Source organism: Tachypleus tridentatus, chromosome 11 (genome assembly GCF_004210375.1).
Source record: "Tachypleus tridentatus isolate NWPU-2018 chromosome 11, ASM421037v1, whole genome shotgun sequence".
NCBI classification, from domain to species: Eukaryota; Metazoa; Arthropoda; class Merostomata; order Xiphosura; family Limulidae; genus Tachypleus; species Tachypleus tridentatus.
This window is the reverse complement of record NC_134835.1, coordinates 77,199,385-77,487,742: the sequence shown is the minus strand read 5'-3', so window position 1 is coordinate 77,487,742 and position 288,358 is coordinate 77,199,385. Positions and strand designations below refer to the sequence as shown.

Genomic DNA, 288,358 nt, shown 5'->3' with positions numbered 1-288,358 from the left:
TTTGTAAAAGAGTAGCCCAAGAGTTGAAGGAGGGTAGTGATGACTAGCTGCCTTTCCTGGAGTCTGCTAAATTAGAGACAGCTAGCGCAGATAGCCCTCGTGTAGCTTTGCGAGAAATTTAAAAACAAGCAAACAAATACAGTAGCAGTGATGGTATATCACTGAAAGTAAAAAAAGAATATAGACCAAGTAGTAGTTTATTTCACTTACATAGAATATAACGTTATTCTGTATCAAACTGTGCTACTGTATTTTCTACACCATTATAATTCATAAATAAAATAAATGAATATTATCCTGTTGAGTCAACGGTAACTTTATGGACTTAAAACTTTAAAATTTGAGGTTTGTTTTACGATGGAGCGAAAGTTAATAACCCCTTGTGTAGATTTCCTGAACTAAAGAATAAACATCAACGACTAAATAAATAAATATAATAAAGTGGCATTAAAATTTATATAATTATTTATACAATGAGATTTCCAAATAATATAATCAAATAAGGAACAAACATACTCATACCAAGTTATAACAAAGCAATAAAAATCAGTGTGATAAAACAGGAACCCACAATAACAAAAGCAATCAGAACGAATGCATACCCTCTTCCAGTCGCTATTTTTTCGAGATTACATGCGTTTGTACTGGATAACGTCAAAGTTCACTTTCGAAAACTTAGAAAATCTTTTTCAGATCCAGAATGATCAACGATCCGATTAGTTTTTGTAGTGTGATAAGGAGTCTCAACCTGAATGAGCTCATGAAATTTGGTTTTCGAGATACTCGCTCAGAAACATAGACAGACACACGGACCCGATTGCAATCACCTCGCCTTTGTTGAGGATGAGAATTGAAATCTGTTAATTAATGAACGTCTGAATCAATTCAGAATAAGCACACCTTTTAAACCTGTTAATTAATGAACGTCTGAACCAATTCAGGAAAAGCACACATCTTAAATATAATAATATTATTAAAACATTTTAGATAACTGGTAAGATATTTTATATGAGGCTAAATACTCCAGGTAGACTTTCTGTTAATTTCAATCGTCCATAAAAATCTATATGAATTCTTCTCTACTACAAGCTCAATGTGTACTTATGTTCTAATATTTAACAAGTTATGTTCCTAAATGCATTAGATGATAAATCAAATGTAAACTTTCCTAAATTACATACTTAACCCAACGTTTTACAACGTTTTTTCTTATTACTTGCAGATGCTACATCCTGAGTAATAGGGACATAAAATATGTAATATATATAAAGTAAATATACTGAGAACAAGCTAAAGACTTTTGGCACTTTCTAAGTACCATATGTCAGGTCTCGGGATGCATTTGGAACTACTTTCTTTAATGTTGATCATTGTCCAATTGGTGACTATAATTATTTACTATTTCCGGCACCGGAATTTCACTTTGTGCACAAGCTTCTACATGGTATCAATCTTATACAACCATATTGAAAGTATTTTCAAAAATGTTGCATTATACTATTGGTTAGAGTCAGCTTTTAAGAAAGTATTAGCAGAAATATCTATTGGAATTGTATCAATGAACTTGGCAAATGTCATCAAAAAGAGGAATGCTATGAGTCCAGTTTCCTCAGATATCTTTATTATTCATGTAAACAACTATTGATTTCGAAATGCAGCTGAAAGTTTGTGAGATTTTTATGAAATTCAAATCCCCATTTATGATCTTATTAACCATGATAAGAAATATGCCTAGTTTCATTGTAATGCCCCCATTTATGATCTTGTTAACCATAATAAGAAGTATGCCTAGTTTCATTGTATTGTCTTTTTAAAAATAATGGTTCTTTTTCTGTAACGAAAGCTTTCACTTTAGAAATGAAACCATTTCTTCGAAGTGGCTTTAGTCACGGTATCAGAGCTTGTTGCTGTCCAAAATGCTCTTTTCCTTGAGATTTTCTGCTTCCATGGAGAACACTGAAAACTCTATTCTTCGAAAGTGTTGCCCTGTTGTTTAGGTTTATATCGTATAAAAACCTCGCTGCACAAACATTACTATTCGAAATAAAGACGAAGTAGACTGATCGGTCTTCCGTTCTGGCCGTAACTTGTGAAATCCACAAACTGTCTTTTGTTCTTAACATTTTTTCATTCGACGCATTTCCCAGTATGCTGAATGTTTGGCGATAGAAATAACGTCACAGTCTTGTAAACAATGGTTGACTGATTATATAGGGTATTTGCGCATGCTCTTTAATTCTTGAACTCAGCCCAAGGTTTCAGCATATTGGGAAGTGCATCAAATGAAAAACTATTAAGAATAAAAGACAGATTATGGATCTCTCATAGGAAAAAACGGTTACACGACATTTCACCACTTGGCTACATCTAACGTCCAGTTGACAGGAATTCGCTATCAACTATATTACAGTTATAAAACGTCGTCGGCAGTATGTTACGAATAAAAATAACATTTCAGAAGGTATAAAAATATAAGAATTTACTCTTAAAATATGAAGATTATTTTAGTAAAAGACACAGGAATAAGATTTTATATTATTTAGAAATTTAATGTTTACACTGTAGGGTATTGTAGTACTTAAATATGCAGGTATGTATTTTCATACAATGTACGTATATCTTAATAGATGTATAGACTGATTTTAGAAAGGTTAACAAAAACACGCTTCTAACAAGATATAGAACTTTATTTTTGAAGAATGAAAAGTAACCTTTTTACAGAGTTAATCAAAAATGATTCTGCTTTAAGTCAAACTTTTATATTTTCAAGATGTATGGGTGTATTTTTAGGCCCCTAAGGTTGTGTGTTAATTGTAGTTTAAGGAACGTTAACAAATAAATCGGCACAAAGTGGCATTTGACCGTCATTATGTCGTAGCCACTTCCGCATTTAGTTAGGGTGCTAAACTGCTAAGTTTAGGATGACTAGCGCAGATAGCTCTCGTGTAGCTTTGCGCAAAATTCAAAAACAAGCAATCTCCAACAGAGCACGATTCTATAGCAAATCGTCGCGAACCATGCATTCTCTGATTTACAGTCAGGACACACCAACCACTTGGGCATACTCGTAATGATAGAGTAGTGACTACTAATAGAGTAGAAGAAAGTTTGTGATTATTTCTAAAGAAATACACACAAGGTTTTTAAAACGCTTTGTTATAAAATGAGAAATTATTTTGATTTTAAGAAAATTAGCTTGTAGTTTATATGATGTTGAGCAAAAACATGTATAGTTGTTGTGCAGATTGTATCTTATGACAAGTTTTGGAAAATAATTAATGACTTGTTTTGGACAAGTATTTATTTATTTTATTATGTAATTAAATGTTACAATTTTTACCGGTAGACGTCATTAGTTTTCTGGAACGTTTGAATAATTCAAACTTGTCTAAAAAGGCGAAGTTTCAAAAGGGTTAACTTAGTGAAAAGTTATAAAAGCAGCGAGTTGAATATTGGATACGTCGAAATCGAAGAAAAAGACAATCAGAAGTTGAAGTAAGTAACTGAACAAGAATATTTTTCTTAATTCCTTAAAAAAAAAAAAAAGAGTTAAAAGTAATTTTCTGCTATAGTTTAGCAAGTTAGTATCCAGGTGTGGCAACTATTATTAAACTTAGTTTTAAATAACTTGTTAAAATAATCTATGTTCCGTGTATCTGTATTTCAAATTTTACGTTGTGTGGTTGAAACTAGGACTAATTGAATTCTTCATTATTATCATATTTATTACGTGTTTTAGTTATTAGAAATACGAAATGACAAATTTTAGCAACTTATTCCGCCGAACTTATGAACTTTTCTGTAACTGAGTTTACTATTTATTAATTAATAGTATTTCTCCAATAGTAAACAAAGTTTTAATTTGTCAGCAATTCTTCTGTTCATCCCAAAATATTCTAATTAAAAACTTGCTTCATAACGTTTGTAAATGTAACGCAAGTTGCAATTCTTATTTTCATTTTAAAAGAAGATAATAATGGGTTAGTAACCGCACATTCTCTGAAATCTCTGTATATTGAAATTTGATTACCACAGTACAAACATTAAACCTTTTTACTAAAATTAAGCCCAAGAGATTACCGTTTTATAGTCAAGCATAATGGTATTAATAATCGTTTATTAATTTATCTGACATAGCATTAACATTATGACTCTTTAGTCAAAGAGGTTCAAAGTGTTTTTCAGTAATGTATTTAGAAGTAAGTATACGGTTTTATTCAATGAATAAATACACGGAACAAAACTATTTTTACGAATCTTAATTTTAACTGGGAAAAGTAATTTTAATAGCGACTATTGTTCCTTTAGAAAATATTAGATTTTCTTACTTTATAAACGTTTAACATTTTTCCGTCTTAAAATAGCTTTAATTGGAATATAGTATCTTACAATGCGTATAGTTATTTCATATATTTCTTTGTTGTAAACAACTTAATATGATATCAACGAGAAACAAGTAAATACTTAAATAGTGAATTATTTTCCATTTAAGAACTGGACATGATCTAATAGCTAGCGTGTCAGGCTAGTATAGGAAAGCCCAAGGTTCGAGTCTCTGAAATGTCAATGAGCATGCTGTACATTTTCGGATGTTGACGTTTTATGAAAGTTACGATTAACCCTTCTCATTGGCAAAGAGTATCCGTGGAAGCGGCCGCTGGCTGGCCAGTAGTAACACATTATGGATGTTTATATCTGAACCCCAAGGTTTCTGACCCAGCTGTTTAGCACAAGTATTGCATAAGATGTTGTTCAGGTTGAAAATATCATATGCATACATATATTTATACACACTTTTAATAAACCTTCAGTGGATTCCATCATAAGATTTTAAGAAGTAAATTTGTAATTCATTCCTTGTATACTAGTACTTCATATTTTCTGGAACTTACGCGTAAAAGATAACTTAAAAATCACCATAAAAAAGTATGACGGGAAGCTAGAAACATATGGTGTACGACACGTGTACTTTGTGTGAATACGTTTGAATTTCTGTTGGTTTTTTTTTTTAAGATTGTGTTACATACGCCTTGTCACATAAATCAACGTCTATTAAGTAGTACATTATTTTTTGAGAATATATCGTATACACTACCTGGCGGTATTTCTCCTCAACTAAGGAACTTCATCAGAAGTCTGGGTGGTCCTAAAAAACTTCTCGTAAGTTCTTGCAAAGTATATTTTTATAGAATTTTCAAACTATACATTGGTTAAAAAAATAAAATAATCAACTGAATGAAAATACATGAAATTGGTAATAATTATTAACTCCATTACATTACAAGGCTACTCGGCGATATAATTGAGATGTCTATTGTTAAGTGGCCTTGGCGTCTCATATTCTGTGATTACAGACATAGGTTCTCACGTTAACAATAACCATGGCTAGATTGGGAGAAGAAAAAAAAAAGAGCTGACAATATGACAAAATTCCTGTGTCACGTCTGTTTTTTTAATAATAACTTTAAACATAATATGTGTGTGTGTGTGTGTGTGCTTATAAATCAAGAAAATGAAAAGAATATTGGAATGAAAGTGAATAACACTTCAACGTTTAGTATTTTCAGAACTGAATAATGTTAAAATACAGATGCTTATCCATTTTACTTTACCATAAAAACAAAAATGAAAAACATGTGAATATATTTTATTTGTGTTATTGATTCAAAATGAGATGTTTAAACTACATGTATTGTAATCATGTGACAGTTCCTTTTATTTTGCTACTCAGTTTCAATGGAACGAACAACGATAGTATTGATAATTTCAACTTGAACAACATCTGATGCACCCCCTAAGTTTCAAGTACAGTCGTTATTTAAGAGAGAAGGTCAATGCTACAAGTTTTTTTTTTGTCCAGCTTTGAACTGACCCGTGGAATTGATTGTCAGTCTACAGTACTTGTACCTGAAAGTTTGTAGCATGTTTAGTGGTATTGAGGGACAAACCTTGGACTTTTCCGATTGCAACTTGCCATGGTAATGACTAAACTACGCCAGTTCGTAAAAAAAAAAGAAAATACACGTAGATACGACTATAGAGTTAAGTATTACAAACAGCACATGATACAAAGTGACAACAAAAGTGTTCGTATCATTTCTTGTACGTTTGTATAATTAATATAAAGAAAGCAACATTACCTAATATTTGATGTAGTCATTATGTAGGTGTAAGTAATCATGTGAATGTGATATCTGTGATGACAGTTCTTGAGAGTAGAATACTATCAAAAGCCATGTAAGTTTACTGTCTGCTTTGTCATGTGTAAATGGCACCTGTCACACTTTAGGAATGTCTTAACTGTAGCGTGTCAAGTTTGAGTAGAATCTGTCTGGAGTCAAGTGTGCGTGCAGTTTTTGTCATAATGAGGTTTGAGGAATCTGTGTCATATCTCAAGGTACCGTTAGCCAACAAGTGACATGTGAAATAAGGTACTGAAAAATTAATTACATGCGGTAGTGAATATAAATGGTGACTAGACTTTTAAAATAAACAACACTTAATATCAACCCAAATAATAAAACCAACAAGGAACGTGAGATCGTCTGCTTTTGCTGAGAACTGATTTTTCTGCAACAGCAGCAACAAAGAAGTTGAATGTAATGCAAGTCTTATCAAGTGCACGATTCAAGGTAGTTCAGACCACAACGACTTGTGAACAAGAACCAACTTAACTTGAAACTGTATTCAATTTAAGATCCTATCAGTAATTCCCAGAGTCCCACGTTAGAAGGCCAGTCTTATTACCCCTCCCCATCATCAAAGGAGTCAAGGCTTTCAGTATCTTATTAATGCACATTTCCGATGAGCCAAACAACGTTATGAAGAAGTGAAACTTGTCTAATATAGTGGTTGATGCAGATATAGAAACACCTGCACTAATCCTCACCAGGATTGGTTGCAAAGGGTAATGCTTAGCAATTTCAAATTAAAATTTAAATCTTGACCTATCTTTAATCCAGTAGAATTATGGACAAAACTAGACATCTTGGCGCTTGCTCATACTAACGTGTTTTTTAAATACACAACAGAGAATAAGTTTTTTCACATTAATAAATACATACAGAAACAAACTTAGCAGTAAAGTGTGTTTGATTAAACATAACGTTTAACAATTATAAAGAATATAAGAATGCATATATATAAAAATACCATTTGAAATGGGCTTAGTTAATTACGTAAGTTATATATACACACGAGTGACTGTATAAATTTATATTTCACTTAAATTTTACGTTTTGTGTTTTTTTCTGTTTTTAATATATGCATACAAAATTTAACTTTTTAAGATATCACGTATATTCTTATAATATAGGTTTAAACCCATAAACGCTTTCAATTCATTGGACTCAGAGTAATTGATTGTTTCATCTGTACCAATATATACCCATTTTTATATTTTAAAGATACGCATACTTACATTTTCGTTTTATTTGGTTTTATACTTTAAGCAAAAAGGTTTAGTTCCTAGTTGTTCATATTATTACATTTCAACTTTGTAATTTTCACTATTTAAAATTTTGGTTTTGCATTTCACGTGAATACAACCTTCCATCTTTAACTTCTTGCACATAAACTTCGAAGGTTAACATGAGTTAACTTACGATTGTCATGAGAAACATCGATACAATGTTTCACCTATAATTTTCCACAAATTTCACTCGCAGATAGAATATAATATAACTTGCAAGTTATATCGATGAAAAAGGTCTCTTGTATTTTTCCGTAAGATTACATGGATGTAATGGAGAAATTCACTTTTAATGTAATGTATTAGACGGTTCGAAAATTATACAATAAATATAAAGTCTCTAATAAAATCACTTTTTCGCCTCTTATATTCTTACATTTTAAATCTATAAACTAATAACATTTTCAGAGTTATGAGTGCTAAATTCTTTAAGCCTTTTTTATATTTTTGGTGTCGTTTAGTCGTATGTTAAACTTTCATAAATTTCGTAAGGGGTTAACCAGGCCACACTGAAAACATCAGGGAAGTATTTACAGCAGGAGTTTTCGGACACAAATGTTCAAGATAAATAAAGTTACAGTTGGTCTTTCACAGAAGAAATGAGAATGGGAAATGCTAATTCAACTCAGAATGTCAGCCTAAATATTCAGTACCATAAAGAAAACAAAAAGGGATTTAGTAGGCTATTTATAAATATTGTATGCAATTTCTACATACATGGTATATATACTTATCTGAGTCCAAGGAAATGCTTCCTAGCATCAGTGGATGGTTATGAATCGCACATAGTATCCGCTGCACAGCTATATCCATACTAGGCAATTACTTAAGTTAGTTATTCCAGCAAGCTAGTATAGCTGTACTCGCATACAACGAGATCTTACGCGGTTGGTGGGTTGCTATAACAGTATTTTGTTTCAATGGGAAAGAGGACTAGGCTGTTAGTACTAGTACATTCCTTCATCGGTACCCGAAATCTTATCAGTAGCTATACAAGGACTGGTTACTGCTACTCACAGGAGTTGTGATACAGTACAAAGCTAGCTCTTTTCCTCTAAATTGTTCATGTTAGAAGCCAAATGTTGCTAGAACAAAAACAGATATGGAGCACAACATATTATTCGATTCACCACTTATCACTGAGTTATACCGGTTTTAATTATTTCAATCTTTCATCAATAAGTAACCGAGACAAGGGAAATTCGAACGAATAAGGTTAGGTATCTAATAATGGTGGAATTTATATAATAACATATTTTTAATTATCTTTTGCTCATGACAATGAACTTGTACAGGGTCTGAAAAATATGTAGCGATGATTCTACTAGTTTACCCTGTGAATTATTAAGCAGGTAGATGCTTAAAATAAATAAACCGATTGGGTTTCATATTCTGGTTTTAATATATTAAACAGTTTGTGGATGAATTGTTCAAATGAACGAATTTGTAGCATCCATGGCAAAAAGTGATTAATATAGTTTAATGTTATCAGTAAAAGAGACTCATAAATACTGTACGTGTAAATAAAACTTTCTCGCGTTATCGAGACGTAGTTTCACTGGTATGTGCTATTCTTTCCCTTTCCAGGCCCGCCATGGTTAGGATGGTTAAGGCGCTCGACTCGTAATCAAAGGTTCGCCGGTTAAAATTCCTGACACACCAAACATGCTTGCCCTTTCAGCCGTGGGAGCGTTATGATGTGACGGTCAATCCCCCTATTCGTTGGTAAAAGAGTAGCCTAAGAGTTAGCGGTGGGTGGTGATGACTAGCTGCCTTCCCTTTAGTCTTACACTGCTACATAAGGGAAGACGAGCGCAGATAGCCCTCGTGTAGCTTTGCACGAAATTAGAAAATAAAACAGACTTTTCCTTTCCCCTGCATCATGTGATTATTTTTATTCCCTACTTCTTATTCTTAACCCTAACTGCTTTTCGGGCTATTTTTTCCTGGTAATATTTTTATTCAGACTTTTTTTTCTTTGACCAAGTACTATTACTTCAAGTTCTAGTCTTGGTTTATGATACTCCTTATTGTGCCTTGGTGGTGTTTCTGACTGGATCAACCTTGATTTCCTCTTCTTTATCGCCTGTCCACCAATTCACCTCTTCCCTTTTTACTCACACTTTTTCACTTCAACCACACATCATTATTTCATCAAGAGATCTTTTCTCGTCACCTTCGTATTTGGGATTTGTCTGGTCCATTTCTTATAGAACCAGACTCGTTCCTGTCATAATTTTTACTTTATCCATCTATTAGTATAAGTTGTGGGCCTTTCAACATTGGTTTATCTGTCGCTATCTTCCTTCTGACAATCCTGTTATCAAATGTTTCTTTTTTTAACGTCGCTGTTTGATAGTGGATTAACTACCTACACTATTTTTGGTTAGTGGGCGGCCTTGCCGACAATATTTCTTTCTCGATACTGCAGAAATGTTTTTCTTCCCAGTTATCTCCACTTTGTTCTAGTCCTCCTTTTTTTAAAAGACTTTTTGCTATGTTTCCATGCCCAGCTGGAATCTCGTTGTCATTTTGCACACTGTTACCTCTACCAGTTTTGAGTTACTGACAACCTGAAACTTGTACCTCCTTTATGTCAAGACTTGTATACTTTTACATCTTGTCTTTGGTTGCCATTCTTCAGAAGTCTATGCTATTGACTCTTGCCACACCCTCTTTGATTGTTTTTACCTTCTTCTTTGTCATGAAATTATGATGGATACTGTGTCATCCTCCCGCAGCTGGTGTTGGTCCAACAGTCTGACGGTAAAATTCTGAGGTAAGCACAAGGTAAGGTTTAAATGTGCTACAACCATACTATACATAATGGCTCTCTGACCTCTTACGTGCAAGTATTAAGACAACCATGTTCTTATTCCGCTCATACCTGTTACATATGGAGCTCATTTGTCTCTTCCTCCCACAATTCCTGGGTGAAGAATATACCCTAAAAGAGATGAGTTTCCTTCAGGCTCTTTTTGAAAGGAACTCACGCAGGTAAATCTTTGCAATGGCCCATCCACAACTCCAACGAGAAATTCTAGCTTATTTGTTTACAGAGGTGTGATATCAACTGATATATATTTGTGGTATATTCTGGTAGATATCTCTCATACATATTTCCATCAATCCTTTCCACTCGTGGTGCTCATTCTTCCTTACGTCATCAAAGAATGAAGATTCACGGGTGCAAATGCATAGGGGGAACTAGTGTGCAAGGAAATGTGTCGCCCCTCTTGTAGAACTTTTGCTGCATAATTATATCGAAAATAAAATTCATATTAAATCTCGTGAGTTTAGGTCTCAGGCTAGTTGACATATAAATCTCTAAGGAAGATGCGTGGGAAAGATAGCTGTATGTAGAGGAAAGTAAGAGAAATACATTTTCGGGAAAGGAATGTGTTAACTTTCTGACAGCTTTGACCGAAAATAAGCACTTTGAATGTTTATGATTACATAGTAGATGTTTCAAGTTTGAAAACTGTGCATTTTGTTTGTCTAGAACATGAAATTAAGTGTTTATTTATATACGTGTGTGTGTGTACATACACACACGAGCACTCTTCTAAATATTAGTCTGTTTTTTTCCATAAAATATGCGTGTACATGCACGATCACGTTTTATTTTTATTTATTCAATCATTTCATCACTAATCAATATTTTAAAACTTAATGGTTCATATTCTCCAGATGTCGCCAGAATGCAGTTTTGAGCACCAATTTTTCAAAACTTTTTTAAGGGAGACAGACTTCTTATACCACAAAAAACTATTCAACACTCCCTGCGATGCTGTTACATGCCTAAAGGGCTTCACCGTTTCGTTTGGGTGCCTCCAGCTTTAATAACATATTGTCTATCGAATCTTCAGATCACCCGTTGTTTCTGGTGCATGTGTATCTAAAGCAAGTCTTTAGCCGTAGTGGAGAATTACAGCATATAACTGTCTTAAGATATTACACAATCTTTTTCTTTAAAAAAAAAAAAAAAAAGCTATTTCATTTCAATTTACGTCTTTTGTACTTGGAATGCCCTGTCTTACCATGACAGCAATACAACAAGAACACCCGTTCTAAGGTAATACACAACCCTTGTATTAAGAAACTGCTCCATTTCAGTTCACATATTTTGTACTTGTGATGTCCTTTTTGACCACGGCAGCACTATGACAATCAAACATTTTTCTAAGGCCAATTTAATTTCGTTTGTTAAAGTTTTATATAGAGTTGTTACATGACACTAGTGACAAATTCGGTATTCTTAGTACAAATAATTAACGATGGGTGTTACCCCCTAACGGCACAGTAATTACTTGGTAATTTCTTCACACATAATCTGATGGACAAGGTATTATTTTTATCTCAAAAATTGGATTAAAAAAAGTCTTTTTAAGGAACTATACGAGGTTTACAGGAAGAAACAGCCTCAGCGGGAAGTACAGCTCCTGGTAGTGGATTCGATTACTGTATCAACAGGGGGCGTTGATTATAACTTTCCTTGTTAAAGGTGTGACGTACTAAATGCGGCACGCTGTGATTTAAATATAGCTAATGAAACACAAACAGAAAAAAAGCACATTATAGACAAACAGAATCATGATATTTATGATAAATGGGTTTTGTTATTAATTTTTCACTTACTTAAATTTATCGTAAACCTGAATTTATAATTTATACTGAAGGATAAGTTACTGAAGTAGCATTTAATTTAATTGAAGCGAATATTTCTAGTAGCTTTTAATTATATAAATCAGTGTTGTATCGAAACATGTCTAAATATCTTCATTCAGTACGCTAGGTAAACAAGTCTTACTTCTCATTTATTATTTCTGTTCATATCTAATAGTAAATGCTGCGTTCCAGGGAATACATGAATGCATGCATGCAGTCTTCAGCCAGCAGTATTTGCTCTTATAGGACCGGCATGGCCAGGTGGTTAAGGCACTCGACTTGTAATCCGAGGGTCGAGGGTTCGAATCCATGTAACACCAAACATGCTCGCCCTTTCAGCCGTGGGGGCGTTATAATGTGACATCCAATCCAACTTTTCGTTAGTGAAAGAGTAGCTCCCAAGTTGGCGGTGGGTGGTGATGACTAGCTGCTTTCCTTTCTAGCCTTACACTGCTAAATTAGGGACAGCTAGCACAGAGAGCCCTTGTGTAGCTTTGCGCGAAATTCAAAACAAACCAAAACAATTTGCTCTTATATTGCAGACATTTGTTTTCACTGTCAAGTGTTTAAGTTACTTTACACTCTTTTGTGTTCTCCTGTTTCACTAAATACAAAATACATGCTTTAGCTGTTTATTATAAGGGCCAATATTTAGCAACATTACCAAGTGTGACTTAGTGGCTTGCGTGTTCGACTATAAATAAAACGCTCCAGTTCTGATGTGAACGCCTTCTCGAAGTTGGTTTCTGTGTGCGAGACGATGTTGACAGATAATATGCTTTGTATTTTCAGCTGTATGTTCGTTATAAAAGTGACAATGAATCCCATGATAAGTTCAAATAGGTAGACAACGCCCTTTTGGCAGCGGTACAACCAGCTGTCTTGCTGTGAACATTATGTGCGTTGATAGATTTGAAAATTCCAGTTCGGTCTCTGACATCACATTAAATGTGTTTATTTTAACATTTGAGCCAATAAATAAAGTATAGATCCAACGTACCAAATATAAAGCGTCATTTATGCTTATCATAAAATTATGATATGTTTAACATAGTATATCTAAAGATGTTTTATATTTTATTACACGGGTGAATAACTACAATAACATCTTCAGACGTTCTCAATATACGAGGTCTGATCAAAAAGTTCTAAGCCTTCTTCTGTTACAGGTACCAGTACAGAGGTAGTGAGCTTCACTGAAGTGTGTGCAAAGTACAACTAGTGATCTACTACACGAACGAGCCATTTCACCAGTCCTTATACCCGTGTTGCAGAAAATGTGTTCAAAGACAGACGTATCTCTTTCCCCTGTCGTGGTAAAAATGGACAGAAAAGAAGAGCAACGTGTTTGCATCAAGTTTCGTATGAAAAATGGTAAAGAAGGAACAGAAATCCTCGAAATGCTAAGACCTGCCTTCAGTGATGACTGCTTTAGTAAGGCTGTCGTTTGTCAGCCGAGAATCGGTCAAAGATGACCACGTTCTGGGTGACCGACGACGTCCACTGATGAAACGGTCGCTGAGGTGAAAGAAAAATTCGAAGTGATCGACTATTAGCTGTCCCGAAATTGCTGATGAACTGGACATTTCCTTTGGATTACGTCAGGATTCTTCATCATGACAACACGCCTTCACAAACTGTTCTGTCCCTTCAAGACGTTTTGGCAGAAAAAAACAGTTCTGTGATACCACACCTCCTGTATTCTCCCGATCTCGCCCCGTGTGATTTTTTCTGTTCCCAAAAATCAAAATTAAATTGAAACGAAAGAGATTTGATGACATTCCAACCATCCATAATAATGTGAAAGCAGAACTTAGTCACATAACAGTTGAAGACTTCCAGCATTGCTTCCGAAAATAGTAGGAACGTTAGAATGAGTGTGTAATCAGCTGGGGGAGATTACTTTGAAGGGAATAGCATATAATACTGATGTATGTATATTATTCTTCAGAACAAAAGTGAAGTCTTAGAACGTTTTGATAACATCTCGTAAATATAAAGGTGGTTGTTTAACACGTACAAATTTTATGTCTTGTGGTTTCTTGTTACGTGTTGATTTTTGACAGAAAAATTATGGAACGACAGAAAAACGTTTAGTTGATAATGCAATCTGTGTTCAGTTTGATATTAGGTCTGTGCAACATGCTAAACTTGATGCATTTTATTTTTTATTTTTAAGACTAATATAACGATGAAAATGTGCTGCTTTTCTAAATTCTAATTATTTTTAATTAAACTATATCTGAATTGTTAGTATTAAAACACTTGTATATTTATTTTACGACCTTAATCCCAACAAGTTTTTGTAAGCCCTCGCAGTTTATTTATCCCAGGGTGCCTAGTCGGCTATCATATTTGGACGAGCATGTTTGTTGATGGGGATTCGAACTTACGACTCTCAGATTGTGAGACGAGAGCTGTAACCATCAGGCCATGCTAGGTCCTAATATTCAGACATTCATAATAAAAAAATAATTTCATAAGCAAGAAGATACAATTTCATACATCGTGTAAACAGTAAAACCAGCCCTTATTTTATTACACATTTCAGTGTGTTTTCTAACATTTTTAAGCAGCGAACCACATAAGCGGGTGTAAAAAGCAAGGGGTCTTGGTAGTATGGTTCTAAGGTATTTCATAGCCCACTGAATTACTTCTAATATGTGAATACTATCAATCGCTCTCTAGCGCAAAAAGTAAATTTGTTAAGATTCTACGGTTGAATTATAGTTAACGTCGGTTGTACTCACTTAAAACTCACTAGTTGAAAGTTTAGACACAATCAATGACCGTTTTCTTTCTATAACATTCGATATAGTTATGGTACCTGGTTCCACATTATATTTAAAATATCTCCTTAGTGGTTCATCAGAACTTCACTTACGTCTTCCTTTGATAACAATTTCTTATTCTTTCTTCTACTTATTTTTTTTTTTGTCACATGATAACTTAAAAACCAAAACAATGATTCCAATAAATTTCAATGAGATGACAGTTTCCATTGGTGTATACACTTTTATAAGTGATGTTAATAACTACTGGTTAAAATCAATCATAATTCTAGTGTAAACGATGTTTTCATTACCCTTTAAAGTTCTTACAGAAATGTCCTGTTCCTTTAATAAGCTTCAGAACAGGGTGAAACAGGAATTAATAGCCAATAATTGATAAATAATAAACTTTACAGTTGGAACCTCATTTTATTTATAACTTAGTTATAAATACAACTTTCCTATGTCTGTTGAAAGACTGCATTAGTAAAAAAAACAAGTAAAGAAAACACCTTTTGAAAGAAAAAAATGTAGTGATGGCTAATATTAACAATGATTAATATATATTCAATTACAACTGCGTTTAATTTACCCTATTTTTGTCTCTTAACATTCTAGTACACTGTGTGCCTGTGCTATTATGTTGAGATGATACAAATGCCATCTGTACTATCTTGTTTGCACTGTTTTTGAAGGATTCATATTAGCGATCCCTACTTTTATTTCCTTTTTTAAATTTTTCTTCATTTGTACACTGTTGATTCAACTATTACTTCACTATTCTTATCAACAATGGTTAAGAATGTAGCTCGCTTCACAAATAACTTTATCTTCATAAAAATGACATGGAGAATGTTTCTAACAGTGTCAACAAATGAGGGTCCGGCAAGGCGCTCGACTTACAATCTGTGGGTCGCGGATTTGAATCAACGTCACATGAAACATACGCACCTTTTCAGCCTTGGGGGAGTTTTATAACGTGACGGTCAATCCCACAATTCGTTGGTAGAATAGTAGCCCAAGAGTTGGCGGTGGGTGGTGATGACTAGCTGCCTTCTCTCTAGTCTTACACTACTAAATTAGGGACAGCTAGCGCAAATAGCCCTTGTGTAGCTTTGCGCGAAATTCAAACAAACAAACAAACCAATCTTTGGTTATCATTCTTATCTGCAATTTGCGCTAATACCTTCATAAAGGTTCTATCAAGTAAAAAGCTCAGCCCAACTCTGTCTTATCAAACCAGTATTATTAACAAGCCCAGCAACAATTTCGAGTTTGAATGTTCTATCAGCTATATCTCTGAAGTAAAAACAAAGATTACTTCAAGGGAGCCCACAAAACATTTCTGTTAGATCTCTGAAAGGAAGTAGCTAATCTACACTAGTGCTGATGACCACAAATTATCGTATAATAAGGCTATAAACAGATAGCAGTCTAGCGTTTCTCCTTATAATTTAGCTGAGAGGAGGTTTTACTCCCTCTATAAACTGACACAGCACACGCTACGTAAAGAAAAGACATTGCTGGAAACTGAGCTTAAGAGTTTTCTGAGCCCAGAGACAATTCTTCTTCGATTTTTTTTATTCATCTGTGAGAGATATCTGCGAGTTCCCTCTTCTCTATTAACAAGCAACACAGAATTTATTTATTTGTTTGTTTGTTTTAGTGATAAGCACAAGAAACGCAATATTTATCTACACTCTGCGGGTATCGAAACTCAATGTTTACGTTCTTAGCTCTCAAACATACTGTTGAGATACCTAGAGAGGGGGCATATTAAAGTAAACAAATTTCCAGTTTTTTAATGTCTTAATTCTACCCCGTCTTCATTATGTGTTTAGTTTTCAATTTTCATGAAACGAAAGATACACATGATAGTTCTTTCCAGATAAATCTTGCTAGAATCGAAATGTCAGTATGCCTCGATTACAAATTTTATTTAAGCTAATTGAACCAATAAATTTACAGTTTTTTATTTGCTCTTCAGTTGAAATTACAACTTAAAATGGATATTTGTTCATTATAAGCATAATAAATTACTCAGGGTTTAGGCCAGCGGTTATCCATTTGCGATCCAAGGACCACTGGTGGTTCGCGAGTTTCTGTTTTATAGCCCGAGGAAAGGTTGCATTGTCATCCGCGAAAAAAAAAAAAAAAAGGTATATAGTTTAGGTCTGGTACAAAAAAACCTACATATATATATATGTATATTTTAGTACTAGACCCAAACATCTCTACGTCAATAATTCTTGGAATATAATTTGAGGTGTATATTTTTATTAGGAAACACTTTGATATTTTTAGTTATTTCACAGCTAATTCATAAGGCATTTGGATATCAACATTTTGACATAACATTTTTGCAGGTAAGATTTGTTCCCTCAACATGGTAGTTTGATACATTTTACATACACAAGTATTCTTATCAATAGAAGCTTAACATTCTTATAAATCTAAATTTCAGAACTTGTATGCTTGAATTGTACTTTACAACATTTGTATGCACACTTTTTCTTCCAGATAGGAAAACAAAACACCAGCTGTTGTATTTTATTTTTCTGTTTTATCTCAATGTTATTTTGTAATAACTAGTAGCTGTATCTTTCCGAACCTTCCAGCCTCTGTGAAATTAGATTATAAAGTACATTAATGGTGCTTTAAACTACTTGCAATTACATGTAAACCATCACCCTTTGGCAGTGAACAGAACAATGTCGTGGTTCAAAATCTGGTTACACATAATACTTTACATTCGCCGTTTCACCATAATTACCTTATGAAACACGACATAATGCGATTAATTTTCTTTGTTTGTTTTTCGTCAGGCTCTGATATATTCTTCAATGATATATAAAAGCTTGGTAATTACATTTATATTGTTCAACAATGCTGTTATTTGAAGTAAGCGATAGAAAGCTACGTCTAGCTCTCGCTTGAAACATTCAGAAAATAAACAAGGCCCCAACGGAAAATATTTGGTAAAATCTCTGAAATAATACTAATAACAGTTATACGTACACGCACCTGACTAGCTGCTTTAATTTTCAAATCATCCGGATGTAAGAAACTTTAGTCACGTATAAAGATTTGAGAAAAAAACGAAAAAAAACGAGGTACAAGAAGCGAGGAAGCGAATTATGTATGTCTAATGGTAACGTGATTCTAGAAGTGCATTAGAAACACGTTTAACAAGCAGATTGTGGCTTTATTCATACGTAACTGTCCTATGTACTGTAGTATTGCTGTTTTTTTTAAATCTCTTGCGTTTACCTGAAGTTATTGCACATTATTTATGCGTATTGTGTTTCTTGAACGAAAATATTTTTGTTCAAATTCTTGAAAATAAAGACAACCCAATATGTTGAATTCATATAGATTTAAATTGGAAAATCTAAAATATTTTATCTCTGCAAAATTTACAAATGTATGTTTTCGAATAAATGTTTGATTAGTTTTTAATTTTCTGTGACAATTAACTATGCTTACTGTTGTTTAAGTTACTTATAAGTAAAACTAACTCATAACCATTTAATTACCAGTATTGGTACTTACTTTATATGCTCATATTTAATATTATTTCACATCTGTTTAAGTTACTTATATACTCTTAAAAAAAAAACACGCAAAAGGCAAAATATGAGACAAATTGTTAAAAAGTTTATTCCGGGTAGTTCTGTATGATATGTGTGAAACTTTGCACATTCACTGCTGAACATACAAAGTCTGCAAAGGCAAAGTCCACGCTCACTAGGTGAAGTTTAACGTCACTCAAAGTCAATAACGAGTATGCCTCCCGTGAGCATCAATAACTGCTTGGCATCTCCTGCCCATGGAAGCGATGAGATGACGAATCACATCCTGTGGAATGGCTGTCCACTTAGCCTGCAAAGCTGCTGCAAGCTGAGCATCACAGTCTGCAGTTGAGGTTGTCGCCGTCGCAGACGTCGGTCCAACTCGTCCCAAAGATGTTCGATGGGGTTTAAATCTGGTGATCTGGAGGGCCAGGGAAGAACGTTGATGTTGTGGTGTCTCAAGAAGACAGTGGTGAGTCGGGCTGTGTGAGGACGGGCGTTGTCATGTTGAAAAACGTCGCTGACGTTCACCATGATGGGTTGCACATGGGGCCTAAGAATCTCGTCGACGTATCGTTGAGCCGTAAGATTCCCTCGAATGTGCAAAAGGTCTGTTCTGGCATTGTAGGCGATGGCAGCCCACATCATGACGCTGCCACCACCAAATCTGTCAACATCCTGCACACAGTTTCCTGCAAAACGTTCACCTCGGCGACGGTAAACACGGGTCCTTCCATCCTGCCTACGAAGCATAAAACGTGATTCATCGCTGAACCAAGCATGCCTCCATCGTCGATGAGGCTATACCCGATGTGCCCGAGTCCACTGCAGCCGTGCTTGATGATGTTGCTGGGTGAGGATGACGCCTCTGACTGGACGTCGAGGTCGGATTCCTGCATCTCGCAGACGGTTGCGTACGATCTGATCGGAAATCCTACGCAGCCCTGGTATGGTTGAGGCAGTAGACGTCGCAGTGGTGGTCCTATCCCGAAGGTGACGTAACCGGATGTTGCGATCTTGTGCGGGCGTGGTCACACGAGGTCTGCCAGATCGTGGACGGTTACGAGTTGATCCATGTTGTTGGTGACGATTACATAGCCTTGTGATGGTGCTTGGGTGGACATTCACAGCTCTGGCAACATCTGATCGAGATTCGTTTGCTTCCAATCGACCAATGGCGTTGTTGCATTGTGCTTCAGTCAGTCTTGGCGTAACTGTATTGCGTGTCGGTGGCTTAACACTGAGCTATGGAAACCGAGAACCCGTCACTTTTATAGGGATTTTGCACATGTTGCACTTGCAGAACATGCAGATCTCTCAAACAAATTTATTGGACACGCATGCGTTTTGGCGAAAAATCCGATGTTTTCCTCCGTTTTCAAAGTGCACAACTTTTATTGTCATTTTGGTCTGACAATCAGTGCCCTAACACGTGTAACATCACATACTCTGAGCTTGTAACGTTATTACATATAATTCTCTTTAAAATAACAAAAACATCCCTTTTGCGTTTCTTGTTTTGAAGAGTATATACATACATCTAATTCTTAAACCTTTGAATGCCAATATGGGTATATTATATCGTTACGTTTAATATTTTTCCGCATATATTTAAGTTATTTATAAATAAACTTAACTCTTAAGCCTTTAATTACCAATATGAGTGCATTATATCCTCACATTTAAAATTATTTCACGTTTGTTTAAGTCACTTATATCATCATACTAGAATGGAACTCTTGCTTATACGATACTGGAAAAAAAATTTATTTCGCAATGTGCAACCCCAACTTCGCGAAATTTTTATCCTGTGTGCATGTATATTTGCACTAAGAGCCACGATTTTCACGTTTCGCCTCTACTTCCCGTCACGGAAAACTTTGTCTCCGTTCTTAGGGTGCAGATAATAAGTCATGAATACGTCATACTATTATGGAACTATTCTTTATATGTATGGTTGTGGAAAAACCTTTTTTCATTACGCAATGTTCCCACTTCGCCTCCTCTTCCATTGATGGATAACTTTGTCTCATTTCTCAGGTTGCAGGTAATACGTCATGGATACGTCACACGTCATGCTACAATGTAACTTGCTTATATGTATAATACTGGAGAAACTTTGTTATTACGCGATATTCTCGTTTCGCTCCCCGTTTCCCGTCACAGGGGACATTTATTTTTCTCCATTCTCAGGGTGCAGATATGGCGTCATGAAACGTCACACGCGGATCTAATGCACTGACGCAACTGGTAATCGGCTGGTAAAGCTAACTCTTAAGCCTTTGATTACCAATATGAGTATATTATATCCTTATATTTTTACATATCTGTTTAAGTTATTTATCAACACCAGTATGGGTACATTATGTCCTGACATTTAATATTCTTTCACATCTTATTACAGATTTTACCACTTGCTTTGTTTGTCTATATCCTCCACTTTCTTTTTATCATGTTTTTTTTCGAATGACAGGAATCTTCTTTTTTATATTTTTATTTTGGACAACCGCTTTAGAAATACTGAGTAAAGTGAAATAATCGTTCTATTTCAGGCCTTCTTCCCAAAGTATTAGTGCAGACTGCACATATGAAAAATTCATTATTTTTTTGCTAATAATTATGCAAGCCGATGGAATGGGTGTAGCCTAGTAGTTAAAATGCTGGAGAGTGAATATAAAGGTCTATAATTTGACATTATAAGTGTTAAAGTTAAATGTACGGTTACAGTAACTCAAACGTTTGGTGGTTGGTACTGCTGATTAGATACCTCCTTTCTAGTCTATCAGTTCAAAACTAGGGAATACTAACGCAGATAGCCATTGTTTAGTTTTCGTTAAATTTCCGAAACAAATGGAGTTCCATACGTTAAATGAAAACTACCTTGGATGTGTTATGTTCTCGATTTGTTTCCGTTATTGTGAAAATAGAAGTAAAAAAAAAATATTTACCAGCAATGTTAGTCAGTGAATACCAGTTGCTCACTCCTCCTCGATGATATGCTAATAAGTCTGTTGACTTATAACGCTAAAAATCAGGTTTTAGTACTTGCAATTGGCACAACACAGATTGCCCGTTGCATAGCTTTTAGCTGAATAACAAATAAATTTAAGCAGCTGCCTGAGGTAGCGACGTAGACATTAAACCTTTAACAATAAACTGCGTCACTAGAGCGGAAAATTACCACACACTACGAATTTTGATAGAAGAGGTTAAAAAGAATCGTTGAAAAGAGCACAAAGATATATTTTCTGAGTCTGTGAAAAAGCTACTTTAACATGATTTGTGTGACATTTTAGAGATGTCAAGAGAGACAAAATGGCAAAATCAGGAAAGAAGAAACAGTCTGATCTAATACGGTATTTAAATTAAAGACATTAATTTATTACGAACCAAGCGACAACAAGAATACAAACTTTAAATTGCCTTTATATACTTTATACCAATATTGCTAATCCACGATCATGACGATTGAATTATTAAGTCTTTCTCCAAAGCACCTTTTCCACACATCTGAGCATCAACGAATTGTTAATACAAAAATAAATAAAAATACGATTAAGAAACGTGGTCAACATGCGTCTTCTAGCTTTAAAAATTGTTACAAATTATACACCACAAGACGTAAAGGGAAGCTTAGACACAGGTCGTGGTATAGACAAAAATGTTTAGTTGGTAATACCAACTCTGGTAAAGTTGCGGACTCGACAGAATGGAAGATGTTTGAAATGATATGGTGTTTAAAGTTAAACAATTTCATCTACATTTATATGTATTTAAATTATGTATTTGTGTACAGGTATAAAGTTTTGTCGTGGTTATCATTATATTTGAACTTTTGTTATGAAAACACTATATTACCCACAACTATTGAGTATTAAAGTTTGGTGTAAAGTTATAGATAACTCGTAACCTTTTCAACCAGAGTGCTAAATTTATATTTTACTCAAAGGATTTGTTCGAACATTAATTTGAGTTCCGTTATTTCAAACATCCAGTAACTAGTAAAGTATTAATAAAAACATAAAAAATATTTATACTCAAATATGCGTTCTGTCAAAACGTTCAACGTTTATAAAAACTCAACAGAACAAGCAAATTGACCCGGCATGGTCAGGTGGTTGAGGCACTCGACTCGTAATCTGAAGGTCACGGGTTCGAATCCCGGTCGCACCAAACATGCTCGCCCTTTTAGCCGTTGAGGCGTTATAAAGTACGGTCAATCCCACTATTCGTTGGTAAGAGAGTAGCTCAAGAGTTGGCGGGGGTGGTGATGACTAGCTACCTTCCGTTTAGTCTTACACTGCTAAATTAGAGATGACTAGTGCAGATAGTCCTCGTATAGCTTTGCGTGAAATTCAAAACACCAAACCAAAACAAACAAGCAAAGTCTGCCAGTGTAAGGTTTGTATATGTGAGTGTGTGTCTGCACGAGCATACAAGTCATGATACATACGTTTGCTCAAACTGTTTAAAAGAAGTGGTGTAATAAGGCACCAAAAATCCAAATTTCACATGAACTGGTCGTTGGTACATATAATGCGTAAGAAAAAAATTTGAAGTTTTAAATTATATTTGTTCTGTTGACACGTTTAAAGCAGTAGAAATGTCACTGGTAACTAACTATAAGTGTTATATCAAACAATGTAGCCTAAATCTGTAACAAACTTGTGATCTTTAATGTTTCTATACCGAACGATTTCTGTAAATTAATCATTAAAACAAATATCAAAAAGATGCTTTAACAGTGTGCAAGTGGTTGCATAAAGACTTAATCAGATGAATTATCACTGTCACTATCATCTGATGTAATCTAAGTATGCAGCTTTACTTATCATTAAGGTGTGTAAGGTATTCTCAAGTTATAACTGTATCTATCTTCTTGGGTCTGGCTTGGTGTCTCACCAAACCTAGAAACAAAAGATTCAACGCTGTATGTGCAAAACACCAAAGAATCAGTGAGAGGACAGCGAAAAAAAATGTAAAAATATGTTTTTTCCAAACACTGTAAAATTTATGCTGCATGACTGGATTCTAGCTGAGAGAAAATCGTTTTATTCTTGTAGATCAAACCTCATGACTACATTTAACTTATAGATATTCTCATTGTACGACACAATTTTGTTTGTGTTGTTGTTAAACCCTGAGTCAAACATTGGGCTATCTAAGCCCCACGGCAGGCATCGAAACCCGATTTTTAGCACCATAAGCTCTCAGAATAACGGTTAAGCTATCAGAGGACCTTAATTGTTTTATATGGTACTCAAAATGGGGGGATTTTGTCGTCGTAGTCAGTTTTAAGTAATCATTGGTTTGCACCCCTGTTAAACTCGTATGCACACCGACGAAATTATCTACGTTCGAGGACAACGCAGTTAGACCCTTGTCTACACTGATGAAAATAATTCTGTCCAGAGATGTCCTTTGCAGCAAATGGAAAACTGAACATAAGGAGAGGTCTGAAATTAATAAATTCACTACAAATATTTTTATAGGTTCTCTTTGACAAAATAATACTTATTATTCGTTTGTTAACCAGATTCATGAATATCAGTATATGTTCTAAATATGTATATATTAATTCAACTAACGAGTTATGAGATACATATAAGCGTACACACACTTTGTACCTGAAAAATTATGTAAGTAGACAATCATTCCGACACTTCTATTAAAATCTATTTTGTATAAACCAACAATGAAGCGGTTTTATGGTCTTTAATGTTGGACTTAATATATAATTTAGCGTAATTTCAAAATTATGTATTAAAAACCTACAGAATGAATGAAATTCTAATTCATGTTCAGTTTCGTTAGAATTTCAAGGTACATGAAGAGAAATATGTTTAACTTCATTGTGATTAAACAGAGAAAGGAGACATTTTCACGTAAAAAGCTAGAAATACTTATTGTGTGTTTTGCTTGTAGCAAAACCACAGTGGACTATCTGCTGAGTCCACCGAGGGGAATCGAACCCCTGATTTTAGCATTGTAAATCCGTATACTTATCGCTGTACCAGTAGAGGACGAAATAATTATTAACGCAAGAAATAATTTCGTGGATTATACAATAATTCAGTTCTAAAAAAAAAAAAAAAATATTTTTTCAAAATTTAAGTTACATTTAATGTTTATGACTCAATCATAGTTAGATCTATCAAAATACTTACGATCACGCAACTTCTTGTAGTTCGTTAGATCAAACCACACCAGTGCAGTAAAAACCTGATTTTCAGAAGGGTGCGTTTATCTTAGTACTGTCATCTGATCATCATCATAAGTTTTAAAAATTAAATTTTCGATAAGCAGAAAATTGGAGCAGTGTAAAATTCAGAACTAATTACTGGTAATATAGAAGATCTGGACACTAAATGTAGAGAAATAAGTTCCAGATAAGTAGAAAACTAGTGCAATACTAGTCCCTGGTAAGTAGAAAACTTGGGTAACAGAAATAAGCCACTGGTAACTGTTAATCTTAGATATTGAAAGCACAGAAATATGCCAATATTAACAAAATCCTCTAGACTATATATGTTCTGAAATAACTCGTTGATAAGTGGAGATTAAGGACAATAAAAGCAAAGAAATAATTTCATGTTAATTAAAGTACCCATTATATACTTGAAACAATGTTTCAACTGTTATGAACATACGTATATGGTGAAACCCAGAACATTACCCTGCAGCATGACGTGAGAACCTTAGGTATTGATATATTTATTTAACCGTTAGGAACACGCGTGTCTAGCGAAACCCATAACATTACCCTGCAATATGGTGTGAGAACGTTAGGTATTGATAGATTTATTTAACTGTTATGAATATACATCTCCAGTGAAACCCATAACATTACCCTGCAGCATGATGTGAGAATATTAGGTATTGATAGATTTATTTAACTGTTATGAATATACATCTCCAGTGAAACCCGTAACATTACCCTGCAGCATGATGTGAGAATATTAGGTATTGATAGATTTATTTAACTGTTATGAATATACATCTCCAGTGAAACCCATAACATTACCCTGCAGCATGATGCGAGAATATTAGGTATTGATCGATTTATTTAACTGTTATGAATATACATCTCCAGTGAAACCCGTAACATTACCCTGCTGCATGGTGTGAGAACGTTAGGTATTGATATATTTATTTAACCGTTAGGAACATGCGTGTCTAGCGAAACCCGTAACATTACCCTGCAGCATGATGTGAGAATATTAGGTATTGATAGATTTATTTAACTGTTTAATATAGAACTCCAGTGAAACCCAAAATGTTATCCTGCAGCATGATGTGAAAAAAGGATATGAGAAGTTACAGCCTGAATAAATTTCTTTTAGCGTCATTCATTGGTATTAGCCAGAATCTCACCAGCTTATGATTGTAATGTAAACCTCTATCGCCCCTCAGAGACACAGCGGTATGTCTGCAGACTTGTACTGTTAGAAACCGGGTTTTGACACTCATGGTGGGAAGAGCACAGACAGATAACGTTTTGTGTCACTTTGAGCCCAATAAAAAAAAACTAACAACAACAAAATATCTATCGAAACAATTTCCGTATGTTCTATACACGTTTTGAAAAATTAACACGAGTCAGACTTAAAAGCTTCCAGTGCTTTGTCATGAGTTAACTAATATAAAAAATCTGACACGTTTCGACATGCCATTGTTATTTGTTCAGAAGTATGAATAATTATGTAACCGTTTTAAATCATGATGTTTTCTTTCTAGCTGTATACAAAGCTACGTAACATGCTATCTGTGCTCTGCCCACTATGAGTATCAAAATACGATTTCTTGCGTTGTAAATCCGCAGACATGCTGCTGTGGCGCTAGGGGTGCTTAAGAGACCTGAGCACAAAGAAGCTTATTCAACAAGCCATCTCATTTACTCTGATGTATTACAATAGTTTAAGATTATCTCGAATCTCAAAGAATTTTTTTTACTCCAGTCTTTTTCTTTAACTTCTAATATAAAGTACGTCTGTCTAATGGATTTTTGAGACAATTTTATTACCTTTGTAAAATAGTACTACATCTTGAAAAATAATTTTTGCGAAGACTTCACGTTATTAACAAAGTATGATACGTTTTATCCTGTAATATAGTTCTCTCAAGTCGCACTAATATGCTGACTGTTATCGAAATATAAAGAATGGTATTAAAGGAATTGGTTTACTCTATTTGTATTGGAGACTTTTCTTTGCTGTTAAACATATACAGCGACACAATGGACTATCTGTGTTCTGCCCACTACAGGTATCGAAATCTGGTTTCTAACGTTACACGTCTATATACTTATTTCTGTGCCACTAGAAGTCAGAGGTTTTCTATAATATCTCGTACTCGATTATAAGCATGTTTATGAAAGTGTCTTCTAAATGCTTCCTTTTATGTTTCCATAAAGATTGACTATCGTTATAATAAGCACCATCATACATTATTTGTAAGTATTTTGAGAGGTTCGGAAACTTTTTGGTTTCGCCACATTCTTCTATACATGATAGATAAATGATGTGTAGTACAGTGGAGCGCCGTTAAGCCGCGGTATATGGGGGGTCAACCTGCTTAACCGCGGCTTAAACCTTTGTGACTGAAAAGCCGAAGTCGCCAACAACTCCGCCGAGGAGCCTCATCCGGGCCATTGCGTGGTCATTATATCGGATTATCGAATTAAAAAGAATACTTTAATTATTGATCACTTTTTTCACGGATTTACCGCGGATTAACTTTAATGCATGGAGAGGTGTGATTTGGTTACAATGGCGGCCTCCATAAAGCTGACATAGAGAGTGGATAAGGTAGATTAACGGTCGATTTCTATTGTAATATATTTTATTTATTTCCCAAATTAAAGCAAATCCTTTTAAATATCCCCTTGAAGTTATAAAGCCAGGATTAAATTCGTAAGCCGCGTTTTAACACGTTCTTAAATTAGCGGTGAGCCGCGATAATCCTCGCTCACAAGACTTGCTACAGCGGCTTAAGCGATTTCGTGGTTTACTGGTCCGCGGCTTAATGGCGCTCCACTGTATCTAGTTATAGACTTGAGTAGTGGTAGGGAACTTATATTCTTGTATAATGTTAAACTCTCTATTTTCCTAAACGTTGATGAAAACGAAACAAAAGCAATATCAGTTAGGACTATATTAGCAAACTATACGCCTGAAATTTTACTGTTTTGTATTGAAAATCTGTTGTGTTTGTAGGGCAGAAATTTTACTTTAGATTTGTTTTAGATTTTTTTTTCGTGCTTCATTTTACCCACAGTTGGTTATAAACATCGCACAACAAAATTACTTCGTGTTAGCTAAACTAGGAAGATTCATAGTTGAAAATGGTGACTTCCTTAGTGGTATCAACGTTTCGAGTTTTGATGTTGAGATGACACACGGAGTTGCACTATTTAACCTATTACTTATGACTTCTTAAATGTTCCTTAGATTTGTCTGGAGGTTGTAGAAATCTTAGTTGTATCAACTTTTTCACAGTCTACGAGTCATCAACAGAGACCTCTCTCACCTAAGTGATAATTAATCATTTCTTGCATCTGGCTTTTCAATTATAATTCCTTTTTACGTGAATAAAGAACACCCACGGTTTTAATGCGAAGCTAGAGCTAATATTTCAGCATGAACAATGAGCATCATTTTGTCTAATGACGATGGTAATGGCGCCACGGACAACAGGAGCTTCTTTCTGATGTTCTTTTCAACAGCCGGGAGGTGGTCTATCTTTCTCAACCCTATCTTGTCTTCTAACTAGAATTAAAAAAAAGAAAACAGTTTATCCCATGCCTTGAGTTATTACACGTGTTCGTACTTGGTTGGGAACACACCTGTTTCTTTGTGATAAGATGGTCTATTCAGATTGTACAAAAACATAAGTAATGCAATGTTTTAAGTTTAATAAAGAGAAACTTCTGTAGAATATGTAATTAAGAGGTTTTCTCTACTAACTAGATTTTGAATTTAAATCACAATTAACAATGACATTTCAAACCTAAACGCAATAATCAATTTGGAGCAAACATTAGTTGTTCGATTTGCAATTTAGACGTTGCTCAAATTATACCATTTAAATTGAATTCTTTATAATGGTTTCATAGTAACAGATGCTCAAGTTATTCTCTAACTTGAAGATATTATTATTTGGGTTAAATTTTATATTATTTTTTATTCTGTATAACAACTTAATTTTTCATACCAGAAATACTAATTGTTGATATGAACAATGGCTTATCAAAATTTAAATTTTGATATTTTTATTACTTTCCCACATTGAAAGTATAGTACATATATATTTAGATTAAAAAAACAACTGTATTTGTTGCCCTGCTCATAATAGCATGACAAATAAGTTATTTTTTTATAAGGCTGAGAAACAAAACCAATAACGCTGAGCTATGGCTTGATTAATATTTTTTTCTCATTTTAATGAAGTATGTATCATAATTCACAACATGTCAGATGTAAGATTTTCACATTCTAGTCATTTAAGTAATTCCAGTAGTACAGTCAAGTTTGTAACGTCAGTATAAAACCTTGCTATAATCATCGTGAATTTGACTTCTTTCTCTCAGAGTAATTTACTTTCAGATTCGCTTAACAACCAAAATAAATCTCACAAACAAATGATGTCCGGATAAAAATTGTTCATAAAATTATTGTTAAAGTTCCACGACGTTCAGAAATGAAGAAGGTTCGATAATTAAGGGACTTAGGGCTTAGTATATGGTTAAAAAAAACTAGCAAGATAATATTTTTTTCAGGCTGAACAAGTATTACAATTTTGTTTTACATAAAAATAATTCACGTAATACCCTTAAAGCTGAAACTACTGTTTCCTTATGAAACAAATGATTGTAATATCCAGTTTCTCTATTATGACTTTCCAAGTTTCATAAAAACAGGCCTGATGCTTTGCAAATACTTATACCTGAAGAAAACCTTTTTTTCCCCTCATCAGTTTGTTTTTATTTCTTGAAGCTTTTTTCTTATTCTGATGTTTTTTTTCAAACTTCACAAGTAGAACGAGCAGCTTCTTTTGTTTTTTAAAGGTCAAAAACATCATGCATTAAATGAAAGTCGTTCGTTAATTGATCTGATGGAGCACGAGGTACGTGTGACGGGTAGAGCTGATTTCAGGAACATCGAAAACGTTGTTAACCCTAGTTATTTTGTGTTCGAATAACACTATACATTATTGTACAGTTGAACATTAATCTTGGTTGTTATTTTTATTCCATACTGACTTCTCCCTAGTGGCAGCGCGGTGTGTCTCCAGACTTACACTGCTAAAACCCGGATTTCGATACCCGTGGTGGGTAGAGCACAGATAGCCCATTGTGTAGCTCTATGCTTAACTTCAACCAAACCAACCATACTCTTCTTAGAAGCTGTTAGAACCAGGGCCGTCTTTAGCGCCCAGCATGACCAGGTGGTTAGGGCACTCGACTTGTAATCGAAGGGTCGTGGGTGCGAATCCCCGTCACACATGCTCGCCCTTTCGCGGAGACATTATAAAGTGACAGTAAATCACATTATTCGTTGATAAAAGTATAACCCAAGAGTTGGCGGTGGGTGATGATGACTAGATGCTTTCCCTCTAGTTCGTGTAGTTTGCGCGAAATTCAAAACAAACAAATCCTCTTCAGACATTTTACCGGCTTACTTATCTTGCGATATCTGTGTTAATTACAGTAGTCTTCAAAACAGTAAGACGCGGCAAAGGATGTAAAGCGAGTTTTAGATAGTCGATTCTGTTTAAAATAAAACTGATATAAAATTTGTATTGATCTGACAGGTATAGTCGGACCCGGCTACATCTTTAAATCGTAAAAAACAAACGTGCGCTTATCTGTTGAGTTTAACTCTAAAGATGACAGGTTTAATATCTAACAAGAAGTCGCTAAATAACAGTTTAACAAACTGAATGAAAGCATAAAACTATTCAGTTTGTTTTTTCAAACACCACAATTTTATCAAAACAAAATCATGTTGTTTTATTAATAAAATTACTGCAAATATTTTGTAGAGGTGCATATTAAATTGAAACAGTCACCTTCGTACTTGTTAACATTTATAAAAATAATTTTGAGTTTTAAAAGCTCATTGGCAGAGCTTAAGAATTCTAAAGATAATAGACACAGAATGAAACTTAAGGCACGTACGCCGTGGAACAAAACAAGAAGGTAAGGCAGTTAAAAGTACGAGCCCAACAAACATTCACAAAGGTTCAAATATAGGATCTGAAAATTTAAGAATATATATACATATATATGTAAACATAGAGATATGGTTTCGAAAATATCGTGATATACTTATACTTATCGAATATAAAAGATTTAGAAAGTCATCTTTGTCTCTGTTGGGGCCGTAAATGAGTTATAAAAGTGACAGTAAAATTTACCTATTATTTATGGCAGGAGTGTCCCAAGAATTGGCAGTGAGTACTGTTGTCAAGTTGTCTTTCCTATAGTGTATTAGTTCAAAATCAGGGACAGCTAGGCATTTTATGTATGTAGTTTTGCGCTAATAGAACATCCGCAAGAAACAAAACGCATTTTTTACGTAATAGTTAAATTTCAAAAGGTAACATCTCTGAAGAAAAAAACAACAGAATTTTAAGAGATTGAAAATGTATTTTTTGCATTTAATTACAATACCTTCTTTTATGTTTGTTGTGAACAGGAAAACTTTAGAGCCTATATATTTTACGTATCACAAACTGCATCATACACTTTCTCCCCTCGGTATGGATTCCTGTACATGGTGAGGGGACTTCCCAGAGAAAGTTCTGTTCTCTAGGATTGAAATATCCATCCATGTGTTTCCCGTGCGTAGCGACATATGAAGGGGAGGAGAGTATCCTGGTGGTTCAGAGGTCCTATTCTAATACATTAATTTGGCCTTGAATTCCTCTAGACGAGCGGCTTTGGGGTGGCCCCTAGGGTCAATTGGCTGATCCACTTGGGCTAGGGTCAAGCAAATACCAGTGTTGGATATTCTCAACGGGTGTTATGGATATTGTATCTGATGCTGGTGTTTGGGTATAATGCTCACGAAACCAGGGAGTTGATGCAGTGTCCTTGTTTGGCATTATAGTGTGTTTCCCCTCATAAGACTTCATGCTTGGTGGGGTCAGTGGGGACCGAAATATTCTTTCTTTATTATGGATTCCCAAATAAAAACTTTAAAATAGTGAAAAAACAGTCCAATCTTCAACCTCTGTAACACCTGCACCTCATTTTCTTATACTGCATTTTTTTTTAGACAAACCTTGCGGCAAATGTTTCCCTTTTTTATTCAACTGGAACTAGATGGACTTAATGGTTCTCCTAAGTCAGTCAGAAAGCTTTGCTCTAGTGACATATTGGTGGAAACACCCACATCTCAACACAGCGGATTGCTCTTGCATTCGAAGGCGATTGGGAAAATACCCATCGAAGTTACTACTTCCCATGCTACCTTCAATTTATCACGAGGAGTTATTGTTGAGAGGGATTTTACGAACATTTCCGAGTCGGAGATCCTAGCTGGTTTCTCCACCCAAAGAGTTTCTGTAGTGAGGAGTATCGCCACTCGCAAATATGGAAATATGATGCCGATCAATGTCCTCATTTTGACATTTACATCACCACACCTACCTGCCACCATAAAAGTAGGTTATCTTAATTGTAGGGTACAGCCATACATTGCAAACCCTCTCAGATGTTTTAAATGTCAGCGATTCGGTCACTTGAAGACATCACGTCATGTTGTGGTTCCTTGATGTGTGTTCGTTGCAGTGGCAAGGACCACGATTCCTATGAGTCTGAAACAGACCCGCATTGCGTTACTTGTAACGGCTCTCACCCATCCTACCTTCGTTCTTGCCCGAAGTAGTTGGAAAAAAAAAAGAAGTACAGCATTTGAAAACTATTCAAAACATTATTTACCTTGAAGCTCAAAAGTTACTGTCCACCATTTAACCTTGGACGTATGCTGCTGCACTTCGTCCCACTACTACAATAGGAGTGCAGATGGATCTCTCCGTGCCTCTGAAAGAATCATTTTCAAACTATATAAAAATTCTTTTGACCTCCATGGTTAAAAACGTTTATAATTCGACTTCATCATCCATCTCTGTCCATACAATTCATTTCAGTAAACCACTGGATCCTCTTGATTTGGTTCCGGGTACGGGAATTTCCTCGAATACATCTTCACCATCCCAAGATGCAAAACAATCATTCATTCAAGTCCTCAATCGCTGGTATCTTCTTATAACAACACAGACATGCCCAATCGACCCAGGGCAGGATCCATGGAGGTCGATAGACCTCTCTCGAATAAAGAAAAAAGATGGTCGCCTACACATGAAAATGTTCACTTTTACACAATGAAACTGTTGAGGTTTACGTTCTAATCTGAATAACATCAAAGCACTGATTGCTTCTTACCATTCTGTATGCCTTTTCTTACAGGACACATTTTTGAAAACTGCAGATACAATCACCTTTCGGCAGTTGTTTTTTGTACAGAAATGACAGGTTGTGTGATGGACGAGTACATGGAGGGGGGGGCAATGTTAGTCGATCAGCATGTGCACACTCGACATACTCTTGGAGGCCGTAGCCGTCCGTGTTTCCTTGGGCCGTACTATTTCTCTTTGTTCTCTCTACCTGCCTCCTGAAGAGACCTATGATCAATCAGACCTTGATGCTCTCGTCGAACAGTTGTCGTCTCCATTTTTAATCCTGGGGGGGACTTTAATGGACATAATCCCCTCTGGGGAAGTGCTGATATTGATGGAATGGGATCGCTCCGTAAAGCATATGCTTTCATATCACAACCTTTCTCTTTTCAATACTAGTTCTTAAACGTATTTTCATGCACCTAGTTAGTCCTTTACTGCTATTGATCTCTCAGTTTGCTCCCTTTCATTATCCTTCCACTTTTCATAGAGGGTTGACAATAATCCATGAGGCAGTGATAATTTTTCCGTCATTTTGAGAGAGACTGGCCATGGTGAATGCCACCTGACACGCGTGCCCCGGTGGAAGCTGAATCAAGCCAACTGGCCCTCTTTCACTCTTTTTGAAGGACTTGATCCGCACATCGTCTGTAAGCTATCGATAGACGACTGCGTGGCAGCAATGACTGACTGACTATTATACAGGCAGCTGTTCAATGTATTCCTGAAACCTCTACACGTTTTCCACGATATCCTCGTCCGTGGTGGAATTCTGCCTGCCACGGAAGGCTCTAAAACTGGCCTGGGATACATTTCGTAGGTATCCCACACTCTCGAACCGCATCGCTTTCCAGCGGACCCGTGTACATGCTCGGCAGGTAAGACGTCAAAACCAGAAGGAATATTAAATTAAAGTCACAACCAGCATCTTTTCGACCATCATGTCCAAAGTAGTATGGGACAAGATTTGAAAGGTCACTGGGCAGTATAATACTGTTCCCCTTTCTCTGATGACCAGGAAGTAGTTGATGCCCGGAGCATCGCCGATACTCTCAGTGAAAGTTTTGGCCGGGTATCTAGCACTTCTGCTTCATTCTCCACCTTCTTAACCATCAAGACTCGGGCAGAATGATCACCTCTTTCCTTTCGGGCTGATCGTCTCTATCACTATAATGGCCCCTTTACGCTGGTGGAACTCAAACTGGCCCTTTATCAGTCTGACAGTACATCAGTCGCACCTGATGAAATACATTGCGAGATACTGTGTCATCTATCTCCTGCTTCTCTTGCTATTTTTCTGATTGGTTTTAGCCGAACGTGTCAGGAGAATGCTTTTCCTTTCTATAAGCCTGGGAAGGATCCCAACATTCCTTCAAACTACCGTCCAATTGCTTTGACGAGCTATCTCTGTGAGACCTTAGAGAGGATGGTTAATGCTCGTCTTGTTTGGTTCCTCGGATCAAACAACCTCCTCTCGCTCACCCAATGTGGGTTCCGACGACAACGCTCCACCATGGACCACCTAATTCGACTTGAAACGTCAATCAAAGAAGTCTTTCTCAAACGACAACATCTTGTATCCATATTCTTTAACCTTGAGAAGGCTTACGATACTACATGGAGGTGTGGCATTTTGCGAGACCTCAACTTGTCATTTGCCCATTTTTATTAGAATTTTTTTAACGAGCAAGCGATTCCAAGCTCGTGTGGGTTCGACACTTTCCCTTTCTTTCCTGCAGGAACTTTGAGTCCCTCAGGGCTGTGTTTTGAGTGTCACACTTTTCAGTATAAAGATTAATGCCATCACTGAACAACTCACTCTTACTCTTGCAAACGGGCTCTATGTCGATGACTTTCACATATCATATCAGTCATTGAACATGAGGTTTATTGAGCGACAGCCACAGATTGTTCTCAAACATTTATTGAAGTGGACCACAGGAAACGGTTTTAACTTCTCTTTCTCTAAAACCGTTTGCATGTGCTTTTGCCGCCAATGGGGTATTCACCCCGATCCTGAACTCCGTTTCGGTGAAGTTGTACTTTCCGTGATCCCTGAGACAAAGTTATTGGGGCTTATCTTTGACTGTTAGCTTAAATCTATACCACACATCAAGCTTTTCCAGATAAAACCCTCTATTGGACCGTCTTGTTTCTGTAAGGGTCGGAAAGAGGAAGTTGTCCCAACTAGACTACACGTTGGTCACAGTTTTTTAACTAACCGTTTTCTTTTATCTGGGACTGATGCATCAATGTGTTGTCCATGTGATACTCAGGTCACAGTGGCCCACATTTTAATGTCACGCCGTTGTTACGACTCAATGACGCCAACATTTTAGACATGGTTTGTCTCAAGGTTTCTCCCTAACTTTGTACTTTGGCGATGGTAACACTGCCCACCTTACAAATGATTTTAGTTCTTTAAAGGCCATTTACCTTTTTAACGCTATTTAAATTTTTAATTAATAAATTCAACTGTTTTTTAGCATTATTTCTTTTACGAATTAAAGTAAAATTAGTTCGACATGAAATTAGAAAATGGCCGTGACGTTAAATAACTCAAAACCAGAATTGAAAGATCAACTTCAGGTGACTAACGCTGATGTTTGAACTTACCCGTTAGTCATCCTGCCGACTTATGATAATTACAGTTACGCTACAGAATGTTCTTTAAAACTCGTATTACTTTACTTTCTCTCTTATTGCTATAAATTAGATATAAAAATTGGATCTAACGTTATTTGTTTTTAATTTAAATATTAAACATTGTTTTGTTTTACTTTGATTCCTTTTTATGAATTTTAATAATTTCACTTTACGTTTACAAAACCAACGAGTTAATATAATTGTAAATAATGTTCTGATGTAGGTCAAGACCAACGATTAATAAAATTCTAGCGAGATTCTGATGAATGTCATGACAATTTGAATAATAAAACTAGCGAGTTTCTCGTAGAACGAGACTAAAAGGTTAGTAAAACTAGCGAAATTCTGATATGGGGGCAAGAGTAATTGGATATTAAAACTCTAATGAGATTTTGATATGGATCAAGTCTTGTGGATTAGTAAAACTAGCGAGAATCTGATGAAGAAACAAGGCTTATGGGTTAGTAAAATTTTAGCGAGTTTCTGATGAAGGAACAAGACCAGCAGGTTAATAGCATTTCAGTGAGATTCTGATGTAGGTAAAGACCAGTGGATTAGTAAAGTAAAAATAAAGAGGTTATAATCTTATTATACAAGTCGTTTGTTAAGCCACGTTTGGAGTATTATGTTCAGGTAAGGAAACTGAATTGATAGAAAGGGTTCAGAGAAGGGTTACTAGAATGATGCATAGAATCAAGTGGTTGTCAAATGAAGAGTATTTAAGATCTATGAAAATGTTTCCCCTCGAAAAAAGAAGAATTAAAGGGGATCTGATTGAGGTGTTTAAGATTGTAAAAGGGATTGAGGGTGTTGATATATTTTGTCTTTTCAGACTTAACATAGAAAATAGTAAGACATAGGAGGGACATAAATTTTGGCAAGGCAGGAGTCATATTCAGCTAAGACAGGGTGGTTGGTCTTTAGATTGGCTTGTCTTCAGATGAGGAGAAAATTTTTAACGAGTTTAAGAGAAAGATTGTTTGAAAAATTGTTCATATAATAGTTTTAGTTTGGTTTAAAGAACTGGACAGTCAAGATGGAACAATAGGTCCCTTGTCCTCTCATAACATTACTTTAATCTAAGATAGCATGTTCAGAAACCACTTCAAGGTCTGTGGATGAAATCTATTAAAATATGTTAGGGAACTGCATCAAGGTTTGAGTGTAAAATCCGGTGCAACATGTCTAGCGAACAGCTCAGTGGAACTATGTGTTCCATGCTTTGAAATCATTTCAATGTTTAAACATGAAACGGGATGTATCATGTTTTATAAACATTTCAAATTTTGACCATGAAAACAAAATATTGCGTTTTGAAAGCATTTCAAGAATTGAGTATGAAACAATGTGTAAGACGTTTAAAAATCTTTCATGTCTTATCAGTTTTTCATGGACTTTGGCTCTGAGTTACTTACACTGTCCATAGCAAAAAATATTTTTTGTACGTTTTAGTTATGCTAAAAGCTACTCAACAATAACATACAGAAATATACATTTTTATCATTCAGATTACGTCATATTTTGAAAAATGAATAATAGTGTCTTTGATACCTTACAATTTAGTGTAGAATATCCTGACTGAGAAATAAAATTTGGCATCTACATTATTCATGTCTATTCTCCCGTCATTTCAAATGCGAATGTTGAGCCTTTCCTGCGTGCGCAACTTTTCAAACGCAACGCAAAAAGCGGCAGCCGTAAATGATAGAAAGATAAACGCACACAAAGAAACAACGGTTTGTAATATATGTATAAAAGATAAATTAACATGTTTACAAAACATATCAAGGTTTGAAGACGAAATCTGAAGTCATGTTAAAAATTCCAAAATCTGTGAATGAAATCAAGTGTATAATGTAATGGTTTGTTTGTTTTTTGAATTTCGCGCAAAGCTACTCGAGGGCTATCCGCGCTATCCGTCCCTAATTTAGCAGTGTAAGACTAGAGGGAGGGCAGCTAGTCATCATTAATACCCACCGCCAACTCTTGGGCTACTCTTTTACCAACGCATAGGGGGAATTGACCGTAACATTATAATGCCCCCACGGCTGAAAGAACTAGCATGTTTGGTGTGAAGGGGATTCGAACCCGCGACCCTCGGATTACGAGTCGAACACCGTAACTCACCCGGCCATGCCGGGTCATAACGTAATGGACAAAATCATTTATCGTTACTTTCTATATAAACTCTCAAAACATTTTAAAAGTGCTGGAAAGCGCGCAATGACTCTAACTAAACGAATCATATGAGCTATTAGTAAAATAAATATTTGAATTAAAATTCTTCTAACAATGAAAGCAAGGAAATCCTTCACCACTACAATCCTTTCAACAAAATATTTTTTAGAGGGTTAATTTGATAACCATCTACTAAAAATATCGTAAATTACATACAGTATGAAATGTTGACTACGTAAAAGTGATAGATATTAAGTTGTGACAAACATTTATATTTCTTTTGGTTAATATCAGTATCAAATGCTTTTTTTTGTACTTATTAATAGGACTATTGAGTAAAATGTGTTACTTCAAGTTTTTATTAAAGGAACGCCATCTATAAATTCCGAGTTTTCCTCAAAGAAAATAAAAAAATGTATATAAAAAACTTACGACTATAACACTGAATTGTACATTTTCTTCCTCTTGAATACTCACCTCATATCCGGACAATATCTCAAGGACAATAAAATATGTGATATTGTTTCTTTATTGTAACTGAATTTCACAAATTACAGTTTAACACTTGTGAAAATGGAAGAAAATATATACCATTGTGACTGATTACCAAACAAACTTACCTCATTCGATGTTTGCTCCCAAACTGCTTAACGAACAGAACTCCCTGAACGTAATAAGAGTATGTCCTTCTTGAATAAAATTCTAACATTTCGGAAAAAAAGAAAAGAAAACGACCGGGTTGTGGAAATTCTCTCAAATGAATACAAATATATATGAATTATCTCGGTGAACAATCACTGGTTAGATGTAAATTAAAACTTAAGAAACAATATTCATTAAACAAACACCAAAGACCAACTTTAGCAATGTTTGACTGACATAATGCTACGCACTGGTAGAATCAATATGACTGTACAAATTGAATCTATGTTAGTGTTCTCACTCTTTGAAATGGTTCTGTATGGCCAAGTGTGTTAAGACATTCGACTCGTAATCCGAGGGTCGCGGGTTCGAGTCCAGGTCGCACCAAATATGCTCGCCCTTTCAGCCGTGGGGGCGTTATAATGTTACGGTCAATCCCACTATTCGTTGGTAAGAGTAGCCCAAGAGTTTGCGGTGGGTGGTGATGACTAGCTGCCTTCCCTCTAGTCTTACACTGCTAAATTAGGGACGGCTAGCACAGATAGCCCTCGTGTAGCTTTGCGCGAAATTAAAAGAAACAAAACAAACACTCTTCAAACGTTACACTTGCGCTTGATTGTTTACAAGGTGAAGAAAATAAATATTTTATTATTGGTAACAGTGTTACCGTGATTCCAGCACTGATTAGGTAATGCATAGAATTAATAAATCTCGCTAACATACATCCCGTCAAAAATAACGAAACAATTGCTACTACCTCACCCTGTAATATACCCTAATGTCACGTTTCATAAGTAACTGGAATTAATACATTTTGCGAAATTAAACTCGACCAACAAAGACGCAGGAAAGTGTAGTCGAGGCGGTCAAAAGTCTCTAAATTTCTTTATTAGGCAATCGAAATTAAGATCATCGTGGCATCTATGACCTATATAAAAGCCGGTATGTGGCACGTCACGCTTTATTTCTCGAAACAGAAGGAGTCATAAACGTTAAAATGCGTATATCCACAGAAAATAGTTCGATAACTGTCTGACCATTACGAATTTAGTGTCGGGGTAAAAGAGAGTCGAGTGAGGGGGTAACGTGAAACCTGAGGGACTCTAAATTAAGAAATCAATAAATATTTTTCCATTTGTTGATATCTTAATTTAGAACCCACGTTGATTACAGGGACGTGGTTTTCTTTATTAAAACGTTGATGGTATAAGAGAAAATAGCTTAACTCAGAAACGATTTAAGCTTAAAAATGAATTGTTATTTTTACTTTCATGATAAATTTTATGCATTCGGCTCTAGACTAGGTGTTCCTACACTACGTCTTCACTTAAAGCTTATTATACCAATACTCACTACACTTATAAGGTTTTAGAGCATTCCTCGCATTTCTATCATTAAAATCTTATTGGGCAGACGCTAATCGAACTATTATATCTGGATATATACATTTTAGCTTTTATGACTCCTCCTATTTTGAGTAATCATGCGTGACATGACCAAACTGGCTTGTATACAGCTTAGATCACTTAATTGTTCACGCAAGTATGAAACTTAAAAGCAGTGTTGGACTACAACATGGTTTTTATTATTTATAAACGAAATTAAGTTACTTTTCTTTCAGAGGATAAGTGAGATAAAATTACTCTAATAACTGAACTATAAGTGTATACTCTAAATGTTCTAGTTTGTTCAGCAGGTAAGACACCCTAGGGAAGAAAATATTTTAAATTCACGGATCTTTTACTTAGTTCTAATTTGCTGCAGGTACACTCTACAGGTGATAACGTAATTTTAAATGTCTAAAACTTTTACTGTTAAATTTAGGTTTTTGTAAACATATACACACACGTTTCTCACATTACAAATTCTAAGTTATAATCATTTTCTCAACATATGAATAAGGTAAAGGTTTTGTTTGTTTTGAATTTCACGCAAATCTACACGAGAGCTATCTGCACTAGCCGTCCTTAATTTAGCAGTGTAAGATTAGAGGGAGAGCAGCTAATCATCACCATCCATCATCAACTCTTGGGCTACTCTTACCAACGAATAGTGGGATTGACCGTTACATAATAATACCCCCACGACTAAAAGAGCGAGCATGTTTGCTGTGACGGAGATTCGAACCCACGACCCTCGGTTTACGAGTCGAGTGCTTTAACTTCCTGGCCATATCGGGCCTAGGTTTTGTTTTTGTTTTTTAAATTAAGCACAAAGCTACACAATGGGCTATCTGTGCTTTGCCTAATAGGGGTATCGAAACCCAATTTCTAGCGGTGGGATCCGCAGATATACCCTGTGCTACTGGAGGGCCAGGGTAAAGGAGTCGGGAAATGCATTGTTGTTGTTTTTCGTTCATGTGATAAATAATTCCAGTGTTTTTTATATGCAAAAACGGCTCGTTTGGGTTGAGAAAATATTTTACATAGAAGAGCGAACAACGTTTCGACCTTCTTCGGTCATCGTCAACGTTGTTCGCTCTTCTATGTAAAATATTTTCTCAACCCAAACGAGCCGTTTTTGCATATAAATTTCTCAACAAGTGGGTTTCTCGACATCACTGAATTCCAGTGTTTTGATTTCCAAGTTTAATTTTAAATACACTTTATAGATTTTTGTAACAGAATGTGATGTTTTTGAGTTTCTGTTAAACTGAAATGTACGCACAAATAAATCATTTTTAAAACAACTCGGAACACAAACGAACAAAATCCAAGAGTGATGTTAGTTGTTCCTCGTAAAAATAAATACAGACGTCGATGTTGCTAAGATAATGAGATGCCAGTAAATAAAACAGGCAAACTCTGAAGGACACAGCACACAAAAACGTCAGATTGAAATTAGCTTGAATTTATAAGTAACCCGCCCTTACAGGAGAGCTGCGAAGAATGTTTATACCATAATTCACAGAATTCAATAACTAACTATATACGCTTACCTGAATATTTTCCCCTTCTAATAAATATCGCCGGAAAGAAATAATACATTTATTTAGCCCCAGGAGATGGCGCACAGATATCTTCATTGCAGAAACACGCAATTACACGAGAATTTGTGTCTTAATGTCTGTCTTTGCCACAGCCTAGCGGACAGTATCGTTGTTTAATTCAATCTTCTCGTTCTAGTAGGTCATGCTTCGATACTCATGGACATAAGTTGCCGAAATCACAGTTATCAGGCAAAGTATCCGCCTTTGTTAATTCTTGTAGTAATGAGTCGATGTTAGTAATATGGTTTCTTTTTCTTCTAAGATTTATGACTCTGTGTACTAACTAGAAATTTGTTGTTTATTAAACTAGCGAATTGTTGTTTAGCCTGAAAGCACAAGTTTGAATTAAGCAAACAACAAACGTTACGGATGTGGTTTAGTGGCTAGTGTGAGCGGACTGTGAATCAGAGTATACATTCTTTACGTCCTCTCGCAGCCGATACACGGTTCGTACTTTGGACACCTTAACCCCCTATTACAAGTGACGGTTAAATCTCACTATCCGATCTGAAAGAGTTGGTTGTCCAAGACTTGGAGGTGAGTTTTGTTGACTAGCTGCCTTTTCTCCAGTTTATCAGTTCAAACTGAGGAACTACTATGAGCAGATGGCTCTTGTGTAAATTTGCACGAGAATTCTAAGACACGTAATTCAAACACGTTTAATTAAGCATATACCACAGCTACGAATCCGACTTGCACTTTAGTATCTAGCCGTATTAATATTTATTTATATGTTTGAGTTGTTGTCGATTTATTTTGATATTAAGCGAAAAGCTGTAAAGTTGAGTGTCTGTATTATTTGCAAAACATGAATCTAATCTCTAATTTAAGGGTATAACCTACAAAGTTTACTATTGAGCCACAGGTAATAGTTACTCTCGAACTATACAATCTAAGGAAAATCCTAATATATTAGTGTGGTTTCTTCAACTTGTCCTTTTACTGTTTGAATGCTATTCAATAAATCTATATAATAGTGTTATTTCTGTTATCAGATGGGTACAACTAAAACATACTAATAATTAATAAATAGATACATGGATTTCGTAGTTGTTGTTTAAAACCTATAAGAAAATAAGTACGTAGGTTTGACACTAAATTTGCGATTTGTGTTTGTAATTTGTTCGTTTTTAGCTTTAGTTTGGAACATATCTTGTGGATATTGTAAAGGCTGAAAATGAATTTTAGTTGTATGAAGAGACAATTTCGTGAAGTAAAAACAAACAAACTTTAATTGTAGTTGTTTAACTTCTAGTAGAATATTTTAGTAGAGCTGTATCGTTTTCATTAATTTATGAATTTTCCTGAAGAAAAAGAAAAAATATTAAATATTATCCGGATAATATACCAGATTCTCATTTTTTGTTTTCTTGTTAAACTCAAAACAGCACAACGGGCTAAGTGTGCTGATACAGCCTCATCGATTGAACCCGAATTTCTGAGTCACTGGGGTAAAATCCCAACCATTATTTAATGGCTTAATTTAGACTATGTAGCGCCATCTGTAGCCAAACTAAGATATCATAAAATATAATGAACGGAAAAACACCAGTAGTCTGCGATTACATCAAAGATAGAAGCACGTTTGTTTTTTTCATGTATATAAACAGAGTTTACCTTGATTAATATAGCAGGTTTTACAACTCGAAGAACGAAACAATGTTAAATAACTGCATTATAATGTTTAACCTTGGTCAGAAAAATACTGAAAAGTGATATATTTATTAGAGACGTATGATACGAGTATCAATAACTAATATCTAAAAACATAAAACAACGTTTCAACTTGCTTATATCATCATCAGGTTAAAAATGAGATTTGAAATGTGACCATTATTGATCACATGTTATGGAGACGACAGTAATAATAGTTGTAAGATTGTAAGGGACGCTGTATACATTTAATATATTATTTATGGCAGTTAACATTAAGGAATCGTTAGTAAAGATGTAAAACGCGTTTTTCGGTGCCAGGGCTGGATACAGACGGGAGATGGGGGATGCATCCCCCCACTGGCCATACCAAAATTGTGTAGGTTAATGGGATATCAGAAATGTAAAGTACTGATCATCTCAATTAGAATATTTTTGCTGTATGTTTACTTGTAACATGTTAGTTAGGAATATATGAAAGTTCATTGTCACATGCACTATGTTGTGTGATTCAGTACAGTGCTGTACGATTACTTGTAACTTGATATTTTAGAATAAAATCAATAAATGAGAGTTCGTAGTCTTATATGTTTCTTTTCTTTGTTTCTAAACTAATTCCGTGAAATTTACGTTGCAGTAACAAGGAAAGGTTTACTTGGGGTCGGGTTTAAGTCACTGTTACTTATGCCCCCCAGTGGCTCAGCGGCATGTCTGCAGACTTACAACGCTAAAAACCGGGTTTCGATACCCGTGGTGGGCAGAGCACAGATAGCCCATTGTGTAGCTTTGTGCTTGTTTAAAAAACAAAACAACGTTAACATTCTGTGAAAATATGACATTTTTGTGGCCCGGCATGGTCAAGCGTGTTAAGGCGTGCGACTCGTAATTTGAGGGTCGCGGTTTCGCATCCCCGTCGCGCCAAACATGCTCGCCCTTTCAGCCGTGGGGGCGTTATAATGTGACGGTCAATCCAATTATTCGTTGCTAAAAGAGTAGCCCAAGAGTTAGCGGTGGGTGGTGATGACTAGCTGCCTTCCCTCTAGTCTTACACTACTAAATTAGGGACGGCTAGCACAGATAGACCTCGAGTAGCTTTGTGCGAAATTCAAAACAAACAAACAAACTGTTACTTAGTCGATCATCCCCCCACCAAAAAATCCTGTATCCACCACTACTCGGTGGTGGTTTAATGTCAGTTTAAGTTCTTGTATTAGAAGAGTTTCTTTAACGTTTCGTTTGTTTATTTTAGTTAATGTTCACAAACGTAGGATGGTGATTTATTTTGTTCACTGAATTTATTTTCCATTTTTCGGCTTATTTTCTGTGGTATAGAAATTATGATAGTTACATTGTTGTTGTTTTTTATAAATAACATTAGTATTGCATTTGTCAGTGAGTTTAAGGAAATTGTATTTCAGACATCTTTTGTGGCACAACGGAAAATGTAAAAACTAGATTTTAATACTCGTGGTGGGTACAGCATAAACAATCGAATGTGTAACTTTGCGCTTGACAACAATGTTCAGAGGGAGTACATTTAACCTTCTAGAATCTCGATATGAAGTGCAAAGACTCCAACTCCAAACGTCATGAGAACTTGAACATTGTAGTAACTTGATAATCTGACACACTACGGCGTAAGCTTCTGAAAAAGGTTACAACATAAACACCAGAACCGGTTAGAATAAAATAATTTATACACAGCTACACTACAAGAATCTGAACACATTTTACCGCAATAACCTAAAAAGTTACACCACAAGAGTCTAAACAAGTTATACCATAAAAACCTAAACACAGCTACACCACAAGAGTCGAAACAAGTTATACCAAGAAAACCTAAACACAGCCACACCACAAGAGTCTAAACAAGTTATACCATAAAAACCTAAACACAGCTGCACCACAAGAGTCGAAACAAGTTATACCAAGAAAACCTAAACACAGCCACACCACAAGAGTCGAAACAAGTTATACCAAGAAAACCTAAACACAGCTGCACCACAAGAGTCGAAACAAGTTATACCATAAAAACCTAAACACAGCTGCACCACAAGAGTCGAAACAAGTTATACCATAAAAACCTAAACACAACTACACCACAAGAGTCGAAACAAGTTATACCATAAAAACCTAAACACAGCTGCACCACAAGAGTCGAAACAAGTTATACCATAAAACCTAAACACAACTACACCACAAGAGTCGAAACAAGTTATACCATGAAAACCTAAACACAGCCACACCACAAGAGTCGAAACAAGTTATACCATGAAAACCTAAACACAGCCACACCACAAGAGTCGAAACAAGTTATACCATGAAAACCTAAACACAGCTGCACCACAAGAGTCGAAACAAGTTATACCATAAAACCTAAACCCAGCTGCACCACAAGAGTCGAAACAAGTTATACCAAGAAAACCTAAACACAGCCACACCACAAGAGTCGAAACAAGTTATACCAAGAAAACCTAAACACAGCTGCACCACAAGAGTCGAAACAAGTTATACCATAAAAACCTAAACACAGCTGCACCACAAGAGTCGAAACAAGTTATACCATAAAACCTAAACACAGCTGCACCACAAGAGTCGAAACAAGTTATACCATAAAACCTAAACACAACTACACCACAAGAGTCGAAACAAGTTATACCATGAAAACCTAAACACAGCCACACCACAAGAGTCGAAACAAGTTATACCATGAAAACCTAAACACAGCCACACCACAAGAGTCGAAACAAGTTATACCATGAAAACCTAAACACAGCTGCACCACAAGAGTCGAAACAAGTTATACCATAAAACCTAAACCCAGCTGCACCACAAGAGTCGAAACAAGTTATACCAAGAAAACCTAAACACAGCTGCACCACAAGAGTCGAAACAAGTTATACCAAGAAAACCTAAACACAGCTGCACCACAAGAGTCTGAACAAGTTATACCATAAAAACCTAAACACAGCTGCACCACAAGAGTCGAAACAAGTTATACCATAAAAACCTAAACACAGCTACACCACAAGAGTCGAAACAAGTTATACCAAGAAAACCTAAACACAGCCACACCACAAGAGTCGAAACAAGTTATACCAAGAAAACCTAAACACAGCTGCACCACAAGAGTCGAAACAAGTTATACCATAAAAACCTAAACACAGCTGCACCACAAGAGTCGAAACAAGTTATACCATAAAACCTAAACACAACTACACCACAAGAGTCAAAACAAGTTATACCATGAAAACCTAAACACAGCTGCACCACAAGAGTCGAAACAAGTTATACCATAAAAACCTAAACACAGCTGCACCACAAGAGTCGAAACAAGTTATACCATGAAAACCTAAACACAGCTACACCACAAGAGTCGAAACAAGTTATACCAAGAAAACCTAAACACAGCCACACCACAAGAGTCTAAACAAGTTATACCATAAAAACCTAAACACAGCTGCACCACAAGAGTCGAAACAAGTTATACCATAAAAACCTAAACACAGCTACACCACAAGAGTCGAAACAAGTTATACCAAGAAAACCTAAACACAGCCACACCACAAGAGTCGAAACAAGTTATACCAAGAAAACCTAAACACAGCTGCACCACAAGAGTCGAAACAAGTTATACCATAAAAACCTAAACACAGCTGCACCACAAGAGTCGAAACAAGTTATACCATAAAACCTAAACACAACTACACCACAAGAGTCGAAACAAGTTATACCATGAAAACCTAAACACAGCTGCACCACAAGAGTCGAAACAAGTTATACCATAAAAACCTAAACACAGCTGCACCACAAGAGTCGAAACAAGTTATACCATAAAAACCTAAACACAACTACACCACAAGAGTCGAAACAAGTTATACCATGAAAACCTAAACACAGCCACACCACAAGAGTCGAAACAAGTTATACCATGAAAACCTAAACACAGCCACACCACAAGAGTCGAAACAAGTTATACCATGAAAACCTAAACACAGCTGCACCACAAGAGTCGAAACAAGTTATACCATAAAAACCTAAACCCAGCTGCACCACAAGAGTCGAAACAAGTTATACCAAGAAAACCTAAACACAGCTGCACCACAAGAGTCGAAACAAGTTATACCAAGAAAACCTAAACACAGCTGCACCACAAGAGTCTAAACAAGTTATACCATAAAAACCTAAACACAGCTGCACCACAAGAGTCGAAACAAGTTATACCATAATAACCTAAACACAGCTACACCACAAGAGTCGAAACAAGTTATACCAAGAAAACCTAAACACAGCCACACCACAAGAGTCGAAACAAGTTATACCAAGAAAACCTAAACACAGCTGCACCACAAGAGTCGAAACAAGTTATACCATAAAAACCTAAACACAGCTGCACCACAAGAGTCGAAACAAGTTATACCATAAAAACCTAAACACAACTACACCACAAGAGTCGAAACAAGTTATACCATGAAAACCTAAACACAGCTGCACCACAAGAGTCGAAACAAGTTATACCATGAAAACCTAAACACAACTACACCACAAGAGTCGAAACAAGTTATACCATGAAAACCTAAACACAGCCACACCACAAGAGTCGAAACAAGTTATACCATGAAAACCTAAACACAGCCACACCACAAGAGTCGAAACAAGTTATACCATGAAAACCTAAACACAGCTGCACCACAAGAGTCGAAACAAGTTATACCATAAAAACCTAAACCCAGCTGCACCACAAGAGTCGAAACAAGTTATACCAAGAAAACCTAAACACAGCTGCACCACAAGAGTCGAAACAAGTTATACCAAGAAAACCTAAACACAGCTGCACTACAAGAGTCGAAACAAGTTATACCATAAAAACCTAAACACAGCTGCACCACAAGAGTCGAAACAAGTTATGCCATAAAACCTAAACACAGCTGCACCACAAGAGTCGAAACAAGTTATACCATAAAAACCTAAACACAACTACACCACAAGAGTCGAAACAAGTTATACCATGAAAACCTAAACACAGCCACACCACAAGAATCGAAACAAGTTATACCATGAAAACCTAAACACAGCCACACCACAAGAATCAAAACACGTTATACCCAGAAAACATAAACACATCCACACCACAAGAGTCGAAACAAGTTATACCAAGAAAACCTAAACACAGCTGTACCACAAGAGTCGAAACAAGTTATACCAAGAAAACCTAAACACAGCTGCACTACAAGAGTCGAAACAAGTTATACCATAAAAACCTAAACACAGCTGCACCACAAGAGTCGAAACAAGTTATACCATAAAAACCTAAACACAGCTGCACCACAAGAGTCGAAACAAGTTATACCAAGAAAACCTAAACACAGCTGCACCACAAGAGTCTAAACAAGTTATACCATAAAAACCTAAACACAGCTGCACCACAAGAGTCGAAACAAGTTATACCATAATAACCTAAACACAGCTACACCACAAGAGTCGAAACAAGTTATACCAAGAAAACCTAAACACAGCCACACCACAAGAGTCGAAACAAGTTATACCAAGAAAACCTAAACACAGCTGCACCACAAGAGTCGAAACAAGTTATACCATAAAAACCTAAACACAACTACACCACAAGAGTCGAAACAAGTTATACCATGAAAACCTAAACACAGCTGCACCACAAGAGTCGAAACAAGTTATACCATGAAAACCTAAACACAACTACACCACAAGAGTCGAAACAAGTTATACCATGAAAACCTAAACACAGCCACACCACAAGAGTCGAAACAAGTTATACCATGAAAACCTAAACACAGCCACACCACAAGAGTCGAAACAAGTTATACCATGAAAACCTAAACACAGCTGCACCACAAGAGTCGAAACAAGTTATACCATAAAAACCTAAACCCAGCTGCACCACAAGAGTCGAAACAAGTTATACCAAGAAAACCTAAACACAGCTGCACCACAAGAGTCGAAACAAGTTATACCATAAAAACCTAAACACAGCTGCACTACAAGAGTCGAAACAAGTTATACCATAAAAACCTAAACACAGCTGCACCACAAGAGTCGAAACAAGTTATACCATAAAAACCTAAACACAGCTGCACCACAAGAGTCGAAACAAGTTATACCATAAAAACCTAAACACAACTACACCACAAGAGTCGAAACAAGTTATACCATGAAAACCTAAACACAGCCACACCACAAGAATCAAAACACGTTATACCCAGAAAACATAAACACATCCACACCACAAGAGTCGAAACAAGTTATACCAAGAAAACCTAAACACAGCTGTACCACAAGAGTCGAAACAAGTTATACCAAGAAAACCTAAACACAGCTGCACTACAAGAGTCGAAACAAGTTATACCATAAAAACCTAAACACAGCTGCACCACAAGAGTCGAAACAAGTTATACCATAAAAACCTAAACACAGCTGCACCACAAGAGTCGAAACAAGTTATACCAAGAAAACCTAAACACATCCACACCACAAGAGTCTAAGCAAGTTATACCATAAAAACCTAAACACAACTACACCACAAGAATCAAAACAAGTTATACCATAAAAACCTAAACACAACTACACCACAAGAATCAAAACAAGTTATAACATGAAAACCTAAACACAACTACACCACAAGAATCGGAACAAGTTATACCATGAAAACCTAAACACAGCCACACCACAAGAGTCGAAACAAGTTATACCATGAAAACCTAAACACAGCCACACCACAAGAGTCTAAGCAAGTTATACCATAAAAACCTAAACACAACTACACCACAAGAATCAAAACAAGTTATACCAAGAAAACCTAAACACAACTACACCACAAGAGTCGAAACAAGTTATACCAAGAAAACCTAAACACAGCCACACCACAAGAGTCGAAACAAGTTATACCATGAAAACCTAAACACATCCACACCACAAGAGTCTAAGCAAGTTATACCATAAAACCCTAAACACAGCTGCACTACAAGAGTCGAAACAAGATATACCAAGAAAACCTAAACACATCCACACCACAAGAGTCTAAGCAAGTTATACCATAAAAACCTAAACACAACTACACCACAAGAATCAAAACAAGTTATACCATAAAAACCTAAACACAACTACACCACAAGAATCAAAACAAGTTATAACATGAAAACCTAAACACAACTACACCACAAGAATCGGAACAAGTTATACCATGAAAACCTCAACACAGCCACACCACAAGAGTCGAAACAAGTTATACCATGAAAACCTAAACACAGCCACACCACAAGAGTCGAAACAAGTTATACCAAGAAAACCTAAACACATCCACACCAAAAGAGTCGAAACAAGTTATACCAAGAAAACCTAAACACAGCCACACCACAAGAGTCGAAACAAGTTATACCAAGAAAACCTAAACACAGCCACACCACAAGAGTCGAAACAAGTTATACCAAGAAAACCTAAACACATCCACACCACAAGAGTCGAAACAAGTTATACCATGAAAACATAAACACAGCCACACCACAAGAGTCGAAACAAGTTATACCATGAAAACATAAACACAGCCACACCACAAGAGTCGAAACAAGTTATACCATGAAAACCTAAACACAACTACACCACAAGAATCGGAACAAGTTATACCATGAAAACCTAAACAGCCACACCACAAGAGTCGAAATAAGTTATACCATGAAAACCTAAACACAGACACACCACAAGAACCTGATCAAATTTTGCCAAAAGAATCTAAACACAGCTACACCATTGTGTTGTAACAAACCGACCTGGAAGGTCATAAAGTGCGTAGACTACACCATAACACCACATTTAATATTATAGTAACATAGTTTAACGTAAAGCTACTTCACCCAAACGTAAAAAGAAAAGTCATATTAGTACTAAATAATATTGTATTTACTATTTAATAAATTATGAATTAAATGAATTAAAACGATGGTTATATTTTGTTATTAATTATAATGTACTGCGTTGCATAATAGATAAAAGATTGGATAACGTTTGCGTAACGTTGGAAAGAAATTAAGGAATTGCACGAGGGTATTTCTAGTTATTCAAAGATATAATAGGACGTAGGACTGTGTTATTACTTGGTTATCTACTGTGCTTCAAAAAGCTGGAATGACGTATGATATATTTCTTATTATTTTTGGTGTGAGCTTATAAAAATCAATAATTTAATTGTATCCAACATTGTGTTGTAATATTAATGTATCTTCTTACAGGAAATTACAGAACCGCAATTTTTTTTGTTTTATTTTGTCGTGATATTTTTGCATGTTCTACAGTAATTCTTGTGCGCTGAATCCCAAAATGATATTCATTTTACTCCATCACGTATAGATTTTCACAAAACCCCATATGTGTGGCATGAATGAATCATTTTCATTGAAATCGAGTCACATTTTCTTATATTTAAAATATTGACAATTACTGGCTACAGATTTCTTTATACCAATCGCGACATGAGAGTCATCGCTTGTGCTGGCACCCAAACATAGTAATAAAAATTTTTTTTTGTGGTAAGCGAATTAATATTTTGATCCAAGTAAAAGTTTTTTTTTCTTCCAGATTTGTAAACTATCCTTACGTGATAAAATATATATATATATTATTTTCGAAATATACATAGCTGAATTTTGGAAAATCAACTTTCGTGAAGTTTAAATTCGTAGGCTTGTGTTATTGATTAACACTTCTAGCTGTGGGGACTTTGTATACAAGTCTTACTATTCGATTACGAGTAACCACATAAATCGACTAGTGACGCTGGCTGATTTTCCTCCCTCTAATCAACAGTCTAAGTTAGCCAGCTCGAGAGCTAGTTCTTTGACCGTTTTCTCCGTGTGTCCCTTAAGGTGCTTTTCAGATTAAGATGTTATATATACACACACACACACACGCATGCACGCATACACCTTCTTCATAAACGTACGAAACGTATTATTATTGTAAAGTTTGTATAATTTAGAATAGCTGATTAGAAAGTTTCGAACACTAAATGTAGGCATGATGTGAAAACGAGAAGGGTATGAGTATTTCCTCTCTGGATGGAAGACTTGTGACTTTCTTATTAGTCGTTTATCAGCCGTGCTTTAAAGAACCTGAATGACTAACTAAATAAATCATTTGCCTCTGACAGCTTCGTTTATCTTTCATAGATGTCTTAAATTGATCTCGCGAGTTCCCTGATGGAAGCAGAGCTTAAAAGAAACGTTTTAAACATACCTGGCACGCGACGCCCCGTGTTTACTTCACCTGCTGGTTGTAAGCCAACTATAACATTTTTGTTAGTTATTATTTCACGTGAAAAACAAACAAGAAGAAAGTTCACAGATGAAAATAGCTGAAGTGTTTTAATTTTACTGTCACTTCGATTCAGATGATCGTATAAAATATTCAATTTTTCTTTTTAAATTTAAAGTGAAGTAACAAACGCGTAACAGTGATGAACATTGGATTAAATAAAACTTTACAAAAACAACATTTGTATTTTAAATTTTGTAGTCATTGTTGAGGTACATAATGGCTTGCAACTTTTATTCTGATGAACCAGATTGCAAAATATGATAACTTTGTTAATGCATTTTGTTTTCCTTCTAGTCTGAAACTTTCATTTATATATGACTGGTATATTGAATAGTCGTAAAGACTGACACCCATTCCTAACAAAGTGGCATATGGATATCTGATGTGTATGGCAAAAGGTTTGTTTGTTATTTTTTTTAATCTAACGCCAAACTCCTCGAGGATTATCTACGCCTACCGTCTCTAATTTTGAAGAGAGAGGCTAGAAGGAAGACTGCTGGTCAACACCATCTACCGTCAACTTTTGGGTTACTCTTTATCAATGACTGGCGAATAAACTCACGTCTGAAAGAGTGAGCACATTTGGAGATGTGATTTGAAATCGAGAACCGTCTTGTGAGTTTAGTACCCTAACCACTAGGTCATGCCAAGCCCATAGCAAATGGAAAATTAATTTTAACATTTTCGATTTACTAGACGATGTGCTTGCATTAAATAGCATTATTCGAACTATGAGTAGTTCGTTATCCTCTACATACAGAAAGTTAATATCACTTCATAATGAATACTTATATATGCTAATGCTGTAACGTATCACTGCAGATACGAACCGTGATGCTACATATTCATCTCGTACATATTTGGTTCAACGTACGTTTCTGATTTTTGTGTTATGCTGTCAACTGTCAAGACTGTCACCGTCCATTTCTAAGACAAATATTCATCCAGTGAGATTGTTAAATGAGTTAGGAAAATGTTAAAAAAAACAACAACAAAAATCTTTAAAGAAGATTTTCGAAACTGGTACCGAACTATGGATATAAAAATAACCTGACAACCATAAAGTTAGTGTAATGAAACTTGGCATATCGCCTTTTATTGTGTCAAGATAATAGATAAAGATTTAAATTGTCGAAACTTTCAAGTCGAAAGTTCACGAGCTCCCAACCACGACTCGAAAGTGGTCATTTTAAAGAAGGAAAAATTACCGAAGAAACTGGATGCAGCTTCTATTGGCTTTTGTGCTATTGCCGTTGGTCTGCTTAAACCTGGTTTTGGAGGTCTGCATACAGTGTTAAGTCATCGATCGGTTGGAAAGTTTGTCAGGATGACCAAGATTGATTTTTGCCGTATTTTGCAGAAACCGGTTTCAGTGTAAGTCGGGTAATGGTGTGTAATCATAATCATCACAATGTATATGAGTGATGATGAACATTCCAAGGGACGTAGAACATTGTTCTTTAAAAGTGCGTTTCATCTTTAAAATATTCTGTCGCTAATTAGAGGTCGACCTGATTAACCAATAACTTCTTTCTCCTATGTTTTTAAGTTTGAAACTCTATTACGCGGTTTATAGCATAAGCTTTGAGCAAGTTTTCGGTATGATTTATTATTATAAAACACCTCAGTTACCGTATGAAACATAACCTCTTCTAATAACCATAATATTTTTAATATAAAAGAGAAATTCATGAATTGAGTTGATTTCCTATTCGTTGCAATGAAAAATGGTGTCTTCAGAGGTGTCTTTAAATGTTACAAGAGTACCAACAAGAATGTAATCACCAGGTGTTTTCAAGGTGTTAGGACCAGGAAGAATGGAGTCATCAGGTGTTTTCTGAATGTTTGAACCAGCAAGAATGGGCCACTAAGTGTATTCTAGGTATTAGAACCAACAGCATGGAGTCTTCAGGTATTTTCTATGTGTTATAACCAGTAGAAATGGAGCCATCTGATGTTTTGTAGGTGCTAGAACCAGAAAGAACGGATTCATTAGGTGTTTTATATGTATTAGAATCTGAAATAATGGGATCTTGAGGTATTTTCTGGTTGTTAAGTCCAGCAAGAATGGAATCGTTAGGTGTCTTTTAGGCATTAGAAATAGTGAAAACAAAGTTGTTAGGTGTTTTTTAGGTGTTAATACCTGCAAAAATGGAATCATTAAGCATCTTTTGATCGTTAAAACCTGTTAAGATGAAGTCATAAGGCGATTCTAGATGATGGAGTTAAAAATATTTAATTTTAGTTTTTAGAATATAGTCTTAGAACTTCCCAGTTTCGAAGTAGAGACCACAGACTGTTAGTAAAAATGTACAAATTTATATTTAGAAAACTGGGGTTGTCAACACTACGTTAGACGTTTGAACGTGATAAATAAAGCAACGGACTTGTTCCTATATAAACTATTACATGAATATTGCTCACAGAGAAAACGATTAGTGTTCGTTTTCTTTCAGTAACATTTCATCCCATTAATCCTGAAGTTCTGTAAGAGGTATTTGATAACTAAAATATAAATCAATCATTACTAGAATAGTAACGAAACTTTTTAACGTTTCGATTATCCATATCACACCTTTAAAGGAAATAACATAAATAACTTCCACACATAACAACCGATTACTTGGTGATTTATCTAAACCTTTTTGTATTTCCTTTCTATCTATCACAACTTTCTTATAATATTTGCTTTTCTTATACTTAAATAACTGTATAATAGCTATTAACAGAATTCTATAAACATTATTTTTACATTATTTTATTGTTCAGAATAAGCTATTACTCAAATTAATCTTTCTTCTTAAATACAATGTTTTTGTTTCAGGGCAAAGCTACCGAAATAGAATGTTTGCACTATGATCATCACAGGTAATCGTACCTCAAATTTTAGAGTTATAAATCCTTAAACTTGCTGCTGATCCACTACAAGACTAAGCATTGTGACTCGTCAGTACATATTAATTAATACAACAATAATTTAAGTCACACTGACATACTTTTGAAGAAAGTAAAATGCTAGAAGCATTTATTTTTAACTACCAAATAAGCATATGTGTGTACGTAAAAAAATAACTGTTTATTTAGTAATTTAAATAAGAATGAGTTTCCAACTTTCGATTAAACTACTGTAAAGTAACAATTAAACCATTAATTAAGGTACTAATTAAACCATTAATTAAGGTACTAATTGAGATAAAAAGTTACTTAACAACAATGCGACCTCATAATCACTGTTGCAGGTTCTAACGTATTTTGTAAAATAATCTTATTGTTTAATGATAAACAGAACGTTGAATATCTTGCAGGAAATTTACTTCCGTGCTAAAGACACGAAAGAAACAATTCTGTTTGTTGTTTAGTACAAAACTACATAATGGTTTGTCTGTGCTGTACCCACCGCGGATATTAAAACCCAGTTTTTAGCGTTATAAACTTTCGAACTTACCGTAGAGCCATTGAAAGTAAAACAGTTTCGAAAATATAATCGTAGAGGGCCGGTGACTGGGGCACTCGATTCGTAATCTGACAGTTGCGGGTTCAAATCCCAGTCACGTCAAACATGTTCGCCCTTCCCTTCGTGTGAGCGTTACAATATAACAGTCTATCCCACTATTCGTTGGTAAAAGAATAGCCCAGTAGGTGGAGTAAAAAATAATATAAGATTAGTAATAAAATATGTCCTCGAGAAAAAACGCTTCGATTCAGAAAATTAATTACAAATTTTTAAAATAACGAAACTAGAAAGAATCGAATGTTTAAAAATGTATTGAAAATGAACATTGTGAAGCATACTAAAATATATGAGGAAAATTCGGATAAAAAAATGTTTTACTCTTTAAATAATGCTAACTTGATAATGAGTATTGATGTAAAATCAGTTGATACTTGTTAACAAGAGAATAAGAAAGATTATTCCATGATCAGTTGATACTTGTTAACAAGAGAATAAGGAAGATTATTCCATGATCAGTTGATACTTGTTAACAAGAGAATAAGGAAGATTATTCCATGACCTTGTGTATACTTATCTTGTTGATACTTATTAACAAGAGAATAAGAAAGATTATTCCATGATCAGTTGATACTTGTTAACAAGAGAATAAGGAAGATTATTCCATGATCAGTTGATACTTATTAACAAGAGAATAAGGAAGATTATTCCATGACCTTGTGTATACTTATCTTGTTGATACTTATTAACAAGAGAATAAGAAAAGATTATTCCATGATCAGTTGATACTTATTAACAAGAGAATAAGAAAGATTATTCCATGATCAGTTGATACTTGTTAACAAGAGAATAAGGAAGATTATTCCATGATCAGTTGATACTTGTTAACAAGAGAATAAGGAAGATTATTCCATGACCTTGTGTATACTTATCTTGTTGATACTTATTAACAAGAGAATAAGAAAGATTATTCCATGATCAGTTGATACTTGTTAACAAGAGAATAAGGAAGATTATTCCATGATCAGTTGATACTTATTAACAAGAGAATAAGGAAGATTATTCCATGACCTTGTGTATACTTATCTTGTTGATACTTATTAACAAGAGAATAAGAAAGATTATTCCATGATCAGTTGATACTTATTAACAAGAGAATAAGAAAGATTATTCCATGATCAGTTGATACTTGTTAACAAGAGAATAAGGAAGATTATTCCATGATCAGTTGATACTTATTAACAAGAGAATAAGGAAGATTATTCCATGACCTTGTGTATACTTATCTTGTTGATACTTATTAACAAGAGAATAAGAAAGATTATTCCATGATCAGTTGATACTTGTTAACAAGAGAATAAGGAAGATTATTCCATGATCAGTTGATACTTGTTAACAAGAGAATAAGGAAGATTATTCCATGACCTTGTGTATACTTATCTTGTTGATACTTATTAACAAGAGAATAAGAAAGATTATTCCATGATCAGTTGATACTTGTTAACAAGAGAATAAGGAAGATTATTCCATGATCAGTTGATACTTATTAACAAGAGAATAAGGAAGATTATTCCATGACCTTGTGTATACTTATCTTGTTGATACGTATTAACAAGAGAATAAGAAAGATTATTCCATGATCAGTTGATACTTATTAACAAGAGAATAAGGAAGATTATTCCATGATCAGTTGATACTTGTTAACAAGAGAATAAAGAAGATTATTCCATGATCAGTTGATACTTATTAACAAGAGAATAAGGAAGATTATTCCATGACCTTGTGTATACTTATCTTGTTGATACTTATTAACAAGAGAATAAGAAAGATTATTCCATGATCAGTTGATACTTGTTAACAAGAGAATAAGGAAGATTATTCCATGACCTTGTGTATACTTATCTTGTTGATACTTATTAACAAGAGAATAAGAAAGATTATTCCATGATCAGTTGATACTTATTAACAAGAGAATAAGGAAGATTATTCCATGATCAGTTGATACTTGTTAACAAGAGAATAAAGAAGATTATTCCATGATCAGTTGATACTTATTAACAAGAGAATAAGGAAGATTATTCCATGACCTTGTGTATACTTATCTTGTTGATACTTATTAACAATAGAGTAAGAAAGATTATTCCATGATCAGTTGATACTTGTTAACAAGAGAATAAAGAAGATTATTCCATGATCAGTTGATACTTATTAACAAGAGAATAAGGAAGATTATTCCATGACCTTGTGTATACTTATCTTGTTGATACTTATTAACAAGAGAATAAGGAAGATTATTCCATGATCAGTTGATACTTATTAACAAGAGAATAAGGAAGATTATTCCATGACCTTGTGTATACTTATCTTGTTGATACTTATTAACAAGAGAATAAGAAAGATTATTCCATGATCAGTTGATACTTGTTAACAAGAGAATAAGGAAGATTATTCCATGATCAGTTGATACTTATTAACAAGAGAATAAGGAAGATTATTCCATGACCTTGTGTATACTTATCTTGTTGATACTTATTAACAAGAGAATAAGAAAGATTATTCCATGATCAGTTGATACTTATTAACAAGAGAATAAGGAAGATTATTCCATGATCAGTTGATACTTGTTAACAAGAGAATAAAGAAGATTATTCCATGATCAGTTGATACTTATTAACAAGAGAATAAGGAAGATTATTCCATGACCTTGTGTATACTTATCTTGTTGATACTTATTAACAAGAGAATAAGGAAGATTATTCCATGACCTTGTGTATACTTATCTTGTTGATACTTATTAACAAGAGAATAAGAAAAGATTATTCCATGATCAGTTGATACTTATTAACAAGAGAATAAAGAAGATTATTCCATGATCAGTTGATACTTATTAACAAGAGAATAAGGAAGATTATTCCATGACCTTGTGTATACTTATCTTGTTGATACTTATTAACAAGAGAATAAGAAAGATTATTCCATGATCAGTTGATACTTATTAACAAGAGAATAAAGAAGATTATTCCATGATCAGTTGATACTTATTAACAAGAGAATAAGGAAGATTATTCCATGATCTATACTAGTGGAGCCCGACATGGCTAGATGGTTAAAGCACTCGACTCGTAATATCGTAGGCCTGGCATGGCCTAGCGCGTTAAGGCGTGCGCTTCGTAATCTGAGGGTCGCGGGTTCGCGCCCGAGTCGCGCCAAACATGCTCGCCCTCCCAGCCGTGGGGGCGTTATAATGTTACGGTCAATCCCACTATTCGTTGGTAAAAGAGTAGCCCAAGAGTTGGCGGTGGGTGGTGATGACTAGCTGCCTTCCCTCTAGTCTTACACTGCTAAATTAGGGACGGCTAGCACAGATAGCCCTCGAGTAGCTTTGTGCGAAATTCCAAAACAAACAAACGTAATCTCGTTCTTTCAGCCGTGGAGCGTTGTAACGGTCAATTCCACTATTTGTTGGTAAAAGTGCAGCTCAAGAGTTCATCGTTGGTGGTGATAACTAGCTACCTTCCCTCTAGTTTTACAGTGCTAAATTAGGGACGTCTAGGGCAGATAGCCCTCGCGTTGCTTTGCGCGAAATTCAAAACAAACCAAACTATACCAGTGTTTCAACTATATTTCGATAATAATTATGACGTCAGTAAGCTAAAAAATGTAACTAGCTCTTTGCTTATTTACTTATTCCAGCATTTTCTGATACCAACTTTAACTTTTGTTTCTGTTGCCAAGACTAGATTAAAACTTTTATTATTTTTACATTTTAAATAGTGGGCGTATCTGATTTATTATACTTGTATTACAGTGATAAATGTTTCTTATTTCAACGCTAGTAACTAGTTGTTACTTACCTCAAACAAAGATTGCTTTCATCGGGAACCTTACTGATATCATGTTCAAAATGTTCGGTATATATTAAATTGGTTTTGTTTCTTTGTAATTAAGCACGAGGCTACACAGTGGACTATCTGTGTTGTACCCGTTACCGGTATCTAAACTCAAGTTTTTGTACTATAAGCCTTCAAACTCACCGTTGAACCACTAGAGAGTGGTATGTATAAGACAGAAAGAACAGTATTATGATGAAAGCGGCCTCTATGTTTTGGAAACTGAACATAATACCTAAACTAGTTTCATTCAAAATTATTAAACCAACGTTCTTAACACACTAGTAGCTAAGTTACAAATTCTGTGATAATTTTTAATATACATTACAATAATACGTAAAACAAACATATAAAAGTTATTGATAAATCTCCACGAGTCTTTGTGTTTCTGTTTCATTTAGCGTTTTTAAAGCAAACTGTTCCTCGGGTGATTTTTTTTTTTAATTTCACATGTAAGCCACGTTTTGCACAAAGCTTTTTCTATTCTTAAATAACTGCCGAAACAGGTAACAGTACTCCTCTCACAAAGACTCTTTCAGAAAAACATATAGCTAAACACTTCACAATGGCTTGCTAAAGCAGGTCGCTCATCACACTCTCACAAATCGCGTTTGAAAAATATACGTTTTTCTGGCTCAAGTGATAGAACACGGCCTTAAGATACTGGTATAGTAACAAACATAGAAAGTGAATGTTTAGTATACTAGAGACTTACATATCTTTCACTGTGACAAAGTTTCTGAAATCTAGGTATTTGCTATTTATTATTACCTTTCAGGCAGAAAAGGATGCAAAATTAATTTTTGTCTTTGATTAAAGAAATAAAGTTTGACAGTTATAAACTGATACGACATCTTCATATGACCTAGGATAATCCTATTATTTATACGACCAGTAACTTAAAATGATTATAATCTACAACGTTTGAGGAAGCTTACAAAGTGAACCGAAAACGTCGGTTTTAAGATGTTCTACTTTTCATCAGCTAGTATATATGTAAACTGATCAGTAACTAAGTCATCTAGTATATATAATGTAAATAGATTATCACTAACTGGTAGACGAGAGGTGAAGGCTGAACCTAAACTATTACCCCAGACATAAACACGTTCCCTCTTGGAAAAACAAAACGAAACAAAAACTGATAATAGTGTTTCTGAAGCATTGAAACACAATCATAAACTACCGGTCAAACGATTAAAAATACATATATATGTGAATTCTTGTTTATATTACTTGAAACATGCAAAAACAAACAAACAAGAATTCCTACACTTTCATTGTTGCTACCTTTATAGTGATTGAATAAAATCTTTAAATTGATGAAATCATCAGTACGAAAGCATGCTTTAACATTAGAGCTCTCAAATCTGACCAGCGTAGAAATTCGAGTTGAAGAAACAGTCTTGAGATACAGTTAGGACAGAAAGTGTTCGTACACCTGCGTCGTGAGTAGTTTTTTCCTCATAACGTAAAAAGTATCACGATTAGGGTAATGAAAGTAAAGTATATTATAAATATTATACTATTACACATGTATATAAATTTTTATGTAAATTTAACGACAAATAACCAAACATAGGAGGAGCAGAAAGTATTCGTGCGTCTACTTTAATGGTTAGTTGTGTAGCTTTCAGGTGAATTACTTGGCGCAATCTCTCCTCATAGCCCTCCATGATCATTTGACAGTACTCGAGTTGTATTTTGTTCATTCTTCTTTACAGAAAACCTGCAACTCTTGCAAGTTTTTCAGATGACGCTGATGAACCCTGGTGTTCAACTCATTTTCAACTACGTTTTCAATTGGGTTGAGATCGGGTGACTGCGATGGCCACTCCAGAACGCTTATATGGTTCCTCTGCAACCAGGATTGCACATACTTCGATGTGAGCTTAGGGTCATTGTCGTGCTGGAAGATCCAACGACGCTCAAGCCGCAAGTTCCGAGCATTATTCTTGATATAAGTGACTAATATATCAACGTACTCTTCTTTCTTCATGATGGTGAAGGCTGCCTACACCAGAAGAGCTGAAGGAACCCCATAGCATGATCGAGCCACCACCATGTTTAACTGTAGGGACGGTGTTCTTTGGAAGATTTCGTTCCTCCTTCTTACGGAAAATATTGCGAACATCATTGTGACCGAAAAGCTCGATTTTAGTCTCGTCTGACCAAAGAATACTCTTCCAATAGGTAAAGGGTTTATCTATATGCTTTATTGAATACCTCAATCGTGCTTTTAAATGAACAGGCTTTAAACATGGAGTCCTACGAGAACGGCATGCTTTGAAACCAGAAGAGCGTAACATGTTCGTATCTGTAGAGGTGCTTACTTCAACCCCAGTTTCCCTTACCAGTTTCTGTATGTCATTACGTGTTAAACGAGGGTTTCTACTAACTTTTCTGAGAACCTTCCTCTTGGTTCTCTCTGGAATTTTGGTGGGGCGTCTGGAACGAGGGAAGTTAGCAGTTGATCCTGTAAGCTTACACTTGGCAATTATGCTTTGAACAGTATATTTCGGCACATTAAGTTGTGTAGCAATACCGGAAAGAGACACACGAGACTTGTATTTTACAATAATTCGGTTTTTTAAATCACTGGACAGTTGTTTCCTGTTCGCCATGATGACGGAGATGGCGCTAAATTGCTGAAAGTACATTTTCTGCTGACTAAATTCCAGTAATTAAGAACCCAGTGTCTAGCTCTGGAATGGTATAATGTAGTTGATTCGTCAAACTAAACAAAATTTGTACGGGAATATCAGTTTTTCACATGTTCCTCCTATTTTTGGTTATTTGTTTATAAACAGTTTTTTGTCGTTTAATTTACATAAAAATTTATGTAGATGTGTGTTAGTATAATATATATAATATATTTTACTTCTGTTAGCCTACTCGTGATACGTTTAAAGTTATGAGCAAAAACCACTCGAGACGCAGGGGTACGAACACTTTTTGTCCTAACTGTGATTGTGATGTTGAACTTTGTTTTGCGTCCGAAGCTATAAATCATGCGTTTGAACAAAGAAAGAATATACGTAAGTACATCCATGCGCGCACACATAAATATTTATATAATAATTACCGTAAATATATATATATACGTCTATACAAACGCAGAAATTATTACATAAATACTTCGTCGAAGTTAACTAGAGTTATTAATTTTGTAAATACCACAGAATCACTTATCAATTTGAGAAAGGTACTTCATTAACCTCATCTGTCTAATCTTTAAGGTACTAAACTTGCTAATGTCTGCAGCTGCTTTGAGCAGAAGTGTTATTGATACTGCCATGTTTGCTTCTGCGTTTTTGTTTCGTTTAATTAATTTTTAGACATAAATTATATGATTACACTAATTACCATTTAGAATGCTTCGCGATCATTTGCCTAATATGTTTGGTTTAGATCCTTAATGTTTATGATATACAAATAGAAAGGAAGAATAAACACTGATTTTGATAGCAAGCCTTTTTCGTCTGCACCTGTAATTATATGCAGGTGTGGGAAAGAGCTTTGAACCTATGTATACCTGTGATCCAACTACTTCCAAATTTCTAGTCCTGATATACAGCGAAATGTGAAAGCGTGGAGATTTCGTGATGTAAGAGATTAGCGGTGAGGATGATATATAAAATTGTTTGTTTTTAGGTTCACTATCTTAATTACTTGTTGAAACTAGTGCATAAAGGTATCAGATACATCCCTTCCCTGATAAATCACTAGGAAGAACGACGCATTCGAATAATTGTCAAATACCTTATACTTGTTCGTTATTCAAATCCTTGAAATTCCATATAATTACGCCTGCTAGGCTTTGATGAGAAACTACTTGTTTTTTTACTCCACTTCTAGGCGTTCCAAATTTGTTATTAATTAGGCGCTTCATCTTACTTAAATTACTGTATTTCATATACGTACAAAGAAGCACTTTCACATGCCCGAAGGTTATAGATATCCTAGCCATTTCACGGATGTTAAAGGTTCTAACGAAGTGGAAACATCAAAATAAAACATGCATTAGTTAATTAAATTACATTATAACTACAGAAAAAAGAAAACGAACGGAATCACCAAGTAAACCTACCCTATGTTGTTGATTAAGGGGCCTACCTTGCTTATTCAGAGTCTAGACTAAATTTGAACTTATTTCTTGGAAAATAAACAAATTATCTCTATCTTAGACAGATGTAGATATGCTATTCGTTAAAATATCAAATTTATGAAAGTTACTACAAGTATAACTCATCAGAGTTCAAATAAATAACTTATAGTAATTCAACATCAAGTTCAGCCGAAACCAAAACGTAAGTGTTTTTACACACCACTACTCCATTATTAATTACAAGCAACAACTATACTCTTGAAAGAATTGCCTAAGGCTTTATGTACAAGTTTAAAACGAGTATTTTCTCGTCTTGCATTTTAATCATATAAAAATACTCTCCGGTCAATGGACTCTTTAACCACACGTTTACAAATAGCGTGAAGGTCATCCGCAAATAAACTTCATTGGCAGTGAAATCAACTTTGTCATACATGCTCGTTTGTTGCGCAAAGCTACATAATGGGGTCCGTACGTTGTATCCACCGCTGGGAATCAAACCCCAAAAATTAGTGTTATAAGTTCTAAAACTTAATGCTCAGCCACTATGAGGGCGGGAGGAGCTTATCTCCTTATATGGACCTTTGATTAACAGAGAATCAAATTATTATTGACAAACTAAATATTAAACTTCCCTTTGCCCTCAACAGTTATTGTTTTATTCTATCGATCTCGTTTCTCAGTAAAAAACACCGAATGACTGGATTTTTTAAAGTTTTTGTTATATATAAATAGAGAATACCTATAAGTGCAGTGAAAAATAACTTCATATTAAAATATTTCATACTTTTCTCGAGCATAAAGACTATATATCCGAAAAAGATTGAAGTTAAACAATACTCAATTTTATCTTTGTGTTATTTTGAGAATTACAATAGTAATCTTGGATCAATTTACTTAGATTATATAATTTACCACCAGATTAGGCTATCATCGTTTTGCCCTGTTAGTGTAATGTTGAGTAGACAGTGAATGGTTACGGTTGTAAGCTAAATGGTTTTTAGCAAAGATTCTCCTTTCTTCCACTTTCATCGCAGCATGTTTGCCCGAGCGCCGCTAGGTAGCGTGACGTTGTCGCGAATTTCGAACCACCGACCGACAGCAACCTAATGCTTTTTTTTTTCAAATACATATTATTTAGTTATTTATGAACAAAACTTACTTTCTAATTTCTAGTAAATATTTGATTTTTTCAGCTTACAGCGGCAAGTTTGAAGATTTACATCGCTAGTAACCGGGTTTCAATACCTGTGGTGAGCACAACATGGTCCACTGTGTAGCTTTTGCTTAACGGCAAATATACAAACAGAAGCAACTCCTCCTATTCACGCACGAAGAGTCCTCTATATTAAAATTTAGTGATCATACATATTATCTGTGCTACCATACATTTATTCATCAGTTACGTCCTCAATTTCGAAAGGAAAACCCCAATAACTGGAAGAAAAAAAATTTCTACATCGTTTTAACTATTGTATGTTTTAAACTTAATTAGTGTGTTAGTGTGGTAAGAAATATTAAAGGGAAAATGCTGTTCATATTAATGCCAGATGTTTCTATCCATATCCATATATATATATATAACATATTTACCAGTTGATCAGGTTATATTAAATTATTAGTTTTACTGTACACACCTGGAAACTAAATTACTAGAATATCTAATGCTTCATTGGATAATCGTTCTTTTAAATGAAGAACAGAATAAACAAAATGACGAAATAGTTTAAAGAACAGCAAGTGGTTTTTTGTTGTTGTTAATAAAGGTTTGGAGCCACTTTGAATAGATAATGAGGAAATATCTTCTTCTGTACGAAAGTAATTAATGTCGTTTAGTGTGTTACTGACCGGGCAAGCTGGTCTCTTACATAAGACGATTTGGTTTAGCCATCACAACTATACAGTCTAACTAACAAACCAGGAATTGATTTCTTTCTCCCAAACACCTGCCCTCTAACAAATGAAGGTAAAAAACACAACATAGCTATGTTGTGGTCATTAGGAAGGTCATGTTATTTTATGATATTTTAGTTGTTTTTTTCTTTCGCTTGTGGTACAAGACGTGAACTATCACTAAAATGGAGATTCTAAGGATGTATGACTGAAAAAACCGTCAAAAGATTCATTTCTAAGTATTTTACTGTTTTTGTACTATTATACTTGTATATGATAATTTCATGGTTTTATTTATGAAGCAGAAATTTATAATTCTGGAAATCGGGATTTATTTCATAATTGAAATAGCTAAAGTAATTTTCAGAAAATAAAGTTGAATAGTTTGTAAACATGAAAGTATTTTAAAAAATAACAAAATTTTAAAAACTAGTAAAAATTTCAGTGAATATATTGAATATATATATAATATTGTTTTTCAAACCAAAACATTTAGATTAAACAAAATGTCAATGTGTTTTGTTTTGACTTAAAAATTTATTTATAATATAATTAATCAGAGATTGGAATTTGCTGTTTTTAGTGTAGTCCTTCCTTATTATTTTGGTTACTTATTTATCTTCATTTAAATAATATATATGTATATGCACACAATTTCTTTTAAGTTGAAGGATAATCAGTTTTACCCCTTCTGTCATGTTAAGTGATAAACTTTAGGGCTTATAACGCTAAATCTAAAAATTCGATCCTTGCAATGGGCACAACCTAGATAGTCTACTGTGTAACACAAAGTAAACAGAAAATAAGTTTCAAACATGGTTGGCAGTAAAAACATTCATAGTTTTAAACATAAGATTCAAGTTATGTAACTAAGAAACCATGATTTCATGGCTAATACCCAAGACGAAACGCCGAAGACTATCGAAACGTCGTGCTTGTTTCCACAACAGGCATTTGTCATCCATTCACGTAAGTTCGTCATGAATACTCTGCTTGAACAGTCTGTCAAAGAATACTTCAACATCTTGTTGATGACAGAATGCTGTAATGATTCTAAGAGGAACTGTCATTAAAAACTCTCCACTGTCTAGTTGTGTAGTCTTTTCACACCCTCGTGTTGTAACAGTTCTAATTTGAACTGTCATTAAAAACTTTACACTGTTTAACAGTGTAGTCATCCGACGCCATCGTGTTGTAACAGTTCTAATGTGAACTATCATTAAAAATTTACACTGTTTAACAGTGTAGTCATCCGACGCTATCGTGTTGTAACAGTTCTAATGTGAACTATCATTAAAAAAAAATTTACACTGTTTAACAGTGTAGTCATCCGACGCTATCGTGTTGTAACAGTTCTAATGTGAACTGTCATTAAAAACTTTACACTGTTTAACAGTGTAGTCATCCGACGCTATCGTGTTGTAACAGTTTTGATGTGAACTATCATTAAAATTTTTCCACTGTCTAGTTGTGTAGTCTTTCCACACCCTCGTGTTGTAACAGTTCTAATGTGAACTGTCATTAAAAACTTTACACTGTTTAACTATGTATTCTTCCCACGCCCTCTTTAATACATATATACTATCGCAAATTATACACGTAAATAACATGGAGAACAATAGGACTTTCTGATGACATAGTTTATAGATTCTTGCAAATTATGCAGCTAAACTATGAGTTTCCCGCATAACTAAGAATGCGAGATTTTGATAACATACTTGATAATTATAGACTCTTGTAGGTTATACATTCAGTGAAATTACCTCGTAATAAAAAACAATGTGAGTTTTTGATCCGATAGTTAATATAGTATCACATATTATGCGTTAAATTTGCAAATTGTCGTGCACAGAAGAGTGCGATATCGGATTACATGGTTTATCTAGTTTCGCATGTTGTAAAAAGTAAGCTATCACATAAGAAAAATGTGAGCTTTTAGTAATTATATGCGAGTGTTAGATGCTGAACTGTCTCATCTGAAATATGAGTAGAGTAACAGTTCTTAATGGAAGTCCTTGAAGTAATCAATATATATATAGTATATTAATACTCAACAGTCTAGTAAACCAGCAGGTTCTCTCTATTTATAAAGACACACAGAAATGTTTCATGCAACCTACCTAATCATTCAATAAAAAAATGGAATAATTAATAGCTACTAACGGCTTAAGAATTCTCATAGGGATAGTCATGTGGCAAAAGTGGACTACTTAATGTAGGATAGTCAACTTTCGTGAGATATTTATTTGTGTGCAGAATAATAACAAAAAACTTCCACCGGATTTTATTTAGCACATAAATATTATAACGAGATGTGATAAGAAACTTTCGATTAACAGTGAGAGTTTATCAATATACTTACATGTCCATGCGTAGCTAGATGTGGCCCGATAAAATCTATGTGATTCTAAAGTAAACTAGGACGTTGTAAAAACAGTTATGTGAAAAAGTCAAATTTATCTGATTTGGTAGTCTAAGTGTTACAGAAAACATTCCATTCTCATTTGAAGTGATCAAATATAAACAACATATACACTTCTGAATATTAGAAACTGTCGAATTTTCTTTACTTTGTTTTTTCTTACTGAAAAAGTACAAAGGGCTACTGTGCTGTTTCCATGACAGGGGTCGAAACTCGGTTTTTAGTGTTATAAGTCTACAAACCACCACTCAACTACTGATGAGCATTTTTTGTCAAATTACAAATTATCCGAAACAGAAAAGTTTGCTAAATCAGATAGTGTTTTAAAGACAATGAGCAACCGTTCCTTCTAATGAATTCTCTTAAGGTAAACGGAAGAATGCTTCATCTTCGAAACCCTTTGGCCCAAACTTGTTTTATCGTCTGTTAGTGAGTACTTAAGCAGCGAAGACTAACAAACAGGTCTGTCTGCTTCTACTGTTTTGTTTTATACGTTATCTCTGACGTTTTTGACAAAGAGAACAATAGATGCAAATATAACTCGTTTAGAAATAGAAAGTATTCAAATTGTTCCAATACCACCACGCTATCTTAAACAGAAAATTTCTCTAAATCGCATATATTTTAAACGGAGAATATTACTTTTACCTACATGTACGTTACAGCGTTACTAGTTTTCTGAAAGCCACTTCAGTCAATAAGATACATATTTACATTTAGATTATCGTACTTGTACGAAAAGAACTGTTCTTAAAATTAAAATCTAAAACTAAAGTGTGTTTCTTTCATCATAATAACTGAAGATAACAGAGGATGTTACTTTTCATATCTTTTGATCTCTCATTGGTTTAGCAATACTCAACAGAAAATATCCTGAGATAGTTCATAAAGCAAAATGAGTTCTAAATACGTAAACTATTAAGATAATGAACACATGGAACCATCATACATGTTATATTCATTTTACCATCCATATTTTTTCATTTTAGACATTTATTCATATTGGTGCACTTGTGGTATTCTAAGGAGAACTGATTTCCTTACATGCATTTTTTTTAATAGGTCGATTTAATAACGGCAGGATGGAATAGAAATATTAGAGAGACAGAATGTATTTCTATAAATTGGTATATTTAAAGTTAGTGTACATATTATCGATCGCGTTGCTTTCAGTCAATGAGCTAATCTTGGTCTATTTATAACCAATTAAATCTAGCATTTTGGAATCCACTTTCATTCAACATAGAGTAATCGAAGTTAATTCACGCACCTAAACTAATTTAGATTATTATTTGGTGAATTAAAAAGGTCTCAAAACCTCAGAAATATTATATATACTTCACCATTACAAGAAACTGGATATATTTTCTCACGATAAAAACCAATATATATTAGCTTACTTGATTAGAATTATCCGGATTATGATATAAGTAACTCCCTGATTTCTAAGACATAATTCTGTCTCTCGTACATAACTGATCGAAAACCTAATGAATCAAACCTTTACAGTAAATAATATTAGCTAACTCAGTTTTATGCAAAACTTAAAACAGTGTACACAAAATGGTAAATGAAAAAATAATTAATTAAAAATGATATGAAACAACAATTAAAGGAAGCAAGCACATCAGTTACCTAGTGGCAAAGAAACTTAACGACTCTATGTCGATATACATGTGTGCATGTGTATGTTTTAGTTTAATTATATTTATTGTCATTTTTTTTCTCCAACAGCAACAAAAATATGGTTTTGGTACGCATTGCTATGATGGTCGATATTAAGTCAATGCCTGGAAATCTAAAATTGTCAATACCTTATCAGTATTCATGTAACTTTACCGAGCGTTGCTGAAAGAAGTAGTGCCTTTAAGCGGACGAATTGCGAAAGCATTTATCAACAGTTGAAGAACAATTCCGTGTAAAAACTAGACAGTCTGCTTATTACCGAAGAAAAGCTCACAGGTGGCAGCACCTAATTTCACCAAAAAAGTCTTTCAAAACAATTTTTAACAAAGAAACGTCAGTGGAAAGATAAAAGAATTCCATTGCTGATAGCAGTGAAGCTTCAGTGGTACATGCCTCTTTTTTATTGTGTTTCATGATGTTCTAATCTAGTTAATGATCCCAGCTCACCATTACTCTCATTTAAGATAGGGTTTATGTATCATAAAAGCTATTCAGAACAATAGCTACTTTACAGTGCTAGAGTACAATTTTTTCTCTCAATTACTGACATACTGATGCCAGTAAAAAAAAGTTCTCATGAAAACATTTTTGTTATGTGTAGGCCTCTTTTCGTTATCTTATTACGAACTGATTTTTTAGTTGAAAATAAAATAGTTTGGGGTTCCATTAGCGTTTGCAAGAAAATTTCAAAAAAAAAATTCGTTTATCAAATTTATAATGAGTAATTCCAGTTTGTCGCAATGTATTTAGGCTTACAACTTTATTGTCACCTTACTAATGACCTTCATATCTGAACGAATTCCTGCTTAGGTGGCCAATGAAAAATAATTCTACATTTTTCTCTTCTAAAAATTATCATCACTTATGTCAATCTACTTTTTTGTGTAGAGCATTGAAGAAGTTATTCTAAATGAGTTGTTCCTTTTCTCCGTACAGTTTCAAACGTCTCCTGTACGAACTTGTTTGCGTCTTCTAGCAACAAGAAATTTCCTCGACATTTGCCTAAGCCTAAAATCGTCTATTACTTTGAATTACTACGCGAATTAAGTCTTAGTCTCGTTTACAAATTTCAAACAATCTTCATTAATACAGAGATAATCTAACTTAGGAAAGAGAGAAAAAAATCGTTTGATTGGTATATGCAAATCTCATGTTTGTTATTATTATTATTTGTTACCAAAACTCTTTCATAGTAAACTACATCAGACTGGTACTTGACACGTAGAGGTAACGTTTGTATTAACAAACCATGCTCCCCCCCCAAGTGGATCAGTGGTAAGTCTATAGGCTTGTAATGCTTAAAAACCGGGTTTGGTTTGAATTTCGCGCAAAGCTATATGAGGACTATCTGCGCTAGCCGTCCCTAATTTAGTAGCGTAAGACTAGAGGAAAGGAGTTAGTCATAACCATCCACCGCCAACTTTTGGGCTACTATTTTACCAACGAATAGTGGAACTGACCGTCACATCATGACGCCTCCATGGCTGAAAGGGCGAGCATGTTTGGTGTGACGGGGATTCGAACTCGCGACCCTCAGATTATGAGTAGAGTGCCTTAACCACCTGACCATCCCGGGCTAAAAACCGGGTTTCAACAACCTTGGTGAGCACAGCACTGTGTACTTTTGTGGGAATGCACAAGAGCTGTAGCAAATCGCCATGTATTATAACCATTTTATGTATATCCAGCTTAAAACTTTGTTCGTGAACATCACTCTGCAAGCAAATGTACTTTGTTCCTTTGAGTAAGTAGTCCTCAAATGTTAAACAACTATGTTTAAATTGCTTGTCAAACATCGTTTTTGTTGATTATGAATTTCGCACAAATCTGAACGAGAGCTATTTGCCCTAGCCGTTCATAATTCAGCAGTGAAAGACTATTAAATGGAAGGGAGCGAGTCACCATCACCACCCACCTCCAGCTTTTGGGCTTCTCTTTTATCAACAAAAAGTGAGAGTGACAGTTACATTATAACATCAATACGGCGGAACGGTCGAACCCGCAAATTGCGAATCTAGCGCCTTGACTACCTGATCATGCCAGACATCTTTGTCCTCGTTAGGTGTGTCTGCACAGAGATAATGACAGATTTATTTTCATTATGACCACATTTCATATATATTTACTGTATTGGTTGAATATCGTAAGATGTCTTTGAAACGATGGATAATGTTGTCTACCTTCTTTCTGTTCTGGTCAGTAGTTCGAAATTAAAGACGATTATATCAGCGTTTTTTACAAATATATTATAGTTTAACCCATATTCGCTTCAGGTAGAGTTCAGGTTAAAAAATATTCATACCCATAAACTTTTATAGCGAACTCTCCCTCCAGTTTTTTAATCATCAACTGGAGTTGTAAAGCGAAATTTTGTCTCGTATTCCATGAAGACTAGTTTAAAAAAGATACTGAACGACATTTCAGTTTAAAACCTAACTAGACAAATCCCAATAAGTAGAAAGTTTGTTTGTTTGTTTTGGAATTTCGCACAAAGCTACTCGAGGGCTATCTATGCTAGCCGTCCCTAATTTAGTAGTGTAAGACTAGAGGGAAGGCAGCTAGTCATCACCATCCACCGCCAACTCTTGGGATACTCTTTTACCAACGAATAGTGGGATTGACCGTCACTTTATAACGCCCCCCACGGCTGGGAGGGCGAGCATGTCTGGCGCGACCGGGATGCGAACCCGCGACCCTCAGATTACGAGTCGCACGCCTTAACACGCTTAGCCATGTCGGACCATATAAGTAGAAAGAGTGTTTGGATCAAACTCATTATTTATATAGAATACGGAAAGTAAGTGTGCAGAAGGTTGTTGTTTTTTTTATTAGAAAACCTTCCAAACAGTTCATCACTGTAGAAATTACGTATAGATTAATAAATGTGTTGATAGAGAGAAGAAAGAGAGAGAGAGACTTTGGGCACGAAATATTCCACAATAAAATTATTATTGAACTGTCTTTTGAGGGTAAAATGGTTAAGAAACTTTACCTCCTTAAATCATAATATCTTGAAGTACATGTTTTAAAGATATACAGGATGTGACAAGAGCGAATGAATATACAGTTGTTTCACATAAAACATTGTTTTATTGCTAATTATTTACTCTGAAAGTGTAATTTAATTGGTTTCATTTGAATTTGCAATTTTTTTTAAATTACCTACATATAATACGAATTTTACCCACTGTATATTACTTTTTACCCCACCCTATACACACTCAAGCAGCAATAATAACATACTGTCATATACCGCTTGATTTATTTAACAAGGCCTATAAATTTTGCAATTACATGTTAAAAATTTGTCTAACAGGTGTCACTGTTTTATATACCACTGGGCTTAGCAATATACAGTAAAACTTGACAAATGAGATACTTATAATTTACAGTAAGTGATCATTAAGTGAGAGGGTTGTTTACTAGTGATTACATTAGTAAACCGATGAACAAACAGCATACAGAAAGAAGTTTGCTTGAAGGCAACAGTGTTTAAATTATGTCTTGGAGTACTAGGAATATTAGAAGGAAATGCTTTAGAAAGTGTCTAATTTTAGGTTATACAAATTACCATTTGTTAAACCAATAAAATAAATCAAACTGATCCTTTTTATGTTAAATCTAGGAAATATTCAACTCAGTTTATTTATCAACTACATTGTTATTTCAACCGTCAACCACAAAAATGTCTTGTTAAAAGCCAAGTGTATAACATTTTGTTTCAGGAATATGACTGAAGCTCTGAGAAAATGTCAGTTTTGTCATTAAGAACTAAAATTATGGAATTATTCATTCTCAGATCAGTTCATCGATTCTTTTCAAGTGGATAAAACAAAATAGAAGCATTACTTTAGAGAGAGAAACTTAAATGTCGGAACTACTTGCCCCCCAGTGGCACAGATGTACGTCTACAGACTCGCAACGCTAGAATCCGAGTTTTGATACCCGCGATGAACAGAGCACAGACAGCTCATTGTGTGGCTTTGTGCTTAATTGCAAACAAACAAACGGAATTACTTCTATTCTTTAGTACAAAATTCAAATGGTCTAAATTTTAAGGTGCTTACAATAAAATCATTAATAATAATTAGTTCCTTGAAAACCAAGTTTTAAGTGTCATAAAAACGGCAATTCGTAGGAATAAGCATCTAGTTTTCAGGTGCCATAAAAATAGCAATCCATATGGTCATGCCAAATGAGTGTCAACAGAAATTCGAAAAATAAACTTTAGCTGAAGCTAGCAGAAGACTTCCAGTACTGACTGCATATAGAATTTATGGAGTCATGTGACCAAAGCAAACACGCAACAATTTGTGTTCATATTGAATAAACATTATTCTTGTAAACAAGGCCTTCGCAACGCAATCATTTAGTTTTCCTTTCATATTTCACGAATTTACTAGCAAACTATACAATATAGATGTAGAAAAGTCGATGTTGACACAATACATCCTTATTCTATCTCATAAACAGTGACAATTGCGCTAGATCTGAGTAAATTAGTCGACATTGTAAACGGAAGACCCAAGTTAGGCCTACAAACCAAAGTTAAAGTCCCACTATTTGAGAATAGAGATTCATAAACTATTTAGTCCTGACACACCGAAAAGCAGTTCAAGGTCTATAAAAGCCTTGATGCTTACAATTGTTTAGTGGCTATACGATGTCAAATTGTGGAAAGTGTACAAGGCGTCTGACTAGATAGATTACTTGAAGGTAAATCGAAGTTTTTTTTTGGTGACAAACTTATTGCTCGTGTTCTATAAGTTGTAAATTTATAATTTAAGTATACTGTTTCTTCTTGTATTCCATTTTAAGTCCTTCTGTCTTTTAAGAACACTTTATTTAGTGTACATTACCTTATATTTTACACAAATAAGCAATGAATTTTAACACCACTTGTCTGGACAAGCCGCGTTTTTGGTAAAACTTTATTATCGCCCACAGAGTCCTTCCATCTAGCACTTTTGGGCCGGGAGGGCCAGGAGGTTAAGGCACTCGAGTTGTGTTCCGAGGGTTGCGGGTTCGAATCCCCGTCACACCAAACATGCTCGCCCCTTTTAGCAGTGGGGGCGTTATAAATTGACGCTCAATCTCATTATTTGTTGGTAAAAGAGTAGTCCAAGAGTTGGCGGTGGGTGGTGACGACTAGCTGCCTTCCCTCTAGTCTTACACTGCTAAATTAGGGATGGCTAGTGCAAATAGCCCTCGTGTAGTTTTGCAAGAAATTCAAAACAAACCAAACTCTTTGCTATATCCAAAATGGCGGTGTTTACTTTTTCGATTGCTGGTAATGTATGTATGACGTCACGCACACAAGGCTTATATTATAAAACATCACTTGTTGCTTTGCTTACAAGTGATTTACAAAACACAGTATCACTGCTTCCTAGTCTATTACAAGCTTCTATTGACTACCACTGGACCAAATGAGACCAGAGCTCAGTGCTAACTTCATTGCTTTCAGACCTACATGTATGAAAAGAAGGGAAGGACAAAGCAGTAAGCCAAGTTGTGCTGTGCACCTTTTGTTCCGCAAGTATTAGTTGTGCTTTGTTTGTCAATTGTTCGCACTTTTTTTTTTCGAACATTCTACATATTTGTTAATTTTTCCGTAGTACACTCTGCAACTAGTAGTCGACTTTCCGAAACTGGTGTTGTACCAAAAATCAGTGTTTATAACCACGAAAATAGTATTATCTTCCTTGAAACAAAAACATTCATTGCTGTAGCTTGATAAATATTCACAGCACATAAATATGCACATCTGTATGTGTTTGCTACATACATAAACGAGTTATGGTAAGTAGGATATTTATGGACAAACAACTATAGTGAGCCATAACTTCATTCTGTGTTCAACGTAACATACACACCAAAAGCCAATATTTTAGATTAAGATAACAAGATAGAAACAGTTAATGAATACTGTCTCTCTATCCTACTTTCGAGCATAAATATTAACTAGCAAATAATCTATGTATTTAACTATGGATTCTGTTTGTTTGAAGTCAAGTACAAACCTTTTTTCACTACGGGTATCGAAACCCGGTTTCAAGCGTTGTAAGTCTGGAGACATACTTTGTTCCACTGGAAGGGGGCTTAGCTATTGGAGACATAAACATTGTTCATTAGTGTCCTATGTAAATAAAAAACTTTTATACAAATTATAGTTTAATTTGACTTCCATTTGCTGGCTTGTTTCAATATAATAGGTTGGGCTCAAAATAGGTACCAAACTCTTAACTGCTCTTCTCGTACTTTTTCTGTCTTATTGCACTAGTTATCTATTCATCAAGTAATCCTCATTCTATGCAGTGTTCATCATTATGACTTTAAGTTTCACAGCAACATTATGTCCAATATCCACACACTTTACAAATAGGCGAGCTCTTGCCTGCTGCTATTTTCATAAAATCTTCGAATCTGATCCACAACGAACATATTAAGATGTATGTGGGAAAAAATTAAAACACCTGCAGTTAACTTGATTTCCATTAGCGTTTCCACGCTGCCAACTCAATCGATTTTGTACAGTGAAGCTGTACTCCCAAAATGTTTTTTATCCAATATGTGATCACACCTGGCAGTTTTCTGGAGTTCACGAGTTCTTTAATGTATGATTTATACTGGCAGTAAATTCTCTACCATACACAAAATGGTGAAAATAATAAACATGTACTAGTAGCTATAGATGGTTTTTATTTCATGGTACAGTAATGATATTGAGCGAGAACTAAGTTCGGACAAGCCTTCTGTTCTTTTATTCAATCAGGACCTGTTTATGTTCTGCTTCTGCAAGAAAGTACACGTGCATTTGCATAGGAGTGTATTTGTAGAGTTTCAATTTCAAACCTGCTTGCCTTAAGCATTTCAATACCATACTCAGCCTAAAACATGCAACCAAACACCATAATATTTTTATATTGTAATACGCTCTTCCCATTTCACACCACTATATTTGAAATGGCTTTGTATTATACAAGCTTACGTAATTGCATGATGTAAAGTTAATACAAGCCTCCTCAAATTCAGAAAGGAGTCTTGGCTCTACTTTTGTAATTGAGTTCATCCTTCTAGTCATCAAAAGCAAGGTATTTGGTAGACACAACGAGTAGGATTTTTCCAACAAATTTAATCATTCATTTATGTACAAAACTGGGAAAATGCCATTGTGTTTTATTGCAATCATTAGTCTAAAGCCAACATAGAATCTCGTTTACTTCTATTTTTTCATACAGTTACTACTGTTGACAACTAAGTGTTCTTTGAATACTGAATGACTATGTTTTTCACTATACAGTCTATCCCGGCTTGCCAAATGTATATCTCGATTGCTCGAATGAAGCTTGCACGGTTACGTTATAACATGAGTATCCCCAGTATATATGTAGTAATTGGTGAGGTTTATGCTTCCCAGCTTATTGTTTAATCCAAGAAATATGTTAATTAATTCCATCAGCAACTTTCTAAAATTTTCTCTGCATGTTATTTTTTCTAACAATTTGGTTGGGTCTGACCTTTAACCAATGAAAAAACTTCAATTAAAAACATGTTTTTGATGTCGAAGTGATGCCACTAATTCTTCTGGTAATCAAATTACAGACGTATCCAGAATATCTTCTTGATCAGCTGTTTTCATTCTGAGACATATTAGATATTATGAGCCTTGAATTCCTCCCAGTAGGTTACTCTATTTATCATCAGATCAAAGTGACGGATCACTCCTGCTACAATGGCACTTAACTGAATCATGATTAAGTTTTAGGTATTTCTAGGGATAACGTTTTGAGCCATCGAAAATGAACGCAGAAAATACTGTATCGTTTGGTCCTGGATACAGGTATTTCAAATGGCAATCTGGCGAAATAAGTTAATAACATGATCCAATTATTCTTTCACTGAATTCGAAAAATTTAGAGGCAAAGCTTGTGTTATCTTACTACTTTTGACAGCTACAGCAAGAAAAAATATATATCATTGATGACATTTGGGATGAATAACCATAGGGTAGAATTCCTGCTCATGTTATATCACCATGGCAGTTGCATCATCGTTTAAAACCACTCAAAGATGAGGTTCATGTTGATGTGTTGCATCTCTCTCTATCTTTCTCTCTCTCTCTCTCTCTCTTTTTTTTTTTTTTTTAAACACAGGATGAGATCTGGATGATTCTGGGTACGTTAGATGCTCAGCGTGATGTTGAACACGCCATTGCTAGTAAGATAATTAACTCAAGAGAACTCGTTTCTTTTGACACAAACGGGTCAATCCAATGTAAGATTTCAACGCCAGCTATAAGATTCACTCTGTAAGCTACTCCAAAAAATGTATAACTTTCTACCAATGTTAGTTAGTCAGTGGGTATTCAGTATATGTTTCAATTCTGTGAATAATGAATGTGTAAGTAAGAGGAATTTCTGTTAGGCTTAATTTATTTGTGAAGTTAGACTTATAGATGAGCATAGGTTACTTTAAATGTGGAACTTGCTAAGTGGACAGGACATTTCAATATTTTAACATTCTAATTAATTGTTTGTTTTTTTTGCATGTGTGACTTAATCATGCTACACTTTTCAACTGGATTTTAAACAAAAATGTGAAATTAAATGAAACGTTACAATTACTTTTTTGGAAGCAACTGAGTGACTTTTTTCGAATTTAAAATCCATTATTAAAGAAACTATTAGTATTTTTGAAGAACAGTATTCCATAATTCCATAACGACATATTTTCAACTAAAATGTTGATGTTGCTTATTGTAAAGCTACATATTGGACTATCTACGTACTGTTTCATCATGGTTAATCGAACCTCGGATTTTAGCGTTACAAGTCAGTAAACTTACTGTTGACCTCTCGGGGTCCAAATTAAAAACAAATATTGTTTCTAAAAATAAAGATAAAGTGAAATAGATAATTACATTATCCCTATAACTATTAATACCGAAGGATATGCTACTAAAATTTTGGAATGAAAAAATTTATTAAGGAAAAATAGGTTATGTTTGTTTTGCGCCTTAATCTGTAAGACAGGAACTATTAGTTTTCCGTAAACTCTTTAAAAAGTTAATTTAAAATGAGAGAAGATTTTTCTCTGAATTAGTTTTCGTTTTAAATACAGCAAGCTGTAAAATAAACATGTAGATCACAGCTTAAGTCATGCACGAAGTACGTGGATTTTGGGTTGAAATTAATGAACGATTATCTCCCAGTTCTAATTAATGTGACTATTTTGTTATAAGTAACATCTAAATGCGGAGAGCAGTGAACTGAGTGGTTGCCAGAACATTCAATCAGGAATTTACACTTTAAGTCAATATATCAACATATAAATTATAAGGACTAAATATTAATGATTGAAGTCAAGTACTTTTTAGATTCGAAGACAATTCTAGAAACGTTCGCTGATAAGACGTTAATGGTTGCCCAGAGGTGAAGATAAATCTTGTTCATATTACCTGAAGAACGAAACTTTTTACGAAAGTGACTTTATCTCACCGCTACCCCCCTTTCCCTCGAGTCTCTTAAAAAAAATCTTCAAGTCGGAACATTAGAGAATTTCGTCTTTCTGCACGATACATTTTTTAAACATTTATTGTGATTAAACTTGAGAATTGTTTGTTTAAGTATAAGATTAATAAAAAGCAATCCCTGATAACGACATACTTACCAAACTAGTTTGGCATTTCACGTAGTTATTATGTGTTAATTTTAATAATGTGTATTTAATTTATAGTTTTAGTTAGTTTATTTTTTCTTTTAGTAAACACAAAGCTATATAATGGGCTACCTATGTTACGGCCATCGCAGGTATCGAAACCTCATTTTTAGCGTTACAATCTCTCATACTTACAACTTAGTCACCGAAGACCAATTTTGACTAATAAACTATGCATGCTTTAAAGTCATTTTATGAATTTTTATTAACCTTCAGTACAAAGTACTTTTAAAATTCTTATCACTTTCCGTACGTAAACTTAAGATTTTGTGGTTGTATCCGAAAGCTTACGATCATGAAAAGTCAGAAGTTAGAGAACAGCCTTTGTTTTTAATGCTTGTTCAAATCGTCTGTTAGACTTAGACACCAATAAAACAAAACTCAATCACAAAAAGCAGATCAGAAACGTAAACCACTCCAGTTCAACGATTTTCTTTTAATAACCATTTTTTGTATAGATAAAAGCTTCAAAATATTGTCACATGGCAATGAAAACAAAGAAAACTCATCAGCTTGAAGTATGTACTATCGTATGGAAGTTTGTTTGTTTGTTTGTTTTGAATTTCGCGCAAAGCTACACGAGGGCTATCTGCGCTAGCTGTTTTTTATTTAACAGTGTAAGAATAGAGGGAAAGCACCTAGTCATCACTACCCACCGCCAACCGAAACAAGTAGCGTGTTCTCTGCGTAAAATAGTTTTCATTATGCTTATATATCTTTGTTTATCAATTTAATCTAAGTACTGTTTAAATTAAAGCGGAATGAGTGTCGTATTATTAATCTACAGTTATGTAATATATTTTAAAAAATGCCTCGCGGAGTAATTCCTCTTTCCGTTATAAAAGTCGCAGATGCTTAGATGAACATTATAAACTACGCATTTTATACTTATGTTTAAGGCTTCGTATGAAACGTTCAGAAATTTCATTTCATCAGATATCAAACTACAAAATCATTCCTAAAAATCACGACAGTTGTTAAGCTCTTTCCAACGTTGTGATAAGGCCTTACGTTTTAGTTACCTTTGACTTGTAAAGAACAGTCAATAACGCCTCAAACTTCTACTCTTAATGTAGTTTAATTTACGAGTGAGAAAAAACGCAATATTGTCGAAGAACGGAAGATAAAGTTGTTAATATTAAACGTGTTGGTGAGATGAATATACAGTGTTAAAAACCTTCTAAAACAAGCATTTCAATATACAATATTAAATATGCAGGGTTAAATATCTTTTAAAACAAACATTTCAATACTGTACGTAATACTTTATAGCTCCTGGAGTTTTAACTGGAAACCTTATCCTATTGGCTTCATTTCCAGATGGAGATCTTTCTTGATGGCGTTACATGCTGTCATCTGGGCTCTTACCACTGATTTTCGTGGTTGTGGATTCTCATCCGTTATAAGACGTCGAACTTTGGTTACTGTGGCTGTGGTACACTTATTGCAGGCCTCTTTCTGGGTGTTCGTAGTCTACCAGTTTAATGAACATTCGTATGTTTTGCAATGCCATTAAGTGTAAAGAATGCCCCGGTTTTTGAAATCCCAAGTTTTATAAAATGAATATATTTTTACAATCCAATAATATAAGTATTTCTAGTCATAAAGGACTTTTATATACCTTTTTCCAAAACAAATTTTCAGTGGAATCGCACTATGACTACAAAACAGCAATGTCTAGAAGCAGTCTTGTTATATTCTCTTCCACAGCAACGTTATATAGGATGCGACCAACATCTGATTTGCTGCTCTTCTTATTTATAATCGTTTCAATACAACTGTTTCTTTGTGACATAACGCAATTACAAAATAGAAGTTTTTACAGGCACGAGAAGTTAAAATATCTTTAAAGGTAATCACAGTTGGGAGATCATTGGACATTACACGATAGCAGTATATTTTCAGCTAGTTACGCAATGGACTATTTGCACGCTGTCTACTGTGAAGAACTGAGCCCCGGATTTTAGTATTATAAATCCCTATACTTAATGCTACCCCTACTCCCGAAGGGCATCACTATTAATAAGAACTCTTGAATGAAAGCTAAAAAGAAACTGTATAATAATGTGTCAACCATACTATATACAGTGCTCACGAGGCCTATCTCCAATATGAATGCTCTTCAGATATGTTAGTAAATCATGATAGGTGTGAAAAACTTCTCAACTTAGAGACAACAAAATGTGTTTTTTTAGCTAACAGACCAAATCCAACCCACCTGACATTTTTTTAAACGAATGTATCTAAACTCATTGCTATGCTTTTCAAACGATCCTCCTTTCGTGTCTGGTAGCACATTTAATGTCTCAATTTTACTTTGATTGCGTATAATTAGTAGACAACCTTCGCTCAGTAAACACTGCCAGTCACATATCCTGTGTCATATGGCGCACTCGTTTAACTTTTTCCCATAATTCATACGTGCTATTATCTTATATTTTCTCGCTCTGATGGAGCTGATACCAGACCGTTTCAAACAAACTTTGGGCCAGGAAAACAGAAAATGAAGGATAATGATTGTTTCACGTTAGAAACTCAAATTGTATAACTTAAGACATCTCAGGCTATAAACAGTTATATATCTTACAACTGGAACAACTTGTGTACTTATTATATATATTTAGTAAGAAATTCAACGACATCTCAAGTTTACGATCCCAAAACTCTGTAGTAATATAGACGCAAGTGGCATAATTTATTTTACACACATAAACAACGTTTTCTTAGAAGTTAAAACCTATATGTTAACTCAGTGGCTCAGCGAAAAGTCTGTGGGCCTGTAATGCTAAAATACGGGTTTCGATATTCATGTTGTGAATACAGAATCAATTATGTAGTTTTGTGCTTAACTACAAACATACAAACATTAATCCGTAGAAAAATATCGTATATGTATACTTATCATTTAAAAATAAGATATTAATTAAATTTATAAAACTAAACAATTTGAAAATGTTGAAGAAGATACTCGTCTGACGATTAATGAAGATGTCAAGTTTGAAATTCAAACACAGGTAAAATGGGATCAAAATGCATCAGTTAAAACTGTTTGGCCACTGTTAACGTGGAATCATCACCCTGATGATAAGAATCTGAGATTGAAGAAGTATTTGTAGAAGCCATACGAACGTAATGGTTGGGATACAACAGTTTTCAAAGATAATATATGATATCCTTATCGCTGTAGGAAAAGCCAGATTATGTCTTGGTTTGATTTATTTATTCAATGTACGTGATGCTTCTAGTTTTCTGTTATGATCTCAGAATGAAATGTATGTATTGCTAGATGTATTTCCACAAGATCCCCAAAAGTGTTCAATTTCAAAAGTTAATAAAGTTAAAATTAAAAGCAACAACATATTTTTAATTCTTGGTCTTGATGTTTTTATAACATGTAGTTTACAGCGTGCATAATTTCTCATGTTTCACGGCACGAACACTATTTACTGACATCACGACACTACAAATTACAACGTTAAGCGCTGTGACACAGCAGTATGTCTGCAGACTTACAACACGAGAAACCGGGTTTCGATATCCGTGGTGGGCAGAGCACAGATAGCCCACTGTGTAGCTTTGTGCTTAACTTGAAACGAACAAAAAGCAACGTTAAGCATCATTTACGTGACATTATTTTATTGTCCACGGACTGACTGACAGACAACACATTACTGTAGGAGTGGTTATTATGTGTAATGTATAAATGTATATAATCAATCGGGAAATGTAATTTTAAATAAATGAGTTTTAGAAAACAATCACTTTGGAATATTCATCACAAAACCAAACGTTTTGATAGAATAGAGGAGTGGGACTAAAGTCAAGAATTCATTACTAAAAATAACCTGTTTTAAGAGTTTAGGAATTCGTCTAACATTTATGCTACTTACTATAATTACAATGTTTTTGTTTATTCTGTTTTAAGTTTCATATATTTCTTCTTAAGCTAAGATAGCTTTAGGGTTTCTTGGTTACCATAAATAGTTGAATCATTATATTTCAGTGGTTTCGGTGAGATTGAAAGTTAGGCCTTTATCGAAGTACAGTGGGATTGTGTCGCATGTAGTACATTAACTACAAAGTTTGATTAATGCCAATGATGATGATATATTTTAGACGGAGTGAACATAACTCGACCTAATGTATGATCATATACCCTCCTAGAAATAGCTTAGGACTAAGAAAGACTTGTACTGCTAGATATCCAAAGGAAATGTGATTAGCTTTAAAAACGACAGCTGAGATAACAGCCCTAAAAAGTGTCTTTTTCTGCAGTTAGCCATGAATGATCTCAAAATTAGGCTTCACTAACAGAGGATTTATAATATGTTCCATAGTAAAACAATGAAGTGCATGTTAGAAAAATAAACTTCTTCATCTACGATACCTTCATATAGTGAATGTTATTGGTCCGTTTTTGAACAATATTTGTACAATTTGATGAAAAACATATTAGTATACATACAAACTACGTCCACGTTTATTTTGTTTTTGAAATTTCGCAAAATTGCTCGAGGGCTATCTGCGTTAGCCGTCACTAATTTAGAAGTGATAAACTAAATGGAAGGCAGATAATCAACGTGACCCACCGCCAACTCTTGGGCTACCATTTGTTAACGAAAAGTCAAAACGAAAAAAGTGGGCTCAAATCTTGTCCCCACGATCTTTAGATTGCGAGTTGAATGCCCTTAGAACCAGGCATCTAGGTTCATATTCTGAGGTCCTTAGTTGTAACTGAATAGAAGTGACTGAAGAAAACAACAACAAATGCAAATATATCTTAGAAAAAACGTTTGTTGTAAACAACTTACTTTTTTTGACAGAAGCAACATACACACACCTTTGAATTATGGGAATTTTAAGCCTTTTTCTTTCAATACATGCGAAACTTTTTGCTACTATTTTATTTCGCTCATTGTCTCAAGCTTTGTTGCCTATCGTTTTCAAAATAATTTGATTACCTCTTTTGTCAGTAAGTTATAATAGCGTTGACATCTAACTTCTATGCAACTAAACTGATGTTAATCTATAATTAAACCAAATCTAAATTTATGTTACATCTTCCAGTGGGACAGCGATAAGTTTATCGATTTATAACGCCACATTCTGTGGTTCGATTTCTCGAGATGTACACAGCAGATATCCCAGTTAGGTTGTTTTGCTAAAATAGAGAAACATTGTATTACATCTTACTGTTTTCTTTAACATTAGTCAATAAACTAATTATCTTTCGAGCATTTCTCACGTGTAGCATAACATATAAAGTGTCACACTTTCTAAGAAGACTATGTATTAACGTACAGTAGTTATGATGGCTTTTCCCACGATTATTTCTTATATACATATGGCCAAGTGGTTAAGGCACACGACTCGTAATCCGAGGGTCGCAGATTTGACTTCCCGTCACACCAAACATGCTCGCCCTTTCAGCCGAGGAGGCGTTATAATGTGACGTTCAATCCCACTATTCGTTGGTAAAGGAGTAGCTCAAGAGTTGGCGGTGGGTGGTGATGACTAGCTGCCTTCCCTCTAGTCGTACACTGCTAAATTAGGGACGACTAGCGCAGATAGCCCTCGAGTAGCTGTGCTCGAAATTCAAAAACAAACAAATTATATATATATAGATCTAAAATTCATTTTGATGTACAATTAATAAATGTACACCTACAAGTTTGTCAAAAGTGACTGAATTAGATCACTGAGTTTCAGAGTAACACTTCGTACCGTGTTGGTCTCGGCTCAAATAGAAGTATTCTGTTTGTTTGTTGTTTCTTCTAACAAAAACTAATTGATTCGCAGTGATGCCCATAAGTTGGGTTTTCAGTTCCATAACAAATCACACAGATGTCTTCACATTGTGCTATCTCACGCAATTATCTATAGTTATTGCTGGCGGGTCGGTCGTCTACTGCTATACTTTAAAACAGATCTTCTTTAGGTACGAGAGGTCATCGGCAAAGCAAGGTGAACAGGGCACGCGAAATGCACGTGTCTATTGCGTACACCTGCTGTAATTATAGTGCTCTCCGTAGTGGTTTAATTACAATACAAAAAAGTAGTGGTGGTGTTGAAAAGACAAGAAAAACTAGATGAAAAATGAACTGAATGAAAAATAGTGATTAATTGTATATGATCTATACCTCAAGAACCTATGATTATACCACACTAGTATGAATAGCCCCATTGAGATGGCATGTAATGTCAAGCGAATCTTTGTCTGTCTCCCTTTCTCTTAACCCATTCAGTTCGTGTCATTCTTAAAGCATCGTTAAATTTACCACTGAACATTAGAGCGGAAACGGATAGAAAAAAATTAAACTTTAAAGTTAGTAAATAAATAAAACTACATAAACTTAACAAAACATACAAACTAGCGTGATTTCACAGCACTTTTAATTACACCATTTCTCCTGTTTTACATGAAAATTTCCTTTCACATAATTTGTCTGTGTATGATCACAGACTTACGTTAAAAAGATGGCAGAATATAAACATTGCAATCATAGGGTTAGTTATTTGTTTGTTTTCAGATATTCTCGTAAAAGATACTTGAGGGCTATCTGAGCTATCCGCCCCTAACTTTCTTCTATCGTACTAGAGGGAAGGCAGCTAGCCCGCGGCACTCGTTACCAGCTCTTGGGCCTTTCTCGTCGTGGCAAATAATGGGATTGGACCTTTACCTTTATATTGCGGAGTTCAATTATATTATTATTACTCCAGTAACGGGATGTGAATAGTGGAACCACAGATCAACAATCCAATATGCCAACAACTGGTCCACGATTGACTAACAGTTACGGTAAATACTGATAGAATATCTTAAATTACACACTAGACAATGCATCCTCACACCTCTTTAGGTATCCTAAACTATCCAACTTCCCGTTCATTCAGAGAAATATGTTTTTGTTTTTTAATTAAATATTTCTATTACGGTATCTTAGCCGTAAAATATCCTAAAACTTCAGGGCTCAATCTCCACGATAGGCACAGCCCAAAATAATCCATGTGCTCTTATTTAATTTCTCTATTATTATGCTCTGCTAATTTGATATACCGTTGAACTAAAGTCAATATCTTTGTCCCAAATCTTACACCAGATATGTAGCTAAGGTATAGAAAACTAGACAAAAAAAATGTTTACCAACAGATATTGTTTGAAATTAACAATGCTCCTACAAAGTTACTGGGTCGAACATTTCTTAAACACAAACTGTACTAAAAGAAGTTTACACCTTTTAATGCCATATAGAAGAATAATAAACAATAACAACAATAAACAAAAATCAGAAGCAGCACTGTAGGTCAAATTATATACATTAAAGTTTCATATTTCGAGCAACTTCTAAGAATTTATGAATGAAAGTAAAGAATAATATGTCAGTCACACTACATTTGTCATATACAGGGTGGCCCGTAAGTCTCTACCCATCCATATGTTATTATGTTATATTCAATTACAACATGTATTATAAATTTGTTTCGTTTTTGAAGGCATTTGGAACAATAACCCCTACTATGTTGAGGAAAATGTCTCATAGAACATGGCGTCGCATAATATTATGCAGCGAGAACGAGGGACAGCACACAGATACACTGGATACATAAGATATATGCATGGGTAAGGACTTACGGGACACCCTGTATAGTGCCGACGAGGCCTTTCGCTCAAGGTACCCACACGATGGGGAGGGAAGATTTTGATATCCCTTCTGATAAATACCCAAGAACACTTTAAATTTTCGTGGTGAGTGGAAGTCAGAATATTATCGATAGAGACTAACATAAGAGACACAAACAGTTTCATGATATAGAATCTGTTTTTCAAAGTGATTTTAATTGATTTTGTTATCGGCCGCCTATGCATATTTCTATTTTTGGATGTTTAATTACGTTCAGAATATTTTTTACGCCAATTTAGTTGCCTGGTTATATAACAAAAAATAAAACTACCAGTCTTAGAGCATTTTACTTAAATATTTGTTTGAAGCTAGTTGGAACTTAAGGTTACTGTGAAAAATCAGTATGTTTTCAACAATTACTACACAAGTGGATTATACGTTCGTTACAAAATGAAAACTTATTTGTAGTAAATTATATTTTGTGACCAATTCTATCAGGTGTTTTATTATTCAAAATTGATTGTATAAATACCAATCAATGTTCAGCTGACTTAACTGCACTTTGTTTATAACAGATGAGAAAAAAAATCAAGTTATGTCTGTTTCAGATACGCCATCTTCATATAGCTATATTATATAGAATGCTTTACTTATGAAAATTTAAGATTCTGAATATAATTTCACTGAGATTTCAAAAACATGATTAACCAATTTATATTTAATTTGCTTTTATTTCGTTAATTATTTGATTTTCCAATGAAATATTTCACTATCCACTCGCTTTATTTTCAAGTAATTTTCATGCTTTAATTATTCTAAACTTAACAGGATTTGATTACATTTTGTAATTTATCTTATTTTGACAGCAATGATATAAGTATAACGTTGAATGAAACCTGGTCATAGCTGGAGATTCAGTTTCTACCTCGTAGCCTCGAACTTCTTATTTACCATGTACCAGAACAAAGTGTAAAACAATGAATTATTTGCGCACCAATTCAAGAAAAGGGGGAAGTAATTCTTGTTATTCTGCATATGATTGGTGATGGATATTTTCTTGATCACCTATCCATGGTAGATAAATAGTTTGGGGTACCACTATTAACAGTAGAAGGTGACTAATAACTGTTTTAATGTCCTTTAGAGCAAGTTAGATAGCGCAGAAAAATCACAAGCATACAAAAATGAGCTGTTTCATGGGCAACACCAACGTTGAGAGTTGTTTCTTGTGCATCAATCCAAGGTTAATAGCTGTTTCTTGAGCATCAGTCCAAGGTTAATAGCTGTTTCTTGAGCATCAGTCTAAGGTTAGTAGCTGTTTCTTGAGCATCAGTCTAAGGTTAGTAGCTGTTTCTTGAGCATCAGTCTAAGGTTAGTAGCTGTTTCTTGAGCATCAGTCTAAGGTTAGTAGCTGTTTCTTGAGCATCAGTCTAAGGTTAGTAGCTGTTTCTTGAGCATCAGTCTAAGGTTAGTAGCTGTTTCTTGAGCATCAGTCTAAGGTTAGTAGCTGTTTCTTGAGCATCAGTCTAAGGTTAGTAGCTGTTTCTTGAGCATCAGTCTAAGGTTAGTAGCTGTTTCTTGAGCATCAGTCTAAGGTTAGTAGCTGTTTCTTGAGCATCAGTCTAAGGTTAGTAGCTGTTTCTTGAGCATCAGTCTAAGGTTAGTAGCTGTTTCTTGAGCATCAGTCTAAGGTTAGTAGCTGTTTCTTGAGCATCAGTCTAAGGTTAGTAGCTGTTTCTTGAGCATCAGTCTAAGGTTAGTAGCTGTTTCTTGAGCATCAGTCTAAGGTTAGTAGCTGTTTCTTGAGCATCAGTCTAAGGTTAGTAGCTGTTTCTTGAGCATCAGTCTAAGGTTAGTAGCTGTTTCTTGAGCATCAGTCTAAGGTTAGTAGCTGTTTCTTGAGCATCAGTCTAAGGTTAGTAGCTGTTTCTTGAGCATCAGTCTAAGGTTAGTAGCTGTTTCTTGAGCATCAGTCTAAGGTTAATAGCTGTTTCTTGAGCATCAGTCTAAGGTTAGTAGCTGTTTCTTGAGCATCAGTCTAAGGTTAGTAGCTGTTTCTTGAGCATCAGTCTAAGGTTAGTAGCTGTTTCTTGAGCATCAGTCTAAGGTTAGTAGCTGTTTCTTGAGCATCAGTCTAAGGTTAACAGCCGTTTCTTGAGCATCAGTCCAAGGTTAATAGCTGTTTCTTGAGCATCAGTCCAAGGTTAATAGCTGTTTCTTGAGCATCAGTCTAAGGTTAGTAGCTGTTTCTTGAGCATCAGTCTAAGGTTAGTAGCTGTTTCTTGAGCATCAGTCTAAGGTTAACAGCCGTTTCTTGTGCACCAGTCCAAGGTTAATAGCTGTTTCTTGTGCACCAATCCAAGATTAATAGCTGTTCCCTGGCCACCAATCCAAAAACGTTAATAACCGTTTTTGGTGTTTTAATTACATGTACTTAACAGTTACCTTTTTGTGTACTGAGCTAATCATATGCTTAGTGTTCCTTTACGTAACAAGTCGATTTAGGTTGGAACTGTTTTCTTGTTTCATTCTAAGTCTGTATCTATGCTGCACCAGAAGTCGAAACCAGATGTATGAAACAACCTTTAGCACCGGCTAGTACAAGTAATTTTAACCACTAACACCAAATGTTAGAAGTATATATGCTATGGTAAGAATCAAATTTACGAAAATGACTTTAACACCAGACGTAGTACAAAGAGTGTGAGATGTCTTCTGGAACACTAGCCTGAGTATAAATTGACTTTTAGAACTGGCTGCTCTTGTGGTTTGGCGACGCCAGCTGTTCAGTATATCTTCCAAGCAAAATTTGTTGATTTTATAAAGGTTTATGAGCAGTATGTTTTCGAAAAGCCCTTATTGTGATGCCCTGTGTTTCCAACATAGTAAAGCGTTTAGAATGAACAAGTTCAACAACAGCACTACGTTTTAAAAGTATCTTGTTTCGTAACATATACTTCAAAATGACTTTTATAATAGTTACTTTTGTAGTAACATCAGACCATTGAAGTTTATTTATTTTTTATAATCACATCGGTTCTTTGAAGTCATTTGTTTATAAGGGCATCGAACAGTTTAAATTAACAGTATCTTAAATATTGTCATCGGGTTTTTAAAGTAACATAATGTGTTTGTAACACTAGCGAACCTAGGAGGGTCTCGACCCCACCCATTCCAATGGACTACCAAACAATTTTACCCTTACAGCAAAAATAGAATTATTTCAAAAGGTTTCATGACCTGGTGGAAGACCCCCTTCAAATTTTCAACCACCTGTTATACTGTCACAATAGCCACAAGATACACAGTCACTCATTTCTATGAACAACTTAATAACTGGAATTTACATCTGTTTGGCAGTAAAAATACATAACCAATGAAAAAGAAAAAAAAAACAATTAGACTAGAAATTACTAGATGAACCGCTTACAATTTTAAACAACAAATATTTGGTTGAGCGCAATAGAAGGACATCTGCCACTGGCATTGAACTGAAAGTGAAGGAGAAGAAAAAGTGCATGAGTTTATGTCATATAGACTTAGATTATCGTGCACAGACCTAGCTTTGAGAAAAGTATCAGCCAATAAAATCACCAGCAGCTGGTCATTGGAACAGACGCGTAATTGTGTGTGAACTTCCACTGATATGGTTTGTTCGCGTGGACTTAATTGATTTTTCTTACTCTTTTTTTTTTTTTTTTTGTTAACCACATTGGTAACATCAACAATCTTCACAAACGATCATGCCGGTTTCTTATGGTAGGTTGGTTTAAATAGGTAACTAAAATATGATTTAGCAAAAAAAAAAAGAGATTTAGCAAATAATGGAGAAGGTAAAGTTCTCCTAGAAATTGCCAACCGCCATTTGTTGATAAATATCTCCCCAGATGCTATAAATCGCATTCAAAAAGTGGTAATTTCTTTCTGTGAAGCAATGGCTGAATGTTTGTACACCTTATGTACAAAATGGACAAAACAGATAGGTCAGGCATAACTATCCCTAATTATGTGGGATATCACATTAAAAAAAGTAGTGATTTCTTTCTTTGCAGTGATGAACAAAATGAACTAAACAGATAGGTTAGACATAGCCGTCTCTAATTTTCGACTGAGGACCAGAAAGAAAAAACAATTAATCGGGAACACCAGCTGTCTGAAACGACTACATTTAACTGGATTGACTGTTCTTCTTATAACGCACCCACAACTGATTGGTAGTTCAACATTTCGAACCCAAAACCTTTGAATCCTCAGTTCAACACACTAACCACTTAGCCATGGGGTAGTCAGCATATTTTATTTATTCACCCGAGTTTTCTTTTTATAGAGTTTATAACTATAATACTGAAATTCAGTTACTTCTTTAAGTAGTAGTAAATATTGAAATATCCAGATATCATAGTGCTTATTGGTGGGTCTTTAAATACATAAAAAGCCAAAGTCCAAGGTTACGATCACATAGAGCATGATGCAACATGCTATAAGAATTAGCCCGTTAATTATACTTTTTGTCCTATATACAAGGTAAATTAGTTTGTCTATTTTTATATCATAATTCTCATTGTTTAATATATAAAACTTGGTTCGGGAACTCTACACATTCTTTAAATTGTGTAGAGCATCTGAATGAAACGTCATGCAACTTGTGCAATACATGGGTAAATAACTTTTATAAGGTTTTATTTATTCATATTCACGACAATAATGCGAAACTTGCAGTATGATATACTTTGCACCAAACATCGGTAAGTAAATCTGTGAAGTGTAATTTAATTCTGTTTTAACGAAATTGAGCGTTTCTATAAAGCGCCGTCTATTTTGTGTAAGATGTTAAGTTATAAGTACAGTATCGTCTAGTTATTTAAGACACGGATGAGAAACTGTGTAAAAAATAACGTCAGTTTGTGTAAAATGAGAGCCAGCATTTCTGAAACATCATTTAATTTGTACTGACATGTGAAGTGTTATGTTTCAACCACCATTTTTATGCCCACCATCAACAAATTAAGCCATTACTCAGATATCTCTTAAGCATTATTTTTAATGTTAGTATTTACCATCTGTACAGCACTGGTTCTAACTGCCAGGTTGGCTCTTCACGTTCAAAATAATAGCATGTCTGTATTCGTAATAAGCGTACAAGGTTGTATTATGGGCAGTAGCGTAATTATGCCCCTGCAAATGTTTGATATTGGGGTGTAGGGCAGGAGTAAAAAGGAGCCCCAAACTGTCTGAAAAGCTGAAGAATTGTTAACATGGAAAATAAATAGAGGAAATCCAGTTATATTTTATGTGAAGCGTCTTTTATAGTTACGTCACTGATTAAGGAGACTATTTCTGACCACAGATAAAGGAGTTAATAAGTGTTGTAATAAAAAATTATTACATTTTCTGACTTCATGATATTCGAATTCGTAGGAAAAGTGATGGCCCTAATCTCGGAGATATATCCGTCTACACCCTTAGCCTAGGGTGTACACGCTTCTGAACCTGCTGATTAGTGCCTGGACATTTTCGTCTGTTATCAAACGTTTTTACAATCACGTAGTATTTACATTAATAATAATAAACAAGCGACTTTTAGTGTAGTTAAAATGTCTTCGAATCGGAGCGTCAGGTATAAGGTATGTAGTTTTTGTAAATCCGGTGGGGTTTGGAGAGAGTAAATGAACCGAAGGACACGTTTTCATTAAAAAATAGGGTAAGTTCCAAAATGTGTCAGTTTTACGTAACGATTATGAGGTCTTTATGTACTCGCTGAATGTGGGTGAGCAAATTCTGTTTGTCACTCTCAAAAACCTGAAAATTTCTAACTTAGAAGTGTTTGTATTTTTATCCCTGCGATATAAGTTTCATGTCTTCACTAGTGCAATTGACAAGCTGTTATGGTGCGTGTGCAGCTCTCCCCCGAGTCGTGCATGAGTGAAATAATGTCGGTAGTCCCTCGCTGGTACAGCGGTAACTCTATGGATTTACAATGCTAAAACCAGGGGTACGATTCCCCTCGGTGAGCTCAGCAGATAGCTCGATATGGCTTTGCTATTAGGAAAACACAAACACAAATGTGGTTAGAAATATTGAACAACTGTCTGTAGTTTAAGGTAGAGACGAAAGTAAATAAAAAAAGGTGAATGAAAAACAAGCGGTTAGAAGTTAGCTTATGTTTCTAAAGTGTTTATTAGTGTGTGTCATCTGTAGTTGGCATGTCCATATGTACGTTCTAATAATACTTATAAGTGTTCCAATCAGAGTTACATGCCAGATTATTTTTGCCTTTTTATACTTTTTCGTTTTCGCCAGGCTAAACTGTTTCACTCTGTAGAGAGATCAGCACGAATTGTAGTTGTTTGCACACTACAAACAAAACGCTGAGAAATTTAAAGGATAAATTATGCTGGCAATCTATGACTAACAGGAAGCTCAGGGAGGCACGTTGAATTATGTCCACCTTCATCATTTTTGCGATCAAAATCAGAGAGACTAAATTGTTAAAAAATCATGCTTTTCACACGACATTGAGTTTTTGATAGATTATTAACTTTACAGAATTAACCCTCTAGTTTTGTTCGCTGATGATTAAGGAAAGGCTACTTTTTAAATGCTGACATTGTTAAATATTCTAAGAATCTTTAGTATGTTTTTTCTCTTTGTATTATGACCTCTTTTTATGGACATTATGGTATCATGGGGAAGAACATGAAACCGTAAGGTAAGATGGTGGTTCTCAAACTGTTTCGTAGCTTCACTGACATATCAAGGACAGTATCGCTGACCTTCAAGATGGATTTATCTGCAGAAGTTTATCCTACTGGGTCTAAAAGCGAGGCCGATGTAAATAAAGAAGCGATTCAATGACATTTTCAAATAAAATGTAATTTTCGTGCAATGGAACATACCATCACTTGTTTTATTTAAACTCTGATATTGAAACTTGACCTCTTCCATCATGAACCTCTGTTAGTCTGTTAGTGTTAACAGCGCCTAGAGGTTTGTGAATCATTGGTTGAAAACGCAGACAGCAGGAAATCTATCTGAAAGATAAAGACATTTATTTATTAAAACTTCCATTAACAAAGCAACGAGTGCTTTGTTTTCTGATTTATATAGTGATTTGATGGATGCTGAGGATTGCTTTGAAAAGCTTTTTCAAACCAAACTTCAATATATTATTGTATTATTTTAAAAATCTAATTTGACATTTCAATGGTTCCAGTATTTAACTGAAACATTCGTTAACCTTGAAAGTTACACAATTTAATGATTTGGATTCGTAAAGTCGTTTCACAATAGCAGATTTAAAACCCGCACATTCTTTACTTCTATATCAGGAGTACAAGTAACTTTTTAATAAATGTATCAAGATGTATTTGTTTTACAAACTACATGGCCTGGCATGGCCAGGCGGGTTAAGGCGTTCGACTCGTAATCTGAGGGTCGCTGGTTTGAATCCCCGTCACACCAAACATGCTCGCCTTTTTGGCAATGGGGGCGTTATAATGTGACGGCAATCCCACTATTCGTTGGTAAAAGAGTAGCCCAAGAGTTAACGGTGGGTGGTGATGATTAGCTATCTTCCCTCTAGTCTTACACTGCTAAATTAGGGACGGCTAGCGCAAATACCCATTGAGTAGCTTTGCGCGAAATTCCAAAACAAACAAACCATGTTGTGTTTATATAGAAAACAAACAAACCATGTTGTGTTTATATAGAAGGATTCTAAACAGGCGTTTATCTGGACCGTTGATAACACTTTTTATTTTCACGAAAGTGTTTTTTTTTTTTACGAATTCGTCTAATTTATCTTTTTCCTCTCGTTCAAAACATTACATCAATATTTAATTTTATATTTTGTGTCTCGAGGTTTTCTTATAGGAGGTCCGTCGGTGTATTTTTTTGTAGTTTTTTATGCCTATTTCTGTTATTTCTAGATAAATTGGAGCATTTAATTACTAATGAAGAATAGTTGGGAGCTCGATATTTAAAAAAAAGTTCCCGTTTACTTTTGAAGTTACCTTCAAAAATACGTTTACCTATAAAAATAATGTAATTTAATAAATTTAATGACAAACACTCGGGCTCAGCTTTACACCTTATTCCAAAGCAGGTGGTGATTTATAGCGGTACAAAATGCTGCCTATTATAGAAGTCCATAGTGAAACGTTGTTCTGAAAGATACCATGAACGAAGATGTTATATTGAAAAGATTGTTAACGTTTATAAGAATCTTAGTTTCTGTTTCATCAAGTCGGTTTGAATTTCATGTACAACCTCATGAAGGCAGTTATCCAACAGCTTGCACCGCCAACTCTTGGGATACCTTGTCAAAACGAATAGTGGAAACTGACTATCACTCTTATAATTCATCCACAGCCGCAAAGTGCAGAGCACATTTTTTTCTTTTTTGCGATAACGGGACGCGAACCATTTAGTGGAGCTTGGTCCCTTTTTATCAAACGTTTACCTCACAGTCTAATTATATTTTAATTTCCTCTAAGAACTTTTGAACTGCCAAAAGAAAGAATATATAAGACTCAGTAGTTAGCTTGAATTATTATAACGCTATAATACAAGATTCGATAGCCTATTTTTCCAGTTTTGTACAACCAAACCGTTTTGGTGAAATACAATTTTTGAAAATTAATGTTAAAATAACAGTTTAGAAAGTCAGAAGAATCCTCCCCTCCGCGGGTATAACGAACCATTCTCATAGTTCTGAGAATATTTTGCAATAATGATTTATAAGATGAAAGAAAATTAAGTAAAACGAGAAAATTGACGCCCCTATTTTGCAAATAGCACACATACCATATTAGGAAGTAGAAGAAAATTCAAGATAGGAGGTTTGAACATTCAACATGTGTTATTTATTCACATGTGTCTCTAATAGTATTTATACGCCTCTTTCACTTCACGTATTTTAAAATGCCCCAGACGAAAAACTATATATTTTTGGACTATATATAAGTGTGCGAAAGTACAAGAAGACCCGTAATATTCGAGCTGTTTATACTGATGAGTTAACACAAGAACTGTTTATACTGATGAGTTGAGAACGCGTGTTTTCCAGAACACAAGAATTTTCATGAGCAAAAAAATAACAAAAAACAATGAGTATTGTCACTACTTTTGAAGTTTGAATCCCAAACTTTGTGACTGAGTGTGAGAGCAAACGGCTACAGAATGTTTGACGAGGGGTTAGAAGATTCCTGAAACAGATGTAAAGATTGTGTTTGAGCAAGTTTTAAATGAGCGTGTTTGTTACATACAGTTTCAATCCATTTACTTCACAAACAAGATATATATGTAATTATTTGATACTCTCGATTATGTCTTTCAGTTTCTTCGCCACAGAACCAAGCGGTGATGTAAGAGCTACTGAGAATCCCTTATCTACAGTTTACATTTTCCATGCTCTCTTTGTTGCAGAGTAGTAGGAAAAGTGCAGAGATCACGCAGCGAATTCTTGGTCGTTCAAGGAGATGTTATTGATGTCACAGATCATTCTTTATGGATCCCTCTGACCATTATCATTTTTTTTAGCGACAGGCAAGGTGGTCTTGAACATTCCTCTTGACTCTGTTAAATCGTAGGTGCCGTGATATTAGCTACCGAAACAGTGTGACAGAGTAGTTAAACCACATAGCGTTGTCCTCAACAGTACCACTCCACAGAGCATTGTATTGGCTTGTAATAAATTTTCACCAAATACCTCTGGCGAAGTAATATTACCTATAAACATGTATAGATTCAGGGGACGAAAAAATCTCTTTTTCTTCTTTTCTAAGAAGTTCGAAGCATTGTGTTTTACATAGAATTTTACTTGGGTTTAAATGAAAAAGCATATGAAAGAAAATACAACTAGTGATCGATTTCTGATGACTTTGAAGTCAACATTCGATATTTTGGTTATTTTAGAGAAGCAGGTTCAACGTCCTTGCTCTCCAAACCCCAGTGGTTTCTAATAGAAGTAATACTTCAGAATTCGAGATCAAAGTAACATACAGTTACCTTGTATCCACATTAGCTAGAAATTCAAACATCTGATTTGCACAAGGAAAAAAATAATGATACGATATTCTTACTGGTAGAAATAACAATACTAGACTCATGTATGATATGTAATAAACTTCATTGATACATAAACGCACACGAGTAAAAGGAACTGGAATGAATAAAGCTTCACATAAATATAATAAACCTAAATAAAACAAATGGATTTACTGCATATAATTTGAATTTAATGGCAGATAAAATTATAATAATATATGATTGAATTGTTTATATGTAGTTGAATGAAGGCGATTACATCTAGTTTAATAAGTGAAAACAACTACAAAGTACGTGACAGAAAACTGAAACAAAGACTAAATGCACACAACAACATTTCAGTAGTAAGATTTCTTCCTGCAAATGTGGAAACAAATTTCTTGAAAGTTTCAAAAGTGCTTTTTCAACAGTTCACATTCCATAATTGGCCCATAACATTGAATTCTAAGAATCCAAATGTATCTCTGCTCCATATAATAGTCGTAAAAAAAACTTCACACACAGGAAATGTTGCCCACAACTACAATTATATCATAAAACCGCAGATAATATCCTTGGCAGGTTTCTGTCACGTGACTTACATCTTGGGTTAGTTTATCACGTGACTAAGATTAGTTTTGAAATAGATGGAAACATAATAAATGCGTAGCATGAGATAGCTGCCTACTATACGGGGTTTAAAAGTAAATAAAGAGACCCCTTCAAACCACACGTATCTACCATTTACTTTATTCTTTAAATATAGATATAATTTTGAAGTTTATTCGTGTATAACTCCCAACAGATTACAAAGCGGCCCGGCATGGCCAAGCGTGTTAAGGCGTGCAACTCGTAATCTGAGGGTCACGGGTTTGCATCCCCGTCGCGTCAAACATGCTCGCCCTTTCAGCCGTGGGAGCGTTATAATGTGACGGCCAATCCCACTATTCGTTGGTAAAAGAGTAGCACAAGAGTTGGCGGTGGGTGGTGATGACTAGCTGTCTTCCCTCTAGTCTTACACTGCAAAATTAGGGACGGCTAGCACAGATAGCCCTCGAGTAGCTTTGTGCGAAATTCAAAAACAAAGATTACAAAGCGCCACCTACTGTTCCTTTCACGCCCAGGAGCTTAGCTGTTGTTTTGTTTTTTAAATAAAAGGTTAGGATCTCACATCTCTCTCTTACCACAACACATTAAGTATCTCAAAGAATTCAAGAAACAAAAACCCGATAACCCTAAACCCTCATTATACTATTCTTTATGGGTGTAAAACTGAATATGTTAAATTTCTAGTGGAACTCTAAAATTACGTAGAAAAACCAAAGTCTGTTTAGTTTAAAATACTACAAGTTATATTCTCAAGTTCCTGATACGTCAGTCCCCCGCTGGTACTGCAGTAAGTCTATGGATTTTCAACGCTAAAATCAGGGATTGATTCCCCTCAGTGGACTCAGTAGATAGCCTTAAAGTGGCTTTGCTATGAGAAAATACACACACCTGACATGTCTTCGATTAATTCTTTGTTATTATTCCAAACTATATTTGTAACCTTCAACCGCTTTTAATCAATTCAAATAAACACTGACTGAGACGCCTCCAGTGGCACAGCGATATGTCTACGGACTCACACCGCTATAAACCGGGTTTCGATAGCCGTGATGGATAGATCACAGATTGCTCATTGTATAACTTTGTGCTTAATTCCAAACAATGCGACTGTTCACTGTCAGTTATAAATAAAGTAAAATGAGAGAATGCTAAAGTAACAAGTCTGATAAACCTGATATAGCGCAGATAGCACTCGTGTAGCTTTGAGCGAAATTCGAAAAACAAAACAAACAAACAAACAAACCTGATATAAGTTTTCTTTAAATTATAGAATTATTGTTACATAAAAATGCTTAACTTGAAATTAAAAAATAAATACATCTCTATCTTTGAAGGAATGAAAAAAATTATTCTGGATTTAACTCGCACTAAACATTGCATATTGCTTATTACATACAAACTGCAGTGACGCAGTTTCTTAAATTCAAGTCCTTCAGATAAAGTAATACACTTTTAGACCTGATAACCTTGTTGTTTTGTTTTTTCGTTTGACAACTAAATGCAACTATCATTTGGTGAAACAAAATTTTTTGAGAGGAATATTTAGTGGCGGGATAATAAACTATACAAATAATCGTGCACGTTTTCCGAATGAGTACAGCGATGTAATGACTTTGTAAATGTCGGCAAAAGTAAAGAGCATTCAAGTAACATAAATAATGAAAACTGTGTCAAAACATTATCTTACATAATTTAAATTATCTTCTAGTGAGTATGACGTGACGTCTCTTGCAGGTTTCTTAAGAGACATAACAGTATCAAGTTGCTATAGGTAGACTGTTGTGGCTCAACAATATAGACAGAAAACGATGGTTACTATGTAGAAAGAAGAGTACAAACATATCAAGTTTCTGGGTAAATACGCGTTAAAATATCCTACGCAATAGACAACAATGACTATTTGAAGACCTAAAGATAGAATGGTTTCAAGTTGCTCTTACCTGAACGTAGTTGAGGAATTCTAATGACGACACACTTCAGTACCTCTCAGAATTTTCGCCGCAGAATTCTCTTTCCAAGAAAAAATAAATTTGTATTGAGACATTATCGCAACAATCCGTATGTTCCGATAAAAACAAACAAAATATATTGCCTGATCTACGTAGTGTGCAGCCAAAACAAATAAACATAAATGAACTACTCGCACTCAATCAAAAGTACGACTGTTTTCCAAAATAAACCCATGTAAGTGAAATCCGAATGTGGATTGTGTAAACAACAAAAACTTCACTTGCGTTAACAGCTTTTTTGGTCAATATCCTTTTTCTTTAGGTTATGGTATGTTAGATTATTGTCAAAAGTGGCAAAAATATGGGGAACCCCCTCCAAGTTTTGCCCCACCAGCAAAGTGTCCCCTTGAAAGGAGAATGGAGTCTCGAGTATAATTACCATGAAGAGGTTGTTTTAATGTTGAAATCAATGGTCACAATGAACATAACAATAAAGATGTCCACAATCGCTGCCTTCCTAGTTGAAATCAATGGTCACGATGAACATAACTATCAAGATGTCCATAATCGTTGCCTTCCTAGACCTATTATTTTCTAGCCACCTTATCTCTTGTTACTTTTAACTTAACTAACATTAACACGACGACAGGGTGTCTGTTCCCGTTAAAGCCTACGAGGAATCTAAGTCAAAATCTCGATCTGTTTCTATTAAAGTCTGATAATGAACAGATTACATAACACCATTTGAAATAATTGAAGCATATCTAAATGAAAACCTATATTTCTAAAAGGTTAAAATGTATTATATTAACGTATATCATGAAATGGTACTTTCGTACCTCTCCTCAATGTCTGTAAAGGTAGTTGAACTATAAGCCTCTTCTGTGTAAGTTTATTTATAAATTGTTCAGTAATAAGTGTCAGATGTGTTCAAAATTCTTTATACTCTGAACACAAAAAACTAACAATACTGTCACATAAACACTTTTGAATTTACAATTTGTATTCTAGAAAATAGCTCACATGGACGGTTGTTTTTATCGAATTCTTCAAAGTGAAAGCCAAAGTCAATATGTGGTTAGTTATAGCGTCATTATTAATGTAGACCTAAGATGTGAATGGGTTGGCTTTGATAAGAATAAATGAAAAGTAAGCAAAGTTTTCAGTTCCTATGCTTTAATAGAAAAGACTTCGAAGTCAGGCGAATTTGAGAGAAAAATAAAATAGAGTTATGTGAATTTATCCAGAAACATAATTGACAATACTAATATTTCTTTGATTAGACTATATGGTTTTTCAGCATGCTGGGAGTATATAGTTCACACGATCTCAATAAAATCAAGATGAATACTTTCTTGCTCTGTAAATTCTACACCAGCTGCGACTTCTTGTGCCAGAGTCTTTATATGTTGCAGAGATCTGTTATGTGATTCTATTCCGGGTTAAGAAACAGCTACAACATTAAACATAAACCTTAGTATTATTTTAACAAACACGTATTAACGTATTTCATTTCTAAAGAGGGAGAAAAACTATTACAGATCAATTGACATCGAACAAAACCGACACTTACAGTCTTTGATTGTACTGTTATTAAAGAAAGTTCAATATAATGCTCACAATTTCTAACAACTGTTAATCTGTATAATGAATAGTTTGTAATAATAGTTAATTAAGACAAGATAACTTTGTTCGTGTTTTGTCTCTCCAGCAAGCAGCAGACAACACTGGCATATAGTAGTGTAAATCTGCAAGAAGTAACACTTGTCTTTGTCTGATCACACTGTTAGTGTTTACGACTGTAAGTTTGTGATGCGTAATACTCATCACATAACTTTAATGTTTATGACTATAGTTGTGATATGTAATACTCATTACATAACACTGAATGTTTATGACTATAATTTTGATATATAATACTCATCATCACATAACACTGAATGTTTATGACTAATTGTGATGTGTAATACTCATCACATAATATTGAATGTTTATAACTGTAATTGTAATGTGTAATACTCATCACATAATATTGAATGTTTATAACTATAATTGTAATGTGTAATACTCATCACACAACATTGAATGTTTATAACTATAATTGTAATGTGTAATACTCATCACATAACACTGAATGTTTATAACTATAATTGTAATGTGTAATACTCATCACATAATATTGAATGTTTATAACTGTAATTGTAATGTGTAATACTCATCACATAACACTGAATGTTTATAACTATAATTGTAATGTGTAATACTCATCACATAATATTGAATGTTTATAACTATAATTGTAATGTGTAATACTCATCACATAACATTGAATGTTTATGACTAATTGTGATGTGTAATACTCATCAAATAACACTGAATGTTTATAACTATAATTGTAATGTGTAATACTCATCACACAACATTGAATGTTTATAACTGTAATTGTAATGTGTAATACTCATCACATAACATTGAATGTTTATAACTATAATTGTGATGTGTAATACTCGTCAAATAACATTGAATGTTTCGACGATAAAATTTTAATGTGTAACACTCATCACATAACACTGGATGTTTATGACTGTAATATGTAATATATAACACTCATCACGTAACACTGGGTGTTTACGACTGCAATGTATTATATATAACACTCATCACGTAACACTGGGTGTTTACGACTGCAATGTATTATATATAACACTCATCACATAACTTTTAACGTTTACGACTGTAAAGTTGGGAGGGGTAATATTTACCACACAACGTTGTAAATGCTTATCACTCAGCATTGTAGGTGTTTATTATCCCTGTAACTAGCTTCCACCAAGAAGATCCCTGCTTGGAACTACCTACAGGCTAACTCTCTACGAGGCGTTCTAAAAGGTAAGAAGACATTTTTTTAAACGTTCCCTCTCACGAACGAGCACCTGGTTTTAGGTCCTAGAATAAATATTACAGTTCGGAACGTAAACCTAATCTCAGGTCTCGGTATAAATATTATCGATTGGCGCCAATTTATTCGCTTAATAAATTTTTCTTTTGAATTTCTTGTGCATTGGAAAAAGTCTTGAGACATTTCACACGTTAGACTAGTACTCTGTTATATATATTAGCTGAAGGGTTAACCCACTAAAAGGCGCTTTTAAACAATTCAATCAAGTTATAAATCATGTGAACTGTGTTTATTATCAATGTACTTTAAACTTTCTCGGGTCATAATTATGAAACCATTTTTACGAAAAGTGTTAGATACATAATATTATGCAAACATTTCGTTTAAATAAAATACGCTTTGTTAGAATAATAAACACCAGTGAAATAACCTGTCTTCAGCGTTTCTTAGGGGGGAGGGAAGGGGAGAATGATACTGGATCTAAAGTAAATCTAACAGATTAATTGAAAGGAGGGAGCTAGATCTGTCTGTTCTCACCCCTCCTACTATCCAAGGCCTTGCACTGATGGAGCTGGTTTCTTTCAAGCATTTTTTCAATTGTTATTTTGAGAGCAAAGCTACACACTAGGCTGTTCTAAGATATGTCACCTGCAAAGTACTAAAACCTGGATTTTAGTAATATAAGCCACCAAGCCACCAAGCGAGTCAACGAGGGGTTTTCTCAAAGAGGTGAATTCTAGTGCAATCCGTTTTCTAGTTACTAACATTGACCATGTAGAGTAGAATATAAATGTACTATTTATTATTTGTTTAATCCATCTGAAATAAGAGAAACGGTGCATTAGCTATCGAACATACCTGATGCAAAATCACGACGTATGTAGTTTAGAATGTAAAGAATAAAAGAAAAATGGGCTTGTTCAGTTTGTTTGTTTGCAGTTAAGCACAGGTAACCGGAAATTAGAATTTCTATTTAGAAGATAATTAAATGTCGGTATATATCAAATTTATGACACGTGTTATAAGATTGATATACACAGTGTTCTTTCTTAACGCCGACCCGGTATGGCCAGGTGCATAGGCACTCGATCTGTAATCTGAGGGTCGCGGGTTCGAATTCCCGTTGCACCAAACATGCTCGTCCTTTCAGTTGTGAGGGCGTTATAATGTTACAGCTAATCCCAATATTAGTTGGTAAAAGAGTAGCCCAAGAGTTGGCGATGGGTGGTGATGACAAGCTGCCTTCCCTCTAGTCTTACACTGCAAAATTATGGACGGCTAGCGCAGATAGCTTTCGTGTAGCTTTGCGTGAAATTCAAACCAAACTTTCTTAACGCAAATGTATTTTGATATACGAACAACAATACAATTTATTGTAACGGTTATTAAAAATAATGGTTTATATATAATAGTTTTATAAACGTATAAACAATACTGAGTATTATATCTGGTCTGACCCAGATCTTTTACTGACGTTCACGGAGAACAAATTAATTAATTGGCCATACATAGATACACTTCTTTTGACAGCTTGAAGCGCACGTAGTTTTTTTTTTATCAAAGACAATATCTAATGTCCTTGAAGAAATACTAACGTCCGAAGTTAATTCTCTGAAGTTAAACGGTTTGTAATGCCCGAAATATGTAAAAGTTTCTGGTCAAATATCTAGTTTATCACAATTATAGCTTCCACGGTTCTTATAGCTTCTACTGACTGTAGTGAACAAACAGTATTTTAAAAGTCTCTTGGCTCATCAGTTTATCCCCCGCTAGTACAGCGGTAAGTTTACGGATTTACAACGCTAAAATTAAGGGTTCGATTTCCCTCGGTGGGCTGAGCAGATAGCTCGATGTGGCTTTCCTATAAGGAAACCACACCACACACTAGAAATATGCATGAATTTCAATACTAAATTAAAAACAAAAAGAAAAAAGTCCCCCGCTAGTACAGCGGTACGTCTCGGGATTTACAACGCTAAAATCAGGGGTTCGATTCCCCTCGGTGGGCTGAGCAGATAGCTCGATGTGGCTTTGCTATAAGAAAAACAAACTCATCAGTTTATAATTTTTGGGCGAAATTCTCGAAAATTCAGTTGGCCCAACAATATTTGAAGATACGCTCGTGTATTCATAAAACATACATTGTAGATTCTTACTCTCAAGAATCTTCTACAAATTTAGAGGACAAGCGGTACTTGCATAACTCACATTTAACAATATGCATGTAATGTATATGTAATAAACATATAACAGTAAATCTGTTACACATGTAACAAGCTTTTGCTAAGAATGGTGAGGGGTCAGATAGTTAGGGCGCTCGACTCGTAATCTGAAGGTCACGGGTTCGAATCCCCATCACACCAAACATGCTCGTCCTTTCTGCCGTCAGGACGTTATAGTGTTACAGTTAATCCCACAATGCGGTAGTAAAAGAGTTACAAGTGGGTGGTAATGACTAGCTTCCTTCCCTCTAGTCTTACACTGATGAATTAAGGACGACTAATGCAGATAGCCCTCTTGTAGCTTTGCGAGAAATTAAAATACAAACAAAAAAAAACAAATAATAGTAAGTTCATTGTAAACAACACACTTTGAGAAACTCACCACAGAATAGACTTTCTAATGTATACGTAAATGTTAATCATGTTTAAGACACGGAGCTCTGTTTGGATATGTGGTCGATCAGGATTGTTGTGACTCAACTTCTTCGATAAGCTTTCTCCAAAGTATACTTCAAATCCTTAATATTATTTTGTTAACGGTAAAAAGAAATACGCCAAGCTTCATTTTAATGCCTTTTTAGCCAGAAAGTTCTCTCTCGTTGTTACAGTCTTAACTTTATGGATCAGAACTTTTTTTTGGAATTGATTCGGAGTGTAGTTTCCTATCTCTTTGTTCTCCCAAGCACTCACTATGTGAATATCCTTCCTTAAAAAGAGGTGTAACAACGTCTTCCAGACACAAATTTATCATGACTGAATATCGGTAACTTACCCTGAAACAAATATATATGTCGCTAATCGTGGCCCACTGGCTAACGAGCCATGGTGTTGATCTGAGAGTTTGTAATTCACGTTCCGTTACCGAAAAAAAAAGTTCTGCAATTCGTAATCATGGTTGCGATATAATAGCAACGGTCAAATTCCACTATTAGGTCAGAGTAGCTGACGGATTTGCGCTGAGTGATGTTGGCTGACCACGTTTTCTCCAGTCTGTCACTTTAAAACTAAGGATGGCTTGTGCAGGTAACCCTGGAGTAACTTTGCACAAAGTTCAACAACAAAACATATACGAACTAAGCATGTGACCTGAAGCGCAAAAGCTTACGTTAACAACGACATTGCACTGTATTTAAACATGTATTTCTTCTTGTAAAATGGTTAATTCAACGTACAACATTAACAAACAAATCTTCAACAGTTTAGAAGTTACAAAGACTAAAGATAGCATGCAAATAATCGAAAATAGAATGGTAAATTCGTACTTTGATTATGTAACATGAGAATTAATATCCTGTATTACGTTTGTAGCTTAATGAAATGTAACATTTCTATGATCATTCAAAAATATCACAAGCGCATTAAAAATAGTGTTAATAGAAGCTTGATATAAACGTAATTTAGAAGAGTTTTCAATACTTATATGTAATGTGATAAAACTGATGTTTACCAAAATGATGGAATTTGATAGCGGTTAACATGTTCGAAGAATGAGTCAGTTGCTGCAAAAAGGCTTTCCGCTCTTTGAAACTGTGAGTGCACTGTAAAACTGATGGTCAAATCTTACTTTTCGGTCAGACAGAAGTAACTCGATAATTGGTGATGATTGATCACTATTAGCTACTTCCCTGGTACCTATCAATTCAGTATTAGGCACGGCTGTCTGTAGGCAACCCTGTATAGCTTAACACGAAAATTCTGAAGCAGACATTTAGTTCCAGAGTACTTCTTTGTGTGCTGGTTCTGTGACACTGCTTATTTGAAACCGTTCCTTCGTGGTTACGATCAGAATCAAACCGTTCCTTCGTGGTCACGATCAGAGTCAAACCACTCCTTCGTGATTACTACCTTAAAAGTAAATGTTAATATCACATTAGTTTTCCAATTTATCATTTAAAACGATATTACTGAGATGTAAGTTGTCGGTGTGATTGTGCTTATACCACAACCAATAGCAGAATAACATAAAATTATTACCTACTTTTGTGTAAAGCTCGAGTACAGACTATTCAACAGCATCAGACGATATAATTTTCGTGAAGTTAGAAAATCACGTAGGTTCACGAAGTTCCATTTAACACGAAGATTCGAAATCCTACAACTCGAGCGCTTTCGAAAAATGGACATTTCTTCTTCTAAGTAGGGGAGTAGATCCTGGGGAATACATTCCCCCTTCATTTTAGGTGAGGATATAGTGCATACAATCATCCCCCCTACAGTTTGGTCTGTTGAATTGTTTTATTGCATCACAGGCCTACAAATTGTGTGTTTATTCTTATGATTCTCGTGTTCTTATCAATCGAATTACATAATTGGGCCTAGATGTAGGCTTTTTCAGCAGCCGAAATGTACATCTTTAATATAGGCGTGCTTCTATGTCAGGAGCATCGTCGATACTCTAGGTGAAAGCTTTTGCCGGGTATCTAGCACTTCTGCTTGTTCCTCCACCTTCTTGGCCATCAAGACTCGGGCAGAGCGTTCACCTCTTTCGTTGCGAACTGACTGTCTCTTTGACTATAATCGTCCCTTTACACAAGTGGAACTGAAACTGGCCCTTCATCGGTCAGGCAGTACATCTGTTGCACCTGATGATGTACACTATGACATGCTGCGCTATCTCTCTCCTGCTTCTCTTAATATTCTTTTAATTGTTTTTAACCGGATCTTGCAGGAGAATGTTTTTCCTAATGCCTGGCGCCAGGCTATTATCTTACCTTTCTATAAGTCTGGGAAAGATCCCAAGATTCCTTCAAATTACAGTCCAATTGCTTTGACGAGCTGTCTCTGTAAGACCTTAGAAAGGATGGTCAATGCTCGTTTTGTTTGTTTCCTCGAATCAAACAACCTCCTCTCGCCCACCCAGTGTGGGTTCTGACGACAGCACTCCACCACGGACTACCTAATTCGACTTGGAACATCAATCAGAGAAGCCTTTCCCAAACGACAACATCTTGTATCAATATTCTTTGACATTGAGAAGGCTTATGACACAACATGGAGGTATAGCATTTTGCGAGACCTCCATATATATGGGTTACGTGGCCATTTACCCATGTGTATTCAAATTTTTTTAATGGACAGGAGATTCCAAGATCGTGTGGGTTCGACACTTTTCTACAGGAACTTGGGGTCTCTCAGGACTGTGTTTTGAGTGTCACACTTTTCAGTATAAAGATAAATGCTATCACTGAACAACTCCCTCTCACTGTTGCAAACGGGCTCTATGTCGACGACTTTCACATCTCGTGTCAGTCGTCGAACATGAGATATATTGAGCGGCAACTACAAACTGCTCTCCATCGTGTACTGAAGTGGACTACGGCGAACGGCTTTAATTTCTCTCTCTCTCTAAAACCGTTTGCATGCACTTTTGCCGCCAACTGGGTATTCACCATGATCCTGAACTCCGTATCGGTGAAGTTTCGCTGCCAGTGGTCCCTGAGACCAAGTTCTTCGGGTTTATCTTTGACCGTAAGCTGACCTTTATACCACAAGGACTTTGACTCTGCACTGGGGCTTTCCGCACCTTCCCAGTTCAGAGCTTATATGTGGAATCTCATGAACCTTCTCTGCACCTTCGCCGTTTGCAATTGTCTTTACTATATTCTTCGAAACTTCGTTCCTTACCAAAGCATCCCACCTGGGGATGTATTTTCCTTTCTCAGTGGGCCATACTTTTTTAGAACAGATGATCTGCCATTGCTCCTTGGATAGTAGTGTTATCAAAACGCAGTGGCTTTTCCTGTAAATTAGAAATTGTTAATCTAACTGGTTACACTGGGAGAACTTGAGAAGAAGACAGAGTTTCGGGCCCAGCATGGCCAGGTGGATTAAAGCGTTCGACTCGTAACCCGAGGGTCGCGGGTTCGAATCCTCTTCGTACCAAGCATGCTCGCCCTTTCAGCCATGGGGACGTTATATGTGATGGTCAATCCCACTATTCGTTTGTAAAAAAGTAGCCCAACAGTTGGCGGTGATGACTAGCTGACTTCCCTCTAGTCTTACACTGCTAAATTAGGGACGGCTAGCGCAGATAGCCTTAGTATAGCTTTGCGTGAAATTCAAAACAAAACAAACCAAACCCTAATTCTAAACCACCCACCATAGAACAACAACTTTTGATTTATGTCTTAACTTTGTTAATTACTCTGTTAATATTTTTTTAATTGTAATATAAGTTAATCCACTGTAAATAAGATTATCTTAGTATTACCCCTATTACCGTATTACACTTCGGGAGTTTGACACTAACCCCCTTAATAATTTCCTCAAGGTTCTCTTAATAATAATATCCATTTCAATTTGATTTTAGTAGCATTTGTTGTGCCCACATATTTTCTACTTTTTTCTACAGTTTTCCATTTGAACAATGACCTCTGTTAAACCTTTTCTTGTTCCCCCACACTTGATGCCCTTTCTTGGGCGACATCAGTCAGATATCTTATCAATTAAATGACTCACTTTCTTATTGAAATATATGACGCTGGAATTTGGAATACAAGTTTTTATTAGATAAACACTCAAACTTCACACTAGTCGGAGAAGAACTGTTTCTAATTTTATTAATATTTTAATATATGCTACTATGCAGTGAATTTAACTTAATTGTTTTAACAATATAGTTCTTGGTGTGATAAAATAATAATCAATTAAAAATATGAGTTTCTCACACTGCACGGGTTCGCGCCCGCGTCGCGCTAAACATGCTCGCCCTCCCAGCCGTGGGGGTGTATAATGTGACGGTCAATCCCACTATTCGCTGGTAAAAGAGTAGCCCAAGAGTTGGCGGTGGGTGGTAATGACTAGCTGCCTTCCCTCTAGCCTTACACTACTAAATTAAGGACAGCTAATGCAGATAGCCCTCGTGTAGCTTTGCGAAAAATTCCAAAACAAAACAAATAAGACTTCTTGACTAGATAGTATTTCCCAAGGGTTTTGATATGTGAGCCACTTGCTACTACTCTTAGTAAGTTCTTGAACAGTAGGTGTATGTCAAAGTATTGGAAGTTAGATTGTGTCATTCCTCTTTTCAAGATATGTAATAAAAATTGTCCTATTTGTAGACTTATTGGTCCTACAATAGTTGTAGCCCAAGAGTTGGCGGTGGGTGGTAATGACTAGCTGCCTTCCCTCTAGTCTTACACTGCTAAATTATGGACGGCTAGCACAGATAGCCCTCGAGTAGATTTGTGCGAAATTCCCAAACAAACACACTGCAATGATGAACAACCACGTCACATTTGAGGAACAGTTACGTATTCTTTTGTGCGTACTTGTAGTCGTAAAGGTCGACCTAATAAGTCTAAAACTACTTTTACAATTTTTAGTTCAAAAATGATACTACGTTATTAACGATATCTTTAATCCTAAAAAAATATATAACATATATCCAAGATTAAAAATTACTATTCAACCAGTACTTAGGTAAGCCTAATGAAAAGTTTACACGAGTGATTTTTCACAAATAACGCATGCATGACAGTTAAAAGCTAACGTTCACAAACAACCTGAGTCTATATTATTGTAATATATTGATATTACAAGATTATACACTCAGGTTGTTTGTGAACGTCAGGTTTTAAGTGTCTAGTATTATTGACTTTACCCAAATAATACTATTTGAATGCAATTTTTGTTTATACACATGCCCAATGGACTAAGATTTCAATTATTTTATAAGTTAATCAGGGATAAAACTGAAAATTAAAATACAAATAAGAAAATGCCTTTAAAACTTACTATGTCTTTGTTCTTACCTGTTAATATATCTATATAAAGCAAGTTGATGTTTGTATTGCAAACAGTTTAATTGTTGTTCCAATAACCCTAATGTCAGGGCTCATCTTGTTAACAAGAAACTTCTCTTTAAAAATTTGTTTAAAATGCCATTAGAAGGGTGTATCCTAATTGCAGCCTATGATTTTTTTTCGATTTAAGGGCTGAATTCCTGTTTTTCAATCTCTTCTACTAAAAGAAAACTTTAACAAAATGCCAACCAATGTAACACAAGTGTAATGAATCATACTGTAGGAGAATGCGATGTTGCTGGCCATTCTAACTGGTTAAACATCTTAGCAAAGGCCAGTGATGAACACAGCCTCCAAATGAAAGAGAGCTTGCTAATTCAGAACCTGAGGTCTGAGGTAAATGTAACTGGTACTACTAGTAAACTGCTTTTGCTATTATAAAATATAGTTCAGAACTGATGTTTATGTTGATAGGCAATCGTAAATTTTATATTACCATGTTGGCAGTTAAGATATTTCAAGAACTGACTAACAAATCAAGAATTATTAAAGATGGTAAAAGTATCAACAACATGCCTCCAATAGTAAGAAACATCAAAACACATTATATAAACTGTTTTGGTTTTCAAGATAGCAAAGAAACAAGTTGGCAAGTGTCTTATCCAATTGCCACAAAAGATGTTGAGAAGGAAATACATGCTCTTCTCAGCAATCTCAACAGTTTCTGAAAATATAAGATATATTTACTGCTATTAGTCTTATATAGAAGACCCACAGCAGATTGAAAGGTCTTTTGGAAAGGAATATTAATGCAAAAAGACTTAAAATCAAAGTTTTCACAACAGACCTTATTACTAACCGTTAAATTTTGTACTTCATTGGAAGAAAACATCTCTTAATGGTATATTAATTATGAGTGAACTATTTTAGGGACTCACTAAAACTAGCAAGTTAATAGCTATAAGTATATTATGCAAACTTTACAGTTGAAAGAAACTATGCATTTCTGAAACACCAGAATCTATTCCTAAAAACAATCTCATGGTCCTTTACTACAACATTCATTTTGTATCAATAATAATTTTTTTTTTTTATGTTTTAATAAATATTTATAAAAGTTATTTTCCCTAGTTCTGAAAAGATATGATTTCAACTTAAGCAAATTTGGTTGTATCTTTCAAAGACTATTTTAAAAATACTACTTTATTTAGTATAACTTGTTCAGTTTTATAACAACTATTGTGTCATTTTTTAGTGGCTAAAATAATTCTTCTTTACTATGGCCACTGTAAGAGGTCAAGGCAATTTCACTTAATTGAGTTTTGGTACTATCAAATTACTCATAATTACCTGATCATATATATACTGTTTTGCAACCTGCTGTAACAATTATTAAAAACGTCTGAGGTAGTTTTTAAACTATTACAGTATACTATTAACTGCTGATTACTATGGTTCATGCAATCTTTTTCTCCTATAGTGCCTGTGTCATGTGATACAAAAGTTTTAAGTTTTTCTAGAGTTTTAATTCAGAACATAGTAAAAGTCATATAGCAGGACCTGATCAAGGAGACTATTTACTCTTTTTATGGATAGTTGTGTTCCAAATTATTTTATGTATGCAGTAAAAACATGCTGATTGTATTATTTTGAATGTCATGCATATATCATAGCTTACTGAAAAAACAAAGTGGATGAGCAGTAACTTCTTTCAATAGACCTGCTTATCATTAGTAGGTTTGTGGTTTAAACCTTCTGTCTACTGTACCTGAATATGATTAATGGATATTGGTCACCTACAAGTGGTTATCAATTAATTACAAGTTTTGCAGTATTTTATTTAGTTCTACAGTTTGCCTATGTATGCTGATACTTATAAAACATGAATTTAATTAGTATTTAATTCAAATTAAGACATTGAAAACTGGCAAGGAACTTTTATATACTTGTGTACAAACATTTTCATTCATATGAACTATGCAATCTAAGAAGCATTAAGTTACTAATAAAACTCAAAATTTATTTTCTTATTGCTGTCCATCTCTAAAAATGTAATTCATATGAAGGTAGTTCAATCAAATCACAAAAGTAAAGAAATTAAATTCATTACAAGTATGGGAGGTTTCTAAGCATCTGTTAATGACTGTCAATACTTGTGTATTCTTTTTTATTTTGCATTACTCAGAACCAAAATGATTCATCATAAACAATACACCTAATCTGCACAAACCTCATTTAATGGTTGAATGTAAATGTAAGGAAAGAAATAATTATTTCAGGTGATATATGGACATTATGCCTGTTTCTATTTATCAAGATAAAAAAATTACAAGTTGGCTATCCAGCACAATTTTTATTTCTTTGTGAAATATTATATTACCATGTAATTGGTGTTTCAAATATAAAGGCAATTCCATTTACTGTTCCAGTCAGACATAAAGTCCTTAGCAAATTACTAACTGAACAAGAAATATCTAGAAAAATTGATGATGTACCAACTAATTTCTGACATGTTATGACAAATTTTTTGATACAACATTTATTAGCCACTACTTAACAATTGTGTATAATCAGTTATTATACCAATTTTCAATAATGAATTTTTAGTGCATAATAAATCCTTGTTGAAAGACATGGATAAACCAAAATGCAATACTGATATTTGTAAGATGCTAAATGATGTTTATCAGTAAGCTGGATTTCAGAAGAAATATCAACCACCACATGTTTGAAAGAAAAAGAAATATATTAACACATTGTTTTTTTTTTTATCATCATGAACTTGTTAAAGAGTAGGTAACAGCACACATTTGGAATGTTGTTTAATCTTTCCTTTACTTAAAGCTATACAAATATTTATAACATTCATGAGAATTATGTCTTAAAAATTATATAAAACCCTTAAGGTATAGAAATCATACTAATAAACTTTCTCAGAAATAAAATGAGTCATTAATTTTTTTAAAATTATGGTTAATAATAGCATCCTCAGTTTGCAACAGTTTATTAAAGTCATTAGTAACTATGAACTCTCTCACTAATATAAGCAGATATTATTAAGTTATGCATTAAAACAAAAACAGTATGTGATGACCCAGTTGTTCAGAATATTGAATATAATTCCTAACTCTCAGAAAGAGTTATATGTTTATAGATTTAGATTTGCGTGAAAATACGTGCCCTATTTCAGTCTTCTCATCACCTGAAATAGTAGTGATTATATTAAGAATGATTAATGTGTGTTTGTATCATTATGTTATTTTGAAAATAATTACTTTTAATCTTCCTTTATTAAAGGTGTGCAAAGAAAAGTTTAAATTTCATGACATTTCATACCAGTCATTTGTGGAATCAACTAACAAAGACTGATTTTATTGTACGTCATTTAAAATGATACAGTTACACCACAGTGAAAACATGCAAACTTTTGATTCTAAAATATCTAATGTAAATATTGTACATTTTCTTTTTAAAACGTTTTCTGATATTTCAATAGCTCAACTTATCATACTCATAAATTCTGTACTTAATGAATTCTACATTTGTAACTTAACTTTACAACAACAAACAACAAAGAAAATCATGCTCTAAACATAGGTAATACTGGAATAATTCAAATCTATTTAACAGTTACAATGGATAAGGAGAAGATTGTTGGAAACTTGTATACACATAAAATAGTTCTTAATTACTTTTCAACTGCATGGCACATGAAAACAGGTTATACATCCATCTTATAAAAGTATAATACATGTATCAAGAACAAACATGAACATTCAAATTCTAGTAAAATGTGATTACCAATATCATAGATAGTGTTTTTCAGTGCAAAACATGTAACTTGACTAGGTGCGGATGGAAATCTCAACTGATTCACAGGAATCACTGGAAAGAATAACTCAAATTTGAAGCTCCCCCACACCACTGAGTGATGAACTTCAACACATCTTGACATTCCACACTATGAGACATCTAAAAATTACACAATAAACAAAATGTTAGGGTACAACATTTGTCATGGAAAACAAAATCCTTTGAACATTTTCAAGTTTATAAAGAAAAAAAAGAAATATTTAATAGTTTATTACAGCAAAACTGACAATATAAAACATTTATTTAATGAAAAGCTGAGGTACCTGTCCATTGTCCAAGTTATGAACTTAAAAATGTAGAAGTGGATGCTATGATAAATAATGCAAAAAATCCTAACTTTCATTCAATTAATTTATAACATAACATATTATTACAGTATTCATTATTAAATCATTATTCTATAAACTTTCAGAGCTCACTATTAATATTTTTAAAATGGTAGACACTGTGCAATTGTTACATTGAACTTGTATGAAGAGTTAACAGTCAAAATAGTAGTAGTAGTAGTAATAGGGTGCTTTTTGCTACCAACATTTAACACCCATCTCTTAATGTCCTTTCACATTGTTTCACATTATTAAGTAATTAGCTGCTTAAGTGTCTTATGGGATAAATTTGTAAGGTCAGAGGTCAAAGTAGGAGGCAGATATAACTCAAGAAACAACTCTTCATAGCAGCATTATGGTGGCTGTTGGAACAGAAAGTTTAACTGAATCTATGGAATAGTAGAGGCTGTTTTTCCTCATTACTATCGATTCTAAAAGTGCTAACACACTCTCTGAGACACATAAGACATTTGTGTGCCCTTCCCCCATACAAGTGTATGTTGTGTTACAGGAAATTTAATGTGTGTGTGTATTTTCTTATGACAAAGCAACATCAAGTTATCTGCTTTGTTCACCAAGAGGAATCAAAACCCCAATTTTAGCATTGTAAATCCAAAATCCTATCACTGTCCTGCTATGGGAGAGAAAATTTAATAAGTTCTTATGTTTAGTATAAGCATGTGGAATTAAATACGAATGTACTTAAAATTAAGTTATGTCAACTATAATAAATACTCAATAACATCAATATTGGGGGTGGAAGGGTTGTGACTGCCTCCCTCAGTAACATGCCCTTTGTTCCAGACTATCATCCCATAATGTTGGTTGAGATTGGCACAAGTGACCTAGGTTAGATAAGGGACAAACAGACAGACACACAGATTTATGTGCTTTATACACATATACATATGAAAAACATGAAAATTATAGTGTGGAAATGAAATTCAAAATACATTGTAACAGAACCACAGGTACACACCACTAAAAATAAAAATTACAGTCTTTCTATAACAAGTCCTAACAGGTGGTGTAAAAGACAAAATAACAACATTGTTAGGATCACATGTATATATGTTTGTGTGTTTCTTTTTTAATAAATATAACAAAATAAAAGCTAATATCTAATTTATAGATTTTTTCAGAAAAAAATTGCACCAAATGTTACAAGAGAGTTATTTTCATATTATAAAAGTGTTTGGAAAGCCATTTTCTTTAAACATTTCATTTAAAACACTTTTAAAACATTGTTTCTAATGAAAAGATCACAGTTAATAGTTGAATGAAAAGGAAAAAGGTCAGAAATCATGTTAGAAATGCCAAAATAAATTAGACCATAATACTACGTCTAGCAAATTGGTGCCTTGAAATACTGTCAAAATTAAGAAATCTACATTTTTCAAATGTGAAATATTAAGGGATATTACATTTGTAATAACATATTACATCTTAACTTTCATAATAGTATTATCTGATTTCTTTTTATTAAATCTCGTCTCTTACTGATATTTTCAACGTTATACAAATTTCAGACTATTAAAAGCAGTTTGCTTTAAGCCTGATGTGATTATAGAAAAAAAAAATCACCTTTGCAGCCATCAAAAATTTATTCCAATCATCTTTGTTAGCTACATGGTTTGGTTTCTTGAATTCCAGTTTATTCCTCAGGACAGGGTAACCTGCATATAAATACACCATTAAGTATGTAAAAGTAATTCCCTTTAATTTTTTTCAAATAACTGTGGGGTTTAAATATGACAAAAAACAAAATAACATGAGGAGTTCTTAACTGTTGATAATTTATATATAAAAAAATTCAAATCTTACAGATGCAACTGATTATTTGTATGACCACTCCCCTATGCCAAAAGGTTAGTACCACTTGTATTTATTATATTACTTCATATCATCACTAAATAATGTAGTTTTGTACTTAACTGTACAAGTTGTAACATATTCTTGGAGCAGTCAAAATGAATTTTGTATTTAACTGAACAACACAATATAATTTTCAGGGAAGACAAGGGACCTATTGGTCCATTTCAGTTGTCCCATGCTGTAAACTAAACTAAAACAAAATAATCATAAAGCCAGTGCTACAGTTACCAAGCTTTCTGTTAAGCCCACTTAAATTTACTGCCTTTGCAACACCTGAAGGCAAGCAATTCCAAAGGCCAACTACCTTGGTAGAAAAATAAAACTGTCCTAGCTGAAGATGACTCCAACTTTGCCAAGATCTGTGTTCCCTAGTCCTACTATTATCACATATTGTTAAGTATGAAAAAGATGTATCAACACTATCAATTATCTTTACCATCTTAAACACTTCCCCTCTAACTCTTCTTTTTTCAAGGTTAAACAGTTTCAAAGATCTTAACCTTTCCATGCCAGACACCATTACAGTAACTTTTCTCTGAACCCTTTCTAACAATTCAAGAAGCCCAAGATTGAACATGATACTACAAATGTGGCCTAAACAATTACCTGTACAATGGAATTATAAACCTCTTTAAACTTGTATTCAGGATTTCTGTAGGTACATCTTAAAACCCCATTTGCTCTACTGCTAGCAACAGCACACTGCTTGGACAGCATGCACCAATATCACTTTTTTTATAACACTGTTAAGGTTATTTTCATTCAAATTATACTTATTATAATAAAAACCCATTTGCCATTTATTTGCCCAACTCACTAGATGATCTAAATCCTTTTGTAAATCATTAGCATCCTCTTCACAGCCAGAAACACCAGAGATCGTAATACCATTTGGAAATTTAGTAATTTATTGACCATTCTTTCATCTTTTTTATGACAAAGAACAAAGGTTCTGAGACAGAGTTCTGAGGAACTTGAGACATTAATCCAATTTGACTGAACTCTGTTTATAAAAATGCTCTTGTTTCTTCTGTCAGCTACACTTCTATTCAATTAGTTAACTTATTCCCCACACCTAGAGAGATAATTTTTTTTTACAAGCCTTTTATGTGGCAACTTGCAAAATTATTTCTGAAAAGCCAGGTATGCCAAATCTACACCTTTACCCTCAACTACATAAGTAGTAACCTTTTCACAGAATGTCAAAAGATTTGTAAAGCAAGATTTTTCCTAAGTGAGACAATGTTGACATTCTATTAAAATTCTAATCTTCTGGTAAATGTCTTTGCAAAGGACTTTTTATAAGACTTTCCAAACCTTCTCCCACAACTATTGTAGGACCAATAAGTCTACAAATAGGACAATTTTTATTACATATCTTGAAAAGAGGAGTGACACAATCTAACTTCCAATACTTGACATACACCTACTGTTCAAGAACTTACTAAGAGTAGTAGCAAGTGGCTCACATATCAAAACCCTTGGGAAATACTATCTAGTCAAGAAGTCTTATTTGTTTTGTTTTGGAATTTTTTGCAAAGCTACACGAGGGCTATCTGCATTAGCTGTCCTTAATTTAGTAGTGTAAGGCTAGAGGGAAGGCAGCTAGTCATAACCACCCACTGCCAACTCCTGGGCCACTCTTTTACCAATGAATAGTGGGATTGACCATCACATTATAATGCCCCCAAAGCTAAAAAGGGTGAACATGTTAGGTGCAATGGGGATTTCCCTATCTAGTCAATAAGTCTTATTATTCTAGAAATTTCTCAGTTTTTTTTAACTAGCTCAGGATTAATGCAATCACATTTGCCAACTCTGCCTCCATCTATCAACTGTTCCAAGATAAGGAATATTACTTAAATCTTCATTAGTAAAAACTGAAGAAAAAAGCAGAATTTAATAACCAAGTCTTCTCATAATCATCAAATACAAGTCTTCCTTTATCATCCCTCAAGGGTTCCAGCCCACTTACAACATTTTGTCTTTGTTAATGTATTTAAAGAAATCTTAACTATTAATTTTTACATTTTTAGTCAATCTTTTCTCATACATCCTTTTTGATTTCCTATTCGATCAACTTTCTTGGCCTTTTCTCAAGTTCCAAATCTCCCATCATACCAACCAATTTCTTTAATATTATCTTTTATATATCCTTCATAAGTCAACCTGGTTTTCTACTTGCATCCACTGTTTTCTTTCTATAAGGAATATGTTTATCTTGATTAGTTACAAATTTTCCACATCTGACTGGTGTTTCCAAATAATTCAGCTGCCCAATTCACAACAGATAATTCTTGCCACATCTCTTCAAAATTTTTTTTTGAAATTTGTAACAAAAATATTATTATTCCTTATCTCCACATGCAGCAAAACATCAAATCTAACAAAGCAATAATAACTTTCATTCAGACGTTCCTCAATTTCCACCCTCTCAACAAATTCCATATTAGAAGTTACCAAGAAATATAAAATAGTATTGTTTCTAGTCAGTTCCCTATATTTAAAAAAAATGTCATCAAAATTACCAACCATGTTTCAGTTATCTCAATTATATCCAAATCCTCCATTCCTACCAGTGCACTAAAGTCATTTATTTTATTTCTTATACTTCTAGCATTAAAAAAGTGGCAAATAAATCAATCCTTAAAACTACTTCTATACTTTGTTGAATTAGACATTGTATTTAACTTCTTTTATGACTTACAAGTAAGATAAAGTACAGGTTACACCACTAAGCTTTAATTTAAAACTTTTATCTCACAACCTTTATTTACAAGTTGTAACATATTCTTAAAATAGTTTTAAAATGTAATATACTCTTATAACAGTAAAGATATAATTCTGTATTTATCTTTGTAAGTTGTAAAAAAAACAAAACTTGATAAAACCCTCCAGTAAATGATGATATGCTACAAATACAACAGACAAAGGTACAGTTTGTAACAGGTTCTAGATCTCGCAAGTTTATAGATCAAACGTCAGATTTCACATAGTTTGTTACCTAAGCTTTATTTGACTTTCTTTGGATGCTTGAGACCTAAACATAGTTCAAGTACTTTGTAAACTACCTATATATTAACCACCTTCTTTTAAAATCCTGGAAAACAAAAAACACCTGTCAAATTTTATGAGTGATACTTAAACACTGACTTTAGCCAAACTTTGAATCAAGTGTCCATATTACTTGAAATTGAAGACAATATTTTCTAAAGTTTTAAACTATATATATCTACAATCCAAGTTTAAAAGTTTTGAGAATTCAGTGATTATATGCCACCTTTAGAACCTAATTATGTTGGCTATTATGCCTGTGATTCTGCACTGAAAGAGTAACTGTAATTTATTTATCTAACTTTGTTAGTGTACATCATTGCATACTCTAGTAAGTATTGCTCAATGTATTTGGTGTAAACATACCAGTAATAACACAGGGTGGGTAATGTGTTCCATTGCTAGAGACCAGTGAAGCTTCATATACCATTCTTTCATCTAGAGGTAAGACCTGTTCCACACGTTGGTCCATTGATACAGCTAAGACCCATTCTTTTACAGCTTCATGCTCTGATTCCTGTAATTTACTAAATTCAAGTTACCTCTGCAACAAAACAACTCTTTTCATCTTGGAAAAAAATTTATATGAAAAACATGACCACAGAGAATATTTTGATACATAGAAGTAACATGTGAAATACAAAAAAAAATAATGAAATTAACATAATTAACTAGTACAGTCTCTAGTGTTTAAGATCATGATTGCTCCCACCCTTTATTGAACTTATAGCTTTTGAAATTTACTCTTTGTACTTCAATGTGATACAAAGGTAGGGCAGGTACTCTAATATCTCTAACTGTTCAAACTATGTAATGGTTAAATGGAAGAAGATACTAACTGAAAAACCTTATCTTGGTGAACTCATACCCTGTTAGCTTCATCAGATGAAGATTCTTCTTTATTAAGTTGTGTACTATTGCCTAGGACCTGTGAACCTTTGTGTTTGTGGATTCTCAACTGGTACAAGACACAACATTTTGACTGCAATGACTGGGGTATGATTTTTCTAGATCTTTTTGAGGTCTTTTTCTACATAATCATAGTACCCTAAGTTGATCCATCCATATTCATTTGTTTTCCAAGGCAGGATATTCCCGTCTTGAAAATTCTGAATCCTTAATTTTTATATATATATTTTTACTCTGAGTATGTGAATATTTTGCAGTGAAAATGGTTATTTACCCTTTACAAAAAACTACCCTTTAGTTCAGATACATGCAATTCCAATGAAAATTAGTATCAGCTGTGGTTGTCACCTGACTTGTTAATGTGCATATTCAAAATCATTTTAATGTACCACACTCAATCCTCTGGAAATATAAGACAAATTAATGTTAATTCTTACTGAGAAAAGCATGCACTGAGATAAAATAATAAAACTTGAATTAAGGCTGTTGTTTACTAAATAAGGCATATTCTAAGGTAAAATGATAAAATGAGTTAATATTGTTACTTACTGACAAATGCATGTTCTCAGGCAGAGGAATTTCATATGGAACATCAGTATCTTGAAAATCAGAATGATCTAAGCCTTCTTGATTTCCATCTTCAATAGCCTGTTTTCATTTTAAAAAAAGGGGGGAACTTATGTTAAAATACAAGCAATTTTACATAATCTGAGATGTTTACAACACAAAAATTAATCTGTAGAAAAGATTATCTACTTTTGAAAATATCTTACACCTGAGTTCTATCTGACTTACACCTAACTGTACATTGGTGTTATGCAGTGATATTAAAATAAGAACATTTGTTTTGAAACATAATGTTAGTGAAGGTCTATATTGCATTGTTATGATGGGTTTTATTGTGTTTCACTTTCATTCATAAATTCTTGTTATTTCAGTTTTATAAAAAAGGAAAGTACATAATATATATATATGTGTGTGTGTGTGTGTGTGTGTGTGTAAATTCTGGCAATCAACTCTATCTGACACAAATAAATTAAATCAATAAGCATGTTGCTATCACATAAAAGCAGTGAAAAACTAAAAATTATTTGTATCGGGTTTGACGGTTCCATTGTTAAAAGAAACTGCTGGATATCACTTTTAATTCTATAGTCTTCCTATTACACAAAAACAGTTGCTAAGCTTTAAATGAAAATAGAAGGTATAAAATGGTATCTTACCTCACAAAGGTCTAGATAATGATTCCAAAATACAAAGGCCATATTTTCCCAACCGATGGCCTAAAAGACAAAGTACGTTGTTACATAAATATAAAGCAATGTTGTGACAAATTTCATGTGTATTTCTAATAAACTTCATATCAAATCAAAAAGTTTATGTTCTTGTTAAAAGTAACATCTAGCAAATGATTATTTAGACTGGAGTAGAGAGTTATGTCATTTGGTTTTATTTGGTATGGTACATCTACAAATGCATCAAAAACAGAAACACAGTTGGTCTTTTTTCATCATATATCTATGCAAAGCTACAAAAACCAACTTTTACAGCAGCAGAAGATTTTGCCAACTTTTTTTTTTTATTATAGTACTTGTACAAAGTTGTGAAAAACAAATTAAGACAGTAGCAGAAGGTTATTTCAGTTGGTTTTTTCATCACAGCAGCTGTACAAAGATGTTAAAAACAAACCTTGACATTTTCTTGAACAGAAAATATATCTTGAATAAGCACCACTTCTTCTCAACCAAAGGTGTTTTGATATTGGTTTGTCCTCCAAGTGTTGCTAAAACCTTTATCCCTGACATTAAAAACAGAAAATGTGCTGATGATGTGACTACCCTCCACCAATCATATTGTACCATTTATACTATTCTAGCACAATCTTCACTTTCAATAATTGGTACGTACCCACTAGAAACAGCAACACACCAGTACTGAGGAAGAGAATGAGAGGAGGTAAGTACTTATCAGAAATACATTTCAGTGTGAGAAAAAGGTAACTTCCACAACAGCACTACCTCCCCTTGCCCAAAGCTAGAATTCCACACTGCCAAGTGGAAAGAGTCCATGAAGGTGTAAAAGCATTTGATCAAGTACCTACCTTGAAAGAACAGGTGTACCATAATAAGAAAAGAAGGCAAACCTGTGGGGTATAGCAATACTTCTGAAACAGGTATGCTTTTCACCCAGTAATGAACACAGTTATACATATCGGGTACAATGTAATATGCAGGCATTGTAGTCTCAAGAAAGAGATGTACAGCACTATTTATTGGAGAAGTGTCATATAACTATGATATGAAACAGTACAGCAAGAACAAAAATAGAATGTCTAACATACGATCAACAATAAGCCCAAATATATACGTGTCAAGGGCAGAGTTCTGTGGCACATTGGACCATGCGAAACATCCAGTGAAATTAGGATATTGTGAGCAACAAGAATGATCCTCCCTGTCAAAAAATATTCAGGAGAATGCCTCAAATAAACAGTTTGATGAGAAAGTGTCAGGTAACTTAGAATCAGTCCATTGTCAACAGGTAGTGCAAAATTTGTCCACATCCACATAAATAGCAAGTGTTAGCAGGAAACATAACGATAGTCATAGTAAGGCACCACCTGATAACTTGATATAAATTACACAAGTAGGGCAAAAGAAACATAAACCAGTGGAAATGTCTTGCATAAGTTTGTAAGATCTACAGTGCAATCCACCCTAGCAAAAACATCCAGGTCATGTGTAGTCCAGCTGGGCAGAAAACATCTAGTAAAAGTGCCTTGCATAAAAAATTTCTTTTGTGATCAACAAGTGCAGTTATCCCAGGCATAAACATCAGGAGGAAGTGCCATGGATCCAGAATATTATGTCATTGTATAATCAATAAGTATAATGACAATTGCCCCTATTCTCATTGAATTGGTAAAAATGAACCAAAAAATTTGATTTAATTTATTGTACTAACCCCACTCAGGAAGAAACCTCCATCCATGGTCAATAGCTCCAGTAACTGGGAACTGGAAGTGGCAGGAATGCACTACTTGAAGAAAGGGGAGCTAAAAATATGTATTTGGGAGTCCAGAGAAACAACATAACAGAGATATTGCAAAGGATGCCTGCAATTCCCTATTATGAAGAGCAGAAAGACCCTGATTGGAATAATTACAGGTCAGTAGGGATGGGCAAAAACTCCCATCTACTTTAATCATGAAGTCCATGAGTGACAGTTCATAATATATGAAACAGTGATAAAATATATACACACACAGCCTGAGAAGTGACCAGTAGTCTTACAGAAACACCCCATCTCTACAGAGCATTACAGAAGTATACAGAATTTGCGCAAACATAATATTAAGCATACCTAATCAGGCAACATCCACCACCAGAGGGTATCTGGAAATATGATGTATGTCAACTGAGTATGATAAAAAATAATATGTTGGTTTATACTAGTCAAAGGTAAACAGACACATGCAGAGCTGCCACACGAAGAAGGTGACACTTGTCCAAGGAAAATACAGCTAGGTTGTGATGATAACATGCAACAAATGTAATGGAGGTTATCTACATATCAGCCTGAACAATCTCCTCCAAAAGATGGAGGTTTCAAGCAGCTAAAGACATAAGGAGATGATGAACATGATAAGAAAAAGCATTATGTAGATAACAACCTTCCATGGACAGTCCAAAATAAACCAAACTTATGGGTTAACTAACCCAACCAGTGAGCATAATAGGTGTTAGATCATAAGAAACAGAATAATTCCCATGGGACAAACAGACAAGAACCAGAACCATGAAAGGAGGCAGAAGAAGCCACAAAATATAGCAAAAAATGAGCTGAACCAAGTAGATGATCCAGATTCAAATGGAAATAGGAGAAAAAGCTAAACAACATTCCCAGACAGCTGATGTCCCAGGAAGGAAGGCCCAATCTGGATAGAGGATATCATACAAGGAATGGTAAAGGATGTGGAAAACATTAAGAGCATAAATACAGGAATAGTGGCATCAGCATACTGGGAAGTGAGTCTGAGGGGAAAGATTGTACAAAAATGTTGCAATGGGTTTAAAGAGAGAACTAGATAAGGTGTTAATGACAACACCAAGATCCCAATCTGACAGAACAGAGACAAGGCAAACAACTAGATGGGAGGAAAGAAAAAGAAGGGGCACAACTGGGGAGGAGAAGGTTTTCCAGAAGCAAAAGAATGGAAGATGTTTGACAGGGCATCCTTCTAATGAGCAACAGTTGAAATAGAGAAACCCTGATCAAACAACACCCACGTGAAAAACTGGGATAGGTGAGGAAAAGAAGGACGGGATGGTCAGAAACCAATGTAAAGGGATCAAAGACTGAAGTAAGACCAATGCCTCAGGTACATAGACAAGGATAAAAATCAAATGATACAGTCAATAAAAGACTTTATACTAGAGGTAAGTCCCTGAGATAAGTTTGAATATGGAGTTTAATGTCATTGGTATTCCACTGAGTGTCATATGCATCTATTTGTGGTGTTCCCAGTTGAGAACACACCCACTGAATGATGGATGAAAGGACCACTCCATGGGAAGAACTTGGTTGAAATGGGATAAGAAATCATCCACAACGTTAATAATTCTGGGAATATGACATGCCAGAACCATCACATCATGGTTGTTTGCCTAGTACAGGAGATCCAGAGTCTGGAAACGTGGAGAGCAGAATTTGGTTCTTCCTTACTTGGGGACAGGGAATATGGAAGGAGATTGTCCAAAAGAACATGGGAGAAGTTCCATGGTTGAGAAGCATTCACTGAAGGAAACTTATGTGTTCAACCAAAGGGAATGAGAAGCTCCACGAAATCCCATATCCCCAAAAGAAATAGAACATGACATACATAGAGAGAAGGAGAATGGTAAAGTCTTCGTGACCACCAGCTTCAATATCTAAAGTCCTTGTAGAAATACTAACATCCAAGTTAACTCACTGAAGTTTGTAATGTTCAAAAATCTATAATCGATTCTGGTTAAATACCTGTAATTTTCTGATTAATAAGTGTTTGTTGCCATTACAGATTCTGAGCCTTATAGTATACTGACTGTATCAGACCAACAATATTCTAAAACTGTTTCTCAGTGTATTGCAAAAGCCAGCTTTTATACTCATTATGCAAGATTCTCAAAACCTTGCTTGGTAACAATATCTGAAGATATGCTAGTGCTTTTGTAAAACATATTTGTTGATTCTTACTTGAGAATCTTCTACAAATTTAGTGAACAGGCAGGACTTGAAAAGTACACATTAAAGGTATTAAACTGAACCAAACAAAGATTTAAAATAAATGTATAAAAGTAAACCCATTACAACATGCACTGATATTTTATAATCTAACATTGCACTCACAGGTGACCATGCAGTTACATGAACCTGATATATGATTTGATATGAAAAAAATTACTTTTAAATCTGTGAATTGTAGAACTTCACTTCTTTGGCTTATAATAGTAACCACTGTATTAAAAATATGAATTAGAATAAGTGGTGTATAGACTGACCAAAAGACTAAAGTACATGAGGAAAGTTTGACAACAACTAAAAAAAATACTTAGTGTCTTTAAAATAATTATACCCTGAGATTTAGATTTCACTTTACCATACTAGTTTATCGATTGAAAATTCAAAGTCTTACTTTAGCAGCTAATCCAGCCTCATAAAAGGCTTTATCAGCAGGGATTATTTCTGTATGTCTTAAAAGAGACACTGATAGTTTAGTTGCTTGTTGTTCCAGTTCTGCTTGACCCTGACAAGCTGATCGGGTAGCATAGTAATGAGCTATGAGCAAACAGACATCAAAATCTTGTTCTGGCAAACCTTCCTTCTCAAGGTTTTCACACTGAATGAATATAAGTTATGAATATGTAAAAATGAAAAGAAACTAAAGGTTGGTAATTAAATTTTGTTTTTTTATTGTTATTCAACACCTTTTTATAAACATTTTTTATCCTAAACAAACTCTTAATATTCTTTGTTTATATTTATTTAATATCTTAAAATCAAAATACTTGATGATGTCAAGAGAATTACTAAATTTTTATACAAGGTAACTTAATGTATTATGGTAATTAATAAAAAAAAAAGCAATGGCTTATCATGGAAACACTGCATTTATTCCAAAACTGCCAAAATGTTATAAACACACCACCTTTGTTCAGTACAGAGAAAAACTGTTTACATTTTGTTTATGTCATTACTTATTATAGAAACAGATTTAACACAAGAAAACGAAAATTGTATCATTTGACATCACAAAAATGTGACATTCGTGGTATATAGAGGATTGCAAATAATATTGACTTCAAATGGTAGCAAGGTGTCCATACAGAGAAATAAAAAATCATTGTACTTAATTAAATACATCCTTCTTGTATTTCTACTTGTAAAGATTAGAATGCATTGTTTCATCAGAACCCTCACTGTTAACAACATTTTATAATCTCTATACTCTGAAAGATCATTACATTTCTGTGTGATAGAAGGCTGTGACACACATAAAGCAGAAGGTTGTATGTAGCATCCCAAGATTGTGATTGGTATACCTCTTTCTGATCCACAGTTATTCACACCAAAAATTTGTGGTGTCAGAAATTACAAGATTCTCTGTCTTTTTCTAAATTACTGAAAATAAAAGGATCAAAGCTCTGAAAGTTAAAATCCTGATAGCTTTTACTATTGTCAGATCTTTCAGTGTACCTAAATAACTTTACAATAAAAAAAGTTATAGTACCAAACAAAAATCTAACAGGTCCAACAAGAATATATAGGACTAATGTGTCTACAAAAACTAGCAAGAATAGCAACTACTGTGTGATAAAAAATTGACTGTCTCATTGTTCACATACAGTTTTATCATATGTTTTTCTTGTGCTGTATATCCATTTCCCCACAGCAGCTTTATTTATGTATGCACGTTTGAAATAGCTGGTTTACTCTTATTTAACACCCTTACTAAGAAGTCAGTTAAATGTTTACATTATGTTAATTAAACTTTATAAACGTGAATAGAGATAATGCATTCTACCGTGTGCAACTGCTTTAGCATATGTGTGGATCAGAGTATATATTTTACCATGAACATAAACACAACTATTACAGACAATATTATCAACTTTGTAGAACAGCAAAACTGTCTATCACATACTAATAACACTACTGAAAATTTACTTTTTTTATTTCATTAATGAAAACTTGTGATTCAAGGGGAGCTATAGTGCATTTCAGCAAAATGTTACCAATATATACAAAATTAGGTACATTAAAATTATTTTGCTAAAACACACCTGTACTTTTGCATTTTAACCATTAGCATTTTATTCTGGAAAAATATTTCCAATCTAAAATAACATCCTTGCCTTATGGAAAGTTTTCTTGCTTCAGTATGATAGTGAGGAACGACATGTCATAGTCTTTTAGGTCTAAGGCATGCTGCTTATCAGTGTGTATATTTTTGAACTCAATTTTATGTGCTAGTGCTATTGAATTTGTTATAAAAGAATAAGTTAAGAAATATGACAAAATGAATAAAAGCTAACTTTTTCATGCAGAGAATTAAATTTCAGTAATAATTAAAACAAGTTTCTGCATATTTTTTATTGGTGAAATAAGTATGTATAAATAACTTATGACATTTCTGACATACAAAGAAGTTCCATAAGACAAAGTCAACATAAAAACAAAAATATTCACAGCTTATGAATAACCAAAATAAAAAAAAACAACAACTAGAGAAATGAACAGAACAAATGTTTTACTTAACGTTTCATAAAAAATTTTCCAAAATTCAACTTACCAGATCAAAAAGCACATCTCTTAAGTCGGCCCATGTTTTATAAGCATTTTCACTATTCAAACCTTTCATTTGAAGGATATCACTCACTATCCGCTTGTAGATATTAAAGTTTTGAGGAAAAGCAGGAGTTCCATAACGAATATACAGCTGAAGAGCTTGTGACGATTGTTGTTCTTTGATGAGCTGAGTAGCATATAATGCAACATACTTGTGAAGAATTGTAACTCCCTAGAGAATAACAGTGTAATTTTAAATATAGTGACAGCAAGGCTAATTCAGATCTGTTTCAAATAAGAATACCACAAAGAAACCCATAATTTTAAAGTAAAGATCATTTTGGTCATAATAATTCCATAAATACTTACAAAAAGATATACCTGACCTACTGCTGGTCAAATATGATTTCAAAGTATATATAAAAAAAATTGCAACATTATTTTATTTCGACATACATTGTTACCCTTAACAGGCTTGAGTTTTGCTATTTACATTTTAAATCACCATCTAATTTCTTCATTTGACTGATAGAAAAACTTTTCTATTACCTGTTGTTCAGCCATGTCTAAACACTTCTTCCATTGTCCTTGTTCAGCATAAGTGTCTAGCCCAGCAATAACATCCACACTTGCTAATTGGTCTGTCTTCCCTTGCTTTCTTAAAAAGTTCTTGTAGTTATCATCAACATATTCTTCAAGTCTACATTGAAGATCACAAGAACATATTTGTCAAAATCTTGAAAACAATCTGAAAATTACATATATCTTTTTTTTTAACTATTATAGCCAATCCACACTTTTATGATAATAATTCAGAAAAAAAATGTTTGACAAGTATTTCTATAGATTCCTGTTAAACTAAAAAGTAAGCTCTTACTTGTATTTTCTATTTAAATACAACTTCAATCTAACTGAAATTTACTCAAGGCTGCTAAAAGAAACCTTTACAGTGAGAAAAACACAGAAAACAACAATAAAGATCATATATTCAGACATATACAAGCATTTTGAAGAAAGTAAAATGCAACATGAGACTTTACAAAGCCCTAAGAAACAGATACCCAAATGCATACTAAAAGGTAGAAACAAATCAAAATTGGAATAATCAGAGAAACACACATATTCAAACATACGTTATTAGCTACTAATTTTTATACGGGTAGAAATTAATTCTCAGAGTATAAATAATGACATATAACATCAAGTATTCAATTATTTGTATCTAGAAAATGAATTACATGAGAAGAAATGATATATTACCAACTATTCAGCTTAACATATCTGTAAATGAATTATCTGAGAAATAATGACACATATCACTAAATATTTTGTTCAACACAACTAGCAATGAGTCCTCAAAATATAATTCTTACAAAAATGATAAATCTATACATTATCACTATTTATTCCTACACCTCTAGTATCAGAATACCTTGGTTCTAACTCTTTAGCTACTTTCTTGGCTTTTGCCCATTCTTCTGCAGCAATAAAGGCATCAATAGCCTCCTTCACTTGGTCAATACTAAGGTATAGCTGAGCTGCCTAAAATAAGTACCAGCAAACATAAATCTGGTGTAAAAGATATAATAGCAGCTTTCTTTACTTATTCAATGGTCAGAAACTACTTAGCTGACTAATATAAAAACAATATATATATTACATTTTGTAATGAGGACATACATGTAGTAATAGGTGAGTTATAGTGATTTAATAAATTATAAGTGTATAAAAGTATTGCTTATAGAAAAACCTCTTTATGGTTGTTTCTGTATATCTAATGTTAAAAAACAACAACTTTGTATCCTAAGTTTCCAAATTCTCATAACACAATCTATGATATTTTTTTTTGTGAGTTTAGACTATTTTTTGAATAAGTAGTATGAAAATATCCCCCAGAATCTGTAAAATTTCATAAGTCACTTTTCAGGAATTCATCTTTCTTCCACATTATCAACTCTTTCAATCCACTTATCCTTCAATGAGCATGACAGAAAAATTTAGTGTCTTACCTTTTGTTTACATTATACCAATTAGTATAACATGAAGTCTTAGCTAACAATCCATATTTTAATAGTATATAAGTTTTTAATTCTACAAGGTAATATTAATATAAATCCCAAATTTCCCCTAGTATGACACATGCAACATATTTCCTCTAGGCATATTGTTCTCTCTGGTTTTTCTACCACTTCTTAAAAAAAAAACTGATAAATTAATTGTAAATTATTCACAATAGAATTGTTATTGCTCAAAGAAACCATTATTTTTTTTATCCTTCAGTTTTGCTTCATTACAGAGCTATCTACAGAAAATCAGACCCTGCCTCCCACACTCACCTGTCGCATTATCTCCTTCAAGATATTTTTATAGTTCTCTCTTACATTTAAATACGTGTATATAAACAACAGAAAGAGCACATTCCAACCTACATAAATCTGACAACCATTTATAACTGGCTTGAAGAAAGGAAAGCCATAGATTTGCTTGAAATGTGTAGACTTAGTGATTGCTCTGAACAGGTATGAGAATTTTTTACTCACATATAGCTTAGTTAAAAATCCAAACAAACATTAGTGATTTTGTGTGCTCCAGTATAGAAATGGAATAATTTTTTTTTAAATTCATCTTTAAAATCTACAAAAATTCGTTTGTCTTCTTCTACTTGAAAAAAATAACCAAGACTCAACAGGTATAACAGATAAGCACAAATCAATTTCATAACATTGTAAGTACTATATATCATTGTTTTTCTGTGTATTTTAAGAGAATTAATTAAAAATTAATTACTTTTGAGTAAAGAGTAATAATGATATATGTTATTAAGCACATACACACTTTATGCACCTATACCACTAAATTCCAATCACTCCAGGAAGATAACATCCAAATTGACTTGGGCTTTGTACAAAACTATATCATAAACATCATTCTGCACTTTTATTACCTTAGACAATTCTTGTTACAACCTCTGCACCATAAAACCAATAAATCCTTTACCACTGTGTTTTCAAAGCTAGTATTATGATAAATTCTGTGCTAAACATGTTTGTTTGCTATCAACAATGTCATGTAAACAGTGTAATAGCAGAAACGGTGATTCATTGCTTCTTTTGAAAATTATTCAGGAGGTTTGAGATTATGCAAATAAAATTTAATAATTTTCAGATGAAAAAAAGTATCTAAAATTAAAAAATCACTTTGCACTCAGAGCAATGAACTCCCTTATTTCACATATTCAAAGACAAAGTTTCAGTAAAAATACTTAATTAGAAATTCTGCTTTTGTTGTCTACAAAAGACTTAATGTTTACTAAAAGTGTGAAACATTTCATGGAGATACACCAGTACATGTTAAAAGTTACAGTACAGAAACTCTGATGGTCACTTTTGGGTCACAAGATCAGCAATATTCACTAAGTCAATAGTGAGAGGGTTAATTTATAGCATAGTGTTCTTTAAATGCTTTCTTAACTGTGTATAATACAAGATATTTATAAGTCAATCTAACAAATATCAGTTAGTGATAAAAAAAATCTTATATTCAACAACTTTGTATATAGTTAAGGTACAACGTATATGTTTTTCACATTATATATATGTAAAATTTAATTAATGTAACCAGAAATACAAAGTAACGTTTTGTCTTTAGTCTTCTGTTCTCCTTTTAACTTAACTTTTTATCTGCTGTAGTATAGATAAAGGAATACTCTTTACATAAACATACATGGAAAATTATGAATACAGTCATCTTTGTTCAAGAAATAGCACCTGTTTTTATATGACACATACAATTAGATATTCTCAAAACTTACAGCAGTATATTTTTTAATTTGAATAAGTTGAGGAGCTACTCGATGTATGACTTCTTCAGCTCGGAGACCATCAAGGAACTTCAGAGCCAAGTCAGCAGCCTAAAGGAAAAAACAATGACAGGTTTACACAGTCACAATAAAACATTTTTTAAGAAGTTTCATAATAATCTGAATATCTACATTCACACAATGCTCTTTAAAATTAACCTTGGCAATTTTTCTAAAACACTTTAGTTGAATACTTTCTATGAAATTGTAAAGTGGTTGTTTAGTGTTTTTTTCAGATCTTATTTTTTTCCACTAAGAGTTGGTCAAAACATTTATTTTTGTCCAATAATTCTTCATAGTATGTATGTCCAATATGTTATATACATATTTGACAAGCCTTTAGAATTTGTTGAACAGGTTATCTTTGACCAAGATCTTTCAAACACTTTTATACACATTTGTAATTATCTTTGTCAAAATATTTAGTGTTTATTCTGTTTCAACAAGTGATCTCTGTCCAACATTTGCACACGAAATGATACTGTTATATACTGAGTGAAACTTACCTTTGTCCAAGACTTCTCAAGTAATTCCATGTTGTTAGTGTGTTCCACTGACAGCCTGATGTAACACTCAACAGCTTTCTGATACTCTCCATTAGTTTCCCATTCCTGAGCTTGGGACAGTAAGGAATCTGAATCCCTATTTAAGTATAAAATTCTGAAATGTTCACATACAAATTTTTTTAAAAGAAGTTTACCTTTTAACTGTTATAATTCAGGTAATGTTACTCCATAGAAACCCAAAAGAGTTTCATATAAACTCTTATATATGTTATGTTTGTTTGATGAAAGTCTCATTATTATACTTGTTTTTTTAAAATCAAATGATTAACATATAATAAGAAAGGAAGTTTTTCTAATCTAAACTTTTAGACATACTAATTTTAATAGCTTGTAATGTGCTTTTATAAAAAAATTGTAGTATCACAGAAATACATCAGTGCCATGAAATTTACTTAATGTACCTTGATCCTCTTGAAGACATTTCATGTTCATATTCATCCTGAAGCTGAGACAGTCGACTTGGGATGTAATCTTTACACACCCTCAGAGCATCACTCCACATTCCAGCATCCTGTGGAAAGCAACTTCAATTAACAGTAACATCAATCACGAAATACAATTTGAAACCATGGTACAGAAATATATTTGTTTTTAGTTTAAATTTAAAATATAATATGAAAATACTGAGAGTAAAGAATCAAGTTTTTCTTTACAATGAATGTATTGGAATTCTGTATATAAACATTACATACACCTTAATCTCTTATAGTTTATATTTCTTATATATAATTTAAACATTTTCCTAAGTACTGAATTGGAACATCTTAAATAAGGTTTTGAGATTAATTCATCTGAGGTTTTACTTTTGTAACTTGAATGGTCAAGGAACTTATCTACTATTTGAGATCAGATCAACTTTGCTGGAGTCCTGAGACTTCTAAAGTTTGTAAGACCCATATATACACACATTCAACTCTTTCTTTGTCCTCTTACCCAGCTCCCAACATTGGTCCAATTTCAAATTGAATTTTTCGATTATATAAAAACATATTCATTTGATGTATGCACAGCAATTATTTTGTTTTTATTTATTCACTCAGAATACACCTTTATACAAAGAAATTTACAGTGTTTCTAAGCATTAAAATGTAATGCTCCACTCGTACAACATCACAAGCCATACAGCACCCACACATACCATGAACAATGTATACCATGACAAACAAAGTGCAAATAGAAAGACAACATTATCCCAGAAAAGCTTCAACCAATTTATACTAATGACTGTGGAATTTGAAATGAAAACATGTACATCTACTTAAAACATTTCAAGTAACAAACTCATTAGCCTGCAAGATATACATTTTCAATTCTTGCTACCTACCAATAAGAATTGAGTATGGATCATTTGTGTGGACAAAATAAAATGGTACAACACTTACAGAAATGTCATTTCAGCTATTTCACTAATTTTTTGCATATACTTTCTAAATGAGTTTTGGTTTTGTTGGGTGATTTTTTTTTTATAATTTCAGTTTTGTTATATAAACTCTTGCACTGAATTGATTAGTAGGAAAGTTTTGACTACATAAAAAAAGAAATGGGTAACATGATTTTACAGCCTTATATATTTTTAATATTGAATTTATCATTTATAAAATAAAAAGATTATAATAATTATAAATGAGAAAAATAGTTTTTCAAATTCCATTGTCATTGGTATTTTAAACAAGATTCCCTTTGAATGCAAGATTCTGGTTTTAAAAAAAAAAGCCATGATTCTTCCCAATTCATAATGTCACATGCTACCTTTTTATATGTTGTAAAATGCATCAGAGAGTACACACTTTTGATGGGGCTCAAGTCTCAGCACCTGAAGCCCATGTATTAATTGAGCCCTGGATGCATTGTTTCTTACTTGACCTTTTGTTGAACGGTACCTCGTGACACTCATACAAAACAGAAGTATTTTAACATTCTTATATCAGTTTTCTGATTGTTCGAATTCACAGACAATGGATCTTACTTAACTTCCTGTGTGGAAGGCACCTCACAACTGTCACATTAAACAGAGATGTTTCTACAATTAACAGCCCATGTTCTTATTGTTTGGCTATGTAAAGAATACACTAAATACAGTTTTGGCACTTTCATATGACAGTCATTCTAACTTCTGAGGAACCAAACTTGCTGTGAAGGTCCCATCTTTGTTTCACTTTATGATCATGAATTTTGAAGTTTAATTCTTCTCATTTATTTACATTTTATTTCTTTATTTTGTAATAGTCTAAAGATTACTTGTACTTGAAACTGAACAGTGTTTTATTTTGACTTCAACAACATGTCTTGCCACTTTCATTCTACCTGCAACAAATAATACACTTACCCTTCTACACATTAAATCCACAAATCTCTCATTTTGTGGGTATTGAGAGACAGTAAGCTATGTTTATCCTTGGATTATCACAAGAATGTATATTAGTTGGTCATTAAAATCATAAGCATAATCAAAAATTGTGTAAGTTTATTTTACATAGTTTCAACATTTATTGTTCTCTATATACTAAAGCATGTAAACTAACAAACAATATTCAATATCAGATTTCAAGTTTACTTAAGTAAGGTAAAAAGTATTTTCTCCAGAAATTGATTTTAAAATAATTTCTTATACAGCATTATCTTTGACTAATAATAACCATTTAAAATTAAAAACATCAAATATTACATACATACTTTTCAAGTTAGTTTGAAGTCAATAACATTGTAAAGAATTTTAATAAATTTTACAAAATTTAGAATTTCTCTTAACTACAATTCACAATTAATTTTATTGTACTTTATAAAACATTAATCAAAAAATGTTTGAATTATATTCTATATAACTTATAGTACCCACAACTTTCTACATAATGAGAAGTGTACTAAATTTATTGCAACTGAAATGGCATTTTTTACTGATACTATCAAAAACATAAACAAATAAAAATCAGCATTGATCAATACATGCAAAAAAGGTGAAACAAAAAATTAAATTAATAATTTTTTAAAATAATGTTCAAAAATATAAAAAGAGGTAGTGAAAATAATGAATTATTTTAATAAATTATATTAAAAGGTAGCACAATTGATAAATTAAAAGTACCTTATAGAACTTCACTGCAAGCTCAGCCCGCTGAGCACGAAGAAGAAGTGATTCAGCTCTCTGATGATCACCAGCTTCGAATGCAAAACGAGCTTGTCCAACTAGCACATCTCCAACTGAATCTTTGTCATGATTTTCTGCAACTCTCTGAGCACTCTCCCAGTCTTGATTGTGTACATACCTAAATATTTGAGTTTCAATGAGAATGGGAAAAAAATAAGTTATTTTATATTTTCTAGGAAGGATAAACTTTTTTAAATTATACAAAATGAAACACAAAAAAATGAGTCATTTCCATAAGTTATTAAAAACTAAATTTCAGGAATTTCACTGGTTTTCCTCATGTTTTTGTATGATATATTTAACATTTTCAAATACAGATACTAAATCAATGAAAACTTACATCTAAAATTTAAGTTCCTATCATTTTTTTAAAAGTACAAAAGAAATACTTATATTTATTTAATACTTGATGTTTGTATTTGGTGTGACACATTTAAAAAGCACAGAGAATATTTCTTACATAAGTACAGCTTCTTTTGGCTTTCCAGCTTTGATGAATTCCACTTCAGCCTCTCTGAATTTGCCCTCATCTTCAAGAAACATAGCATACTTCAAATGAATTTCTGGTAGTTTGTGCTTCATGGAGGTCCTTGCCAAATCAAATGCAAACTCAAAAGCACTTTTGAAAGAAAAGCATAAGGTAACTATTTAGAAGGATCAAATGACCTCTATGTCAAAAGTGCATACTTCGTAAATGAAAAAATATTCTCACAACTTCTAATACAATATTAAATTATTTGCTGAGAAATCATCCTTGTAAAACAGTTATCAGTCATTCTTAACAGTTAGCTTTTGTTTACATTCTATCAGTAAATTAAAATTATTAGTATATAAAAAAACAACTTAAGTAACTTTATTATGCATGACAAATATACCAGTACCTTTTCTGTATCAGAACATCATCTATTTTTGTTTCATGTGTATTTGAAGCTTCTACTTTTATGATAACAGAAAAGAAAGCTGAAAGCTAATATTTAATTAACGTTGCAACTAGTGAAAAATACAGATGATAACAGAAAAAAAACAAAAAAACAAATCCACAAACCAATTTTCAGCTGCATAGTCAATAGCACTATCAAGTAACCCAAACTTGGTTAACAGTTTAACTGCAGAGTCACCCCCTAAGTTCTTTGCCCACAAGTAGGCTACTTGTTTAGCAGCAATTGCTCCACCATGAGCTTTGGCTACCTACAATGGATAAGAAAATCTTAATTTACTATTCAATAGTGCAATTTAGCAGTTGCACATTTCATGATTAAAAATGAAAACAAAAATACATGACAAATTAGTTTGTTATTTTAACTACAAAGCTTAGCAGCACATCACTATAACAACTTGTTGATAAGTACTAAGAAAAGTACAAGAAATGGTATTGTGATTTATTTTATTTTGACTGATTAAAACTAAAATTTTAGTACTATACTTTCTAACTGATTAATAACAAAATATCTACTTTTTTACAGGGCTTTAACTAGAAAATATGGAAGCACTTTTTATACAATTCTTTACACACAGACATCCACCTAAAAAATTCCTTTTAATTTCTATAAAACAGCCTTACTTTATGTTTTGTCATTTAGAATTATATTATCATTCCAAACTTACAGTTTGCTTTGGATCAAGAACTATTCAAACAGTATAAGCTATACAAATAACATTTGACAGAAGGTATTGACAGAACTATTCAAACAGTATAAGCTATACAAATAACATTTGACAGAAGGTATTGACAGAACTATTCAAACAGTATAAGCTTACAAATAACAACTGACAGAAGGTATTGATACAGAATGTCTTACTCAGTTGATATTAACTAGATTGTCCATGTATTATCTTTAAACTGGAATTCTACAATCTTGACAATCTCTAACATTTTAAAATTTGGCTTAAGTTTTCATATAATAATAGTGAATAATTAATACATTGAAACATTAACTAATATGTTTATTTACATAAAATACTAAAATTACCCAATGTATAGAAAGGATGTGCTCTTTCACATCTTTCTCATAAAATAAGAAATTGAATATCATAGAGAGGTTATTAAGTCAAAGCACAATTTATAAAATATGACACAAAAGAATGTACAGAGTTTAAAATGAAATATCTAGAGAAGTATTCTTTTAATTTTGAAAATAAAAAAGGAAATCTCAATTACGTAGAAAAATAGTGCAATAAAACTGTGATATAAATAATTTTTGCTAACATTTTCTTAAATTGAAGTGTATTTGCAGTAATACCTCCACTCACACTGATAGCTATTATTCAACAGCCATGGTTCCTTCTTTTGCCCATCTAAGCATTGGTCTTATTTTTTCATGCTTCTCTCAGGTCTTTTATACACTAGTCAATTGCACTTGGAAATATTTATCTCATGACACTTTCTACCTACATCAATGTACCCTCTATCCTGGTACTGTATACAGGCACTCATTCAGATGAATTTATCACTTTTTTAAGACTCACTCAGTCTGCAGTCTCTTATCACTAGTGAGGATGAAGAGTGGGAGATAAGGTAAGTAATACTGGAATAAATACATTTTTAATTAAGGAAAATGTTAACTTCCAAAACATACTTACCTTCACTCACACTGATAGCTAGAATCCCACACTGATAAGGTGGAGGGGCCAGTAGGGGAATTATTCATATAGAAAGAATCTACTTAGATCAAAAGAAGATTGACACCCTAGTTAGAGAACTGTGCTACATCGACTAGAACTTAATTCCTGCATTGTGGTTGGCATTTTACCTGATTTATCATCACTACAGTCCAAGCCCCAACTACACCCTTGTGCAAATTAATTGAAACAAGACAGAAAATTACATTTTTCAATTTTTTGCATTTTATTTCTGAGAATCCAAAAATTACTCACAAATTAATATGATATGACCACCTTTATTTTTCAAAAGATCATTAATCCGCTTTGGCATCAAGTCCACCAGTTGACTGCAATCTTTACTAATTTTTGGATCGCGGTACCACACCTCAATTATGGCCTCAATTAGCTTATCTTTCGTAGTACAGTCTTTTCCTCAAAGTCTTTCTTTAAAATTGCCCAAAATTTTCAATAGGATTTAAGTCCGGAGATTTTCCAGGCCAGTCCAGCACCTTTATTCGCGTTGTAGTCATAAAATTCTTCACAAGTTTCAATGTGTGGCACAGAGCCAGATCTTGCTGAAAAATGCCAGATCCATCTGGAAATCTCTTTTTCAATTCTGGAACAACTCTTCTCTGCAAAACTTCAATGTACTGTGGTCCTCGCATCATATCTTCTATGATATGTAAGCCTCCGATGCCATAGTAGCTGAAAAAGCCCCAAAACATTTTCTTCAAGGGATGTTTTATGAACTGATTGATGCAAGATTCTCAAAGTTTCTCACCTGGAGATCTGCAAACATGCAGACTTCTTTAACCCTGTACGAAGAAATGAGTCTCGTCACTGAATAACACCTTCCTCCATTGTTCTTGTGTCCAGTTCTTGTATTTCAGACCCCATTGATACCATTTTTTCTTCATTGAGTTGGTAAGAAGTTGTTGTTTGACTGGTCTCCTTGCCCTTCTAACACAATTTCAGATGACGTAATATTCCTCAAAATGTTGTCATATATCCCAAAAATAGATCGATCATACTGCAAAACACAGCTAATGATGCTGTCTGTGTGAAAAAATTACTATTAAAGGAAATCACCTACACCGGCCGCCATGCTGAAAATATTGTAAAATGACCATTTGTTTCAATTAATTTGCACAAGGGTGTATATATATTTATGAATGAATCCCAACCACTGGCTATAGAATGATGCAGAATTGTAATGAGAAAGTAAGCAACACAAGAGAGACAAATTTTCCTCTGAACCTGAATAAATCCAATAGGCAACACCACAGGCTTGGAATGAGGAGATCATGTATACCTTATTCAATCTGAGCAAACAGAATTTGTGTGGTCTGGAAGTATTAGTATTCATTCTCACTTCTTAACCATGTGGACAAGGTACATTTCACTTGGCCTCGGAATTATGGAACAACAGTTCTCAACCAAGGACCCAGGTAGGAAGGCTCCCAACTTCACTCTCTTTTTCAAGATTACAGGAGTTCACTCAAATATCTTGGAGAGATGGAAATCAGGTGTGGTAAATGGCTCCCTAACTCCATTAGTAGAATCTGGGAAGTGACACACATTGGAGAGCCCTGAGAAACAGTGCTCTGGAAATAGTGCAACAGGTGAACCAAGTTCCCTAAATTTTTAAAAGTAAACCAACCCCAATTTATTCAAGCCATTGATTGGCAAGGATGTGCAGGATTCCCATAAGCTTTACTCACAATAGTCCATGAGTGGCAGTTCAGCATAGTACAGTAATACCATCTAGTCAGCCTCTAGGTGGTCTTATGGAACACCTCATTTCCAAAGTGCCTGTTACAACCTAGATAAAATATGGTGAAGTAATTGTAACTACTGCAGAATTGGTTTGATAAATCACACCTGCCTGGGCATCACTTGCCACAGAGTGGGTTCCTGTGAAAACAACACAAGGTACTCTGAAAGGTAAAAATAAAAATACTCACCCCTTGTATAATCTATCAGAAATGGTTAAGATAACTACAGGGCATTGGCAAAAACCCTCAGATGAAACAACTGTTCGATCATGCAAATAATGTGAGATAAAAGTAATAAGGGAGGTCCAAATAACAGTCTGCAAAATTGTCTTCACTGGACAATTCAACTGGACCACTAAGGATATAGAAATGTGATAAATCTGATTAGATGTGAATTGCAAAATATTCATCATTTTAAAAAGAGAGCCCAGAATAAAAAGTTGTTGTCCAGCACTTCTAAAGGCATTAGTCGAGGCAAGAAAACCTTCACAACCCTCACCAAACATGATCATAATTGAAATCTGATTGGCCATAGAAGTGGGCAATAGTGATTAGATGAATCAGTGAAAAGGATTTATCCTCTTCCCTGTTTGACAGTGTCTTGGGTAAGATTAACAAGTATGAGGATGTGGAGAGAATGAGAATGCTATCTATACAAAAACAGCACAAATCACTATGACCAGTGATGTTTGTAGGTCAGCAGCCATGAAAAATAAGCCTTCAAAGGAATACATAGCATATAAAAGTCAGATCACAAACAGGTGCTCAGAAACAGCATGAAACATAACCTTAACATACCTGTTAGATAATTGAAATGGTCATTTGAGATCAAGGACACAAGATGGCTCAAGAAATCTGGAAAGTAATGTGGACTCAAATAATATGTAGTTGCAAAAATAAATTGTAGCTGATAAGGCTACTTTAAACAAAATGACTGTGGAAAATGCAAAAACTTTTTCCACAGAATCAGGTCAAAAAAATAAGTTATGTTTGAACTTCTGAACAAAATGGGTTCAACTTCCATTCTATACACCATTGTTGACATGCTTGTCATTTTCATTGATAAATATTCCTCTTCAGACTAAGCAAAAACTGAGACAGCTATATGGCAGCCTTATAAAATTAAATCCCAATGCTATGCAAAAATCTGGAACTTGAGCTTCTGTATAACCAGGTGTACTATGTCAAATCATGACTGCCTCCATAGAAATAGCTTAAGAATAAGTGGAAGAGGTGGACACTCTGGAAAGTACTACAAAAGCAGAAACCAAGATGTAACAGCCAATCTGGTGCTATCAACAGAACCTAACAATGAAAATGAAGTCTGCTTTGGTTGTTTTTGAAATATTCCATTTCTACCAAAATAAAATATAGTAACTTTTAAAAGGCCTACATTCTACTCAATCTTAAATCCTTTACTTTTTTTTGGAAGCTATAACTTGTTTTAATTTAGATGACTTATATTGATAAATAAAGTTCTGGAATACAAAAGTAGAATCAGGATGTGATGTTCTGACAATTGACAATATGGTGCCACCAATAAGTAGTCATTCATGGAATGGTGCATGCATAGTGTGATGGAATGGAGTTAGCAAGGATAAAACCTGTATCATACCCATGAGAAACTGATGTGAGTCTGTAAAGAAAAACAAAAACTGCAGTACCATACCTTTGGACACAACAAATTCCAATAGTGGTGAGATGCCTCTACTATGGCAATAAACAGATTGGAGCTAGCTATAACAAACTTAGACATCTACAATACCTGTAAATGTCAACTCAGGTTGATGAATTAGTAAATTATGAATCTTGGAGAATTTAGGCATTCATATAGACCAGAAAGACTGATGACTGAACACCAGTCTGTTTGCATAGGTCCAACATCCAACAGGAACAAAACATCGTACAAACAAGCATGGCTCTAACACTACATACAGAACAACCAAACTCTGATAGACTAAGTTCCAAATCCTGATGACTTGTGGGAGGTGGAAACCCTACAGGTTCAGTGGATAATAGTGGTAAAAATGTCAATTGAATAACAAATCCTGACAGAAGGACTTGCAGTACTCCTGGATTGGTGGTTAATCCAGAAATTCTCAAAGCCAAGTCCCCACAAACCCTGAGGGCATACAATAATCACAGACACCACTGGAAGCAATCCCACCAAACAGCAGAACTTTTTAAAAATAAACATAATCTATTCTGGATACCAAGGTATCAAGGGGATGATGTGGGTTGAAATCTATGTTGAAATCTATGAATAGGGGTGGATGTAAAACTGAGCCAATGGATCCATCTTGTCATTAAGTTGGTGATCCTGAGCTTCTTCCAACAAAATGAAGTGAAAAGACAACAAATTGTTGGATTTTAGAGTTGTAAGTCCATAAGCTTACTCTGTCTCTTCGGAGGACGTTAATCTATTCAGGTTACCTATCAACTCCCTCTTACAAACCCACAATTTGAGAAGCAGATGAACTATTTGAAAATGCTTCCACTTTGCAGTGGTAGACTAAATCACAAAGTTTTGATAATGTGTTGGATAAGGCATAATTGTCCCTTCATATATCTAAGAAGTAAACTTTACAGCTTGAATCATAATATACATGCATGTAGACAAAATTAAAAATTCATTCAAAGACCTTTCAGCCATCAAGTAAAGTGCAGGCTCAAAAGTAACCATCACTTTCTCAATGAAGTAACAGAAGAAAAATCAAAGGCAGCTTAATTTTCTCCATAACGTCAAGGATATAAAAATATGTTTCCATCTCACTATAAATACAATCACTAGCAGTTTCAACTGAGAACAACTCCCGCTACACAGGATTATTGTGACCCCAGTTGGGATAGGAAAGATCTGATTTGCATCTGTGCTGGAAAGAATAATCTGGAAATTCATCCAGTAAATTTGCTTGCCAATTTGAATAAAAGTTATAACTTTTCTACACTAAAAGTATTTATGATACGTACATACCCCCTATCACAAGCTTAGCTATTCTCATTCAATGCTGCTCTCAAACTGCAAACTTTTTCTTTGCACACACTATAAGCCTTTCACACACACACTGTTGGAACTGGAAAATTCCAGCATGCCTCTTATGCAAATCATCATGCATCACTAATTAACCAATAGGAACATGATATTCTCACATTATGCATGTGGTTCCCTCTTCATTCCTCTACCAAACCTTCTCTTCAAATTTGTCAGAAGAAGTGAGTACGAGTAAAAATGGACAGAAAGGGTAGGAAGTGTGAAATGGGAGGAAAGTACCTATCAAAAATACATTTTCAGTGCAGGAAAATTATAAAACTTCCTATATAGTACTAACATCCCCTCACAAGTTTAGCTAGAATCCTACAGTAAGAAGAGGAGGGACCAGTGTGAGGGAGGAACAGAAGCACCCCTGAAAGCATCTGAAGGATACCAATGATCATGAGAGAATGAAAACTGGAGAAAAAGTGGGGCACCACACCCACCCAAGCCAGTATACTCTTCATTATTGTGAATAAATTGGAAAACATAAGGGAAGAAAATGCAAGGTGCTAAGTGGCTAGGATATGTTGTACAATGTTCGATAGATCAACTGCATCTAAAACCTTCACTACAAGGAACCAACATTCTGTAATGGTAGGATGAGTATCAAACCACCACCTCCAACCCAAGAATTCAGGATTAAGGTGTGCACCAATACCTGGCAACTACAGTAAGACTGATACCTAAAGTAATCCAAGACTATCTATCTGGCATTGAGAGGATAGATTTAACTTGTACGAAGAGTTAGATGGACTGATTCACTCTAAACCAAAAGTGTATTCAGTAAGTCAACTGCATCCAAAACCTCCTCTACAAGGAATCAACATTCCATGAAGGTAGGATGAGGACAATAAATCAAGGGGGTGAACTGCATGTAGAATAGCTCTGCTCCAGGCATTATGGAACATGTAATAATATGTGTATGTGAATAGTGTATGGCAGGGGAGTCGCATAGCCTTGTTAGAAGTAGCTTGGGATAACATTAATTTTATTTCATCAATTATATTTTCATGTCACGAGTGCCAAAAGATTGGGAACCCCTGGTGTATGGAGTTTGTTTCATCCAGTTTCGAGATAGATCATGTTCAGTGAAAGTATAAATGGTATCAGGTGGTCACACCTACCTTTAACAGAACAGATAAACACCAGTGGAGGCTACATTGTATCTAAACCAGCAGAACACCACCACCCTATTCTCAACTGAATAGGTAGAGTTAACTATTTTAGTGACAATCATTCAGGAGGAAGCCACCATGGTCCACCACCCTAGTGGTTTGAAACTGGAAAGTGATAAAAACTCTCATACCCCACTCAAGGAAGAGGCATAACAATGCACTGGGGAGTCCAGAGGACCATCATTACTGAAGACAGTGCAATGGGTGACCACAAAACCATATTTTGAAAAGCAGACCAAACTAAATTCTTCACTCAAGGTATAGCAGGGATGGGAATCTATCCTCTCTGTTGGTATGGTTCATGTGTGGTACAGTCCAGAATGGATATGCTTATAAGGGAATTATCACAAGGTAGAAAACTTTCCACCTTTACAGTGACTGTGCAGAGCCATGGACAAAAGCATGTGGTGAACATGGCACATGATGCAGGTTTTTTTGTTAAGGAATACCTAGCCAGGTACCACTTGCCATAAGAGTGGAATCCAAGGGATGAATAAGAAGCAAGAACCTCTGTAAGAAGATAAAACATGAATAAACATTTACTCAGTGTCATAACTGCACTGAAAGGTGAAATATAGCAACAGGCAGTAGGTGATATCATGAGGATGCAGAAACCATGATGTGACAGAGCTAATGGAAGATGAATGTTTGCAGTGTGATCCAGATGCCCAACCACAGAATCTCCTCCAACGGCCGACCAAAATGAGAAGTGAGGGAAAAGATGAAAGAACAGAATATAGGAAGGAAACAAGAGGAATAAGCCAACAGAAGGAAACAACAAATCCAACTGAGAAGGCTAATTGAGAAAGATCCTGAGAGGAAGAGAGGAGCCTGGGAATAAATAGCCAGAACAAGAACATTTGAGAGAAACTGTGCTAGCAATGTAATAATAAAGGTCATACACCAAGCATAGAGCTCTGGCCAGATCAAAACAAGGGTGTTACCCTTAAACACGAATAACAACAACTAAAAGGAGGTGGTAAAACAGAAAGCAAATACAAATGGGTAAAATGGAGAAGTTACCAAACAAAGGGAAAGTAATGGAATGAAGTACAACAGTAACATCCTAATCTGGCAGTACTGCACGTAGAGATGGCTGATGTATCCAAAACAAATGGAACAACAGGGTAAGGAAAAAATAACAACAACTAAGGAAGGAATGATCTATAGAAAGGAGAGGGTTCGATCAAACTTGAGTGAAAGCAGCCATAGCCAAAACATGAGCAGAATAATGGGTACAAAGGACAAACTTGAGTGAAAAAAAACAGATAAAAAAAAAAGAAAAAAGATATTTGTTGAATGAGGGAGATGGTAAATGCATCAATATGAGGGGTACACCACCAATCACAAAGTTACCAAAGGGGATGAAGGGATCACTCTGTCAAGCAAATCTAACCTCAACTGGAAAGGCAATCTAGTACCCAGGTGAAAGCATCTAATACATAACAAATGGAAGTAATGATTGTGGGTCCAACACGAAGATCTAAAGAGAAAAATATAGGGATCTCAATTTGGTTCACTGAGGGAGAGGTATGAGCTTCCTATAGGGAATTGTCAGAATGGATGTTGACCAACTGATCCATGGAGAAATGATCCAAAGCCCAAGCAAATAATTTGAGGAAGTTGATGGGAAGAGAACTTTCCCTCAAGGAATGACCCAAAGCCACACAGTAGTTGACCCATGCACCACAATTTTGAAGGGATGCATCTGTAAACAGAAGTAATTCTGGCTATGAAGGAGAAAACATGACACCCACCAAAAGATGAGTTGTGACAAACCACCAATAGAGATCAACCATTAAATTATTACTACAAAAACCAACTAGATAACACTGATAATGTTCAAAGTATCTCCCACTGATCATAACACCAGGAAACCCTTTAGTGACACTTTACAGTGAAAAAGTGACAATATTATCTGAATGAAATACCAGGATAAAAGGTGGAAAGTGTCATAAAACAAATATCACCATGGGCAACTGAATTACAAATAAAAGACTGAAGCAAGTAAGAAATACATTAGACCAATGCTTAGATAGGCAAAGGAAGAAACCCTGGCAGTCAAGTAATAGCTATCACTGTAGAGGTTAGTATGTTTGAGAAAAACAGTAACACATACTATTCAAATGATGTAGATATATAAATGTTTCAAAGAAACTAGTACACTGTATCATTATTTCGATTTTAAGTCAGATATTAGCCTAGAAAAATAATGAATAAATATCAAATACATAGGTCTGGTGTGGTTATGGATTCAAATCTTACTGAATATGCTCACATTTTCAGCCATGGGACATTAGGATAGTCAATCCCACTTTATACTGGTAAAGAGTAGCCCAAGAGATGGCAGTGGGTGGTGTCGACTAGCTGCCTTACCTGGAATCTATCACATTTAAACTAGGGATGGCTAGCATAGATATCTTTAAAGTAGCTTTGCATGTAACTCAACAAAATCAACCATGTAAGCTTCTCCCCTGTGTAGACAGTTTTGTATATATTAAGACACAATAGTAGAGTTATATTCAGAAGAAAAATATACTCTGTAAGCTTCTTCCCCATGTACATATTAAGGCACAATAGTAATATTGTAGTAAAAACAATAGAATTGAGAAGATATATCTTTTGTGTAAACTTCTTCTCTATTTAAACAGTTTTGAAAATACTGAGATGGATATCAATTGAGTGGCATTGATAAGAAATATGTGCCCTGTAAGCACCTTCCCACATGTACAATGTTTTGTACATATTGACAATTAAGGGTAGGGATTGGGTTAAAATGTGTATGTCATTACCTTTCCTTTTTACAGAGTTACATTACTAACTGAATTAAACTGCTTTACTATTGATATAAACTTCATATTAAAAATATTAAAACAGCTTATAATTCAAATGTTTATATTATTCACATGTTATTTTCTCAATTTCAAAGGAAACATCTAGGTAAATTGTTATCTGTCACTTCCTTTTGTCATTTAACCCTCCATGCTTTGAATTCTCTTTTTTAAATTTTCTTTCTATGGGTTTCAGAGTGTCCATCAATTATAGATATTAACAGACCATAAAATACAGTAAGAATTTCTTATTGCCTTTATGTTATATGATTTCAATAAATTCATCATGCCCACTACATAATCTACACCAAACTCTTCATGCTTTTGAAATCACTTCTTCGTTCACACCTAATTATGAATGTAACCAAATAGAAGGGCCATTTTGTGAACTACGTGGTGCTGATGTCAGTGATTTGTTCTGCCAGAAAAAGCTGCTATTTAGCAAGTAAATCTTGATATGCATATGGTGAAGATTTTTAACCTACTTATACCTCAGTTAGAAAATCAGATAGATTATAGTAGCTTTGAAGTATTATATTTTAGTGCCTAATATACTTTGTTTTAAAATGCATGTTTGAAACTACATAAATTATTTCTGGATAAAGAATATAGTTACAAAAAATACTATAAAAGCAGACACCTTTGTGCAATCCAGTATAGTGTTAAAATGAGTGTGAAAGTTATTGTATGTTATTTACATTGTTTACTCATTATTATATACTTTTTAACAGAAGTAATTAATTTTTTTACAGTTATTACTTGAGAAACACATGACAGTGCATGATGTAACCAAAAATCCTGTTAGGTAATATATTGCTTCCCACAGTAGTTATAAATCATATGAAAAGCAATCAAACAATAAAATGGAATAAAAGTAGTGATAAAAAGCTAAGAGTCCTAAACGTCTTAAGATAAATAACTAACCGTCTGTTACAATTTGCAGTAACTCTACAAATAAAACAGCTATTTCTTTATTTGATTTCATATTTTTCAGCTTTTGATACAGATTATTTTAGAATAGTTAATGCTGGGGTAGAAAAAGATATAAAGTTTAACCCAAAGCACATTAATACAGACATTAGTTCAGTGATATTGAGAAGAACAGATACTCTATATGCTTCTTTCTACATTTACATTGTTTGTATGCTGTAAGACAGATATTATTAACTCAGTGATGTTGAGAAGAAACACCTATCCTGTAAGCTTCTTCTCATATGTACACTGTTTGGTATGTAGTAAAGCATGTTGATTTGTGACGTGTAGAAAAAAAACCACACATCCTGTAAGCTTCCTCCCAAGTGTACATTGTTTTGCACACATTAAAACAGGTACTGTATGTTCCTTCCAACATGAACACTGTTTTGTATATACTAATACAGATATTAGATCAGTAACAATGAAACGCTATATGTACACTGTTTGTACACATTAAGACAGTAACACTGTGAAGAAACACCCACCCTATATGCTTCTTCCCACATGTCAACAGTTCTATACATATTTACTGCAGCTTTCCAGTCACCAGAGGACAAGTAATGTTGCTCTGCTTGACGAAAACTTCCTTCTGCCTCCAATTCCTGTAAAATTAAAAAATAACAATAAATAATAATCAATAATTTTGACAAGTTTTGATTTTATGGTACTGAAGCTTACATATGCAAAAAGTCTAAGAGTATTTCTTAATTTGAATTCCTTCTTTACACCTGGTATTAAACTTTGAAACTATACTGTATGAACAGTGTTCTAACATTTTAATATATATATTTTGATTAACAAATTGTAAATATTTTTATCAATTTAAATGAACCATAACTGATTTGCATAGAAACTACAATAAAACAACCACATCTATTTATAACTACAGATGCTGATAGTGCTCTCTTTAACCAACAGCTCTTTTGGTATTCAAAGAAATGGAATTTAACAACAGAGCTGCAGATTTATGTACATTATTAACTTTCAGATTTGAAATACAGGAAGCACTAATAAGTTGAAATTAAGCAATTTACAGCAAACTAGGTGTCTTCTTTTGAATTCTGATAATTTTTACTCAAGTCATGATAAAAAAATTGTTTTAATTATCCTGAATGTATACATTTGTTTCCAGAAATTTTCACTTAGTGTTTGACCAATACAATCATGATTTTATTGTCGATCAAAACAGTTTGATATAAAGATATAATTTATGAAGAAATAAAACAGTTTTGACCATTAATAAAACCCTCATTGTACAAATCAAAATTTAAAAGAAATGCCCCAGATACTTAACTGGTAATAAGAAACCATCGTATTATGATTATTTCAATGAAGATCACATTTTCTAAACAAAGAATGTAGCAAAAATGTTTAACCAATATTGAAGTTGATTAGTAATTAGCAAATATTGCTTGGCCTCTTTTTAACATTCAGTATTTTAACAAAACTAACTTCAGCACTAAAAGACTTAACTCTTTGTATAGACATATGCTAATGAAAAAGAGGTAAATGGTACATCTTATTTTCTTAACAACTATATTCAACTTCATGCCCTAATGTTTAATTGTGCCATAGATAGCATTTCATGAATAAAATTGTTCCTGGTATGTATAATATAAAATTTCAAAAACACAAGAAATACCAAACACCACATTATTAGATTCAAAATTTAATGAAAGTACTTTTTGTTTATTCAAGTTATACCATAAAATCATAGTTTATGATCCATATTTTAACAATATACAAGTTTTAACTTCTTAATTGTATGAGAGAGTATTTAAAAAAAAATCCTGAATTTTCCCCTAGTGTGAGAAATGTGACTTTTTTTTCTAGGCATCCCCTCTTCATTGATTTATTTATCACCCTTCTGAGAAGTAGGAAATTTAACAAAAATTTCTTAATGTAATGTCATCACTCAGGTAATGCATAATACTTATAGCCTTCAATTTTGTTTGGTTAGAGTCACAAAGTAAAAAATCAGACCCTTCTTGCCACACCAACCTATCACACCCTCTCTCTTTCATTGATTTGTCAATAGTTCTCTCTTACTTTTAATACTATTTTATTTTTAATGAAAAGAAAAACAAGGCTTTCACCTGTTAAATGACTCATCATGTTACTTAATTTTCTGTATAGGAAAATGTTAATTTCTTTTTCAGTACAAGTTTTGTTCCAATGGAAAACACACTGACAAGCTTGGATGAATTTGTAACTGCTCTTGTTGCACAGTTAGAAAGAAAGAAAAATTATGATAGTTACAGAATATTGTCTGCTTTGTTTTGCACATTATAATTCTATGTTCCTTAGTTCATTATTTAATTAAATAAAAACTATTTAGTGCATCACTACCATTATTATAGAAAAACAGGGTTAAGTTTCATGAACACACAGTCAAAGAAAAGAAAAGAGAAAAAAGAAGTCCCAGGAAAGTACTTTATTTCTTGTGTTTATTTATTTAATATTATAAAAGTAACTAAAATCTAAAAATAGAAAACTCTTTAAGTTAGTTACATTTATATCAGGTAAATAAATAATAATAGTGTAAAAATATTTCATGGAGCATGCATACATGCAAGTAGCTTAGAGTAGCTTGTTGGTAATGTAATTCGATAACATTAATGTAATATACATGTTCCCCAAGTGATTTACAACTTATAACAATGTAAATAATACTAGAAGTTAGATGTGGACCAAAGGACAATAAAGCAGTAAAATGTAAATCTAAATGGATGTATACTGTTACAAGTTTAAAACCACTTAGAATAAACAAATTTAGTCTTGTGTTAATTTGAAGTTATCCTAGAAGGAAAAATAAAGAATAATTTAGATTTATTTTGATTTTTTTTATTCTTGTTGGTTACAAGGTCAGCCAAATTAACCAGTTTTGTATAAAGTTAGAGAAAATAACAGACAAAATATAAAACTTTACTGAAGAAAAACAATTGAAATGTATATAAGAGGCTTTAGAGATGTAGAAAAGTATATTTTAATATTAACATGAAAATTCACTTTGCACTCATAATGGTAAAAAAAAAATACTAATATATTCAAGGATAAATTTTTAGTAAAATACTGCATTAAAAAAATTGTATTTTTGTGTGTACAAACAATTTGTAACATTTACTAAGAGTCAGTCAAATGTTGTAAAGATACACATACTATATCAAAAATTATAGTACTAAAACTGTATACAAGTGCAAATGGTGAAATGGTTGTTCCTTGAGACCAAGCCCATATTAAGAGAGTTCATAACTAGCTATGCATACAGTACTTTCACTGTGCATACACAGTTTAATCTAGTTGGCTAGAGTGCAGATGCATTCTAAACATCATGAACAGATAACTACAAAAAAGTATTGTATTGCATCTAAAATGCACATAGAAAAGTATGAAAATATTGTATGTGCTGTTTGGCAGGAAATTCCAAGAAATTAACATCAGCTTTGGCTTTGACACATCACTCTGAAACATTAAGGTTCTTTTATTATGTTGTTGGGGTCTCAAAAACAACATAATAAAAAAAAAACACATGAAAACTGCTCAAGAACTACAATAAAGATAGAACTTCTGCTTTTCCATGGCAATCACAATGTCTATGTCTAGTATTATGGAATGTGCAGACACAATAGTTCTTTAACTGGCAAACATTAAATACAAAATAAATATTTCTCATGAATATATTTGCAACTTATTCAGCTCTTAAAATAATGAAAAGAAAAATTCAGAAGCAAATAAGTACAACTGTTTTTTCTTAAAGGTAATTTTTCTAATGCGTTGAGGATATACAATGCGTGGTGCATGTTACATATGTCTTAGGATTAAATTTCATTTTTGATTATTATCATACCTCATCTTCAACAAAAGATATAAAATATATAATAATAATTTATTCTAAGTAAATAGTCTTTTTCTGTACATTTGCTATCATAATAGTATAAAGAAATAAATTCACTCATTAGTGAGTACACTACAAGAAACACTGGCCCAGCATGGCCAGGTGGTTAGGGTGCTCTACTCGTAATCTGAAAGTCACAGGTTCAAATCCTTGTCATACCAAACATGCTCACTCTTTCAGCTATGGAGGCATTACATAATGTAATGGCCAATCCCAATATTCATTGGTAAAAGAGTAGCTCAAAAGTTGGTGGTGGGTGGTGATGACTAGCTGCCTACCCTCTAGTCTTTCACTGCTAAATTAGGGACAGCTAGTGCAGATAGCCCTCATGTAGTTTTGCACAAAATTCAAAACAAACAAACAGCAATCAGAATAAAAGCTATACAGATATATTGAAGAATTTACATTTAAGATCAATTAGCTAAACTCACCTTTGCCAAATGAATATGAGTTTCTGCCAGCAAATCTGGATGGTGTTGCTTAACTAATCGAATCATCTGATCATACATCTTCAGTTTTTTATACATCGTTATAGCCAGATCTGGCTCATTCACTGAAATATAAAGTCTGGAAGCAAAACATACAGTAAATAAACTGAAAATAACTTGATTTTACAAGATACTAATCAAAATTTGTTAGTTTAAGCTGTACTTTGAAACATTTTATAGGCTTGTAAAAAATTTTTTGAAGAATTTCAAATACACTTTTAGAATTGTATAACAAAAAAAAGCTTGGTTTTGGTTAGCTAAAACAGTTGGCAAATAATAAAACTAATTGAGGTATGGACTAATTTAATTTGAGAATCCATAAAAAACAGTCTTTAAAGAAATGCTAAAAAAAGTTACATGCCACTATTTACATATAAAAAAGTGCTAAATAAAGTTAAGTATAATTAATTATATGTAAACAAAATACCAAATAATGTAATTATTTATACATAAACTACTGAAGGCAAGTGCACAATATATGAGAAATTTTATAGAAACGAGAAAACAAACTAATAGATATTAAGAAATGAGTGGAAAACAACTGTGTTTTATCACTATTTTAGTATTTATTCACTAAAATTATGACTAAATCTCAGTGTGTTCAGTTAGTCTCAATCAAAATAAGTGAAACAGAATTCCTTTTGGTTAAAAAAACAATATCTTTGGTCAAATATTAATCAATATTTGATATTAAATTTAACATTACATTATGTTTTGAGACAACATGGGACCTACTGGTCCATCTTGACTGTTCAATCCCCTAAACTAAATTGAAATAATTAAACACTCTTAGTCAGCCCTTGTCATTCATATACTCATCAAGCTTTTTTTAAAACCGACTCAAATTTACTATCTACAACATCCAAAGGCATTTCATTCCAAAGGCCAATCACCCTGTTAATAAAATAAAACTTTCTTAGCCAAAGGTGACTTCTACCCCACCAAAATTTATATTAATGTCCTGTAGTTCTATTCTTCTCACTGTTAAGTATGAAAAAGGATGATGCATCAATACTAGCAATTCCATTTGCAATCTTAAACACAATTAGATCCACCCTAATTCTTCCTTTTTCAAAAGAAAGTAATTTACAAGATTTCAACCTCTCCTCATATGACAACTTTCCATTGTAGTAGTCTTTTTCTGAACCCTTTCCAACAATTTAACATTTTTCTTAAGGTAACGAGCCCAGGAATGAATACAATACTTAAAATGTAGCCTAACTAGTGATCTTTTCAATGAAATTATAACCTCTTTAAATTTGTATTCAATATTTTTAAACTCCTATTTGATCTATCACTTGCAACAGTACACTGCTTGGATGACTTTAGTGACTGATCAACTTTTACATCAAAATCCCTTTCCTTCATAACACTGTTAAGGTTATTCCCATCCAAATTATATTTATAATTCATCTTATAATAACCTACATGCATTATCCTACATTTATTATAATTAAAAAAAACATTTTCCCAATTATTTACCTAACTCACTAAATTATCTAAATCCTTTTGTGAAGCAGCAGCACACAAGACCTTAATATTATCTGCACATTTAAGTAATTTATTGACTATTAATCCTCATTACACCTGAGCTAAATTCATAAACCTAAAAATGTTAAAAACAAACACAACTCGTTCATTAAAGGAAAGATAACATTGTGTTATGTTATTTTCTAAACAAACTAAGCCCCTAATTTATCAAAAATACAGCCACATCCCTCACAAGCTCAGGGAGTTGAAAGATGAAAGTTTGGAAATGCAAGAAAAATATATTACCTTAATATAAAGATACAAAATACATATGTATAAATTACTGTCAGTCTAACACAGGTTCAAGGTTCTTACAGAGAATTCCAATCCAGGTCACAGCCTCCAAATACCACAGTAATATGCATTGAAAAAGCAACCCTTTCTCAAATTCTATATCCTTGTTATAAAGTATTATCAATTAAAGAGTATATTTCAGACATATGAAGTAATTAAGGTGATATAATTCATTAATACATGAATGTTAATTCATAAAAGAGGATAATCTTCACATAAAACTAAGTTCTTTCTGTTCAGATAATTATCTATACACCTGTTCTCATATTACATTACTAAGCCCCCTCATATTTTTATGATAAGTTGAATGAAGATTAAGAGTGCAGTAGTATCAAGCCACTAACACATCAGTGTTATTTTCTGGCCACCTGTTCCTACAAGCATACATACCTGAAATCAAATTTCAAAGAAATAATTTTAAATTATTGTTATCTTTGTGACTAATCACATACACTCTTATATCTCAAAAATTTACTCAAATTCTACAACACACAAAAGACAGTCACTTATTATGGACATTTTCCATAAAGGGTAAGAAAGCTGAGGAACAAAAAGAATGCTCTAGTTAAAGGAAATGAAATGTTCACAAAAATTAAAAAGTAATTTTTTACAGAAATCCTGCTATGCTAGTTTCCTATTATAATAATTATTTCTAATAATTTCACTTCACACAAATATTTCTTATATCCAGTGTTTAAACACGCATATTTCTTTTAAGTCTAAGATGCTCATTTTAATAGCTATTAATTCACTATTTTATTTAAATGTAAAAACATGGATTCAAGTTCTTATTATTTGTAAAACTATATCAAAATCCCTGTTTGGGAAACTGAAAATACCTTAGATTTAAGCATTACCCTTGTGTATAAAAGAATGCACTAAATAAAAAAATGTCATTATTTATTTGTAGAATATGTGTGTTTAAAAAATTACATATATTTTCACTAACAGTTTCAAGGCAGACTGGTTAACATTAAGTTCCAGTAAAAATAAAATAATAAATTTTCTTTAACCCTCAACAACTACGAATTAGGAGTACTGCCAAAATATTAAAACTAAAACTGGTCATTTCAGTATAATATTCTTTCATTTAAAATATTTATATTCTGGCCCAACTATTAAAATAGCATCACTTTGCTTAAAATTATAACTATAATTATAAATTACCAATAGCTTACAGTTATAACTATGCAATCAGGTATGGTAGTTGTATTGGATATACAAGACTATTTAATATAGGTGTTACTACTTAGTTAATTTTTTAACTTAATACTTAATGACTCTTTCATCTTCATAACAATAGTGTTGAAGGTTGATTGTTGCATAAGTGATCCTTATGACAACTTTTGTTACAAAGCTTGGTACAAGTCATAGATTGTGTATCCAGTTTAATTGTTGTAGCATTGTTTGCATCATCTTTCTCAAAAACAGTGTAAGAATTACAACTGCTATATGAAACCATCTCAAGAGATTTTGGTAGGTGGGTAAAAAGAGGTGAGCAACTTGGGCTCAAAGATGGTGAGCTATCAGAGTTTGTTAAACAACAACAACAGCTATAGAAAGAAGAGAGGAAGAAAGACTGAAGGTAGAAAGAGAGAAAAGGAGAGACTGAAAATAGAGAGGACAAGAGCACAAATTTAAATTACTAAGCTCACCAAACAGAAAGAAGAACCCAAGAATGATAATGGAGTCAGGGGCAGTTAATCCAAGCTGCTCTCATTTTATGAACAAAAAGATGATATGGATGCTTTCCTGGAGAAATTTAAGTATTCACCCAAAATCAGAACTGGGACAAAGGAGACTGTACAGTCTGTCTCAGCCCACTTCTGACAGGAAAAGACCTATAAATCTGTCAAAAGATGCTATTGGCTATGACCAGCTAAAAGTAGCCTCGCTGAAGAGCTTATCAAAGAAGGTTTTCATCAGAAGTTCAGAGAAGTTAAACCTGATACTGAAGAAGTTGTATTTCAGTTTGTGGCATATTTACAATGACACTTCACAAGAAGAATTCACATGGCCAACAACGAAAATAGTTTTGAGGGGCTGGTAGATCTACTAATACATGATCATGTACTCAACTGACATGTCACTGTTCCTGAAGGAAAGAACCCCAAAAGATGTGGATGAGATGTTAAGCTGCCACAGCAGTATATGGAAGCCCATGGAGAGAGTATAACTAACAAGTCTAAGAATAACCAGTGACAAAAAGTTAACTCTATCAACATGGGTTTATAAGCCCATGTCATTGCATTTCTTGACACACATTTAAAATTTTATTCAACTACTATTTTATGAATTTATGTCAATAAGTTTGGTATCAAATTGTAGATTATAATTCAAATTTTAGTATTATACATCAGTTAATTTCTTAATTTAAAAGTAAATATAAAAATTAATTAAGACTGGTATGAAACTGACTAAAATCAAGTTTAATTTTTTGCCTCAAAGATTTTAATTTTTTCTTCATATTCAATGAAATTACTGGTGACATAAAACAGATTAATACCAGTTCTTTCTCTGATAACACTACAGTATATCTTTAATTGCTTCTTACCTTCTACAACTGATAAATCCTAAGTATTTGATTTTTTAGCATTAGCAATAAACTTGTAGTTTTAGAACGCAAAATAACTTAAGTATTTGATCAAAATATTCAGTAATTTTAAATTAAATCCTTATTTCCTCACTAAAGTTGCAATATAATTCTACCTACAAATGAAAATAAAGTTGTTGGTAATTATATAATCAAAAGTGATAATATATTAAATGCCTGAAAAGCTAAAAAGTCTGGAAATTATTTTCAGTTCCTTTCTTTTATGGTGTACTTTTCTAGATATATTATGCATTTACGGATTATGTTGCAAGTGTGGCTACACAGGATCTACAGTAGCCTTCTCTAGAGAAATCTGACATATTTTTAATATGTTGCAACCCAATGTTGTGTGGTTATTATGGTTCATTGTCATTATGAACTAAGGAACTTAGTTGCTATCTCAAACCCAAACTTAATATTAACAAAACTGTTTACAAAAGAATAAACATAATTATAAAATAGTTTAAAATATTATAAGTTACTTCAGAGTGCAGATGCAAAATATATACACACTTTTCAGCCTCTTTGTACTTCCCCTGCTGTTCTAACATTTGTGCCTGAGAAATGTACATATTTGCAACTTCCTCAGGTTGAAGAGACTGGCTAGCCAACTGAAAAAAATGAATTAATGTTATTTCCTGCTAAGTTGTTAGTTACTAGTATAATCAAAATGTATAGTTTTAAATCACCCTGTAGGCTTTCTATTTCACAATTATATATATATTAGATAAACCCTATGGACAATCTTCCGATCTTCTTTTCCACAACAAATTCTCCATTTTTAACAAATTTCTTCACTCCTAGTAGTTTTTACTTACTTTTGACATTTAAACATACCATTTGTGGTTGCCTGCTATTTAGTAGTAGTATAATAAAACAAACAGAGATTCAAACACATTGTATTAGTCATTATTTTTCCAAACTTTATAGCAAGTGAGTGATACACTTTTGATCCTATGGCTTTCATTTTAAAGTTCCTTCCTGCATATGGTACTGTGTTACATTTAAAATTTAATTAAACAACCTTACTATCAATATATGTAAATGAAATTAACATTATTATAGTGTATGTTATAATCTTAATTTTTATCTTAATTAATTCATAATTCCTTCGTTTCAAAGGAAACGTTTAAAAAATATACTTAAACTGTAGTTTTCGTGTCATGTGATCCATGAGCTATGACAAATCTCAGCTTTAGAAGCTGCTGACTCTTAACCACGTAGGTGGTAATATATATAAGTATCTACATGCTAAGTGTGCAAGTTTAATGTGTGATATCCAAATTCTGTAACTCCTTCTTGGTTAATTTGAAATTGGTGTGCAGTTTTCCTTATGATGTACCTGTAACTTCTGCTTGGTTGATTATAGCACTTACAGTGATTTCTTACCTAAATATGCAAAAGTTAGAGAGATGGTTAAATTGTATTTAGGTCTTACATTTATATTTGAGTTAATTATGTATTATTTGTGTTTTAAAATCATATTTTAAATGTTTAATTATTTTAATAAGTTTAACATGCTTGTGCCTGGATTGTGTTAAAACAAGATGATGCACAGTGGTAGTGTCTCACCATATAATAACAATAAAGTCCTGTGGGCACCAGTCAATGTATCAGCATAGATAATAAATGAACAAGAATTGGAAAGGAAAATTTAAAATAAAATAAAAATTAAAAAATGAAGACATATAATTACATGTATATAAAGTTTCAAAAGATTTTTATGAAGAGCTAAAAGGTATATACATATTTATATTTCTTAATATTAAATATATTATTCAACTGTACATTAAATAGGTACAGTTAGTGATATAGTATATAAATTGGAAATAAAATGTAAACTTTAACATTTTAAAAAATTGATATTCATTTAGAAGGTTCTAGAAATTATGCAAATGAAATGTGAAAATTGGAAGATGATAAACAATATTTTTATACATCATATAAAAATCATGTTGCAGGTGAACTGTTCAGAGTTCAAGTGCAAATAACTAGATTAAATAATAATTTTTTTATTAGGAATTCACAATTTCATTCACTAGTTTTACTTTTAGAATGAAACATGAAGAGGGTGAAGTTAGTTGAGATTAAAATTTGTAGTCAGATCTAATGGGGTTAATAATACATTTTTTAGATTTTTGAATAAAATATTTAGATTAATAATTTATTTTTTGTATGGATGCAAAAGAAACACAAGCTTCAGGTATCATCTGCATAGTCAAATTACTGATATTACTATTAGAAACAAAATACAATTGAGTATACAGCAGAAAAAAACAAACTACAGTAATACTGTAACTTAACAGTTTCTATGAAAAAAAATACCACATATGGATACTTTTTGATAACAGCAGAAAATGCATGATTCTTTTATCTTTCAGCTCAATGGCATACAAAGGCAACCCTGGAGGGATTCTACATTGCATTCATACGTGTGCAATGTATACTTTAACTCCCTTGATCTAGGTAGGTCAAAGTGCACATTATAATCTATTACAGAGATATATTCAAAATTTAATCAAACTACCTTATTATCAATTTATATCAATAAACATAGCATCAAAATATAGTTTATAATTTAAACTTTAATATTATGTGCTTTATTTTTCTAATTTCAAAAATAAGTATTGATATAAATTCTCAGTCATCACTATATTACATGACACTTCTTTATTCTGAAACACACCATTTTTGATTTTCTTATACTCCTATATGCCCTTATAACTTTCACTGGAGTTTCTTCTTTATACTGTATGTATCTCTGAGCTGAAATGTCAACTTATAACAGCAAATAATAAAATGGAGGCCACAAGCCATGCCATTTGTAGAACATCCTTCAAAAGCTATAATCAATTCTCCATGACATTTGCAGTTGGATTACTTGTAACCAATAAAAACTCAAGATTTCAGTTTACTGACAGCCATGCCCTCAATGAAAGATTTTAAAATTTTAGCTTTGTTTTTTTTTTTATTTTCCACTGTCGGAACTCTGCTTGGTTAGATATTATAAAAGCATTCTAACTTAACTAGGACACCAGAAAAAATATATTAGCTTTAGAACATTCTATTTTATATGCATGATATATTAGTTTTAGAACATTCTATTTTATATGCATGATATATTAGTTTTAGAACATTCTATTTTATATGCATGGCAATATTTTATATTTAAATTGCATATCTGAATTTGAAAAAAAACAGTTTCTGAGACTACAATAATGACCTACTGTTTGATCTAGACTTTTATTGTATGAATACAAGAGCTTGAAAATGACAAATTTCAGATATGAGTACGGAATTTCACAATTTTTAAGTATATATTTGTTTCCATTGTTGTAAAAGTAACTAAAATGTAAAAATTATAAATTTATTAAGTTAGATAAGAAGTCCTAAATTAACTTAACTAAATAAAATACTTATGATCAATAATAGCGCATATGAAGCCTTAGAGCAGTTGTGTAAATCAACACAAACATGATGGTAACTAGATCCATTGTTTACACAAGATTGTGAAGAGTAATAAATAGTTGAGGAGGTCTAACTATTTATTTTGGTTGTAAAAATACAAAGCATGTAACTGTCTCTGGATATGTGTAGTCATTCATAAAACATATAACATAATTCTTTTTGTGTTGGCTACAAGGTAAGTCGAATCAACTGAGTCTGTGTACAGTATTAGGGTAAAGAATATAACATGAAAAATATGAAGTTTTACTAAAAAAACTTTTGATATTCATTTAGGAGGTTCTAAAGGTTATGAACAGAATTTGAAAACTGTAATGAGAAGAAAAAGTATTTTTAATCTTAACATTCAGACTAAATGTTTACCATATTTTATGCAGATATATGAACAACATTTAGTTTCAGAGTTACATGGTTGTGCAAAATACACAAGCCCATCTCCATTGGGTTAAAGTGAAGCAACAAAATTTAAAGTTTGCAATTTCCTATGCTAAAAATGTATTTTTGATAAATACTTACTTCTTCATAAAAAACAGCAATTTTTCTCAACTAGCACTGCCCTCTAATGGCACAAATTTTAAATCTACATCTTTAGCCTTCCACCTCCGTCTTCTGCATATCCACATGCAAATGATCATAGAGCAGCTCTCCACCAATAGAAGTGTGATACAATTCCTATTGCTACCAGTGCCCTGCATATCACTTTGAGATTGGTCAGAAAACCTACACCATATATCATTGAAAGTGGGGATGCTTGGTGGGAAATGTGAGAAGACATTGAAGAGTCCAGAAGACTGCACCACTAAAGAAAGTATAATGGGTGACTGCAATACTTTTTATCTTGAAAAGCAGAACTACCTCATCAACTGAGTCAATCAACCAATATCCAACAATATTTGGCAGCATTTGTAATTATACATCAAGTCTGCATTAGGAAGAATCTCAACACCACAGCCCATCAGAGATAAGCAATAATCTGTCTGCTTTATTGTGTTAATTCATGAGCGTATGGTCCGGAACAAACATATTTATGAAGAAAAAAAAACACTAGAAAGAACTATAGTGCTCCTATGGAATACTCCATCTCTACAGTGTACATAACTCAAATCTACAATGTAATTGTTTAGTCCAATATAACAATAAAATGGAGATACACACAACCAACACCTAGCAGCATTTGAAATTCTATATCAGGTCCAAGATAGGAAAGACTATGACATAACTGATACTGAGCATAGTCACAGAATGGACAATGCAGATTTTTAATTTAAATAAAAAGTATACCTGGTCAGGTACCATTTCCATAGTGTGAGATCCATAATACACTAATAAAAAGGCCCTGAAAAAGTAAAAAAAGTTTGAAAAAAGAGTAACTTTTCACAAAACCGAAACATGAAAATTTAAATGAATAATATAGAAAAACAAAACCGGTAAAATTTGTTAACAAATCTGTTGCCAAAAACCAACATGTCCATATGGTACTATTGGTGACAAAAAATGACTAACAAATGTAGATGTGAAGAGAGCACTGGTTATGACATGACTGGTATCGCATTCCTATTGGTGGAGAGCTGCTGCGTGATTATTTGATTATGGATATACAAAAGTGGGAGACAGAAAACACGTATTGAAAATTTGCTCAAATAGAGGGCAGTGTTAGTCAAGAAAAAATATTATGCAGGTGGAGATAAGATATATTACAGGAAGTCTACATTTTATTTTACACTAAGACTTACAGATCTATATGTTATTTATATCCTTTCAAAATTCTTCTGAGCTCTATTTTGAAATGTAATTCAGTTTTATATTCTTTAACAGATAACAAAATAAGGCATCTGATTAGTTCTGCCCTCTGCTATCAATCATTTCATTAAATAAATCCTTTAGACAAAAACAAACAAAAAGTAGGATTTACATATCATTTTTACATTGAACATTAAATAAAATACATCTTTTGTAGATCAAAAGACATAAAATTACTTTAAATACTTTATTGAAGTGAATGTTAAAACATAAAAATTCCAATCTGTTATATCTTACCAAGTAATTGTAAGTCATCTATTTTTCAATGCAAGTTGAGTATTACACTTACTCTGTGAGCCATCTCCCACTTTCCAGCATTGTTATACATTTCTACTGCTTCTTTCATCATTCCAGCTTCAACAAAGAAATGTTCAGCAACCTGAGAGTAACAAAGATTCATTCCATCATAAAATCTTAGAAAATAAAAATAATATATAAAACTCAATTGAATCAATAGCTTCTTTTTAAGCAGTATAAGAAATGTTGGCTACAGGAAAAAAAAATGACAAACTGAAGTATTATACATGAATATTATCATAAAATAGCAATGGTGCATTAAATGTACATTAGAAACTTCATTAAAAAAATATAGGAATCTGCAGGTTTGTAGCTAGGATTATTAATGGATGGTAAAAACCAATCTGGCTTGCAGACAATTGTGCCTGCGACTGCTGGCATTGCCCACACCCAATTGGCAAGGCAATAAAAAAGGTTATGATTTTCATGTTTATACTTTTCATGTGTTATAAGTTTAATGACTTTAAAAATTTGAAAATGTCTTTGGAAAGTCTAATAAAACACTTCACATGAGCAGTCACTAGGCAAACACATGTTAAGAAGTTAATGATGAGACTAAACATATAATGGTGGAGAGAAATTTTACTCTAGGCTGAGAGCCCCCTACCAGGACAGTTGTAAGTCTATGAATTTGCAACACTAAAATCGGGGGTTTGATTCCCCTTGGTGGACACAGTGGATAACCTGATGTGGCTATAAGAAAAACATACACAGACAAACACTCACTCTAGGCTGAGTTTTATTTTTCTGATTTATCTATCTTTAATAGCAAATAACTGATAGAAATTAATCACAATGAAATTAAAACCATTATTGTGAAAAAAACACAGATATACTTTCATATTTTAGGTATCTGTAAAATTTCAAAAACATTTTTATACAGAACAAAAATATTTCTCGAAAGAAAACAGGCTCTTTATGGTATTCACCATGGATGGCATTGTCTGATGTGTCAAGACAGGAACAAGTGAATTATTATGGTGTAGGTCATTTGTTTAGCTTTACAGGCAGGTTTCTTCCTGTGGACATTTCTTGAAAAGTGTTTTAGCATAAAAGTTATTTGTTTCATTACTTTTCAAGAAAAGTGTTTCTTTCTAACAAGCTAATTGCAAAGCAAACTGTACCGCGACAACAACAAAGTAAATTTTCATGCTTATAGTGAATGTTTTGTCAGTAATATTTACATGGGGGGAGCAGAATGTGTCCTGGGTGGCCTCAGTCCTGTAGTTAGAACCCTGGGAGGCTGTCTTTATAATGGCTTTTAAAAGATATGAAGTTTGTATTTTTTGCTTTAGAGTTCTCACAAAAGCAAGAGTGTACATAGGTAATGTTATTTTATTGGACACATTCAAGTTAAAAGACTTCTTGCAAAGGATTCTGGGAAATAAATTAGAAGCAAAGAAATATTTTAGTCATTTTTTGTAGTGAATTTAGGCAATGCAGTCACAACATATACAATAAATTTTCCTAATGAGCTCTCCTACCATTTTTCTTGATTTCAAGCTGATATTTTGGTTCAAATGCGCAAAAACACCATCTTAAAATCAAGAAAAATTACAGAAATCCAGGACAAAACTTGGTTCAAATTTTTATCCCTGTTTCTCACATGGTACATTTTTCTACATGCATGATAATTTCAAGTAATTGCAAAGTAAAAATAATACATTTGTGAGAAACAAATCAAGCTTAGCAGTTTTGATTTCTGTAAAATATTTTATTAAAACTAAGTAACAATAAAAGTTTTAATTTGTTTTGTGGTATGTAAAAAATCAGTTATGTGAGGTAACCTCATGTTACTATGTTCTGCACATACATGAGATATATTGGAAGATAAATAGGTTAAGAGAAAGAAGCTTAAAACAGTTTTGTTTTACACCACATGTACAAAACTTCATTTGCAAACAACTTTTGACAATCCTGCCCCTTTTGCTACTTAATTGTTTTTAGTTTCTCAGCACAAAATTAGGTTTTAACTGTAGAATTACCAATGGGGTCCATTGAGTTTTTAAAACGTTTTTTGTAAACTATTTGTCCAAACTGTTTAAAAACCCTAACATTTTTAGTTAGGAGATTCTTATCTTCAAATTGTTATTCAAGTTTCTTATGTTTGCTATTTTTAGAATTTTCATGCAAAGCTACATAGGAGCTATCTATAAACAGACAATTCCTAATTTTGAACTAGCAGACTAGTAAGAAAGCAACTAGTCAAAAGCACCTATCACCACCAACTTTTGACCTAATCTTATATGATTAAATATGGAAATATGAATGTCACTCTTATAGTGTACACACTGCATGGAAGTAGTGAGTTATTGCTACAAAAGCACACAGTCTAGTAATTAACCCATAGATGCAACAGGCAAAGCATTATAACTTAGCTTCAATCTATATGCAGAATAATTTTTGGTTCAAAATTAATACAGTGGCATATTTTTTCCCAATCCTTATCTATAAACCCTTATGCCAGTGTAATTCAGGTAAAGGTTTATTACTACATGCAATGGTAATTGCTAAAAAAAAGCAAATTTACATAGTTTCAAATTTTCCTACTGAATGAATACATGATATAATAGTTCCTAATGGAGAGACCAAAGAAAAACTGCTGTTAGGTTATCCAGTACATCTGGTGTTCAGATATATAATATTTTAAAATGATTCTTTGTAATTTGTTTAATCTCACATCATAATTTTGTTTTTAATTTAAATTTCATGTTCTTTCTTCAAAGACTAGAAGCATTTTAAACAATTCACAATAAAAATTAATTGTATAAGAAACTAAAACATTAAGTGATTTTTACAAATACTATTTATTCAGCAAATGTTGTTTATAATCTAAAGAACAAACTTTACAGAGTGGTAGAAACACCTTTAAAATTCATACATCAGGTTTAAACTAATTATACCTCATATTCCCCAGTTGAAGCAAAGTGCTGTGCTAGTTTGTGATAATATCCAGCTACTGCAGAAGGATCATCTATAACTTCAATAATCTGTACTGCTTTCTTCCATTGTCGAGCACTAACTGCTGCATCTAAAGCTTTCACTGTTTTGCTAAAAAAGAAAAAAGGGTTTAAAAAAGAAACTAGAATATCTGTTAAAACGAAACTCTTCATGATGTGAACAAATAAACAAAATCTGAAGAAATATTTTAAATATTTAGAAGATATATGTAAGCAAAAAAAAAAACACCAAAAATATATGTACAACTAAAAACAAAATTTCCATGCAGTCTCTAAAATTTCAGTATTTCTCTCACTAGTTTATTAAAATATGATTTAATTTTCTTACCCAGCTTCAATATAATGGTTAATAGCAGCATCTAACTGTTTCATACTAACTAAATGGTCTCCCCATTCTTCTTCCAAACTGACCACATCAGCAGGTGAAGCTAATCGTGCAAGTTCTACAGCTGTGAGAGTAGAAATAAGAACTGAATTCAACAGAGAGAAACTAAATCATCATGTAAAAAATTAATAATTGTGAAACAAAACAGAAAAAAAAAAGAGTTATATTTAGAAGTGATGAATAAGTGTTGTAAAGCAGCAACTATACAAATACCATCACAAGACAGCAATATATGACGTTTTACATCACATAAAGCATTTTTACACCTGCTTTATAAATGGGTGACAAAAATACTTTAGGCCTAAGTTCATACACCTCATGGAGTGTTGTTTTATATGATTTTGACAGTGTTACTTAAATTCAAAGAAAATTATTAAATATATATTGTCACATCTTCAATCATCTTTGTTTAACAGCTTTAAGGATAGACAGATTCATGACAGATTTTTAACATTAACATTTATGTAAATTCAACACTTTTTTTCGACAAGATAATGTAGTTTCTATGACAATACAAGAGTTCAAAGCAGATAATTAAGAGAAATGAAAATATCTTCTTTAACCTTGAATACTTCTAGGACAGCAATGTTTCACTATTCTAAATACATTTCTCAACTGTGATTTGTAATTAATAATGATTTATGAAAGAAATTATAAAATTCCACACCTAAAACAGTAGTTTGCTGTAGTTTTACAACTAGTTTTAATTTCAGTTTCACAATGACTAAGCAGATTACAATTCACACAAAACAAAGACCATACTGGAACAGTGGATAATTCATAAAACTGTACAAAAACACTCCTGAAAATTTAGAAATTAATCTCTTATGCAATCTCTATTTACCTTAAATTATAAAAGACTTCAACTAAATAAATTGTACATTTTAATCCTTAAGATGCTACAATTGGATTTATCCAACTTGAAATTTATAGCCATTTGGTGCAACTAGTGGATTTATCCCACATCGTTACAAAATCTTTTCCTCACAGTGTGACAATTAGGATATTCAAACATCCAAGAATTTCTTGCCTGAGTACTGCACATGTGTATAATACTAAGCAAAAGTTGAACTACATGATTTTCTTATTGAAAATGAACTAAAAAAGTTAATATTCAAGTTTCATTTGTTAGTAGGTAACTGATGCATTTTAAGTACCCACCCAAAATTTAATTACACATTCAAAGGTTAAAAAGATTATTCTTTCTTATGTTTTCTAGAATATTGTCTTGGACTTTTAATGCAGAAATATCAAAGTTTACTTATATTATAAAAAAATATTATATCTTTTAAACTTTATGGCAAAAAAATTCCAAAATATCATTATTGCTTGTTACTGCAAAATATGTATGCATATTATTCAACATGCCACTGTTTTATGAATCTCTTCAGGTTTTTTCTTAAGCATTTTCCAAACTACAAATCACTATTTCCTTACTTTCAATTACAAGTACAGAAAATGAAGTTTTGTTAAGGTTTACGTCTAAAGAATTATTTTGCATAACTTTATGGTATACAATTTCCATTTTGTGAATTTTCTACTAAGTGTGTATATATATGAGATTGTTTGTGCTAATGAACAGCAAGTACAAGTTCAGAGTTTTAAAAACTTGAAGTGGAAAATTATTTTGTTACTCATAAAATCAGTATATAAATATACTAATAATTTAAACAAAAAACCTTATGTTTTCTTAAGAGTTACTAAATAATATAAATATATAATTATTATTTATCTTTCTCTGTCTTTCCAGAAAACAGACAAGACTGATCAAAAATAATTTTTGTTCAGTTTTCATTCATTATGATAAGCTGTTTTTGAAATTATAAATTAGATTCAAAGTCAATTCATTTCTTTTTAAAGTGTTTCAGCTTCTTAAAGGCAAAAAACAATGAACTTATCCAAATGAACTATATGGTAAAGTAACTTTCTGACCATTCTGCATTGTTTTAGTTACCTCGACTGAAAACTTTTCCCCGTCGATAAGATTCCATTGCTTTTTCATAGTTATTGATCTTTTCAAACAGTTCACCTGCTTGCTCAAAAAACTCTCCCTTTAATAAACCAGAAGAAATCTTCTGCACAAGTTCAGAGTTGCCAGCAAGAGCAGGAACTACAGCTACAAGTCTTGCTCCCTTAGCAGGAAGTCCAGCCTTCAAGTAGAGGTCAATTGCACCATGAAAGTCTCCATCTTTTTCTTTAAGCTAAAATAAAAAAACCTTCATATTAATGAATCTACACACAAGCGTGGCTTCAATATCACTTGTCTATTTGATAAGATATTTATTTATATGTAAAGTTTTAAATTTTTCAAATAACATTACATTTAAACTAATGTACATTATCAGAGTCACATTCCAATATGGTAATGTGTTTATCAATGTGGTGAATATAATTGTGGAATGCTATGCAAACAGGATCAGTTTCTATCATGAACTAGATTGTATAATGCATTAATTATAACAACTGTAGCTCTAGTTAGCCAGATATAAGACAATGAGTATATAAAACATCAGGTATTGTTAATTTTAATATGCCTACCATTGCTGATGAAGTAGACAGTTGTTCAATGTAAAGAATTGCTATCATACTTGTGATAGCATGAAAAGCTAGCTTCCAAGCTCTAATACAAATACTATGACGATGTGCAATACTAAATGTAACCAATTTTATTCTTTCACTAGAGGCTAGGTTACAGGGACTGCCTTTGTAATCATTTTGTGCTTGTTATTGTATTCATATTATAACTTTTAATACAATATATACATATCTTCAAAAAATTTGGCAAACTTTTAGTAACCATTAGAAGTCTTTTGTACACAAAAAACAATTTTTAAATGAAGTAATTTTTACTAAATAATTGTCTCTGAATATATATATATATATTATTTCTATCTACTAGCCCAAGTACTAAGTGATTTCCATGTTAAGATTAAAAGTACTTTTCTTCATTGCAAAAATATCAAATTTTATTTTCTTCATCTATAAAATCTCCTAAATAAATTTCAAATATTTTTATTAGTAAACTTTATGTTTTATCTACCCTAACATTATACAAAGTTGGTCAATTAAACTGAACCTTGTAATTATAAAAAAAAATCTAAATTACCCTTTCTTTCTTCTTTCTAGAATGGCTTCAAATTTTAATATGAAACTACATTTGTTTATCCTAAATAGCTTTACACTCATAACATTATACACCTATTTGTTTTTAAATGTTATTGTTTGAATACCCTCTCAACTCTGATTAATTATTAACTGCATATTACCCGTTTGTTTGTTTTTTGTTATAAACTGTTGACAACACATAACTCTTTTATATTAATGGAAGTACTGCACTGAATATTTTTTATTTCACCAAATAATGCATCAAAGAACACAGAATAATAACCTTCAAAAAACCTATATGGTTGTCTATTTCATGGCTTTGTAACTAAATAAGATTGAAGGCTATGAAAACAGTGCTTTCCATGACTAATGATGATATTGTAAAAAGTAATTTATGTTAAATTTTGTAATTCTTGAAGTGGTGGTAAGTGCATCAGAGAAGAGAGGATGCCAAGACACCAAATGTCACAACTGTCACATTAGGGGGAAATTCTAGATGTTTTTTTTAATAAAAAAGAAAGAATTATTTAAAACTTATACACTGTTAAAATATCAATTATAATTATGTTTTTTGTTAAGAAAGTAATTTAAATCAATTTTGAATGTAACTCACTAAATCTCATGACATGCACAGCAAAAGATGTACATGGAGAAAGGGTTAACATGGTTATCAAAGTTAATTCAATACACTGAGTTAACAAAAACATATATTTGTGTAAAAAGACTCATTTAAAATACAATTTCTGAAAATTTCATTCAAGGAATGATAATTCAGGTTTAAAATCTGATAGATTTTTGTGAAAATGTTTTAAATGTTCATGATCTTTCTTTTCACTCATCAGATTTGAAGGAAAATAATAACATTCAAGTTTTTTCTTCTTAGGAATTAAATATTAACAAGCAGGCAAAAACAGTTTTCTTTTAATTATATAACTTATAAAGTGATTAAACCTCTCCAGCTTTTTCTTCTTGCCCTGAGTCTAACAGCCACTGGTAATAGTTTCTTTCAAAAGTTTCCAGTTCAGGGTGATTCTGAAGAATATAAACAGACAACAGCATTCATGCACAGATGGTTTTAAATAACTGTTTAATCATTTATCATAATTCAATACTTTCTCAATTCTAAATGTAACACAATAATAAATACATAATATTTACTAATCTGGAAAGTCTACATCTACAAACTGAGCTCACACCTTGCCCAAAATGAGTCAGACATTTTCATCAAATAACTGACTTTGGTTACCAACACATGAAACACATATACTTTGAATGATCAAAAATCTAAATTATGACTATGAGAAACAACCTTACAAAGCCCTACAAGTTGGTACACATACAAAAACTTCATTATTAAAGCAAAATGTTCTCATGCATGTTTACTATTAAGCATTTTATCATAGAAATATGCACAAGTAATGTGTCTTTTGAAGTGAAATGTCAGTTAATTTCCAATTTTAAAGTATATCAACTCCTAACTTTTGCACAAGTTTAAAAACATTAGTTTTACTTCTTTTTTATCTTTAAAACAAACTAACACAAATCAGTTCTTTTCTTATAAAACAATGTTTCAATTAACATAATTTTTAATTTAAATTGCTCACCATCACCTTTTGCCTTGTGAGTAATTTATTATAATTTTTTATTTCTTTAATATTGGTTAAATACGTAACTTCATCTTAAATTTATTATACCAAATATTCACATAAAAATGAAACATACATTACTAATTTTCAAAAAAAAAAAAAAAAAAATTTTAAGCCCATAAAAACATGGGTCCTGGAGAAAAATCATACATTTTTTCTACATGCTGAAGTTGGGTGATGATTTTTGTAAAACATCTTAGTACAATTAATCATTTAGCTGAAAAATATTCCCAAGAGTAAACAGAATCATATTTATTACAAAAATATAAGTAGTTCAAAAATAAAACTACAGAAATTATTTAACTGCAATTAAAACTTTTGAGAGGCAAAATAACTGTATACAAACATATTTGTATTCTACAATAAACAGAATATTGATTAATCTGAGACTTATAAAACTCTAACCACACACATAGAGACAAATTCTGAAATCCATATTTTAAATGTCATATGTACACCATGTTTACACTTGTGAAAACTTGAAAAACAAAGAAAGGAACAGCATGAGTGCACATAATTATCACAATACACTACACTCCTTATCCATGTTTTCACTTAGGAACACTATAATAAAATTACCACTGAAGAGACTTTACCCTTGATTCAGCTAATTCAAGAGCATCATCCCATTTGTGTAACTCCTGGTACATGGCCATAGCCTCTTCAATGTTATTCTGTTACAAAATAAAGTTTGTTTTTCTGAATACAGTTTAACATTATCTGATAATCCATTAATCCTATACAAATAAATAAAAAGATATCTAATCTGTTAGATCAAAAATCATAAACATCAAAAGCATATTACCATAAAGTATCTAATTAGAGAAAAAAAACCACAGAGTCAACAGATCGATTCTTCAGCACCTATTGTAAACAATCATCACACTATCAATCTAGAAACATATTTTAAAATGTAAAACTGCTTACTTGCATATGCTGCTTGACAATTTTATAAAAACTTATCTTTATATATATATATATATATATATTTGTTGAGAAAATTAATAGTGATAGAGACAAGTACATTAAATTAAAACAAAATCAAAAGAAAGGACTGAATTAAAAAAAAAACAAATCTAAACCTGTGACTAATTATATTAGTGTTATAATCAAAAACATGTCCAAACAAAAATACATAAAAATAAAAACACTGCACTAATTTAAAGGACCCTAGGGTACAAGCTATAATGTGGGATATAAAATGTACCCTAGGTTTTGGAGGTGACTGAGGAAGTAGGATGCACACTGTGGAAGGGATACACCATCTATCAGTAAAGTAAAAATAGCAAAAGATGTTTCACATGTCTTCTTCTAAATACTTTTTAACCTATTATTTACATAACTGATAAATTGTGTATCTCCACAGCTACCGCCAAAATGTGGGGTACATTTTATATTGCACATTAAAGCTTGTACCCTGGAATCCTTCAAATTAGTGCAGTAATTTTTTTCAGCTTATTTTTTATCATAACAAACTAATATATATATATATATATATCTTCACTGGTAAATATTAAAACATATGCCCCAATACCAAATTACAACATTGTTGTCACAGCATTAGACATACCAAAAAATACAATAATAGATTTAAAAAGATAAAGGAGTTTACACATATATCACAGAATTATTCCTATTTGAAAAATATGAGGGATACTCACCTGTTCCAAGAATATTCCTTCAGCTTCTTTAAAATGTTTCTCCAACATAGCCATTCGAGCTCGCACCTTATAGTGATCATAACCATCTCCACCCTTGAAAAGTTAATAAGTAAACCACACTATTACCAGTAAGCAACAATTATTAAAACTATAGTCACCAATATTACAGTATACACCTATTAGCAACATTACATATTATCTTGAGCATATTGTACTGCTGTCTCTTTATACAATTTATGTATGTATGAAATTCATCATAGGGATTTCATAAATAATATTCACTATATAAAAACTAAAACATTTATTAAAATGGTAACAATTTTGTACCATTCCCAGAAGATGTTGTATTCCCCTTTAATTTACTTTATGCTTGAAATGAAATGACATACGTTAATATATCTTATGATTGTGGTAAACTGAAACTGATAATTGTTAAATGCTTATCAAATGTTTATCTATTTAATTATTTTAAAACTGACCTCTTAAGATAAAAATTTTCACAACATAACTATCAATGTTCTGTAATCTGAAGAAGAGTTCACAATTCATATGTAACTAAGCACAAAGACTGTTTCTAATTTAATTCCAGGATATATTCAAATAGCATGATGATACATGTACATAGAACTAACTCTGATGTAAGTATTAAGTTTACTGCTCAAGTTTCTTACTTGGTATGTTACTTATGTGATAATCCATCACTATCTAGAAAACATCTTACAGTAGTTTTTGCAGCTTCTTCAGCCATGTCAATAGTTTCTCGCAAGAATCGAGCTCTTGCAATATCACCTAATGCAGCATAACATCGTTCAGCAACAGGCAACAGGCGTGACTGTAATGCCATATGTCCCAGAGAATGCCACATAGCTTCTGTTTCTTCTGTAAGTTCCAATGTTTCTAAAAAGGATACTGCTCTGAAAAAAACAGAAAATTTCTGGTTTTACTCTTATTTCTTAATACCAATTAAGCATTTGCACAAGTTGATTAAAGACATCCACAAGATATGGAACATGTATAAACTTATTCTGATATCATAATCTTTACATTTATTTCTTATCATATTTGTTCAGCACATTAGCCTCAATCTTGTCCCAACCAAAGCATCATTAAATGATGCAGGAAAATTGAATCAACAGAATTCAAACCTACTGTTACTCCTCACCTTATCTGCAACTGTTTGTTATATTTTATTTTATATTACTGGATGAAATACTGCCTTTAATTTTCTCTTTTGTATGTTATTTCTTATGCAAAAGTGGAGAATATCTACAACAGATAACTACTGGCATTATTTTCATTCATATCCCCAAAACATACATTTTTTTCATATTCATTAAAAAACAAGCATAAAAAATACTTATTAAATAACACAATTTTTTATAGCTACTACTACAGATTTTGTGAATGCACATTGACTCTGTCTTTCTAGTGTAACTGATTGAGGACAGCAAACTTACTTTACCCGAAGAACAGCTATCAGTGAATACAGAAGATCACAGACATTTCTTATAAACTTATCATGCTATAATAAGTTTTAAAAATCAGTATAACAATTTGATACAAAAAATGCAATAGCATGTAAGTAAAATTCAATTGCATAGTAGCACAAGGTTCTCTGATGATAAGCATCCATATATCCATTATAATCACATCAGTCATAAACTATATAACAACTACCTTATCAATACACTTTGTTTTCAATATCTAAGATTAATGTCATGACTAGCTTCTGTATGCAAATAACCCACACATTTGAACTACAATAAAAAGGTGTCAATTCCAGAATAATAAAAATATTCATTTTTTACACAAAATTAACTTGTGTGATTGGAGTATGAAAATGGTTGGTTGGTTGATTTAGTGTTTTATGGCACAAAGCAGCTAGGCTATTTGCACCAAACATCCGGCAAAAATTTAAAAGTAAATTTACTAAAATTCATAAAAAGAAATTAAGGTAAAACAAAACAAAAAAAAAACACATAAATAGCAGAAAAACTACAGTAATTCAAGTTGTAAAGGACTTTCTGTAGCATAACTTGCCACGAAGACTGACAGGTAAGTACAAAAATCACTGTCAGTCACCTGAAGTTGGCCTTTCCAGTCCTGGTTCCAAGTGATTTGACGATATAGCCATTTCAAAAAAGGAAAGTAATAGAAAGGTTTTAAAAGACATGCAGCAAAATTATAATAATAATTCACCAGGATGACTAACAAGTAGTTCAAACAACAGTGTTTGTCACCTTTCCAGTCCTGATTTTGAGTTATTTAATGTTATGGCCAGTTTCTAATTTCAAATCAAACTAGATGAACTGTGATTTTTAAAAGGGAGCCACATTAAAAAGGTGTAAAGTATAAATTAAAAAACTTAAATGGCATTAAAAAGATTAAAGGGCCTTTAAAAAAACTAGAAAAATTACCAAGGTGGACAGTGTTGCCATCACCAATAACACTGTCTAACGTTATGGACAAACATTTGGACAAAATATGTTTAAAATGGTGCCGTCCTTGAGAGTCGTAACAACAGCAAGAAAGTAAAATGTGGCTTATGTGATCTGAGTGTTACACAAACTACACATTGGTGCATCAGTTCCAGATAAAATAAAACAATGAGTTAAAAAACTGTGACCAATGTGTAGTCTAGTTAGAACAACTTCCTCTTTCCAATCCTTATGGAAGCAAGACGGCCAAATTCCTATATAGGGTTTTATTTGGAAAAGCTTGTTTTCGCATTGCTCACTCCAAGTTGACTGCCAGCTGGCATGAAGCCAAGCCTTGAATACAATGCCATAGTCCATGTATGGGACACGCACAGCAGTGATAGTGTCAGAGCAGATAGACTTAGTTGTGGTGTTGGCGAGCTTGTTCCTGTGAATACCAATGTGGCCTGGCATCCAGAAAAACTGAATAGAAGTAGATGTTAAAGAGAAATGGGCCAGTCAGTTTTGAATATCGGCAAGAACAGGGTGTGAACCAATGTGAACCAATTCCAGGGCCAGTAGAGAACTAAGCGAGTCAGTATATAAATGTGCAGTTTGAGTACTGCTTAGTTTCTATGTAATCCAGGGCATGAGAAATGGCGTACAGTTCAGCAGTGAACATAGAAGCTGAAGAAAAGATTCTGCGTGCAACCACCGAACCACAACAAACTATGGCAGAGCCCACACAGTCACCTGATTTCGAACTATCTGCATAACAGGAATGGAAGGATAGTTCAAAAGATGTTCAGCAAATAACAGACAGTATTTCCAATCTGGAGTGTCTACATTTCTCAGATGACTTAAAGACAAGTCACAATTGGGGACTGTAAGAAGCAATGGTGGGATGGGCTGACCAGAGGATACAGCAATGCTATTCAAGAACAGGCCCAATTTATCTAACTGTGCCTGGATATGAAGGCCAAAAGGAGCAATGGCAGACCATCTGTTCTGAAAAGGTATGGCCCACTGAGGAAGAAATACACAACCCCAGGTGGGATGCTTTGGTAAGGAACAAAGTTTCGAAGCAGATAGTAAAGACACTTGCAAACGGCAGAGGTGTAAAGAAGGTTCATGAGACTATGTATAAGCTCTGAACTGGGGAGTGCAAAAAGCCCCAGTGCAGAGCCAAAGTCCTTGATGATGAATAGAGTCTAACATCTTTAAGGCCGATGGTCTGGCAGAACCATAGACCAGTGATCCACAGTCGAGTTTCAATCAAATAAGATCACGATATATCTTTAGCATAGAACATCAATCCGTTCCCTAAGTGGTGGAAGAGAGGACATAGAGGATGTTCAGTGCTCTTGTACATTTGACCCTAGCTGCTTGATGTGTGGTATTAAGGTCAGCTTACAGTCAAAGATAAGCCCCAAGAGCTCTGTCTCAGGGACCACAGGCAGCACAACTTCCCCAATACAGAGTTCAGGATCAGGATGAATTCCCCATAGGCAGCAAAAGTGCATACAAATGGTTTTAGAGAGAGAGAAGTTAAAGCCGTTTGCTGTGGTCCACTTCAGTAAATGATTGAGGGCAGTCTGTAACTGCCACTCAATATACCTCATGTTCAACAACTGACATGAGATGTGAAAGTCATCAACATAGAGCCCATTTGCAACAGTGAGAGGAAGTTGTTCAGTGATGGTATTAATTTTTGTGCTGAAAAGTGTGATACTCAGAACACAGCCCTGAGAGACTCTAAATTCCTGTAGCAAAGAACAGGAAAGTGTTGAACCTACATGAACTTGGAATCTCCTGTCCATTAAAAAATTTTAATAAAAATGGGCAAATGGCCATGTAACCCATATTAATGGAAGTCTCACAAAATGCCATACCTCCATGTTGTCATTTGAGAAAGGCTTCTCTGATTGATGTTTCAAGTTGAATCAGGTGGTCCATGATGAAGTGCTGTCATTGAAACCCACACTGGGTGGGTGAGAGGAAGTTGTTCGATTCAAGGAACCAAACAAGATGAGCATTACCCATCCTCTCTGAAGTCTAACAGAGACAGCTCATCAAAGAAATTGGACAGTAGTTTGAAGGAATCTTGGGATCCTTCCCAGGCTTAGAGAAAAGTATGACAATAGCCTGGCACCAGGCATCAGGAAAAACATTCTCCTGCCAGATCCAGTTAAAAACAATCAGAGGAATAGCAAGAGAAGCAGGAGATAGATGGCACAGCATGTCATAGCACATACCATCAGGTCCAACCAAGGTACTGCCAGACTGATGAAGGGCCAGTTTGAGTTCCACCAGTGTAAAGAGACAATTATAGTCATAGAGACAATCAGCTCAAAAGGAAAGAGGTGATCACTCTGCCTGAGTCTTGATGGCTAAGAAGGTGGAAGAAGAAGCAGAAGTGCTAGATACCTGGCAAAAGCTTTCACCTAGAGTATTAGCAATGCTCAGGATATCAGCTACTTCCTGGCCATCAGAGAGCAAGATCGAGAGGAAGGACAGAATTATATTGCCCACTGACCTTTCAAATCCTGTCCCATATAACTTTGGAACTAGTGGTAGAAGATATGCTGGTTCTGAACTTAATCCAAGATTCCTTCTGGCTTTGATGGGAATGAATAATTGTTTTGCATCTTGGGGTGGGAAAAGAAGATGCATCTGAGGAAATGCTTGTACCTGGAACCAAAGCATGTGGATCTTGGGGTTTGTTGGAATATATGTAAGGGACAGAGATAGGTGAAGTTGATTCCTCAGCTTTTTTAACCATGAAGGTCAAAAGACTTTTCATTTGTTTGGAGAATGATTCTTTTAGAGGCACAGGGAGACCTGTCTGCACTCCTACTGTAGTAGTGGAATGAAGTGCAGCAGCATACGTCCGAAATGAAGTGGTGGGCAGCAACTTTTGAGCCTCAGGGTAAGTAATGTTATGATTCATTTTCAAATGCTGCACATCTTTTTCTTCCAACCATTTTGGGAAACAACAAAAGTAGGACAGATGAGAGCCATTGCAATTGACGCAATGAGGATCCATTTCACTCGCATGCATCATGGTCCTTGCCACCACAACGAGCACGCATCAAGGAACCACGACATGATGCCTTTGAGTGCCCAAACCACTGACACTGGAAACATTGGAGAGGATTTGGAATGTATGGCCGTACACTGCAATTAAGATAACTTGCCTTGAATGGTGGCAGGTGGAGGTGGTGATGCAATGTCAGAATGAGGATACTGGTTGGCATCGTAATTCCATCTTTGCAAGTGGATATATGCCTCACTGCAGAAACTCCTTGAGTGGAAAAACCAGCGAGAATCTCTAACTCAGGGATATTCTTCAAATCCCTCTCAACAATAACTCCTCATCATGAATTCAAAGTAGCATGAGGTGTAACTTCAATAGGTATATCCCCAATTGCCTTTAAATGGGAGAGAAGTTCACTGTGTTGAGATGTGGATGTTTCTACCAATATGTCCCCAGATCAAAGCTTCTTTACTTACTTTGGAGAATTAGCAAGTCCCTCTAGTCCCTTCTGAATGAAAAAGGGAGACATTTGCCCTAAAGGTTTTTCAGAAAGAGAATGTAGGATAAGAAAATGAGGTACAACAGGTGTTACAGATGTTGAAGATTGCTGCTCAGAATCTTTAAGATGTGGTCATTTACCTATGAACTATTTTTTCACTATTTTATTTAAGTTTTTATTTGGAGGATCCATAATAAAAGAAGGAATACCTCAGTGCCTACTAACTCCACCCTCCATGGAGACCTACGAAGGGATGCACTACAATGTCAAACAAGGACACTGCAGCAATGCCAAGGTTTCATGAGCACTATACCCAAACACCAGCATCAGATAAAATGTCCACAACACCTGTTGAGAACATCTAACACTGGTACTTGGTTGACCCTAGCTTGAGTGGACCAGCCAATTGACCCAAGGGGGCCACCCCAAGGCTGCCCGTCTACAGGAATTCAAAACCAAAGTGGTCTGTTAGGGTTGGCCCCCTCAAACACCAGGATCCTCTCCTCCTCTTCACGGGTTGCCATGCACAGCAAACACGTGTGGATGTTTAGATCCCAGAGGAGGTAAACTGAAAGAAAAGAACCTTCTTTTGGAGGTCCCCTCACCACATCGTGGAGTATGAAAACAAATAAATAAAAAGTGAAAAGACACTTAAAAGCAGAAATTTAACATAAAATATAAAAATAAGTGTAAGAAAGAAAACATCCATTATCTACAACCATTCTCAAGAAACAAAACCTCTTTAATTATTATTAATCATTGAATGCAAGAAAAGTAAGGACAGAAGGTACCTGTTAAAATCTCCATCATCAATAGCAGTTCCAAATTCTATTAGCCCTTCATCTAAAACATATGGTACTGTAGTAACCCCATCATTTACAAGCACTTCTGTTTTCCCCTCAGCTCTTTCCACATCAATAACTTCACCCTAAGAAGAAAAGGTTTTAGACAATGATAGTAGCTCTAAATCACTAAACTAAAGGAAACCCATATCCATATTTCTTATTGTTTTAATCCTATAACATTTACCTTTACAAGAAACTCATGCAATGTGTCATTTACAATATTTAAAAACACTACACATTTTTATCTTTTAACCACTATTATTACATAAGTATCACAAAGAGTATTTGTTAAAATATCAGTGTAGCAAGAATCCTACAAGTCTTTTAACATGAGTCTTGTCCTTAATTTTTCACAAGATATTCAAATATGATTTTGAAAAAAAAAAAGGAATGCAAAAGCAATTAAAAAGCTTAATAATACCAATATTACATGATCTACCCATCACTGTGAAGTGAATCAAACAATATCATATTGCTCATGAAACATGGCTAGACATGGAGGAAAAAGACACAGTGACATTTCATTTGTGTTTAGAGACATCAGACAACCATTTATATCATTCTGTTACAAAAATTGCAACAACTTTGTCAAAGTATTGTTCGTAGAATGCTGAATGATTTTCAAACCAGTAAAACAGTTGCTCTGACATAGGGACAAAGAAGACCATCACCTACAACACAAGTAGGTCAGAATCATTGTCATCAATTCAATAAGGTGTCCACAGCCACAACCATATGACATTTTAATTTATATAATTAAAAATAGACTTCACAATGCTTATCTTCATGCTTAAATGTAGAGAATCCATATTCAGATTTAACCCCATTTTCATACAATAAAATTATGCATTTGGCACTGATAACAAAAGTATGATATATCTAGTCATCAGCATTAATGAATACTCCTATGAAACAGTCTTACTAATGCCACAAACTATATGAACTTCATCCTTCTAGTTTTTGTGCTGCCATATATGCTGCTACAATTAATTCCCCACCATTCTATATTGGTTAAAACACTCCTTGAAAAAAAAAAAAGATTGACCAATTGGAATAGTCTTTATGTTCACTAGACTTCAATCTCATTCAGCATGCACGAGATGCTCTTTAATACTATGTTACCTCCAAACAAATGGCTCCAGGCACAAAAGTTGCTCTGGAAACAACAACAACAAAAAAAAAGAACAGTCAACACGGTAACCTCAGGACCTTATTAACACTACTTTTAAGAATGCAACTTTAGTGTCAGGCTGATGTTACTGTTCACGATGACCATACTCTATATTAAAGGAAAATATTATGAAATGTACTGAATAAAAATTATCTTCACCAAATATTCTTTTACAAGAGTAAACTGAATGACTAATCATCTACACTTTAAATCATGCAATGAGTCATCAAATGCTTTCTGCATAAAAATTAATAAAAAGGAAGAAAGAAATTACTTTATAGCACTGGTTTTTGTCATGGGTAAAGTAATTTTAATTCCAGTTGCCCTTCAACTGTTTTTTGCAGTATATACCACTGATTGCATCATCTAAGAAACAAGCAGTTTAAACAGATAAATAGGTTATTTATTTCAGATTTTCTCTTTGGTTTGTAGTGATATTATCACATAGAAACAGTATCACTCAAATGACCTGAACCTTAAGTGTGTGTTCCTTATTTCAATGGCTCTAGGAAACTTATGTATTGTGCTTTTGTATGTATTCCTGTGGGTAAGAATTTTTCTTAAAAGACTCGTCAATTTTTTTTTAAGTCTCCTTCCATCCCTTCTTCATTACAAACTTCATCATTCTTATGGGGATAAACAATAACTACACCTCTCTTTACTGCAGGGAGAGGACATAAACAGAAATATTGGTTACTATTTTTCCATCCTTGATATGAAATGATGGTATCTGGAAATAGCAAACTTCTATCTGGTATGGCATATGTAAATGTACATTTTATTAACATATGGACTATATTCACAAACTTGTGGAAACTAGTAAGTTATCCTAAATTAATGTTCCATTACTCTAAATACATCATCTATGAATCTGTAATAGAAAAATGGGCCTATATCCCTTCTGTTTTCCAAGAAGTAAGAGTATTCACTTCAAGTGTATGGATACATACTCCAGCCAGAGGTACTATTACTTCATTCCCTTAATTTTTTTATAACATTCTCCATTAAATCTTGCATATTCATTACCAGACATAAACCTCAGAGCTTATTTTAACTAACTGAAAATTTTAAAATTTCTATGTAATATTTATCTTTTCTTATCATGGTCATAACACAATCCACTCCTTCTTCTGTTAGGATACTAGAAGATAACTGAACTACATCCATTGTAAACAAAATAGAATTATCAATATGAAGGTATGAGCTATCACATAACTATTCAAGAAAATGATGTATACTTTCAATATGAGCAGAGACAAGGTTCAGTAATTGGTCAAGAGCCTACCGAAAACCCATTATATACTTTCCATCAAAAATCTCAGGGGTAACTCAAACATATGCTCTTTAGGATGGTCACACAATTCAGGGACTTGAGTGATATACAGTTTTAAACTGTTCACTATTATTGTTTTTCTATTCCTTCTTTCAAGAATTCATATTAGGCTAATTTAGTTACATTGTATTGACCATGTTAGCTAAAATCTCAAATTTTTATTTAAAAAAACTTTGTCTTATTCTGTTTTTATAATTTACTGATAACAACACATTGCTCTTTGACACATCATCATGAGCTCAGTCAATTAGACTTACCATGTAACCTATTTGTACTTGTTCAACATCTTTATAACTTTGATACTACTAACTTTCAATATATTGTGTATATCTTAACAAAAGTTGGCAGTCTTTCAGTAAACCTTATACATTTTCACATACTAAAATCATACTTTTTAGTGAAGTATTTTCAATAAACTAAAAACAAAAGTTTTGTCCTTAAATATACCAGGTATTTGTTTTGAATATTCCATATGTAAAGTGATTTCAATGTTAAGGTTAAAAATACTTTCTTCATCTCATAATTCATGTAATCTCTAAAATCTCCTAAATACATTTCAAATGATTGTTTTCGCTAAACTTTTACAGTTTATTCATTACTTTCTCTACCTTAATTCTATTTGACCAACCTCGTAACCACCAAAAAATAAATAAATACAAGCAAATTTAAATTACCCTTTATTTTCTTCCAAGAATGACCTAAAAGTTAACGACAAACTACTTTTGTTTATAATAAGTAGCTTTAAACTCATAACTTTATACATCTATTTATAATTAAATTTTATTCTTGAGTTACCTTTTGTACCATTATAAATTGTAAATTACTTGTGGAACATGCAGCTTATATTACGTTATCAAATTACCTTACTCACAAAATACTCCGAGCTGCTTGCATGTGGACCTAATGAAATATTATTATTGTTTATTTCACCTAATCTAACCTTAACTAACCTAAAGAGATCCATATTTTTACATTTTAGTTACTGTTATAATAATAAATAAAAAATAAAAATGAAAAGCAAGAAACAAGTTACTTATCTGAGTATTCTTTTAACTGTAGATGGCACTTAACCCTACTTTCTCATACTAATGGTAGTAGTGTATTAAATAATTTTTGTTTAATTAAATAATGCACCAAAAAAACCATATACAAAGAATGTGCAAATATCACACAATTTCATCTAATAATAACAGTTTTACTGGATTTCTAACTATGCAACAAGAGCTATTAAAAATTCATCCAAGCTAACTGTTACCTTTCCCATGGGAACAAAACATGTAATACAGGTGAAGTTAACAGTTATCTGCTATGAAAACAACATAATATGACACATCCTTTGGTAGATGAAATCCTTGGCTTTTTATTGGTTATAGTTAATATATATGTATAATTAAATGCAAGAGAGAATTATTAATACACCCTGAAAGAGAGAAAGTAACAAGTGGATAAAACAGAAGAATTAATTAAGTATTTACCCTATAGCTTTTGATATAGTCAGTGTACCTTCACAAAATTTGGTATATTCTTAGTGAAGATTAGAGGGTTTTTTTGCACAAAAAAAATCAGATTTTTTAATGAAAAATATTTACTAAAGATGTATTTGTGAAAATACCAAGTCTGCTTGGTTACTAGTCCAATTGTGAAGTTATTTTATGTTATGATTGAAAAAAATGTTCTTCTTTCCAAAAATCTCATATTATTTGTGTAATCTCTAAAACCTCCTTAATATATTTCAAACATTTGTTTTCAGTAAGACTTGATATTTTATGTTATTTTCTATGCCCTATGTGGGGTCTGCCAACTTACTCACCATGTAACCATGAAAAAAGGAAATAAATATAAATTGTTCTTTTCTTTGTGCTAGAACAACTTCATACTATAACACAAAAATACAAATGTTTTGTCTAAGTAGCTTAAGACTCATAATGTTATGTTATATGTGTGTGTGTGTGTATATATATATATATTTTTTATTATATTAACCTTCTAGTTGTGCCTAGCTAACATTACATAACTTACACTGAGAGCAGTACACATGCACTCATAATACGTATCCACTAATATAAAACTGACCTTTAGTCTTCCCTGTCTTGGCCGTGTTTTAGTGGACTAGTATTTTGTAATATACAGCCACATTTACATTGTTATACATTATATGTATGTATATATGCAGATTATTACTATTTAAAAATAAGTTACAAAACTTATTTTTCTTAAAAATATAGAACAATAAATAAAGAAGTAAAGCAAACAATTATCTGTTAGCTACGGCCTATAACATAGGTTGATAATCCTTTTAAAACTTTGCATGTGGAAGATATCAAAAAAATTATTTTTAGGTCTTATATATACAGTTAAATAACCAAAAAAATCACAAATAACCATACTAATACCATAGAATTCCACTGTAATTTATTAAGCTTAGTAACTAACTTAGTAACTGTAGTTAGGTCTTATAAAAAAAATGTGAAACTTCGAGCAAACTAAAGACATAACCCACCTCCTTAAAATCTTGGATTGAAAGAACAGGGTAGCCTTTTTTGGAAATTGAAATGTCTGCAAAAATCACTAGGAGGACATTCTGAGCTGTCAATTGGTTATTCAAATGCTATTTATTGTAGTAAGAAAATATAAGAGACCATTTTTAAAAATGGAAAGATGTGATTGGGGCCACAATTTTTGATTCAGTACATAAGCCATATTTCAGCAAAATAAAAGGATACGAGGTTCTGATTTTATATTCGAGGTTGTGAATATTGGTACTTGGAATTCTTAATTTACACAGAACTATAGACTTGGTATTTTGACATCACAAATATTTAATTTTAACCAGTGCCACATTCAACATACCACATGACTCAATAAAATCTACATTTATGTGGGTTCTTTTAATAGTAACTTTTAAATTATGAAATTTACTCTTATATTAAAGTTTGAATTATAATCTATGATTTGATTTGAAACTTATTGACATAAGTTCATAAATATAGTTTGATAAAATGTTGAATGAAAATGAACAAACTCGATGATATGACCTTTGATCTGAGACACATTGTGAAAGAATTAATTTTATAGTTACTGGAGGAGTGTTGCATAAAATTGAGAAGATACCTAGAGAAAATGTAGTAATATGTCGGTTGAATTTGAGAGTTATCTTCAAGAGATAAATGAGTGTTAAGTCCTTTCCTAAAACTAAGAATTCTTTCTTTTTACCAGACTCTTTAACTAAAATGTCACTATTACCTTTTATTTTATACAAATATTTTTTCTCCTGAGAGAATATATCGTGTTTCATTATGTAATTATGAAACTTTCTTAAAATGCTTGACACCTTCTCAGAAAGTTCTGTCATGGCATCTTCTTTTATATTTGTACTTTTACTGCTGGTGATTTAGGCAAGTTTGAAAGTGGGATGACTTATGATTGGTGTTTTTCTTGTTATTCTGATGAATCTGTCCTGCTTTTATTCTACTTTTTTTAGAGAACACTTTTTTCTTTGTAGTATTTCACTGAAGTAACAATGATAAAGTATCAAATTCTTCATCATCATCCAATCGAGTTAGAATTGAAAAGCATACTCCTTTATTGAGTAATTATTTGGTTACATAATTTAAGCAAATGTATTCTACTATTGTATTCCATCATTCAATAATTTAACATTTAGTTACACTGATTTGACTATATGAGTGTTTGTTAACTCAAGTTTCAAATTTATATTTAAGAATTTTGTCTTATTCCTGTTTTTCTACCTTACTGATAACAACACACTGCTCTTTAACTCTTTCAACATGAGCTTGATATATTTGACCAACCATCTGACCTTTTTGTATGTATTTAAAGTCTTTATAAATTTAACACTTCTAACTTTCAATATATTGTGTATATCTTTACCTACTTTGGTAATCTTTCAGTTAACATTATAAGTGACTCACATACAAACAATCACACTTTTCAGTGTAGTATTTTTAATAAAACAAAATGAAGAGTTGTCCATGGATTTAATGAGTATTTGTTTTGAGTAGTCCATGTGCAAAATGATCTTCATGTTAAGATTAAAAATACTTTTCGTCATCTCAAAAATCACAAATTTCCTTCGTGTAATCCCTAAAACTTTCTAAATATATTTCAAATGTTTTTTTAGTAAATCTTTATATTTTATCTATCATTTTCTATACCTTATCTCTAAACAGGATCGTTCAATTTCACCAATCTAGTGACCACTAAAAAAAATGTTAGAACATCTTCAAATTGTAACATGAAACTACATTTGTTGATCCTAAATACATCGTAACAGCATACATCTATTTATAATTAAATGTTATTGTTTTATTACCTTTTAACATGTCTAATACTATTTGTACCATCATAAAGTGTACATCAGATGCTATGTGGAAAAATAGAAGGGAGGAAAAGCAGAGGGTGTCAAAGAACTAAATATATCGACAACCTCAATAACTATGTCACCAAGAACTCAATGAGCAACATCGAGTTGATAAGGAGGATTGACAACAGAGAAGTCTGGCATGCCATGGTTGTTGATGTCTGCCACAGATTTGACACATGAAGAAGAAGAAAGTGTACATCATTTGAAAATGTGTGGCTCATGTTACACTATTCAGTTACATTACCCATGAGATGCTATGAGCTGCTTGTGTGCATGCATCATGAAACATTTTTATCATAGTATTATTATTATTTGTTTCACCTAATTTAATCTTAACTAACCTAAAAAGACCCTATGTTTACATTTTAATTACATTTATAATAATAAATAAAGAATAAAAACATGAAAAATAAGAAATAAAAACTTACCCAATCTTCTTTTTTTCCTTACTGTTTACTGTCAATGATACTTAAACCTATGTTTTTTATACTATGGTAGTAATCCACTAACATTTGTGTTTAATTAAGTATTGAAATTGACACTTACCTGTTCAGAACATAACATTATACAATATGTCATTTGATAGATGACAACCTTGACTTTCTATTGGTTATAGATGAAATATAATTAAATGTAAGATAGAATTATTAATAAATCCAAAAAGAGAGGATGTGATAGGTGGGTGTGGCAAGAAAGGTCTCATTTTCTATTTGATAGCTCTTTAACCAAACAAAATTGAAAGCTATGGTTAGTTGTCTGAGTAATGATGATTTTAAAGCAGGTAATTTACATTTAATTTCATACATTTTAGCAGGGTTATGTATAAAATAGAGAAGAGAAAATGTCACTGTAAAGCTAGGGAAAATTCAGAATTTTTTTAAATAATGTCTCATTGAATAAATAACTGAAAACTTTATCCTATTGAAATATGGATTATTAGATAAGATTTTATGCTATACTATTTGGTTTAACACAAACTAAAGTAATTAATAAAATTTTGAATGTAGGACAATAAAATTTTGTGTCATGCACAACAAAGGATGTCTGTGGCAATAAGGTTAGTTCTGTTTCAAAGTCCACATAACTTATGCTTTCAATCAAATTTAAATTTGTATCACAAATGTTTTCATGTTCCTTTTTCTTTTTAAACATGCAGTTTATAATGTCACTTCTTAAAAACACAAAACTTCCAGTCTGTTAATAACTTAAACGTTATTTTCAACATTTCTGTTAACTTGACTATATCCTAGGCCTTCCAAATTTAAGGCATATATTCTATAATCAAGGAGAAATCGTAACTGTGCTTTAGTTACCTTCAACCATAGAAATAAGAATGCACATCTGAATCCCATGTTACTGGGTTATTAAATAATAATCACAAAACTGAAGACTATAATTAGAGCAACAAGCCTATCTTCTAAATTAGTACAGAGAACAGGTACTTCTCTTAAATCTTTAATAACAAGTTCAGCATATAAAAAAAATGAATATTGTGTGTAAAAAATAAGGGTACAGCCATTAAATATAGACTAAATTGTCAGCATGATTGTAGGAATATTATTCACAGAGTAAACCATGGCAGACAATCTAGTACACAAAGAGAACTATGCTGACCATACATGATAAAATACCTTATTATGTCTGTGACATCCAAAACTGTAATATTAACAACACTAGCTCTCTGCATGTTAATAAAGAATGTAGAATGCCACAAGTAGATAACATATTATCAGATTTTAAGATTTTATGTAAAAGTCATTGTTTTCTTGGCCAAAAGATTAAAGGATTCATTTTAATAAATAAAAATAAACCAAAATATATAAATATATAGGCTGGATTTCAGTGTATAGGTGTTGATTGTATTGTTAGGATTGTAATAAGTTTAAATTTTGTTAACATCTCTATATGCTTTCAAAATAGTTAAAATACACTTTTTTGACACTAACATGTATGTATTGATATAACAGGATAAAAGTAAACATATTTATAAACTCACTTAAATATTTTAACAGTTTACCTGTTACTTTACACATTATTTACCACTGTTGGTTCAGTTTGTTTCAACAATTTAGAGTGAAGAGTGTTTAATATCATTTTTAATAAGATTTAAACATGCAGCAATGTTTGATTAACTGATGACAGTGTTCCAATTTAGTTTCAACTGGATTACTGAATGTGTAGGACATTGGCAGGTTCTGGCAAAGCTGTAACAGTGAAATAATGAGCTAATTCAGATACACTCTGCAGATATAAGTCATTACTTTATTTACATTTATAGAAATGGCTTGGAATTAACTCCACTTTTTGTTAAAAAAGTTAAAAATAATAGTTTAAAGTATGTTACCTTGATAGGGAACATTGTCACTTTTTCTGGGACATCAATGTTGTACCACACACATAAGTTTCCTCTGTTTTGGGCTACTACTACATCACTTCCAGGTATCCACTGAAATAAAAATCATGTTTAGAAACATGATTATAATCGTAGTTTAGAATCATTTTCATTCATCTTTTAACTTAGACTAAAAATATATGTTATAGCTAAATACAAATAGAGTAACATATGATATAAACTAGAAAATGTATGAAAGTAAAACATTAATATATCCACATGCAACATAAGCAAGGGATATAGTAACATGTAACAGCTAAATATATAACAAAAAACATAAATATATGTTATGTAAATTTTCAGAGTGAGTATAGCTTCACATACGATTATAAGATGTACATAACAGCTAAGCACAGAATAAGAAATTTATGAGTTTTGGTTATTATTTAATATATGGTAGAATCTTGATTAATGGACACCTTGAAACAACTGGCCCAGTATAATTAAAGGCAGACCTTATCAGTCTAACCAAAATAAATCTTGCAACAATGTGCATTGTGATATTCCAGACTATGGGCACTTCTGTCTCATTCTCTATGTGGACACTTGATTAGCCGCCCAATTAAAGTGTGCATATCATGACCTTTACGGAGTTATTTTCAAAAGTTTATTAAATAACTTTACAATTACTCATAACACTGTAATTTCTCAAAATCTTTGTTTCTCAAAGTATTTTTTATTTTAATAAAAATAACTAAAATTTATGCTTTTGTGAATAAAGAGTATTTACTTGTTGATGAATATGTTTGCTGAAAGAGAAGTAGAATCTTATAACTCTTGTGCCTGTACCTAGTATGCCTGTACAATATAGTGCTAAATCCTAAACATCCAATAAGGACAGCCAATATTCAAACACTTGCAATGTTTATTAGACTGGCTCTGAACCACATACTTATTACCCTGGGGAATTCACATTGTAAACACTGTAGGATACACAAGTTTCATATACTGTGTTCTCAAAGCAGGGAGTGAAGTTGGCTTATTTCTGTGCACCTGCTTTGTTGTTCTTCAGAGTACCATATTACGGTGTTACATATTTCTTTACTCTATTTATTTAGTGGTTTTACAGTATACACAAAATCACTGCTTACATATGTGCATGACTCATTTTTGATATTAAGAGCACTTTGCTACAGGGGGTATTTTGACACAGTAGTAAAAGTGCTCCTAACATCAAGGTTCTGTTAGAGTTCTGAAGTTTAAAACATGAATAATAAATATAAGTAATTCAAGATCTTTTATGATATTTATCAAAGTTGACATCAAAAGAACATGTTCTCCAACATAAATAACACTTCATCATGAATGTGTAACATAACAATCCTTAAAAAACATTATTTTCTGTTGTAAATGTAATATTAGTCCACATTCTGTAAAAGAGAAGTTTTTATATTCACATTTTACAACCATGGACATTCTCAAAGTACCAAGCACAAAATAATCCATTTTTAATTTAGCCAAACAAGTACAATATTTCTAGCATAAACTTTATATATAATAATGCTTCAGGTAATTTAAATGAAACACAAGATATACAATTTTTGATTAAATCTTTTCTTCAAATGTGTGTACATGCAAAATAAGAAAAAGATGACCATTACCTGAACAAATGTGCAGAAGTTTAACAAGGATGTTCTTTCTTCTGTCTCAATATCAACCAGGTTTAGCTGTGTTGAACATTTAAAAAGAGCTATTTTTTCCAATCATCCAATATACAGTATGCTAACATTTCAAGTACAGATAAGAATATTTAAACATGAAATTAAAACGATATTAACTACTAATCGTAAAAAAATAAAACAATGAAATTTTTTTTATTCTCACAATGGGAGATACTTTATTCAAGAGTAAGAATACACTGACTGTGAACGTTACCAAGTTTATTTCAAAAGTAATTTTTGATATTTCAGCACGGACTGCAAAGTTCTGATGTGCAGTAGCATAATATATTGTTGTTTTTTGTTTCAAGTTTCACAAACAAAAATTGTGTGATTCTGTAAGATTCGTATTTGTTGATTATTTTTGTAATTAAATGTTAAATGCTTGAGTAAGAGACACATCTTTTAGTAAAGTCAAAGTTAAGAAAGCTGAGTAGCATTCAAAGTGGTTAGTGAGTCAGAATATGTTCTTGGCATTACAAATTACACAGAGAAAGCAATTTATAAAAACAAATAACCTATTACAGAATCATATGAGAAATATACCTTTGTTAAATTTTTCTCTAAGTTCCACAATTGAGAACAAATAAATTGTAACCACAATTTTATTTCACAATTAATCTGTACATTATCTATTAATCTAAAAAAAAAACTCTTAAAAGTTCAATGTATAATAGCCTATTTTAACAGACTTTAGTAAAATTATAATCATTAAATCAAACACAAATTTATAACTCACTAAAGTATAACAAAAGGTCTTGGGCTCAGATCCTAGATAAGCCCCAAATTTGTTATATTACATATTATGATTGATCTCAGATGAGTCTCAAATTTATCAAGTTATGTATGTTACATATTATGATTTCAAGTAAACAGAAATTTTAATTTACAAGTTAATTGAATGTCAATATGTGTCAAATTTATCATATTTGCCAGCAAGATTGATAGACACAATTTTCTTTCTAGACACAAATATATTTTAATATTATGAACAATAATACAATTTATAATAATTGTTGTTACAAACAGTGACATTACCGAATCCTCTATCCAGTTTGGAACTGAATATTTTATCAACGATTCTAGGAGAACAAATTAATACTAATTGATATACAAAAGTTTTACAAACTTACAGTCTTTATTAAGTCCTCTATCTGATCTGGAACTGAATACTTTCTTGACAGTTCACACGAGATGCAAATTACTTTAGTGTTGATACACAGATACACTTCACTTGACAAGAATGCTAGCTACCTCTATTTTTCACATGTGAGATTTTTCCCAACAAAAATATATATCGTCCACTTAGAAATACTAATGTCTGAAGTTAATTCATTGAAGTTTGTAATATTCAAAATCTATAAATGTTTTCGATCAAATGTATGTATTGTTCTGATTATTAAGCATTTATCATAATTATAGCTTCCAAGGCTTATAGTATATTGACTGTAACAATCAAACAGTATTCTAACACTGTCTCTTGATGTGTTGATTTATAACCTTTATACAAAGTCATAGAATGTTCAGTTGACCTAACAATATTTGAAGATATGCTAGTTCTTTCATAAGACATATGACTCATTCTTACTCTCGAGAAGTTACAAATTTAGAGAACAGGTGGGACTTGTGCAATACACATTTAACACTATAAGTCACATACATTTCTAAATATATATTTAACTGAAATAAACCTTAATATTAAAATAAACATACATTAGTAGATCTGTCACAATAGCAATTAAAATTTCAAGGTAAAATATGAAGGAACATTAAATGTTTCTACATCTATACAAAGGTTTTTGGTTTTCAAGATCAAAGTAATTAAATTATACTATTTTATGGATTATTAAGTTTGATTTCTCAATGTATTGATAATTTATAATTTTAATTAAAATATTAATGGTTAATTTTATTGTCAGACACCATTGATCAAACTTAAAAACCAAAATCCAAAAATAAATCATTTATACATGACATTTATTAATCAGGCAATTTAAAACACAGTAAAAATAAAAATATTATTACACCCTTAAAACATTCTTTGATTACATAGTCTGTTGTAAAAGATAACACAAAATTGAATGTCCTCTTGAATGACATGTGCAGTAGAAAGTTTCATTTGAAATTATAGATGTTTTTTAAACACATATTACTAAAAAATACCAACACCACAAACTTTTGACATGACACATGGCTTTACAACCATGTAAAACATTATTATCCCTTAAAAACTATCTTAAACAATATTCTCTTATTTGTATCAAGTTTACCCACAAAATACAAAACTGGTACTTTGTATGACTGTATAGAAATATGTTAGTTTGTTAATCTATTATTAAAGTTTCAATGAATACATTTAATGGTTACTCACTCTCTGACATTTATCTCGGAATAGCAGCTTGTGTCCAGTCTCATTCATTTCAATCCAGTCAATTTTTGAATCATGACTAACTTGAGCTATAGGTAATCCAGTTAAAAGGTCAACTAGAATAAAAGAAAAGGCTTTATATTAACACACAAATACAATCTTTAAATAATATTAAAAATTTAACTTAAATAACAATTCTGTTATCCCTAAATTATGATTGACAACATTTACTACAACTATTGAACAAAAAATATGTTATACAAATAAGTTATTCATCTCAACTTACAATAATCAGATTTCAAATTACCACATATATAATGAATACTTACTAACTGAAATGGTTTTCAGGTCAATAAGATATGCCAATTTTTTATTGTCTCCAACTCCTCGCTGTTTTCTTTCATTAATGCGAACACTGTAATAAATAAGTTATAAGGAGTTGAATTTACTTCCCCAAACTTAAGGCAAGTCTGAGATCATATAGCTCCTCATCTGACAACATGCCATTTTAAGTGCAGAGTTTAAATAAAAATCACCAACTGCACTGTTGAATGGAGTCAATACACTAGAATTGCTGCTAAAACCAAAAATTATTTTTCTCATGAAGTGAAGAGCTCATTTATTTTTTGAAGTTGCTATAATTAATATTAATTTCTGATTACAGCAAGTTACCTATTCCAATTGAAATTAAAAACCCTATCGAACCTATAAACACTAGTTGTTAGCTTCAAGTTCTCTCATAGATTTAGTAATCACTGACCAGTGTCAGGCCATTAACCCTTTCATGACACTTTTGGTATAAAATACAAGTCGGTATACTCATTTACACATTTCAAGTATTTATACTATAACTTTTAATGTTGTGTGTGTGTATGCTTTCTTACAGCACAGTCACATAAGGCTATCTGCTGAGTCCACCAATGTTGTAAATGTATCTTCACAAAATTTGGTGGACTTTTAGTTGTGATCACAACAATTTTGTACATGAAAAAAAAAAACAGATTTTTTTAATGAAGTTTTTTACTAAAGATCTGTTTGTGAAAATATCAAAACTGTTTTGTTACTTGTACAAGTGCAAAGTGATTTTTCATGTTATGATTAAAAACTATTCTTCATGTCAAATATTGCAAATATTATTTGGTTGATCTCTAAATCCTCCTAAATACATTTGAAACATCTGTTTTGCATCAAACATTATATTTTGTCAGTATTTTCTCTACACTAACTATAAGGGGTCTGTTAATTTGACTGACCTCATAACCACCATAAAAAAAAAGAGGAAATGAATATAAATTATGCTTTTTTCTTATTCTAGAATGACTACAAATTATAACATAAAAACATAAATGTTTAGACTTAAAACAGCTTAAACCTTGTAACATTATATATACATATACACATTGATCTTCCCATCCTGCCTGGGGTACCAGAATTTACAATGACATGCACTCATTTTACTCTGTGTTAGAATTTCAAACTTGCCTTTACAAAGTGGCCAGTCTTGGCTTCGTTTTAATGGACTAGTATTTTGTAAAATACAGTCAGGTTTCATTTATAATATGTTATTATTTACATGTCTTATTTAATTATGTCTTAAAATATAGAACAGTAAATAAAGAGGTAAAGCCAACAATTATTTCTTCTAGTTTTGCCCATGATTGCATAGCTTTTGACCTGTGACCCATAGAAATAGAGTTAAATGGCTCTAATGGGGTAATTTTAGAATAATCTGACATCTAAAATAAATCACTAAAAAATGTTTCCATTTCACTGTTGATCTGAGTAACACAATTGGTGAAAATATTTTATATTTTCACCTTTCAGTAAATACACATTTGACTGAAGAAATGATTTAAAAAAAATATGTTTGAACACTCAAGGTCACATGTAATATTTTTAGAGTAACAGCAATATATATATATCATAATTATCTTCTGACACTTCACACATTGTAATTAATAACATGTATTAAAAGCTTTAAACAGTTGAGTGCTTTTTTTTTTACTTTTCACACATAATCACTTCAAAATCTATGGCAAATTCTTAAACATTATTTTTACTTTTTAATTTGCTTTATCTGATTTAAATGTTAATATATAATTATCTAAGTTTACCTAATTATTAATAATAATTTTATACTTTCTATAATGAACATGTTACACTGATGTTGCAACATTACACAATTGTCCATTCAATAACTTTGTTTATCAAAAAAACACTATTATTTTCATAAAGCACCCCCTTAACCAGCAATAATATGATTGTTAATGTACCTGAGAAGATGAGGATTTATAAACTCAGTTCTTACTGATCCCAGGATCTCATTATTTCCATACTCCACTAATGTTAGTTCTCCAGCATTGAATATTATACACACCTATAGAGAATTAATTAAACACAAAAATACTTAAACTTTATAATGTTATTATGATACAAGAAAAAGTTAACCAAACAAAAAAAACTAAAAAGATGTAAGGCATTTATTGTAATAAAAGAACTAAATTAGGTGATTAAATAGTTCATGCTTTATCTTATGGAATGTTCAATGTACAAGTTTTCATTCATCAGAATGTAAAGCCTTACAATAAAATTTAATTAGCAAATCACTTTTTTTTAATGTTTACGTACATACTCAGTGTAGTAAAACCAAATGCCTATCATATGAACACATTATATTTATCATGATAAAATTATATAAACAAATGTTATTTAATCTAACTTCATTAATTCCCTATAATTTTTAACCAATCCCAAAAAATGACATTTTAAAGTTTTCCAAGACATTGTTAAGCAATATTTAAATATCAGGCTGGAGAAGACTAAAATGAAACAACTGACAGGAAACAATACTTAAAAGTACCCTTACAAATATTACTTATACAATAAGTTTTCATGGATTCACAAATTAGAAATGCTTATAAAAAACATAACCTCAGTAACAGACTGATGTGTAATTGTCTAATTAGGAAATTCTTTGGACAAAAATATTATTAAACAATTAACTTTTTTAACTAAACGACTAATAATGAAATGCTATTCTTTTATCTAGTATTATTGTGAATACCATGGACTTAGTTAATTACTTCATTACTAAAGAGTAATTGTCTGCTCATATACACAAACTTACATTTTCATTTTCAAAAAAAAACTTCTCATTTCCTCCCATGCCTTGCCAGGGTACCTTAAAAACAATTAGATTTTAATATATAATAAAAAAGTATCTTACCATGTAAAAATGATATCCTATCAAACACATTACAAAATACAAAAGAAAAAAAAACGTTACTCAAATATCTTATTTTACCAGGCTTAATATTCTAAGAATTTATGATTGAAAGTAAAGAATAAAAGATAACAATGTCAACCACACTATATCTGTTGTATCCAATGTTGGCAAAGCCCAATACCAGAGTTCATCAGGATGGCTGAGATATGACAAACATAGTAGTGGTGGTGACATTTTTGTATTATCAAATTGCATAAACAACCATTATGGTGTGAGCTAGATTGAGCTGGTGAAGCGTAAGTTTTGTGAATTTAATTTATGTTACTTATAAATAAGAAATAGGGTAATAATGAATAACACATTATTATAAATTTCCATTGTTACAAACTCCACATTAAACAATATACTAGAAAATTTAAACATTAAAGTACACTACATTACAGATATATTCTATTACACAATTTCACAAACAAAAATATTATTTTCTGTTTTGTTATTTCACTCTTTTTTTCTGGCTCTGTCTTTTATATACATCTTAATTATTCAGATTTGTACTTTCAGTTACATAATCTTCATGGTTATTTAACTATAGAATATTTTGGGTTTCTAAAATTAAAACTGAACTAAAAAAAAAGGAACTGAAGGTTTTCAGTAACATGTATTAACAGTCATTTTGACTCATTAATGTAAACAGCATATGTTTGTGAAAAATATTATATGTTTATATTTAAAGTCCAAACAAATATTTGAAGGTGTCATTAAAGTCATTCAAATTACGTAAACAATGGTAAATTAAATTATGCACCAAAGTGGCCTCGTTAGTTACTAAGAAGAGTCAGTAGTCCTTCAAAAATTTCTTTAAAATAAATGATATAATTCACCTCACTCAATTTCTTCAAAACAAGATCTCCTAGCATTAGAGTGGCAGGAGTACGAGCAACAATGTTGCGGTCTTTTCCCAGGATCTTGATATCTTCAATCTCATAACCATAGTAAGATTTAATGTTAAACCTAGTGCCAGCAACCAGGTTTTTGATTATAGCCTGTCGAAAAACATGATCAAAAACACTTTCAGAGATTAAAATAATAAACCATGCAGTGTACGCTTGTTACTGTGACATGAAAATTTTATCAATTCAAAAATGTTTATTGTCCATATTAGATATTAAATTAGTATATTGATGACAAATAGCAAAACTCAGAAACATGATACCTTTCAAACCAGGTTCCTCAAAAGATGATTTTCTTTGATCAGCATTGTTGTTATCATAAATAAAATATCTTGGCTCCAACTTAAAATCTCTATAAACATGTTTAGTTCTATAGTCATTTTTTATTTATATTACACAAAAATTTCTTATAAAGCTTTTTTCCCATATAAAAATAGTATTTCTCATTGTTTGATTTATCATATGAGACATTTTGTTTTTATTTGTTTTGTGCAAAGCTACACAAGGGCTATCTGCAGTAGCTGTCCCTAATTTAACAGTGTAAGACTAGATGAAAGGCAGCTAGTCATCACCACCATCTCTGGGGCTACTCTTTTACCAATGAATAGTGGGATTGACTATCACATGATAAGGCCCTCACAGCTGAAAGGGTGGGCATGTTTGGTTTAACAGGGACTCAAACCTGCGGCCTTCAGATTGTGAGTCAAGTGAACTATCCACCTGGCCATAATGGCCCTCATTTTTATTTCAACCACCTAACTATAGTTTCTGTTGGTTTATATTTTTCTGGTTGAAATATCAAATATAACAGTGGCTTGATATGCTAACGGTAACTGGAAGTATATTTCTATGATTATATTTTTTTTATATATAAAAAACACACTTTTTTATGTTTCTAAAAAAATTCAATTCCTAGGATGTAGCATTACAGTTACATCACTGATTATATTACAATGTGTTAGGACTGTGGTATTCTTATTGAAGTTATACTGGATGTAAACTTACTTATTTTTAATCATAATAAATTTTAAGGGCCTATAATCTTTATCCAACATAGTTCTTAACTGTAGAGTAATAATAAAACTCAACATTAACAATTACATATTTGGAACTTCAAACATTTATAGCCTAATTCTGTTCACTTTTATGATAACGTTCTGACATTTCAAAGATCAGATGATGCTTTTATAATCAATGATCTTGCTATACTTCAAGAAGAAAAAAATAACTAGAATTAAAACACAGCAATTTTAAGTTTTCTGTAGAAATCATTATAATAGTACATTTAAAAAAAATCTTACTTGACTACTTTTATTCAGAAATGTAATCATTAGTGTAATAACATAAATATAAGTGTTAAAAAAAAAGGAAAAAAACAAATTTGGTGGAAAAAACAAAATATAATAATCTTACCTGACTAGGTCCAACAAATGTTATTTCAAATTTATTGTTGTGAATGGACTTCTTTAAGCTACAGTCAAACAATTCTAGAGAACCGCAGAGTGTACCCTAGTTAAAACAGTACATGTTGTAATTTTCCTATATTGAAAATATATTTCTGATAAGTATGTACCACAACTTACAAAATTAGTTATTCTTGTTCAGTGCTGCCCTTTATATGTGAACTTTTTAGTTACACATGTTAAAAGCCCAGAATCAAATGATATCAACACATCTCTCACACAAATCCTCATGCATTACTTCTCCACCAATAGGAGTGTGATATACTCATGTGATGCACAACTCCTATATATGCCTCTATAAAACTATCACTTCAAATTTTGGCAGAAAACATAAACATTGGAGGAAGGGTGGGAAGTGTGAGAAGAAGGAAGCACCTACTGGAAATATATTTTCAGTATATGAAAATTATAACTTCTGATACAGTACCTCCCTGTACTCAAAATATTAGCTAAAATCTCACACTGAAAAGGAGGCAAAACTGGTGCCAGGGAATGAAAGAAGTAACCCCTGAAAACATCCAATAGATAATGATGGAAACGAGAGAGCACCAGATCTGAAGTTCTGATGAAGGGAACTGCACCACTTATGAACAAATTATATTTTTCACCTACTTGTAAAATGTGTAGGAGATAAGGCAGAAAAGAGAGAAGCACATACAAATGGGAGAAAGCTGCAGCAGGATAGTGATTCCAACTGAGAAATGGAACTCAATCTCACATAATATGAAAGGGGTAAAGCAATGAATGTGCTCCTAGGTGTAGAGCGACTAGAGCAAGACAGACCATAATTTGTAAGTCAACTACATCCTAAACCTATGCCATGTGTGGGTAAGATGAAGATCATATTGCCTTTGCCTCAAGTTGAAGATACAAGTGAGAAATTAGAATCATTTCAACTCCAGAGCATGACACATGACATCTTAGATCTATCAATATGGAGATCTGGCATCCAGTATTGAAATGATGTCTATATAATAAAAATCACCTCCCTAACAGCAAGATTGACTGGAACCCTTTGAAAGCAACAACATCTCCTACAGAAGATACAATGAGGGATAGTAAAAAGGGCAAAATCATAACAATCTCCCTTACTTCCACTGTAACCTACAACACAGAAAGAGTATGATCAAGGGAGAAATACAGACTCTAAATCCAACATTCAGCAGCAGGGTACCAACATCCATGCATGGATTGAATGAGGCTCTAATCAAAGGGTGAACTGTCTGCAATTTGGCATTTCACTCCTCTGTTATTGTATGATGCATATTGAGAACAACACATCATCCACACCTGCAGAATACAACCATCTTAGTCTGCACTGAATAGTTACAGCCAACTTTGTGTGCAACCCATTCAGGATGGTGCCTCCACGGTTGATCACACCAGTGGTTTGAAACTGGAAAGAAAAGGGGCTGAGATCACAATGGGTGACCTTGAAATACTATTTTGAAAAGCAAACAATACTGATTTATTCAATACAAGGTATGGCAGGAATGGACAACTATCCCCTTATGCTTTATGTATGCAATCCATGGGTGGTACCAGTCCAAAATAGGCAACATTGTGAGATTATTCACCTACAAAATATCTTGTGGAGTACCCCATTTCAACAGTGACATTGTAAAGCCATGGAAGTTAAAGTGAGAGTCAAGTACAGTGAAAATTTTTAACTAAAGGATACCTGGTCATGCACCACTCGCCACAGAGTAAGAATTGAAGCAAGGGTCCCTCAAAGAACAAGAAAGTATGAATATGAACTTCCCTAGTCAAAACCACACTGAAGCTTGAAGAAAGGCCATAGATGGAAGATAAAAATCCAATAAAAATAAACTGCAATATGGTACAAATAATGGTAGCTGAACATATTAAGTGAAATCCAGATGCCGACTGTAGGAATTCATCCAATGGCTGACAAGAAGCAAGGGAAAAGATATCAGATCTGATGAAAAGACATCCTAAATAAATTCTAATGAGAAAAAGGCAAGATGAACAAACCAACTGAATTAAATGTCGAGCCCAATTGGTGTGGGAAGAGGAGCAGTCTAGATAAAGAAAAAGGTGGATAGGGTGGTCAAGTATACATGAAAGTATACAGTAGGTTAGTCAACAGGAAATCCCCAAGATACAGACCAACCCGTGGAACACCTTTTATTTATGCTGATACACCTCCACTGACAAATGACATATGGATTAAACTAAAAGGAAAGTTACATGATGAGAGAAACCTGATTTCCTTGCCAAGAACTGAACAAAAGCCAGACATGAAGACAAAAACATGAATGGCTGGATGCTGAACCAGTGAATAAGGTTAACAAAAACAACCATGTGGAGATAGATATGTGTCATTAGGAAAATAAACCTTTGTCATCCATAAGCTCAAAGAAATCACCCATTGTAGGATAAGAAATGACTTCATGGTGAAACAGGGCACTTGAACAAATCAATTGAAGCAGGACAAACTGATGACAGGCCTCCAGTCCATGGTTTTCTTAGGAACACAATGAGTCTAGAATAGAAACATGATGAAGTTTGCAGAACAGGTTTGATGGCCTGCTGAAATAGGAGGTCCTCAATCACCTTTAGCAGATGCTGGCTGATCCAAAGCCTGTGTGGGGTGAGGCATGCTAATACCATCACTTAATTGTGAGACAAATTGGTAAGTATGTACTTGAATATCTGGGGAGGGGGAAACCAAATAGGGATGTGATGTTAGGTCATGTAATAAGGAAGGATGCAGTTCATATGAAATAGAAGCAAGGGAAAAATATCACATACCTGAGAAATGAAATTCAAAAAGACCATATCAGGCCTAATTGAATCTTCAGGAGAGGCATGGGAAGGCACTGAAAATCAGGAGATATAAGAGGCAATCCAAGTCCATGTCAGCCTCAACAGATTCAGCTTGTTTGGGAAGGGGTAGGACAAGGTCCAGAAATAGAGAATGGTCTCAGTAAAGTTCAATCTCCCTGAGAATAAACACTAATAAGTCTCCTGCAAGGTGACTCACACCTGAGACCTGAGACACATCACTAGTCGTAGGTTTGACCCTCAAAGTTGTAACATGAATTTCAGAATTCATAATCAAAAAGAGTCAACCAAAAAAATAGATAATAATGTGAATGTGATAAAATGGAATTAAATTAAAGTGAAAAAGCAGCCTGAATAAACTTAGAATTAATTTAAATGAAAACCACTTCATGAGTATACTATACCTGAGTGTGAAATGAGAAACAAAGGAACATGTTAAAGCAAAAGCACTGCCAAACAAGAAGTGATAGTTCAGTAGAGACAAGTAGAGGGAGTCACTTACACAACATGTTATACTCCTATTGAAGTAGAAGTGATGTATTGTAATGTGCATGAGAGATGTGTTCAAACCATTTAATTCCACTGGTGGAAAGCAGAAGGCTTGTGGCATGCATAAAGAAAAAAGTCTGCATTTAGAGGGTAGCACTAGATGAAAATAGCTAATCTTGTCAGTGGATGTAAATACCACATCAAAATACTCAGTCATATGGCAATATTCAACCAAGCACTGAGCTCTTTTGAACTTAGTAATGTCAATTATTTAATTTCCAAATTCTCCACTCATGTTAAAAAGAAATATCCAGGTATTCATAGATGAATATTCAGTTCATATTAGAGTAGCATAATTAATTAGAATAGCAAAATATGCATTAAAATACTTTATGCAATTTATTTAAATATAGCCAAATACACTAAAATCATCTTTACTGATAAAAAAGAAAAGTTTTAAACTTTCCATACTTTAGAAAAAAAAAGACAAACTATACTACCTAAAAAAGAAATTCATAAAAAAAACAGGGGCATCCTAATGAAAGGAAGGAGTACATTAAAATTTAGATAAAGCTGAGTAAACAATTAATTACAGTAAATAAATCTTAGTGATAATTTCATATTTACAAACTTCACTTGGTTTACAGACAAAAATACTGTTAACAGTGAGGACATACAACTAATAAAAAAAATCATTCTTATCTCTTTAAATACAAATGTAAGAAAAGTGTATTTAATTACCTACACTGATGGTCAGGTTGATTTTTCATATAGTTTTAACTTATTGTTTTTTTTTAACTCTGATCAGAAGGTATTAAACCAAAAAGCTGGTGTCTTCAAAAGGAAAACATAAACTGGTCAAAATATATTTTGAAACATCAAGAACAAATATTAAAAACTCAAAAACTTAAAACTAAAAAAATAAAACACAAAAACTATTCTATCTTTTGGAGAGACTAAGTTTCCTTCTTTTTCACCATGAAAGAGACTATACCTTCCTAAGAGTTAAGACTATTTTTGTTCTGTTTTACAGATTTTTTTTTTCCATGATGTTCAAAAGCACCTTCTGGCCAGTTTATATTATAATTTTGTTTACTTGTATTGGTTTACTTTTCTGATATTGCATTCATCTATTGTTAATTCTTTTTCTTTCTTTTTGACTAAATAAACCCAGTTACTTAGATTTTTTTCATTAGACCCATCCTTCTTTGCTAAAGGTACCTAATTTCTCTTTTTTATTAGCTAAATATGAACTAAGATGTTCAGTTCACAGTTAAGAATCAAATACACATGTCACCCTCACTCATTCTGCATCAGTGAGCATAAATTAATCACTTCACTTACCTAAATATTCAGTTACCATTAGTTATCAAAATAAAGCTAAATACTTGCTTCCTTTAAGTAAAAAATAAAGAAATACTCAAACCATCTTAATTAAATGTAGCCAAACATTCATTTCACTTTAAAGTTATATGATCACTTTATTTATGAAACAAATACTCATTTAGATAGAACAGAGTAATTAATTAATTAAAATTAAATAAATACCAGTAATCACTTCATTTTTGTTTTATTTAAAAAGTTAGTTCTTCAGTTCTAGCTAGTCACATACTCGGTTCACACAATATAAATGGCCAAATAATTACTCTGAGTTAATAAAGTTAAATGCTCAATTTATCTCAAAGTGAAATATTCAGTTCACCTTCGTCAAGTGGAATACACATTCAATCTTCATTAGACAATCTGTACTCAAACTTTAATTAAAGAATCAGTACTTAAAACTTCTTAGTTAAAGAGTAAAATACTAAATTAATTTTAGTTCAACAATTAGATACTTAAATTTCTCTTTATTAAACAGGAAAATTCTCAGTTTCTTTTCATGGTAAATAGCCAAATACTTAGTTATACATAATCAGAAAACAAAATACCCCATTTATCTTAAAAATCAAACACTAAACACTTTAATAATCAGATACTATATTGTTTTAAATTTTACATTTCTGGAATTAAAACAAATTTTGAGTGAGTACTTACATGTGAAATACTGTAAACATTTTCTTGTTGGGTTAATCTTGTTCTGTTAATAATCACGACTTTGGTTTCAAATGCCCTATATACAACACCCTACCCGAAGTTGACTTCCTTCACAAATGCCAGGGTAACATTAGCTCTGCTTTTCCACAATAACCCATATATGATTACATGGAGTTGTAATATTATAAAACATTTGTCTTGGTTGCAGAGAGGATATGTGAAAATATTTAAAAGGTAATTACCTGTTTGAAATTCATTTTACTCAAAAATAAAGTAAAATTCCAATCAGGTAGACTTACAACAGAATGATGACAACAACATCAACAAAAATGAACATTTAAAACATGCATGTATAGTAACAAACATTTAATTCTTGAATGTTTTGGGAGTATTCTTGCTTAAACACCTGCCTACTGGCTAAATATATACCAGTTTTACATAAAAGCTTGCTGAAGATAGAATACGCAAGTTCTGAAATGTTTACGAATTATGTGTTTGTTACCATATACACACATGTCAAATGTTCATTGTTGTTGCTGTTGTTCTACTATTCATCATTAAACTTTGATTCCCATCCATTGGATCTGTTGCTAAGTGGATGTCTAAGTATTGTAAGCCAGAATGTTCACATTTAGGGTTTTCCCTTGATTTTATATATTTATAGCCAATAACAACTAATCCTTTCTATAAACTTTATTTTCTGAAGAAATTCATCAGTCATTACTGCCAAACAACTCAAACCCTTAAGGGATGTTGCACATCCTGTACTTATTATAGCTGTACTTCAAATTATTTTAGTGAACAAACTGTCATTTAACTGAACTAATTTAACCATACTTGGATCAATGAGTGATTTTAAAACATTGAGTGAACACATGCATATATACTTTCAAAATTCAAATAAAACTTATCTTTTTAATTCTACTTCAACCATTTCTAGCACAAAAAATATATTAGATTCAATATAAGGTTATTCTATATAATTTATTTTTTGTAATTCACAAAAAAATGAAATAAATGTTAAAATTTTCATTTTTGCACAGTTCCAAGGAGATTAGCTTGTAAACAATATATTTGTGGATTGTTTTTTATAATAATCAGCTACTCATCCAAGGAAATATCTTTTAATTTGCTAAACAAACTACCATCCCTTTAAGATATCATCTATGTTTAATTCTCAAGTGCTTCTCTTGTCTTTTATAAAACAATTTTTTTACATGTTTTGATTGCTACCCTTTTTTGATGTCACATCAAGTAGATTAATCATTTATTACTGAAACACAGTTTAAGAAACATGTGTGATAATGGTGGAAAAGTAGAGCTTAGGTAATTTCTGTGGACTTACATAATAAATTACATAAAAGATGGGAGAGTGGAGAACTTTGGATAAGGTGACGGAACACGGACATCCAAACAAATCAAGAAGGAGGTAAGCCTAACTAATTTAAATATAAACCTATAAATCCTAAACTAGAAAAAATTACCTTTATATTTTAGTTAAAAATATTAATTACATATATGTACAATACTCTGTTTATTGCTTTCTCATACATAATTTAAAACACTATCATTTCTAATTAATATCCTGCTCTCAAAACAGTTGAATAAAAAAATATATATTTCTTACAATTAAATAGACAGAGATACTTTATACCAAAAAAAAGAATATGTTGTTCTGCTTTTGCTGTTTCACAATGGTATTCCTATACTATTTACAACCCCATCAAAGATAATGACCCTTTAGAACATTATTTTTGCAAAAAATATACTTGAAAATCCTGTTATGTCACAGAAAATACTTTTCAGAACATTATGTTTACTAGCAAGATGATCAATAATTCTTCATTATATATATCACATTCATTATAATTTTTCTTTTTTTATACTCACAACTGCTAATTTAGATCCATCACGTTTCCATGCCAAACCCGAAATTGTGTACAAATTTGGAATTTCTTTTGTATTAGCTTCTTCCCACACTCTTTTGCTCGGACTGTAGTTAAATACTCGAAGTCTAAATAAAGTTAGAAAAATATTTAAGTCGTTTAACATAAGAGTATTTAGTACATTACAAAAATCATACAAATGCTTCAATAAAATACTAAAAATGTACATAATTTATGGGAAAATTTTCAAGATATCTAATCTGCTTTAAGATCTATGTTAAAAAACAACAACATATTCCTAAATATCTATATACTGTATTTAAATATAAGCAACAAATCAAGGTATACAAGGAATAAATAGCTTATCAGCTATAATGCTGATAATTTCCAAAGAAACCTAGAAAAAATTTGATGCTGGTTATAAAAACTCACCTATTATAGCTACCTATGACAACAGACTGACCACTTGGACTACATGCTGCCACAGTAAACTCATGCTCTGTGTTGTCTCGACTATAATCTAGTTGTTGTGCAACCCTTCCATCTTTATTATATATCACAATTTTCTTGTCACAGCCACCAATAACTATGAACTGGCCAGCCCAAGCAATAGCATAAGGAGAACAGGAATGGGTGATGATTTTACCCTAGAGTAAATGAAGGCAGGTGTATGAATTTGTAAAGCACATACTAATATTGCTCCATTTAAATTTACAAACATAAGAAAATATAAACTTCTTTAATTACAACATAATGCTATTTCAAAACAAAAAATCATACATAGAAGGTTGGCAAATTAAGAAAAATGAAAAAGAAATAAAACTGAACAGGTTACAATTAAACAAATACTTGTCTCAAAAAGACAGACAAGTATGTACAATGTTCAATTCTATGTGCATGGATCAGTTCACTGGAACAAGCCCATATTAGATAATTACTGTTTACTATAATTCTGAATTTATTTAATATTGTTTCCTTAGTGCAAATGTGCACAATTGGCTGTTTTCACTCTGTCCACCACAATAAATTGTTCCCTGGATTTTACTGTTGTAAGTCTCTGAACTTATCACTGACATAGCATAGGACTTTATTAAGTGCATCTTCATGGAAATCTGCTTTGGAAATGGCTGTTTTTACTAAAATAAACTAGCATAAAGGTGTTATAATCAACTAGTTCACAAAATGACTTTTCTGTCGATTATAAACATATACTACTGACAAGTACAGGGTGTTCGGAAAGTCACTGTGCAGTTTTGTAATCACATACATATATAAGTGCACAGTGACTTTACAAACATACAAGTAACTTCAGAAGCATAACAAGATTGAAGGAGATTCTGTAGTGAGTGTAATAAATCAGTTGATATCTCAGAAAATAAAAATGGAAATTTCTTAGTTTAAATTCTGACTTGTAAGTATCTATGATTGGTGTATCTAACTGATGCACATTCTGAAGTCCATATGAAAAGCAAAAAAAGAAAATCTAAAATAGAGAATTCAGGGCTGAAAAACATTATGTAACACATAAAAGTGAAAACAGAACTTATCTGAATATTTAATGTTGAATTATAAACTATGCTTAAAGGCCAACTTTATTGACATATGTTGAATGTAACTATGTAGAAGTCGTAACAGGAACACTGACACATCTGTGCACATAGGGTTATCAAAGTATCAGGAAAGGTATATTATGTTCGAATATTATGAAAAAAGAACAAAATAACAGTTATTTACAAATTTAACTCAAAAACTTATTTTAACCCTAAATAATTATTTTGTACTGTATGAACTACCTTATTATATTATCTTCACAAAAACTAGCCAGTTCTAAAAGATTAAATTAAGAACACTACAACTGCTCTCTCAGTGCTGAAAACTACATATCATATAAAATATTTTTCAAACACTTTTATTCATAATTTATCATTATTTTTGTTTACTTATTGAATTTCAAAGATACTCAAAGTTTGATATTATGATTTTTAAATTTTATTTTATGATTTCTAAACAGAGTATTATCAAAACTGCCTTAAACCTATTCGTTTTTTTTAAGTAATTTATATATTGAAATAAAAAATTCTACAAAAACTCAGAAAAATCTTATTTTAACATTTTAATTGCTTCAACAAAATTAATGATCTCTGCAGCTCTGAATCTCATTTCCATGTATGAAGTATTGAGTTTCTCTCTTTCTCTTTTCAAGTACAACATCAATTAAAAGATCTGTTTTGAAATTTTTAGCCTCATTTCAACATGAGTAGAAGGGAGTTCAGTTGCTATCAGTAAATATCACCTCTACTGTTTGCAGTTTACAATATAGCAAGGACATTAAGAAACCTCTAGTAACAAAATTAATTTACACACACACACATACACACACTCTTAGAAACAATAAATACAACCCAGACAGTTACTTGTCTATTTCTTATATAATTTCAGTATAGAGGAATCTCTGGATTAGAAAATATAAAGTTAGAATAAAGATTAAAACACCAAAAATGTAAACATCCATACAAATATCAGTAACAGTAGAAATATATAAATATATTTTTGCAGAAATACTATTCACCTCTTCACAGAACACACAGCTAATACTTCCCAAAAAAAATGTTTTTCATACATCAAGCCTGTAATAATATATACAATACACTCTGACACAATCAGCATCAAACTATACCTATCCATTAATGAAAGAGCAATGCATACACTACACAGAAGTTGAGAGGAAGGGTGGGAGGTTCTACAGAAAAGTGAATATCTATCTGAAATACATTTGTAATGTTAAAAAAAAAACACGTAGTTTCAAAAATCCATGATAGAATTGAATAAAAACTGTAAAATCAAAGTGCTTTTGAAAGGTGGACTTTCCAAAAGAGCTAGGGTTTTAGGGTTTTTATTCATTTCTATCTGAAATACATTTACAGGTAAGAAAAATGACTTCACAGATAATACATCTATCCACAGAACAGACAGCTAAAATCCAATATTGAGAAGATGGAGAAAGTACCAGCATAGATAAAGAAATTATAAAGATCAACTCCTTTCTGAGAATATAGTGACAGAAAGAGAAAACTCATGGAATGTGTCACCTATTTGTGGGAGGGGAGACATACTAAATCACTCAATGGGAAATCACATTCATATAAGGCATACTTTTTGTCCAATCAAACAGCAATGCAAAAAAGATGCTGTCAAAATAATCTCCTACAGATTATCTTAAGAGGAAATTTTTGAATGTTCAAGCCATTGTCACATTACAGTTTGTTGGGGGAAGAGGGATTTTGGACATGCTTCTAAGAAATGTTTTGAAAATTTAATGTTATTAAATAGAATTTTGAACCATTTCAAATACAAATACTGCATACACACAAGATAATGTATTGAATTAAAAGAAGCAAGTTTTAATACATAAGCTGCAACTATATATGCCATATTCATGTCAAGGTCTGGCCTTACTGCTTCCTGTGGCCCTGCTACATAGTGTTAAAGTTTCACAAAAGTAGGCAAAATATGAAAGTTGATCAACTGGGTTGTATATCTCAGGGGTCACTGGACCATTTACATATAGTATGGCTAGGACAATACATCAAGCCAAACTATATCTGAGAAATATGTGATTGACATACCAGAATAACAGGTACATGGATGAACAATCCCAGATTTTAATTCCAATAAGAATGCAAGACCTATCTTTCTGGTAACATCAGCTGAGACCAGTCCACTTCTTAGTGTAGAGAGTAGCCTGTTCTATAATTCCAATAGGATTATACTCCATATCAATCTCCACAGTGCTTTGGTACTGGGAAATTAAGTGTTTTCCCTATTCACTAGAAAAAAAAACGGAGAAAGGAATATGTATAGGAAGAACGCAGATGTTCATGGACCAAATATGAATAATCTGTCATCTGCTTAATGTCCCATACTGAGAGACTGTAGAGTAAGTTATTATGAATAAGGACAACAAAAATTGGCCAGGTGTGAGGGCAGGAAATGATATCTAGAGCAATTTCCTTCTTTATTTGTTTGGAAGTAGCAATATGGCTTGGAAGGTAAAATATATAAACTTTTGAAATGATCTTGTAAAAAACAGTAGGCACTGAACAGGGACTTTCTGTTATCTTCTTGGAAGATAAAAGTATTCCTGAAAGACAACACCAGTCAAATGGTTAGTTTAATTATCACCAATGTCTACAGATAGACATGTTGCATATGGAAGCTGCAAAAAAATTAAATAATTCACTCTTTGAAAAGATTGTAGAATGGTAACAAGAGAAAGATGAAATCCAAGCAATGTGGTATCAGTAAATACGCACACAAAGATGATGGAAGTCGTGTACATTCTCACCCTCAATATCTAATTCAGGAGAAGCCCATAGCCAGAAAAACAAAGATGCTATGATAGGATGAACTAGATGAGAGGCAGCATAAAAATATCAAATGATTCATCTCCCATAAAGGAATAGGCAAGTTATATAAATTGTTCAATCCAAACAGTTGTGGTGTTTAGAGATAAGTCAAGGGAAGGAAAAGAATTCCACAGCAACAACAAAAAATGTTCAGATCCTTAAAAGGAAACAGTGCAAGTAAGAAAACAGCATATTGCCAAAACATAACAAATTAGATGATCAGGGTTTCAATGGCCATATAGAAATCATAGGGAAGGCAGGGTGGAATATATACATTCAGTCATCCTCCAAGTAGCCTAACTTTAGGAGAGAAAAAAAGAGGTCTGTTAGAAGGATTTAACCCAGTCAAGAAAGTTAATATGCCACTACATTCAAAGCTCTCATGAAGTAAAAGGCCAATAACTGGATTTTGTTTTCATGAGCTCAAAAATGGAATTTGAGAAAAATAAAGAAGAGATTCAAAGAGAAAGCAGCTTCCTGTTAGATAATGTAAAAAATGTCAGAATAGATCAAAACAGGTCATCCAGATAATTGTAGCAAAGCATACTGGGAAGTCTTTTTGAGTTACATTTCACAAACACTGATGTAGAAAGATTGTTCTATAGGAGGCCAAGTATTGAAAATGATTAAGGTGACTAGAACTACACCTCACTCAGTTAGGCAGGCATTTGTGAATAGGCATATGTTTGAGCACTGTGAGGGAAGAGGGATGCTCAGAACCATATTGAAATGTTCCACAAGTGGAAGGTAAAGAGACAAAATTACAGAGAAGAGAGGGGACATTGGATCACAGTGCTATATTCTACAAATCTGTCATAATCTATAAAATAAAACACAAATGTCATGCCCAGAGCAATTAGGGTCAAAATAAAGGCAACAATAAAAAAAACAAGAATCTCACAAGTAAGAAGGAAAGGAGACATTAGAGCCTTGGAAACAAGAAGCTCTGTATCTCAGAAATGCACAGGAGAAAGTTGAGCCATTCAGCACACAAATTGGAAAATACTCTTACGTAAATCAGGTATTGAATGGAAGTCAGTACTGACATAAGAACTTAAACAGTGAACTCCGTATGAAAGCCCTCAAGGACATAGTTGAAAACAGACAAGGGAGCCCAAAAAGACAAGGAAGCTCAAGAGAGAGAGAATCTGTGTGACTCAAAGGCTTTCTGCAAAGTAAGTTAACAGTTGGACAAACTGTAAGAGCCAAACTCCCACAGAACCAAAGCTAAGGAGTGTTTCCAAATACAATTGATAACCAAGTCCCATAATGACTGGCATCTTAGGAAACCAGAAAATGGTTGCAATATGATACAATCCCCAAAAAAACCATTTTCATGAAAAAAAGGGTGACAAATATTTCCCTCAGAAAAAAACTGATAGAGTTTAACTTTAGGAAATAAGATATCCTGTTGAAGCAAATCCATGAAACAGAGTGAACAAACAACTGAAGAAGGAATGGGGTAACACAAAAAACATGTTATTGTGACCTTCCCCAGTAAAGCTTTCACAATATATTCTATGACCATTCTTGTGCATTCTTAAATGTTAGAGTTTTTTATATTTTATGAAAGATTTCAAAGTTGTGATGCACAGCCTCAGAAAGAAAATGTAAAAAGAAGAACAAGAAGGTCAATAAGCAAAATACGAGGACAAGCAGGTTGGGGTAAAAGAAGAGTGAAAGGAATAACAGAAGAAAATTTATAAGATGAAAACAGATTCAAGGTATATAAACACTATAAAAGAGGACGAATTTCAATCACAGAGAAAGTATCATAAGTTTGAAAAGGACTGGAAACTGAGTGAAACATGAAGCAGAATTTACATTAATGTAAGAAACAGGTGAGTGAGGAAGAAGGGGAAAAGAAATCTTAAAGAGTTGAGATGCAAGGATAAATAACTAAATATGTCAACAATATCATACACCTGAGATGTTACGTTTTGTTGGCTTGTTGTTAAGCACAAAGCTACACAATGAGCTATCTGTGATTTATTGACAATGGTTATTAAGACCCAATTTTTAGCAAGTTAACTCTGCAAACTTACTGCTGAGATATTAAGGAAGTAAATAACAAATTTTGGTTTTACCTAATCCTAATTAGGAATTGAACATCTAGAAGCAAATGCACGTTGTAGAAATAGCTGGTAAAAAATGGTGGTGCTTGAGAGGAGTAGTGTAAATAAAGGACATGGTACTCTCCTATTGGTAAAGGAGTACAGTCTAACACTGTAAGCATCATAAACTGGCATACTAGATGTTATCACAAGTATGGATGGGAATTTTGTTTAAAGGTTTGGCACATGCACAAAAACTTTCCAATATTGGCATGAAGCATTAGCTACCTGTTCTGTACGTACATATTTCTTACATATGTATGCATGTATGTGTGTGTGTATACATATATATTACTTTGAAAATAATTACCTGTGCATCTCCAGACTTCTCATCATCAAAAAAATAACGTACAACAGAGCCATCTGCATGTCCTGATATGATTCCTTTCCCAGGTAAACTATAAAAGAACAACCTCTAAATGACTCAAAACTAAAGACCAAATAGTGTATAGACAGAGGTTACTATAGTCTTCTGATTTAGTTCTTGAGGCAGATAACATTGATTGAAATAAAGCCTCACTGTATAATATAAATCAATTTTCATATGAAATTTAAGTCCTATATTATATAATATACTTAAATTTCCACTAAAACAAGGCTTAGATGATCTGGTCTAAAATTATAATCTCCTTATTGTAGACTTCACATTTTGTTTGTTTTCTATAATATCCAAAAATCAACAAATGCATTCACAATGTAAACAAGATAAATACAAATTTATATAGAAGAATGACATTATACATAGCAATGTAGATGTAAGCATAACTTAAGGGCTTTGTGTCTCAGGAAGTAGAAAGCAGGTAGTGTAAAATAGCATATGCTGCTGTAATGTAGTAGACTAGTTAGTTATAAAACTATTCAGTGCACCAAAAACTGAAATATGCTTTTCTTTTTCAAGCAAAACAGTAAAAATATAATAGAATTTCTTTACTTCTCATGATAATAACAATACTGTTCTACACTTTATTAATTCATATTACTGACATATGATTTAAAAAAAAAATACTTTTTAAAATCTTACACTGTTCTCCATAAAAAACACAATGGAAGATTATTAATTTAACTTCCTAATCACTTGTTTAATTTTTTTTAAATGTACATTATGAGAATTTAAAGATATTGCAAACAAGAGAGGAGGTGTATTATTTGTTATAAGGATATATAAAACATAATATATTACTCTAACTGGTTTTACTTCACCACTACGGCTAATTAGTGCAAACAAGACACTTCTAATTGATTTAGGCTCATATAAAAGATTTCAAAATAATTCAAGTTTGAGCAATCAGTTAGATGTAGTACAAGAAAACATATAAACATTGTATATTGTATATTGTGAAATTGAAAGTATGTGCAAATAAACAAATTTATATTATTTAAAGCACAGATAAATATGTTGTTATAGTAGTTAAATACAATCAGTAATAATTAAACATTTCAGGATGATTTTTTTTTGTTTAACTGTAGCTTATTCTTTGAAATTAATAGTGCTTCTTTGTATTTCTTCTTTAAAAAACTGTAGCAGTTTGTTATTATGGAACAATCAATATCAGTTATAACATGTTTGTCCACAAAATGTTCAGTGACAGCATTACTATATAATGTGTACAGTGCTTGATGGTGTTCATTCTATCTACAGTAGTTTTTCTTATATCAATAATGAATACAGAGCCTCAAAGTTTGCATGTCAAACTGTAGACTGCCTTTTTGTAGTTGTCTCTTAACCTGATGTACAACTGGCACAGACTCTATAATGACAGTGTCATGGTTGAGCATTTGTTGACAAACACTTAATAACCGGTACTGACTTTCCAATACCAACATTCTTACTCACTGGTGCACATTTTTAGATAGAAAATGCAAATACAGTAATGTTCAAAAGTGTTTAAACAAAATCAAAAATTAGATTTCAGGCTACTTTCAAAGCACAATGAAAGATAAATCACAGATGAAACATGGCAATTTTATTAATTTTCATATGTAGCACAACAGAAGCTCAGTGTTTCCCTTTTTGCTTTAATAAATGCAAAACGTTTTTGTTGCAACACATTTAATCCTTTAGGATTTTACTCCAAATACCTCTAATGCATTTCCATAAAGATTCTTTGGAAGTAATTTTTGATTTGTTAAATTTTTGATCTATCATATCCCAAACCTGTTTGATATGGTAGAGATCGAGGCTCTGTGGGGGCCACTGCATCATTTGAATGACTCCAGCAGCTTTTTTTTAATTAGTTAAGTAATTTCTGCATAAGTTGAATGAGTGTTTGGGGTCATTATTTTCTTGGTAGTAGAATTCTTTGCCAATAATATGCAAACCACTGGGTAAACCATGATGGATCAGTATCTTATGATACTTTCACTTGTCCATTATTCCATGTATTTCTCAAACATATCCTGTCAGTTAATTTTTTAAATATCAGCTTGGAACTTTTAATTATTATTGTATTTATTTAATTAGCATAACAAAATATTTTATTTATGCTTTCAATAGTATCATTTTGTCTGTTTTCATGTACTTTCAATTTCATAACATGTACAATAATATAATTTTTCAACAATAACATTTATAAGTTTGTGCTTAAAGTCCACCTTATTGCACAAACTCAAATTATTTTAAAAGCTTTTAAATAAGCATAAATCAGTTATCAAGTGTCTTGTTTGTTCTGATGAAGCCATAATGACAAAATGTTGGTTTAAATAAAACCGATTGTGTGTTCTACGGTAAGTTTATGTTTTATCTATCTTTTTAACATATATGTACATGTTTATTTTTGAAATAAAAATATGCATACTGGTAATTTAAAAATGTAATCAATTATAAATTTTTAGTAAAAAAATATAGTTCAGAGTTTCTTATACCTATTATTATTAGAGTTATTTTACTCAGATATTTTGTGTTTTAAATCTTTAACAAAATCCAAAAAACTGCATTTACTAACTTATATCAAGTTCCTATCATAACAACTGTCAATATAAAAACATATTCACATTACCATGCCTATCATATCCCAACTAACCTGATAAATCTTGTTAGTGGGCAAAATAACTTCTCAGCACTGAATGTAGCATGGTTGGCAAATTATTACATTAATTTTCAGTTTCACTCAAAAATGCTTATATTTGAAATTATTTTTAGCCCATCAGATGACCTTAAAATATATAATTGTAACTATGCTTGTTATAATAACATTATGTCTTATACCTACTTGCTTGTTAAGGAAACAACAAAGGAGTCTGTTGCATACAGTGTAGAAGACTTATTTGTCTTTATGTTAGCCACTCGAACCTATAGTAGTAAAAAGTAATGAAATGTTAGATCTAGTTGTTAATAAAACTCTACAAGATCAAATTAGTTAAGTAACTAAGAATTCCTTCACTGAATAATACCGTAAGTGAATAAAATACAATTAATAATCATATTCTACTGAAGCAATCAATATAACTTTGTCTACCTATCCTCTGAATATCCCTCCCAATGACACAGCAGTTTGTCTACAGGCTTACAATGCTAGAAACTGGGCTTTAATACCCATAGTGGGCAGAGAACAAATAACCCATTGTGTAGTTCTGTGCTTAACTTCAAACAACCTGTGAATATCTTAAACATTCTGCAGGACATTTGAATCTAATTTCATATTCAGGTAGAATACCTAGTTCTTTTGATTTATTTTATATATATTGTTAATAAATTTTCAATACTTTATGTGACAGAATACAGAACTAAAATACAAATAAAATGTGCAAATGATTGAGGACTCACAAACTAGAAAAAAAAATTAGCCACAACTGTTCTTGATATATTGCATCTGGGTTTCCTGCATGACTATATGATACAGCTTAAAAAGAATAGTGATCATGCTGCTGTTACTATTGAAACACTCATAAGAGTTTGTATCATCACTAGCTATTGAGATTTTCTATCAAAAAACACAATTATTTTAACTTAGCAGAAAAAGAAAATTGTGACATTCACAAATTTTGGTTTTACAATTAGGAAGAGAAAAGACAATGATGCTACAGAAAGCTGATTTTAATAGTAATAGATCTAAAGCTTAAAACATTTAACCTATATTCAGCATAAGTGAAGGTTTTTAAAAAAATTGAAAATTGGTAATGTATTGGCTGAGCTTGATGTCAAAATGTGATGTCATGTTTTGTAAAACACTTTCCAAAGTTTGTACAGTAAATATGTAATGGTGGTGAGGCACTGCAAATTTAGGCTTGCAGTTCTCTTAAACATTAAAAATGTGTTAACCATTATAGCTGGTCAAAAGCTAAACTTCAATCTGAAAGACCTAAGGCTACATCATTTTATGCTGCTGTCAGATAATAGCATAGTGCAACAGTAGTTGCCTACATTGTGTTGACCAATGGTTCACAAGGGTGATGATAGTAACCATGAAGCAGTTTTGGCAGTTTCACATCAGATTTTTCCAGCTTTTGAGGAAATCAGTTCATCTCCAGTTGGAGTAGATATAATTCATTTTGGAATGCCTGTCACTGTGTATTCTTTCTACTAGTGTATGCTGATCATGTCATGTGGTATTTATTCCATTCTTAGCAAATTGCATATGGTTAAATCTCATTAATTTTCCTTATCTACATACAATTCAACTCTTTTCATTTATTTACAATTCTTTTATTTGCTATAGCCCTACTACCTCTTAAAGAAAAGTTCACTTGCCACTTCAAAATTATTTTTTTTTATTTATCTAGACATTCATTTATTGTTTTTCTCATTTCATCTGTAAAAAACAATCACTACACCTATCATTCTAAAATTAGATAAACAAATTCTAATTCTGGGGAAGATCAAGTATCTGTGTTTATCATTTAGCCCTGAAATTATGAAAACAATACAGCATGAAAGCTCAAGAAAATTGAAAAGATCTTGAGCTAAAAACCATTTTACCTCCAAAACCTTGACAAAGAAAGCACACCAAATGGGCTTCAAAAAGCCCTCTTTATTCTACAGCACAATCCCATGCACCACTGCATCCAAGACAAAGAGAGTGCAATCAGAGTAGGAAAACAGACTACCTTAATTAATGTGAGGACTTATGGTGATTGGTTCACTGAATCCAAAACCTTAACACTGAAAACCATGTGAAGGCAAGATAAGGGCTCCCAATAAAAAAGGAAACTACAAATGAGATGGCTTAATTCCAGTGTGTATGTAGTGTCTATCGGAAGGTCACATAACCCTGTAAGGCAATGGCTCAACTCCAGAAGTTGTGCAAAATGAATCAGGAGGCCATGTCATTCTGCAAGGTGATAGCTCAACTACTGTATTTGTGTAAACAGTATCAGGAGGCCACATCAACCAAAAAAGTGACAGCTCAACTCCAATGTTTGTGTAACAGGAAGCGGGAGGCCATATCATCTTTTAAGGTCATAGCTCAACTTCCCTGGTTGCATAATTAGTATCAGGAAGCAATGGAAACCAGAAAGGTAACAGCTCAACTCCAATAAGTATGTACATACAAAAATACTTTGTGGCCAATTCAGGCTGAAGATATCAATTATTATAGCCAGTGAATGAGATACAGTAGATACGTGTAAACCCTTAAAGGCATTCATGTGTGAGGAACCCACTAATGGCAAAGAACCTTGGAAATGAAGGGATCTAATGCCCACTCAGTGGGATATATCTAGTTGTGGTGCAAAATATGATCCATAACCAGATGGAAAGCACACTGTTCAGGACATATAACAATGTGAATGTGATGCTCATGACCCCAGTAGAAGAGGTACAATGACCAAAACATAGATCTCTGGACTGGTTAACCCTTAGTGAGCGATATGTGCCATTGTCACAAATGTTTTGAAGAAACTGTCCCCAAACAATATCAAGCAAGAAGAAGAAAACAACGTAAGGCCTAACACATGAACAGAAGTTCGAAAAGAGTGGCATGCAAAGTGCTGAAGTCCACAAGCCACTGGCATGAAGAGTTGTTGTGATTGACCCATAATTCCCATGTTTCAAAGGAAGTATCTATGAAAAGGTGTTGACCTGGTCACAGGGAAGAAAGCAGCACAACTGCTCATGTATAAGTGGTTGTGCTGCTTTCTAATACAGATTGCCTCGTCATCTTGTAGTGAAGTAAAAAGAGATAAAATTCTGTTGTTTGTGAAACACCCTCTGTAAGGATCATAAATGGGCATAACTAAGGGAAACCAGTCAAATCAAGGAAGACCAAATCCTAAAGAGCAAACAAAATCTTACAAGTAGGAAGTCACAGAGCCAAGAGGTCATGGTGAACTAAATTTCCATTAAATGAAGTTGTGAAAGGAATGCAGTGCTTAGTAGATATTAGAGCCATAAAACAAACCTTCAATTTAACAAGGTAGTGAGGGAATCTGAGAAAGGACTTCTGCATTTTCACCAACCAGCCCACTAAAGCTGCTGCAGAAAACAAGCTATCAGATGAGAAATATAAGGATGAGAAAGAGGTGGCACATGCAAATGAGGGAAGTGACTTGCATTGGTCATATCCACAACCCAAGAAAAAAAATATCCATCTCCAGGAAAGAAGGACTTGAAGGTGAATTTGGATATTGATATGAACAGGTTGAGGAGAGAACAATCACTTACTGGCTGCCAATCAAAAAAGCAAAAACAAAAACCTCAGAAGGGATGGGGAACAGGTTTGATTGCTCTTTGCTCGAGCAACCACTGAACAATTTCAGATAGAACCTGGTCAGCCATGAGAACTTGAGGAGGTGTGAAGGAAACAAGGAAATGAGAAACCAGAGGTGGTGAATTTTTGTTGGGGGGGGGGGAGATGGAGGCATATTAAGCTCAGATAGAGACAAACCACTACAGTATTTGTAAGGGTTGAATGCTGGTGAGTCAATGACACCCAAGGCCCAATAATTTCTAAAAATGTATCCAAGACATAGTCATTGAAATGGGGTCCCACTTAAAACCCTAATATAAATTGAGAATAAACTGATTTGAGCCATGACCTCTAATGTCCCAACAACAAAGAAACCATGTACACAAAACAAAGAGAAACTTATGATTTGGGAGCTGCTCCCAAATACATAATGAGAAAGCTAAAAACAACTGATCTAAAAATTGATAGACAATGCAATGGGAGGAAAGAGCAAAATAATCCAAAGTCTTTAGAGGTATGATGTGCTAATCCCCCTCACCTAACTGTGAGGCTAAATGATCATTATGAATCCAAATATCAGGAAAGGGAAGAAAATCTAAAAGTAAGGGAATATTGGTCATATAATAAGTAAGAATTAGGTGAATAATATGTAAGTAATAAAGATAAAACATTAAAAAACTGAGACATAACTTCACTGAGACTCAATTAGGCTCAGGAGACAAAAAACGTGGACAAATTCCTTATCAATCAACAAAGGCTCAGAAGTGTTTGTGGGAGCCTCATAAAGACCAGGAATAAAGGTTGTACCACATAATGTTCAATCTCTTATGCATAAAATCAAATGCATTCTTCATTGGGTCACCCACACCTGAAGACTGTAATCCCCAAAGTGGTAACATTAACTTCAGAATTCATAGCACAGAAAGTTTACATGAAATGTGAGTACGGAAATAAAGCGACTTGAAAGAACTGATAGATACAAATAGAAGAATCAAGTTGAATAAATAAAATTAAGTTGAAAATTTAACACTTCAGAAGTCAAACATGCAGCAATAAAGAAAAGAGTACATTTAAACTGAAATGAGAAGTGAAGAATCTGCAGAGGAGTGTAAGAGGAGTCATATGTATTACATAAGCATGTCATGCTTCTTCTGGTTAAGACATGACACATGATGATTTACATCAGAGACATGTTGAAATATAGTAATTCCAACAAAGGGAAACAAGGCTTGTGGCATACATAAAGAAAAAACTGCATACAGAGAGTAGTACTGAGTGAGAATAGCTAATCCTGTGAATGAAGGTAAAATGTCATATCAGAATGAGTTTTTTCTGGAAGTCAAGCCTCAGTACTGAAATGCTGAACACCTTGACGATGATTTCAGTGCAAAGAACAAAAGCAGAATGGTGGAATGTTGGCCTGAAAAACCATATTTCCTATTTCAAGACATTTACTTAGATTTCAGTTGTTTTACTTCTAAAAGTAGTAAGATAAAGGAAGAAGATTATCAGAAACATATCTTGGCTGATGGCTTTCATTTATCACACTTATATGTATACACAGTCATGTGAAAAAAGTTAGGACACCCTATGAAAGCCTGTGTATTTTTCTAACATTTTTGGATATATAGATATTTAATCTCAATTTTAAAAACACTGAGAGATTACAGGAACATGACTAAACAATTAAAACTGAAGAAAAGACTTTTCAAGATCTTCTGTAAATGTAATTCTACAAAATTGCATATTCCAACTGAGGAAAAAGTTAGGACACCCCCACATTTATTCCCACTTAAAATGGCTCAACTCACACACAGGTGTATCACACCAGATGCACATAATTAGAAGATCAATACTCAGCATTTTGAATGAGGCTCGCCCTATTTAAACCTCAGACATTTACTCTGGTGTGCTCCTGACTGTTGAAGTGAGAGTGAGCACCATGGTGAGAGCAAAAGAGCTGTCTGAGGCTTTCAGAAAGAAAATTGTAGCAGCTTATGAGTCTGGTGAGGGATTTAAAAAGATCCCAAAAGATTTTGAAATCAGCCATTCCACTGTCCAGAAAATAGTCAACAAGTGGAGGGCTTTAAAAAACAACTGCAAACATGCCCAGGTCTGGTCGTCCAAGCAAGTTCACCCCGTGAGCAGACCGCAAGATGCTAAAAGAGGTCTCCAAACACCCTGAAATGTCATCACGGGACCTACAGCAGGCTCTGGCTACTGTTGATATGAAAGTGCATGCCTTTACAATCAGAAAGAGACTGCACAAGTTTAACTTGCATGGGAGGTGTACAAGGAGGAAACCTTTGCTCTCTAAGAGAAACATCAACGCCAGACAAAAGTTTGCCAGAGAGAATGTAGACAAAGACCAGGACTTCTGGAATAATGTTCTTTGGACAGATGAGTCCAAATTTGAACACCAGAACAGAGGACATGTTTGGCATAAACTAAATACAGCATTCCAGGAAAAGAACCTCATACCAACTGTGAAGCATGGAGGTGGAAGTGTCATGGTTTGGAGCTGTTTTGCTGCAGCAGGACCTGGACAGCTCACAATCATAGAATCCACCATGAACTCTACTGTGTATCAGAAGGTGCTTGAGGATCATGCGAGACCATCTGTACGAAAATTAAAGCGGAAGCGGAACTGGACCCTGCAACACGACAGTGACCCAAAACATACCAGCAAATCCACCAAGGACTGGCTGAAAACTAAGAAATGGAGAGTCCTGGAATGGCCTAGTCAAAGCCCAGATCTTAATCCTATTGAGATGCTGTGGGGTGACCTGAAATGGGCTGTACATGCAAGAAATCCATCAAACATCTCACAGCTAAAAGAATTTTGCATTGAGGAGTGGGGCAAACTTTCTTCAGACCGATGTCAGAGACTGGTAGATGGCTACAAGAAGCATCTCACTGCAGTTATTTCAGCCAAAGGGGGTAACACTAGCTAAAGTTAGGGTGTCCTAACTTTTTCCTCAGTTAGAATATGCATTTTTGTAGAATTACATGAACAGAATATCTTGAAAAGTCTTTTCTTCAGTTTTAATTGTTTAGTTATACTCCTATAATCTCTCAGTATTGTTGAAATTGAGATTAAATATCTATATATCCAAAAATGTTAGAAAAATACACAGGCTTTCATAGGGTGTCCTAACTTTTTCACATGACTGTATATATATATACACACACACACACACACACACACACACACACATATTTGTATAACAGTAATCAAAATGCATAAAGATATCCAAAATCATAATGAAAAATGAGCAACTAAAAATAAATTAACATTTAGCATAATAAATTATATTAAATTAGCACCGTCTGGTATCTAATACACTACTTTGCCCTGCAATCCCGAGTGATATATTTCCAGTGTTTAACACACATTGATTGCTGGTAGGCTGATCTGTCTTTGCCACAATAATTACTAAAAATGACTCCTATAATCAGTATTCTTATAGTCTCTGCTGTAAACAATGCCTGTATCTCGTGTAAATAGCATCTTATGTCACTGATTTTTCAAAACTGTAGTAATTACATATTTGTGCTAGTAATGGACGAGATTCATATATTTTTATATTGACTAAAACACTATTTTTTTTAATCCTCCCAAGGCTTGTTTACTGCATTTACCAGAAAATATGCCACTGATAATGATGATGAAAAAGAAGAAAGAAGAGGCAGTGGATAATTCTTAGATTATTAATATTCTGAAGATTCATGAAACTTCAAGATCAATTCATTTGATACTGAGCTATTGATTCTCACTTTTAAACATTCAAATCCATTAGAAACACCTCAAGAAGTTTTGAATAATTTTGTTTATTGCTTTTCATCATCCAGTGGTAGGTTAAAGTCATGAGGAAGAATAAGAGGAAAAAAAAAAGTGTTGGTAGTAATGGTGGCCTAAGTTAGTATTGGCTTAATTTCAATAATAGTTTGCTCTTTCAATACAGTAGTTCTGGGCAAGTCAATATGTGGTCGCTTCAAAATATATTTGGGATACTTAATAAAAAAAAAAAAAGATTAGGTGTCCTTTCAGACAACATGTTCATCAACGGTTGTATTGAGCCCTGTACTAGAAGTACCATTTTCACATAATATTAATAACAATGATATTAAACAAGGGTGATGGATAGAAGTCACAGCTCAATTTTTTTTATGTAATATTATTTTATGGTAATGGAGCAAGTTATGTTTCATTTGTTTCACATAGTTTGTGGGAAAATATAAGAAGGTTACACAAAGTGGAGCATCATCAATGCTGCTTAAAAGAGCTTTCAGTATGTTATTTTTTTTGTGTTTATTGTATTTTACTTTGTAGTTTCTAAGCTTTTTTTTAATATAAGTAAACTATAAAGGCCAAGCCCAAGTTCATATTTTTAAGTTTATAAATATGAATATTTTATGAGATCAAACAAACTTACTAAAATTATTAAAAATAGTAATATATATGACAATAGCATAGTATACAGAAAATAAAATCTATTTCAAAAGTATAGATATATGACATACAGACTCACCTTTCCATCTGCTAAGCCATATACAACTGGTCCTTCAAGAGGCCAAATCAGGGTAGTTACTGCACTTTGCTGTACAAACTTATTGCATATTACCTTCTTCTCACCCCTGTAATAGACATTTCCACATTATGTAAAAAACATACACACAAATATTGGTAAATTATAATTAAAGGAGGAAAAAATGCATGTATTTTTACATGTTAATTTGTCCAAAGGGTAAATTTTGCTACTGATTAATTTGTAAGTTCTATAGGTTTAATCATAATAATCCATTTGAAGGTCTGTATATGCTATGAGAATTTTGATATTTATCTGTTGTAAGTTAGATGAACTAATGAGAAATGAATATTTTCATGGGCTGGAAAATAAGAAAGGCAAAAAGACATTTTATTACATTTTTTATTCATCTATTATAGTAAAATACACTTAAGAAATCTAAGATTTAAAAAAAAAAACTGGTGTATAATACACTAATAAAATTATCTCATTAATGGTTCTGTAATTACTTGTCTATTTCTCTTTATTTCTAACACAACTTAATCTTTTCCTTACATATTTTTCCATTTATTAATGACATTATGCAATTCTTATGTACATTATCTTCAGCATCTGAAGGATAAGAACACTGTGATGATGTCATACCACTAACTTATTTCAACCTTGCATAACCCCTGCCTTTTATGATCACATATCTTCAAAGATAGTAAAATGTGGGTTGCTAATTACACGAGCATTTGAACATATTTTATTTTTCAAATTATATTTTAAAGCAAATATGTTCCCTTGAAGAAAGAATCCTTACACAAATGTAGAGAAAGGACAACAATAAATGGAAAACAAATCACTCTTACAGAGATAAGAAAAACGTCATTAGTCTGCAACCTAATTAAGCTTCTATACCATGGCAACATAAACCACACTCAACATAAAAAAGGAGTGATTAAGTAACTGACCATGAGTGAAACTGCAAAGGGCAGCTTGTAAGTGTGAATACCATTGCTTAGTACATACATTTAAAGAATACACAGGAGCAACAGTGGTAGAAAATCATGGAATTATCATAGGCAGAAAGATGCTCATACAATATGTCAAAACCAGTTACATTTTCTGTCAAGAGATGGTCTCAAGAAAAATCCAATGGGTCACAAAATATTAATTATATTCAAATAAAAATGAAAAGTAATGCAAACTCTACTCTTATAGTTAGGCACAACAGTGCTGTACTTCCTGGAGAAGTTACTTACATCTCAAGTAGGTTCTGTTGATTGTTGAATTACAAAAAAAAGTACCCATCCTAAGTGATGGAAAAATTCAAGTTAATCTATCAATTAAAATTATTTCATGGCCTTTAAAAAGTTAATTGTGTTGTACTCTTGGTTTCAATCAGAGCCAAAGCTCTGAACTAGTTGCATCACCCACTGGAAAAAAGTAATTGTTGAGAATTACAGTCATGCTAAAAGTCACTCAAGAATAACATATGGTAAATCTACATTTTAATTCTTTAAAAGTAAAATGTGAAAAAAATATGTGATTAATTTATAACAATTATTGTAGAATAAAGTACTTAAGAAATAAAATTTAGCATTAACATTATCACTGCTTGTTCTACAGTAATTTCAAAAGTAAATGTTGAGATTTGCATGCATTTGTAGCTTTTCAAATGCAGCACAGAAAGTAGCCAATGTAAACATGAGACAGGTGAATGTTTGGACAGTCATCACAGTTTGCAGTGTATATAAGATATCTGAAATTAAAGAATAGATATATTAAACTCTAAGGCATTTACCAAGGTTATACATGATATATGAGTAGAAACATAGAGATGAATAACACCAGTATAAAGAGATGTAAGGATACATGTATCTAAATGCTTGTAGAGAGAATAATTTTCACATTTGTACCATTGATAAAAAAACTGTTAGGTGCCTAATTTAGTGAATCAAGCTTTATATTTCACCATATTTAACTCTCTAATATGGTAGAGACACAAAAAAAGAGTCAAACATGCAAATAATGATGTAGACAAACTTTGTATGAATGGCTTCACATATGAGGCTAAAAAAATGGAGTAATGAACAAGTGTGAGTATATATAGAATCACACAGTCCTGACAGTGCTAAATAATCAACTTACACCAATAGAGAAAGTATTACATTAATTTATCATGACCTAAACTTCCTCACAACAAAAAGACTTGCATTACTTTCAAAGCACATATAAATAGGAAATACTTCAGTGACTTGTAACTTAAACAACAATAAGTGAATTAAAGCTAATAGTCTTCTAAAGTTAAAAATTTAAATAAAAAATCCTAAAGGTTTGAAAGACAGAATAAAAGCTACCGAAACTCCTGTACCACAAACTACAATCTGATGAAAAAACCATTACAGTATAGCTGTGGAACAAAAACAAATACACCAAGATGCATTACAAACAAACCATCATTTCTAAACAGCTTGCTGGTAGACTAGTGGATCAATTGAACCTAATGATTTAAGCTGCAGATAAAAAATTAGTAAACAGTAAGTGACACAACAGAAGGACAAGTATAGAACTAGAATGGAAGTGGCCAATAAAGTGTTCATATCAAATATTTGGATATATTGCAAGGGGAACTTGTCATACATATATATTTACTTATAAACAAGGCAGCAACCATAATTTTCAACTTGAATGGCACTTTATGTTCATGTAGACTATATGGCAAGATCAGAGACCCCTAATGTTCAGATATAGCCATACCTAATTTTGAAGCACTGGATAAAAGGAACAAAGCCAGAATTCCACAAGGGCTTTGCCCTGCTCTTTGAAATAAATATTGAAATTACAAAATTGACTTTCACTTTTAAATAGAACTTTTGGCTAACAATTTTGAAATGTGTTCAGAGCATTATGTCTTGAACCCTACATCCTTCAATTTGCAGTCTAACATACTAATCATTAAACCAAACCTCATTTGTTAAACAAAAAAACAGATCTACAAAAGTCAATGTTAAGTGGCAAGCCACACTGGTAGTTTAGTCTAAACTGCTTTCACTCATATAAATACCTAGAATCCTACACTGAACAGGTGTGAGGGAAAGAAAAAAAGAATCCTCCAAAAGCATCTGAAGGCCACACTAAAGAGGAGGTCTTTAGAGTGAAGAATCATACATGGGAGACTGCACCACTTCTGTACAAAATATACTTTTCACCATGTGTGAAAAAAGGTGTCACAGATAATAGGCAGAAATAAGGGGTAGCACATCAAATATGGAGAGAGCTATGGTTGAACAGGGATCCAAATCACACAACACCCTGAATCTCAATCCCATAATACATAAATGAGGGGAACAGTAAAAGGATGTGCCTCCAGGTGTAAGGTGGCTAGGGTGCAGTGAGCTGTCACAGCAAGTCACCAGGAACCAACATCCACGTAGTGGAAGGATGAGGATCATACTATTAATAAATAAGTCAACTATAATCCAAAATCCAGACCACAGAAAACTGACACTCATGTGTAGGTAGGAAAGAGGATCATTTTATCTTCACTTCAAGTTCATAACACCAGAGGGATTCTTGTACCCTCGACCTGTGAACAGGATATATGATAACAATGTGAATAATTAACTCATCAATTTAATACCTAAACACCTGACAGAAAAGATGTCTGCGTAGATTAAACCATCTCATTCAAAATCAAAATGACTCAAAAAAGCTCCAAGTGTAGCAACATCATCAGAATAAAAAGAAAACTGAGGGATAATAGAAGAGGAAAATTTGTATTAATCTTCAAGTACCTCCACCATGACTCATAACACAGATGGAGTAACACAAGTATAATTGAGTGAGGGAATAGAGACATCTGTACTACATATTTGAGGACTTATGTTGATCAGTTCAGTTTTAAATTCAGAACCCAGCCACTAGGAACCAACATCCACATGGAGGTAGAATGAGGGATCCCAACTGAAGAGGTGAAATGTAATTTTGATGGCTCACTCCAGTGTTACATCAGGAGGATATATCCTCATCTACACCAACAAAACACACCCTATTCCCAACTGAATGGAATGGTTTCATTTATATACTATTTCTCATTATCTCATACAGATGGATGAATCCATGATCCATCACCCCAGCAGTTTTGAACTGGAAAGTGGTAAGCACTTCTGAACCACATTAGAAGAAAATTGTGCAGGGGGAAAGGTGTTGATGGAATGCCAACACCTGAGTCAGAGCAGTGAATGACCATGAAACCTTATTTTGAAAAGTAGACCATACCAAATTATTCACTATAAGACATGGCAGAAACAGACAGCTATCCCCTTCTGCTTTACACATGGGTGAGTACAATTCAGGAAGAGCAAACTAATGAAACAAACTTATCACAAGGATAAACCTACAAGTAATCTTATAGAACACCCCATCTCAACAGTGTGTGTGTAGTGGCCATAGAATTATAATTGTTAAGTCATCATTGTCCTACTGTATAGCTTTGACTAGTTTAAGTATACCTGGACAGACACCAGTTGCCACAGAGTGGGATCCATAATAAAAAAAGGGACATGCACCTAAAAAAAATAAGAAATACAGATAAAAAAAGGTAACTCACAGAGTCACAGTCTTATAAAAGAGTGAAGGATGGCAAAATGTTGATGACAGTGCACAGACAAAAAAGCAGCAGCTACCCAAAGCAGATAACACAAGATGAATGAATGAAGTGTAGTTTCAGCACTCAATAGACAAAGTGCCTCCAACAGACAACAAGGATCATATGCAGGGAAAAACAAAGGTTCTGGATCACAGTGAAAACACCATGAATTGATGACAAGAAGAAGGAGACAAAAATTAAAAGGCAAATCAAATCACAATCCAAACCCACTGAATAAGGAAGGAAGGAAGGGGAAAAAATTGCATACAAAGGTATAAGAGAATGAAACCATGGGAAATGGATTCAATGGAAAGAAGCCTTGAAAGCATTAAAGCAACCCATAGCATATACTGGACAGACAAGAATACATATGAAAATGAAGAAGACCCAAGGGACCAATCAATCTAAAATCCCAATCAGCATAAAGCATACAATATGAATGGAAAAGATCCACAGATAGGACAGGAAAATGACAGGAAGTTGTTGAACATGTGAAGGAATAAAGATGACAATATCTCAGAATGAAATAAAACAAAGTAAAAAAAATTGAGTACAGCATGGAAATACCCCACATGATGCTAAATGCACAGGAGAAGCTAAAACAAAACAAATCAGTGGAGAAAAAGATCTGACCTCAAATCCTTATTAGTAATGAATGGTAAACAAACAGCAGTGTTCCACCTAAGAAAATCCCAAAAGTACAGAAGCCATGTGTGAAGGAAAAGAACTGAAAATGGCAAAAATCCAGACATGAAGGGAAGAAGGATAAAAGTAACCTATGAAAATCCTGAAATATAGGTGGAACACCTAAGAAAGGAAGTGGAAGGTAAACATTACATGTAGGAGAGTAATTACAGCAATATGAAGCTGCAAATATAGGTAGGGGGAAAAATGTATGTGATTAAAAGAGCTATAAAGGACATAAAATTAAGAAGAAAATCTGTCTAATGGTAAGCTGATGCAAAAAGAAGTAAAGCCCATACAGGGCAAAACTTGCAAGTACCCATTCTCCAAAGACAGACAAAAAGACCATCATAAAACAATGAGAGAAGAAGATAAAAAGTTTCTAAAAAAGATGAAAACTAGGATAGGCCTTGCAGCTTCTGCAGTATAGACCTGGAATGCAATCCATGATAAGGTAGAATAAAACTGAGAAAATATGGGCCTTCTGAAATAGGTTCAGCTGTTATAGAAGAAAGGTGAGCAATACTGGAAGCAGGTAAGGTGGACCCTAGTTCACAAGGGCCCACACAAACATAATTAATGGTATATATTATAAATTAAACAAAATTAATGGTAAGAAATTTTGTAGTAAAATAAACATATGTAATATACGTTGTGTTGAAGAAAACAAGATATTTAACTTAATTTGCTGTTATACCTAGTGAGAGGAAGCTTACTCATTAGAAAAGAAAGATATATTTTATGTACATAAAACCCAAAGCAAACAATCAAAAATAAAAAAATAAAAACTTGTTAGCACTTGTTTTTCAAACAAGATCCAAAACATAAAAACAAAACATATGGGCCAATTTATAACTCTTTACACATAGCATACTAGAAGATGGTTTTATTAAAAGCAATAAGAAGAAAAAAAGATTAAAGCATCAACTAATATTGATGTCAAAAATTACATCAATATAGTTTCTGAAACTTTACAACAACAACAAGTAACAGTTTTCACTAAGAGTCACAGGCAAACCATGAAAAGCCTTTATCACTACTATGCCTTACAGTAGATCATCAGTTTGGTACCCTTGCTGTTAAAAGTTCTTTACAGTCCTTAAACCAAGAACACACGTTTTAAAATTAAGAATACATGCATTTCAACAGATATGATAGAAATTTTAAGCTATTATCATTCTGACAATATTTAAACAAAACAAATGCACAATTAATTTATTTCAATGTGTTTCTCTTTCTACATTTTCTACAATTCACCTTTCAAAATTCCTAAAACAAAATTGTACAATGTTTGATTTTTAAGCTCTTTAAATAGCAAATGGCTTCAAACATTTTTGACCAAAGGCAAGTGTTAATTGGTTACATTAAAAGATACTCCCAAAAAACAATAATAACCAGGAGTTGCAAGTTCTTGGTGGATGTAACTAGTCGGCTGACACGAATTTTCAAGGAACTTAGCATTTTTGATTTCATGTTTTTTTTAACAATGTAATCATTTGAATTATAAACTATGTTTTGATGACAAGTTTCTGGATGCACAACGACAATAAAGTAGTTTAATCAGAGTTAACATTTTCTTTATTTGAAAATGTATTTCAGGTAGACACCACTATGCAACACAAGGAGCTATTTCCTTGTGTGCCCTTGAATACAACTCCACCTTCTACATAGCAGCCTATAATGTAATCATCTTTACACTATATCCTTCACCAATGAAAGACCAATGACACATCCTCCTTACCCACATGAGCATTAGCATATGAACATAGGTTCATTCATGATGAGACAAACTAAATGGACCAGAAGTGAGCAGGAATAGTGAGAGGTAGTGCAAAGAAAGGTAAAGAAAATTCTAACTTCAGGAATGCTACTTGCCTCTCTACACCACAAAGAGGTAGAATCTCACATTGAAAATTATGAAGGGGACAGTGGAAAGAAAAATATTACCAAGATGAGCTTCTTTTAAAATTAGTATCAGAAAGGAAAGCCTACAGTGTGTGCAGTGGAGGGGAGGCCCATCCATCTTAAGATGTAAATGTTTGTACTCAATGTTATTGTGGTACTCATTGTTTGGAGAAGATCTGAAGCACATGAAAGTCTGACAAAAATCTTCTATTTGTGCTAAAGTGTTATTAACATGGAGAGAATGTAAAATTGCTCAACGAGCCATCATCTCACATTCAAATAGCCAAGCTTGAGTAGGTAATGTGGCTGGGGATACATATGAGGCTCCTCTATGTGGAGAAATACTTACCACAATAATCAAGTCCAAGAGGAAAGTATCCCATGTCTTAAAGCCAACCAATATTCATCTGACTGACCCAAACAAGAGTGAATGGTTCTGTTCACAACATATTTGGGTGTCCTGTGCTACACTACCATGTAACACCCAAGCCCTATTTCCTAAATAATGGGTGTATCTACTTGGTTCCATGTTAGTGAGATTGCATAACCCTGAGAAGAGCTATACATATCAACTCCCCGAGCAGCTTGGGACTTTGGAAGCAAGGGTTCTCCAGTACTTCACTAAAAGATATGAGGAGGGGCAAATCATGCATTAAGATTTTAGTAGAGAATCCATTGTCAGTCCTAGTTGTCACCTTGAAGTCATAGTGGATAATACCTGTAGTAATACCTCCACAACACATTAGGAATATCCCATCTACTAGACAAAATCCAAATGCTAATGTTACACTAGTCAACAAGCACAAAAACTCAATTAACGGTAAAGAGTTGAGTGTATACTCCCACAATGTCTCAACTCCTACTGCCTTTCACTGTCTGCAGCCAGTTGTGAGAACACAATTACTATTAAAATGTCTTAGAATTTCTAAAATAGAAATGAAACTGCCCTAACAGGGTCTACTATATGTAACTCCCAACCTCTGTCCTTCAGTGATAGTTCTTCTATCACTCCTACAGATGTAATATATTGTATTATTTCTTACTGCTTTTCTATTTTTATTTTTAATCCTCTTTTTTTTTCTTGTGAGCAATCATCTTCCCACATCTAGTTTCAAACAGCAAAATGTGGTCAAGATTTTGGATGTTATGGTCTAAAGAACCCACATCTGTTCAGTTTTGTTTGTTTTTTTTCTTAATTAATCATGTGAGGCCTGCAAAGTTGAGATTAAACAACAAAGGAAATAAGAAACAGTTGTCACCTTGGTGATTGACATAGAAGACAACAGTGGAATTGTCTGAATGGATAATAACATTTCCAACCCCTGTGAAGAAAATGATCCAAAGCACATTGTACCACCAGAAACTCCAAGATGTTGATATGATAGGATCATTAAAGGTGAGCCCACTCCAGAAGCTACCTTCTGATTGACCCATGCATTCCAACCTTTGGATAGAAGCATAGGTGAATTGATTCAAATCTGGGTGAGGGGGAGGAAGCAGTACCCACATTGTAGTGTTATTCTTTTTATAATAACCAACATAAATTGTTTAGAATGAAAGGATGGATGGTAACTAGGAAGTCCAAGGGATCTAAAACAAGATTCCTTTGGTCATGCAACATCTACTGAAGAGAATGTATATGTGCATGACCTAAGGAGATATGAGCTGCCATGGAAACCCAATTCTCTAAAAGATACTTCAGTTCTCCATGCCTTTTTTCTTCTTCCTTCCTTCCTGCATTGGGTGCAAATGAAGTGGAGAAGGTTGGACCTAAATGAGGGAAATGTTGAAAAACACATCCAAGTCGACAAGATATTGCATAAGAAAGACTTGTCCATCTAAGTAATTCAATCCATAGGTGCTGCTTCTGTCAAGAGCAGACAACTGTGTTAAAAAAATCCTCTTTAAAAGGAGCAAACAGAAGTCAGTCATCCACATAATGGTGGAAGTGCAACCTCAAACATGCAAAAGTTGGACAAAGCCCTTTATTACCTGACAAAACACATGGTGCTGAGGCAAAACTGAAACACAACACTGTTTTGGACAAACCAAAGATAGCAGCTGAGCTTATGGGAAATGAGAATAAGAAATGGATATAAGAATCCAAGATGTCCACCTTGGTCATCTGCAAACCTGGAGGAAAAGCCTACCAAAGGGTGCAACAGTTTATAATTAACAAAGCAATTTAATTTTAAATTATTGTACCTGATTACAGGATTTCCTCAAGTTTTTCACAGAATGATTTTTTGGACACAAATGTTTTAATTAATTTTAACCCTATTGTAAGAGTTGTAACTTAGATATATAATCTGTTTAATCTTTTTTTTAAGAAAAAATAAATAAAATTCAAATTTTAATTTCTGCACAGCTCCAGAAGAGTTTCATCTGTAAACAACACATTTGTAAGTTTACTTTTACTAAGAATTTTTTGCCCATTCTCAAAAATAACTAATTTTGCTAAAAAGCTATTACCTTTTGAAAGTATATTATCATTTGCTTAGATTTCAAACATTTCCTTTCTTTTTTTGTATTTAGGTTTTGTAGCAGCCTTTGCTGCTACCCCTTTAAGACACAATATCAGGAGCTTTGGTCATTTATTAATGAAACACAACTTTCAAAACAGCTACAGAGAAAGTTTAAATATAACTGGATACAGCAAGCATAGGAATTTTCAAGTCATAATACAGTAGATATAGTGGTTTGAGCAGCAGTTAATGGTTTTGCAGGAACGTTTATGGTCTGAGTGAAAGTTCAATTACATATATTTGAAAATTACAGAAATATTCTAACACGAAAAGACATCAGGTGGGCTTACTTAGGTTAACTGAGTAGGGAAGGTAACAACAAAATATTCTGATGACTCAAATCCTTACATATTACATATTATACTTATGTTTATTTTAATCAATAAACTAACTACAACTGACTAATGGGCTACTTAATTAATTTTAATTGCAATCATTGCATGTTTTAAATAAACAAATTATTATATTTGTCAGTGATAGAAAAACATTGTTTTCATTATTTGATTATTATTTTGTTACATTTACAAGGATCAATGAGTAAGTATAGCATGTTTTAAATATATAAAATTAGTGATTACACAGTTGTCTCAGCATTAATGAGTTGCCAAGAAGTAAATGATCAAATTACCTTTAAAATATATTTATGCTAAATGTTTTCATCAACTAATTAATAAGCCCAGCTATAATCAGAAACCAAACTGGTAAAACCAACACAACAAATTAGAAACTAAAGCACAATCAGTACAACTTTTGTATGTACAGTAGTAAAACATTGCTATTGAAATATTAAATATGATATGCAATATTCCAAATTTTAATTTCAAATTATTCCAGTCATCCATTATACACAATGTCAAGATTTTAAAACTATAAAATACAGTATATAGTATATCTAACATTAATATTTTGTGCAACTACCAACAAAAACTAGTGATTTAATGTAATTTTCCAAAGATATATTGCCCTGTTCTGGAACTGGGAAAAACAGTGTTGATACAGACTGAGCAATTACATTTAAATATCTAAAATTTAAACAAAAATAATTATATATTTTATTTGATACCAAACTTTATTAAATTTTTTTACAAAATATAGTGTTAAACAGACTACCATAATCTTACCAGTCTTCTCCAATCTTGTATACATAAATAATATTGTCAGTCTGTCCCACAGCTATTTTTGTTGAATCAGGTGAAAATGCCACAGCTTTTACAATATAACTCTTTTTGCCATACTGTAAATAAATAGATAAATATATACATATATACATATATAATTATCAACAAAGTCTAAGATACTGAACAGCACAAGATTATTATTCACATATATCAGGTCATCCCTTAAGGAATGTCCAAATTTAGGTTCATAAAACGAAAGGATTTCAAACACTTTTAATGTTATTTAATCAATAGTTTATGTTCCATTATTATTAATTACTTCCTTCCAACAATTCACAAGCTTCTGAATGCCACTTCTACAAAATTCTTGAGGTTTGGAGGAAAATAAGGTAGAAAGAGTAGTTTTGACATCTTCACGTATTCCAAGCTCTTTTCCATCAAGATAGTTCTGCAAACTTCAGAATAGATGATAATCAGATCGGGCAAGGTCTGGAGAATAAGGAGGATGTGGAAGTTTTTCCCAGTCTAGCTCTTCAATCTTTGCTGATATGATCCTTGCTGTATGGAGCCGTAACACAACACCTTTACAATTGATCAAAGCAGGCCTCTTTTCTTTCATTGCAACATTCAAGTGCTCTAACTGTTGACAATAGAAGTCTGATGTAATCGTACATTGAGTGGCAGCAACTCAAAGCAGATCACACCAACAATATCCCGCCAAACACTTAACAAGACTAGGGTGGAGGTCCATTTTGGGCTGTGCTTTAGCCAGTTTACCTGCACTAAGCCATTGTCTGTGGCACTTAACATTTTTATAATATATCCATTTTTCATCTCCAGTCACTAACCTGTCCAAAAAAGATGAGTCACATTCATGATAGTGCAGAGAAGTGCAATTGTCCACTCTTGCTCTAAGGTTAGCTTCTGTCAAATCATGGGGTTTCCATTTTCCAAGTTTTGGAACCTTTCCAAGCTGTTGCAGATGACAGTGAACTGTTGAATGGGTTGAATTAAACTTCTGTGCTAGTCCTTCAACTGTTAGAACAAACTCTTCATCAAGTGCAACAAGCAACAAGTCATCATTAAACTCAACAGGACAACCCAAACGTAGTACATCACTTAAGCTGCAGTCACCTAATCTGAACTTCTGAAACCACCTTCGACATTTTCTTTCATTGAGAGACTTTGCACCATAAACACCTTGAATGTTTTGTGTAGTTTCTGCTGCACTGTTGCCTTTTTTAAACTCATAAAGCATTATATGCCTAATGTGCTCCTCAGACACATCCATCTTCATAAGGGTTTATTTGATTAATGATTTGAAAAAGTGGAGTTGGATTAATTTCTTTTATTTGTCTGAACATTTTTATACACATCCTACTACATATTTTAGTCAGTAAAGCCTTCTACAGATACAGAAATGATGATGCACTTTCTGTATTAAATTTTTGGACATTACTTAAAGGATAACCTGATACATATAGAAAATATAAGTAATCTTACATAACTTACATCTTATAGTCCAAAATACACACATAATATCTCGACTCATGGTATTGAGTACAAAAAACATTATTTTATTAGTAAATGAATACTACTTTACATTTTACATCTGATCAATTATAAAGTTACACCATATCAAATACTGCTCACAAATTTTACACATCATTTCTCTGATCCTTCCATCAAACTTGAAGTAAACACTCTTAGTTATGGAGATAAGAAGGCTGTGTAAATAGTGTACATGTAGCTCAAATAATAAGACTTCTAGATACACTTCCCAGTATGATAAATATTAATTTGGCAACACGACTACACATTGTAAATAATACAGATACCAATAAAGTGGGTAATCGTTTTACTTTCTGGAACATATGTTCAGTTACATTTATGCAATACATCTTACCTGGCCACCAGACAACTGAACTTTGAAGTGCTTACAATTAAAAGCACACATGACAAACCCTTTTTACAACATCCCAGATTATATTCATTAAAGGCTCAACATGGCCAGGTGGTTAAGGCACATAACTCATAATCCGAGGGTTGCAGGTTCGAATCCCCATCACACCAAACATGCTCACCCTTTCAACTTTCAACTATGGGGCATTATAATGTGATGGTCAATCCCATTATTCATTGGTAAATTGAGTAGCCCAAGAGTTGACAGTGGGTGGTGATGATTAGCTGCCTTCCTTCTAGTCTTACACTGCTAAATTAGGAACGGCTAGTGCAGATAGCCCTCGTGTAGCCTTGTGCGAAATTCAAAACAAACCAAATCAATATTTATTAAGGCATAAATAAAATGCTATGTCCAGGAATTACTTTTAAATAAAAAGTGTGGAATTGAAAATTATTTAATATACATTTGGGAACTTTTACAGCCTTACGTTTAGATTTCCATGAAAGCTATTTACAATTCACTTTGGATTACACAATAATATCTATTAGTTAACCCTCACATTACCAACTGTTTTACAGATCATCAGCTACTGCTGAAGTCCACATATTTCATCATACTGAATAATTTTATATTTTATCTGTTACAACATTTACTGTAAAGAATTAAAAAATGGGTGCAATTAGTTACTTTCTATGTAAAACACACAAGAAACTCCAGCAACAATTAGTAGAATTTGTTCCAGTAATGGTGGTACTTTGTTTACATTTTTTTGCATGACTCAGATATTATTAATTACCTTTATCTGGACTTTTGTAAAGGCACACACAATCCCTACATTACATCTGAGGATAAGTTTATACCACATTAGTGAGTATATAAAAAAAGAATTAAAAATACTGTAATTAATAATATTGTAACAGCTAGTCCAAGACTCAATTTAATAAAAGCAACAGCATACACATACTTTTTGATCAATTGGCTTAGTTGAAAATTTATCTCGCCTTTCTCCATTTTCATCAAACAGTAAAACAACTCTATCAGCTGTGCAAACTGCCAACTTTGCATTATTAGGAGACCATGCTACAGCTGTAATCTTGGCAGCACCATCCTAAAAAGGAAATTACATTTGTAATTTTTTGTTGTAATTCACTTATGTTACCTGTGGTTTGGTTCTGAATATGAAATACATGAAGTTTTATTGTATTTTACTTTCTTTTTATATTCATTATTATAAGTAAAAAACATCAAATATCAAACTTTTTTTTCCTTTGAAACTTCTTAAAATCTATTAATTTTTGCTTTTCTTAATTATAAAGGGCAATACTTATAAATTCAGTTCAACATTTATTTCTTTACACTTAGTTTATACAGTAATTTTGAATGAAATCTTAAAAAGTTTTAGAACTCAGTCATTTTTTTTCCTAAGTGTGTTAATTCTAAAACTATATGTGTATATATAACTATATATATATATATATATTTAAGCTAACATAATTTCAAACACTTCACAGACAGTACATATACAAAAATCATTTTGAAATGTTACCTGAGGAGGCAATAGCGTTTTCATATACTTAAGATGCATTGCTAAACAATCTTTTGAACCAGTCACAGGTAGGTACTAGCAACAATACTATTAGTATTAACAGTAATAATACAATCTACTGAGGTTTCTCCACTGATTAAATGTTGAATGAACCCTCTTTTTTCTGTTTATGGTATTAGCCTGCCAGCTGCACTGCAATCCATCTTTATGCAACCTTCACTTTTTCTTTTTTCAATTTCACAAGACTCGTTTTAATTTCCTGTAAATTACAAAACACCAGTGCATGATTTAGCAGAACGAATACAATACCTTATTATTCAAAACTATAGCCCTAAATAAGTCATAATTACACTATTACAGTTACAACTTGTAAGCTACACTTACAAATTACAGTGAATATGAAAATACTGATACTGATACATTGACAATTTTGATGACTGTAAATAATAATACTAAAAGTAATATATCTTTTCCCTTGCTTTAAAGTTCAAACATAGCTTTCATCGCTTTCTACCACAATCTCATTAATAATAATAGTAATAATTTACTACACGTAATAAAAATAATTTGTACATATCACATTCAACAACGATGATACATCTTACTATAGCCAATGTGGTAGAACAGTACAATCCACTCACTTAGATACGAAATCTCATGGAATGTCAACACCTAAAGCGTACTCTAACACAAAATACACTAATAATAAATAAATTATTGTGAATATATATATATATACATACATACAGACACACATAAATACATATCCGAAACTATTAACCTGCTAGATTATTCGCGTATTTGTTTTATTTATTAACACATTGGCGGAATTGAACACCGGTGACAGCAAAGGCTCGCCTCACTCCAATTGAGTAGTCACAGTGTTGCGTCGTTTCTACTTCTAAACCAATGACCACAGGATTCGCTCGCTTTCTTCTTTGTGGGTATGTTGGAAATATTTGATACCCTGGAGGGTCAGGTGCAAAATACCTCTTCCTCCATCCATAACTTTCATTTTAGCTACTACTATGTTGTAGTTATAGTGTTTAGGACCAGAGTAACCCACAGTACTACAGCCCTTTTCAGGGCAATGTCCATGTATTGTCTTGAGTTGCCTTTTTTTTCATATAAATGTTTATTTGGAATAAAGTAATTAAAATTATGTTATGTTTTTTTGAAAATAAAATATTACAAAGAAGATATTTAATAAATCAAGTAGATTGGTTTGGTTTGTTTTGAATTTCGCGCAAAGCTACACGAGGGTTGTCTACGCTAGCGGTCCCTAATTTAGCAGTGATAATCCAAAGGGAAGTCATCACCACCCATTACTAACTCTTTTACTAACGAATAGTGGGATTGACCGTAACATATAACGCCCCCAAGGCTGAAAGGGCGAGCTTGTTTGGTGTGACGGTGATTCGAACCTGCGATCCTCTGATTACGAGTAGAGTGCCTTAACCACTTGGCCATGTCGGGCCCAGGTGGAAGCAATCAGCCAGTAGCAACCACTTTTACTTTATAATTTATTATTATAAATAATTTAAAATTATTTACAATAAGTATTTTTTATTTTTAATATCAGATACCTGAAGTAAATAAATGAATGTAATACTATTACTTCTACTATTTTACACTTGAAGAATTTGGACCACATTTGGTACAGGTTCTCCTTCTTCCATTAATTTCCTCAAGATTCTTAAGGAAACAAAGCCAAATTTAATTTAAATAGCGTTTGTCCTCTTTATATAATTTAGCCCTTGCAGCCCCTTCCAAGTTTCCACTCTCTTTCCTGTTGTTTTATAATATACCAGGGTTATCTGTTCTACCTTTTTCATGTTCCATCTGTCTACTTGCTATGCCACTGGCATTATCAGTTGAATATTAGACCAAGCAGGTTGCCCAGGAATTGTCCCTTTTCAGCTAGATGTTTCACTTTCGTTGTTGAAAGACATGCTGCTGTGGCAAGGAATAAAGTCGTCATCAAATGATTATTCAAGACTCTCAAAGGTTTTATCTAAGTTGTTTGAAAAAATAAACTGTTTCCAATTTTGTAATTTAGGGTTTAGGAGAGTTTGTTGAGTGTTTTATCTTGCCATGATCTTCACTGTTAGTGGTCAATAAAATGCGTGTATCCTCATATTCTTCATATTTTGTTCTGAATGAACTGAATTCACCTGTTAATACTATCTGACCATTCAAACATTAGTTGTCTATCTCTCCACATGTGTAACGTACTTATCCATCCAGTCTTGTTTTTTCCTGACTGAGCCATCTGTTGCTATAATCAGTTTTGGTATCTGTCATGACTTTGACTGTTTTGATTAGTCGTGACCTAAACCCATTTTATACTCTTGATTTTTTCCATTGGACACAACTCCTATACGTATTTCTTGGCCCTATTGATCCATAACTTGATTAGTTTCAGTCTGTGTCCTATTGCTTCGTCTATTCTCCTTAAATGATGTGTAGTGGATTAGGTATTATTGTGGTTGGTGTGAGTAGACCTGGCTGGCTATAATCCGTTGTCTTGTAGTAATGTTGCTCAAACCATCATAAAAGCTCATAGTACTAGGTTAAATGCTATTGCCTTTTTATGCTATTCCTAACACCAGTCAAAGTCAGGGTGTTGATTTGTCTGTTCCTGTTACGTTTTTGGCTGCATTTTGTACCTTCTGTATCTTGGATATTGATGACTTTATTACTGATGCAAACAAGTGCACTCCATAAACCATTCTGGTAATGACTGTTGCCTCATCATATTGGTTAGACTGTTTTGTTATATCTTCTGTACTGCAACGCATTTAAAAAGGGCAAAACTATTCATCGATTTCACTCTAAAGTTATCAGTATATATCACTCTCATGTGATGGATCTTGACTACACTCAACACCAATAAATGTCAGATGAAATTTAGCAATTTAAGATAAGTTATTTCTTACAATAAGGATAACCAGTGAGTTATATACTTTTCAATATGACCTGGTTAGTGCATGCGAAGACTCCAGATTAACACCATATACATATGTTGATGATACAGTTATTGTAAGCAATAACTTATCTTAAATTGCTAAATTTCATCTGACATTTATTGGTGTTTAGTGTAGTCAAGATCCATCACATGAGAGTGCCCGAATCTCCCAGGTACTATGTGTTCATAACCAAATTGTCAATATCCATACAATCATAAATATCTTCAAGAACAAATATACCAAAATCATAATGTTGTAATCTCTGCACATTCTGTTGAATACTGTGTGTGACTGTCTCCACATATGAGACTATGGATCTTTTTGGTCTTTCCTATTCCACTTTGGCAGATTGACAATCTTTTATGTATTACCTTTCAACGCCTTTCACCCATAAATTTGGCATTGCTCTTAGTATATATCCGTCCAGTGTGCAACGGACTTATAAAGAGCTTGACGACACAGCAATTGGACAGCCTTTGAGATCTTTCTAAATATCCTCTTTTCATTGAAAAATTGATTACTTCATCTAGCTTCGCTTTCTATTCCATGGAGAAAATTTTGACTTTGTAGTATCTTACACCATCTCTATCTAGCGCAGGATTCTCTCCAATTCATACAGTGTCACTGATATTCGCAACACACATATATATACTTATAGAGAGAGAAAGAGATAACTACTTGTTGAATTTTGTCATTCGTTCATTTTGTGATACTGTCTCACAAAAACTTGTTTATTTTATTGTTGCTAGCTTATCTAATTCTGGAGGCAGGCATTACATTTTTCTTCATTAATTATAAAACATTCATTGTTTTACGCTTTAATATTTTGTGAACCTAACATACATTTGTCAATGTGTTTTCTAGTCTTGACCTGAACCCCTTTAATATTCTTTTTTTACTTTCATTAAGCACAACTCCTCCACATATTTCTTGGCCCCATTGATCCATAACTTGATCAGTTTCTGTCTTTATGTTATTGCTTCATCTACTCTCTTTCTAAAGTGATGATATAGTGAATTAGATATTATTGTGATTGATGTGTGTGACTTTGTGTAGTTTAACTTTGATTATCTGCAGCAACCCTCTTAAATTTGAGATGCTGAATATGTTAAGCGTCTTCTTTGTTACACAGGATTTCAAAGGAGCATTGATATCAAACTTTAACCCTTTAATCTTTTGACACACATTCACTTGTTGCTATTTTAATAATTTTGCCAACTTAATTTGGTATTATTTTAGTATTTTCAATCACATTGTCAACAGAAAATATCCCACATTGCTTACATATATGTCTCGACTTTATCCTGTAATTCTAGGAAGCTTTACTGAATTAATCTCTCTTCTTCTCACTTTCTCTTTCTTTATATCTTTTGATTTCGTTCTATCTTTATCAATCTCGATCTTCATTTCTCGGGCTTGCTCCACATCTGTTGTCTTTCATTTACTCTTCCATCTTATTGACCCCCGCTAGTACAGCGGTATGTTTACGGATTTACAACACTAAAATCAGCGGTTCGATTCCCCTTGGTGGGCTCAGCAGAGAGTCAGATGAGGCTTTTCTATAAGAAAAAACACACTTACATCTTATTTGTTCTTTTATAATGGACGTTTTGCATTTACACGCAATGAGTTAAGGCCTGTTCTGTATTGTAAACTTGTATTTTAATGGAGTTTTTGAGATGTTTTTTCTTCATTATGTTACTGCTCATTGAAACCAATAACTTTATTTCAACTCACACAAAGCACTGAGTATAGCAAGAATAAGGCCTATGACAAAGTTGCTTCTGTTTTTCTGCTATTCTTTCGTGAACACCTTTATTAGCTAGAATATGATTAATATTTTGTATTACTTCCTCCAACAATTTTTATTCACAATTTATTCACTTTCCAACTAGGTAAGACTTCAGGTGTTATAGTCGCCTATAATAAGTCGCCACAGACTTATCACTTTGCCACGGGGGGCTCGTTGAAGGGACTAGGGACTGTAATATACTTTTTACTCGAGCTTATATTGTTTGGATGTTAAAGGTGATTAATGCCGTGAGAAAAAAGAAAAAAAGACACGACATGATGCTTTAAATTAGACAAAAAAAACCAGTTTCCTGTTGAATTCAGGCATGTTTTATTAGTTGCTTTCTACAAGAACATTGTCAAATTAAAGTCGTACTTGAAAATCACCTTGTAATTTTACAGAGATCAATTGTGTGACGATTAAAGTTGTAGAACTAGGCACATTCCACTACATATTCGACTATGATTCGGTCAGTGCGAGTACATATGACGCACTTCCATTTTGTCTTCTCTGAATGAAAGATTGTTTGTTAAGTCTCATCATCGGAGTCAGAATTACCTTTGTTATTTCCGAAGTGAATCTACTGTTATTAGCGTGTTTAACAATCTGATGCACGTCAGGAATAACGTTTGTACCTGAAATTACTACAAGTTCGAACTAAGCAAATCGGAAACATTATATAACAAAAGTCTGCGTTTTTGTATGTATTCGCTTGTAACTGACGAGAAACTAGACCGATTGTTACCAAATTCTAACATTAATCTTGAAATTATACGGTGGGAGCGATCAGATTTGATCTTCCACGGGTCCGTATAGCTTTCTCAGGTGTTGAAATAGCATCAGCTAGTATACATTAATTTGGTGTTTATTTACGGTTTTATCATAAAATAATGCACTAGTGTCATGTGAATCCCCACTGCGTATAAACTAAAATATTGTAGTTTGTTTGTTTTGAACTTCGCGCAAAGCTACTCGAGGGCTATCTGCGCTAGCCGTCCCTAATTTAGCAAAGACTAGAGGGAAGCAGCTTGTCATCACCACCCACCGCCAACTTCTGGGCTACTCTCTTATCAACGAATAGTGGGATTGATTCCACGTTATAACGCCCTCACGGCTGAAAGTGCGAGCATGTTTGGTGTGACCGAGATTCGAACCCGCGACCCTCGGATTACGAGTCGAACTTCTTAATACACATAGCCATGCCGGTCCAAATATTGTAGTTCAGTAACAATTAAATCTCCTAGGCAATTTATTTATTATTTTATGTATTTTATTTAATATGTTTTATTTGTTGACACAATATATTAACCTTGAACAATTAAATTGTGCTTCATGAGCTTTACTGTAATTAAGCTTTTATATTACAGGGCTTATTTTAGAATAAGTAGTTGTGGATATTATTTATTTTAAACCGCTGGATTTTTTATGTACGAAAAATAATACTTATCAACTTATTTATTGAAATATTATTATCGTATCTATTTATTTACTACATATATCTTTGTATACAGTTTTCCTCCTATCTGTGTACATTCGGTGAATTAAAGGTTCTTGCTTTTGTACGGGGATGGAAAGTTTTTGTTTGTATTTTACGTATTTCATAATAAGTTAATATTTAATATTTAGTAATATTAACTTCTGACCTAAACTTTTAAGGTTTAAAGTTTAAAAATCAATAAAGATTAGGAACCACTATGGCAGCGATTCTATCACATTACAGTACTATAGGATTCTGTAAGTAGAAAACTAGAATTTACAAATACTACTACAATCTCATTTAGTAATAGTATAAATGGCTATTGTGTATATAACGTATGACCGTTGTCAGAATCTGTTTTTAATGTATGTGATTAAATAGTTATTTCGTGAATCGGTAGACTAGCACGGGATTTGCATCATACTAATACTTATTAACAGTAATACTGTAGTTTACGTAGTTTTAATATTTAGGTGTTCTGTGCTTGGCAGAAATCGTCTATAGGTACTACTAGTTACACGAGTTGCTTACTACTACTTGTACTATCAAGTTATTGTATTACTAGTATGTATCATTACCATTAGTATGAGTGATACAAGCATTAAGTTTCAGTGTTGCCTGTTTTGATGTTGTAATCAGTATTTACTTTTATATAATTTTGATTACAAATACAGGTCAAAGGAGATAATTAAGTCAATACAAGCCCGAGTTAGGCATTACAATATTAATTACTTCATGATTACGACAAACCCATTTGAAGTAAAAATGTATTCTAAAGATGACTGGTATGGGTGTTAACACTTTAAAATAAAGTACAAAATAATGTTTTAACCTTCTTACATCATCTTCATCTTAACAAAGAAAATATAATATTGATTAGTTTCACCTTTTGGTCTCATTATAAGAAAGGATTTTAAGTTAAAGAACAGAAAAGGTTCAAAGAAGGTTAATATGATGATTTCAAAGATGAAAGGGTTATCTTGTAGGGCTAAATTCTCATAACGTATTTTCCTCTTTTTTTTTTTCTGACTTTAAATTTTGGGAAAGGCTGAGCTTCACTGATAAGACAGTTCTATTTTTCTAACAGATTGATTGCTTATGAAATGAGGTGGTATTGGCAGTAGAGAAAGTCATTATATTTGAAGTTGCAGTTTGGAATAATTTAGGGGTGGGTATGCAAAGACAACCTTGAAAATCCTCTAATTAGGGTAACAAAAATTCAGAAAAGCATATCTTGTGGTTTAAACATCTCTATTAATAGGTATATAGAAAATACAAGATTAATATGTGCAGCAATTAATTACACAAAATTAACATAGGATGCCAAAATAATATAAAAAATATTGAAAAATACACAATTATTGTTGTAATCAACTGCAGAATCATCACTCCAGATTGTCCACCTGAACAATCTTCATCAAGGTCTAGGGTGATGATTCTTCAGCTGATTTTACAGTATTAATTCATACATTTCAATTTCTGTAGACTGTATTAAACAATAACATGCATATTTAAATATGCTAGTTTAATGACAATTAATATTTGCTTTTATATATATCAAATAAAGTAGGAAAGCCATTTCAAACTCCAAGTTAATTTTAAAATTTTGTATTGATTGTTATTGTAAGCCAGGTGGTTAAAAATTTGTGTGTATACATTGTTGTCAGACATGAATTCAGTTATTGTAAGTTCACACACAAAATTTAAGATGCAGATAAAGAACCATCTGGTTTTTCAAGGCTGTTCTTGAATACCTACCCCTCAGAAAAGTGAAACTTTAAATGCACCCTTTATGTGTAAGAAAACCATCTGTTATTCCACTTAAGCTTCTGTAAAGTGCTAGAATGTACTATTACCAATGACAATTTATTCCATGAGTCTGTCACCATGTTATAAAGATTAAACTGTTGTAACTGGCATCTAGCTTGTTTTTCCAGGTCTTTACTTGTAGTGGCTTATTCTGGTTATTTTTATAGAGTTCAGTTTGAAATGTTTTTATCCCATCAATTCTCCAATAAATTTCAATAATATTACTTTTTTATCTATCTTTTCTACAGAAAAATTAAGTTCTCTTAACTTGTACTCGTAAGATAAACTTTCCTATAAGTCAACATCCATTTTTAGATAAAAATGAAAACTGTGCTACCCACAGTATTCCAGATGAACCCTAACTTGTTCATTTAAAAAGAGAATTACCTCTATTTGACTTGTAAGTTATAATCAATGTGTGCATAAAAAAGAAAAGAAAAATTACTAAAATTTTATTAGGTTTATTACTAGCAACACAACACAACTTCAATGGCTAAAGTGACTTATCCACAAGTGAATTTGTATTACATTTTGATGAGATTAAAATTATGATAATCCAAATTCAAGGAAATTTGCCAACTATTTGTCCAGTTTAACAGACAGTTGACCCATGCTGTTCTTTACCACTCATCATCCTCAATATAGCAAAACATATGCAAGAGTAACTATCATCAGTAAACTTGATTAATTTATTACGATCGTAAGAATATTACTAATATATACGTATACAAGTAAAAACAGATGTCCAAGCACTGACCATTAAACATCACTGCTTGTCATCAATAAGGAACTTCCTACTTTTTGTTACTTAGCCACCCTTCAATCCAATTAATAATAATTTTTCAAACTCCCACAAGTGTGATTTTTCCAACTAATTTTAAGGTATCTTGTTAAAAGTGTTGTAAGTCACATCCATATGTCAGATAACAATCTCAGATGTTTGTTGAAGACATTAAACATGTTAAGAGTATGATAATTTATTTGCTTACAAATATTAAATTTTAATATAACAATGCCCCTAATTTTTTCATAGAACATTTATCAGAATTTCATATGGTAATAAGTTTTATTTGGTGTATTACCTGCGGGTAGTATTTATAATTGCTTGTATTTTCCTGTAGTTTGTGTGTCTTTGAGAAATGCTGTTGTAACCTTTTTATTCTGTATTCACTATAACAGGTTTGTACTTGTACTAAACTATAGTTTAAAATGTATGTGTTATGAAATGGGTAAAATGGACTATTTTGATTACTACATAATCACTTTTTAACTAACTGTTAATGCATATGCTCACTTCTAATTATTAATTAGTAACTAATAATAATAAATTTAGTAATTGATAATTAGGCTTATTTGCTTGTATAGGCTATTAATTATGAAAATTATTAATATTCAATAGCCACAATCTTACCAGAACTTCTTAATAATACAAGCTCTCAGGAGTTTTTATGCTTATAACTGAGAAGTAATTGAAAGGACATTAAGAATTGGAGAGTAAAAGTTGTATATGTACATACACGTGTGTGTAATTTTTTCTGAAATTTATATTGTTAATTACATCTTTTAAATGTGCGTAGTAAGTTAATAACAGTAATCTTTGACTGATTTCCCTTTGTTCTGTACAGATAAAGCACCAGTGTCAAAAGGACTGTTGGGTTGTATGTTTATAACCTCATTGGCTCTCAATGTTCCACTTTTAGCACATATAAAGCAATTTGTTGTCTACAATGTATCTGATATCTTCGATAAATATGAGGTATGTTCTTGTTTTTAGGTTTCCAGTTTTATAACTTTGTACCTGAAAGATATCAGTTTTAATAAAGACATGGACAAGAAGTCATTTTTAAAACACTGATCTAAAGTATTGATTGATTATTTGTTTTTCTTTATTAAAACACCAATACTAAACTAAATGTAATATTCCACGTTCATATACAAATTAATCGTTTTTTTCATACAGTACGTACCACATCCTTTGACAGATCTTTAAGAAGTTTATCTCTTACCAGAAAATAATTTTATTGAAGAGCAAATCTGCATGTAGGGTTTTAAATTTTAAACCTGTCACTTTTAATATACAACTTATTTCCAAATATTTCATTGCATTACTCAGATTGTCTATAGGAAAACTGGCCCAAATCTTAAGAGTGCTGAATACCCAAATTAAATGTCTAATTCTGTTATGTGATAGAGAAAGTTTGTACAAGGTCTCTCTACTCTTATACAAAAAGTGCAACTTTCCTGCTGCTAAGTTTTGTAAACAAAATCTGACCTAAGATCCTGTGTAGAATTTTATGTTTTTGATAAATATTACCCTAAACTAAATATTTGGAATATAATACAGTAGCAAATGATTTGTGTATTTAATAGAAATTGAAGTAAGGTGACAAAAATCTATTTGACTAATCATTTACATTAATTTAGGTATATCCCTAAGTATCCATGCACCCATTCAGTATCAAAATTTAATATTCTCCCATATATTCTGTAAATAGCTAAAAACACAAACAAAAGTTTATGGTGAACTGTTTTACAAGTTGTATGTATATACTTACAATGGCATAATTTTAATAGTGGTGATAGCAAAAATTAATTTGCATTTTTAATAAATTAAATGCCTGTATTGCACTGTCTTACTGAAAACTTTGTAGTTTAAGATACTAAAATTGGATTTGGTGATGGTTGGATTTGATTTTAATTTTACTACATTGCTGTGGTAAGTAAAATTACTGAATGTTCCAATCAGTAGTAGCACTAGGAAGTAGCAGCCCCTAATGTTGATATCTAATGAAGTGCATTCCACTCAGATTTGAGAGTTTTCGGTAAACTAGATTGAACCCACAGAGGTGACTTTTTCCAAAAATGTTTATTGTGTTCAAGAGCATTATAAAATTCCTGAGAAAAGTAAGCATGATGAAAGAATCACCATAAGATCACCAATAAAGAGATATTTTGTAAAAGAGACAAATCTGAAATTGGACTTCTTAAGTTCACATTTGTTTCTTCCTATTATACAACTTTCAATTTTAAAACCATTCTCCCATTCAACTAAACCACACACAGGTAAAACTGCAGTCCTGACTGAAATTGGTTTTATATCTTCTATACTTAAGATTAAACCAGCTCAGTTTGTAGTCTATTTTTCTTGAATGTAGTAATTTGTTCCTGATATCATTCTAGTATATTCACATTTTCCAGTATTTTTATCTTCCTGAAGTAATGAAAAATACTAATATGCATAGTATTTTAAATAAGATCTAACCATGGTCTTATACACTGTTACAGTAACCATTGGACATTTTTATTAACAGGTTGCATTTGTCGAGATCTCCAAAAACTTTCTTTTTCAAAAAAATTGTTTCTGCAGTTACTTTATACTTCTTACATTGAAACTTATCTTCCATATTGTCACTTAGCTCAACCAAACTTTCTAAAGAAATATGCATTACCTGCTTAATAATATTAATCCTGAGTATCTTTTTATCATCTGCAGATTTGAAGTATTATTGCTGATTTAGCTGTTCCAATCTCAGTCATTCACTGACATTGTTTATTTGCTCTAAAGATCATTAAGGTACCATAGTTTAGTTCTTAGTAACACTTCTGAATGGTTTGTTTGGAAATTATCCCTGGAATTTAATGTCACAATCTCACCTTCATTATTATATCACCAGCAGATTTTAAATGTTTCTAACTCTTGTTGTCTCAAGCATGCTAATATTAAGATGTTTGTATATTGGAATAGAAAAAGTTGCTTTCCCTATGCTGCCACACTAAATTAATACTATACAATTTCCAATTCACTTTAGATTTGCCATTTACCTAAATTAGAGCATATAATATGTTTATATAAATGTTTACAATCACATGTTTGACAGTGCTTTTCTTCCAAACATTTTTGCCACTTTAATGCATTCATTAATTTCATAACTGAAAATTTGGAATAAGGAAAAGGTCTGCACAAATTCAGCTGTACTTACAAATCTGATTCAGTATGTTGAATGAGGTCACACAACTAGAAATTTACATGAGTTCAGATGTGAAGTAATTGAAAAGTGTTAATATGATGTATATGTTTCTTATCTTTTTATTTTTATTTTAGGTGTGGCGTGTAATTACCTCAAAGATTTGTTTTCTTGATACCAAAGATCTAGTTTGTGGATCTCTCTTGATCTATTATTTCAGAATTTTTGAACGACGGTATGGTTCTCACAAATTTTCAGTAAGTGCTCATGCATTTTGTTTTTCAGCACTAGGTTTTCATCAACTTATTTTAAAGTAAGATCTTAAAGTATTTGGCATTAAACTATCATGCTTTATCATTATTTGTTTAATTTTTGTTATATTTTTAAACTCACATTTTGAGAAGTGGAAATTGTGCAGTCTTCTTGACAGCTAAGAAGACATTACAGAATGATAACTTTTATGAATTTAAGGGATCAATTGGCATAAATTTTTTTGGCTTAGAATTTGTGTGAAGGATCACATTTTATCACACTTCAGAATCATCTAAGTTTTGCTTTTATTTTAAACTGAATTAAAGTTGTGTTGGTTAAAATTATGGACCAATTATCATAAAGTATTTTAACAAAACTATAACTGTATATATGTTCTTGATGAAATATTCTCAAGGTGCATCTTGGGTAATAATCTTGAATTACTGTTATGTTGTTAAAATATATATTAACAGACTGTGATGTTCTTGACATTATTTTATGAAGAATTATTTTTTACATAGTAGAAGTTAACTTACAACCAGTATGCAAATAGCAAAAATTCACATAAATATATTTTATGAAGTATGTGAAGACATATTAATTTTTTTTTTACAGAAAAGTGGAATCTTTGAAGCTAATGATATATTGGTAAATATCAGAAGAGTTTTGAGGATAGTCTTTTGTCAGGAGTTTTTACCTTGGATTAGGTGTAGGCAGGTCGTTTTGAGCAGGGTGCAAGCATTAAGTGAATAACTAGCAAGGATATTCCTGAATGAAAATTTAAGCTTGTTATATCTGTTGAACAGACTTAAAAATGTGGGAAATAGGTTTACCATTGATGAGCTGCAAAGTAATTGGTGAGATGTAGCTGTTTTAGCTAAGTATAGTTAGTTTTGAAAGAAACATTATAATAAGGATTTGTTCTCAATAGATGATATGTTAACAGAGATTAAGTAGTTAAGGAAAGTTAGGGAAACATTTTATAACAAGTTTTAACTGTGAAGGTTAATTACTGTTGATGTTTTAAGCATGATTAGAGCTTTGGTTAAATGAATATTATAATGACTTGACTAGAAGGTTTTAACTTTGTTAGGAGTCTCAAATAAAAGAAAGAAGGAGTTATTTGATTGGATAGATAAATCTTAGTGTCTTGGAAAGATGTAGTTTCAAGGGAGTGGTTACTGTTTGGATAATAGAAAATACTTGGAAAAAAAGTAAAATTTGTTGTCATTTTGCACTAACTTTCTGATGTGGTTAATGATAACAGTACTGAAGGAACAAATGGAAATGGACTTAGTATTATTAGACAGCTTAAAAAATTACTGATTGTGTTGGTGGTCTTTTTTGAAATAAAACTTGAGAATTACTTGAAACTATTGGAAACTAGCATAGAGCCAACCAATAATAACTGAACAAGTACTTACCACCCTTATTTCATAGGTTAACTGAAATAAATACATTTTGCAAATTCAAGCTTGATGAACATAGAGGCAGAAAAGTGCAGTTGAGGTAGTCAAACATTGGTAAGTTCCTTAGCACACCAATCAAAATTAAGATCATTCACAAAATTAATTTGGGGCATATTCATAGACTAAGTATTAGTAAACTTCAGTTAGATTAACAATTTTTAATACACAGAGAAGCCAGTGTATTTCAGTAACTACATTCCAACAGTGGCTTTTATGTTATGTTGCTTAGCAACAAATGTATAAATTACCTAACACTTGTTAGTCTATGTACTGAAAGTATAAAATGAAATGACAAAGAAATTGAAAAAAAAAAAAAGAGAGTATTTCTTAATTGAGAATCTGTTGATTTTTAATAACAAATACTGGTGGTAGAACAAAGAATAACTTAATTCAGAAATGATTTAAGTTTAAAATTGAATCCCTATTTTTCCTTCTGTGATAAGTTTTATGCACTTGATCCAAGGCTTGTTGCTCCCATGCTACATCTTTAGGCTTATTACATCAACTCTCATTACACCTATAAAGTTTTAATGGCACCCTCCTGTCATTGTCTCCTTGTATCTCTGTCACTAAAATCATAACTAGACAGTAATTGAACTATTCTTTCTGGGTAAATGCATTTTGCAAGAATCCTATTTCAAGAATCAAGAATGATGTGACACACACTGGCCTTTGTTTAGATTTAGACGACTTTCTTGCTCATTCTATTAGTATTTACAAATAAGGAATTTTTTTTTATAGATCTTGTTTTGGTGTAGAAGGTAAAGCATTAAGAAATTATGCAATAAGATGAGGTTGACACCAACTGGCAAAATGTGAATAAAAAATAGATATATGCTTCTTGGAACTAAAATTAACTGATGTTAAATTTTAAAGAACAGGAAAGCATAAATAAGGCTACTGTTATGGTCAAAGGGAAATAAATGTTTTTCTTGAACCAACAAAAAATACTTTGAAGTTTTTTGTTTTATTCAAAAGAAAGAATTTCAATATATCATTGCCATGAATGAAAAAACCATGGCTAATGAACTTTTAAAAAATGTTAATTAGGTTTTTACTTTCCAATGAGATCATGACATTTCTAACCAGTTTAGTCTGTTCACATATGGGAAACAAATTTTTGTGCAGTTTTTTTACTAAAGATTTTTTAAAAAATGAAAATACATTTATGACATTAACAACAGTGTCTTTATTTAGAAAGAAAGAAAAAACCTTATAACGAAAGTCTAGATAGAAAAAAACATTCTAAAACCATAATGAGAAATTTTTTTTATTACATCCCATTTTTCTGAATTTTTCTGACAGTAGATTCCAACACCTTTCTAAAACAAATAAGCCTAAAATTTCTGGAATTCCTCTCGGACCCTTTTCTTTAATGAATAGGATTACATTGATAATTTATGAGATAAAATTTTTTTCATTATCAAAAAACATGAAAAGGTGATATTTAAAACCTTCTTCCTTATTTGTTTTAAAATATTATGGTTAGTGGCTTTCAAGAGGTATCAGTTTGTTTTTTTCTTTAACAGTGGTTATTTTATGCTGATCTTGATATGTATTTTCTCAAGAGTTAAGGAGATTTTAGTTAACTTAATTTTCTTGTATTACCTTCCTCACTTGTATTGTCTTATAGCAATAATCTATATATTTGTTCTTGTTCATGAATAGAAAATTTGCCTACACTACATTAATTTTAGGTATTTGTATATAAAATATTTTTAAGTTACTTAATAATGCAAGTTTAAACTCTTGAAGTTGGTAGTGTGTTGAAGAAATGGAAAATTATATAGTAAAGAATTTAAAAAACTCAAAATGCCATATATAAGAATGAATAACTATTTATACTGTATACATTTCTACTGGAGTGTTATTTTATTTCATGAATTCTTATTTTCATGTAATTAGGGAAGAAAAATGGACTTGATTTACACTTTTCAAAATGGAACTTTCATGAAAACTCGCAATATTCAAATCTTCATTTGTTTTGAAATTTGCAACTGTCTTCAGTTTTACTGTACTTTTGAAGATAAAGAACTTGATGTGAAATCTTGGTATTTTTCAAAAATTTTATTAATTTAATTTTTATATTCTTGGAGTAGAAAGACGAACTTAATGTATGCTTTTCAAAATAGAACTTATCTGTTTTTCATATAATAATATTGAATCTGAGAAATTTTTGTTTCATCTTTCTTATTTTTTACAGTCATATCTTCTTGCAACTTTCACTTTATCAACACTTTTGGAACTTCTCTCTGTATTTATTCTAAGGAAACTTGATTTTCATGTTACCACATTGCCTAGTGGGCCGTAAGTATAATATGACAAAATTATTAAATCATGTTGTTTTTATGTATATATGCCTGTGTGAAACTTATGATAGAAAACTTGTGTTAAACAATTAGTTAATAACAAAACTTAACAACCATATAACCCACACACTTACAAAAGATGGACATTTTTTTATGTTGTTGTTGATAAGGGGCTAACTAGAATTTGCTGCTGGTGAAGAAAGGCGTACCTTTCAAAATTGCTTTAGTTATATGGTTTTATGTAGTATTTATAGATATTGTAGACCAGCTGATTTGATGTGTTCTGGTACTGGGCAAATGACTGTAGTGATCCACAGTAAATAATATGTTTTTGAAGTTCTGTTCATGCATTTTTCTCACTAGATGTTCATGTTGGGTTTGTTAAACCAAGTCATAGAAGACCATCATTCTTGTTGGGATGTTTCATAATATTTTCTGACAGAGATGCCAACCATTACAATTTGAGTGTAATCATTATGATTTTGGTGTATATATTACAACTATACGCTCATACAGACAAATATTAATGTTATTATATATTATATATATAATATATATATATTATATATATATAGACCTATACATTAAAGTGATAAATTGTTCCCTCAGGGCTTAAAAGGGGTGAAAAGAAAATTTCTAGTGAGATAAAAATAAATTTTGATAATAAATAAAAGACATAGTCCAAATGGCTACTTGTGATAATCATGTTTGTGCTTGAAATAATAAAAAATATTTGTATCTCCGATGTCTACCAATAGTTTGAGTGCCGTGCTTCTCCATACTGGGTACGTGGGGGAGTCCATAGTTATATCATCAGTGCTTGTCAGCCAATCAGTGTTCGTGTGGATGGGTATTTCTCATTTTCTAAGTGGCATAGAAACAGCAATGCAATTGTTCACAAGATGGAAAAATAGAGGCCTCGTTTACCAGATTTTCTTGTTTCTGGCAAATCTAAAAGGACTAAAACTGTGAATGAAAAATTTAGGAAAGAGTATAGTGCAAAATATCCAGTCATTGCATCAAAAGTCAGTGACAGTCATGCGTTTTGTACAGTTTGTCACATCGATTTTTCTGTGGCACATAGTGGGATAAACAATTGTTCCAGACATACAAAATTGGCATCTCACCAACAAAAGGCTGAGGCTAAAACAAAAATGATGCAGATAACAACATTTATGAGTAAGAATTCAGAATTTGAAAAGAATTTTTTAAATTTATTTATTAAATACACAAAACACAGTCATAAATGAGCAATCTAAAGCAGTAATAAATAATAATAGTTATAATAATAATATAATAATAAACAGCTTAGAGACATTGGTCAGGCCTAGTAGCCGCAAATAATAATGGGCTCTGTCTACAATCATTACGCTCAGTCCTTTGAAATAGTTGGCATCTCTGGCCTAAAAGAATACTATAAATAACCTGTAGTTGTAACATAAACTTGAAGAGACATTAAAATAGACACTGTAAAATTTTTAAGTGCAGATGTGTGATAGTGTGTCCAATTAATAAAAGCTGAAATTCTTAACTCAAAAAATGTAACATGTAATAACGAAAATGGAAACAGCTAAAAGAAAAGATTTTCTCCAAACTAATTCATCTTTTATATTTTTCTTACACTTACACTTGTTTTCCATGTTTTTAGGTTTGGCCTTGTATTTCCATTATTTGTCAATTATTATACAGACTTTCCAAGAGTTGCACATGCCTACATTATGGGGGTTCCAGTCACAGGCAAGACAATGTCATACCTTTTAGGTTTACAGGTAATTATATAAGTGTGTTATTGATAAAAATAAACAGTTGATATTGGTAGTTATTTTGCATATCATTGAATATGAATACGTTTTTGAAACAAATTTCATTCATTTCATGATATTTAATTATTCATATTGTAATATGTTTGTTATAGGGTTTTCACAATTCAGAGATACCGTGCCTCTTTCACAGATTTGGATATCTTCCTTGTGCATCTGCTAAAGAGATTTGCATGGCACTAACTTTAGGCAATTTGTTTGTAATTCTGCATGACTTAACATGATTTGTACCACTGCATGATGGTGTAATAATGAGACAAACCCTCTACCAATAGGAAGGTAACACACCTTTGTATGCAGTAACTTCCCCTGTGTATCTGCATTCATAAACTTCATTCTTCTCCTTGGCATTCTATTGATCAGACATGTTTTTGTTTTTTGTTGGTTTTTTTTTTTGTCCGAGTTCATTTTCTTCAGATTTGAATCCTTAACCTTGTATTTTTTCCTAGACTTTTCTTTCAAAACCTTTAATTTTTATTGTGCATTTGCAAAGACTTGTTCCCAAGTGAGTGACTTAATTTACACTTAGGCCTCATTACTATCATGACTCTAGGTGGCTTGTTAGCTATTGGAGTAGGTGCAGTCATTATTCAAAATGTTGTGAATTACCTCATACTTATTGTGTATTCTACTCTCATTCCATCAGCCAGATGTTTTTTTCTCAGTCAGGAATGATCTTTCAGAATGTAACCTTCACCATTTTGCTTTTGGGTAGTACCTTACCATTCATGAAACAAACTTCCTTTTCCTTTCCCTCTCTAGATTTCATTCTCTGGTATGTTCCTTTCCATATTTTACCTGTGTTCTTTATTAATTTTCATTTTATAACTCCATGACCCATATTTCTTAGGTTTAGCTCACTTTAGAATTTGTACTGTTTCCTTTCCCTTAAAACTCTTCTCACATCCAAATGCCTCATCCTCTTAATGTTTATAGCTACTTTTGTCCTGATTTGTGGACTTTTTTATTTTTATCAATTTCCTTTCATTGGTATCTATCTGGCCAGCTTGTGGATCACTGTTTCCTTTTTTCCTCTATTTGACCTCAGTCTGCAGTTGGCCATGGTCATTGTGTCAGGTATTTTCTCACATATTGTTTTTCTATGTTCCATCTGTCTTTTTTACGTAAATCTTCTCATTCTTTGCTTTTCTCTTCATCTTGGCAATGGCCTCTTTTGTCTTCTGTGGTATTGTTAGGTCATTTGTTTACCATACTCATGGCTCAGGACTAATGTTTCTTTATTGGACTACGTCTGTACTTCTGTTAGTCTATTCTTGGTTCTTTTTCCCTACATCATGCTTTTTTTATGGTGATTCCTTAGCTTGAGGAAGAAGGTTATCCTGGGGTCTCAGTCCATTTTATGCCCACACAATGCTTGGTACTTTGGGCATTTTCTTCCTCTCTTGTCTTGATAGAGTTTGAGTTTCTCTATTTTGCCTGCAAACTTTAATATGACTGGTCATTTAGCTATAAACTTCTTTCTCTACTTGCATAAGAGATTATTCTGCATTTAGGACTTCTGGCTTCCCTGTATCCCTTTCTTTTGACATGCACTTAATATTTTCTTCTTGAGGTCCATTGGCCTTTTTTTGTGAAACTTTCCTTGATCAGTTCTCTTGGTGTCTGGGTCATACTCGTACTACCTCCTGCATTCCTTTACCACCTAATTCTTCAGTGGAACAGCAGCAAATTTTTGGATTTATACTTCTGAAATCATGAGTTTGATTCCCCTCAGTTGACACAACAGATAGCCCAGTGCAGCTTTGCTGTAATACAGCACATTCTTTAACACCTCATAATTCAGACCTCTCCCTTCTTTAATCCTTTCCTCTCTGATTGTGTTACATTTCTGGATGTGGATATTAATTCTGATGTTTGGATGCTGGACAGACATACACTCTACGTGACTAACCTTTACACTGTTCATTTCATAGCCTTTTGCTTTTGAGTATTATACATACATTTAGACTCATTCTCAACTAGTTAGTAATTTAATTATGCTTATGTCCTGATTATGGCCTTATTTTTTTGGGCAGTCTACATTTTACCAAAGTAGTGGCTTCTACACCCCCTGGTGGGGCTTTCTTTTGGTTAAACATTCCTCTCTTAGGTGGTCTTGCTACCTGCCTCTACTTTGGACTCATTGGCTGGTTCTGTCTTAGTCCACTTGTTATTTAGACCCCCTTCTCTTTACCAAATTTTCTCTCTTTCTTGCTTCACCCTAACACATCCCTTCTTTCAATGGGATATCTTCACATCCTCAAACAGGAACTTTACCTGTTCCATCACCCATCAAACTTACCTTTCTGCTTGAATAGCATTATTGTTGTCACTTTCTTCTAACCCTTCCATTCTCTTTTGCTATTAGACCTTTCATCATCTCTTTCTTCCTGGTATTCATTCTGTGAACAACTTTGTAGGTCTCCTCTTTTGCTGGCAGTTGGTTGGCCCTATGCAGGGCCCTTGTCCTTTTCTACTACCTGGAGGTGTTGTTTGTTTTTTTTTCCTTGTTCTCTCTACTTTGTTTCATTCTCCTCCATCCTCTTTGTTCTACTCCATTTCTGGACTGTGTTCTTGTTGGGGTTTTGCACAGTCATGAGCATTCCCCATTTGTGCTATTGGTTTCCTGCTTTTTTGTACTGCCCTTTTCTTTTTTTTTTATCCAGTCTAGTTTCCTCTTCCACCTTATTACTATTGTCCAGACATATATTCTATAGATGCTTTTCACTCCTTATTTTTCTGCACTTATTTATTCTCTTTCCCCAGATCATCCCACTTTTCTTCATCTTTGTCTGCCTAGATGGTTTACAGTACTTCTTTTCTATTTCTCTTCCTTCTGTTTCTCACCTATTGGACCATTTGCATCTAGATTGGGTCGTGCTGGACTGTTTGTTGTACCTTATCATGAACCTCGCCCTTTTCAAAACCCTGCATTCATCTGTCCATACCCTGGGACCCCAACTGTTTTTCCAGGGACATCTTTTCTTTTACTCTTACTACATGAATCTGTTGATTCCTCCAGTTGCCATGTTCACTTGGGATATGGATGATTGCAGACTCCTTTGCATTTCTTCACATATGATTCCTCACCATTTTCTTAATCTTATGTCTCTCCTTCTCCAGACAGGCATCTGATTGCTCCACATATTTATTATCTTCTTTATACCTTCTGGCTGTTTTGGCTTCTATGGATTACTGTTCTCTAATCACACCTCCATCTTTGTGAGGAATTCATACTCTTCCTCTTTCAGGGCTTTTTTTTCATTTTGTAGGATCCTGTCTGGTGTTTCTTCCCAGGGTATACTTGCCATAAACTCTGTATTGAACCAGGATAAAAACAAAAAGCTCATCTACCATCTACCCTGGCTTTACCTGTACCCACTCAATTATCTGATCCAGACCATATCTTGTCAATGAACTTCATGAAACAAGCCAGCACCATGAAATGTATTCTGCCTACTTTTCTGGCATGAACTGGCTAGCTTTTAAAATATGTTTCTGAAGTCACCAAGTGCACTGTCTCCAATGTAAGACTTTTCCAGATTAAAGGGGTAATGAGGATTTGAGCATGATCTCTGAAGAATTAATTAGTGCTTTGTTAAGTAATACATGTTCACTAAGAATTTCTATTAGCATCTTGTTTCAAAGTCCTTTAGCTTCTGCTTGAGTAAATGTTTTTTTCTGTAGCTTAAGTTTTACTGTTATTCCTAAAACACTTTGTACAGCTTCAACTGCAATTTTTAAGAAGTATAATGAAACAGTTATTTAATTTTGGTTGCTTATGATCTGATAAAATCAATAAATTGAGTCTTTGAAAATGATGGTTTGGTCATGAAAATATCTGAATATCTGAATTTTTTTTCCATTAGCTAGTGCAAACCATGATATAGATTGATATAGGATTCATACAGAATATTTTAAGATTCCTAAGCCATAAAAGTCTTTGAATTATGATTGCAGTGACAATTATGTAATAAAATAGTCCATTTAAAAAAAACCCTTGTATGATTTTTTTTTATCAGATGCTTTTCTCATCACTTTCTTTTGATTCAGTAATACAATAGATAGATTTCTCCTTGATGAAGCTTATTAACTTTCCTGTTTCTTTCATATAACTTTTGAATCTATGTGTATGCTATTCTTGTTTTGTGAAACAAAAACTAGCATTATTAAAATTTTCTGAAATAATTTCCCTTACTGATATGCAGGTCTACCTGTACATATTCATGTATATATATTTTTATATTTATAAAACATACCAGTTATGTTAATTTTAACATTTAAATGAAATAGAACATAGTAAAATTATTTCTGTAACTGTTAATGTTTCGTTTGAGACATGTAAGTTATAATACATTAATTGTCTAAACTTTTGTGTGTGTGCATAATAACACTCATTGATTATAATTTAATCATGTCAAATGACTAAAGTTATTTTTAGTAGAATATCAACTTGAAGTTTGTATTTTTTTCAGTGTACCATATTTTTTTAGGAAACAAATGTCAGTTTTTAATATTAAAACATTATGAAAAGTACCTGAAATATTTGTTGTCTCATGTAGGTTTGTAGTACTTCAAGAGGATCCTTGGTGACTGGGGTTTGCTGCTTGGTAAGTTTATTTTCATTTTATGTATTTCAGCTTTTAATCTTCTGATGAAAGGTATTTTATTATGTGATGTGTATATCATATATAGTAGGAAAACATATGTGAAACAACAGACCTGCAGTACTTGACTTCACAAGTCTTCTGTTGAAATTAACTGCATCCTGTTTTGGTCAAGAGTATTCATCACTCTTCATTAATTTTTATCTACTATGTTAACTTGAGAGACTAAGTTCAATCGTCACATATCTTCTCATTGTGATTGTTTAACCTATCATTATGTCAGGTCAAAGTGACCATATCATGACTTTCTAAGAAAGTTGCATTTGAAACTTCAACTACTTTATTATCATTACATATAAAAATGAAATTGGAATTATAATGTAGTTCATAAATCAAATTTTAATATCACATAAGTAGTTTTAAGTTCTTTATTTAAAGTTAAGATGGAAATACTTTAAAAATTCTCACCAATCTCTCCTGGTATGAGAATTGTAACATTTGCTCTCTAACTAATTTACAATCTCTCTGAGAAATATAGAATTTGATGTGAATTACTAACTAAAATATAAATGTTATTCAGACAAAGTACTATTTTTACAGTCTTCAATCTTATTTGTTTGCAAAGTCATAAACCAGAAAATCAGACCCACTTACCTCATCCATCTGTCACATTTTGTTTCACAAATTGTCAACAGTTCTTTCTAGTGTTTTGTATTATATTATTTATAACCAGTGAAAATCCAATATCTTAATCTGTCAAGTGAAGTATTGCATTAAATTGTTTTCTGTAGAGAGAGAATTGTCTACCTTGCCTCTACTTTTAAACTTCTTACAATATTCACATCAACAAGCTTAGCAGAATTTTAAAATGTTATCACATAGAAAGCAATAAAAATTTTGATAGTTATAGGACAGTATTTGCTTTGTGCATGCTATTATTCTGTTTTTAGGTGCATTATTTAATCTAAAAAATTTGTTATAGTAATACCATTTGTATTTCTAAAAAATACTTAAGTTTTTTTAACAGTGGATAGCAAAAAATGAGTACCCAGATAATTACTATTTCTTATTTTTTATATGTAGTCTTTATTATAAAAGTAACTAAAATGTGAAAATTAAACTTATTAGGATCAATAAGGAAAAAAGAAATTTCTTTTTGAGGTTTACTTATGAGCAACTTGTGCATTAAATGAGTTGCATGTTACTTGAATAATTTACAAACAGTGTTTTGGGATTACTTGTGTGGTAAGGTGAAAAGGCAGCACAACAACAGAATTAACCCTTTTGTGATGAGCTATAATATACAGTGAGTATAATATACAGGAATTCATATATACATTTGCACATGTTACAAATTTGGTAGACTTTAGTGAAGATTGTAAGTTTTTTTGTAAACAAACAATCAAATTTTTTAATGAAATATTTTACCAAAGGTTTGTTTGTGAAAATGTTGAGTCTTTCATTACTGGTCCACATGTGAAGTGATTTTCATGTTGTGTTTAAAAAACTATTCTTCATTCAAAAAATTTCAAATATTTGTTTAATCTCTAAAACCTCTAAAATACAGCTGAATTGTTTGCTTTTATTAAGACTTTATATTTGTGTGTTATTTTCTCTACCCTAAGATTTGGAGTCTGTAAATTTGACTGACCTTTTTATTGTGGTTATATAAATATGTGACATTATGAGACTTAAGCTAAGTGAATGAAACATTTGTATTTGTGTTATAATTTGTAATAATTCTAGAAAAGCATAACTTATATTTATTTTCCAGTTGTGCATAGCTAACAGTACAGAATTTTCATTGACATGGCACATATGCACTTACGTTACCATATCCAGTAATATGAAACTTAACTTTAATCTTTACAGAATGACTCTGTCTTGCCTGTGTTTTAGTGGACTAGTGTTTTGTAATATACTGTCACATTCCAATTATTTTACATTATAGACTATTACTATTTAGAAATATGTTATTAAACTGTTTTTCTTAAAATACAGAACAGTAAATAAAGAAGTAAAGCAAACAATTCTCTTCTAGCTATGAAGTTTGAGCTGAGTTTCTTCTTGATGTAGGTTGCTAAGCCTTTAAAAGTTTCACACTTGGAGAATATGAAATAATTCTTTTACTGTGTTATATATACAGTTGAATAACCAAAAAATCGTAAATTACTATATCAATACCATAGCATTCCACTATAATTCATCAAGTGTAGTAACTAAGCTGTTTTTGGGTCTGAAAGATAATAATTTCTTGCAGACTAAAGACACAACCTACCTCCTTGAAATCTTTGTTTGAAAAAACAAGGTAGTCTTTTTACAGATTAAAATGGCTGAGAAAGCCACTTGGGGGACATTCTAATCTGTCGATAGGTTATTCACATGTAATATGTTGAAGTGAGTGTATATAAGGGACTTTTTCAAAAAATGGAAACAGATGAACAAAGCCACTGTTTGATTCAGCACATAAACCATATCTCAGCAAAATGAAAAGATATGAGGTTCTTATTTTATGTTCTAACTTGTCAATGTTGGTAATTTGTACAAAACTATAGACTTGGTATTTTGACATCACAGACATCTAATTTGAACCAATGTTACATATAACTTACTATCTGACTAATAGATATCAATGTTTAGGTGTTTTTATATTTACATTTAAATCAAGTAATCTATAATTCTAAAAATTATAATATACAATTTGATACTAAACTTATTGACATAAATAATAGTTCAGTAATGTTTGGAATGCAAGTCAATAAATGTGTTGACTTAGCTTTTTATTTGTGACCTGTTGCAATTCGAGTAACATATTTATACTATTACAAACTTTAATTTTCTTGCTATATTCAAAGTTATTGAGTTGGTGACCCCAAATTGGCCTTTATGAATTTCATACTATAATTTCTAATATGTTTTGTATATCTTCACAATTCCCAAGTTTTCAGTAATCATTAAAAGTCAACTGTGGACAAACAAGAAAATCAGTATTTAGTAATATATTTTCAGTAAAAATTTCATGCTACACATGAATATATGTAGCAAAAGTGTTGACTGCTCAGAGTACAGGGTGATTTTTATGTTAAGGTTAAAAATAATTTGCTTCATCTGAAAAATCTCGCATTTCATTTGTATAATCTCTAAAACCTCGTAAGTGAATTTAAAACTTGTGTCTCAGAATGGCTGGTATGGGTATTAACACCTTTATGGATAAAGAGAGAACATTTCAACCTTCCTAAGTCATCTTCAGGTTAAGAAAGAGAGAGTTTTAATGTGACCCTTGATGGACACGTCTTAGGGATGAGAATATAAAACAGGTATGGGATACTCTCGTCCCTAAGACGTGTCCGTCAGTGTCACATTTAAACTCTCTCTTTCTTAACCTGAAGATGACCTAGGAATGTCGAAACATTGTTCTCTCCTTAACAATAAAAATGTTAATACCCATACCAGCTGTTCTGAGATACATTTTTATTTCAAGTAGGTTTCTCGTCATCAAAAATTTAAACATTTTTTTTACTAAAACTTTATATTTTATTTGTTACTTCTTCTACCCTAACTCTGTACTAGCTTGATCAATTTGGTAGACCTTGTAATCACCAAAAACAAATTTGAGAAAAATCTATATTACCTATCATTATAATCTGCAATCATTCTAGAAAGAAAATAAAAAGGCAAATGTAGATTAATTTCTATTTTTTACAGTGGTTACAAGGTCAGTCAGACTAACCAAATGCCTGTAGTGTTAGAGTGGAGAAAATAACATGAAATATAAAATTTTAATGAAAATAAACTTGAAACTTATTTCAGAGGTTTAGAGATTACATAAATGATGTTTCACAATTTTTATGTAAAAACAAATATTTTAAGTTTTATCAGAAAAATAACTTTGTTTCTGGAACAGTCAACATTTTGACTTTTTATGTTCACAGACAAATTAAAAACTAATTTTTTGTGTACAAAAGACTTTGATGTTTACCAAAAACTTGCAAATTGTTATTAAAATACATAAAACATTAAATATTATGGAAAGTCATAGTTACTTTGGGGTCATATACTTGGTCAAATCAATGAATGCTGTAGGGAAGGAGTTAACAGCAATTAAAAGACTTAACTGGTTTTCTACTGATAATTGTTCTGTGTTTTGTGAAAACAACTGTTTTCAGTTTACAGACATGCTCAATTAAAATTTGAATTATAAGTACTAATAATAGTACTTATTAAATAGAATTAAATTATATTTAATTCCACGTATTCATACAATCAATGAATTCTGTAGGGAAGGAGTTAACAGCAATTAAAAGACTTAACTGGTTTTCTACTGATAATTGTTCTGTGTTTTGTGTACTCTTTAAGCTGTAGTAATCCACCTATAATGTATCTTATTTGATATTTGTCAATTTCTCCATTAAATCTATTCAAGAATATCACAGCAGCTTAACACTAGTGACTTTTTAATTAGAGCTGTAGTATCTTTAACTTGCATGTACAATTTTAAACAGTATTTCAAAGTAAGCCTCATCAGTCTTGCACCATATAACATTTTGTAGGTGAAAAAAGTTAGGATTTTTTTAGTACTTATTTACTTTGCATCATTTTTATACTCTTCTTAGACTATTAAGAACTAATATTTTCACATTTTGTACAATATTAGTAGTTTTTGTACAGATTTTACAGACATGCTATATAATAATAAAAAACACTGAAGACAAGTAGTAACATTATTTGCTGATACAGTGTAACAGGTTACTTACTTTGTGTATATTTTATTATGTTTATGTTCTAATCTTGGTTTGTATTTTCTTAAAAATATTAATAGTCATACTCAGCACATAAAGGATTTGGAAAAAAGAAGTTTATAGTGTAATAAACTTATGCAATGACACTGTTTGCCATTGAAAGCCCTTCCATGTATTAACTTTGGTCATTTTGACAGACCTTGTGACCATGAAGCTATACATACAGTTAACCTTTACTGTTGTGTGTTTATCCTCATGAAATTTGGCAACCTTTAGTAAATATTGCAATACTCTTGTACACAAAAGTTCAAATTTTTTAATAAAGTATTTCTATTAAAAATTTGTCTGTGAACTTATAAAGCCTTTACTGTGCCAGTCAAATGCAAGGTGACTTTCATTTTAAGATTTAAAAAAAATAATTGTTTATCATCTTGTAGTTTTCATATTTCAGTTGTAACCTCTTGAATCTCTTAAATAAATATCAAAAGTTTTTTTGTAAAGCTATGCATTTTTCATTATTTTTCTTTCTACCCTAATACTAACTGTATTGGCCTCAATCAGTTTTATCAACCTTGTTGTGAAAAAAAAAGAAATCTATATTACCTTTTTTTTTCTGGAATAGTTGTAAATTGTAACAGACTATTTATCTTTACAGCCAGTTTTAATAGATTTGTATTTAGTTTTATGCCATTATAGTTGCACTTATACTTTCTTATAGTATACAGTAACTATTTATCATGTTGAACAAGATTGTGTAAACAATGGACCAAGGAACCAGCAGATACTTGTCAAATTACACAACCATGCTTGCACTAAATACATGCTACAGCTTTATTTTGTCTAAGTCAGCTAATCTGTTTGTAGTTTGTACATTTTGGTAACTTTTATAAGAATGAAAAAATATCAAATGTACATTTAAAATTTGAATTATGAAGAACATTTTGATGCCAAGGTTATTTATATGCATTGATAATAAGGTTGGTAAATTAAATTTTGAATTTAACTCTGTAAAAAAGGTTATGATGGGTACTTTGATCTACTATTATGAATCAGAAAATGTTTGTATTGTGTTTGTCACATGGAGAAGAACTTTACGAAAAGATCATTTAATTTTGTAAACTATACTATATTGATATTTTTTAATATTTATTTGATCTTGCATTTGTCATTCTACTTTAACAATTAAACCACTAGATTTCATCATATGGTCTTCTCTTTGACATTTGAAGGTATAACTATATCTTATGATCAGTCAAATCACTTGAAGTATACAGTACAGTAATTATGTTTACACTGTTAGAGATCATGTGGTTTTTACCAAATGTCATTTATAATGCTAAACATTTCACTTTAGTCACACTAACTTTATTGCAACACAAACACATAATATGTAACTTGAGAAAAATGAGCAGGTAAAAGTTTCTAATTATGCACACTAATTACACAGTGACTAATGAATACTTATATAAGTCATTAACTGATAAATCATCTGAAGTGAAGATCTTGTCTTCAATTTCCTGTGAAGTTCAAATTGTAATTCAAAATCAGTGAATTACAGTTTAAGTTTATTCTGGTAACAAGATCAATTGTGTTAGTTAGAAATAAAAGTTCTGGACTTAGAAAGCCAAAAATTTAAAAACATTAAATATTTTTAGTTCTGCAGGTATTTCATATGAGATATCTGGTGCATATTTTGGAAAGATATAAATACAGGTAATTTATAAGAGATAAACATAATGTTATGAAGTGCAACACTGTGTGCAAGTTAACTGTGTATTTGCAGCATCCATGTTTGGTTTGTGTTTCAGCTTGCAGGTCTGATCTGTCGTTGGAATTTGCTACGGGTTACAGACTTTATTCGTGTGCCCAAATTTTTAGCTTCGTTTGCTAAAATAACTCTAGGTTGGCTGCTGAAATCTGCACCACCACAGGAAGGAGTCATTCCCATGGGAGCAACTCTTGACATTCAGCGACAACAACAGCTAGAACTACTTGAACAACAGAGAATTTTAAGCAGAGCAAGAGAGATGAGAGAAAATGGACAGATTCAGGTAAATTTTATTATTCAGAAAAAAAAAAAAACTACACAAAGCTGTTTACTTTTTACAAATCTATTCTTATAATAAAATTAAGAGATCAAGTTCATAATTTAAAAATTTTTTTAGATCAGTTTGTCATGTCTTCATAACAGTGTTCCACTTTTAGAATTTCAGTAATTTTTGAGAGTTCTTGTTGCTAACTGGAATATTATTTTTCAAAATTAAGAAAGGTGTGGTGTAAAGTTCTGATGTTAAGTTAATGTAAATCTTAAGTTTCAGTATCACGATCTCTACAGAAATAAGTGAAGAAGTCAGTTGAAATATACACTTAGTGAAAGTATTATAAGACAATATTGTAACATTAATGACTTGATAAATAAAGGAATGCTGTCTAAGCTATTGTTCTTTAGAAAACTGCAATACAGAAATATTTGTGTGTTGCATGGCCAAAACAATGGTTCTTAGTAGACCTCTCATCTTTAGGCTCGACAACAAATGGCTCAAGGCTATGCTGAGAGGCTTGTGCCAGCATCGGCACAAGACAGCAGGCTTTTTCCTTCTTCAAGCTCTAGGGAAGTATGGGAGAATGTGTTTAACCTCAGAAGAAGAAGAATTGGTGCAGATAATGAAAATCAATGGAATAGTAAGTTAATCAAGTCTGTTGTAAACTTTCATATTTGATTAGGAGTTTAATAACTGGTCTGTAGATTTTTTGGCCAATATTAATGGAATTTCTTTTTTAAAAAGGTTAATTCCCTTAAACATTTATGCATTTCCAGATATTGTTTTATGTGTTATGTTGGTAAAATACAAAATGAGTACTTGATAAATCTTATTTGTTTACTTCTGATATGTAATAATTTGAGCAACAATTGTTATTTTAATGAATAACCTTAAACATATTAGATGTAAGTTACAGTAAGAGAACAAATAGATGCTTATATCTTTTATGTTCTATGCATGTGTTTGATATCAAGATTAACATTTATAACATGAATGTTACCTCTGTGCTTATTAGACATATCTTTCTCTGACATTTTCACTGTTGCGCAAAGCTAATTCTCATTTATTAGTTCTGTTTTCAGTTGCAGGAAGTTCTTTAGAATCTCATGGAACAATACAGCCCAACAATGTCACACCTGTTGTAGAAGAAAAGGTAAGACATTCAAAGTATAAAGAGAACAATAAAAAAATTGTTTATTTAACATTAGTTGAATGTCTATTTCTTATTGTGCCTTATGTAAAGAATATAATCATTACCTTGTCACTATTTGTAAAATAATCACTTTCATAGTTATGTAATTCAAATAAAGACAACTAGTGTTTCCAATATGGTACATTACTTCCATTCATATAAGTAACTATTCTTTTTCAGTGATGCCCTCTATGTGCAAATTTGTTTAAGCATGCCACAAGCCTTTTATCCCCCTTCCTCCCTCAGTTGGAATTGATTGATCACAATGGATATTTCATGTAAATCACCATGCATCAGCCATCCACCAATAAGAGTGAGGCATACTCTCGTGATACATGTGACTACCTCTGCTCACTTCTCATTTGACAGTGCTTATGTTAGAATGTGTTTCCTTTTGGTGCTCTTCATGTAAATAACCTTTGTGATTTTAAATTATTTAATTTTCAGAGTGTGATTTCTTCATTACTTTTTTCTTTATGTTGAAGAAATGATTTACTTTGCCTTAATTTTCCACTTTTAATTTTATTTTCTCTCTCTTTTACTCTAATATTTTACTTCAATTTTGTTTGATTTATACATTTCTGCAATGGATTCATGTTTCCACTTCGACTATCATACATCTAGCACTATTTCACAGACTGCGGATGGGAGTGGCCACTGTTAAATTTATCTTCTGTGAAAGTGATTGTTGTATGAGTCTACCACCTTCTCCTGAACATGCTATACCTGTTCAGGCTTGTTAAGACTTGATAGCCATTCTACACCACTATATTTTACTATGTTATCCACTACCCCTCCTGCAGAATCAGCTGGACTTAATATGGAATTTTTCTGCATTATTTCTTAGGTATGTGTTATTTTAGCCATTTCCCCACATTCCTATAATCCCTTATTATCTCCACATTTGTCGTCTTCAGCTCTCATGTTACACACGTGGTTTCAGTCTTGTTGTAATCTTCTAGGTCACAATTTGACCTTGTCCTGGCTTTGTTTGCACCTCTTTCTTTTAGGAATTTATGTATGATCCATTTTCTTTGGTGGTGTGTTTTCTGTTTTATACCTGAGCTTTTTGTGTAGTCTGCATGTCAACACTTCTTAGATTGCATATTTATTGCAGTCAAAGCCATAACAAGCCCCTATTCCTTTTTCCTGTCTTGGTCTACCCTTCAATGTTCATCATTTAATTTTTTCAAGGTAGACGGGCATGTTGCTGACCAGTGAGTTTCAATCTGGTAAAGGTTTGATTATATGCTTTTGCTACCCTTTGGTGATCTTTCTTTACAGATTCGTAGGTTCTTTGGGTTTTATCAGGGACTTGTCTTGCTCTTTCTTTCCCATACCTCCTTTGTCTCAGGTACCCTTTTCCTTTATCATGCCTTGGAATCCTACTATCAGCCATTGTCTGCCAGAGGCAATACAAGATCTTCTGTCTCAACAGACCATTGCACCTATTCAGCATCTTCTTACAGGCTGTTTGTTGTACTTGCAAAACACTGGCGATTGACAGTGTGTAATAGATTGGTCTCGTTTCAATATATTTTTCATTCTGCCCAGTTTTACCTTGGAGTCTTTTTTCACCCTTAGGTGGGCATTTTCTCCAGGTTTATAGATGACCAAAATGAACTTTGCAAGTGCTTATTTGCATATCCCAGGATTTTGTCACTTGTAACCCTTTCTTCTGTTTGTTCTACTGTTTTGTGCACTTCTTTTTAAACTTGCTTCAGTCTGTTATATTTTGTTGAGTGGTCAGAGCATTCATTCTTCACTTATATGCTGTGCACTTTTCTCATTCTCTGGACAACTGGCTGCTGTAAGCTTGTTCCAAACAAGTCTGCCTGTTACTTTCTTCAGCTGATCCTGAAGGCAACTATAGTGGGCTGTTTAATAAAACTGGAGAAGTTTTTATTGCAACCTATCCAGTATCTTGTTTGTTTGGGTGTTGTTCTTTTTTCACACTCTTTTCCCCTTTGACTTTGTTTGATGGTACTTTCAGTTTTATTACAGCTTATGACATTCAATTGTATTTGGGAATGTAATCTTCCATGGCAGCCCTTTTAGGTGAGGCTCATATGCTAGCTCTTTTGTTGACTCTTCATGGTCAGGAAATCTTGCATGGGGTCATTTATCAGCTCTTATTTCCTGTCCTCTTTCCCTTGTCAACAAGTTGCATTGCTGATTCGACACAATTTGCATGTTGGCAGGTGTCCCAATTCCTTCTCCCCATAATGTTTTACTCATTTTGTGGAGATGGGGGACATAGGTCGATTAACAGGAAGTTTCAGGGTTTTGGTTTGTAGCAGAGAGGTCTTATCACCATCCTTGAGATTCTTGCTGTGAGTTGTGCTTTGGTTCTTTTTCTTCATTTTAGTCAAAAATGATTTGATAATGATCTGTTCTGACTCTAGTGGTTGTTTATCTCAGTCACCAAGGCAGCACCCTTTCTCAATCCCTCTGTATTTATACTTTGAATCTTATTTTGGGTCAACATTCTTGATATTGTCATCAATACATGTCATATTTTGGGTGCATTCGCTATTGTCATGAATTGGCTTCCAATCCAAACAAAACCTCTCCAATGGTGTGGTTGTCTCTCAATTCTTTTGTCTTCCAGTGACTTTGACTTCACTGGAATACTTCTCACATTAAAGTTTTTGCTTGCTATGTTCCTTCACCATAAATTGGCTTTCTTTTTGCTCTGTCTATCATGTTAGTGTTTATGTTAGTGGAGGTAATTTACCATATTGAGAGTTATAAATTTTCCTCTAATTAAAATGTATTTCTTATAGGTATTTACCACCTCTTGCACTTCCAACCATTTTTTTTCACTGAAAACTGGTGCTTTCATCTTCTGCCAAATTTCAAAGTTTAACTTTAACCAAATTAACATTAGGTAATGTTAATAAATCCAAGTTACAACAAAATGTATTGTATGTTAATTCTTCTAACCTGTGTATATAATCATGATAGTTATAGGTAGCTTAGGGATATCTGAACCTGTTTATTAAGGTGCTTTTGTAACTGCAGTATTGTGAAAACAATCTAGGCTTGTTTTATGTTGTTTTTATTATAACCTCAAACACTGATAAGTTTGATAAAACTTGTTATTGTATCCTACTTTGTTTACCCTAAATTTTATAATGAGTACTTTACAACTAAATGTCATATCCTTGAAAGTATTTTAAAGTAGATTAGTTGTAACTTTTATATAAGTAATAAGTAGAATATGAACAGTGTACACATTGTTTTCCTCCAGGTTCAGAAGCTGGTGGAAATGGGATTTGAAAGACAAAGTGCTGTCAGAGCACTAGAGACTTCAAATAACGATCTCAATGCAGCTACAACAATTTTGCTAAATGAGACATGAGAATTTTGATAATTTTGTTTGAAAGTGACGTGAGCAACTTGTACAGAAAGTTATCAGAAATTGGTTTAAATATGAAATGAATAGAAGAATAGAATTTTATGTTGATAGCTTGTACAAATGTTTTGGTGAGGATTATAAATATTCTTTTTATTGCAAATAACAAATAAACTTGACATGATGTATCTTATTATTCACTGTTGTTAAATTATTTAAGTTGTTTTTAGACACATACTTTTAAATTATACGTGCTCACTTTGATGTTTGGGATGCATATTATTGTTCCCTGATTATTCAGACCCTAATTTAAGTATTCATAGAATACCTTTCTAGCTTCTTTCATTTTCTTAGTGAAAATATTTTTCATAATTGTTGAAAATTAGATAAAAACTTCTGAAACAGAAAATATTTATGCTTAGTTTGTTCTGTAATTATATGCATTGAATAGGAATTACTGTGTAAGATGTTCACATCTGACAACAATCTACTTGTCAAAAAGTTATTATTCAATGGAAAATTTTAAATAATTTCCCATGAAAAAAACCTTCTATCATCAGTCGAAAATAAATTATCAAAATTAAGTATTCAACTCCATCTGAAGTTTTGCTTGTAGATGTCTGTTATTCTTGTACAGAGTATTAGTTCTAATAATTATTTGAGAATATCAATTAGATATACACTGAATTGTTATCTTCCAATAATATGTGTTATTACACAAGTTTAAGTGATATCACAGAAGTAGGATAACTTGTGTGATGGAAGTTTAACAGATACTTTTCTTTGTTTTAATCAGCCACTGAGTTTTTCATACACTTGTTAAATAGATATAAAGATAAATTGTTTTTATCATTGTCATGCTGTCTTTGTTTATTACTATTATTTCATATGTACTTTAACAAAAATGTACCACTGAAGCATTATGTAATTATACCTATTATGCAAGTCAACTTGTAAATGAATATTATTGATTTTTGTCCTATTTTGGTGTACTTTAAATGCATACACAAGTAGAAAAAATCAAAATATACTCTTCTTAATACTGCAAAAGAAAAAGGATTAAAGTAAAAAATGTTGAATTGTGATGTGGTGTCACATTACTAAGATAGTTTTTGCATTTAAAATATTGTCTAAAATTACTTTTTTATAATATCAAGTCTATATCTGTTGAGTTATGGTATGACCCATCTAATATCCAGTCTGCCTTCTGAAAGATGGGATAACTTTTAATATCAGAGCTATCAGTTGATACAATACAGTTATGGTACAGTACAAGTCTTATGATAGATTATTTCCTCCTGAGAGATAGAATATTTAGATATGAAGCTGTGTTTGAGTTATAATAGTTTGCTTCTTGCATTATGCCAGTGTCTATCAAGAGTTAAATTTCTAAAACAATAACTCAACACACAGAAAAGATATATTCCTTACACACTTGGCTAAGAGATTTGCATGTCTCTAGCTTTGAGGCAACTCCCACCTAATTTTCTGTGTTTTAATGTTAACTGTTGCAGTGCATGATGACATCATCATGCGACAAAAGCCCTCCACCAACAGGAAGGTAACACAACATCCATGTGCAGTAGCTTCCCCTATGCACTTGTGATAACTTCATTCTTCCCCTTAGTATGTGAATGAACAGACATGTTTAAACTTCTCATTTGAGTACATTTTATTGAAATTTACATTGTTAATAAAACTTTGTTTTCATTTTCTTTTGTTTTTGTTTGAAAAGCTTTAATTCTTATTGTGAATTCTAAGATAACTCTGGCTGTTTTAACTTAATCCTGTGTGAATGAGGTTATTTACACACAGGTCTTATATCTTCTGTTGTTTCTGGGAGCTTCTTTACTGTCTTTAATTGCAACTGTTATTCAACATGCTGTAGATTACCACATATTTAATGGGCCTCCATCTTCTGTCTCATAGCCAAAATGCTTTCTTTTTAGTTGGTAATGATCTATTGGACTGTGATTTGTTTTAGGTAGTGTCTTTTTATTCAAGAAATGAATATAACCTTCCTACCTTATTCATGGGTTGCACCTTGTATTTTTGACTTGCATGTTATTAAGATTTGTACTGCTTCCTTTCTCTACTCACTCCTCTTTCACACCCACCAATCTTGTACCCCTCACTTTTGTGACTCTTTTTGTCCTGACTTGTAGACTCTTTTTCTTTCATTTTCTTGATTCCTTGTCTTTAGTATCTATTTCACTGGCTTGATGAATGGGCCTCTTACTTTTCATTACCTTTTCCTTTCTGGTTCTCTATTTTTGTGTTTTTGTTTTTTTCACTCTTTACCAACTTAGCCTGTTCCACTTCTGCTTTGTTCCTCATCACTTTGTTCTTCTGATTCTGAATCAAGCTTTGTTCCTCTTTACTATACTTATTTATTCCATATTGATTGCATTTTTTTTCTTTGTGTGGATGTCTTCAGTGGTGTTCACTTCTCCCTGTTAACTTGGACTGACATTATATGATTTCAGTTCTTTTTGTCTTCTGTTTTGACTTTACCCTTTATTTCTATTCTTCATCTGTACTGATCTGTTCCTTATCTTCTTATTTCAGGTTTCAGGCTTTCCTGTTTTTCTCATCCTCCCTTCTCCAGATGTGTGATACCTTACTCTTTTTGTCATTATCTATTGTGTTACATCCAGCCTTGCGGATACCCATTTCTTCTTGTCTTGCTGTTGGTCTCTTTTGCTGACAGTCATTTTTCATATTTCTACCAAAGTCTTTCTCCTCACTTTTATTCTATTTGCTTCTCTTACAATTTCCTTATCTCTTCTCTTCAGTGCCACCTGTGGTATTTTTGTTTACCTGATCTACAGTTGTCCATAACAAATGTGTGACATCTTTCTACAGATCCCTCTTAACCCATTCTTCTTACATTTTCTGTATTCCATGCATTGGATTCACATCTTCCATCTCTTTCTCTTCTCCTTCAACATAGTGTCAGTATATCTTGTATTCATTTGTATCCGTGAGGGCTTTATCTCCCCATATTCAAGACCTGAGATTTTCATTCCTTTTTTTTTTTTTTGGACAGTTGGCTTCTTTTGACCCACACTCAGATGATATCCTCTTTCACACTTCCTTTTCATTTACAGAAGGCTACTTAGTTGGGGTGGCTTGTAATGAAATCTACATTCTTTATCACACACTCAGTATTTTGTACTTCTACTTCTGGATACTTTCTTCATCTTTTATTTCAGCCAAGTATTCTTTGTCTGTGATTTGTAGCATATCTAGCCAACAGGATTTGTGTTTCTCAGTAACATTGTAGGTGAGACAGCTCTTTTATTTTTGGGCACTCTGGTTTCTGTGGAACCCCTCATTTGTTTCAGGGGCTCACACATGTGCTTCCTGTAGTGGAACTTGCAAATTTAAGGGATTCATACTAGCATTTTATTGTCTTCGTACCTGAAGCTCTCATCTCATTCTCTTGTGGAATAATCTTGGTGACTTGACTGTGCCTATACTACTTTCCATTTCCATCTTTTAACCTGGATCTTTCTCTTCACTTATACTTTCCTTTCTGATTAAGGTGTATCAGTGAATGAATACATGACTTCTGGCATTTGGATGCAGGTCAAGCATTTATTTTATTTGTATGTGCTCAAATTTGATTTTGTGTGTTTGTCAGGCACATTCCTATTCCTGCTGCTACTGGTAGATCACTGGTAGATATACTTCTAAATCTTGTGATTGTTTCTTTCATCATGCATTCAGGAGGCACCCATTTCAGGACTCTTAGACCCATTCACATTTGGTTTGTTTCATTCCCTGTCATTTACCAGAGTTAAGAACTTTGTGGCAAATAATTTCCCTCAGTCTGTCCTCATTCTATCAGTGGAATGATCTCTGTACCTCCAAGTCATTCATTGTGTTTGATCTCAATTAGGCATGCCTCTCATAAGTTCTTTTGCAACCCTTCTTAATTCCATGTTTTCTCTTTTTTCTTTCCCTTTGCTTCATCCTTCAGCTCTGGCTGTCAATGCCTTCAATAGGGCCTGATCTCATCTCTTTCTGTGCACCTGTCTTTTTCATTGTCTCCTATCTTGGATCCTTATCTTGATACCTAACACTTTTTATTAAGTTCTATTGCTGATACCCTCTATAACCAGTGGAGCCTTAGTTTCCATTCTCTGTCCAGTACCTCCCCTATTATTTTAATTTCACATATCCCTTTCCACAAAGGATGTCATGTCTTCATCTTCACATATGAGATACATTCAGGCTTGTGCCTATCAAGGCAGGCTCTCCAGTTGTGTAGCATTCTTCCTGTCGCACTTCTGTTATGTCTGTCTGTCAACAACAGTGGTGGGTCTTTTATCATTGATCCATCTGCCACACTATTTTTCCATGTTGTCTTTCTGTTTTTTATGTGGCTGTTAACCTGAGAAAATGATAGATGAAAATCATAGATGAATTGTAAGGTCTAGGATTCTCCCTATATATCCAGGTAATATTGGTGATGAAAATAACAAGCTGGGTGTACAAAACTAGGAGGTCTATTTTCATTTTTGCTTGAGGAAGAGGTGCTTGGGCAGCTTTGGCATATAGGTCTTTTTTTGTGTGGTGGAGGGGGCTGATGACTTCATCATTGTTTGATTGGTGAAGTAGCAGTTTCTAAGCTGAAGGTTCTACAAATGATATTGGCATCTCTTGATACTGTGTTTGAGACTTGACATCTGTTGGTTACTGACTTGTACTTTGGGCAACCATATTAAGAGGTGAAGTCCTTTGCATTTGGTGCTTTCCCGGGCACTAGCACACTCCAAAACAGGGTATAATTCTCTACAGCATACACATTTGGTAGCAGAAGTGCAGAAAGTCTATGTATGGCTGAAGTGTTGGAAGTGGAAACACTGCCTTCAGGGTAGCAGTCTTGGTGGCTTCTACATACTGGTCTAAATATCAGAAGGTAATGCCACCTGGGATTAGGATTTTAGCTATCTTCAGGTTCTTGATTGTAGTATAGATGAGAGATGTGATGTGACTGGTTCTGACTCACTTGATGCATTCAGTCTTGATTGTATTAATTTCCTGGGTAGTGAGTACCTCTTGGATTTGTTGTTCTGTGATTTCCATGGATACACACTGAATAATGAATTCCTTTCTTGGGAACAATTCAACAGCAAGATGAACAGAAACCCTGGCTTCACTGAAGACATTGTTTGGCCAAAGTTTCAAGATCATGAAGTAGCCTTAAGGGTGTGCACAACAATGCCATACTTGGGTAGGCAGTTGATGTATGTAAACAGAATTTTAGGGTATAGTCAATGAACTTCTTGATTGCCAGAAATTACGTGGGACTCCTTCAGTGATAATGGTAAGAGATGACTGAGGAGCTTTAATGACAGTAGCAATATTATTGATCTGAGGATTAGGAGGAGATAGAGACTTCTTCTTTTTGGTGGTGGTTTTCTTCTTGACTCTCTTTGGTGGGTTCTGTGGCATGGGATCCAAAGAATCAGTAGAAGTGCCAGTAACATTTTCCTTGGTCACAACCAGAGCAGTCATCCTTGATGTCTTCAATCATGGAATAATGTTTCAGGGACAGCAATGGCTTGCCTTTGGATCTGGTGACTATAGTTTTGGCTCAGGTTAACATTCTAGAAAAATTCTATAGAGGAACCCTGAAAAGGGCTGTTAACAACAAAGAAGACTAGTCTACTAAATACATAAATAGAAACCCCAATGTATTTGTAATAGCAAACTGTTGCACTTACAAATTTTATACATATTTTTTATACAAACAACTTGCTTGGGGTATTCAATACATGTGAAACACTGTTGAAAAATATGCCCAATTTAGTTGAAATCACTCAAGGTATGGTCTGGGTATGTCAAAACATACTACATATTGACTGACCAATGCTTGTGTGTAAGTACTTACTCTTATTTTCATTCTTCCTGTCCCTGTGACACATAGGGCATATTTGCATCTCCCCTCATGGATTTTGAGTGAAGAGTGTATCCAGGTCAAGATAAGATGCAATCTCCCAGAATGAAGCCCCATCATCGGATGTCACACTTCATGAGCTTTCTTAAGGGAGCTCATCTTGGGAAAATTTTGTATTAGCTCCTCCACCTATTCAGTGTGTGATTTTAGGTGTGTGTATTTGGAGGTGAGTTAATATCTTAAAGTTAGCATATAAAAATGTATTCCTGATAGATACCTTGATACACATTCCCACCCATCCTCTCTGATTTTAGTGCCCATTTTTATTTTCCTTTATCAGAGAATGGAATTATCATGACTGTATAGGGGAAGTTAATATACATGGAGGTTGTATTGCCCTCCAGTTGGTGGAGGACTTTTGTTGCATGCTGATGTCATCACACACCAGTGCAGTTAGTGTTAAAATATGTGAAATTGGGCAGGAGTTGTCTCACGTCTAGTGGCATATAAATCTCATAGGCAGACATGTGAGGAAAATAGCTTTTTTGTGTGAGAGGTAAGTATCTATCAGAAATATTTTCAAATCAGGAAAATATTAACATTTTTTTCTAGTGCTAAGTATGACAGTGTGTTTGTGATTGGCTAGTGGTAGTAAGTGTGCTAAGTTAGTAATTTCTATTTCTTATTTTTGAGCCCAGATATTTACATACGTTTTAATAGAATTGTATGAATATTTGGGTTTATTTTGCTTATTTTTACTATAATTCATGAAATTATGATGTACAAGTTATTTCTTGCAAGAGTCTTAGATGTGGGGTGTATTAAACCTCCTGATTAAAACTAGACAAGTACACTTTTGTTTGATATATTAGGTGTCACTTTAAGTAACAACTTGTATATAATCTTTACAAAATGATCCTAGGAGTCAAAAGTTGGTAAAATGAGATCAGTTTTATTTTTTCCTATAAATTATACATTGAAGCTACATTGGTCCACATTAAGGGTGAGATACTGATTTAAATCATTCATATACAACACATTTAATTATAAAACAAAAATATAATTATTTGGCTTTTTTCAAAGGTGGAGGCTTTTTGTTCTCAAGCAGTAATAAATCTGCTTATATTAGAGCAGGATATAAAACAAGGATAGAAAAAAGGTACCACTATGGTTTGGTTAAATTATATCACATGAACATCCCAGTCTTTCTTTTTCAATGATGTATTTGAAATAAATGGATTGATATTATACACTTTTACACCTGCTATTTCACTTAAAATTTGGTTGTCAGTGTGTACCCACACACTATTCTTATTTGCTCTAGAAATATACATTTTTTGTTACACCATTCACTGACTGCTCTTTGACACTTACAGATGTCATCAAATTATATGCAACTGAGCAAAACATAGTATATTGTTCTTCATCTTCCACCCACATTCTAAAGAGAGATAGGAGCTGTTGCTATTGAGCAAGAGACTGCTACCACACATCTCTTGTATGAAGTGTTGAATTAAGATATTCTCTTTATGTGGAGCATTCTCAAGATTTGAGAACCATTGAAGCTGATCCTTCAGCTTCAGTACATCAAGGTCCCACTTTTTGTGATAGGAGACAGAATCTGTTTCTATAGCAAATATGGCATAAAAATCCTTTTCAGGGTTTACTTTCTAATTGTATGTAAGACTGTTAATTAAGAGTTGCATCACTGCATGTTATTCCAACAAACTCTCCATCAGCTTTACTCATGGGATTGACACACTATCATCTGTTTATCAGGGAAATGATTGAAGGTATGTTTAGTTTCCTTTGTGATGAAGTTTCCTTCTGAAAATCTTTCACATACTTCTGGTACAGAGTGCTTCATGTTGGGAAGGAATACTGTTCTGTATTTTAATTCCTAGTTGCCTTCACTAACATCATGGGTAAATTATAGCTACAAATTTTCATGTTTTGGTGTCAGTATGCAAAGTTTAGATTACCACAGCATTATCTTCTATCAAATTGAACCAAGAGGAATGTAATCTGAGGAATGAGAGCAATGTATATCTGGTCATGTAATACATCACAGAGATCCAAATGTAAGCTTATGAGTTCTGATTGACAAAGTTCCACCTTTTGCCTTTGAGGATGTTATCTGCAGTGTTCTCTCCATGAACATCAATCAAAACATAGGTATCATGGAATCCAGAATCTACAGTATACTTTCCAATCACTTTAGCAAAGTTCATTTCCACATGAAAATCTCATCAATAAAAAACTACATTCTGGCATTTTAAGATTTTTGCTTTACATTGGTGTAATTTGTCAAAGGTTATGACATAACCTGTATGATTCAGTTGTTTTGTTCATACATTGAGTGTCAGTGCTTTATAACAATCATAGTGTTTCAGCCACATGAACTTGGGCATTATGAATGGAATATAATCTACAACAATTTTGGTTTAATTGCATGTGGACATGTTGCTCATCAGGGTTTTACAGCTTAACCAAGATTCAGGCCATACTTATGACTGCTGTTCTTTGTTTGACTCAGATTACTGGTGTTATATTTTCTTTGAACAATGATTTGGGTTCTTTTATGTCCATGTGAGAACTCTTTATACCAAGAAAAGTTGAAGTTGACATGTACAGAGTGAGAATATCCTGGTGATTATCTTGTTGTTTCTGTGAACTTGGAACTGAATGCTGCAGTTTCATAGGCTTAAAATATGCCTGGCCATCAAGTGTTTCATTGTTAATATCAGTACTGTTTATCACGTACCACACATACCTAGGAAAATCTTAATTTAATGTCAATTAAGTTACTTGGAATTATGACTACTTTCTATTCTAGGCACCAGGAAACAACAAAATTTATAATGGCAGTGTTTGCATTGAGTACATACTCATAAATTATGTGACAACCACACCAGTTCCTTTGATCAATATTTTTATCTGCAGTCATTCTAATGTAATTGTACTTGGGGATTTGCATGCAGCCACCTGATGGCAGAAAAAACAAGATTTTAAGCTATTCTAAATAGACGTACGTATTCTGTGTTATTGAAATCAACTCTACAAAGAAGAGTAATAAAAACAAGGTGTCTGCTACAGCATTTTCTGCATGATTCAGATTAATATGAGTTGTGTCTAAACTTTTATTCATGTACTTTCACTTCAGTTTGAAAGAAGCAACTGAGAAGTTCAGAATCTTGTTAATAGTTTTGATCTGATACATTTTTCTGTCAACAGTGCACTGCTTCAAATGACTAATTTTATTGTCTGTTGTATTTTTAAACAGTAGTACACATTGCATCTTTTTTCTTTATACATCCTGGTGGCTTATTTTTATCAAATATTGATTCCATTCAACATCAGCACCCCAAATACACAATTAAAGTTATAATTATTTAAGGTTCTCTCTTGGTTCTAAAAAAAACAACTAAAAACCAAAAGAGTAATTAAATAAACTGATTTATAGCTTTATCTATCTGTCTAACTTAAGAAAATTAATGGGCATATATTTTCTTAAAACCTTAACATTTTAAAGATACTATGATTTGTTTTTCTGGCTGCTAATGGTTTTTTTATTTTTGAAACAAAATTTATTTTAATCATTGATATATAAACAGTTTCCATATAATTGTTGGTGTTTAACCAGAATGTTTATCAGACTTGATTTTTTTATATTAGCATCTTGACCACTGTATAGATCATGTTTTTAGAATTCATTTCTGTTTCTTCTATTACTTGCTGAACTATTCAGTTCTTAAGTTAGGGAGACAACACAATTTTTTCTCCTACAACCATAATCAAGTTATGAAATCTAAAGAAAAGAAAATAACGAAGTAACTTTTGAGTATGTTATTAAGGATATAAACATGTAACAGTAAGGTATTATTGACTGTCATATTTTGCAAGATACAGCTTACGGATGTTTGTATTAATTATTCTCCAGGCATACATTTATTCCCATTATATTTCCTTAGAGGTATTCTGAAAATATGTTTTGAATTAATGGGGTTTGTAGGTTCATGAAAACACTGGGGGCAAGAACATTGTGCCCTCTTAAATTCTCCAAGCCCAACTGTACTAATGTTACATAAATAAAAGGATGCACTAAAAATGTTTCCAAATGTTTTGTATAATATTATGTTAGGAGTATAGGGGACCTCAATAACTACTGCACTAACCCTCTTCATAGGTGGCTTTTTACAAATTTCTGTTGTGTTTCAATGAGGACACTTGGTCCCAAGTGTTGGTTTTGTGTATTTTATACGTTGTTTTATGAGTTTTGATGGACTATCAACAGATGGATTTACTAGTATAAAATTATTTTATACCTAACAAATAGACATTTCATGATTTGAGTGTGTGTAGTATTGCAGCAGTTGTCTTGACTGCTCCACATGTATTTACAACACTCAAAATTTATTATTAATCTGACAACTCAGAATATAAAAATATATAGATTTGTACCAAAACTTGTATAAAAATTTCATTTCTTAAACTGTAGAAGCAGGATAGAAGTGAAATAATTTTTAGAAACAACTGTTTTTGCTATTGCCACACTAATGTCAGTAAAACTTGTGGTATTTTGAAATATTTCCTACCATATGATAATCATCTTAAATAAAATGGTAATAAGCTGGCAGACATCTCTACCAATAGAACCCTTCCAAATGAAATTATTAGTCATAAATTCAGCAAAATAAGCTAACTTTATTATTGGTGTTTATGGCTAGTTTTTACAGGATTAGATGTAATTGTACAAACTCATTTTCTAGAAGATTGAGACTCTGTTGTACTTCTATATTAATAAACTCTACCATGAATCTTTAATCTTGGTTTTTATTTTTATCATTTTATAAAAAAGTATAAAACTATTATTTCTATCCCATTACATTTTCTATTTTTTGAAAATCAGTTATTCCTCTTTTTTTTCTTTCTTTAAGGGAAAGGTTATTTGTCCTAATAGATACTGTGTTTGGACTGGGGATGCAGAGATTCCTTGTTCATGAACCATAACAGCAAGAGCATGGCAATAAGTGCTTTATATGACATTTTAAAGACAAATGAATCAGATTGAAAAGCACCAAAACTAGTTCCACCTTTCACATTTTCTTCAGCTGATCAATCAGTAAACTGGATCATGTGTACCTAAAAAATTCTCATTTGAACTTTTATCTCATAATTTCAACTCATTCCTATGTTTTATATTGTGATTCCAGTTGTCCGATATTCCTATAATCATTTAGGACTCTGTCTCTTTCACTTAAAAATAGCTGTTAATATCTTATATTCTCAGTTTTAATGTCCAAATTCCTTGCAATTATAATAATTACCTCTTTCTGGTATACGTTAAGAGCTTTTGCCTTCCTAACAATGTCTCTTCACAGTACTCTTGAAACACTTAATTAGTGATAATGAGAAAACCCACTTGTAGAGAAAAATATATACGTAAAAACAGCTGGTTTGGGGTGAGAAAATTATGTAGAGGAGTGAACAATGTTTCGACCTTCTTCGGTCATCGTCAGGTTCAACCAGCTATTTTTACATATATATTTTTCTTGAAACACTTGTCGACTTCTGATTTATTCCTTCTATTCTGTGTAACTACTTGCCTTACCAATCCTTTTCGCTCTTCTAGGTTATTGTCACTGTGAGCTATTTTGATATGACTCAATCTGAGAGTGAAATTACTTTGAGATGATGTATTTATTTATGTGTAACCTTAATGAATTCTAGGTCATCATTATCTGCAGTGCCTTGTTTAATGTTATACACCTGCTTTGCTTTGTATATCCTGGTACCAGTAATTGGTGTAAACCAAAATAGTTCTCTCTTACTAGATGGTGGTTTAAGTTGGAACACCTGATCTGATGCAAGAAAAAGTGTGGCTTGTTTAATCTCTGCATTTAAGAATTCTGTTTCCAGAAGTTTTATCTTGTCACTGATATTCGTTTCACCTTGATGTCTTTCTTTAATTAACTGTTGATTTTGTTAATTTTTCATAACAACCTTCCTATACTTATTAAATCTTGCTATTACAGCCTTTCCATATTTATAGCATATTTCTATAATCTCTGTATATGTACAGTAACTTCATTGACCTCTCCTTCAATCATATTTATTTTTGCTTTAACATTTCTTCAAATATTACACATTTTCTTTTAACTTGTATGTTAAATTCATGTTCCATTCTTCTTGATCATCTTTCAATTCTCTCTAAATTTATTTGGTTTCTTACAATTTATAATCTCTTTCATCTTCATTTTTTTCAGTTCTTTCTGGTATTCTTTTAATTTTCTACCTTTTCTCTCTTTTTCCACTTGTTCCTCCTGATTTTGTATTTAATCTCGCTACTTAACCTCGTGGTCGTCATTTTCAACAGTTGAAGCTCTATTTCAAATGTATTCAAAGTTATATTTTATTTTCAACAGAATATCCTGTTTCTGACATCAGCGTTGTATCATTTTTCTTTCGTTGGTGGTTCCTTCTTAATTACCTGGTAAAAATAATTCAAATTCGAGTCCACTTAAACTATAACATATTAGTTTATTTTGTTTTAACTCTCATACAAACTTAAACACTTACACAGTTGCAAATTAGTATAGATCTTCCTTAAAAATAATATTAAAACATCTAACAATCTGCAACTAAAGTAATACAAAACCACCTTACTTCCACAAAGTGACTGTGATTTTTATCATACTGACCAACTTTATTCAACCATCTTCTCGAAATAATAGCATTGTTTTCACAACTATCTCATATTTGTAATCTAGCTTCAAATGTATGGACTTAGCATTTGACTAGTAAGCTGAAACTTCGAATCCCACCACCATATTATACATGCCCTTTCAACCATGGAGTCATGATCAAACCCATTTTTCATTGACAGAGAAAAGCCCAGAAGTTGACCAACCCTTCTTTCTCATCTGTCACTTCTAAAATTGAGACAGCTGGCACAGTTAGTTTTCAAGTAGCTTTGCACAAAATTGAATAAACAATTGTAGGTGACATCAAGAAGTTAGAATCAGTACTATTAGAGCTAAAACTAGTGGACTTAATCATAATGAGTCTATTCTACTGAGCAACAGATTTCAGTCCTTAGCTTGTTTAGATGAGGAATTACTTGAGGGAAGGAAAACAAAAGGGCCAGAGGAGGATAAACTTAAGGAGGTTATAGTTACAAGTAATTCTTTGACAAGGCACATGGAGTAAATGGGAAGAAAAGAATTAGATTATGTTACTCTGGGGCAAAGGTGGAAGATATAACTGACAGATCAAGAGATATAATAAAGGGGTATAAACATGATGCAGTTTTTGTTGTGTAAAGAAAATGATGTAAGGATAGACGGTCAAAGGGTTGAAAAGTGCATTAAAAGGGCACTATTTATCTCAGAAGTTCTGCCATGGTGGATTAGTAAACCAAATCTGAATCTTGTTAAATAATAAATGTTTTCACATTTTAACCATCTGGTTTTGAATATTTACTACTTAAGAATTTTTTCAAATCGTTATTGGGGGGGAGCAGATGCCTCCATCCCATCCCTCCCCATGCATACAGCGTCTAGTGTGTTGAAAGTTCTTGTATGACTCTTTCATGTCCTTGTTTTATTGAAATAACTCTTTACAAGTTTATGGATGCAGTCTTCTATTGGTGGTAACATCAAGAGACAGTCTCCTAAACTTTCAGTGAAACACATTGCAAAAATAAAAACAGAAGACTTGATACCAATGAAAAGGACATCATTGACTACTGTATGTTCTTGAGACCAATCATCAAACATACCCAGTCACCCTACATTCATATGTTCTTCAAGTCGAAGCTACGATCAAGATCACTCTATCACCAAAGACGTGGACAGTTCTAGCTTTAACTCCAATGACTTCTTCAACCAAGTTTTCCCAGCTTAACTTCAACATTCCATCCATAAAGTTTTGTCTTGTTTTAAGTACCTCCTTTGCTAATCAAAACCTACTTTTCATCTGGCATCTTTATCTCATCTTTGGACTTTGAACAAATTTAGCATAAAGGTTTGTTGGACCCACATGAAGATACATGTAAAAATGCAGTTTTGCAGCTTTTTAGGCATTTCTTACAATTATGTATAAGGAAAGCAACTTTTCATGTCCTAAGATAACCTTTTATTAATTATAAATTTAACTTCTGTCAAAGGGATGGGTACCCCAGCTACTAATCTACGTTATTTTTTGTTATGCCTAACTTATAGAAATTTGCTGACTAGTGAAATCAACAAATGCAACTCATTTATTATTGCCCATGAATAAGGAGTTTAAAAATTATTAAATCTGTAAATGGACAAACAGCACTATGTAAATGTTTATATAATTATATGGTATTAAAGAACTATTTCTCACACCAAAATTGGTGTACGAAGTTTGTATGTTGAAAAAAAAGACAAAATTTAATTCTTACCTTTCAGTTAGGAAAACAGGAAAGCAATTAGGTAAATGGATAGAAGAAAGCAATTGACTTCATTCAAACTCTATTAACGTCACAAGTGGGTAACCTCAAGTATCAATTTTAAAATCTTTGCTCTTTTTGACTTACATCAGTGACATAGGGGAAAAATGGTTAATAAAGCACTAAAATTTGCTGATGATATTAATGTCTTGTGTGTTTAAATTAAATACAATTATTTATAAGTAGGTAAACCAAAACAAAATTTAAATAATATTACTTAACATTCTGTAACTTCCATATCCATTTTCTAGTTTTCTTTTCTGTTGTGCTTGACTTCCACATGACAAGTTTAATAAAGTGTGAAATCAAGTCGATTATTACCAACAAAGGTAAAGAAATTATCATATATCTATCTAACTTCCTTGATGAGTGTCAATAAATTAACAATGAATTTTTTCTATCAAATTTTAATTCCTGTCCAAAGCTTGAGCTTCTGATAGTTAGGATTATTTATATTCATTGTAGTAATACCTAGGATACATTATGTTGTTCACAGAATAAGATGTTTTGCAAATAATACAGTTAATACCAGTAATGAACATTCTACTTCTTGAACCATGCTAAAAGAATTCTGGAACACCAAACTATGTTAATAAAAATTATGCTAAAATATTAAACATATTGTCATAAAGGCTCATAAGAGGTAGCAATATTTGGTTGCAAAATAGCTTAGCAATGTGTTGTAAGATATAGTTTCTATAAATGTAGGGTATTCTAAAAATATGGACAGGGTGCATACTAACTATGATCATATTGTGTTATTGCTTCTGAAATTGTTCTACTTTTTAATTTTGCATATCTTGCATTTTCAAAGAGACCTTCAATACAGGTTAATATTGTTACCAATCTGTCATTTTCTTCCTGCTTATTCTTGTGTATATCTTCTGTATTGATTCTTTAAAATATCCACAGCTGTGTGAACAAGAAATTTCTGGCTTGTCTGAAAATATGGCTTTTTCTCCACAATACACAGTTTATCTTACTTACTTGATATTATTATTTTTTCCAGAGGAAGGAATTTCTCCTCATTTCTTGGATCTGTAAGAAATTTGTTTTTCAAAATGTAATTCCACAAGCCACACTTCCTTTATGGAATTCAAAAGAAAAATTGCCTACAGTAAAGAAAGAGGCATGGCATCATCAGGAAGCTCCTTCCATTCACTTTGATTCTTTATCATTTTGTTCATTCTTTCACTGATGTTATTTGTTGCTGATATGCTTTGAAGTACAGCAAATTCTCAAGTATGATAGGAAATTGTATTGTTGAATGTGGGATTTGAAGTAACTGTAATAATGAATCTTAAAGCTTTTAAACCAAGTTTTATTGAATGTGTAATATTGTTTATAGAATTTTCTAGGTCTGGAAGAGTCAATGTTGTTCTAGAGTCTTCACATGCTTTTTTTAATCAAAAACTTAAGTATTTATCAGGACATGAATCTAAACAAAAATAATAAGCAGATGTAGGAAGTTCTTCACTAAAGCTATTACAATACCTTGTTCTCTATCCACACTGGATGAAATCTTTTGTGCTTCTGAGAATCCATGCCTGGTCTAAATATATACCTTTTACACAAACCTCTAATGTTTCAAGAATTTCTATTCATGTAGATGAAGCTTTTTTTTTTTGAAACAACAAAGACAAATTAAAAGTAATAGAGTTGGAACAAAGTGTTGTAGCTTGTCAGCAGGATAGCTTAAAAGAGGTCTACAAAAAATAAAAATACAAACTTATTATTTCTGGCAATCCGTCAAACACCACATCGGAAAGCTAAATAATCATTGTTCCATACGAAACCATTCAGTTTCAGTGCAAGCTCATGTAAACTTAAAATCTCTTGAAACCTTCTGTTCATGCTATTTTTTGCTTGTTCTATATTGTGAGGGTGATCTATTAAAACTGATCCTAATTCTCACAAAGTTCAATTTTACCAATAACTGGATGCTTGATTTGTCATAACTTTTAGTGTCATGAAACAGTGCTTTTTATTAAATTACACATAAATCACATCTCATTCTGAATCTTCGTGTGTCTTGGGAATAAAAACTTTTTCCTCACCCAAATACTTTTTTTTTAATGAAAATTAATATGATTGTAAGCAAAGCATCATACATACAGATGACAATAGCATTCTCATAAACAGTATAGCTGTAACTGAAACAATATGAATGTGTTACATATTTACAATCCTGGATATAAGTGTAGTTTTTTCAGTTTGATATGGTTAACCAATAAACTGCCAAGCAAACATTTTGACATACTTTGAATTAATTTTTTCATCACGATGTAGCAATAGTAACATAACTGATATTTCAGTAATTTAATGCATGGATGGATTTATCTCTGGACTGACTGATTCATGAAAGAGGTTTTCAATGTTTTTGTATTTATAATATTTAATGATACAGACTTTTATAATAATACTACAGAGTCATCTACAACAGTACATTAAGTTAACTGTGGTTTAATTCCAAGTTTCTATGTATGTTGTTTACAATTTGAATTTACATGAATTATTATGGCAAATTGCCTGTGAAACAAGTGACAACTGCTTATTAGAGAAGGAAACTTCTAGAAATATATTGATGACTATACATTCTACTTATGTAACTTAAAAGTGTAGAAGATAATTTTGAAAGTCTTGAAGAC

At 32.9% G+C, this 288,358-nt stretch overlaps 2 protein-coding genes and 1 long non-coding RNA gene across 8 annotated transcripts; 1 reads left to right on the top strand and 2 right to left on the bottom strand.

Annotated features, from left to right (window-relative positions):
• Positions 1 to 26,480: 26,480 nt before the first annotated feature.
• LOC143232526 (uncharacterized) lies at positions 26,481 to 41,918 on the bottom strand. Of its 2 annotated transcripts, XR_013017569.1 has the most exons (3): positions 41,350 to 41,912; positions 38,390 to 38,471; positions 26,481 to 28,249 (listed from the first exon to the last, which is right to left on the bottom strand). It is a non-coding gene; the product is annotated as an uncharacterized LOC143232526 (long non-coding RNA). The 2 variants fall into 2 exon arrangements; XR_013017568.1 differs by lacking the exon at positions 38,390 to 38,471 and having other exon boundaries at positions 41,350 to 41,918.
• A 72,057-nt stretch (positions 41,919 to 113,975) lies between these two features.
• Oseg2 (intraflagellar transport protein Oseg2) lies at positions 113,976 to 238,232 on the bottom strand. Of its 3 annotated transcripts, none has more exons than XM_076468095.1 (44): positions 238,168 to 238,232; positions 237,527 to 237,785; positions 236,945 to 237,088; positions 234,081 to 234,193; positions 223,213 to 223,318; positions 215,267 to 215,346; positions 212,368 to 212,455; positions 205,970 to 206,184; positions 205,542 to 205,665; positions 198,271 to 198,366; positions 196,789 to 196,950; positions 195,809 to 195,862; positions 194,955 to 195,058; positions 193,011 to 193,096; positions 192,685 to 192,797; positions 190,257 to 190,322; positions 188,608 to 188,709; positions 179,322 to 179,458; positions 173,299 to 173,491; positions 172,578 to 172,670; positions 171,513 to 171,590; positions 170,222 to 170,302; positions 168,120 to 168,366; positions 166,109 to 166,229; positions 165,724 to 165,871; positions 162,813 to 162,902; positions 157,772 to 157,869; positions 152,785 to 152,920; positions 148,944 to 149,060; positions 137,113 to 137,255; positions 136,528 to 136,686; positions 136,005 to 136,185; positions 133,324 to 133,433; positions 132,863 to 132,998; positions 132,309 to 132,407; positions 129,930 to 130,039; positions 129,047 to 129,197; positions 128,502 to 128,729; positions 126,345 to 126,548; positions 121,894 to 121,953; positions 121,220 to 121,318; positions 120,128 to 120,278; positions 116,417 to 116,508; positions 113,976 to 114,605 (listed from the first exon to the last, which is right to left on the bottom strand). In XM_076468095.1, exons 2-44 carry the CDS (start codon positions 237,563 to 237,565, stop codon positions 114,516 to 114,518), a joined length of 5,244 nt encoding a protein of 1,747 aa, XP_076324210.1. In that variant the 5' UTR covers positions 237,566 to 237,785; positions 238,168 to 238,232; the 3' UTR covers positions 113,976 to 114,515. The 3 variants fall into 3 exon arrangements, with proteins under 3 accessions (XP_076324210.1, XP_076324208.1, XP_076324209.1); XM_076468093.1 differs by having other exon boundaries at positions 238,132 to 238,201; XM_076468094.1 differs by lacking the exon at positions 238,168 to 238,232 and adding an exon at positions 237,911 to 238,161.
• Positions 238,233 to 243,805: 5,573 nt separating this feature from the next.
• LOC143232522 (ubiquitin-associated domain-containing protein 2-like) lies at positions 243,806 to 272,382 on the top strand. Of its 3 annotated transcripts, none has more exons than XM_076468091.1 (10): positions 243,806 to 244,021; positions 247,199 to 247,329; positions 249,676 to 249,795; positions 253,463 to 253,566; positions 255,217 to 255,337; positions 259,951 to 259,998; positions 266,543 to 266,785; positions 267,257 to 267,416; positions 267,859 to 267,929; positions 271,222 to 272,382. In XM_076468091.1, the coding sequence occupies exons 1-10, from the start codon at positions 243,982 to 243,984 to the stop codon at positions 271,330 to 271,332; spliced, it is 1,149 nt and encodes a 382-aa protein (XP_076324206.1). In that variant the 5' UTR covers positions 243,806 to 243,981; the 3' UTR covers positions 271,333 to 272,382. The 3 variants fall into 3 exon arrangements, with proteins under 3 accessions (XP_076324206.1, XP_076324205.1, XP_076324207.1); XM_076468090.1 differs by having other exon boundaries at positions 243,807 to 244,021; positions 267,847 to 267,929; positions 271,222 to 271,512; XM_076468092.1 differs by lacking the exon at positions 243,806 to 244,021 and adding an exon at positions 244,140 to 244,328 and having other exon boundaries at positions 267,847 to 267,929; positions 271,222 to 271,512.
• Positions 272,383 to 288,358: the final 15,976 nt, after the last annotated feature.

Excerpts from the sequence above, each read along its gene's own strand:
- LOC143232522 (XM_076468090.1), top strand. The coding sequence starts at position 243,982 with ATGGCAGCGATTCTATCACATTACAGTACTATAGGATTCT. Across the intron at positions 244,022-247,198 it reads TTACAGTACTATAGGATTCT|ATAAAGCACCAGTGTCAAAA; the intron begins GTAAGTAGAAAA and ends TGTTCTGTACAG. Across the intron at positions 259,999-266,542 it reads TGACTGGGGTTTGCTGCTTG|CTTGCAGGTCTGATCTGTCG; the intron begins GTAAGTTTATTT and ends TTTGTGTTTCAG.
- Oseg2 (XM_076468095.1), bottom strand. The coding sequence starts at position 237,565 with ATGCATCTTAAGTATATGAAAACGCTATTGCCTCCTCAG. Across the intron at positions 205,666-205,969 it reads GTCATAGGTAGCTATAATAG|ACTTCGAGTATTTAACTACA; the intron begins GTGAGTTTTTAT and ends AACTTTATTTAG. Across the intron at positions 136,687-137,112 it reads GACTATGCAGCTGAAAATTG|TGCTTTTGAGTTTGCATTTG; the intron begins GTTTGTGGATTT and ends TTCTTTCAAAAG.